The 254,882-nt window shown below is 42.0% G+C and overlaps 7 protein-coding genes, 2 long non-coding RNA genes and 1 pseudogene across 16 annotated transcripts; 5 read left to right on the forward strand and 5 right to left on the reverse strand.

Annotated features, from left to right (window-relative positions):
* Positions 1-8,331: 8,331 nt before the first annotated feature.
* On the forward strand, positions 8,332-10,671 carry SLPI (secretory leukocyte peptidase inhibitor). The gene is made up of 4 exons (XM_017640797.3): positions 8,332-8,489; positions 9,127-9,285; positions 9,741-9,887; positions 10,460-10,671. The coding sequence occupies exons 1-4, from the start codon at positions 8,408-8,410 to the stop codon at positions 10,462-10,464; spliced, it is 393 nt and encodes a 130-aa protein (XP_017496286.2). The 5' UTR covers positions 8,332-8,407; the 3' UTR covers positions 10,465-10,671.
* Positions 10,672-83,772: 73,101 nt separating this feature from the next.
* Positions 83,773-86,897, forward strand: LOC140849460 (uncharacterized). The gene is made up of 2 exons (XR_012131306.1): positions 83,773-84,338; positions 85,919-86,897. It is a non-coding gene; the product is annotated as an uncharacterized lncRNA (long non-coding RNA).
* Positions 86,898-91,119: 4,222 nt separating this feature from the next.
* Positions 91,120-105,945, reverse strand: LOC140849458 (FAST kinase domain-containing protein 2, mitochondrial-like). Its single transcript, XM_073236560.1, has 4 exons — positions 105,807-105,945; positions 103,522-103,588; positions 96,742-96,905; positions 91,120-91,393 (listed from the first exon to the last, which is right to left on the reverse strand). Exons 2-4 carry the CDS (start codon positions 103,563-103,565, stop codon positions 91,344-91,346), a joined length of 258 nt encoding a protein of 85 aa, XP_073092661.1. The 5' UTR covers positions 103,566-103,588; positions 105,807-105,945; the 3' UTR covers positions 91,120-91,343.
* On the reverse strand, positions 102,429-106,519 carry LOC140849457 (FAST kinase domain-containing protein 2, mitochondrial pseudogene; annotated as a pseudogene).
* Positions 106,520-107,349: 830 nt separating this feature from the next.
* Positions 107,350-132,601, forward strand: LOC108385542 (putative malate dehydrogenase 1B). Of its 5 annotated transcripts, XM_073236555.1 has the most exons (11): positions 107,350-107,626; positions 111,447-111,559; positions 115,779-115,913; positions 116,116-116,258; positions 118,199-118,695; positions 121,812-121,953; positions 123,317-123,480; positions 125,613-125,752; positions 126,053-126,104; positions 128,704-128,781; positions 132,337-132,600. In XM_073236555.1, exons 1-11 carry the CDS (start codon positions 107,455-107,457, stop codon positions 132,357-132,359), a joined length of 1,659 nt encoding a protein of 552 aa, XP_073092656.1. In that variant the 5' UTR covers positions 107,350-107,454; the 3' UTR covers positions 132,360-132,600. The 5 variants fall into 5 exon arrangements, with proteins under 5 accessions (XP_073092656.1, XP_073092657.1, XP_073092658.1 ...); XM_073236556.1 differs by lacking the exon at positions 128,704-128,781; XM_073236557.1 differs by lacking the exons at positions 126,053-126,104; positions 128,704-128,781 and having other exon boundaries at positions 132,337-132,601.
* On the reverse strand, positions 113,765-195,705 carry LOC140849459 (uncharacterized). 3 transcript variants are annotated; one of them, XR_012131304.1, is made up of 4 exons: positions 195,127-195,655; positions 186,072-186,157; positions 184,984-185,056; positions 113,765-114,157 (listed from the first exon to the last, which is right to left on the reverse strand). It is a non-coding gene; the product is annotated as an uncharacterized lncRNA (long non-coding RNA). The 3 variants fall into 3 exon arrangements; XR_012131303.1 differs by lacking the exon at positions 113,765-114,157 and adding an exon at positions 118,371-118,508 and having other exon boundaries at positions 195,127-195,652; XR_012131305.1 differs by lacking the exon at positions 113,765-114,157 and adding an exon at positions 118,494-118,508 and having other exon boundaries at positions 184,898-185,056; positions 195,127-195,705.
* Positions 195,706-204,951: 9,246 nt separating this feature from the next.
* LOC108398235 (WAP four-disulfide core domain protein 15B-like) lies at positions 204,952-206,081 on the reverse strand. Its single transcript, XM_073236562.1, has 3 exons — positions 205,911-206,081; positions 205,652-205,810; positions 204,952-205,127 (listed from the first exon to the last, which is right to left on the reverse strand). Exons 1-2 carry the CDS (start codon positions 205,990-205,992, stop codon positions 205,653-205,655), a joined length of 240 nt encoding a protein of 79 aa, XP_073092663.1. The 5' UTR covers positions 205,993-206,081; the 3' UTR covers positions 204,952-205,127; position 205,652.
* Positions 206,082-219,859: 13,778 nt separating this feature from the next.
* On the reverse strand, positions 219,860-221,502 carry PI3 (peptidase inhibitor 3). Its single transcript, XM_017662075.3, has 3 exons — positions 221,345-221,502; positions 220,253-220,522; positions 219,860-220,017 (listed from the first exon to the last, which is right to left on the reverse strand). Exons 1-2 carry the CDS (start codon positions 221,430-221,432, stop codon positions 220,254-220,256), a joined length of 357 nt encoding a protein of 118 aa, XP_017517564.2. The 5' UTR covers positions 221,433-221,502; the 3' UTR covers positions 219,860-220,017; position 220,253.
* Positions 221,503-226,843: 5,341 nt separating this feature from the next.
* On the forward strand, positions 226,844-232,739 carry WFDC5 (WAP four-disulfide core domain 5). Its single transcript, XM_017662191.3, has 4 exons — positions 226,844-227,086; positions 231,651-231,788; positions 231,877-232,017; positions 232,339-232,739. Exons 1-4 carry the CDS (start codon positions 227,005-227,007, stop codon positions 232,341-232,343), a joined length of 366 nt encoding a protein of 121 aa, XP_017517680.2. The 5' UTR covers positions 226,844-227,004; the 3' UTR covers positions 232,344-232,739.
* Positions 232,740-240,284: 7,545 nt separating this feature from the next.
* On the forward strand, positions 240,285-249,385 carry KCNS1 (potassium voltage-gated channel modifier subfamily S member 1). 2 transcript variants are annotated; one of them, XM_037012949.2, is made up of 4 exons: positions 240,285-240,695; positions 241,526-241,622; positions 242,867-243,909; positions 246,234-249,385. In XM_037012949.2, exons 3-4 carry the CDS (start codon positions 242,884-242,886, stop codon positions 246,702-246,704), a joined length of 1,497 nt encoding a protein of 498 aa, XP_036868844.1. In that variant the 5' UTR covers positions 240,285-240,695; positions 241,526-241,622; positions 242,867-242,883; the 3' UTR covers positions 246,705-249,385. The 2 variants fall into 2 exon arrangements, with proteins under 2 accessions (XP_036868844.1, XP_073092662.1); XM_073236561.1 differs by lacking the exons at positions 240,285-240,695; positions 241,526-241,622 and having other exon boundaries at positions 242,382-243,909.
* Positions 249,386-254,882: the final 5,497 nt, after the last annotated feature.

The raw sequence follows: 254,882 nt of genomic DNA on the forward strand, positions 1-254,882 counted from the left end.
ATCCATCCATCCAGTTGTTTTCATGTGCCAGGCTTTGGACTAAGCACTGGGTATACAGCAAAGAACCAAATAGACACAGTTTGTAAACTCATGGAATGTACTACCTACAACTATCAGACAGTCAGTGCTAATAAAAGACAAAACTGATGCAAGTATTCTCCCTCAAGATCATCGTCTAGCATGGAGACATACAAATCCATAGGAGAAGAGGTAAGTGAAGGGAGGCACAGAGGGGGGCATCTGACATGGAAAGAGCATCAGAGACCCCTTGCTCTCCCATCCCCAAACACACATGGGTGGCAAGGCAGATGTATTTGTCAGTGAAAGAGAGTGAGTCATCAGTCAGAGACATGGGCTTGAGCTCCAGAGCTGAGAGGAAGCAGAGATGAGGCACAGCGTGTCCCTTAAGAAGGAAAACCACCAGTCTTCCCCCAGTACCTCTTCCTATCCTAGACCTCAGGAGACTAGCTGTGAGCATAGCCAAGGTGGACCCTTGAGAGCGGGAGAGACACTGGCAGTGGGGTGGGTGTCCTCAGTCTGTGTTGGACTGAGTCACAGCAACATTAGTTCCAGGTGAAATCCTCATCTTCTCCTAGTTCACACTCTCATTGCATGAATGGGGAAACTGAGGATCAGAGAGATGCAGTATTCTGACCAAGGTCACACAGTGACAATGGTTTCTTATGAGTTCTCAAATTTCAGGAGCCATTACCAATTTCTCAGTGACAGAGAACTCAGACTCTTTTAAGATTGTTGTGTCAACAGAGTTATTATTCAGAAGAAAATACTAAGACAATAACAAGATGTATACATGAATTTATTGGAGAAGGACAGGGAAAGGATAGCTCATGGGTCAGCAGGACAAGTCTTAAAGTGCCTGCGACCCTCCACTCATGCAGTTCTCATACGTGAGAACCATGAATTGAATCCAAGGTCAGAGCTACCCCAGTGAGCTGTTAAAATTAATGGCAGAACCCAGAATCAAGGTATCAACCTCCATATCTTATATGAAAATTACAGGCACATACCAGGTTAGTAGATTGTGCTAATTTCCTTTTTCCCCCAATATATAATCTGTGTGTCTTCTTTTTGTAGGGAATGGCTCTTGGTTGGCCGTCTGATTGGAGAGGACCTTAAAATAAACTCATATGGAGGTATCACTGATTGATAATTTGATTCCCATTCACAGGAGGAAAAATAACACCAGACAAAATGATTATTATTAGGTGCTTATTGGTGACTGCCACTAGGTCTCTTGATTTCATTTAAAGTAAACAATGAGGCTGAATGTCCAGGATGTGAAGATACCTAACAATTGGTTAAAGTGTTATTCTGGTTAATTTACTAAAAGAGTAGCAGAAAATTATGCATCATTATATTTACGAGAAATACCCACTTTTATATATCTATATAATCAATTTATAAATATGATATATATATATATATATACAATAGAAATCCTGGAAATAAAACATGATGGCTGACATAAAAATGTTGGGCAAAGTGGCATCTAGACTGGATGCATTTGAAAGAAAAATCAGTGAATTGGAAGCTAGTACTGAAGAATTCACCCAGAACCCAGCACAGAGAGATGAAGATAAAAATATGAAATAAAACAAGGAGAATAAAAATAGAAGGTCTAAAAAATAGCCAATGGAAGTTGCAGAGGAGAATGGAGAGAATGACAGAGAAGCAATATTCAAAGAGGTAAGTAGAAGAAAAATGTCAGAATTGAATTCAGACAGATTAAAAGCATTAAAATTCATCTTCAGATTAAAAGCATAAATTTAGGATTGGGCAGAACAAATAAAAGACAAAAGTGACCCAACAAGATTTCTGACTCTGGCTACTAGCTAATGCTTTTCTTTGAAGCAAATGGACAAGGAATCAAATAAATAGAAACCCAAGCCTCACCAGCAATGGTCACTGATTGCATCGGTGTCTTACTGCATCCTTATGAAGTGAATTCCCCAACAGGTGGCTACTCCTCTCCCCTAAAAGGGCATCCTTCACAATGCTTTCATGAGATATGGCCATGGAAGGTACTGGGCAAGGGAGAGGCTCCCAGAGGGCTGAACAGAATCAGCCCGATTCATTGAACAAGGAAGCCATTCCCCACCAGATAGGAAGTCTCACATTCCTGTCTTACAGGATATGCAATATATAATATGGATATACAATATGTACAAAGCAATATATTATGTTGCTTCATATGTCTCTCTTCTGCAAATAGGCATTTTTATTGCAGGTATTCTATTCTCATTCTACCATTTTATATTGGGTGCATTCAAAGTGGTTACATTTATTTAAATTTATTAGTCTTAATCTGTGAAGTCTATAAAGAGCCTTATCTGGATTTAGTTGAAAGAGCTGCTTTCATCCAGATTCTAGAACTGCTCTCATTCCAGATTCCAAAGTCTAGAAGAGGTATTTTGTTGTATTTCTTGGGAGAGGGATGGAGCTCACTCCGTGGAAGTGTTGGTGGTTTGGCAAGCATTTGAATGACAATTTTGACTTCAGGAGCCAGAAGGGGCAGATTGTAGAGGACACTGTTGTTGTTTTTTTTTTTTTTTTACCTCTGGGCATCCTTTCACCCTTCTGCTGGTACTTATACCCTAAATCTCCCTGGGCGACTCACTCCCTTTCCTACTCTCTGAAAACTGCACTGCATTCGGAGCTTCACCCAGAGATGAGCTCTGGGACCTTGGCTTACATCAGTTAGTACATCCATTTCCTGGCCCCAGTCACTGACTGGTTCAGAGGGTCGATTCTAGCCAATTCTAGTCAGTTGAGTTATGCAGAAGTCTTTAGGCTTTCTTACTGGACTTGAATTCAGAAGGGTGGAAGGAGATGCCACCGCCACATCTCAACTACGAGGAGGAGGTCTGACTGACAAGGAAGGAGAGAGGAGTCTAGTGATGCGGTGAGATGTTTTCCAGTAGCTCTGTTCTAGAGTTTAAAATTCACCTTTTCTTCTTCTTGCTTTCTCCAACAGGGAGCCTTGCTCATGGTTTCCTAACGTCCAAAATTTGTTTTTCTGCCTTACCAGACCTATAAGAATTTGCTCATGACAAACACAGCCTCTGTTTCATTAACAGCCTTTGAAGGAATAAAGTACAGCCCCCTGATCTATACACCAACCACCTCTTAGATGGGTACAGTAGGAAGATCTGAGACCTGCCACTGCTGCCCATTTCCTACAGCTACTTCTTTGATAGGTAGATATTTTCACCTTTGCCTAGATTCTGCTTTACCTGGTAGCTCTCCACCCATTCACCTTTGAGTCTTGTTAGGAATGTGACATGTTTTCTGGGGAGGAAATTCAAACCTTGTAAAATTCAAACTGTCTTGGGTGAGGAAATGCTCCAAGCGGTTAGGCCATCTGCTCCTCTCTAAGGTGACTCTGTTACCCAGGGCTCTCTAGGGGTGATGGCCAGGACCCACCCTACCCTTGTTCCCATCTCTTTCTCAGTCTGCTTTTTCTGTCCCAGCTCGGTGGTATTCCCTCCCAGTAGGTACTCTTACCACCATGCCTGGCTGATTCTCCAGGCCTGCTGGCTTCTGTGCCTCCATTCCCCTTTGGTCATTATCGAATATTTTGTATGTTTTGTTCAGGGACTACTTCAAGATGAGTTATAAAGGCAACTACAAAAGTCAGAATAAGACTGAGACCCCTGGGACATGTTTCTGGCCCAGGAAGAAGCAAGGCAACATTGTTTCTTGAAGTCACAGTCATCGTCTTGGGACAGATGGAGGAACTGAGGGACAGAAATGCAGTGGCTGCCTCACTCATACTGGAATGAACAATGAGAACCTGGTCTCCTGACTTCCAGATGCCAAAAGGGTTTTGTTTTGGAGACTGAGAATATAGTGAATTTTCACTAAGGGCAAAGACACCATCTGCTAACAGTACGGGGAGATCTGAAACGTATCCCCCTTTGGCCTGGGCACTGGGGCTCTCCACTGGGACTCCCACCTCCGAGGCCCTGTGCTTCCGAGCACCTTCCTCACAGCGATCCGGGTTCACCACCACTGCCTGGGGCTGGCCACGACTCACAGTGCCGCTGGGTGGGGCATCTCCAGCCTGGGCTGAGACTCCCACAGGCCCTGGTCTCCCTTCTCCTTTCGGGCTCCTCCCCACCCTCTACCCCTCCCCGGTCACTGGCATCCCAGGCAGCCCTGCCTCCAGACTGGAGCTCTGCAATGCCCAGGGGCCCTTCTGACTGACATGTGCTCTCCTGGGTGGGTCTTGAGCCAAGGAGAATAAGGGCAAGACTTTTCTCATGCAGATGCTCTTCTGCTCTCCCTTCTTCCACAAGCCCCTCCAGAGTCAGCAGCATAATCTGTGGGTCCCAGGGCAAAGTGAAAATGTGGGGGACCTTTGTTCAAAAACAGGCAAGAAGTGCTGTTAAGGACACCAAAGAAACCCCATTCAAACAAAAAACCCCCACTGTTTCCTTTCTCCTGTGACCTGTCATGGTGTTTTTTCTTGTCCTTTAACCTTGCTTCCCCTTGGGCATGGGGGCAGAGCAGACCCCTCGTAGCCACCCTGGTCCCCATCCCACCACTCAGCTTGTCCGTGGGCAGGACCCACGAGCTGCCAGGTCCCCTTCCCTCTAGCTGCACTGGTGGCTGACAGCAAGGAGCAACTTCTGAGAAAGTGATTGAAAGCCAGTACCGAGAGGCGACATAAGGAATGATGCGGCCTCAGAAGGAATGATGCAACTGGAAGTAGATAGCTGGGATGGGGAACCGTGGAGGGAAGGGGGTGCTTGGTCAGGGTTCTCTGGAAGAACACAACCAATATAATATACATGTACATAGAATACATCTATACATATATGTTATATATAATATTCATAATATGTATCATACATGTTTGTTTAATATATATGTATAATGTATTTTATAATAATACTATGTATATGATCTGATAGAGAGATAGACAATAAATAGGTAGACAGAGGAAAGGCATGGGAGACTTATTTTAAGGAACTGGCTTCTGCAATCCTGGGGCTTGGCGGGTGTAAAATCCATGGGCAGGCTGGAAATCCAGGTAAGAGCTCATGTTGCAGTCTTTCCTCTGAATTCTACAGGGTAGCAGGCTGGAAAGTCAGGCAGGGTTTCTAGGTTTCAGTCTTCGGGAAGATTCCTTTTTCAGTAAACTTTTCTCTTTGCTCTTAAGACCTTCAACTGATTGGATAAAGCCCTTTCACATTAGAGGGCAATCTGTTTGACTCAACGTCTCCCGATTTAAACGTTTAATCACATCTAAAAAACACCTTTACGGAAATGTCTAGACTGGTGTTTGACCAAACAACAGGGCCCTGTAGCCTAGCCGGGCTGACACATAAACTTAACCATCACAGTGGTCCTTATAGTTTGAATACAAATGATACAGAGCCCTGGCACACTAGCGATAGCAGGGCTGCAATCTAGTCTTGCACCGGGAGATCCAAAACGAGTTGCATCTGATGATAAAGAACATGGAGACCTGGTTTCTGGACCTGTAGAGGAAGAGATGGTGCCTGGACACCAAGAAGAATCTTCATATGCTCTGGCTGGACAGTAAAGCAAATACACTGGTCCCTCCCACCTCATTATCCCAAACCTTCATGGATAAATCACTAGACCTCACATGGCCAGTGAATTTTGTAATACATTTGTACATCAAGTTGTTTATATAGACAGAGGCCCTGCAAAAATATTTTCCCAGGCTCCCAAACACCCTAGAAGCAGCTCTTCCTGCAAGCTCAGCCAAGCACTTCATGGGGCAAAGCAGGAGGGGGTCCAGACCCTGGGCTGAAGCTGCAATTAGAGTCTGGCAGCTCCCTGTGGGTCTGAGGTTAGTGCAACTGACTGTTACAAGAATAATGTCTGCTATCCCGAGTGTACCAGACTGTTCCATGTGCTTTCCATGTTCCTCATAACAACCATGCAACATGCGAGAAATCAATACTTTCATCTGACAGCTGAGGAAACTGAGGCTCAGAGAGGTTCAGTGATTTTCTTCTAACCCAGGCAACTCTGACTAAGTTTAGGTTCTCAACAACCATGTAGTATTGACTCTGTGTGTTCTTCCTTGTGGCCTTAGGGTCTAACACCACCCCTGGAATGCGGCAAGAATTCATTAAATAATTTTTGTTTGAATGAATCTATCATATTTAGTAGAGGGCAATAGAGGGTGTGTAAAGTAGGCTTAGTGAATCAACCTCAGGTGAAGACGGAGTTAGAAGGGGGAGTGGCGACCAATGAACAGGTTCTGGGGATCAGCATGGGAGTCAACAGTTTTAGAAGAGCTCAGTTTGGTGTTGTGTAATGAAGTCATTATGCAACTTTGGGCTTGTGTCTTCTGAGGGCCTCAGTCTCTGGCTGCTGGAGGTTCGGTCTAGATCGGGAGTCAGCAGACATATTTTTGTGAAGAACCAGAGGGTAAATACTTTAGGCTTTGCAGTAAATAATTTACAGTTCTGCTACAATGTCTCAACTCTGCCATTATAGTGGGAAAGTAGCTACAGACAATATGTAAATGACTGAATGTGTGGCTGTGTTCCAGTAAAACTTCATTTAGAAAAACAGGCAGCTGTCTGGAATTGGTCCAGGGTCCTTAATTTGCTGACTCCTGGTATAGATGACCTCAGAATTCTAATCCTAACAATCTATGATTAAATATTTAGAACAAACTGTATGAAGGACAAAAATGATTATACAGTCCCATTATTCTCTTCTGGTGCTCATGGCAGACATTGCTAATCTATCACAGGACTACTTTCTGATGCGAGAGGAGCTGGCTTTTACAATCAATCACAGAGAACGTTAGCTATAACATTCTTCCTTTCACTATTTAAGAGGCAAATATTTACAAAACCCCAGATGATCTTTTGAGTGTGGCATTGAGGAAGAAACCGAGAGCAGGAAGTGCGGCAGCTTCTGCCGCTCTCCCCACTGAGTGAGAGGAATCAGACTGTCCCCCGGGGGGTGTAAGTGAGAACCCAAATCCTGAACCTAAACAGGCTGTTTGACCTGACAGTGGTATTAGCCACAGGTGGAAGTCAGACCCTCCATCTCTCTCTTATTTGCCCCACCGAGTGCTCCACCTAGGAGTGAAAGGCCTGGCTCACAGTAGTTACCCAGTGTGTGCTAATTTTCTTCCTTCTCTTTTCCCATTAAAATTTAAAACACCAAGTGACTTCTGCATGGAGGGATCTGCTGTCAGTGACTGTGTACTTAGCTCATGTGGAGTCGTCATTGCATGAGAATGCCTGACTCCTTCCTGTTCATTTAATTCCACCAACCTTCACTTTAAGGAATGAATGGGGGAAATCCATTCAACTCAGAAAGTCACAAAGTTAAATGATATTGAGGCGAGAGCTTGGGTTTTGCAGTGAGATAATAGTTTGAGTTGAATTCTAGAGATAATATTCACTCTCTTGATAATTCGATGCAATCTATGCAGACTGGGTAGCACAAAGAATAAGTTTAATACATGGCAGCCATATTTTTTTGTAGGGGATTTTGGGTTAGGAAGCATTTCTCGATCATCTCAGACTGCCCCCTGTAACTAAATGCTGGTCACAGTGGCCAGTGAGCTGCTTTGCCCATGTAGCTCATCCTCATTTCCATTCTCATCGTTCATAAGGGACACAATTCATTTATTCTTTTCAGAGTCCTTGCACACCCCACTCACACAACTCTCTGAGAAGGCCTGATTTCTTAGTATCATCCCATTGCACAGTTGGGAAAACTGAGCTCCAAAGAAATTTGCTGAGGGCTCTTCCTTCTATACCTTTCATCTGACAACAATTTGGTGAGCGCTTTCCATGCATCAGGCACAGACTGGGCACTGGGGATATAATGGTGTAAATACTTAAGGGAAATATTTACTGTTGGTTGACTGATATGTCATCTGAACTTTTGAGAAGGAAATTGCATTGAGCAATCAGCAGAGAGTTTCACAATCTCTGAGAGTCCAGGAATGTGAGAATTAGGGTACATTGCACAAGGTCTCAGCTGGGAGTCCACGACTTGGGTTTCACCTAAAGAGCATCTGTGCAGTGACCTCTTCTCCCTGTTTCTCCCTATCAGACTAATGGGCCCGGGGCTTCCACCACATTCAGGGTTCAAATGGACACCCAAGATGGCCTCCTGATCAGTCTGGGGACATCTTCCTGGCCAGCCTTTTCTATTTCTTCCCTGGCCTGTTGCCTCACTGTCTTGCCTAGGGCAGGAAGGAGCCACTGTCCCCCGTCCCCCGCGTCAGGATTGCACGCAGGTTTCTCAGTGAGCTTTCTGCCTGTGCAATCACAGCTGGGAGGGGCCTAGGAAATTCTGGTGAAGCCACACCCAGTACTGACAGAATAAATAGCAAGATTTGGGGTTGGCCATCAGAGCCACCCCTCCCCTCACCATGAAGTCCAGCAGCCTCTTCCTCCTTGTGCTTCTTGCCTTAGGAACCCTGGCACCTTGGGCTGTGGAAGGTGATGGAAAGTGTGAGTTGGAGTCGCTTTGGTACAGTCTTGGCTGCGGGGTGAGAGATGGGGGCCGCTGGTGGTGGAGGATGCCCCCTGCTCTAGGCTCTGGTCTCTCCTTGATTTCAGGAGGCCTCCCTGAGGGCGGGGCCCTGTCTGTCTGGGCTGCAGAGTCTCTCCGAGGGCTCCTGAGCATCTGGAGAGAACTTTTTTCCTTATCCATCCAGGCAGCCCAGGTCTTACTCCTCTTTGTCCCTCTCTGTCTTTCGCTGTCATTCATCTTATTTCTGTGCTTTAGTCTCTGATTTTCTGCTCCAGTCTAGCCCTCAGCCTGTCACGCCAATTCTGGTTGTACTGGTTTATTTCTCTCCATGTCCATCACTCCCAGACTGCCCCTCTTGGTAGCCTTGTGTCTCCCGGGGCAGGAGATCCTGGCTGGGAGCCCTAGGCCTTTTTCCCAGGTGCGTGACTTCTCCTGCCCATATGTGTGGTTTAATCAAGCCTGTCTCTCTGCGAGGTCAGACAGGCATTTCCCTTCGGACTTTGTGGACAGGCACCTGGGTGAGGGTTTCTCCCAGAAGGGGGTGCTTTGTCTGGGAGTCACGACGGCTCCTCAACACCCAGCCCCTTCCTTAACTCTTGACCTTCTCTTCAAAAGCTTTTAAAGCTGGAGTCTGCCCTTACAGAAGACCTGCGCAGTGCTTCGCACCTGAGAAGCCCGAGTGCCACAGTGACTGGCAGTGTCCAGGGAAGAAGAAATGTTGCCCTGATATTTGTGGAATCAAATGTCTGGAACCTGTTAACATCTGGAAACCAGGTGAGGAGGTGGGCTTGCTGGTGGTGAAGGATGAGCCTCAGAACACAGCACCTGGGGGCAGGATTGGGTAGGAGGGTCCTTCCAGGCTTCCTCCTTCCCAACGACTGTTGAGCCAAGCTCCAGGAGTCACGCTGCCCCAGACAGGAGGCCCCCACCTGGCTGGCAGAGGGGCCAGTCTGTTGGGAGGTCAGTGCTTCAGGTAGCAGTAGCCTGGTAATTCAGATAACCAGGCAGTTGGCAGCCACCCATTCAATCAGCACTGGGCAGCTGGTTGCCTGCACTGCCTGGGAGCCTGATGTTAGGGGACAGCCAGAGCCTACTTTCAGGGCACCCTTAGACCTTAGGAAGAAAGGGTGGTCACACAGATGGGGAGGAAGCTGGGGCAGGTGCTGGTGCAAGAAGCAGGGGGTGGTGTAGAAAGTCGAGGCTCTGACCTGTGGCTCTGCTCTCACCAGGTAGGAAGCCTGGGAGGTGCCCGGTGGTCTTGGGCCAATGTATGATGCTGCACCCCCCCAATCACTGTGAGGCAGATGGCCAGTGCCAGGGGGACCTCAAGTGCTGCAAGGGCTTGTGTGGGAAAGTTTGTGTGTCCCCTGCGAGAGGTAAGGAGGGGGCTGGGGCAGGCTGACCTCCTTCCTCCAGGCCTCCCAGTATCAACCCTCTGGAGGTCTGTGGGTATGAACAGGGGGACTCCTGACCCCTGCCCGACCCAGAGCCTCTGCCTCATCCCTTTGTGGTTCCCCAGTCTCAGGCCGAGGGTTTCCATGGGCTCACTCACTGCTCGGATTCCATTCCAGCCTCTCCATATGAGGGCCCTGGGCAAGGGACTCTTGAGTCGCAGCTTTCTTATCTGTAAAAAGGACATCATGAGGTTGAAAGTGTTTTGTGAGGCACTGGGTGCACTGAGTACTTATTATTAAGGTTATTTCCAGCATGTTGTCCAGGGTCAAAGCCCAAAGCACGAGTGGGTTTTGAGGATATGTAGCTCAATGCTCTGAGTTTACACTTTTGTAGCAAAACTGACACTTGAACCCAGCCTCCTGATACCAAGATTCTTTGAACGGCACTACAACCTTTGCTCTGTCCTCAATCTCAGGGGCTTTCCTGGGGGAAGAATGGGGAGATGATTGGGCTGGTTCCTGGACTGAAGCTCTGATCTGATTTTTTCTTGCAGCCTGATTTTGCCATTCGGAAGAGGCTCTGGATCCCTGCTGCATGGTCTGGGAATTCCCTTTTCTGCTCCTAGACTAGGATAGCTGGGGGGTTCCATGGTGCAGGCCTGGGTCTGCCACCGATCTCTCCTTTGGTGAAAGGCTTGGCACACAGTAGGCTTCTAGGCAATGCCTGTTGAATGGTGAATGATTAAATGAGCACTTTTTTCCCGTACATCCTGTTTCGGTGGTTCACTGAGGGGTGTGAGTTGGTGGAAGGTGACAAGGGAGTATCTGGGTATGAAGCCCTTCCTCCTTCAGATATGGGGTGGGAGGAAGAGGCTGAAGAACTGCACAGACATGGATTCACATCTTGAGTCTGAAAACATTGGCTCTGTGATTCTGGACCAATGACTGTATCTCCTACATCTTTATTTCTTTACCTGCAAAGTGGCTGCAATGGGGTAGCCTTTTCTTCCTACATACATACATAACAATAACAGTATTATACACAGCAGTAATAGTAGTATAACTCCATTCGGGTTCCCAGACCTGATTCCAATGTGTGTAAGTAAGTGAGAGGGGTCTTCCCACACACAACACCAAGCAATTCTCGAACATCAGCAGGGTGTCCAAGAACCTAACTCAACTCTGATGCTATCTTACTGGAGACAGCACCAGATTCCCAGGTGACAGTCTCTGTTCTACAAACTGCCCTCCCCCTCCCCCTCCCGCTCCAGATGCTGGTCCCACACCCCAAGCAGTTCCCTGTGCTTCTGATCTACCAGCGACAGATTGGAGGCTCCCACAACCTCCCCCTTGGGTTTAATTAATTTGGTAGAGCGGCTCACAGAACTCGGGAAAACACTTAACCAGTTTAATTAAGGATATGGTAAGAATACAGGTTAACAGCCAGATGAAGAAATACACAGGGCAAGGGCCTGCATAAAGGAGCTTCCACCCTCCTGGAGGCTGGGGCCTGGCTGTGTGGCGTGTGGAGGTGTCCTGGTTCCCCAAGCTTAGAAGCTCTCTCCTGAAAAGCAGGATCAAAGGCAGCAGAAGAGAGCAGAGCTGAGCAGAGCAGAGAGTGGTAAGCCCTTCTCATGGGTTTTATGAGGGTTTCACTGCACAGTCATGATTGACTGAATCATTGGCCATTGGCTGATTCATCCTCCATCCCCCACCCTTGGGAGGGGGTCCAAAACTCTCTCAGTAACATGACCAAACACCAGTTCACCTTTTAGACTCTGCACAGAGTTCTCAGGAATATGGATAAAGATCAAATATACCTGGGAAATATGTACTTGGTCATATGTATGACCAAATATATATTTCTTGTGACACATTTTTTTTGCAGTGGCAAAAAACAAAAGTCACCTTCTCAGAGGGTTTGGGGCGCGGGGGTGTGCGATGTGCGTGTAATGAATGGCCTTGTTGCTGGGCCACAGCTAGTTCTCAAAAACTGTTGGAAACTTGCCTTCTGTGGTGATTTTAGCCTCTTTAATTTCTCCTCTCTTCCAAGCCACTATTTCTTCTTTCTTAAAAATAAATGTTGAGCAGAACAACATGCTTCAATGATCAGTCTGAAGTTGGACCCCAAACACTTCTGCTCAGTGCATCTTGCTATCAGTTTCTAAAGAAAGCATAAAGCTGTAATCATCAGAGAAATGCAAATTAAAACCACAATGAGATATCAATCACCTCACACCAGTTAGGATGGCCAAGATCCGAAAGACAAACAACAACAAATGTTGGCGAGGATGCGGAGAAAGGGGAACCCTCCTATACTGCTGGTGGGAATGTGAATTAGTTCAACCACTGTGGAAAGCAGTATGTAGGGTCCTCAAAAACTCAAAATAGAAATACCATTTGATCCAGGAATTACACTCCTATGAATTTACCCTAAGAATGCAGCAGCCCAATTTGAAAAAGACAAATGCACCCCTATGTTTATCACAGCATTATTTACAATAGCCAAGAAATGGAAGCAACCTAAGTATCCATCAGTAGATGAATGGATAAAGAAGATGTGGTACATATACACAATGGAATATTATTCAGCCATAAGAAGAACACAAATCCTACCATTTGCAACAACATGGATGGAGCTGGAGGATATTATGCTTAGTGAAATAAGCCAGGTGGAGAAAGACGAGTACCAAATGATTTCACTCATATGTGGAGCATAAGAACAAAGAAAAAACTGAAGAAACAAAACAGCAGCAGACTCACAGAACGCGAGAGTGGACTAACAGTTACCAAAGGGAAAGGGACTGGGGAGGATGGGTGGGAAGGGAGGGATAAGGGGGAAAAAGGGCATTATGATTAGGACACATATGTAGTGGTGGGGGGACCCACGAAAGGCAGTAAAACACAGAGAAGACAAGTAATGATTCTATAGCATCTTACTACGCTGATGGACAGTGACCGTAATGGGGTATGTGGGGGAGACTTGATAATAGGGGGAGTCTAGTAACCATAATGTTGTTCAAGTAATTGTACATTAATGATACCAAAATAAAAATTGAAAAAAAGAAAGCATAAAGCTGTCAAGCACCGGATGAAACAATGCTTTACTTATGGAAAAGAAACAGCAAGATCAGCTTCCACAAGTGGCCTCCATGTCCCATGGCCAGAGTCTCCAGGCAGCTGATGCAGGGCAATTCCCTGCATGCACCCCTCTCGGGCTGCAGTAGAAAGATCCCACTCCCTCCTGGCGGAGGATGGTGAGGCAGTGGCGTGGCCAGGTGCCACATGGTGCACGCGTACTTGACACAGAACAAAGGTGCATACATTGAATTTGAAACATGGAGAGCTATTCCCACACAAGGCAATAAGCTAAGCACAGGCTGTGTGGGCCCTTTATTCCAGGTCCAAGGCCCACTCTTACGCAGCTGAATAGGGGATGCATGCATGAGACTTCCTTCCCGAACAATAAGAACACTGTCATGGTGAGTCATGTTTATGACATGCTTTTGGCCAATACCACACGAGGGTGTTACTGCTTGATTCCGTGGAGCAGAAAGAGTAACAAGAGCCAGACTGAAAGCTAGAGGCAAGCATGGAACTTTTCTCCATATTTCTCTGTGCTTTGTAGACTCTAAAGGAAATAGAGAACTTGATTAGATAGTGATTTTACAAAGGGGCAAAACAAAATTGTAATTCAATCATTTCCCGGAAAATGTCACTGGTCTAAGAATATATTCCATACTACTTCCAACCAGTGTTTCAAGAGTAGCAACCGGATATATTAAATGAATCATTTTAGAGAGGAGGAAAAAGAGGGGATCCTTCAGGTAAGAATGGGATGTTTTATTCTTACAGATACAATTTCAAGTGTAGTTTCTGGTAGTCTGTGATTTTAGAAAACGCATTTTCTCAGTGACTAAGAAAACTGTAGCCCATCCAAGAAGTGGGTCCTCACGATGCTTTACAGCTACAGCATGTCACTGGGAGAAATGTTTTTTGCTGACTTTGCAGCTAGCTTTATCTGTGTCTCTCCTTCTAGCCTGATAAATGGCAGGACAGGTTTTTATTTTTGAGTTTATTTTACTTTGTCCCTAGAAAAACATACCTGACCCAAATGAACATTAACACAAAACAGAAACATTAATATTACTATAGGTATTAGAGAAATTAAATTCGTGAAAAGAAAAATTCTGACTCAGCTAATTTGGCTAGCAAGTTCTACCAAATATTAAAGAAAGAAATAATGTTAATTGTTACAAAAACTTTCAGAAAATTAAAATGAAAAATTATACTTCTCAACTCATTTTATGAGATTAGCATAATCTGAATACCAGGATACAACAAAAATGATATGAAAATGAAAATTAATAGGCATTTTCACACATGAACATGGAAGAAAAAAAATCTTAAAATATTAGCTAACAGAGCAAAACAATATATAAAAAGGATAATGATCAAGTTGGCTTTATCCAAGGAGGAGAAGGTGGTTTTACCATTAGAAACACAATCAATATAATTTTAACACATTAACATGATAAAGGAGAAAATAACATATAATCATCTCAATAATTTAAGAAAGTACACTTAGTAAAAATTCATCTTAAAATTTAGCAAACTAAGAACAGACAGAAACTTCCTTAAACTGATTGATCAAGAGTATATTAAAAAAAACAAAAAACTGTAATTATTATGCTTAAAGGCAACATGTTAAAGACCTTTTCTTTGAAAGTAAAACAAGACAAAAATGTCTGCTATTACCATTTTTCAACATTGTACTGGATGGTTAACCAGCACATTAAGACAAGTAAGAGAAATAAAAATTATAAGAATTGGAAAGGAAAAAAAACCTGTCACTATCCAAAAAGATAGTGATGGGGTCCAAAAATATCTACAAATAAATTATTAAAACTAACATGAAAGTTTACCAGAGTCACAAAGTGAATATTTTAAAAATCAAGTATTTAGAAAATTTTATTTCCATACCCTAGCAAGAAACAAAGATGAAATTTTTTACAGTCGTAGAAAAGAATTCAAATAGAAATAAAGCTAAGAAAAGATGTGCAAGATCTTTGTAGAAAATGGTAAAACTTTATTGAGGGACGTTAACTTAAGATCTAAATAGAAAGACAGATATACCATATCCATAGATTGGAAACCCTAAAACTGGAAAGATGCACTTTCTTTCTACACTTACTTACAGGCTCAATGCAATTCCAATCAAAATCCCAACAGGTTGTTGTTCTGTTTGTTTGCATGTGTATATATCTTGCAGAAGATTTTTGAAAACTTCATTTGGAAAAGCAAAAAGATAAGAAAGCAAGGGCATCCTTGAAGAATATAAGAATAAGGCAGAAATACTTAATCAACAAAATACTAAGATTTATTATAAAATGAGAGTAAATAAAATTCTGTGATACTGGCCAAGGATAGACTCATAGACCAATTGTATGTTAGCATCCAGTGAGAAGACAGAAAGAACACAGTAGTATGACCAGGGTAGGTTTAATATGAAAATTATGAATGGTTGCACGGAATTAACTAAAAGGGAATAAAGGAGTTCGCTAAAGAAACCCTAGGGCTGAGGGAGGGAAGTCAAGGAGGGCACCAACTTGCAAAAGGGTGAATCCACTCCAAGGTCAGGGTTCAGATCATTGGAGAGGGTGTGGTGGCTGCCCATGGGTTGGCGGATAAGTAAGTGTCTGCCTTGTCCCAAACCCCAGTCCCCTCACAGAGGCAGGCTGGGGTGCTGGAGAAATGCTCTGGGAAGCCTGGTGGGGGTGCTGTCGAGTTAACTGGGAAGCTGTGACCAAGACATCACTAGAAGTGAGCTGGGGCACCTGCAGAACACGTTTAGGAAGCCTGCCAGGTTGTCCTGGAAACTGTTCGGGGCTGCCTGTGCGGGCTTCCACTGGACACACCGGTGGGCGAGCTCCGCCGGCGGTGCCCCGCACCAGCACCAAACAAGAAAAGCGAAAACGCCTCCCAACTAGGAAGAGAAGCCCCTCCCTCCTCCAATGCTCATTCTGCGCCCACTACTGACGAGAGGAGGTTACATGGGGTTTACAACAATGTGAAATTTCGTATTTATGGTTTAAGCACTTTTCTCCCTATATATTTTATAATAGATTATTAAAATATATGTAGGTATTATGTATTCATAATATTGGTAAATGAAATATCAATGTCTGTACATTGGAAATATCAGAAATATTTATGTTAGAAACATAAAGCTACATCAGATATTGAAAAAGCTGGCCAAAAATAAAAATAAAAAATCTTGAAAAACCTCAAAAGTAGGCACATACACACACACACACACACACACACACACACACACACACACACACACACACACACACACAGCAAATGCAAACGTTTTCTCAAGTGCCTGAGTGTATTTTCTCATGTGGGAAATAGTCTGAGTGTCAAAAATACAAGTCGCAGCTGGCTTCTTCATAAGATAAACCCGAGTTAGGAGAATTCACTGGCTGGGGGCTCCAAGGTCTGCTGACCGGAGAGGCTCAGGTACCAGAAAATGTGGACCAGTGCTTTTTCCTTTAAGGGCCTCAGTTTCCCTACCCGTACCTTGTGGAGACTGGCTTATGTGACCCCTGGAATAGAAACCGAACAAGATGCAGAAGGGCAGGATGTCTGAGTTGTGGGAGGCAGAGAAGAGGATGAGAAGCAGTTAGAGATGACTGTGCTTGGCAGCCCGAGAGTGAAGATGGAGAGGCCGGAGCTCAGAAGAGGGAAGGGTCTGGCCCGGGCTTTCACAGCACATTGCATGTGGGAGCAGAACCAGAGGCCCCGGCCAAAGGCGATGCTTTCTGACCCCGGCGGTGAGGCAGTTTCGAGGCTGGGATGGAGGAGGGAGGTTGCTGCTGTTTAAGGCATGGTGCTGGGGAGATGAAGGCTGCCCGGTCCAAAGAGGTCTGGGTGCAACAGCTGAGGAGGAATCCCAGTGCATTTCACCGGAGCAGCACTTACTTCAGGGACAGGACATGCAGACTGTCCTGTCCTGTCCTCTGCCCCACTCCTCACAGCACTGCCCAAACGCCGGCCATCGTTTATCTGCTGCCTCCTCTCTTGGCAAGGCCCAGTAGGTACTTCAAGTGCAGTCCTAAAAAACCTCACTGAGCACGGCTTTTCTTAGGTTCTGGGGAGGTGCTGCAGATAAATCGTTCCCGTGAGGCATGGGCATGCCCTTGGAAATCTGACTCCCATTTTCTAGTATATTTCTGAGAAATTGTAAATTCATGTGCACGAGTGGGTTCTTAGGCCTGCATGTGTGTTTCTATGTGCCTATTGGGTCTTTGTGGCAGACCTGCTTGCTACCCAAGGCGCAGTCCACATACCAGCAGCATGACCCATCTAAGACCTACTGAATCATGATCTGTATTTCATGGTTATCGTGCACATAAAACTTTGACAAGCCTGGCACGCCTGTTTGTCTATGCCCAGGAAAGCATACACTTAAAATGGGAGAGAGAGTGATCACTAAGCAGATGGGTGCATCTGCGGTGCAGATCTCTATGTTTACACGCACACTTGTGTGTGTCTCTGTAAGTAGGTGTGATGTGTCTCTTGGTCAAAGTGGGGGAGCATTTCCTGAGGGCTGACTATGTGCTGGGCATGCTTACTGTTCTTAACATGATCATTTATGTCCTCTGCCTCATTTGATTTTCAGAAAGGCTTTGGGAGAAGCAGAGAGTGGAGATGATTTGTGTTGAATGCCTTAAAAATATCCAAACTCTTGGTATCCAAATGACCTGGTACATTCCACTTTTAGACATCTATTGTAGAAGAAAATCTGAAATAAAGAAAATAATTATCCACGCACAAGGATATACGCATGTAACTCGGGGGAAAAATATTTTCCCAGCCTGGGGTTAAATACCTTTGAAAATGAAATCAGTCAAAAGGAGAAACAGAGTAGGAAAAATCTGTTTATTGATTACAAGCAGTTGTCCACTTCTACTCACTTGTGTCCCTCACCACCTGGCTGCAAAAAAGGGACCCCACCCAACCTCTCTGGTCCAGATCTGCCCTTGCTCACCCTGGTGATTACTGATTACCTACTGATACGGAGATGGACTACTTCTCCCCACCCCTTGGAAACACCTATTGATATGGAGATGCACTAAGGCCAGGTGGGAAATTTGGAAATATTGCAATTATACCCACAGTGCATAATCTACAACAGTAACCAAGGTCTGGGAACAGCTAGTTTGTCCAGTGGAGTTATAGAAATGATGACAAAGCCTTAAAGTGGACAACAGGGAGGCCGTTAGCTGAGTTGGGTCAAATGATCATTTCCTCAGTGGCCTCTTCATGCCAAGGGAGGATGGTAGAGCCCATCAACATGGCCCCTGCTCTCAGGAAGATCAAAATATTTATGAAGTTCGTACAACATTGGGAGATTGTGTTAACACGTACACCAGAAAAGAGTATTTGAGATTATATACACACAGTATAATCACAATCAAGGAAAGAAACGCACTTGAATGAGAAAGAACAAGCCACACTTTCCCTCCAGACAGGGAATGAGGAGGAGACAGGTGACCTACTTGAGAACTCAGGTGAGCTGGTAACATGTAGTCCTATTAAAGCCTTGGCTTGTTTTCTGGACAAACTGTTTCTTATTTCCCATAGATTGTAAAAGTCACAATTTGAAAGGAACAAAAGGGACGCGTTGTGAAATAACATTAGTGCTAGCTCCTTTGTGGGGAGGATGGCTTTGCAAATTATGGGCAGTTTTGGCAAAAGTTTGTTTCCCTGTGTAGATTTAGACTACATTATCTGAGGATTGTTGATCCTTCTGGGGGTCGGGGGGAGTTTTCTAAGTTTGTCTGCTATCTAATCCAACCAAAGGTACTGAACACTCAGAAAAATAAGGATTATCTGAAATTTGCAGGAGATGGAGGGCTCAAAAAGACTGACCATGTTATGCCCGTGTCCACTCTGGATTATTTTGGGAACCTTGGAAAGTCAAAACCCTCACTAGCCCGTCCTGCTGCACACTTCTCTCCCCTTCAGCCGGGGTTATTTCGGGCTGAGGACCCAGGGCTCAGAGCCAGGGCTGTGCCCACCTCTCACCTCGCAGAGGGTGGAGGCTGCGCCCTGAAAGGAGGTAAACTCCTGGGTTAGGCACAGAGCACATGCTGAAGCAGCCATGGTAGGTTTTTCCTTTTACTTTGTACTTCTCCGATTTTTTGACAATGATCACTTTGTAAAAATGAAACTATTACTATTGAATTAAAAAATTTTAAAGAGTCTAGAAATTACACTGGACTCCCCAGTTGTTTTTTAAGCATCTTCATTTTGTTTTGTTATAGCAGTTTTAGGTTCACAGCAAGGTTATGAGGAAGACACAGAGATTTCCCATACTCTCTGCCCCACGCAGGTGCTCCGCTCCCATCATCCACCTCCTCCACAGGACTGGGGCATTTGTCCTTTACCAGATGTGTCCTTTGCAAATATTTTCTCCTCACCTCTAGCTTGTCTTCTTGTTCTCTTGGCATGGTCTTTCACAGAACAATTTTTAATTTTAGTGGAATTTTGGACAATGATCACTTTTTATAATCTTCCTTAGGTTAGGTTCCCTGGGAACCCATCTCAGAGGCAGATATTTAAGTGCAAGAGATTTACTGCGGGGTGCTCTGAGGAGCCACACCATGAGAGGTAAAAGAATGGGAGCAGGTAGAAGAGGGGCAGAATTGTGATGCAGCTGGCTGATCCCAGAGGGGCTGCAAGGGCCCTACAGAGGTGTCCCTAATTGAAGTAGGGAGTGAGGTCCTTGCATCCCAACATCAACCAGCCAGTGAACACAGGTGCCCCTGGGAATGGGGTGTAACCTGGGGTGAGGCAGCTCACTTGGCCCAGGGAAATTCCCAGGGAGAGACTCAACCGTGAGTGTCAGCAGCCAGCGCTCCCAGCAATTGAAGTTATGAGGGCCTCGGTTCCAAGTGGGGGTCTGCAAGCACATGGCATCACTGGTGACACAGTCGAGGAAAACATACGTGAAAATAAAGTGACAGAAGGGCGGGCTGGGAGATAACGGATACTGAGTTTCATGAAGGGCTTGCTGTGTGATCCTGGGCACATCTTCTTCCTCTGGGCCTCAGTTTTCCCGTTCGTATTTGAGAAGGTGTTCCCAGTATCTCCGAATTGCTCGCTGCAGCTAGTTGGGACACTCAGGACTCTGAGGGTTGGGACACTCCAGGACAAGCAGATGTGCTGGAAGGTGGCCGCAGCTGAAGAAGGTGGGGCCATCGTGGGGCGGACCTAGGGGTGCCACGGTCTCAGGATGCCCACGAACCAGGCCAGTTGGCCCATCCTCCCGGGGCTCTCCCTGAAAGGTGCTTCTGTGTATTATTAATTTATAAAATAGTAGAACAAAGCGGGGCCCTGCAGGTCAGTGGGACCATCCCTTCATTACAACAAATGAGGACTCATGTCCAAAGTCACAGACTGAATCAGCGGCTGAACCAACCCCAGCTCCCAAAACCTGGCCGAGGGGTTTCTCAGTGCCCCTTGTTGCCAGCATCTTGAGAGACTGAGTCAAGCTTTGTCTTGGTTGGAAGGAAGAGATATTCCTCAAGCTAACTTGTATGAATGGAGACCTATTTGGAAAGAGTCAGGATGAAATAATTTCTCCCATCTTCTTCTTAAGAAGGAGCGAAGCCAAGGGACAGGGAAAAATTGATTTGAGCACAGAACTCTGTCAGTGTCAGACAGGTTCAAAATGTATCCAGAGTGTTGGACACCCTCCTAACGCACAAGGTCAGAGTTAATGGACTCTATGGAGTAGACCGGATTCCTTCATTATTCACTTTGGGAGGCTTTCAGGGAAACGTTAATCTCAGACCCAAATGTTTGATTTTAGATAAGCTAGTTGAGAGTAAGCTGGAGCTAGGGTGGAAAACTGCAACCTTTCCCCTCTAAACCACCGCCAAAAGACTGATTTTCTCTCCCCTCTTCTAGATCACTGCCACTCCACCACATAGATCAATCAACCGAAAGACATTGAATTTGAGTCCCCCTGCCCCACCAAAAACCAGAGCATATGTAAGAAAATCGCTTGATATTCAGTGGACCTGGAGAGTGAGGACAGTTTAGTTACAGTGTGTATAAATGTGTCCCTGTAGTGAGGGGTGGCACGCTCCAGGAAAAGGGGCTTAGTGGACAGAGAAGGGGGATGAATGACAAAGGAAAAGGGTTTGGAAAGGAGGGGAAGAGCTGGAAAGGAAGGGACATCTAGGGAATCACCCACAGTTCTGGGGAATGTCCACAGGATACCCTGAAAGGGCCAGCGTCCAGAGTAGGGGGAGACCACAGTGTGCAGTGTGAGAGCAGCGAGGCGCGCCTGGCTCTCCCCCAGCAGCTCCTGATGGTTATGGCTGGAAACCCTTCCGTGAAAGCATCGTAACCCTGGCTGTTTCTCGCCTGCAGGTGACAAATCCATCCAGCCAGAGACAGTAAAACGGAGGCACCTGATTCTTCTCATTTTATGTCCCATCCGTGTTCCCACCCAAAGGGGGACTAGAAACAAACACTTCCATGTGGGATTCATGATGAAATGAGGCATCACATACAACTCACAGGAATTTATTTCTTGCTCATGTCATAGCCCCAAGTATGTGGGGAGGAGAGGATATGATCCACACAGAAACCCAGAACCCCAGGCTCCTCCATCCAGACCCACTGTGGTCCTTGACGTCCTCCCCTGGCCACCAGCAGGCAGTGAGAGAGAAGATTTGCAGGCCAGGTCCAGACTTGGAGCGCATCACTCACGCTCCCATTTCACTGGCCAGCACACGGTCACTAGCCACACTTCACTGAAAGCGGAGATGGAATTCAGTCCAGCTGTGTGCCTGGTGGAAAGCAAAGACCGTGGGTACTGGCGAGTGCCAGGGTCAGTTTCTCAAGCTCCACCTCTCTCCCGCCACAGGGTCTCTCCTCTGCGTCAGACCTTCATTCTTTTTCTCTGCTGGCCAGGTTCATGCTTTCTTAGCCATGTTCCTGGTGCCCAAAGATTTTGAATCTAGATGATTTTCCAGCAGGGACAACATCTGTGAGAGGGAATCCGGTGTGCTCACCCTGGATTCTGGGTTCACCTTGGCTGCGATCAGTTACAGATGTCTGACTCTCACTGGGGGTCAGAGGAAACTCCAAAAAAAGGGGTATGAGCTCTTTAGACACCCCAAACTCTTTTTTCCAAAAGACCTCCGCAAAAATATGATTTCGCTGCCCCCGTGGGAGGGCCCTGTAAGGTCAAGGCCTGGGAAAGGCTAGACTGTTTTTTCCTAGGGTGGTCTTATGAAAACAATCACACTAAATATGAATTGTTTTTATTTCATGTCTGTACTTAACATGGCGGGGAATTGAGCCTCAGAGAACGTAAGTGGCTCATCCATGGTCACTCAGCTCCTAATGGCAGAACAAAACCTTGAGCCCTGGTCCCCTAATCTTCACTCTGATTTTTAGATTTCAGAAATTCTTGGGACTCACACTTCTCATCGACGGAGAAAATTTTCTTGCCAGAGTGAAGGAGTGAGGCAATATCTTAGGGAAGGAAATGAGCAGAAACACGGATCTTTCCTCAGAGCCTCTCCCACAGGCCAGGATGGGGGAAAGACAGCTGGCTCAGACACCGCGGTCCCCTGATCCTATGCCACTAGTAAGGTGTCATGGGGTAAAGTTAAGAAAGCTTTAGGCTGGAGGCACTGCAATGCTCCCTCTCCCCATGGGCAGGCAACATTTTATACTAAGCGGTATTTTGGCTCCATCTTTCATGCAGAACTGTGGGAATCCCCAGAAATGTCTGGAGCACTCTTTTACCTAAGCCAGGTGGAACATTACCTATTAAAGTTTCTGCGAGGAATGACACACATCACTTCTCATCACATTGCAGAGGCCAAAGCAGATCATAACCGATGAGCCTGAGCGCAAAGGGGCCCAGGAAGGAAGAAAATTGGAATATTTGGGAGTAGCCCTACTGACCACGGGGAGACTCTCAGCTTTTGCTTGGATTTTCCAATCTGTAGGAAAGCTCCACAGGGATCTTCCCTCTGGAGTGGTTCAGTTTTTCGGGATAAGGATTCTGATGGCTCTGAACCTGCCTGTGGGAGCTCCAGAGCTAGATTGGGGGTGAAGGTGAGGCACTGGGTCCCCATTGCTTATCAGTAGCTTCTCACTTCCTCCCATTTTTGGTACCATGTCTCAGTTCTTTCTGTGGGAGGAAACGCTGAACCCAGCGTGCATAGCCTTCAATTTCTATGGAGACCAAAGCTTCCAGTCTTCTCAAGAGATGCCCAAGATTTGGGAATGAAACTGGGTATCTAACTGCTCTTTGTACAGATAATAAAACAGCAACCCCCCTTGAAACCATCCTCTCTGTCCAACTGTCAATTTCTGAGCCTCCCCAACATTTTGCTGAGCTTCTCGTAAGTATTTCCTGGTGCAAACCATTCCCCTACCATTTCTCCCCTTTGACACTGCCAGTCACTGTGGCATTGATGGGGTTCATGCATGAGGTGCCACGGGATCAGGAGCTATTAGAAACCTGGCTTCAAAGTTACAAGAAAAAGGCTACTAGCACACTGGACTATCACCACCTTGACATCTGGAGATGGCCTGAGAACCTCCAACTTACGTTTGCTAGCACCTTCCACAGGCTAGGGCATCAGAAGGCTGGGGGCAAGGAGCACCCCGAAGGTGATGAGGCTGTGGGCGTCATAGCGGGGCAGGTGGGGCTGCCTGGTGGCTGCTCCCAGCTCCTTCACCTCTTCCACCTCCCACGAGAAGGGCCCTGGGTCCTCCTGCCTGTTAATTCAAAACAGGGGAGCATGGTGACCCTGACCTCCCAGAGTGCTGATGGCCCTTTTCTGCCCCAGGCAAGAGCCTGAGGCCCGGAAAGGACAGACAGAACACAGCGCGGGAGGTGTCACCAGGCCAGTCAGAAAGCCCTTCTGGACCCAGGGGACCCTGAACTGCCCGTGTCTGGGGCAGAACAAAGAGGAACAAGACATTACAAAAGAGCTTCTTGTGGCCTCTCAGCATGCCCTTACTTCCCCGCCCTTTTGGTCTCCCCGCCTACTACCGGGGTCATTCCCCTTCCAAACTGCAGGTGACACACCTTCTCCTGACTTGTTTCCCTGCCAGTTGCATGGGTTTTCTCAAAGAAGCCTTGTTGAATGGTTAGTGAAGAGGGGGCAGCGATCAACCTTTCTTTGGGCCTCAGCCTTCCCAGCTGTGAAGTGGGCAAAGTGCTGCCTGAAGAGGCCACGGGGAAGGGCTTGGGATGAAGGAGGTGGAAGGACATTGAAGGGCGTGAGCTCACTGCCCCTTCACACTGTGACTGGAGTGAAGATGATGTGAGTCTCAGGTGAGTCATTTTTCCTGAGAGGAATTAAAATTAATTTCTGTAGTTTAAGCCACCCCGTCTTCAGTATTTTATTATAGCAGCCTGAGCAGATTAAGACATGTACCTTTACAGTAAGTCTTGATTTCAGCCAAAATCGTTTTGGCTACGGGTTACCATTAGATTTTACAGAAAGCCTGTCTGTCCTGCCCACAATCCAGGGTACTGCCCATTCCACTGACATCTACTGTCAGCTCCTGGGGTGGTGCTCGGCCTGAGGGCTTCCCCTCAGCCCTCCTGAGGGGAGGCCAAATGCCTCAGCAGGCAGCCCTCAGCCCTCAGCCAATGACAGATGGGAGCTGGATGATGAATACCTCATCTTCCCCATCCTGGGTTGGAAATTTCAAAGTGGGTTCTGTACTGTCTTCTAGAGTTTGAGGATTGAGCCCCATTGCCACAGCAGTAACCTTCTCAGTACTGCACCCTCTCCGGCTTCCTTCCAATCCCTGTCTCACAAACCTATGCTCTGATTACTGTCCCTGGATCACCTCCTAAATAAATGACTTGTCCTCAGATTATTGCTTCAGGGTCCCAGGCCAAAATTAAATGTCCATCCAGGTCAGTGATTGGTAAAGTATGCAGTCGCCATCAGAGCAGGGAGGGAGAACAACTGTGTAGCTCAGAAACCGGACACAGAGTGTGTGTTGGATGAATGAAACAATGAATGAGTCACTGAATGCACCAGTGAAGGAGACAAAAAGAGCCATTAGCCATGTTCCAATCCCACCCTCCCAATTTATGGTGATCCTTGGGGACACTGAGCCATGTCCAGATGTTTACAGGGTTCCTTTCAGATATTTGGAAAAGGTTCTCTAAAAATGCCAACAGTCTCTAAGGGGGATGGCATATCCCTCCACCGTGAGGCAGGCTACTGGAGATGGTGGCAGTGCCATCAAGTGGTGGGTGTCTGGACAGAAACTTGTTGAAAGGGGCCAGAAGATTGGCCCATGGGGTGAAAACAAGGGAGGGTCATGTCAGTGGCAGCCTGTCTCTTGATCAGTGACTTGATGGAAGATAAATGTGCCTGTCAGACCTCCTCCCATCAGAAACAAGCTTCACAGTCAAATTCCGTCCTGCTGGGGTTTTCCCTCCCCAGCTCTTCCTAGATGAATCTTTTGAAGTTTATAGAAGGTCTGAATGCCCTCTCAAACATCCCCACAATTCTGTTGAGTCTATGGAAATAAACTTGTACAGGGCTTGGCCATTAAGATTTAGCAATTGCTTGTTAATAGAGTACTAAGTATTATGGACATTAATCATACGAACATTATGACCATTAACGAACATTAATCATATGATTATTTGTGTGCTTGCTTATATACTTGACCTCGTAAACAATTATGAACTTCAAATTGAAATAAGATATGAGTTTTCATACACCGATTAACAAGAATTTTAAAGTCTGACAATGTATTATTAAGTTACAGGGAAACAGACCCATATACTACTAGTAGGAGGGTAAACTGAGCCATCCATTTGGCAGAATTACTTGTTTTTTTTCCTACAAGAATAACCTAGCCTTGCCAAAAGTGAAAATCTAGAAGAAATTTGGATTCTAGGAATATAGCTTAGGGAAAGAAACACGGGCTATGAGGATTCGTGCTGCAAAAGGAAGTCGCTCTGCTCCCCACCTGACACCAGGCCAGACTCTATGAATTACAGACACTGCGCATGTAGAAAGCAGCATGCGCTTTTATTCATTGTATGATCAGAACACCCTTTCTGTGCCCAGCCCTTTTCTGGATGCTAGGGAGACACAAAGGACGAGGCTCGAAGGAGGGCTCATGGCAAAACGAAAGCTTAGCTGGTTCTGACTTGTTAGCTGATTCGTCATGTGGGGAATGGACTCCACGGATCACTCACACCAGGAATCCTCAGCGTTGCCATGTTGGCAATAAGCCAACTACAGAAAGACATTAGGTCAGGGCTTCTACCCCCATGGGGCAGCCATTTGTTAAAATACCTCTTGTTATTTTGGTTGGGTAATGGGTTAAGACACATGCATATTTTTGATACCTCTAATCTAATTTTCCAAAGGTGACCAAATATTACATTACTTGGGTATGCATAAACGTACAGATAACTTGGATTCTCTCTGCTCTAAGATTTAGAATCTACAGGAGAAGTTCCTGGGAAATTGAAAATCTAATGAGCACTGCAGATTAATATCATGATCGTGGATCTTAAGTAATACTGACTTAGACTTTAAGACCAGGGACATGTCTATAATTGAAAGAACTGTATAGCCTATAGAAAGATAATGTAAGATTTATGAAAAAATTATTATATGCTTTTCATCCTTGGTCTCAAATCACATTGAGAGGTAGATAGGTGGTCCTGGGATAGAAAGCAACGATGCCTTGTTGACTTAAGACTTCCTTAGTAGGTGTAAGTTAGATGATCATCCATTAGATTCCATCTTCCAGTCACAAGAAACAGGCTTTACCTGTGTGCCCAAAGGCTCATTCAAGCCTTGAGTGTAATGGCAGAAATGTAGATTGACTGTTGGGTGACAACTAGAAATCTGTGATATATACTATTCCAGGCATATTCTTTTCAACAAATACTTATACATTGAAAGAATAATCAATGTAGGGGCTATTAAATCACTTAGCATCTCTAATATCCCTCTTAAGGAAAGTATCCATTAGATCATTAATTTGTAGAGCAACATTATAAAAATGCTTTTAGATAATTATATCATGTTTTTCTTTGTAGATGATTTTTGTGAAAAAATTCATTGGTGAACACTGGTATATTCATTTATGTATTCTTTTTTTTTTGTAAATTCCACATAAATAAAAGTTAACTATGTGTCACACCCTATGCCAGATGCTAGAAATAAGATATGGCAAGCAAAAGCAAAGATAATTATTGTTCTCTAGGAATTTAAATGTACTGATTAAAGTTATTATTCACTATTGAATGGAAATGTTCCACACTGCATGTGTGTTCTCCAGAAAAGCTACAGGAAATAGCTCCCCACATACCTAGTTTTAGTTCTAAGAATCTTGTTAGGTAGGCATCAGCTTTATATTTTAGACGTACTGAAAATGAGATACAGGATATTTAACAAAATTTTAAGCTGACATTTTAGAAGGGAGTTTGAATAGAAAACTTGACATTTTATTCTTTTTAAAAATCAGTTTATTTGGGTATTTATACATGAAAAATTAATCAGTTTTAGGTATAACATAATCTTTAAAATATATTAAATATAATAAGATATATATATATATAATATATACAAATATATATGTATATATAGAGAGAGAAGCAACCATCAGCACAATTCAAGTTTAAACTGTTTATATCCCTCTTGCCCTTTAGAGGTGTCACACCCTCTTCCCACCCCCAACTCTAGGTAACCACTCATCTACATTCTATTCCTTGTTTTGCCTTTTCTGGACATTATATAAAAAGAGAATGAAACAGTGTATTTTTTGGATGTGCTTCTTTTCCTTCACATTTTTGTGGTTCATTCACACTGTAGTATATATCATTACTTTTCAATCTTCTGATTGTATTGATATACCACATTTTGTATTGATATACCAAATTTTGACTATTTGTTCACTAGTTCATGGATGCTGGGATTATTACCATTTTTGGCTATTAAGGACCAAATGTTATAATCACTACTGTACAAGTTTTTTTATGGACCTATGTCTTCATTTTTCTTGGGTGAACACACAGAAGTAGAATGGATGGTCCATATGGTAGATTTATGTTGATTTAAGAATCTATCAACATATTTTCCAAATTGACTGTACCTTCTTATATTCCCATCAGTGACGTGTGGTAATTCTCTTTCTACCACATCCTTACCAACAATTGTTATTATATACCTTTTTAATAGTTACTACAATCACCAAAATGTACTTTGGTAAGTATATAAAATTTGTGTGTATACCCTGTGGCCATAATTAAGGGGGAAAAAGGTTTAAGACAAGTACGTAGTGGTCAAGAGCAAGGAAGGAGCCTTCCCACCTTCTCTGGACCTTGCTTCTCTTTTGTCATTTTCTCTCGGCCACCACCCAGCTTCCTCTTACCTTCAGTCATCTTTAAGACACCAATACGAACACCCTTTACTTTCAAAGATGCCTCAGTCAACCATTACTTCAGCTGTTTCTAAGAAGGCTCTCTAATTCAACTTGTCCAAGATAAAAATAATCCTACATATCCCTACCAGAATTTTTTTTTGGTTGGGATAACACCATAACATTACACTGTAAAAGAATCATGACTGTACATATTATGCCACAATTTATACTAGAGCTTACACTTGGTTAAATTATTTCAGAAATTACTTCATAACAAGAGTGAAAGCAAACATTCAAATAAACAAGTCAGTGTTATTTGGGCTGATGTACAATTTACACTCAATTATAAGATTATTCAATCTACTAAGAGGGAATTACTTGTTTTCAGAAGACCAAAAAAAAAAAAAAAGATACTACTGAACAATTTACTTTAAAAACTTTGAGATATAATCTTTACTTGGGGATTTAGAAATGCCTTCAAACACATTTAAATTGTGAAAAAACACAACTCTAGATTATTATACCCCCAAAAAGTTTTTCGATAAATCCAGGGAGGCCAAAAGCTTATTAATCTTACTGTTCTAAGGTAAATAAAAATAGCAGATATAAAAAATATATTACTGGAACTGAGCATAGGAGATGCAACTATTTGAACACTATGACTTTTTAAAATTAATTTTCAGGTTTATTCAGTAACAATTTGCACACAATAAAATTAAACTTTTATAGGTTTACAGTTCTATAAGTTTGAACACACATATATAATTGCATAAACATCACTACAATCAACAGATTGAATATTTCCTTCCCCCAAATTCCCTTCTGCTGCTTTGTAGTTAACCTTTCCCTGCCCCTAATACCTGGCACCACTTATCTGATTTTGTCACCTTGAGTAAATTTAAAAATTCTTTGTTAAAATAAATTTAGATTTATAAGAAGTTGCAGAAATAACACAGTGAGATACAGTACCGAAATAAAGAATTTTACATGTTACACTACTATTAACAAAGCTGAAAACATTACTCAGATCTCACCATTTAAAAAATACACTCAACCTTTGGTGTATTACACTAAGAAATTTTGTCATATGCCCAGATTCATGTAACCACCACCACAATAAGAATACGTAACTGTTACATCACCACAAATAAAATGCCTCCTGAGATACCAAAAAAAAAAAAAAGCCTCCTGAGGACTCTTGATATTCACACACTCTCCCTCCAACCATTGTTCCTGACATTCACTGTCTTTACTTCAAAATTATTATAATTTTGTCATTTGGAGAATGTTTTGTAAATAGAATCATAAAGTTAAGTAAGATTTTGAGAATGGAATCATACCTGAGATCCATCTAAGTTTTGCCATGTATGGTTAGTGTATCATTATTCTATTCTTTTTTATTGGTGGGTAGTATTGTATTATATGGACTTGGTATAGTTTGTGTATCTAGTTTGCATAGAAGGATATTTGACTTGCTTCTAATTTTGGACTTTAATATAAATAAAGCTAGGAAAGTTCATGTCCAGGATTTTATATGAAGCTAAGTGTTGCATTCTATAAGATGAATTCTTAGTGGTGAAATAAAATTCTTATTAAGTATATATTTACTTCTTAAATAAACTGCCAAATTGCTTTTCAGAGTGGGTGTGCAGAATCAGATTTATTGTTCTCAGATGCTGGGGAAGGGAAAAAGTTGATAACAAAGCAGAAAAAGTTGAGTTTCACTGTAAGAAAATTAAAGTTGTAATTACAAATAAAATTATAACTCTAAAAATTAATTTTAAAAAGTTTATAGCAATGAATGACATACAGATCCTGTCCCTTATCATCCTTGCCAGTATTAGATACTGTCATTATTGTTTTGTTATTGCTATTCTAATAGGTGTGTAGTAGTATCTCACTGTGATTTAAATGTTCATTTTCTTTATGGCTAGTGCTGTTCACCACCTTTTCATGTGTTTGACATTCATATTATCTAATTTAGAATGATTGTGTTCTTACTACTGAATTTAGAGAGGGTGTTATATATTCTGAATATAAGTCTTGTCTTTTTTCAGGTATTTGATTTGTACCATATTTTGAGGTCTATGGCTTATTTTACTTATAATAGTGTCTTTCAAAAAGCAGTTTTTTAATTTGATGAAGTCAAGTTATGAATTTTTCCATTTTATGAATCATATTCTTGTGTAATATCTGAATCATGTTTTTGTGTAGTGTTTTTATATGAGAACTCTAGGTCACAGAGTTTCTCTGCCTCTTTCAAAAGTTTTATAGTTTCACTTTTTACATTTTAATCTATGCTTCATTTTATTTTAATCTTTTATAAGGTGTGGATTTTACTTCAATGTTCATTTATGACTATTTGTGTCCACTTTTTCCAGCACCATTTGCTATAAAGATCATACTTCCTCCATTGAATTGTTTTGCACCAATTCTTCTGGGTTCTCTGTTCTGTATATAGCTAACTCTCAGCAGGTACACAAAAAGATGCTTATATCTACCACTGTGGATTATTGTAGCTATATAGTAAGTCTTAAAAGTGAATTTGGTGGTCCAACTCCATTTTTCTGCATGTACATATCTAGTTTTCCCAACACCATTTTTTGAAGAGACTATCTTTAACCCATTGTATATTTTGCCATCCTTCTCAAAGATCAGTTGACAGTATACATGTGGGTCTAGCTCTCTATTCATTTTCATTTGCCTATATGTCTATCTTTACACTAGTATCATACTATTTTAATTACTGTAGCTTTGGATTATATTTTGAAATCAGGAAGTGAGATGCTTCCAGCCTTGTTCTTTCTCAAGATTGTTTTGGCTATTCTGGGTCTTTTGTGGTTCTATATGAATTTTAGAATTGTTTTTCTTTACCTGTAAGAAATTTCATTGGGATTTGGATAGAAATTGCATTGTATCTGTAGGTCACTTTGGGTGGCATAGACATTTTAACAATATTAATTCTAATCCAGGAATGTGGGATGTCTTTCTATTTTACATCTTCTTTAGCTTCTTGTGCTGCAGTTTTCAGTGTACAAGTCTTCCACTTCCTTAGTTAACTTTATTCTTAAGTATTTTATTATTTTTGATGCTATTTTATACCATTCACAAAAAGTCAACTCAAATGATAAAAACTCAAACATAAGACCTGAAACTGTAAAACTCCTAGAAGAAAACACAGTGGAAACATTCTCATGACAGTGGCATGGTAATGATTTCATTGATACGACACCAGAAGTACAAGCAATAAATGCAAAAATGATGAACAGGAGTCCCTTAGACTAAAAAGCTTCAGCACAAGAAATAAAACTATGAACAGAGCGAAAAGGCAACCTATAAAGACCTATAACCCTGAAAACTACAAGACACTCTTAAGAGAAATTAAAGAGGACACTAACAAATGGAAACTCATCCCATGCTCCTGGCTAGGAAGAATTAATATTGTCAAAATGGCCATCCTGCCTAAAGCAATCTACAGACTCAATGCAATCCCTATCAAAATACCAACAGCATTCTTCAACAAACTGCAACAAACAGTTCTAAAATTCATATGGAAACACCAAAGACCCCAAATAGCCACAGCAATCCTGAGAAGGAAGAATAAAGTGGGGGGGATCTCGCTCCCCAACTTCAAGCTCTACTACAAAGCCACAGCAATCAAGACAATTTGGTACTGGCACAAGAACAGAGCCACAGACTAGTGGGACAGGATAGAGAGTCCAGATATTAACCTAAACATATATGGTCAATTAATATACGATCAAGGAGCCATGGACATACAATGGGGAAATGACAGCCTCTTCAACAGCTGGTGCTGGCAAAACTGGACAGCTACATGTAAGAGAATGAAACTGGATCACTGTCTAACCCCATACACAAAAGTAAATTCAGAATGGATCAAAGACCTGAATGTAAGTCATAAAACCATAAAACTCTTAGAAAAAAACATAGGCAAAAATCTCTTGGACATAAACATTAGTGACTTCTTCATGAACATATCTCCCCGGGCAAGGGAAACAAAAGCAAAATGGAACAAGTGGGACTATATCAAGCTGAAAAGCTTCTGTACAGCAAAGAACACCATCAATAGAACAAAAAGGCATCCTACAGTATGGGAGAATATATTCATAAATGACAGATCCGATAAAGGGTTGACATCCAAATTATGCAAAGACCTCATGCACCTCAACAAACAAAAAGCAAATAATACAATTAAAAAATGGGCAGTGGAACTGAACAGACAGTTCTCCAAAGAAGAAATTCAGATGGCCAACAGGCACATAAAAAGATGCTCCACATTGCTAATCATCAGAGAAATGCAAATTAAAACCACAATGAGATATCACCTCACACCAGTAAGGATCGCCATCATCCAAAAGACAAACAACAACAAATGTTGGCGAGGTTGTGGAGAAAGGGGAACCCTCCTACACTGCTGGTGGGAATGTAAATTGGTTCAACCATTGTGGAAAATGGTATAGAGGTTCCTCAAAAAGTTCAAAATAGAAATACCATTTGACCCAGGAATTCCACTTCTAGGAATTTACCCTAAGAATTCAGCAGCCCAGTTTGAAAAAGACAGATGCACCCCTATGTTTATTGCAGCACTATTATACAATAGCCAAGAAATGGAAGCAACCTAAGTGTCCATCAGTAGATGAATGGATAAAGATGTGGTACATATACACAATGGAATATTATTCAGCCAAAAGAAGAAAACAAATCCTACCATTTGCAACATGGATGAAGCTAGAGGGTATTATGCTCAGTGAAATAAGCCAGGCGGAGAAAGACAAGTATCAAATGATTTCACTCATCTGTGGAGTATAAGAACAAAGAAAAAACTGAAGGAACAAAACAGCAGCAGAATCACAGAACCCAAGAATGGACTAACAGTTACCAAAGGGAAAGGGACTGGGGAGGATGGGTGGGAAGGGAGGGATAAGGGGGGGAGAAAGAAAGGGGGCATTAAGATTAACATGTATAATGTCGGGGGGGAGCACAGGGAGGGCTGTAGAACACAGAGAAGACAAGTAGTGATTCTACTGCATCTCACCACGCTGATGGGCAGTGACTGTAATGGGGGTTGTGGGGAGACTAGATGATGGGGAGAGTCTAGTAAACATAATGTTCCTCATGTAATTGCAGATTAATGATACCAAAAAAAAAAAAAAACCTATCGCACAAAGGTACATTCTACTAGAGTAATGAGTTCTCAAACTGGTGCAGTTTTAATCCCCAGGGGATATTTGGCAATGTCTGGAGAAAATTTTGGTTATCACAATGTGTGTAAGGGGTGCAAGGTATAGAACAGAATGCTACTGGCATGTGGCGGGTAGAGGCCAGGGATGCTTCCAACCATTCTACAATGGAGAGGACAACTTTCCATAATAAAGAATTATCTGGCCCCAAATGTGAACAGTGCTGAATTTAGGAAGCCTTTCTCCAGAATGGTTTGTTAGACCTTGGGTGGGCTTGTACACCATAGTCTAGGATGACCTCTAAGAGGTGCACATGATGACACAGTAATGTTTCCTTATTTCCTAGTTTTTAATAAATTTTCTTAAAATTCACAAGATGTTGATAATTGTTCAATCTGAGTAATGAATACATGGTGATTAATCTCTATTTTTATGAATGTTTGAATTTTTTCTTCATTAAACGGTAAAAAAACAAAACAAAACAAAACAAAAAAGGCGACCTATAGATGGGAGAAAATATTTGCCAATGATTTTCTGATAAGTAGTTAGTTTCCAATATATAAAAGGAACTCCTTCAACTCAATAGCAAAAAGCCAATAACCTGATTTAAAAATGGGCAAAGCACTTGAACAGATATTTCACCAAAAAAGACATAAAAATGACTGACAGGTATACAAAAAAGATGCTCAACATCACTAATCATCAAGGAAATGCAAATCAAAACCATGAGGTATCACTTCATACCTGTTAGAATGAATATTATAAAAAAGACAAGAAATGTTGACAAAAATGTGAGGGAACTGGAATTCTTGCTTGTACATGGTCGGTGCTGTGGCATGAATGTGTCCACCCAAGTTCTTCCATTGAATTCCTAACTCCCGAAGGTGGTAACATTGGGAGGTTAGGCCTTTGGGAGATACTTAAGGGTAGAACCTTCATGAACTGAGTTAGTGCGTTCTAAAAGAGGCTCCAGATCAATCGCTAGCCCCTTTCTAGGCATGAGAGGCACAGTGAGAAGGTGCCAGCAAGAACCAGGTAAAAGACCTTCACCAGAATGCAACCATACTAGCACCTTAATCTCAGACTTCCCAGCTTCCAGAAATGTAAAATTTCTGCCATTATAAGCTATCCAGTCTGTGATATTTTGTTATAGGAGACCAAAAGGGCTAAGACAATTGGTGAGAATGTCACTAAGAGCAGCCACTCAAAAAATTAAAAGTCAAACAACTGCATGATCCAGAAATTCTAATACCACACCAGTGATTTAAGTATATATCCAAAAGATTGAAATCAGGATCTTAAAGGGATATCTGCACTCCCAAGTTCATTGCAGCATTATTCACAATGATCAAAACATGGAAATAAGCCAATGTCCATCAATAGATAACTGGGAAAAGAAAATAAATATGGTTATGCATATACAATCTTAAAAATGAAGGAAATACTGCCATTTGTAATAACATGGATAGACCTGGAAGATACTATACTGAGTGAAATAAGTCAGTCACAGAAGGATAAATACCATGACTCCATTTATATGAGGTATCTAAAGTAGTCGAAGCAAAAAATGGTGGTTTCCAGGGGATCAGGAAAGGGAGGAGAGAGTTGTTGTTACTCAATGAGTATAAAGTTAGTTATACAACATGAAAAGTTGAAGATCTCTGCTTTACAACTTAGTGCTTATGGTTAATAATATGATGTTGTGCACTTAATTTGTTAAGAAGAATATATCCCCATAAGTGGATTTGCTGGATCATATGGTAGTTCTATTTTTCATTATTTTGAGGAAGCCCCATAATGTTTTCCACAGTGGTTGTACCAATTTGCATTCCCACCAATAGTACACAAGGGTTTATTTTTATCCACTGCCTTGCCAACACTATCTCTTGTCCTTTTGATGACAGCCATTTTAACACTTATGACGTGATATCTCACTGTGGTTTTGATTTGCATTATCCTGACGATTACTGATGTTGAACCCTTTCATGTACCCATTGGCCATTTTTATATCTTCTTTGGAAAATGTCTATTCAGTTCACCTGCCTATTTTTAATCAAATTGTTTCTGGTTTGTTTTCACTGTTCTGTTGTTTGTGTTTTGCTATTGATTTATATGAGTTCTTTATTTACTTTAGATATTAATCCCTTATCATATATGACTTGCACATATTTTCTCCCATTCTCTAGCATTATTTACGATAGCCATGATATGAAAACCACTCAAGTGTCCCCTAATGGGTGAATGAACAAAGATGTAATGTTGTATACCTGCAGTGGGACAAGCCAGACAGAGGAAGGCAAGTACTGCTTATCATTTACATGAAGAATCTAAAACAAAGTCAAGCTCATAGAAACAGAGAGTAGAATGGTGGTTACCAGGGCTTGAGGAGCAGGGAAAATGAGATACTGGTCAAAGGGTACAAAATTCCAGTTACAAGATGAGTAAGTTCTGGAGATGTAATGTATAGCAAAGTAACTATAATTAATGATACTTATTACATACTTGAAAGTTCCTAATAGCGTAAATCTATTAGTGCTAATTATGTGATAAGGTTTTAGTTAATGCTACTGGGGTAATTAACCATTTTGTACCATACATAAGTGTATCAAATCAGCACATTTATACCTTAAACATTTACAATGTTTTATGTCAATCATAACTCATAAAGCTGACACACACATACATAAAGTTGATATAAAGATATTTATATATACACATATTTGTTTTAATAAAAGCATGTATATTAATAAATATATTAATACAACTTCTCCCAACCCCACACTAAATGCCAACACTGAATTTGCCACATGCGCAGGCAGGATGTTCAAGGCGCTCTGCTTGTGGGCCCATTGCTCTGGGAGACTTTCCTGATACAACAGGACAAGGAACAAGAATCCTGGTGACAGCAAAGAGTAAGCTGCAGACAAAAACTCACCAATTCCACACATTCTAAGGAAAAACAACATGTGAGATTCCCTCCCTAAGGGCCACTAAGCAGCAGCCAAATGGGCCCTACAGTCACCAACCCCTGCCGCAGCCCGCAGACTCACTCTCCAGGGTGGAGCCCTGGATGTCACTGGTGCTGTGAAGTGCACTGTGTCTGCGTTGAGAGCCCTTTCAAACAGACCCATATTCCCCCCATGGAGGCAGGAGCTCAGGAAGACAAGCACAGCATGAGAGGAAGACTGTCTTCTCAGCCCCGAGCTGGGTACTGGGGGAGCTTAGTGGGAGAGGGTTTCAGTTTTTCAAGCGAATGAAATATTTCTTTTAAGTGTGTCACTTAATTTATATTTTCAGGAATGAGGGGAAAGAAATATGATTTAACTAATGGGTCCTTTGAGGTCAAGTCTCATTTCTTACCTACACATTTCCAGATATATCAATTTTAAAAAGTAACATTATGAGAAAGCTATTTTAAATTAGATAGTCTGTATTACACAGCTACAAATTTAAAGATGCTGGTTTTCAGATAAGATCAAGCAGTTGGTTACTGCCAGCAAATGCTTCAACTGTTTAACTGACAATCTCTAATTTAGTTTTTCAATCAAATTATATGCAGTGAAATTCATTCTTTGTAGTATATGGTTCTACAATTTTTGACAAATACATATGGTCACCTAACCACCATCCACATCAGGACGTGGAGCAATTCCGTGATCCCCCAAAGTTCCTTTGTGCTGCCATGAGGAATTTTCTTTGTGGCACTTAAAATACTGCCTGTCATCTGACAAGGCAATTTGCTTTAAGACAAATACAGGCTTGTCACAGTTGGAAAGAGGCAAAATATCTCAAAGAGTATCAGTAAATGTGATTTCTCAGATGAAAGTAATATTTTCAATTTTACTGAAGTGGATAATGGCACATGCCTTCCAACAAGAGGCATTCTAAGCAAGCCTATCTTTAACTCCGCAGGGGTAAAGTTCATTAGCTGACCTTGTTTTTCCAACTGTAAACAACTAGAAAACCTGATTACCAAGCCTGCCTCTGGCTGTCAGGTTTATAGCTTCTTTTGTTTCCTAGATATTGGAAATTGCCTGTTTCTATAGAATACTATGGTCAACTTTCCTGCCTACACTGGTCTCCATATATTTGATACTTTGTTCCAGTATCTAAAGGGATCTCCTAAGCACCATAAATTGTGGAATACTGGGGAGCAGAAGACATAAGCAAGCATGTAGTTCATCATTTTCCAGCTAGAGTTAATACTCAGAACCTCTAAATGCACAAGTCTGAGTGTCCTAAATTAACCCACCACCACTTCATATAAGCTATTCCACTTGGTATATGTCATAGATTCCACAAAAAGATTTCCAAAATTTCTCATTTGCAGAAATGAACTGAACTACAAATTATACTAGAGAGAAATCATTTCTTTAATACATTCAAGACTTAAGTAGGAGATAAACTATGTTTGTGGATGAAAATTCTTAAAGAAAACAATAGAAATTATGACTTCATTAATTTACAACTTCACTATTTTGATTCCCAAATGGAGAAATTTTGTAACTGAACAGAATCATTGAAGTACATATATTTTATATGCATGTACATATTTAAATGTGTGTGTGAAACAGGAGTATTTAAAATGGCACTCGTTTGATAGGTTGGAGAAACAAGTATGCTTGTAATCTGTCTTTCCATAATAAAATATTACAAGGGTTTGGGAAATTTGGAATTACCTATAAAATATAAGCTGCACATATTATTTGACTTAAAATTCAACTTCAAAAAGTCTAGAACTAATTGAATGAACTTATGATAATCTGCACAACTATGTTCATTACAGCACTGCTGGCAAAAGTATGTAACAAGGATACCTTAAAAGGAATTGTGTATATTGTATATATTTATATGAAGATATACCATTGACTGTTAAATGAAAAAAGCTAGTTGCACAGAATATCTTGATTTTATCCTTCTGTCTCTATTTTTATCTATCCAGCCTGACTTTTTCCTCTCTTTATGCCAAAACTTTGATTTCTCTCTCAGCGCCATCTTCATATTGTCTTTTTGTGTGTTTGCATCAAATCTCCTCTTTTATAAGGACACTTGTGATTTTAGTATAGTTGTATATTAAATACTTGTATATTTATATGAATATTTACGCATAGTAAACATTTTTAGAACAGATAGATATGCATCAAACAATCCACATATCTAAGAATCCTTTTAGTCCTTTTAGTGATTAGTTTGAAAAACCTGTAGCCTTTTGTGCATCGTAGGCAGCGTCTCCTGCTCTTAGTATCTGTTGATCAATACATGTAAGTGAAAAAGTCCAGTGGGTGGGACATAAGAGCTTCAAAATAACTTCAACTCTAAACTTAAGTTTGATTTTCCCTAAACTGTCATGTGTCAGAAGGATTTGCCTACACAAATGTCCTTCATGGTATCTATGTAAATATTTCAAACAGCTGGTATAAACATAGTAGCCACTCCAATAAATGAAAAATTTTTGCACTTATTCAGATTTTGCATCCTCTCATTAAATGGGCACGGAATAGTGCTAGACTCAAAGGTTCTTTTTAAACCTTGGCTTTCTTCACTGATTAAAAAAAATGCAGGTTAGACTTGGGTAACAAATATAAGTCTAACATATAACCCAACAGCAGATGTTCTAATATTTTATCCCTAACACTTATGATAAATTATTATTCTCATATTTAAAACATATTTAAAGGAAATTGTGGGTTAGAAAGTGTGAATATTGTGTCCACGTTTCTCAGCAGTAGATGGGATTTGCACTCAGGACTTTTATCTGCCAAATCTCTTTCCAGAGAACCAGACTATTATATAAAGCAGATTATTAGATCAGTAACTGTTTAAATGTCTTCCTACTTCAAACCCTGCAGGTTTCCCATTTAACACTGAGGTAAAGATCAAAGTATTCATCAACATATTCCACTTAGAGCACTGGTCCAATGTGGTCCCAGTCTCAGTTTCGTTCCCGAACCTTCTTTCTCTCCAGTTCTTAATACATTCTGTCCTCAGCCAGGGTTCCCAGGACGGGCTGCCTGAGACTCACGTGGGAACTCTCTGAACATTCCTGGCCATGAATTTGTGCTATAGTCAGACGAGATGTTCCCACTGGGGAAATGGTTTAAAAGGAACATGAGAACTCTCTGCATCAGCATTTACAACTTTATGAATTCTCCACTGATGTCAAAATAAAAAGCTTAATAAAAACCAAATCTCCAATTGAGCTCATCGTGCTCAATGCCGCTGAACACTACGGGGCCACGGTGGCACCCAGTCCCAGCTCCCACGCCCGGTCTTCCGCCCCTGCCCGGGCTCTCCTCTCTCTGACCTGGTAGCTCGGGGAGCCTGCGCGTCTCTCCTCCGCCGCAGGGTCCCGACGCGGTCCCGGCCTCCCCCTTTCACACGTCTGGGCGCATCGGATCCAATTGTCCGGAGCCTCCCGCTGAGGGGAGATCCGTTAGGGATGTCCGGGGAGGCGTCTCCTCCGCGCACCGGGAGCCTGCAGGCACACCCAGACCCCCCAAGGACCTGCCCCCCCCCCGCGATAGTCTCCCTGGGAGACCCGCAGCGGGGGCCCCTCAGCCCGCGGAGGGGGCGGAGGAGAGGCGAGCAGAGCAGGCGCGTCCGCAGAACTGCAGCCCTCATCCCACGGCCTCCCCTGCTCCGGGCAGTCAGGTGGGGAGTCTGCAGAAGCCGTGCAGGGGCGCAGCGCGGCCGTGAGGGCTGCTCCGGGTCGGCCCTTCCTCAAAGAACTGCTCCTACTTTCTCAGGGGAAACTGAGACTCCAAAGCGAGGATTTCTTTCAATGCAAACAGGCTCCTGGCGGGCTGAGCCCAGGGTGGGGAAAGTGAGCAGCTTCTTTTCAAATGAGCAGAGAGGCCTTGTCCTGGTGTTTTTCTCAAGTCTTTCGGAGGCCTTCTGTTCACATGTATGTCTTGCTGATCTGCGGTTTGAGGTAAGAAAAAAAGAAATAGTTCACTGTGATTAGAAATCTATAGGAGTGGAGGAGCTCCTTTACCTGCAAGACTTTCGTTTGGAAGAAATGGACTTGTCCCTGCACCTTGTGTCATAAACATTCCTATGGGTTTTATCCACAGACTTGATAAGATGCATTTCTTCTCATCATGGATCAAAGCTATTTTTATCATTGCCCTGGAATTTCCTCTTTATTCAGGTGAGTAAAATTTTCAGTCCTGGGTGAGGCATTCCACGTAGCTTAGAAAATGCAGGAAACAGGAGTGCAGGAGCTTGTTTTATGGATCTGCAGTACTTAAACTGGCAAAATGAAACAGGGTATGTTACAAATGCCTTTCTTGAAATTGTCTCAGGGGGTTGATTCCTTTGTCTCATTTCCCACCTTAGAGCGGAGGAGATGAAGAGGTGGGTTGAAAAGAGCAGTCAGTATAACTTAACTCTTTGTTCATCTGTGACTAAAGATATGTTTTTGTTTTTTTTTCTTTTTTAGTTTATGAAGGTCAGATTCCGTGGTAGCTAAATGCAGAATGTGGGGAGTGATGAGGTCTTCCAGATCTAGTATTTCTTGACAATCTGATTTGTTGTTGTGAGTTCTGAGCCCACTAAAGTCAAAGCATTGTAGGAGACTGCTTACTGATCCTTCTGCTGACAACTTATCTTCCTTACTGCAGGAGGGGCCATGAATTTCAGACCAAAGTACCTTTAATGTATTGGTTAGATCCCTTATATTAGGCCTGCAAACTAATTGATTAAGTAGTAGGTTAATTTTTTCATATTAAGTGAATTTATGCCAGGCATATTAAGTTGCATTTAAGCAAGACATTGTATTCTCTGTGATGTCTTATCTAGAAAAATGAAAAACAAACTGTGGTATCTTTGGAGGGTCTGGTGATTATTAAAAAATAGATAAAATTATTTTTCACAGAGTGAGATAAATTTGGAATTTCTTTTTCCAGATTTGGGTTATTTCATGAATTTATTGGGTTATACTGCCCCTTACAAGGCTCACTTCATGTGCAGGGTCCTGAATAGGCAACTGACATAGCATTTTGCTCTTAGAGGATATAGGTACTTCCCACCAGACCCTCTGATTATTTTCCCTTCTTCTTCTGATTCTTTTTAATTTATCTTTTGTGTGTTGGTTGCAGAAACGGCTTTTGTACCTGCAGTAGACATTTGTGAATTGGTAAGTTTATATTAATTTGGGAATTGAAATAAGTAATTTTTAATTTTTTTGTATTGTGTGAACAGCAAATTTCAACAAAATGTATTATAGAATGATCCTTTAAGAAGTAAAAACAAAACAAAAAAGCTTGTTATTATTACACTAATTCTAGAAATAAACCTTGACAGACATATAAAACCATTTGACCTTATAAACAAGGTACAAATATTCCATTGTTAAAAATTCCATTATTGGGCATAAACCTTGTTATATACAAGCATCTGATATGGGCTAAGGGGAGTTTAATGTAGAATTGTTTATTCTAGCAAAACGAGGATTTTTAAAAAACAACTTTCCACTTAAAGATGTGTAAAATAAAAATTTTCATGTATATACAGACATACATATGTACAAATGAAATATGACATAGAAGTGGAGAAAATGAACTATAGTTCTAAACATCTGAATAGATGAAGACTTCAAAGATGTTTAAAAAGCAGTTCAGTAAGAATACACACAGTTGTTTATTTATGTAAATTACCAAACCACCAACACTAAACAAATTCCATGTTTATCTAGTTACATATACACATATGCAAATACTTATATATGAATACATACATATGTGGTGATCATTTGACACTACTTTATGATGTCATAGTAAAACTATTTAGAAAGACAAAGAAATTATAAAAAATTCAGTTTTATGATTTCTTGTAGTAAGAAACAATGGGGAAAATCTGACCCAGGTATGAAAAGAAGTGGGGCAGAGCAGCTAAATTATAAAAATACATTCAGCCATTTGTTTGTTTGTTTTTTTAAATAATAATTTTGGGTTTGTGAAAAATATACCAATGAGTTGTGGCTAGATTATTTTTAAACCTCAGTATAGAATATATTTCATTTTGATGCATGACAGACATTTTGTATTAAGAATAAATAACATTTTGCTCAAAAAGTTCATTATCTGATAAATTTTATGTTGTTTCTTTATGTTTAACAGTCAGACAGTAGTGTATATGCAGACCAACCACATTTTTATACAAGGGAAATGGATCCAGTCTGTGGAACCGATGGCCAAACTTATTCTAGTAGATGCGTTTTCTGTAGTGAAAAACTGTAAGAACACAAGAGTTATATTGGCTCTTACAAACTAATGAAGAAACCATCACAAAATGATAGAAGACTCCATGTTTCTGATAGCTTAGGCACAGTACATATGGAAGAAATTGCACTCTCTGTAAAAGCCACAGAAACACACTTGTACCTTTTCCTGAAGTTCTCATTTCTAAAAGTTGTTTTATATTTGTTCTTTCTAATATAACTCTGCGGGACATTACACAAATATAGAAATCAATTAATTTAAATTTTTAATCACTATGACTTACTAATGGCAGTCTGATGATCAATATAATGTAATTCCAAAGTCCAGATGATAAATGATAATCTCCGTTATGTAGCTTCAGGCTACAGGGAGCATATCTGGGCAAGAAACCCTACTGACTACAGAACTCTGAAGTCCACTACAACAGGCCCATTTATGTCAGGAAGAGACTCTTCTGATGGTCCACTTGGTCTCATGAACTTTGTAATAGACTGCAGACCTTCCTTAGAGAGTAGGGCATTCTAGGACACTTCCCTCCAACCTGTATCCTTCACTCGGAAGGAGTCTGTAATCTAAAAGTCTGGTCAGTCTCTCTGCCTCCCCATTTCCTCTTACAGGTGCTTCCTCTCATTGATCCCAGAATTCTTTTCTGCTTCTAGAGAACCACTAAGACAATCTGTAAGCCTCTCCTCTCTCAGGGATGGGCAGGTCCCAAGACTGAATCAGGCCTGAGTATGTAGGGGAGTCAAGCAGCCGCAGGCTGAGGGGCGACATGTGTAGAGATGGGGACAGGTGGAGCCCAGCTGTTCATGAAGTGGGACACGGCACCTGCACGCTGCCGCACAGTCTAATCCTCCTCACTGGGGTGTACGCAGAGCGATATCCAGGTAATTTTAAATATTCTTTCAATAATTTATTTTTCTTTCTCTTTTTCTTTCTTTATAGAGAAAATAGTGGAATATTTGAATTTAGTCACTGTGGTGCATGCTGATTCTGCCTAAACTACACATTCCTATGGCTTTAATTGCAATCCTATTTCATGATGGATTCTACAACCAATTAAGGTTTTGAATTCCTAGATGACCAAGCAAAGCCTTCTGTGATACACAAGATGGAACACAGAATGACGAAGAATTTATCCACCTCTAAGAACCTGTGATTGAAAGATTCTTATTCTCTATGTCCAATTATTCAATTACAGTTCAAAAACTTAATTGTGTGTTTGGTAACATAAAATGTAAAGCAGTTTAAAATCATAAATATTTCAATCAATAAAATGTTAAATATTATCTTTATTAAAATACCCTTTCTTTGGTTGGCTAGTGAGTTAAAACACATGAATATTTTTGGCAACTATAATTAAGGAAACATTTTCAAAGGTGAACAAATAATACATTACTTGTATGTTTCCTAAAAATACAGACACCTGGGCTTCTCTTTATCCTGAAGAATCAAAACCTCCCGAAAAGGGATCTGGAAACTTGAATCCTAACATGTACTCCAGGTTAATCTAATTATCACAAATGTTACACAATATGGTCTTAAATTCTAAAACATAGGTCATATCTGTTATTGAGTGAATTGCAGAGCTACTTAAAGATTTCTGAGGTTAGGGAGAAAAAATTATATTATTTTTCTTCCATCTCACAAATCAATCAAGAGACAGTTTGGTGAGCCTATTCATTTAGGGTCCCAAGCTGATGCTTCTCCGTTTCTCTCCATCCGTCAATCAAGACGAAGCAGTCTTGACTTCTCTAAGATGCCCATTTAAAGTTTGATTTTAGTGGCAGACATGTAGATTGACTACTAAAAGACAAGTATCAATTTGCTATGATATCGGGCCTACTCTATAAATTTTTAGTAAATATTTTCACCTCTAAAAGTGTTCTATGAGGAGGTTACTTACTCATTTACATCCATAGAATTAATTCTTAACGGAAGTATGCATGAGGTTGTACATTTTTAGAGTCACATTATAAAAATGTATTCAGTCATTTTCATGGCCTTTTTCATTATAGAAGACATGTATAAAAAACATTATTCATCCAAGTTTATGATGTTAAATCATACATATATTCTTTTTACTTTTACTCAACATAGTATTTTTTTTAAAAACCACTATAAATTAAGCCCTGTACAATGATAGGAAAAAGTTGGTTAGGAAAAGCAGATTCTATAATCGTTTTCTAGAAATGTTCAGTATATTGATAGAAATTAGTATCCATTAGTGAAGGGAATTCTGCCTTATTCTATGACTATTTTTCACAGAAGCTTTGTGTCAGCTTCTCACATGTCATGCAAGTTAGTTCTTAAAAGAACCTTGTTGGATAAACAACAGCTCCATATTTTAGCCACAAACAAAGTAAGTGAGACAGGAAATTGAACAATATTTAAATCTGACATTTAGAAAGTAAAATACAGTATTTTTGTTGACGTAAAACTTGCCATTTTAAAGCATGTGATTACCTATTTTTTAGTGTATGTATTTATTCACAATGTTGTACGCCCATCACCACTATCTTATTATAGAACATAATCATCACCTCCCCCTTTCCAAAAAATAAAAACAAAAAAACAACAACCACGTATTTCCTAATTCCCCACCTATCAATCACTGGCCACCATTAAACTACTTGTCTCTCTGGACTCACCATTCTGTACATTTCACATAAATGGAATCATACAGACTGTGAATACTTTTCATAAGAATGGATATCTATCTATCTATTGTATGTGCTCTTTAGTGAATGACTTCTTTCACTTTGCACAATGTTTTCAAGGCTTACTGCTGTTGTAGCATGGATCAGTACTTCTTATGACTGAATAATATTCCATTATATGGATATACCACATTTTGTTTTTCCATTCATCAGCTTATAGATGTTTGGACTGTATCTGCTTATAGGCTGTTATGAATAATGCAACTATGAACATTCTTTTATTTTTTATTCTTTATTTTATTTTATTTTTTACATACCATTTGACATTTAATAATGAAATAGTGAAAAGTTTTCCACACACTCCAGAACCCCTATCCTTTTGTACCTCTAAATTTTCACCTCAACCACTACACAAATAAACTACACACAAATCTCAGCCCATGGAGCCCCTCCAGCTAAGGTCTGGCTACAGACTTAATGAAATGGTAGTAGGATAAGCAGCAGTTGACTAAGTGTGTCTGGAAAATTGTAGCTGTCCCCAAATTTGTGACTGTACTTTTTTTTTTCCTTTTTAAATTTGGTTTATCCCTTATATATATATACTTTTTGAGAGGACATCTCTCATATTTATTGATCATATGGTTGTTAACAACAATAAAATTCTGTATAGGGGACTCAATGCACAATCATTAATCAACCCCAAGCCTAATTCTCAACAGTCTCCAATCTTCTGAAGCATAACAAACAAGTTCTTACATGGTGAACAAGTTCTTACATAGTGAATAAGTTCTTACATGGTGAATAGTACAAGGGCAGTCATCACAGAAACTTTCAGTTTTGATCACGCATTATGAACTATAAACAATCAGGTTAAATATGAATATTCGTTTGATTTTTATACTTGATTTATATGTGAATCCCACATTTCTCCCTTATTATTATTATTATTTTTTTAAATAAAATGCTGAAGTGGTGGTAGATGCAAGATAAAGGTAGAAAACATAGTTTAGTGCTGTAAGAGGGCAAATGTAGATGATCAGGTGTGTGCCTAGACTAAGTATTAATCCAAGCTAGACAAGGGCAACAAAACATCCACAGATACAGAAGATTTCTCTCAAAACAGGGGGGGAGGTTCTAAGCCTCACCTCTGTTGATCCCCAATTTCTCTCCTGATGGCCCCCCTGTGACTATGCCTGTCTTAGGTTGTTCCTCCCTTGAGGAATCTTACCCGTCTCTGGCTAACCAGTCATCTTCCAGGGCCATACAGGGAAATGTAAAGTTGGTAAGTGAGAGAGAAACAATATTGTTTGAAAAGGTTAGCTTTTTACTTCTTTGCAGATTTATGCCCTGTGGTTTCTATGCCCAGCATTTGTCTTGAGGTATCTTTACCACTTGGAAGAATTATGATACTTGGTAATTTCAATATGAGGCACGAATTCTACTTGGGGTTGTAATTAGGAAGGAAGGAAGAAGAAAAGCTATAGAGGTAGCATATGGAAGAAAACATGGGAAGATTGATTATTTCTTTGACATATCTTCTTGTAGAGTAACATAAGCATGTATAGGTTTTAAACTACTAATTAAATTGCATACACACATTAACATAATAGGAATACAGCTACATAACCAAAGCAGACCTACAATTAACAGCCACCTCCAGTGAAACCAAGAAAACCAATTAGGCACCCTAGGCATTTGTGAAAACTTATCAATGATATGATGGATATTGTCTAACTGAATTTGAATAGTTTGAGAAAAATCAGACAAATTAAAAGAACACATTCCTGGGAACTGTTCACATCCTGTATGTTCTTTTAACAGTAGATAGTCTATAGTCGCAAGATTTTGGAGCGCTGCAACTTGCACTTCTCCTAATGCAACTATGAACATTCTTACTCAAATTTTTTTCTGACTAGATATTTTAATTACTCATGGAAATGAAAGTGGAATTTCATATGGTAACTACTGCAACATTTTTGAGGAAATGCCAAACTGTTTTCAGAGTGGGTGTACCATTTTACATTCTTACCAGGATCCCAGTTTCTTTATATTCTCACCACAATTCATAAATTCTCATTTTATAAAACATTATATACAACCTAGTGAGTGTGAAGTAGTATTTAATTGTGGTTGATTTATATCCCTTATGATTAACAATGTTTAACATCTTTCCATATGAGTATGGGCCATTTGGTATATTTTGTTATATTCAAATCCTTTGCCTATTTTAAAAATTAGTTTGTCTTTTTATTTTTGAGTTGATAGTGTTCTTTATATAATCTGAATACTAGGCCCTCAGATATAGGACTTGCAAATGTTTTCTTTTTTTAACTTTCTTGATAATGTCCTTTGATGCAATGTTTTTAATTTTATGAATTCCAACTTATCTATTTTTTCTTTGTTGCTTGTACTTTCATGTTATATGTAAGAAACTGCTGTCTAATCCAAGTTCATGAAGATTTACAACTAGGTTTCCTTCTGAAAATTTCATTGTATTAGATCTTTGACCTATTTTGATTTTATACATCCATTAATTTTTATATGTGGCACGAATTATGAGTACAAAGGTACACTTTTTACACATGTGTGTGGCTGTATAGCTGTCACAGCACCATTTGTTGAAGATTAATCTCTCATCATTTAATTTCTTGTAACTCTTATAAAAAACTAACTGGTTAATCAAGACAGTATGATAATGGCCAAAGAATAGACAGATTAATGGAACAGTATAGAGTCTAGAAATGGACCTCCATAAATAGTTGACTGATTTGACAACTATTTGACATAGGAGCAAATGCAATACAATGGAGCAAAGATAATTTTCTAAACAAATGGTGCTGGAAAACTGGACATTTACATGCAAAACAACAAAAAGAAAAGAATCAAATCTAGACAGAGACCTAACACCCTTCACAAAAATTATGCAAAATGTTTCACAGACATACATTTTCAAAAATCTCTTAAAACTTGACAGTAAGAAAACAAAGAGCTGAGTAAGAAATGAGCCAAAGACCTTAACAGACACCTCATGAAAGAATATGGCAAATAAACATATGAAAAGATGCTCTATATCATGTGTCACCAGACAAATGAAAAAATTTTTAAAGAGATACCGCTGCACAGCTATGAGGACGGCCAAAATCCAGAGCCCAAATCCAGAACACTGACGCCACCACATGCTGCCTAGGATGGGGAACAACAGGAACTTACATACACTGCTGATGGGAATGATGATGGTACAACCACTAAGGAAGACAAACTGGCAGTTTCTTATAAAACTAAACATACTTTTACTATATGACCCATTAATTGTTCTCCTTGGTGTTTACCCAAAGGAGAGTAAAATCTGTGTTTACACAAAAACTTTTATTAATGCAGTAGCTTTATACATAATTGCCGAAACTTGGAAGCAACAAAGATGTCCTTCAGTATGTGAATGGATAAATAAATGGTAGTACATCCAGCCAATGGAATATCACTCAGTTATAAAAAGGAATGAGCTATCAAGTCATGGAAAGACATGGAGTAAACTCAAATGCATATTACTAAGTGAAAGAAGCTAATCTGGTTAGAAAATACCTGTGTTATCAGTGAAATATAGTGTCATTTGAAAGTGGAATAGATTAGTTGTAAATAAATATTACAAGTTCTAAAGCAATCACTAAACATGTAAAATAAAGAGGTCTAATTGATATGCTAAAAGTGAGAGAAACAGGAACCATATAAAATGCTAAATTAAAACCAGAGAAAACAGAAAAGGACTGGTAACATAAAAAAGACACAGAACAAAAGCAATGAATAGAAAATAGGCACAAATACAGTTGACTTTAATACAACTGTAATGATAATCACTGTGAGTGTTCTAAATACACCAATTAAAAGTCAGACACTGGGAGAGTACATAAAATACCAATAGGTAACTATACGTTGCCTATAAAAAACACTACTTTAAATACAGAGAAGTCTCCAGTATTATAGATTTCAATATTCTTCTTTCAGTTATTGATACACAGGAAGAAAATCAGTAAGTATATAGATAACTAAAGAATACAAAGACAGCTTAGCAGCGTCTTACAAAACTAAACGTAATCTTCCCATATGACCCAGTAATCATAATCCTAGGTATTTACTCAATTGACTTGAAAACTTCTATCTACACACAAACCTGCACATGAATATTTATATCAGCTTTATTCATATTGCCAGAAGGTAGCTGTCCTTCAGTAGGTGAATGGATAAACTGGTATATCTGTAAGATGGAATATTAGCCTGTGAAGAAATGAGCAGTCAAGCCACAAAAAGACCTAGGAGAAACTAAAATGCATTCTAAGTGAAAGAAACCAATCTGGGAAGGCTTCCTACTTTATGATTCAAATTATATGATGAGTGGGAAAGATAAAGCCACAGGGAGGGTAGAAAGATGAGTGGTTGCCATGGGTTCAGGGAGACACGGATGAGTAGGTAAAGTACAGGGGAATTTGGGGGAGCAGTGAGCACTTATTTGCATTTTGTAATGAATACATGACAATATGCATTTGTCAAAGCCCATGGGGCTTTACAGCACAAAGGATGAACCATAGTTTATGCAAATTTTAAAAAATCACTTAGGATGTTGGTGGAATCTCAAGAAGGCATGCAGACTGTAACAAGAGAACCGTAACTCTATTACAAACGTTATGAAACAACCTCGCTGAAGGGAGTGTGGGGAAGGTGGTGACCTGAGTAACACTGAAGATGAGTGGGTGTATAAGGCCAAAGGCAAAAGGAGCTGCGCAAGAGCACGTGCTTCACAGGGCTGCCTACCACAGAGGTGTGGGCGAGCGATTCTGATATTATTATACTTACATACCCAGATGGAACAGCTAAGAAACTAGATGACAGACGGTGGGATCCAAGTTTCTCACTAATGGAGTAGGAATTCACAGACAGGCAACACAGGAGGCTAGAATGTCCATATGGTGATGTACTAGAGTTGGGAATATCAGTAAGACTTAATGTGTACCTTAATGTAAATGCAGATAGTTTTACATATAGAAATATTTATGAGATATGTATACACATGGGTTAAATACATGTCTGTGTATAATCAGCTGAGCTGAAAGGGCTTAAAATAAATGACTCCCACTAGCAACAAGCACTGCTGGAGATAGTCAAGATGAGCCTAGAGCATCTTGTAATGCTATGAAATAATGAAGCAGGCAGGCGCGCGCGGGCGCGCACACACACACACACACACACACACACACACACACACACACACACACACACACACACACCACCACCACCACCACCACCACCACCACCACCACCACCACCACCACCACCACCACCACCACCACCACCACCACCACCACCACCACCACCACCACCCCTGTTTAGCCACTCCTAAATAGCTTTCACAACTAGCTGAATCATTTTCTCCAAGTAGTGTTTGTTTCAATGTCCCAGGACATTAAAAGTGATTATCGTCTAATGACCCATCCTGTTTCTCCTGTAAAGATAGAACTTTTTTTGATGCTGTAGCTTTTTCTTTCTGTGGATAAAATGACTGTTCCTGTGGCCAGGATTCCCACCTGGCCCTGGTTGGCTGCCTCACTACACACGTGTGGGCAATATGTTGCTATTGGCTCTATAAAGAGCTCCGCTAAGTGGTCTGGGCGACAGTGGCACGACTTCAAGGCTACAGGAGAGCGAGCAGAGGCTGGAGTGGTGGCAGCACCAAGGACAGAGGCCCAGAGGATGGCTGTGCGGGTAGCAGGGCTCTGAGACAGAGACTGGCTTGCTGCATGCAGACTTGCTCTGAGTGAATGGGATTTTAGTGACTGACCTGCCACTGTGGAAATAAACCCTTTCACCCTACAGTCATTTCTTTGGTCACAATGAATCCATAGTGAACTTGTCTGAGGTGAAACCCATTGGCAAGACACTTTAATAGTGTTTAAATGGCTACTGGTTTTACAAATACACAATTATATCTATGTATAGAGCACAAATCAAATAAATTCAGTAAAATCATAGGTTTGGAAATGTTATCTTATTGGTTCATTACTGTCTTTGCTGAAAATATTTTATATACCAAAAATAGTTTTCAGGTAATGGCATCACTAAATGATATGAAAACCCACATGCAGCAATACTATTTTTGTGGATCTTCTTTTACTACTAACATTTCAATTTGTACTTTTACCAGTTTTCTGGCCTTAACCTGGTAAAATCATTTGTCACAAGCATGAAAAAGTGGTATTCACTGAATACCATCTTATGATTTTCGGCTAATTATCTCTCCTATGAGTGCAAATATGGTACAGACTTTATTGCAGTTTTCCCCTCTTGGAACACTTACTACCTTTACACAGGATGAAAAATTATTATGCATGCTATTTAACCAATCAAAATTTGCAAAAAAAATGACAGAATATTGAATAAATGAGAAACTTGTAATTTTGGTAATTATAATTACATTTTAACTTCTCATGTACCATCGGTTCAAATAACTAAAAAGGAAATAACACTGGAGAAATGCAAGTAAAATCAACCTATTATTAACCAAAGTAGTAAATGTGACAAAGGAGAAAAACATAGGTGGGGAAAACGTATCCTATGGCCGGGATCCTCACCTGAACCTAAGCTGCTTGGTGATGTAACTGGCCTGCTGCTAGACTAATGCTCCCACACTCCTAGGCTATTACTGACTGAGTCACTGTGTAAGGAACTCTGCCCAGTGCTCTGGGTGGAGGCAGCGACAAGGAGGACCTGCGGATGGCTGGATGCAGACATGATCCTAGTGCTCGACCTACTGCCAGGACAACAAAGTTGGGTAATAAACCCTTTTATCCCAAGAATGTTCCATTGTCATTCCTTGGTCTCACTGAATCTATAGTGAACTTTTTCGGGGCTGAAACCCATTGGCAAGACAACATAAGAGTTCATGCTAAAGGTTACACTAATGCATTTGTCCTGGGAAAAATAATTGGTAAAATAGGAAGCATATTTACTCATTTCTTATGGGTTAATCATTTAAATTCTCAACAATAAAATGACCAAGTGTGTCAAGACAGCTATACTCTAATTACTCATTTCTTATGGGTTAATCAATTAAATTCTCAACAATAAAATGACCAAGTGTGTCAAGACAGCTATACTCTAATTATATCCATCACATTGTTTTTAGCACAGTACAGAAGAACACCAAATCTGATGTTTAACTTAAAGGCATAATTTTTATAAAAATACATCTAAAATTTTACAGCATTTTATAAATTTTACTAGGTTGCTTAATTTGAATGTCATCTTAATTTTGTATAATATCTTCCATTATCATTCAGTGATTTGATGTTTGGAGAAAACAAGTATGAAGAATATAACCAAAATCATTCAATTTTTAAAAATCACTTATCATTTACTCAACAAACATTTACTTATTTTTTAGTACATGGCAGTTATCATATTTAGAGTTGAGTATATGTTGATGAAATATAAAAAATATTGTCATTTAAAGTTAGTGACAAATCTATCCTAATGATGAAGTGAAATCATTTTAATACAATACAAATAGTTCGGTAATTCTCGACCAATTCAGTTTTCAGTTAGTGGTCAAAAAACACTACTGTGTCTGACAGAAGAAATAAGAGCAAAGAGTTATTGCTACTGTACTCTGGTGTTTGAGGAGCCATAATTGAGACTGTGTGCAAGTTTGCATTTTTTATAACTGGTTCAGCTTGTCATAATCAGGAACAACTATTGTTAAACATGGAAACTTCAGTTTTAAAAAGTTAGATATGCTTCTAATACCACATTCATTGTAATGTGAACATTCTAACATATGGTACAGCTCCGATGCCTTAGTTTAGGTTAATGTTAAAAATTAATCCTAAAAAGTGCTATCTGTCAATATACAAAAATTTCAGAGAAGGACTTGAAAAAACAATACACATCAAAGAATTCTGAAGAGGGAAGTTTACTGAGTCACAATGTGGAGAAACCTGATATATCAGACAGCCACACAGTTAATGGGCCTGAATACCCAGGTCCAACAGAAACAAATTCCAAATATTTCAGTGAAAATTCCCACCATGGCTCCATTGGACAGTGGTTCTGCTGGAATTTCTGAGTTGAAAATAATAGCGATATGGACATAAATTACTAAGAGAGTAATTATTTTGAAATGGCCTAGAAATCCCTATGTATTTATTTTGTTATTACTCTCTCCTTAGGCCTATGTTCTATGTGGAATATGCCCACTGGAATATCCTGTAACAATCAGAATAGTAATTGCCTCAATTTTCCCTTTTCAGTTAGACAGTAATGCTGCGAAAGGCTTTTGTAAATACCATGGGATAATTATCTATATTTCCTGCTTCTACTAGTTAAAAAGCAGAGTCTGTGGCTCCCTGTTTTACATGTATTCTTACCATTGTTTTTATTAATACTTTTATTTTTGCCAGAAATCTCTTATTTATAATCCAATTTTCTTAGCTATGTTCGTAACCACATTCCAATTTTCTATTCTACAGGAACTATTTTACGTTAATAAAATATTTTGTTTTTTGAAATTTAAGTAAGACTGTTAAATGACTTCATACTGATGAATGTAGTTAAATATGGATTTTATGAATATTTGCACATTAAATCACAACAATCAACTGTGTAATGTAGGAGAAATTAATGAAAATACAAGAGAAATAGAAACCATATGGCAATGAGGTATGGTAAAACAATTCCAAAAATTAAAATTGAATAGTAATGTCAATATTTTATGGGGATTTTAGGTAGGTAGATAAGACTATATCTTGGGAATAGAATATATATTCTAATAGTTTAGGGACAGAAAATATATCTTAGTTTCAAGTACAAAAGAACTGTTTATAGCATTTGTCCATATATTATGTCACACACACACATGCAAAAACATAATGTTAACATCACTAAGGATAAGATAATGAAACAAAATAAAATGATAAGGAAATCTATATTAAAACAAACATCTCTCTGAAATAATGTGTGGGTAAAAAGAAAACAATAATCATAGATTACCTATATATAAGAAATAATTAGGGCATAATTAGAATTAAAACACACATAAAAAATCTGTAATCCAGAGAAACCACATTTTAAAAAAATTCATACCCCTAATTTTTCCAGTGATGACATAGGGATAAAAGTAAATTCTTTGAAATTCAACATAAGATGATGAAAAAAATAATGGTACTTGAAACCAAATAAAAGAAATACAAACGAATGAACAAATATAGAGTTAATGAACCAAAATATCAGGACAATTTAAAAATAAATCCTACAATTGGAAACCAATAACACAGATGATGTACTGGATAGCCTTTGGAAAGCACAAATGGCTATGTTTAAAATTAAGAATGACAAGTAAAAACATAATTAGGTTTCAAAAAATTAAAAGATTAAAAACTATTAATAAGAGAGGTATTCAAGTATAACAAACATTTTTCAAAAGTGACAAATTCTAGGAAGCAGGGATGGCTTGACTACAAAAAAACCATTGTAAGGGAATTTGGGGGGTGATAGAATTGGCTGTGTCATAACTGGTGATGATTACATGAACAAGCATTTTTCAGAACTCACGGAACTCTAAAAGCACGTGGATTTTACTGTACATAAAGTTACAAAAAACCTCAACCAAGTGTGAGGAGAACCCAAAATGGAATACTAAGCATAAAAGAACCAGGCTTACTGTATTACAAATAAGTAATAAAACCACATTGAAAGAGGCAGGAAAGAAAAGGATTTAACCTTATTTACTTTGAAAAACATTATTTTGAGGGGATCCTGTGAAACTAAGAACAAAGATGCAAGAAGTAAATACTAAGCTCTGAAACATGGCCTGGGCTCCTGTACCAAAGGATGTGTCCTGGAGGGGCTGCATCTACTTGGAGAAAGGGACATCATTGAATTTTATACAGGATAAGGTCTTTGGATGACCACAAATGCTAGAGGGGCAATCGTGGCCTTGTACAGGAATGGGAAGAAAAGGTAGTAAAAATTCCGATTCCCATCTCCACCCTCAGATGTTTACTGCCAGTATTTTACTGTCTTTTGGCATGAAGCATTGCATTTGTGTTTTGTTTCTGTTTCTTTTCCATGGCATTTTTACTCATTTTTTGAGCTGGCTCTATGGCAGAGTTAAGTGACTTTTTCAGGAATTTAACAGGAAATTCAAGCTTTGGTGTCTTTCTACTGGCATCCATGCAGGACTCCACTAGGGTATGAAAGAAGAACTATTTTTCCTGGATTATAGATGACAGAAATGAGACTTTAGGAGGTAAAGTAACTTACCCTAGGAAGCTAAACTATAGGGTAGCTTTAGAATAATCCTTTCTCTTAGTTCTAGACCTGATCTGAACCCTTTTACTTTTGGGAAAGATTTTCTTTTTCCCTCTTTAATGTTTATTGACTAGTAATTTAATAATTCTCCTTAGTTGCTAGCTTAGGGTCATTTCATTGATTTACATTTTCTTTTTGTTTCTGATCTCCAATTCCTTCCTGATGCCCTGCCCTATAGGCATACAGTTTAAGGGGCTTGGCTTCTATTCTTGGAAATGTATTCTGTTGTATATACCAACCATATGTTGCTTATCCATTCTTCTTGAGTTAGAAACTAAAATGCCACCTTCCCTGCTAGTATAAATAATGCTATGAATATCACCCTTGTAAAGATCCCATTAGGAAATGAGATTGTAGGCTCATAGGTTATATCCTTATTTAATTTCATAAAATGTTGGCTAATTGTTCCCCAACACAGCTATATAGGTCAATACTTCATTTTATATCATGAAGGGTTTTTTTTACCCATATCCTTATATGTATAGGTTGATCTAATTTTTACCAACTTGGTATGTGTAAAATAGTATCTAATTTTTGGTTTGGGTTTCTCCAATAGCTAACAAGGCTGAGAATATCTTGGGAAATATGCCTACCATTTAGTGGCTGCAAGAGGCCGGACCCATGTGGGGGGAACACCGTGAGGGAGGAACTACTGGAGGTAAAGAAGGCTGAAGCTGGCTGGATCATGGCCTGGTTGTAGAGCAACTGCTAAGTTTGAAGGAAATACATATTGACCCTCGGGGAGGAGCCTGTCAGTGGGAAGTTGGGAGCAGAATGGAGCTAACTAGAGTTCAAGCCATGTGCAGAGCCTATTGGTTTCCAGAAGACTGAGGCCTAGAACAGAAGTGGGTGAATGAAGCCTTCACGCTTGACAAGCACAGGATTCATGATTAGGGCCCTGGATGTAAAGCCAGGGGCTTCCTCTTTCCCTGAAGGCTTTGGGGAAGCGACGGGGAAGAGTTTCTAAAGAGACAATGCGTGGTTAAAACACGTGCCTGTTCCCTATAGAGGGGAAAATTCAAGACAATGCATGGTTAAAACACGTGCCTGTTCCCTATAGAGGGGAAAATTCAATAAATGTTGGAGCTGTATGTAATCACAAGGTGTTCACAAACCCAGTATACACATGCACCTCCCATATAACTTACATGTGTACATAAGTTATATGGTACTGCTAAGATACGACAGTTACCATGTTCTATGGGGCAGGCACGGGTCTAGGCATGTTTCTCTCAGGTAATGCCTTATCCTCACCCTTGGGGAGATTTAGTAATGTGGTTACCCTAGATACATACAGTAATTGTCTTTTGTTTAATCCATATCATTAGTTCTCAAGTCTCAATATGAAGAGCAAGATAAAAATTCAAGTTGATGGTAGAGTTCCACTCCAACTAATGAATCTACTCCGTTAGTGATATAATGAGTTTTGATAAGCCCCGCCCGCTCCCCCCCCTCCATCAGTGGTCTGCTCTGATGCACGGGTCAGAATGCTACAGAACCCTGTCTCACTTACATCATAATGGCCCTACTGGTATACTTAAGCACCGGCCAGGCCAGTGAGTGAGTGAGTGAGTGAGGAGAGAGCTTGTTGCTTGCTGATTCTTGGCTATCACTTGAACCTGTGGCAGCAGAGTTCCAGGGAGGAAGGCACCTGATTTCGGTCACTCTCTGAGGTGCAGAGCAATGAAGCGCAAACAGAAAATGAAACACCTTGAACCCACACGTGCCCCCAAAGTGGCCAGGATGTCAGGAGGTTTGTGTCAGTGATATTCTCTGAGCACTGGGGAGCTAGAAACCATCTTCCAAAGAAAAAAGGAGCGAGGATTCCTACTTACGGGAGAGAAAGGGCAGGAGGGCGGGAGGGAGGACAAAGTGTGGGTGCGCCGCTCATTCTCAGGGACCAGATCACCTGAGGGCCGAGCAGAGATTCCCAAGACCAGGTCCTTGTCTCTGTGGCTCAGGACGTGTGCTCCCCACATCGTGCCACTCTGGGTTCCTGTACCACAGATGTAGTGATTGATTGGTATAATATTTCCTACAGAATGTATTTCCCTTTATTTCCTTTTTTACAATGTCACAAGTTTTCCAATAATACTTTTTCCAGTTAATGAAGAAAGTGTGGCTCAAAGACGTAAAAGAAAAATTAGGAAAAATATCTGACTACCTAAAATTGGAGGTGCAGGGATGAGAGTGTAAGGTCATACAGAAAATGAATTGATTTCTTAGATCGTCTCAGATATTGAGACCTTTCTTTCACTGTCTCAGACTATAGAGATGTAAATGTGAGGCTCCTTTATGAAATGTAAGAAAAAAACCAGCACGATACACACACACACACACACACATGTACACACAATACCATTTAACCACGATGGTTGAATTGAGAAAGTGGCTCTTTCGGGAAAAATGGGAAACTGAAATAGTTGTGGTGACTGTGAGGTTTGAAAAAGTAAACAAGTCCTATGAGGAAGAGCAGGTGCTCAGCAGTGGGAGGGGACGGGTCAGGGCAAAAACCGAGGGTCCCAGTGGTGGCTCATGAAGAGAACGTGACATTTCCAACAATGTCTGGGATTTCAGCACACTCCCGTGGGGCCTTGGAGAGAGGCTTGGAAAGTGAGTCTGTCTTCAACTCAGCTTCAATACAAACAGTGCACGTTCAGAGATATTTTTTAGTGTAAACTATAAGACATGTAAAACACATTCACACCAATTCACACCTACACACATATACAGCATACATAAGCCAAGGGAAGACAGAGTAGTTTCTAAATAATGGCTTGCTTAATACGTACCAGGTCCAATTATTTGCTTCTCAAAACTCATTATATCACTAACGGAGTAGATTCATTAGTTGGAGTAGAAGAGGCCTTAGTAACTAATACACGAAGGAATCTATTTCTTATGTAACAGTTAGTGTATGTGAAGGAATAGGGCAAGTCTCCCTGCTGATAGAAAACTTTTTATCATTAACACTCAGGCTATCAATATCCCAGACTATAGAGATGTAAATGTGAGGCTCCTTTATGAAATTTAAGAAAAAAACCACCACTATACACAGACACACACTTCAAATAGACCCCAGGTTATCAATATCCCAGAAAAAGGAAAGAACACGGAAGTGCACAGAGCAGGACTTCATACCTATGCCTGGTTGCCACTCATTTCCCACTGCAGAAAATTTAATCACATGGTCAGAACTACCTTAGCTCTGGAGGAAGCGTGCTCCCGGCCCGGGGCCCAGTACCCCTCTGAAACCGGTGAGATGAAGATAAGTCCAGGAAAAGGGCAGGTTGGGAGAAAGGCTTCTCCTCTTTGCAGTCACTGGCGGCTCACGCTCCTGGGCCAGGCACACACATTACTTCCCCACCGCTGCTGGAGACAGTCTTACTTACTATGGAGTGGGCCCAGAGTGAAGGCGCTGGGGAAGAGCCAGGTGGGCAGACGGGGCAACACGATGGCCCAGGCTCAGAACTGAGTCCCTTCACTCAGCAGAGGCCATAAGTGACCCCTTGTCCAAGAACTTCCCAGGGTGTCCACTTCCAATCCACGTGCAGAAATGTATCATGTGGGTGTGTAAGCCTCCTCTGAAAGAGGTTTTTAAAAGATCTGAATAGGGAGGTTAAGAGTCTTGGAGAAAGACAGAAACCCATTCCCACACGAGGAGTTTGTAAAGTCTTCCTTTGAACATCTCCAGCACCACGGCTACTGCCCAGGAATTCCCTGTGAAAATGCTGTATCTCTATACCTCTCTATATTTATATTGACATCCCTATCTATCTGTATATCAATATAGATACCAATCTAGATAGATAGGCAGGCAGACAGACATGAAGAATTCTTTTAAACCTTATACCCCATGTCTTCTAATTATATAATTTCTCATGAGGAAAAAGGAGCTAATATCCAATTTTAGTCACTAGTTTTTGATATTCTGTATACATCTTTAGAAATATCACATACAAGATACCCAATATCACTGACATCTACTACACACAATTTTCATCATTGTTGTTTCCTTATATATTGGAGCAAGTGAAGTTTCAAATGCTTAATTTCATGGGGGGGTTTCAATGCCTAACATGACTGTCCACTCAACATGTCTTTTTTGAATGGATACAGATCCCAGAAAATGCCACATGTTTTTTTGTATTCATTCCTCAGACTTCGACAACACCCCAGAGGATTCTCCTCAGCCCGAGGCCCGTGTGGTGGTCCCAGGCTGCAGTAAGACACCAGAAGAGTCCTCGGCCTCTGAGGGGTCCTCCTCCGTGTCCTCTGCAGGAAAGCTTCAAGCTGCTGATGAGGACGGTAAGGGAGATCACAAAGGTTGGGCAGGATGAATAGCTGAGCTGCTCAGCCCAATCCCTACTTATTTCACTTTCCCTTCAAAAACAGGAAAGGGCTTCAGGGCAGAGGAACTAAGACTGAAGCCTCTGCCGAGGGACAAATTGGGGGTGTGCTTTCAAGGATAGGACAGGTCCCCATATGAACACTGGGACAGCTGTGAGATAGTAGGCTGTGCCGGTAACAGTGTGGGAATTCAATCACAACCTCTACACACACACATATACACACACACACACACACACACACCCTATATTCCTTCATAGCAGATACAGCCCCACTATTCCTTCCTTTCACTTTTTCTCTCATATACACCTGCCTTCATTCCAGATGCGTCCTTCCCATTCTCTACGAGCATTACACAGATACACACTTCCCCCTTCCCTGCTCACGCAATCATTCTCAGACTCAGCTGTCTGCAGGCTAACCTGTAAATAATGTACATCCTTTCACACAGGTAACTTGTTTTACCTCCCTCATTAGAGCTAGCTATGAATCTCTGTTCCATTTACAAAGACACACTTTGTGAAAATCCAGTCACTCATGATCTATAGTGGCACAACCAATATTACCACACATTTAAAATTTTCAAAGGAAAACCATATTATGTTACCCATGTAAACAGAGGCTATCTGGAATCACTGAAGACATTACATAGCAGACTCTTTTGTTTTATTTAATGGATGGATAAATACACAAACACCAAGCACAGGTCACATCTATCATTTTTATTAAATTTTTCCACAAAAGCAGCTCTACAGCATGGACACAGGTCAGTGGCCCAAACCCAAGGCCAGAAAACAACAGAAGCTGCTGCTGCTTCAGAGTGCCTCTCCTGCGTCCCTTGTGAGGACAAGCTTGCTGGCACTCTAAGAAGGGACTATTGAATGGGATGCAAAGCACAGTGGGGATCTAGGCAGGGCCCAGAGGTGAGCTGAGTGACTCTGCTCATCAGTCAGCACAAGGCTGCCCAGTAGAGAAAGAAACTCAAAATGCTTCTCCATCTTCGTTAATACAATCCACAGTGGAAGTAGTAAATTCCAAGGGAAAATACTTAGGATTAGAGCGAGCCCAAGGAGACAAGTGGAGGGCAGTGAGTTATTTGAGGAAATGGTGGAAGAAAAACATGGAGGAACATGTCAGTATGAGCTGGGCAAGGACAGGTTATATTACCAGGAAGGTGTGACGGCACCAATAGCCTAAAACAGGCCCAACATGGTAGGATCCTCAAGTCCTGACCTGAGTATAGACATACCTGGACCGAGACCCCAGCACAGCAGTATCTTTTCATAGCCGATGTTCTCGGCTGTGTAAGTTCAACCCTACACAGACCCATCTGCACCCGCTTTCCTCATCATTCACTTCCTTGTCATCTTCCACATGCATCCAAGTTCTCTACTTTGTTTTTGTCCCGACCACAGAAAAGTGCTGCATTAGTTGTCCCTGCGTTTCATGCTATGTGAACACGAGTGCACAATACATGCATTGCGTCTACATCTTTTCACTCTCTGTACTTGTGTCTGTAATGATCATCCGTGTCATATGTGACTGTACTTACTTCATTCTTGGCACATACATAGTGCCTTTATTGATAATACTTTTACAAGCATTTGGGTTACTTTACATCTGGGACTACTCTAAAAGGTGATATTCTGAACATTCTATTCTTCGGGGGCTTCCTCTTTCCCTGAAGGCTCTGGGGAGCCTTACATGTGTACATAAGTTTTATGGTATATGGTACTGCTAAGATACGACAGTTACCATGTTCTATGGGGCAGGCACGGGTCTAGGCCTGTTTCTCTCAGGTAATGCCTAATCCCAGTAATTGTCTTTTGTTTAATCCATATCATTGGTTCTCAAGTCTCAATATGAAGAGCAAGATAAAAATTCAAGTTGATCGTAGAGTTTCTTGGGTAAAAGCCCCTCCCCCCACCCCCCACCCATCAGTGGTCTGCTCTGATGCACGGGTCAGAATGCTACAGAACCCTGTCTCACTTACATCATAATGGCCCTACTGGTATACTTAAGCACCGGCCAGGCCAGTGAGTGAGTGAGTGAGTGAGTGAGGAGAGAGCTTGTTGCTTGCTGATTCTTGGCTATCACTTGAACCTGTGGCAGCAGAGTTCCAGGGAGGAAGGCACCTGATTTCGGTCACTCTCTGAGGTGCAGAGCAATGAAGCGCAAACAGAAAATGAAACACCTTGAACCCACACGTGCCCCCAAAGTGGCCAGGATGTCAGGAGGTTTGTGTCAGTGATATTCTCTGAGCACTGGGGAGCTAGAAACCATCTTCCAAAGAAAAAAGGAGCGAGGATTCCTACTTACGGGAGAGAAAGGGCAGGAGGGCGGGAGGGAGGACAAAGTGTGGGTGCGCCGCTCATTCTCAGGGACCAGATCACCTGAGGGCCGAGCAGAGATTCCCAAGACCAGGTCCTTGTCTCTGTGGCTCAGGACGTGTGCTCCCCACATGGTGCCGCTCTGGGTTCCTGTACCACAGATGGAGTGATTGATTGGTATAATATTTCCTATAGAATGTATTTCCCTTTATTTCCTTTTTTACAATGTTACAAGTTTTCCAATAATACTTTTCCCAGTTAATGAAGAAAGTGTGGCTCAAAGACGTAAAAGAAAAATTAGGAAAAATATCTGACTACCTAAAATTGGAGGTGCAGGGATGAGAGTGTAAGGTCATACAGAAAATGAATTGATTTCTTAGATCGTCTCAGACATTGAGACCTTTCTTTCACTGTCTCAGACTATAGAGATGTAAATGTGAGGCTCCTTTATGAAATGTAAGAAAAACACCAGCACGATACACACACATACACACACACAAATACCATTTAAGCACGACAATTGAATTGAGAAAGTTTGACTATTCTGGAAAAATGGGAAACTGAAATAGTTGTGGTGAGTGTGAGGTGACTCTGTGTCTTCCCTTCGCTTATACAGCATACATAAGCCAAGGGAAGACACAGAGTAGTTTCTAATATAATGGCTTGCTTAATATGTACCAGGTCTAAGTATTTGCTTCTCAAAACTCATTATATCACTAACGGAGCAGATTCATTAGTTGGAGTAGATTAGGCCTTAGTAACTAATACACGAGGGAATGTATCTATTTCTTAAGTAACAATTAGTGTATGTGAAGGAATAGGGCAAGTCTCCCTGCTGACAGAAACTTTTTATCATTAACACTCAGCTTTCAAATAGACCCCAAGTTATCAACATCCTAGTTAGCTGGAAAAGGGAAGGACACAGCAGGGCACAGAGGAGGACTTCATGCCCATGCCTGGTTGGGGCACGTGTCCTCGCCACTCATTTCCCACTGCAGAAAATTTAGTCACATGGTCAGAACTACTGTAGCTCCAGGGGGAAGGGCTTTCCAGGCCCTGAGCCAAGTCCCCCTCTGGAACAGGTGAAAAGAAGATAAGCCCAGGAAAAGGGCAGGTTGTGAGAAAGGCTTTTCTTCCTTACAGTCACTGGCAGTTCATGCATGCACCCAGGGTGTCTGTTTCCAATCCATGGGCAGAAATGTATCATGTGGGTGTGTCTGCATCCTTTGAAAGAGGTTTTTAAAAGATCTGAATAGGGAGGTTAAGAGTCTTGGAGAAAGACAGAAACCCATTCCCACACGAGGAGTCTGGGGCAAGTCTGTAAAGTCTTCCTTTGAACATCTCCAGCACCATGGCTACTGCCCAGGAATTCCCTGCGAAAATGCTGTATCTCTACACCTCTTTATATTTATACTGATATCCCTATCTTTCTATATATCAATAGATACCAATTTAGACAGATAGGCAGGCAGACAGACATGCAGAATTCTTTAAACCTTGTACCCCATGTCTTCTAATTATATAATTTCTCATGAGGAAAAAGGAGCTAATAACTAATTGTAGTCACTAGTTTTGATATTTTGTGTACATCTTTGGAAATATCACATACAAGATACCCAATTATCACTGACGTCTACTACACACAATTTTCATCATTGTTGTTTCCTTATGTTTTGGAGCAAGTGAAGTTTCAAATGCTTAATTTCATGGGGGGGTTTCAATGCCTAACATGACTGTCCACTCAACGTGTCTTTTTTGAATGGATACAGATCTCAGAAAATGCCACATGTTTTTTTGTATTCATTCCTCAGACTTCGACAACACCCCAGAGGATTCTCCTCAGCCCGAGGCCCGTGTGGTGGTCCCAGGCTGCAGTAAGACACCAGAAGAGTCCTCGGCCTCTGAGGGGTCCTCTTCCGTGTCCTCTGCAGGAAAGCTTCAAGCTGCTGATGAGGACGGTAAGGGAGATCACAAAGGTTGGGCAGGATGAATAGCTGAGCTGCTCAGCCCAATCCCTACTTATTTCACTTTCCCTTCAAAAACAGGAAAGGGCTTCAGGGCAGAGGAACTAAGACTGAAGCCTCTGCCGAGGGACAAATTGGGGGTGTGCTTTCAAGGATAGGACAGGTCCCCATATGAACACTGGGACAGCTGTGAGATAGTAGGCTGTGCCGGTAACAGTGTGGGAATTCAATCACAACCTCTACACACACACACACACACACACACACACTATTTCTTCATAGCAGATACAGCCCCACTATTCCTTCCTTTCACACACACACACACACACACACACACACTATATTTCTTCATAGCAGATACAGCCCCACTATTCCTTCCTTTCACTTTTTCTCTCATATACACATGCCTTCATTCCAGATGCGTCCTTCCCATTCTCTATGAGTGTCACACAGATACACACTTCCCCCTTCCCTGCTCACGCAATCATTCTCAGACTCAGCTGTCTACACACTAACCCGTAAATAGTGTACACCCTTTCACACAGGTAACTTGTTTTACCTCCCTCATTAGAGCCAGCCTAAGCACTCAAAAACTCATATGCCCTGAAATAAATGCACTTTCATATACAGTCTTTCTGTTCCACTTACCACTTACTCACAAAACCTTCAGCCAAAAGCCTTCAGCCCTTCAAGGAGCTGCGCTTCTGGGAAGCTCAAGCACACTTCCTCCAACACGCTCCATTTTTAACTGTTTCACAATAAGAACACGTACCTCCCCTGTTCACGTGTGTTGTCGCACCACACACACATGTACACTGTCATTCACCACCCCCTTACCAATGTCAGAAACTCTCACCAGATACGTCCCAGAACATACACAGACCTCCACACCCTCAATTCCACATAATCACAATCAGATAAAATGTACGTCTCACGGCATTCTGTGATTTCACGTATGTATGTACTTCCAGGCCATGTGCCCACATAGGAATAGTTTCATGACCATCTCAACTCCTACAGACTTCACACACTTATTCTAGTTTTCTCATGTCTGAAATTTCCTTTCCCAGGAACCCCTCAGTTGCCTCTGGATACTGCTAGTACTGGGCCTCGTGAGAGGACTCCACCCCAGGTCTTGGGGGAATGGGAAGCTTCCTCCCTCTCTACCCAGGACTCCTTCCCACCACACCTGGGAATGGCAGGCGCCGGCAAGCGTGTCCAGGTGAAAAGAGGTGTGGCTGTCTCAAAGGACAGGGCCGAAATCTTGGAGCCTGCCTCGAAGAAGACCAGAGGGGAAGAACATGCTTTGCCTGAAGGGGCCCCAAAAACATCCAGCCCTTTGGGTGCACAGGAACACCTGGCGAGCAAAGCCCCACAGGATGTGGAGGAAGAGGAAAAGGAGGCGGATGTGGAGGAGGAGGAGCAAGAGGAGGAGGAGGAGGAGGCGAGGTGGAGCTGGAGCTGGAGCTGGAGGTGGATCAAGAGGAGACTATTCAGACGCTAGACTAGAAAAACACTGCGGCAGGAAGACATCCTCCTGCGACTACGCAGACTTTTTCAGGCCCTGGAAAAGTGGAAGTGGAGGAGATTAAAGATGGCAGCATGAGAGGTGAGACAGAGGCTTCCTCCTAAAACCACATATAATATGAAAATATCATTGATACAACTAATCCTGAGAGAGCAACAGGAAAGAGGGTGGTGTCAGACTGCATACACCTGGAGAAAAGAGGAGACCTCACCGAACAGGGTAACATACCAGAGCCGTGATTCGGCGGGACCCGAGCCCTCCCCCAACCCCAGCTCACCAGCAGGAGGAAGAGAAGCAGAGCAGGGAGGGAGTGGAGGCCTGGGACTGCTGAATACCTAGATCCCTCTGGGAGCACAAACCTACATTGGATGGTGCTTTCATGATTAGGGGATTGGGAAGCTAAGACAGGCAGAATTCCTGGAGGGACTGAGATTCCAGCCGCTTGTGGAAAGCAGGGATCCATATTCGGCTGCTCTGGAACAAAAGCAAGGCAGGCAGGCTGAGAGACGTCCTAACAAGGAAGCCCTTAGCAAGAGGGCTGCTAAAGGGCCAATGACTGTACAGAGCTTACTGCTCAGGAGAAAGGATGGATAGACAAAATTGTCCGGGTGCACTCTGCCCAGCTGGCTGCCTACACAGCTCCAAGGACCCCCTCCGTGATACGCAGCCTACTGCGACTTTCTCTGGGCCAGACCCATCCGGCTTGCAAACCAGCAAACCCTACCCTGTTGTTAGGCCAGCCAGAGGGAAGATCTGTCTACAGCAACTACAAACGCAAAGCATAGAGGCTTATACCTGTGCACTCGGCCCACTGGTTCAGGCAGTGGAGACAGGCATAGCAGCCGAGAAGCAGGAAACAGCTCTTTCCTTCCCCTAGGCACCAATACCACTCCTCTGTGACCCCTGACATTGCTTCAGGGCTGAGCATCTCCAGAGAGTAGAGCTTCTGGACACTAGAGGGTGCCATATACAAATATGAAACACCAAAGTAACCTGGTTCAGAGTAAAATTATGAATACAACTCCTGAGAAAGACTTAAAGGACATTGACCTTATGAATCTTCCAGAAAGGGAGTTCAAAATAAAAATCATTAACATGCTCATGGAGGTACTGAAACATATTCAGGAACTCAGGAATAAATTCCGGTCAGAGATCCAATCGTTGAAGAGCACAATGGAGGGTTTTAAAAGCAGATTAGATACAGTCGAGGAAACGATAAATGGAATAGAAATTAGAGAAGAGGAATACAAAGAAGCTGATGCACAGAGAGAAAAAAGGATCTCTAAGAATGATAGAATATTGAGAGAACTGTGTGACCAATCCAAATGGAACAATATTTGCATTGTAGGGGTACCAGAAGAAGAAGAGAGAGAGAAAGTGCTTTGAGAAGGTAATTGCTGAAAACTTCCCCAATCTGGGGAAGGCAATAGTCTCTCAGGCCATGGAGGTGCATAGATCTCCCAACACAAGGGACCCAAGGAAGACAACACCAAGACATATAGTAATTAAAATGGCAAAGATCAAGGATAAGGACAGACTATTAAAAGCAGCCAGAGAGAGAAACAAGATCACATACAAAGGACAGCCCATCAGGCTGTCATCAGATTTCTCAGCAGAAGCCTTACAGGACAGAAGGGAGTGGCATGATCTATTTAATGCAATGAAGCAGAAGGGCCTTGAACCAAGATTACTTTATCCGGCAAGATTATCATTTAAATTTGAAGGTGGGATTAAACAATTTCCAGATAAGCAAAACCTGAGAGAATTTACCTCCCACAAACCATCTCTACAGTATATTTTGGAGGGACTGCTGTAGATGGAAGTGTTCCTAAGATTTAATACCTGTCACCAGAGGTAATAAAACTACAGTAAAGAAAGTAGAACTGCTAATTATTAAGCAAATGCAAAATTAAATAGACTATCCCCCAAATCAATCAAGGGATAGATAAGGAGTATAGAATATGATACCTAATATACAAAGAATGGAGGAGTGAGAAAAAGGAGGAGGAAAAAAAAGAACCTTTAGATTGTGTTTGTAACAGCATATTCAATGAGTTAAGTTAGACTCTTAGATAATACGGAAGTTAACTTTGAACCTTTGGTAACCATGAATCTAAAGCCTGCAATGGCAATAAGTGCATACCTATTGCTAATCACCCTCAATGTAAATGGACTGAATGCACCAATTAAAAGGCAGAGAGTCACTGAATGGATAAAAAAACAAAACCCATCTATATGCTGAATACAAGAGACTCACTTTAAACCCAAAGACATACACAGACTAAAAGTGAAGGGATGGAAAAAGATATTTCATGCAACCAATACAGAGAAAAAAGGAGTTGCAGTACTTGTATCAGACAAAATAGACTTCAAAACAAAGAAAGTCCCAAGAGACAAAGAAAGACATTACATAATGATAAAAGGGTCAATCCAACAAGAAGAAATAACCATTATAAATATCTACACACCCAACACAGGAGCACCTATATATGCGAACAAATACTAACAGAATTAACAGGGGAAATAGAATGCAATGCAATCATTCTAGGAGACTCAACACTCCACTCACTCTGAAGGACAGATTAACCAGGCAGAAAATAAGTAAGGAGACAGGGCACTGAACAACACATTAGAACAGATGGACCTAACAAACATCTACAGAACTTTACACCCAAAAGCAGCAGTATACACATTCTTCTCAAGTACACATGGAACATTTTCAAGAACAGATCATATACTAGGCCACAAAAAGAGCCTCGGTAAATTAAAAAAGATTGAAATTGTACCAACCAGTTTCTCAGACCACAAAGGTATGAAACTAGAAATAATTATGCAAAGAAAAGGAAAAATCCCACAAACACATGGATGCTTCACAACATGCTCGTAAAAAACCAAGGGATCAATGACCAAATAAAAACAGAGATCAAACATTATATGGAGACAAATGACAGCAATAATTCAACACTGCAAAATCTGTGGGACACAGCCAAGGCCTTGCTAAGAGCAAAGTATACCGCAATACAGGCCTACCTCAGGAAAGAACAACAATCCCATATGAGCAGTCTAAACTCACAATTAACAAAACTAGAAAAAGAAGAACAAATGAGGCCCAAAGTCAGTAGAAGGAGGGACATGATAAAGATTAGAGCAGAAATTAATGAAATTGAGAAGAATAAAACAATAGAAAGAATCAATGAAAGCAGGTGTTGGTTCTTCGAGAAAATAAACAAAATAGATAAACCCCTAGCCAGACTTATCAAGAAAAAAAGAGAGTCTGCTCACATAAACAGAATCAGAAATGAGAAAGGAAAAATCACTAGGGACACCACAGAAATACAAAGAATTATTAGAGAATATGCTAACAAGCTGCATAATCTAGAAGAAATGGACAACTTTTTAGCAAAATACAACCTTCCAAGGCTGATGCAGAAAGAAACAGAAAATCTGAACAGATCAAATACCAGCAACGAAATTGAACTGGTAATAAAAAACCTATCTAAGAACAAAACCCCTGCACCAAATGGCTTCACCGCTGAATTTTATCAAACATGTAGTGAAGACCTAATACCCATCCTCCTTAAAGTTTTCCAAAGAGTAGAAGAAGACAGAATACTTCCAACTCATTCTATGAGGCCAGCATCACTGTAATACCAAAACCAGGAAAGACACCACAAAAAAAAAGAAAATTACAGACCAATATCCCTGATGAACATAGATGCAAAAATACTGAACAAAATATTAGCAAACCAAATTCAAAAATACATCAAAAAGATCATCCATCATGATCAAGTAGGATTTATTCCAGGGATGCAAGGATGGTACATTTGAAAATCCACCATCATCATCCACCACATCAACAAAAAGAAGGACAAAAACCACATGATCATCTCTATAGATGCTGAAAAAGCATTTGACACAATTCAACATCCATTCATGATAAACACTCTCAACAAAATGGGTACAGAGGGCAAGTACCTCAACATAATAAAGGCCATATATGACAAACCCACAGCCAACATTATACTTAACAGCGAGAAGCTGAAAGCTTTTCCTTTAAGATCGGGAACAAGGCAAGGATGCCCACTCTCCCCACTTCTGTTCAACATAGTACTGGAGGTCCTAGCCATGGCGATCAGACAACACAAAGAAATAAAAGGCATTCAGATTGTGAGTAAGAAATTAAACTGTCACTGCTTGTAGATGACATGATATTGTACATAAAAAAAAACCCCAAAGAACCCACTCCAAAACTACTAGATCTAATATCTGAATTCAGTAAAGTTGCAGGATACAAAATTAATATGCAGAAATCTGTGGAATTCCTATATACTAACAATGAACTAGCAGAGAGAGAAATCGGGAAAACAGTTCCATTCACAGTTGCATCAAAAAGAATAAAATACCTAGGAATAAACCTAACCAAGGAAGTGAAAGACCTATACTCTGAAAACTACAAGACACTCATGAGAGAAATTAAAGAAGATACCAATAAATGGAAACACATCCTGTGCTCACATACAGGAAGAATTAATATTGTCAAAATGACCATCCTGCCTAAAGCAATCTACAGATTCAATGCAATTCCTATCAAAATACCAAGAGCATTCTTCAATGAACTAGAGAAAATCATTCTAAAATTCATATGTAACCACAAAAGACCCTGAATAGCCAAAGCAATCAGGAGAAGGAAGAATAAAGCTGGAGGGATTATGCTCCCCAACTTCAAGCTCTACTACAAAGCCACAGTAATCAAGACAATTTGGTACTGGCACAAGAACAGATCCATAGACCAATGGAGAAGGCAAATAGTGACTCTGTGGCATCTTACTACACTGCTGGACAGTGACTGCATTGGGGTATGAGTGGGGACTTGATAATATGGGTAAAGTAGTAACCACATTGTTTTTTCATGTGGAACCTTCATAAAAGTATGTATCAATAAAACCTTAAAAAAAAAACAACGTAGTGGTACATGAGCCAAGGAAAAAAATCCATCTGGAAAAAATGAGTAAGTAGAGGTTTTTCTCCAGCTTTCATTGAAACTGTGAGTTTTCTGTCTTGTGACCATTTCTTTGATAATCCCATGTACATGATAAACACTTCCTTAAGAAATTACAAATGAACTTTCAATTTTTAAAAATGCTCTATTTGCCTCTCTTAGAAAGGAAGACCAATTCTGTAAAAGAACCATGAATGAGAAATGAAATTTGACATGTAACAAAAGCAAACACAGTCTTCCTCATATTCTTTTTATTCTGGTTTCTACATTTAAACTTAATGCAATTTTCAAATAATATTACAAAAAGCGTTGAAGTCACAGCAACCCATCTAGACTACCCTAACCACTACCACGAATTCAAAGAATATATACACTACTAATTTTATGAATTCAAGGAACAAACAGGCTATGAAATTTAGCTTTCTATGAGGCAACAACACAAAAACTTTTCCATTAAGGTCTTAAGGATCTATGAACTCTATGACTGGGCCTGATTTCTTACTGCTGATGAAATTTAAGAGTAAGAAAAAAAACTTCCACGTAAAGATCAAATAGGATTTCCTTTTTTAATTAACTAAATTAAAGCAACTACTGAGAGTTACAGAAGGAAAAGTATTCTAAAGAGTAATGAATCTTTTGTTCTCAAACTCCTCACACACTGCACACAGCCTTATTATATATAATGCATCCTTCCATGATAAAATAAAATCAGCAATTGTATAGTATTCAAAGCCTCTGGATAATTTAGGACTATGATTATAAACTATCCAGAAGAAATTATGTGGAAAAATCTAGGTAAAGGAATGTGATTTAGTGAGGGCCTCGGCTAAGAGCAAGTGTAAGAGGCAAAAGGATGAATCGTGATTCCCGTCTCAGTGTCCTCAGAACAAAGGTCTCTGGAGACTTCATTTCTATCAGAATTTTATAGGGAAAAAAACATATACAAAAAAGCCTAAATAATGTGTAACCCAAATTGACACAAATGATAATCAGAAGTCAAATATAGAGTATTGTTATTGAATAACTGGGTAAGAAGGGGGTTGGAGCTTTGAGAATGATACATCAAATGGATTCCATGAATTCTGCAGTATCATGAAAATAAAACAAATGAAAATACCTCACAAAAAACGTACCTCACACCAAAGAAAAACCATGTCCTACAACTTCCACTCAGATTAACTGTGGTAATTTTGTCCTATAAAACAATCATCTCTTCAAAAGGAAAACATAGTGAGAAGTTTGATAATCTAACTCAATTAAAATATTATTGGAGAATTATCTTGCTTTCTTATCTATCTCAAAACTTAGAATACCAAAAGGTAATAGTCAAATATATATGCAAAGTGACCCTACAATTAAGATAATTGTTGGTACCAAATGTTGTTTTTAAGTTCTGCAATAAAACAGTCTCCCAGACATTTAATAGTATGTCACTTGGTAAATGAAAGTTTCCACAAAGTAACAGCAGTGAGAAGACCTAAAAATTATGCTAGTGAAGAGTCTGGCTGAAAGAAACAAAAATATGGATCATTTTGATCCAACACTAATTTTATTTCAAGTTCCTACAGAGCTGAATAAAATGCTGACACCACCACACAAAAATTTATTGAGTTGGCAATAGGCAAAGCATGATGTCAGCTTTCAATATCACCATCCACATTACCACACAGCATGAATGTTCAATGCTTGAACTTCTTAGACTTTATGGCTAACATTACAGTAAAAACAAAAACCTTAGGCATGAGGCATCATTAAACATAGATGAGTTTAGTTTGGCATGATTTGGCTTAAATTAGTCTAGTACTTTAACAAATTCCAGAAAAAACATGAAAAAATGCAAGCTTAAACATTATAATTTTCTAAATGTGCTACATTCTGCAGCAAACAGACCCATATAAATAAGGCTTAGTCAACTCGAACTAATATTCAAGTAAATAACACCACTTACCTCTACTCCCTGCACACCCACAAAGTGCAGGCTGACAGGAGACACGGACACACACACATGCACACACCCATGTGGTAAGTCCTTACCTTCATGGCAGGGATTTTTCAAGCTCGTTCTGGGGATTTCAATCATTCTGCTCGTCTCTGGCTTTTTAACAGTGCATCTTCAGTGCCCCTGCAGATAATACAATATGTAGCCAAGAAAAGCATTTCTCTTAGACTCTTATCAAATGAAAAATTTCTTCATTTCTTTTAAAAAGGCGTAATAAATCTCTAACACTCTGTCATCCTGTACTGTCCTCAACAAACTCAATTCCATCAACAAACTCAAAATTTGGCAAAAGAAGCATTGTCCCAGCATTATATTAATGACTATTGATATTAACAGTTTGCCTTCTATTCCTTAATAGGATGGCCAAATAATATTTTTAATTAACAGATTAATAACACTTTATTTTAATGTAATACAAATTTCATAAGCTATAATTAAAGGTTGAATTAAATTTTATTAAATGAAAACTTGCTCTCTGGAATTAATGGAATATCTAAGTTAAAAATCTGATTATACTGGAGAGGAAGGCTATCTTCTGAAATATGAAGAAGGAACAAGAAGCTAATCAGGAATAAAACACATCTTAAAGCATAAAAACTATAAATAGCATATTTTTCCTCTAATACTAGTGAAACTAAAATTACAAAGTACACTTTCAAAAAAATTAGGCTGAACATGTTGTTTTCATAAGCACTTCCATAAGACACTGAGAATTTCAAATTAATCACCAATTCAAGGAATAAAGTGATATAAAATCTTTGTAACCGATCCAAAGTATTAGTACATTTGTTAAACTACAGCAACATCTTAAAGTAACTTCCAATAACATAAAACACATAAACAACCCCAAAGGGCTTTCATTCCAAAATGGCAGAAAGGAGAGTTTGGGAAAAAATCACAAGAATTCATCACATATTTTAAAGTAAATAAGGTCCAAATCATATAATGACATACTGACACAGCACATTTTGTCTCACTCACATCCTTTCCACATATAAAACAAAGTGCTGCATGAGTAAGATATTTAATTATTCCTCTAGGTCCCACACTTCACTTTTGTAAATACTGAATAAAAACAACTTTTCACATTTTATTAGTCCTGGGATCATTAGTTTAAGTGACTTACTTTTTGGACTCCAGTCTGCTCACACTCCTGACAAGTTTTCAGATAAAAACTCGGATTCTCTTCACTTCTTTTCTCATCTTCCCAACCTGTGAGGAATAAAGACAAAATCAGGAAGGCTCTTGATTCAAGAAGAAACATACTTTGTTTTGAGTCTTATTATAGATTACCAGTTGAACCAAATTTTTGTTTAACTGTATTCAGTTTGATGAAATCAAATCTCTTCCATAAACAGCAAAGGAATAAATCAACATTCTAAAAACATGTCTGAGGATTTAAGAGAAGTAAGTTGTGATTTTTAAAAAGGTCATAGCATTCCCTGTGGTTGGTATATTGATATCACCGGTACATCCTGTTCCTGAATCATTATAAATGATGAGTTCCCTGAGGTCAGAGACCAACATGTTCATCTTTGGGTCCTTGTGGTTTAAACAGAACTTCACCCATAATGGGAGACATTTAATTTCCTGAAGGAGTGTTTGTAACAACAATAGCAAATTATGTCAAAGAATTGTATTGTGTTTATTTATAGAGCACCTCTGCATTTATTTTTGATAATATATTATTTCAAGCATAACTTTAAAAGAAACACCAAAGACACAAGGACATACACACACCAGATACATGCTTTCAATCATCCCATCAGAGAACAATGTTGAACTCCAGAAAAAAAAAACAGAACTATGGCCAAAGAGATGGAGATATTATAATGATAAAGAACTCTGTATTACGACAGTGCTTACTACAAGAAGGGATGCTATCACTTTGAGTTTATGTTCGTCTGTCATTGTTAGGAGCCGTACATCTTATAATTCTTCCTGTGATGTCCTCCTCCTTCTTCACTTGAGGAACTACTTAAACTTCAGTTCAGATATAATCTCTCCTGTGAAACCTTCAATGATTTCTTCAGCTAAACATAACCTGTTCTTCCTTGAGGTTCCCACCATACTCTGAAGGTAGGATCTCACTGTACTGTCACTAACTGCACGTGTAAGGCTGCTTCTTCTATAGTCTGAGCTCCTCTCAGAGGACAGCGCCTTGCAGTATTTACACAGTGTTTTCTGTGCCTTGCAAGAGAGCCTGGCACACACAAGCCCTCAGCCCTCAAATTCTTCTCACCAAAATAGTATTATCAACCTCATCCTGTTTCTTCAAGGCTCTTGAATTTAGCCTTAACAGCTTCTCTTATCTCCTATTAGTGTCATTCATCCCTTATCCACTGAAGATACTGGCAACCAATTTACAATTTCTCTCCATCCTAAGTTTTGCCATCATTCTGGGTGAGGTAGATGTCCACTTGAATAACCCATCTGATATTACATCCTCACTTCTTGACTTCCTCTTTTCTAATGACCTAATGTTTTCCATCTCAGCTACCCACAATTTCATGGTCACACTGTAGACCTTGTCATCACTAATAACTACTCCATTTTTAAAATCATGAATTCAAATACTCCACAATGAGAGCACAACTTCCATCAGCTTGCTTATTCAACTTCATCCACCACAACGGTCTGTCACTTCACTGAAACCACCAGTTCACTGACCCCTTTCACCTTCTCTCAAATGGTTAGGCCTTTTAATTTTCCTTTTATCCAGTTTGGGTACATGATCAACACTTGCCAATACCTTCCACCCCCTCTAGTTAATCCTGGAGGAAAGCAACATTCGGAGTCTTTTTTCACAGCTCTCCAGGAGGCAGGAAATACTTGAGATTCTACAATAAACCCCCCAGAGCTAACCTTGACTGGCCTCTACACTTACTAGCAACTCTACTTTCTTGGTCAATACACTCTACAACGACTATTTTAAACCTTCACATGCTTTCCTAAAACATCTGACCTTCTTCCTCTTTTTTTCAATTTCATGGAGAAAATAAATATCAGATGGGAACCATCATTTTTTATTACCACAAATACAAATTTACTTGCATCCTCATCCTCTATAATAAATAAAGTTACAAGAAATACCCCTACAACATATATCAGGTTAGTCTCCTAATTGTGTTTCAGGAGCCCATCCTTTTCTGCCTTCCTAGAACCCTTTCTATAGATTATTCCTTTCCTCTAGCATTGTCAATCTCTTTAAATGGATGTTTTCCATTGACTTTTAATCATGCCAGGATCATTTTCACTAAAGACACAACAAAACATCCACACTACAAAGTTTACTGGGAGCACCCTCTCTCTTCAACTGCCTCAGAGCTAAGCTTTTAAAGAGTCCAAACTATTTCACGCATCCCACATTATTCCAGTTTCCCTTCCCAATGGTCCACTTTAAACCATCACAAAATTCAACAGTTTTTCAGACTTCATTTACGTGACCATCTCAGCAGTATTGGACACTGCTGACTGCCTCCTCCTCCTTGAAACGCTCGGTCCTTGGTTTCCAGGACAGATCACTCCCCTGGTTTTCCTCCTTCCTCTCTACACATTCTATCTTGGTTTTCTAAGGCTCACAGACCTCTAATCAGTCATGAGTTCAAGGCCAACTCTTCTTTTCACAATATACTTTTGAACCCTTAAGATGTACATGTACATATTGTTTTAATTTGCCACCTAACCAAAGATGACTCAAAAATTTCTACCTTTGTCTGAGATCTCTCTTTTAGTCCAGATCTAAATATACAACTGTAACTGCCTACCTGGTATTTCCTCGAGTGTGTTTAAACTTATTTCCAACTCATACTTGTCCCTCCCCAGTTATTCACAATTCAGTCATAATACATTATTTAACATGCAGATCCGATGTCACACTTTTACTTAACTCTCCCCAGTGGTTTCCAATTGCTCTTAGGATGGTCACATGGGCCATTTTTATTCCTTCATACTCGCCATGATCACATCTACCTCCAAGTCTTTACACTTGCAATGTTCTCTGGTATGAATGCTCTTTCTCCCCATGTTACCTTATAAACATCTTATCCCTCTGATGTTGGCTCAACTGTCATTTCTCAGGGAAATATTTTCTGGCCTCCTGGAGAAAGTAAAACATTCCATTTATGAGCACTTAGAGTGCTGCTATAACTTATCGTGACTGTTAGTTTAATTTAGTTTAATTTTACTTTTAATCTAATTATGTTTAATGTGTCTTCCTTCCAGTAGGTTATAATTCCATGAAGGTCAAGTATCTGGTTTTACTCAACACTGAATCTTACCACCTAACACAGAGGATGACATAGCAATTGTTCAATAAATATTTGTTAAATTAACAACCAGAAATTTTGCAATACTCACTTGTTCATTCACTGTTTCAAGTGCAGAGTATATACTAACAGAATGCAGAATAATCAGGTTTCTTTCCCACTAGATATGTTAACCTCTTTAGAATTTGTTTCAACATTAGATCCATTTAGAAAAAAATCACACTGTAAAGAGTCTCCTCAGTAAATGTTGTTAGGAAAATTGGATAGCTACATGCAAATAAATGAAACCGGACCACTGTCTTACACCACATCCAAAAATAAACTCAAAATGTATTAAACACCTAAATATAAAACCTGAAACTATAAAACACAGCTTTTGTAGAACTAGAAGAAAACATAGGCAGAAAGCTTTTGAACATTCACATTAGTAATTTTTGGGGGGATGTGTCTCCCCAGGCAAGGGAACCAAAAGCAAAGATAAACAAGTGGGACGACATCAAACTAAAAAGCTTCTGCACAGCAAAGGAAACCACAAACAAAATGCAGAGGCAGCCTACTGTATGGGAGAATGTATCTGCAAATTATATATCCAATACGGGGCTAATAAACAAAATATATAAAAAAACTCATACAAATCAAATCCAGAAAAATAAGTAATCCAATTAAAAAGTGTGCACGGTACCCAAATAGACATTTTCCTAAGAAGGCATATAGATGGCCAACAGACATGAAAAGATACTCAACATCACTAATCATCAAGAAAATGCATATCAAAATCACAATGAGACACTTCACAACAGTCAGACTGGCTACTAATATCAAGAACACAAGAAATAACAAGAATTAGAGAGGATGTGGAGAAAGGGAGCTCTCCTAAATTGTTGATGAGAATGTAAGTTAGTGCAGCCACTATGGAAAGCAGTATGGAGATTTCTCAAAAAATGAAAAATACCATACAATCTAGTAATTCCACTTGTGGGAATTTAACCTGAAGAAAACAAAATCACTAATTCAAAAAGATATATGCACCCCTATGTTCACGGCAGTATCATTTACAATAGCCAAAATATGAAAGCATTGTAAGTGCCCATCACCAGACAAATGCATAAGGAATATGAGGTACATATGTACATAATGGAGTATTACTCAGCCATAAAAATGAATGAAATCTCACCATTTGCAACATAGATGGACCTAGAGGATATTAAGCTAAGTGAAATAAGACAAAGACAAATACTGTATGTGGAACCTAAAAACAAAACAAATGAACAAACATAACAAACAGATCCAGAAACACAGAGAAGAGACTGATGTTTGCCACGGGGAAGGAGATGGGGGGATGGGTAAAATAGACGGAAGGGGAAAAAATCAGTTAGAATGTCTGATATCTTGAACTCAGTGACAGTGACATGAATATATACACATATCAAAATTCCTCAAGCTGTACACTAAGATTTGTGCATTTTATTGTAGGTATCCCAATTAATAAAATATGCGTATCAATGAAAAGTCATTTAGACTAGGTTTAAGTAAAAAAGAATTGCTACATTTTATAAGCAAAATAGGGACTTATGACACATTTTTTTGAAAATTACATTATTCATACAATAATTAATAACAAGTGATAAATTATGCATTAAAATTTATTAACAAATGTTTCTAAGTGGTATACCCTGCTGGTGCATGAGGTGACTATACAGCATTTGCTAACCACTGTAAAACAAACTAATAAATCGCAGAGTTGCTCCTCAGTTGCACTGCATTCCAATCACGGGAGAACTAGACTCCAATTTTAAAATTCCAATGTAAGAAGTTCTATGGTTGCCAGTACTGCATAAGGGAATTCTTAAAAGCAAAGGGAATGTTTCATATACTTAGTTTCATGCTGATGCCAAAAATTGCTTTCCTAGCCTTTTTTTTTTTCAGTATGTATACTGACTTTAGTGCTTTTCCTTCAGTACAATGACTTTTACAGTATCAGTGTGTAGGCAGTAAGAAAATTTGAAAAGCTCAGTATATTAAAAAACGAAGTATATTCACTTCACGTAAATGGAGTTAGTTTTATTTTTCTCTCACCTACTCACCTCAAGCACTTAGTTTCTTCCAAGCATTTACATTTTTGTTCCACTAACAGCTAGCTAGCTACCAATAGCCTTTCAGTTAGGATTTCAAAGGCTGACAATGAATTTGTACCTACTATGAAGCTCGTTGACAGATAACCCAAAAGTCAACAAACAGGCCTAAAACACCCAATATCATCAGAAGGCCATGCACTGTTTGAAGACCAATGTTTTTTTTCTTGATTCTTCAACCAAACGCACACAGAACTATCACTGTTAGAAATGGGAAAAAAGTATGATTTTGATGGGGGGGGAAGGAAGGAAAGAGAAATAAAGTGAGCGGGAGAAAACAGTGGCATAATAATGGAAATCCTATGTGCTGACAGAGAAGAAATAAAACGAAAGAGAAACAACAGGAAAAAATATGAAGACAGAAACTGAAAGACAAATTTGTAGGTCATCACAAAGACTGACAAGCCCAAGCTGAGCGTCTCCAAACAGCAAAAGAACGCATTTAATATAACCTATGAGAGCAGGAGGAGGATGAGGACTTGCACACAGGAGCGCACAGCACAGCTGCCGGAAGGGAGGTGTCACCGAGAACCCAGCGTGCGGAAGCCCTCAGTTAGCCTGGTAATGTAACCTGCATCACCTCTTCAGTAGGCAATGACACAAAAAGGGAACCACAAAGAGCAAAATCTGGCAGTGTCCAACTCAAGGAGATTCCAAGAAGAGATCCCCTGCTCAGAGACTTAAGAAATCCAATTTGTACTGGAATAACTCAATAATGGGGACAGATGTGTCATAACTAGCTCTTGCATTATGCAACTAAAACAAAACCCTTTCTGTGGTTCTACACGCCAAGCAGCTAATGTAGGTCAAAGGAAAGGAAAATAATGTGTTTTACAAGGTGAATGCTCCTATCTACATTAGATATATTTCTTAATAAACCAGCTTTCTCATGTACGTAGACTTCTATAAGCTTATGGTCAATGTGAATTTGCTTTTGAGAGAATGATCTATACTTGCGGGGTGACACTGATAACACGTGTCCGATCTACAAAGCTGAGAGCAAACGTAAGGTAAACTCTGCTGTGAACCGATCCTCAGTCGGCTGTCTGCCAGCCAGCCAATTAGACGGCCTCTCTTGGTGATGCACTGACTCTGGTGTGCATTTTAATTAGCCTGCAACCAAACCCCATGGTTCTTAGAAAACAATTATTCCAAGAGCTAGTACTCTCCTAGGGAAGCTTGCAGTACGAAGTAAAATGAGCTATTAAGGATCATAAAAATAATGCCTCAAGTTTTCATTCAACAGATAAGCACTGAAGATATGATCAGAAAGCAAGAATTTACTGACAGGTGGAGGGCATAAGAAATCTCTTACGCGCGCACACACACAGAGCAATGACTAGAAGGGCTAAATAAATGGTGTAACAAGAGCTTATAAAAAGGGTAAATGAAAGTCAAGAAAGGTTTCCCTGAAAAAGTGAAAAGTAAACTAGAAGTATGAAATGTAATAACGAGAGGAAAAAGAGCTTCAGGTAAAAGGAACACCATGTGCAAAGGATCTACAGGGTGCTGTGCTGGACAGTGAAGGAAGGTCCAGCGCAGCTGAAGCACAGAGACTGAGGAGGACGTGGTATACATGACACAAGGGGAGAGACTGGCCTTATTTAGACTGCTCTTCACCAAAACAAATGGAGCTACCACCAAGGTTTCAAGAAAGGGGTGGGGAGGTCACATGATCAGATGTATGTTTTGAAGACAGCACGCCAGCTGCACTGGAGAGATCAGATTAGACGGAGTGAAGAGTCAAGGAAAATAGCTGGGAGTTGGTGGGAGATACAACGGTAGACTAGGATAAGGGTGCTGAGTAAACAGTAATGCAGAGATCTGGAAGATAATAGTGAATTTGAACTCTTTTTCAGATACATTTTTTTCCCTTGAAGTTAATTCTTTTGCCAATTTTCTATGACACATTCTCTTTAATTTTCATGAGCAATTTTATAGTAATGACATTAGCTGTTTATGTCATATTGCTGTATTTCTTTTTTCTAATTGGTTGTCCAATTTTTTTCCTTGGCATGTTCTTCAGTTTTTCTGTAGATGTATCCATATTTTTTTCCCTTTGTCGTTTTTCTTTCATTTATTTTCAATTTCAACACCTTCCCTCCTCTCCACTTTTTTCTGTCTTCCCCCCCCCCCCACCTTCATACTAAAACACAAAAAATTTGCTTCAGTGTAGGATGTGTATAGTTCATTCAGACATCCAGCAAACATTTACACAGCACCTATGTTGTAGGGGAAAGACATACACACAAAACAGAGAGGTACAAGTGTTCCCAAAGCAGAAAGAAAGTAGTCAAGATTCCCTGAAAGTCAAATTTTAACTGTTCTGGAGGGGCCTGGAAACTAAGTGCAAGAAGAAAGAGCCTTAAGTGAAGAGTGGTAAATGACTATCACTCCTACTCTCGGAGTCATTTCAGAGTTGAACGGGAAGCTCACTAGCATTTTCCATGAATTCCCAGGGATATCATTCCAGGTAAGGTCTCAGACTACCTCAGAGGTAATCTAATGGTAAAAGCCCCACAAATGTTTTCTGGAACTAGCACAAGCTTAATGTATGCTTATGAATATACACTAAATGCCCTCACAGTTTCTCTTTTCAATATATTTAAAATGAAATCTAGGCTTAAAACCTAGCAGCAAAGCAATAACATATTTCAGTTTTTATTTCCTATTTCACCCCACAAGTTCCCATCAATGGACAGTTATCTATCCCTATACCTTCCAAGAGGCTTCCTACTGCACCTCTTCCCTGCTTACTCCAGTCCCTCTGTCTGGAATGCCCTCTTCCCTTCCCTAATCACCAACTGCGATTCCTGTGTAAGATCCTTAAAAACCAAGAACAAATATCACTCACCTCATTTTGCTCTGGGCATTATTCTATATCATAGGTGGATGTTTCTTACCCTTTCCTATCTGAGTGTGGCTTGCCTGACTACTGAAAGTGTCATACACAACTACATAAAGTATGAACAGTGACTTACTTACGGCCAGACACCTTCATACCCACTAAATAAAGGTAAGAAAAAACTTCCTTTGCTGTAGTTGTGAGACCCTCATGTGACCCTTGCTTTCCCAGATTACTTTAGGTCTTCAGATGACATGACTGACTCCCTCGAAGAGAAGCGTAAACTGGAAAGACGAGAGGCGCAGAAAGGGTAGCCTACTGATATTGACACGTTATGGTGGAGGTGATGAGAGCAAATGCCTGATTCAGGGCTGGATTTACGAATGAGGAAGAGAACTGGATACAGCACGCATAAAGTTTTCTCTTAAAATTTCGGTGTGAATGGAGAGAAGAAATGCGGCAACGAACATACAGTTATAAACGATACGGTCCCATGCAAATGCAGCCGTGTGTCAGGTACACCCCACGGGTCTCAATCCTGCCCTCCCCTTGGCACCGCGCGCCTCACGGACTCCGGGCAACACAGCTCTCACGACCTTGGGAGGCGCACCATGAGCTTTGTGTACAGACAAGGGCACCGAACGCAGAGACTGAATCATCTCCCCAAAGCCCCCCACACAGAAACCCACGGGGCCGCGGGGCCAGACACACGCCCCTCGCTGCGGCCGCCTGTAGACCGAGGGGGGCGTTCCCGCCGCCGCCCTGCGCGCCCCGGGACACCCGCCCGCAGCCGCGCTTCCCGCCCTCACTCCGCGCCAGACCGCGCGCTCGCCGGAGGGACGCAGAGGGGCCGTTCGAGGCCCGAAAAGGCCCCCGGACCGCGGCACTTACCTCGCTGCTGAGGCTCGGAGTCCCCGGCGGGACCACGACGGGTCCAGGAAGGGCCGCCGCCGGCACGTGAACCGCATCGGCCGGACTGCGGCTGCGTGTCCACGTCCCCGCACGGCAGGCCCTTCCGTCCAAAACTCGTCTGCAGACGGCTTCGGCGGACGCCTGGGGAAAAGCGAGACCGGCTCGGACGTGAAGAGCCGTACTGAGGGGAACCACTTCCGGAGCAGAGGGCCACGCGCCGGAACTGCGCGCTCCTGTGGAATCCAGGTTCTGGAGGTGTTCAAGATGCTCATTTTATTATACTCGTTTGTAGGCGTGGCCTGGTTTTGTAAGGACATTCACTTTGTGTCCCAATGTGGGTGGGAGACATGCATATGGAAAAGAACTTGTTGCCTTCCCCAGAGAGGCCTGAATCACAGATTAAATGAGAAGACTGTTGGAACAAACCCAGTCGGGTAGATGACTGGGATCTGAATCAAGGTGGTAGGTGTGGAGCTCGGAAAGAGGGAGCGGAGGCCCAAAGGCAAGGAAAGGATCAGCAATGGCTGGTGACGGACTGGAGAAGGGCCTGGGGCATGAGGATGGGGTCAGAGTTGGTCCTTCCCACAGGAGGAGACAGTATTCTGAGGATTTGGAAGGAAAGGAAGGACGTGCATTTCTGGGACCTCCATTTGCTCTGGGAAATAGGAGGTAGGCTCCTGAGTGTGCAAAGCTCCCTGGTCCTGGCAGTCTCCAGGGCTGACTCTACCTGCCTGGGGCTCTGGCCCAGTAGCCCTTGACCCAATGTCACCCACAGCGCCACCCACAGTGGGTGACAAAGGTAGAGGAAGTGGGAGAAAGCTCATGCCTTTGGGTGCACCGTGTGCCATTTCCCGTGCCTGACTGCCTCCCACACACGATCCACCTGCAGCTCCAGGCCCAGCCTACATGTCACCCCACGGACAATGAATCACCCTACTTTACCCTGCCACGGCACTCAAAGGTGTCAGAGCACACAGCCCCATCCAGACTGGCCGGTGTCACAGGGTCTGCCCTCCCTCGCCGCAGCATCACCGGATCCAAGTGCTGCTTCACCTTTAACACGGTGCCTGGTGGAAGGGACAGCGCTCGACCTGTGACATCGGCAGCACGAACATGCGAGGACACCCTGAAGGAGGGACCGAGAGGCCTGGAAGTCACATGAAGTGGGCTCCACGGGGGCAGAGGTGAATGAGAGCCCGAGGCCACGTGAGTTTGCTTTCCTCTGCCCTCTGACACGTGTATAGTAGCCATCACTTGGAACTTTAAAAGTCCTCCACTCCAAACATTGTAGAGGCTCCTCGCTAAATGAAAAAGAAACTGGCAGCCCATCCGGGGAGAAATTACTCCTGGGTTTCGTCAGCAGTGATCCTTTAAACTCAGCCCCTTAAAGGCTGTAAGAAACTGGGCTGATGCCAATGTGACGGTGAACCGGCGAGTCACCACTTGCGGGCTGCAAAGCTGGGCAATCCTTCAGATCTGGTCCTGACATCACCGGCATGACTGCAGAAAGAGGTGGAATTACCACAGAGCTGGGGACTGAAGCCCAGTTTCAATGTGGGGCTTCCCACCGCTGGGGTCAGGGGGCCGCCAGAACAGCCTGGGATTTATGGCCCTGTCCATTCTGGGGCACCGGGGCCCCTGATGTAAAGAGCATTTCATGTTTATAGTATCATCTCTACCCCCACCGTTTCAGCACAAGGAATTATCCCCACAGTCATCAAACCCAAAGACGAGACTCCAGCGCAGAGAGGAAGGGCTGAGAGCCCAGAGGGAGAGGGGAAGAAAAGAGCAGTCTGAAGGGGACAGCTCCATGGGAGGCAGGGACAACCAGGACCATCCTGGGCAAACAGAGATGCTTGTTCAGCCTAGTTGGAAGGGGCCATAGCAATCATTGCCTCACCCTGTTTCACAAACAGTCCCAGAGAGGGCAAGTGACCTGGCCAAGCTCACACAGAGGCCAGTGGCAGGACTAGGACTGGAGCCCAGGTCACCAGCTATCCCTGCAGGCCTTTCCCTCCATGGCGTTCTCTTTCAGCATCCTCTAGATTGCCTTCTTAATTCCAGGACTACGCTGCCTATTTGGTAGGCTAAGCAGGGGATTTTTCCAGCAGCTGATGAATTGCTAATTGTTAGGCAGGAGGGATGTCCGTGTGGCCCCACACTCCTGTTCCCCTGGGAGAGCCAGTGTGCCCCACCATGCCCTCTGCCTTGCCAGAGGCAGCCGGTGCCTCAGAAATTCTTTGACTTGTTCCCTGGCATCCTTTGTACTTAAAGTAAAGAGATATGCTCTTATCCCAAGCCCCACCAGTGAGTCTGCTCTCCTCTCTCCTGCTTGGGCCCCAAAGTGGACAAAGTCTCAAATATGTAAAATCCTCTTCCTGTACCACCCTAAGCACAGCTGGGCAAGAGGAGAGAAAAAAATAGACAGGCACCAAAACCTGGTGAAAAGTGGCACAGAGCTGCCGTGCCCCTCTGCAGGCAGCCCCTCCAGCTACCGTCTCCTCTTGTTCCTGAAAGGGCTGAGTGGTAGAGTCAGCAGGAGAGTCCCCTACCCAGCCCTTCCAGAATCGGAGGTCTGAGAGCGCCAGGCAGCCCTCGGGCAGGTGACAAGGTATGCCTCCCAGAAGGCAGCGAGCCCCACATTCACCGGACAGACAGCCACATCCCACAGTCTCCAAATCAAGTATGAAAAGAGAGCAATGTCTTGTCCGGTTCCCCGAAACCTCAGGCTGTCTGTTTACAAATGTGCTTCCTTTTTCTCTCTCCTCATGCCTGAATCTGTTTAGGAATGTCACATACAGCCTCTCTGGGCCCACATGTCACGGAGACAGCCGTGTGATGCCGCACATCCGGGAACATGGCATTGCAGTGAGTCAGGCAGGGAACACAGGATGTTCGAGAGCAAAACCTGCCTCCCCGTGCCGCTTTGCTGGGGGACCCCAGGGCTCAGACATGAGATGCTGTAGTTCCAGATTCTTAAGGGAATGTGCAGTCTAACTATCCAGTGTGGTGAGTGACAACAGAGTTTTTTTTTTTTTTTTTTTTTTGAGAGGGCATCTCTCATATTTATTGATCAAATGGTTGTTAACAATAAAATTCAGTATAGGGGGGTCAACGCTCAATGTACAATCATTAATCCATCTCAAGCCTAATTCTCGTCAGTCTCCAATCTTCTGAAGCATAACGAACAAGTTCTTACATGGTGAACAAATTCTTACATAGTGAATAAATTCTTACATGGTGAACAGTACAAGGGCATTCATCACAGAAACTTTCGGTTTTGATCATGCAATATGACCTATAAACAATCAGGTCAAATATGAATATTCGTTTGATTTTTGTACTTGATTTATATGTTGATCCCACATTTCTCCTATTATTATTATTATTTTTATTTTTAATAAAATGCTGAAGTGGTAGGTAGATGCAAGATAAAGGTAGAAAACATAGTTTAGTGCTGTAAGAAGGCAAATGTAGATGATCAGATGATCAGGTGTGTGCCCATGGACTAAGTATTAATCCAGGCTAGACAAGGGCAGCAAGACATCCACGGATGCAGAAGATTTCTCTCAAAGCAGGGGGGGTGAGGTTCTGAGCCTCACCTCTGTTGATCCCCAAATTCTCACCTGATGGCCCCCCTGCGACTGTGCCTGTCTTAGGTTGTTCCTCCCTTGAGGAATCTTACCCGTCTCTGGCTAACCAGTCATCTTCCAGGGCCATACAGGGAAATGTAAAATTACCAAATAAATAATGAGTCGACTTTCATCACTTTCTGATTTTGGAAGTCCTTCCACAGCCCTGCTCTCAACTGATGCTTACAATGTCCCATGAAGAAATCAAGGCTGGTAAAGTTCAGAGTGTGGAAATGCCTCAGGTCAGATGGCTGACAGAGGCCAGGCGGGTATAGAAGCTGAGCTGTTGGACTCTCACCTACTTCAGGGCCTTTCCCACCGCACCATCTGGTGTCTGTCCCCACCCTCCTCCTCCAGAAGTGGATGCACTCATTCATCTGTGATGTGGGCCGGCAAGGTCGCAGGGGCTATTCTGGAAGCTTTGCAGCAAAGCAAATGTGGACTGAAATGAGGATTAAGTAGGAGAAGGTTTGGGAGAAGGCAGAGTGTAGCAGCTGAAGGCCATCGTTTTAGAGTCACTGGCCCTGGACCCAAGCCCCAGGCTGGCCACTTGCCCCAAGCACCAGGTTGTTCACTGTGTGAACTTACATAAATCTAGTCACCTCCCCGAGTTTCAGTTTCCTCATCTAGTGTGAATAAAATCAGTATCTGCTTCACAGGTGAGGATTAAGTGCACTAATGTATGCAAAGTAGCCTGGTGGCAGTGCCTGGCACAAAAAAGGCACTTGATAAATATTTTCTGAATAATGAAGTGAAATGATTGGCAAGGCTGGGCGTGAAAGAAGAGCTGGCTGCCTCTGAGGCCAGGCCTCTTAACTTTTATGAAATGTTGCTGCCCAAACACACCAAGCGTCTCCTACCAGACAACTGGGGCAAGAGGCATTCTTGAAATAGCTCAGTGATTCTCCTCCAAGGCCCTTCCGAGCTGCAAATGTCCATGCAGCTCTCCTACTTTCTTGACTATATCCCAAAGGCCTTCAAAGAGGAGGGGCTTGGGAAGGGACTATAAACTAGAAGCCAGAGATATGTCTCTACACCAGAGATGAAATGGTCTATGCCTGAGATGGGACTCTTCTGTCTTTCGGGCTGAGGTGTGGTGTGCCAGGACAGGAGGAGACCATCAAGAGAAGTTGCTTTATGAGGACACCGAGTCCCAGAGAGATGAAGCAACTTGCACGAGCCTGCCCAGCCAGGTAGCGGCAAAGCCACGACTGCCACCCGCATCTCCCGACTCCCAGCCCCAGCCTCCCTGCCACCGCCTCCCTAATTACATGGGCTTTCAAAATCATTAGGGAACAGAATTAGTTCAGTACTAAGCTTCTGAAATCCCCTTGGGTCCTCCCACAGTCCCTCTTGAGGACAAAAATCACTCAAGGAGAAAACGGTATTAAAAACTCTTTTGAAATGGCAGCAGAGGGTGCGACCTCAGCCAGGAGCTCCTAAGAGAAACAGAGTTGAAATGCTGATTTGATAAGCAGATCATCTGGACTCCACATCTTGTGCAATTTTTATCTTTCAAGGTGTTCAGATGGTGAAGTGTCAGGTTCACGAGCCTGATGCTCGCTGATATAAGTGCATTCCATATGTCTCCGCAGCAATGCCAGAGGAGTGGCAGGCTTCAGGCAGCCCTCGCCAGAGGTTTGGGTAAACAGGTTGCTCCAATCCTCAGTCAAGTTTATCGCAAGGCGCCACTCCCACCCCACCTATGAATTCTGAACAATGGCCCACTCTCACTGTCCTTCACAACTAGGTTACTGGCCTGGCTGGGGAATGGACTCTGGAACCCCAGACTATCAGAGCTGGGTGGCAGCTCAGAAACACTCTGATGAAGCTCCTTACCTAACTGAGGCTCAGGGAGAAAGGGGCTTTTCCAAGGTCACAACGTGGGCTGAAGGTGAGGGTTGGTGCTATTTGGCTCACAGTCTCAGTTGACCTTAGTAAGGTGGCCTGGACAATTTGGGTAAGAGAGCATCTGACAAAGAAGCACTCCATGGATCCCCAGGTGTGAGAAGAAGCTAGCTGACTGAGCTAGCTGCTGGGAGCTCTTGACAGCCCAGGAGGCCTGTCCCAGACAGCACAGTCCTGGTCCCTGCAGCCAGTTGCTTGCATAACCTGAAGCCATGCCTACTTCCTACACAAAAGAGAAGTAAGTTTGTCCCCCTTCATGCTGTTCTGCAACTCTGAAGCTGGATTTCCTGAACAGATATGTTTCCTGGAGCGGGGATACCATAATCTACATAAGGTACAAGGAAAAACAATCCCAAGTTTCAAAGCGAGCAGCATTACTAAGGAATTTCCCCCTTTTGAAGTAATTTAATTAACATGGTAAGCATGGTTTTCTGAAAACATACAGTTCGGGAATTGAATAACCTATATATTAAATCTGGAAAGCTTGCTTGTACTGAGTCATTTGCTTTTGTTGGGATTTGCATTTGGGGTGGGAAGTTTTTCTTTATGTCCATTTTCGATTGCCAGGGGTGGGGTACTTCCCAAGTTTAGTCCTTTGAAAGACCCAGTGAAGCACACACACACACACACAAAAACCCTCTGAAAAACTAATACTTTGATATAGGTAGGAATCATGCACAAATCACAACAAAACACATGCTGGTTCCTAAAGTCACCTTCAGGAGCTGCTGATACAGGGAAGCTTTTATCCCAAAGAACAAAGAGAGCATAGGCACCTCTATGAAACTCTAGAAACTTCCTAACCATCCCTTCATGTATCCAGGTACAAAGCCTTCATGAGAAATGTTTAAAACAAATCTTTGAAATTTTAAAAGAAAAAAAGGGGTGTGTTTTCCAGAGAATCAAGTAATGTACTCAAAACCAAAAAGCAAGAAAATGTTATGTTCCCCTGAGCTGCTAGTGGGGCCAGGCTGACCCTCCTACTAGAGCCTCTCCCCCTCAGGTGACAGACCAACCAGGGAGGACGTTGGTAAATAGAAGGCACTCCACAAATGTTTCTTTCACAACTCAAGGAAAGAAGAATTGTTTGTGGAAATTGAAAGTCTAGGAAAAAAGTCATCTTCATCAAAGCTTTGAAGGGCAAGAAAGGAAATGAAAGCTTTATCTATTCCACTTAGAACCAATACTGAGGACTAGTGCTGCTATTAGTGACAATAGTGCAACTAACATTTATTGAGCACCTTCTGTGTGCCGGGCACTGTACCCAGTGTTTAGATCAACATCCTCCTTTAATTGTCTTCATAACCCGATTAGCAAGCAGCTGTCATTAGTTCCATTTTACTAGTTGGGTAACAGGATTATGAAAATAAAATAACTTGCTCAATGGATACAGAACTGGGATGAGAACATGGGTCATCTTACTGAAGAGCCTGTTTCTTACACATTAAGTTCTACTGCCTGCCAGTCTAAAGAGCTTCTTATAATTTAGTTAATTAGAGCCCCGGGAAAAGGATATTTTATTTTCATGAATTCACAGAAAATAAACACCAATCTCAGCACGTACTACTGAGTGCTGAAGTTTGACTGTTGACCTGGCTCAGGAGGTACTGGGGTTCAGCACACAAAGTCATTCATTCAAATCCCTATCAGCACCTATCAATACCTACAATATGACAGGTTCTGTACCCAGTATGGGAAATGCATAAGGCAGAGACACAGGGTCTGCCCTCGGGGAGTGCTTGGTCTAGTGAACAGGAGAAGACTTGTGAGTAAGTTACCGTAATTCAATTCAGTACATGCTGTACAAGGCGCATGCCAGAGACCCTGTGAATACCAGAGCCCACGGCACAGTATGACACAGTGGTCATGTGAATTCATGGATTATATAGTAGAAGAGGCTGGAGATTAAATCCTGGCTCTTCCTTTGATGAGTGACATGGACAGGTTCCTTCACATTCTGAGCTTCAGTTTTTGTCACTTTTAAATGCTGACAGTAATGTAGTCCATTCTTCCTCCCACCGTTATAGGTGTAATGACATAATGTCTGCTCCAGCACATGGCCTAGCACACAGTAAGCACCACATAAATGGAAGCTGTTAGGGAAGGCTGGTCCAGGCAAGCCTTGGGCAAAGACTTGGGCAAGAAGGGAAAGTGGGAAATAGTCTTTTCAGAAAAGACACTGGACTGAAGCAAGAAGGGATGAATGTGCATTGTGTGTTCAGGGTAAAGAGTGGTTTGCTGTGACAGAGGAGAACTAAGGCAGAAGCTAGGGATGCAAGAAGGGCCAAAAACGAAAGTGATCACCAATGTCCTGTACTCTGAGCACAAGTATGCAAAGACGTGTGTACAGGGGATTCATCACACAGCATTGTTTGTAATGGAAATGAACATGTGCATGAATGAATATACAAATGCATAAGTAAATAAACAAACAACTAGAAACAACCTCAGTATCCAGCAGAAGATTGGTTTAATAAACTATGACATGGCCATATAATGAAACACTGTTTGGGCATTTTTAAAAATAATACACATACGTATATACTTACATGGAAAAACATTAGTAGCAGAGTGTTACATGAAAATGCCAGTTACAAAGATAGTGGCATGAGAGGAGAGACAGAGGCTTCCTCCTAAAACTGGATACAATTAGAAAATTTAATTGGCGCAACTAATCCTGAGAGAGCAACAGGAAAGAGGATGGCATCAGACTGCACACACCTGGAGAAAAGAGCAGATCTCACTGAACGGGGTAATGTAACAGAGCTGTGGCTCTGCGGGACCCAAGCCCTTCCCCCACCCCAGTTCACTGGCAGGAGGAAGAGAAATGGAGCAGGGAGGGAGTGGAAGGCTTGGGATTGCTGAATACCTAGCTCCGGAGATATGTGCTGAGAGCACAAACCTACATTTCATGGTGCTTTCATGAGACTCGCATGACTACCAGGTTGAAAAGTTAATACAGGCAGAATTCCTGGGGAGACTGGGATTCTGGCTGCTTGTGGAAAGCAGGGATCCATATCTGGCTGCTCTGGGACAAAAACATACCTGTGTGACCGGCCCAGTGGCTCAGGCAGTGGAGACAGGCACAGCAGCCAGGGCGGGGAACAGCTCTTTCCTCCCCCAAGGCACCAGTACCACTCCCCTGCAACCCCTGACATTGCTTCAGGGGCTGAGCAGCTCCAGAATACAGCTTCTGGACACTAGAGGGTGCCATATACAAACATGAAACACCAAAGGAACCTTGTCCAGAGTAAAATTATTAATACAACTCCTGAGAAAGATTTAAATGACATGGACCTCATGACTCTTCCTGAAAGGGAGTTCAAAATAAAAATCATCAACATTCTAATGGAGGTATGGAAAGACATCCAAGAACTCAGGAATGAATTCAGGTCGGAGATCCAATCGTTGAAGAGCGTGATGGAGGGTATTAAAAGCAGGTTGGATACGGTGGAGGAGACAATAAATGAAATAGAAACTAGAGAAGAGGAATACAAAGAAGCTGAGGCACAGAGAGAAAAAAGGATCTCTAAGAATGAAAGAATATTGAGAGAACTGTGTGACCAATCCAAGCGGAACAATATTCGCATCATAGGGATACCAGAAGAAGAAGAAGAGAGAGAGAAAGGGATAGAAAGTGTCTTTGAGGAGGTAATTGCTGAAAACTTCCCCAATCTGGGGAAGGACATAGTGCCTCAGGCCATGGAGATCCACAGATCTCCCAACACAAGGGAGCCAAGAAAGACAACACCAAGACACATAGTAATTAAAATGGGAAAGATCAAGGATAAGGACAGACTGCCAAAAGCACCCAGAGAGAGAAATAAGATCACATACAAAGGAAAGCCCATCAGGCTATCATCAGACTTCTCAGCAGAAACCTTACAGGACAGAAGGGAGTGGCATGATGTATTTAATGCCATGAAGCAGAAGGGCCTGGAACCAAGATTACTTTATCCGGCAAAATTATCATTTAAATTTGAAGGAGGGATTAAACAATTTCCAGATAAGCAAAAGCTGAGAGAATTTACCTCCCACAAACCATCTCTACAGTCTATTTTGGAGGGACTGCTATAGATGGAAGTGTTCCTAAGGTTGAATAGCTGTCACCAGAGGTAATAAAACCACAGTGAAGAAACTAGAACAGCTAATTACAAAGCAAATGTAAAATTAAATTAACTATCCTCAAAGTCAATCAAGGGATAGACAAAAAGTACAGAATTTGATACCTAATATAGAAAGAATGAAGGAGGAAGAAAAAGGAGGAGAAATAGAAAAGAACCTTTAGATTCTGTTTGTAACAGCATACTAAGTGACTTAAGTTAAACTCTTAGATAGTAAGGAAAGTAACCTGGAACCTTTGGTAACAACGAATCTAAAGCCTGAAATGGCAATAAGTATATACCTATCGATAATCACCCTAAATGTAAATGGACTGAATGCACCAATCAAAAGACATAGAGTCACTGAATGAATAAAAAAACAAGACCCATCTGTATGCTGCTTACAAGAGACTCACCTCAAACCCAAAGACATGCACAGATTAAAAGTCAAGGGATGGAAAAAGATATTTCATGCAAACAATAAGGAGAAAAAAGCAGGTGTTGCAGTACTAGTATCAGACAAAATAGACTTCAAAACAAAAGAAGTAACAAGAGATAAAGAAGGACAGTACATAATGATAAAGGGCTCAGTCCAACAAGAGGATATAACCATTATAAATATATATGCACCCAACACAGGAGCACCAGCATATGTGAAACAAATACTAACAGAACTAAAGGAGGAAATAGAATGCAATACATTCACTTTAGGAGACTTCAACACACCACTCACCCCAAAGGATAGATCCACCGGGCAGAAAATAAGTAAGGACACAGAGGCACTGAACAACACACTAGAACAGATGGACCTAATAGACATCTATAGAACTCTACATCCAAAAGCAACAGGATACACATTCTTCTCAAGTGCACATGGAACATTCTCCAGAATAGACCACATACTAGGCCACTAAAAGAGCCTCAGTAAATTCAAAAAGACTGAAATTCTACCAACCTACTTTTCAGATCACAAAGGTATAAAACTAGAAATAAATTGTACAAAGAAAGCAAAAAGGCTCACAGACACATGGAGGCTTAACAACACGCTCCTAAATAGTCAATGGATCAACAACCAAATTAAAATGGAGATCCAACAATATATGGAAATAAATGACAACAACAACACAAAGCCCCAACTTCTGTGGGATGCCGCGAAAGCAGTCTTAAGAGGAAAGTATATAGCAATCCAGGCATATTTAAAGAAGGAAGAACAATCCTAAATGAATAGTCTAATGTCACAATTATTGAAATTGGAAAAAGAAGAACAAATGAGGCCTAAAGTCAGCAGAAGGAGGGACATAATAAAGATCAGAGAAGAAATAAATAAAATTGAGAAGAATAAAACAATAAAAAAAAATCAATGAAACCAAGAGCTGGTTCCTTGAGAAAATAAACAAAATAGATAAGCCTCTAGCCAGACTTATTAAGAGAAAAAGAGAATCTACACACGTCAACAGAATCAGAAATGAGAAAGGAAAAATCACAATGGACTCCACAAAATGGGCATAGAGGGCAAGTACCTCCACATAATAAAGGCCATATATGATAAACCCACAGCTAACATCATAGTGAATAGAGAGAGGCTGAAAGCTTTTCCTCTGAGATCGGGAACAAAACAGGGATGCCCACTCTCCCCACTGTTATTCAACATAGTACTAGAGGTTCTAGCCACAGCAATTAGACAAAACAAAGAAATACAAGGAATCCAGATTGGTAAAGAAGAAGTCAAACTGTCACTATTTGCAGATGACGTGATATTGTACATAAATAACCCTAAAGACTCCACTCCAAAACTACTAGAACTAATATCGGAATTCAGCAAAGTTGCAGGATACAAAATTAACACACAGAAATCTGTGGCTTTCCTATACACTAACAATTAACTAATAGAAAGAGAAATCAGGAAAACAATTCCATTCACAAGAGCATCAAAAAGAATAAAATACCTAGGAATAAACCTAACCAAGGAAGTGAAAGACCTACACCCTGAAAAGTGTAAGACACTCTTAAGAGAAATTAAAGAGGTCACTAACAAATGGAAACTCATCCCATGCTCCTGGCTAGGAAGAATTAATATCATCAAAATGGCCCTCCTGCCCAAAGCAATATACAGATTTGATGCAATCCCTATCAAATTACCAACAACATTCTTCAACGAACTAGAACGAGTAGTTCAAAAATTCATATGGAAACAGCAAAGACCCCGAATAGCCAAAGCAATCCTGAGAAGGAAGAATAAAGCTGGGGGAATCTTGCTCCCCAACTTCAAGCTCTACTACAAAGCCACAGTAATCAAGACAGTTTGGTACTGGCACAAGAACAGAGCCACAGACCAGTGGGACAGAATAGAGACACCAGATATTAACCCAAACATTAATATATGATAAAGGAGCCATGGACATACAATGGGGAAATGACAGTCTCTTCAACAGATGGTGCTGGCAAAACTGGACAGCTACATGTAAAAGAATGAAACTGGATCACTGTCTAACCCATACACAAAAGTAAATTCAAAGTGGACCAAAGACCTGAATGTAAGTCATGACACCATAAAACTCTTAGAAAAAAACATAGGCAAAAATCTCTTGGACATAAACATGAGTGACTTCTTCATGAACATATCTCCCCGGGAAAGGGAACCAAAGCAAAACTGAACAAGTGGGACTATATCAAGCTGAAAAGCTTCTGTACAGCAAAGGACACCATCAATAGAACAAAAAGGTATCCTACAGTATGGGAGAATATATTCATGAATGACAGATCCAATAAGGGTTGACATCCAAAATATATAAAAAGCTCACACACTTCAACAAACAAAAAGCAAATAATCCAATTAAAAAATGAGCAGAGGAGCTGAACAGACACTTCTCCAAAGAAGAAATTCATATGGCCAACAGACCCATGAAAAGATGCTCCACATCGCTAGTCATCAGAGAAATGCAAATTAAAACCACAGTGAGATACCACCTCACACCAGTTAGGATTGCCACCATCCAAAAGACAAACAACAAATGTTGGTGAGGTTGTGGAGAAAGGGGAACCCTCCTATACTGCTGGTGGGAATGAAAACTAGTTCAGCCACTATGGAAAGCAGTATGGAGGTTCCTCAAAAAGTTCAAAATAGAAATACCATTTGATCCAGGAATTCCACTTCTAGGAATTTACCCTAAGAATGCAGTTTCCCAGTCTCAAAAAGACATATGCACCCCTATGTTTATCACAGCACTATTTACAGTAGCCAAGAAATGGAAGCAACCTAAGTGTCCATCAGTCGATGAATGGATAAAGAAGATGTGGTACAGATACACAATAGAATATTATTCAGCCATAAGAAGAAAACAAATCCTACCATTTGCAACAACATGGATGGAGCTAGAGGGTATTATGTTCGTGAAATAAGCCAGGCAGAGAAAGACAAGTATCAAATGATTTCACTCATATGTGGAGTATAAGAACAAAGAAAAACTGAAGGAACAAAACAGTAGCAGAATCACAGAACCCAAGAATGGACTAACAGTTACCAAAGGGAAAGGGACTGGGGAGGATGAGTGGGAAGGGAGGGATAAGGGGGGGAAAAAGAAAGGGGGCATTATAATTAGCATGTATAGTCTGTGGAGGGGGGCACGGGGAGGGCTGTGCAACACAGAAGACAAGTAGTGATTCTACAGCATCTTACTATGCTGATGGACAGTGACTGTAATGGGGTTTGTGTGGGGGACTTGGTGAAGGGGGGAGCCTAGTAAACATAATGTTCTTCATGTAACTGTAGATTAATGACAACAAAATAAAAAAAATAAGGCTCCATAGGTTTGCGGGTTTAAGCACTGACCTTTGACTCCACCATTCTCAGTCCTTCCTTAGTAGTGTCTGCTCTGTTCATTCTAACTATCACTGCTCCAACTAAGACACCATTCAGAATCACATGGTATTGCCCGTTTCAGTCACCATTGTGCACTGACACCCTACCTGACAGCAGCAGCTCATTGATGACGTCCTTCTGGAGCAGCTGATTAATAAGGACCAGGGGAAAATGGTTCATCATACAAAATGAACACACAGCATTCAATAGGTTTTCAGAAGAGACGTGGTAAAGATAAGTAGTCACAGCACTAGCCATAATTTCTAGAAACCTGCAGGGGAACAAAGAAAGGTCAGCTTCCAAACATGAACAGAAGACAAGGTCATGGTAGAGCTAGCAAGATGCCATACAACCAGTAGTTTAAGGAGTTCAAAGGAGGAAGAAAAGTAGGCTTGCAGTAGGTGTGCACACGTCTTTCAGGTGCAGTGTCCTTCTCATAACAGATACACATACTGAGTAAGTGGTAGTACCTCAGTCTTCTCTCATCCCCTCCTGCTGTACCTCATGCTTCAGCAACACCCAGTAGATGCCATTCCCTGCACCTGCTCTGCTGTTTCTTTCCTGCCTCGCTTGAATATAAAGTCCTTCTACTCAGAATGTTCTTTCCTGCTTATCTGCCCACAGTTAACTCCCATCTATCCATCTTTAAGTCTGCTAAGGTACCATTCCTCACAGCAGCACTGTTTGGCATCCACTCTGACCCTCCACTTCTCCTGGCAAGCACCTGACAATTCCCTCCTCTCCTGCCATATATCCTGTATAAAACTCATCACTCCAATTTTTGTGCTACACTGTATTACCAGTTTATGTGTCTACCTTACCCATTACACAGAATCTGCTGGCAAAAAGGATGGTTATCTTCTTCATCTTTGTCCTAAGTACCTGACTGCTTGGTACATGTTTTCTGACTAAATAAACAAACTTAGATGAGGAAGACATGATGAGTACAATGTTAGTGGAAAAGGATGTGTCAAGAATGAGCTCAAAACTCACATTGTATATATTAAATATGCATAGCTTTTTAACATGTTGTTATACCTCAATAAAGTGGTTTGAAAAAGAATGAGCTGACTTTCAGAATTTCTGAACGTAAGACACTTGTGGATCTACAGTGGCCACATGCAACCCAAAGGAGTCCCAGAGGTCAGAGGCACACTAATGACTAGGCTGCAAGTCTGGGATTATCTTTAGGTGGTAAATTCAGAACAAGAAAAGAAGAAATCAAAGGACTGAAATGACAAGAAGGACAGGGAACACAAACTTCTTTTTCTATAATCCTCAGAATACCAAATTCAGACAACTACACATTCATGAGCATTTAGGAAACTGACTGATTAATCTTGACTGATCAGCCAGCCACACTCTCACTGCCCTAATTTCTTTAAGGGCAAAATGCTGAAGTGGGAGAGTAAGGGTTAGATCAGGGTTTCTCAGTCTCAGCACTACTGACATGTTGGGCCAGCCTGTTCTTTGCTGGGGAACTGTCCTGTGCACTGGAAGACGTTTGGGGCCTTTACCTGCTAGGAAACAAGAGAACTCTCCTCTCTTCCCCTTCCCCTGCCATGAACACTAATGCCTCCAGCTATTACCAAATGCCCCCTCGGAGGGAAAATCACCCCCAGTTGAGAACCATGGGATACATGAAAGCATGTCAGATAGAAGTACAATATTCATGATTCCCCTTCTGAATGATTCTGTTCCTTGTGTGTTTTATTCAATTTCCCAACCTTTGTTACTGGTTACGGTTCTTTGTTATACCCCCTCTATTTCAAATACAACAATTTTATTGGACCAAGTTATCTCTTAGGATGCCTATAGGTGAAAAACTCTCTAACCAACCAATCCTAATCCCATGGAATTTGTGGAGCTGTTTCTGGAATATTAGTTACCACCCAGCTTGACATTATTTATCAACAAACTATAGGAGGTACATAGGAGCCTCAAAAGAAAACCAAGCCAGGAGAAGAGGGATACAGTTCATCCTGTTTTTTACAATGCCTATTCTGTGCGAGGCCCTGGACTAAATTCAGAGTAACAGGAAGCTGGGTGTAATTCTAGAGGACTTTCCAAATGAGAAGCAGAGACAGGCTCACTGACAAATAATTAGAGCTCCACCAGAGACGTGTATAAGACACGACAAGCACAGGGGCTCTGAGAGCGACCAGGCAGGGCAGTAGGTGCCGAGTCTTCCAGTACAGTGGAGAGCACAGTGGGCAGCTGCTTTCTAGCAGGGCCAGCATCACTTTTTTGATTACCTGCCTGAGAGGGATGGACATTTGACCCAAACTCAGTCAACCAGATTTTCTCTTTAGGAAATCTGAATTTTGAGAGAAAACCACAAGGACAGAAAGCAATTGGAGTCAAGCCACATAATGGCAAAGAGATGGTCTGTGAATCTTACTACTGAGACTCTCAGAACTGCCTCAGTTTATTTTTCCAAGGCCTCTGTGACCCACACTCTAAATTTTTTTTTAACCTGTGTACCAGCCATTTTAAGAACCTGACATAGGTTAACTCATTTAATCCTTATAGCTCACTGCAATTAAAAACAACCCTTATTTTTTAATCCCCATTTTAACAGATGAAGAAACTGAGGCACAGATAAGTAACTTGCCAACAGTGAATGGCAGAGCTGGGATACAAACCTAAACAAGATGTCTCCAGTCTGTGGTTTTAACCACTCTTGTAAAAAATGACATTTTATTTGTGTTTCTGGTTTTTGATGAACCCTAACTGATCTTGAGAGGAAGGAAAGATATTCTGGGTAGAAAGCAGAGGTATTAAAGCCTAGTATAACTGAGGAATTGCTGTATTTAATAGTAGAAGTGCATGGCTGTAGTTAAAATGGGAAGAATGGAAAGCAGTAGTTTGGGACCAAATGAATAGTTAGGGTCAAAACTGAACTATGAACTCAGGAGCTAAGAGAATAAGCTGGGAGAGTTTGAAATGAGGACTCCTCTGCTAAATTAACACATACATCATAAAAAACAAAGAAACAAGCAAGAGAAAGGATAGCAAGAATAAAATAAGATAAAATTGTTGAACTTCATGAATCAGGAGTACTGCTTTATTTCTAGCCATGGATGTGTTTCACTTGTAATAATTCACTGAGCTTATGATGATTTGTAATCATTTCTGTAAGAATGTTATTTGGCAATAAAAAATTAAAAAGAAAGTACATACTCTCGGGCCTGGCATTCATAGAAGTGATTGAGAGAATACACATGAAGAATAGGGACAATGTTTTTGATGTTTAGGCAGTCAGGTTCATCTATTACTTTCTTTTTAAGTAAGTCCATCAAACCGGTATGTCGAAAACCAAGGTTTGCAAATAAAATGAGGAGAGAAATAACCTTTAAAAAAGGAGTGAATTGAGGGAAAACTTTTTAGTAACTACAATATGCGAGTAATAATATCTTTAGATCTCAAAAAATTTAAACAGCAATAAAATTGTCCTGATTGAGAGACTACCCTAAAAACAAAATTAACTTTTCCACACAAAATCCATTCCAGTAATTCTTGAATTAGGTAGAATAAGCAACCTCTTTTTATTAGCTGAGAACCAGAGCAAACAATGGTTTCTACATTTCCATTTCATTTAAAGATAAATCCTTTCTTATGTGCTTTTCATATAATAGATTTGAACACTCCTTTAAATATACCTTTTCTAAAGTTTGCAAAATGACCAACTCAATTTTGAACTGCCCCACTTCCTCCATTCTAATACATAAGAGATAACTCAAAAATTTCTATATTCAGTACTAATTGCTATAAATGGGAACAGAAATAATATGATTAAAATAAAATTTCCAGTTCACCTCTTGGAATTTCTCACAATTAGCACTTTTTTTTCCAAAATCAATTTCTATGGCAAACTCAATATTCACCTTCTCCTCTAAAGTATATCAAACCTCATGATCTTACATGGTTACCACTGCTTTACTATGAAAACAAGTTTTTACCAACTGCTTCATTTAAATGTTTACATTACTAATATTTTCCCCAAATTTAAAGGCTCTTACTAAGGACACAAGTTAATATCCATAAATAGACAACAGACAGGATCACTGAAGTAATAACATTTTGTTCTTCAAAAACCTGTCACATCACCCATTTTTTATTACTCTAAATCTAACAAAGAAAAAGTAGAAAGACAAAAATGATCCTAATTATACAAAATACCATCCAACCTTTTGAAAAACAAATACAAGGGCAAACTTTAGATAACAAAATTTTTATTTCAGATAGAAAGATGGAGCAAAATATTGAATAGAATATTAACAGGTAACTCCAGATAGAAATGTGAAGAAGCTAGCCGTTTAAGTCAATTTATCATTAGAATATTTTGGTCATAACTGCCATAACCTTGATAGAGAAATAATTAGAATGCTAAACAAAGTAATATGCTTCTTGAACGTTTAAAGGTTTATCCTAAACTCTCAACATACTTACATGTTTCAACTTCCAGATGTCAAAAGTTGTAGCCACATAATCTGCTATTCCCTTGAAAAGATATGTTATAGTATCGGAGTTCTTTGCAAGACTGCAGTATGTTGATCAATACTTTTAAAGGACACCCATGGATATTATCTTTAAAAATGAGTTAAATAAACAAAAATTACTAGTTTTGAAAACTAGATCCAAAGATTCTCTATATTAAAGATCCAAGATTCTCTGTATTAAATACTTTTGTTTCTTTGTAAAAAAAAAAAAGTACTGTATTTTTTAAAAAATAAAAATCTACAGGCAAATATAACATTTAGATCTAACCATATCATCAGATATTTTTCATGTAACAGCAAAGTTTCTAAAATAAAGCAAATGTAGTCCAAAACAGGTGAGATGCTAAAAATCATGAAAGAAAAATCCTCTTACCTATGACCATCTTACTGCATTCATTCAGAAGTAAAATAGAACGGTGATTCATGCAAAGAAGTAAAAAGCTAACCTTTTCAAACAATATGGCTTCTCTCTCACTTACCAACTTTACATTTCCCTGTATGGCCCCGGAAGATGACTGGTTAGCCAGAGACGGGTAAGATTCCTCAAGGGAGGAACAACCTAAGACAGGCACAGTCACAGGGGGGCCATCAGGTGAGAAACTGGGGATCAACAGAGGTGAGGCTCAGAACCTCATCCCCCCTGCTTTGAGAGAAATCTTCTGCATCCGTGGATGTTTTGCTGCCCTTGTCTAGCTTGGATTAATACTTAGTCCATAGGCACACACCTGATCATCTACATTTGCCCTCTTACAGCACTAAACTATGTTTTCTACCTTTATCTTGCATCTACCTACCACTTCAGCATTTTATTAAAAATAAAAATAATAATAATAATAATAAAGGGAGAAATGTGGGATCAACATATAAATCAAGTATAAAAATGAAACGAATATTCATATTTGACCTGATTGTTTATAGTTCATAATGCGTGATCAAAACCGAATGTTTCTGTGATGAATGCCCTTGTACTGTTCACCATGTAAGAATTTATTCACTATGTAAGAATTCGTTCACCATGTAAGAACTTGTTCGTTATGCTTCAGAGATTGGAGACTGACGAGAATTAGGCTTGAGATGGATTAATGATTGTACATTGAGCATTGACCCCCCTATACTGAATTTTATTGTTGTTAACAACCATTTGATCAATAAATATGAGAGATGCCCTCTCAAAAAAAAAAAAAAAATAGAACGGTGATTCATGGCAGCTAGTACCTCAAACATGTGCTGACTATTCAATGTAGAAAATTTGCCTAAGTCCCTCAAGGCTTTCATCTAAAAAAAAACAAACTTAAATTTATCATTTGTAGCAAAATATGTTAAACTTTTATTTTGAAATGAAAAGTATAACGTTGAACACAATGAGTCAAATATATAAACTATAAAGTAATATGTAGATTAAGTTATTTAAATATATGGACAATACACAAATAAATATAAATCTACTTCTCTTATTTTACTTTAGCAAAGTTTAACCCCAAAGCACAACATCCTCCTCCTAAAACTGACTTTAGAAAGTGATAGCAGGTCACAAGAAATTTTTTCAAATCTCACCCACTAGAGAAAATTCAGAAGGTGTATACCTCCAGTTTCCTTTTAAGTATATCTGGTGCATCCTTTCCAATACATTTCATCACAACTTGTAATGTGAAGACATGTTCTATTTTCCAAAGTTGCTGATCAACTAGTATCCTGTAATCAAACATGATAAACACTACAATCCTAGAATCTTAAAACCAGAAAAGAAATCTTAAAAGTCATTTGGTCCAGCTCTTACCTCTAGGCTAGAAATAAGAAGCCCATAGGAATGACCTACCTGCACAAGAAATTACATATAATTAGTGAAAGATCCAGAACCAGTCTAGCATTGTTTCTTCTCACATTATTCTGCTATCATTATGAACAAAAAATCACATCAGGAGATATACTGCTATCCCAATGCACAATCAATGAAAAAGGGAATTAGTTATTATTCTCACTGACCTATGACATTAGATCAGTTGTACTGATTGTAAAATTATAAAACTCAAGTTCCTTTTTCAAGGTGGGCCAGTGTCATGTAACTTCCACATAGCGGCCAAATAACTCTTATGAATTGAATACATGTCAATTCTCCCACAGCCCACCTCAGAACTACATTTTAAGATCAATTTAAATGTCAGTATTACCCACATCTTTCTTCTGGTGCACCCTAAAAGCAGCATTATTTACAACTTTACCTGATACAGAGTCAAGATTTTAAGTTCATTAAGGTATTAAAGGCTATAGGTACTAACAAAGTGTCCTCCTACCCCAATAAAATTCAGCGTTCATCTCAGTTTTTGATTTGAGATGTAAGAGGAGCACAGAACGCCACGTGAAGAAAGCACAGGATAGTCTTCTCACCTCAGTCCTATCCGAAGAGCATCCACATTCTTGCATGGCTCCATTGCCTCTAAAACAGCTGACAAAACTGAAAGACATTTCTCATCACTCATTGATACGCTCCTATTGAAATATAATCACAAAAGCACTATTGGTAATGAGCCCATAGTAGAGCATCTTACCCAAGCCAATGTACTGAAGTGATGCTTTCCATTAAAGAATTAAGTATCAAACCAGCAATTCATACAGTTAGTCCGCAATAAAAGCACCTTTGGGATGTCATACATAGTGCATTTTCCAAACACCCAATACACACTTTTTTATGCATCAACACTTTTTTACATTCACCATTTTTGCTGAAAATCCATTTGATATGGATTATATTTCTTTGCTTCTGAAGTAACTTCATCTAACATTATTTTTACCTCTTCTAAGGACTCAAGGTCATGAAGATAGCAAGTGTAGCAATATAAGAGCCACTGAGGTATATGGAACAATTTGCCCATCCCTAAAGAACCCTAGATAGCTGTGCCCCTATAAATTCCCTATATCCTCTCCTTGGTATCAAACTGTTAAGTTTAGTTGTGAATTTTCTGATCCATATCTGCTGTCACATTTACCACAACTATCTGAGTCTCAAGAAGAGCCTTAGGGCCCAGATTATTCCTTCAGGTCCCTTGGGTTAGGGTACTAATTTAGGTTCCAGAAATAGCAATAAGCATAATTTGGAAAGTGAACAGTAACAACATAGCTTACGTGCTCTACAATTTAATCACAACTAGTCTATACACCTCACAAGAGTAGTTGCGATTACATCTGGGAAATAAGTTAAAAGAGATACACTCTTTTGCTAAAATTACAAGACTAACAAGGCACAAAAATCTCAAGTCAGAACCAGATGAGATGAATAAGGCTGGGAGAAAAAATAGGTCTCACTTCCCGTAGAAGGGTTTCCGTAACAATTTACAACATTCCATCAATCTCTGCTGTGAAAGGAAAGATCATTCGACTATGTGTTTGAAGGGCAAATTCACTGACAACAGACTAACCTTTCATCTCTAGCTAAAATATCTGTACAACATCCCAACAGGTCAATGAGTTACGATCATACATGCAGATATTCTGACTCCAAATACTTAACTGCTTAAATCTCCTCAATGCAGATACTACACTGATGTAAACACCTATCAAGATCTAGTAAGAGCATCATTGATGAGGTAAAGTGACTACTATAATCACTTCTCAGTAACTATATAGGGAACACAGTCCATCAAATAAACATGGAAATTCTGTAGTTTAAACACACACACACAAATTAAAAATCAGTTCTTGGTTGAGAACATATGGAAATTAGAAATGTAAAAAGTTAAAGTTAAAAACTATCATACACCTATGTACCCAGCTCTCGAGTTTGATAGATTTATGCCAGATAATCCTCAGGAAATTACTGACTTTTTAAAAATTATTTAATTATGACCAGATACTAATCCTGTATCCTCCCCCCACAACTCTACTTCTCATCATGAAGGCCTTCTCCTGACTAGTTGGGATCCTGTTATACACTCTCACAAGATTCTATTTTTCTTTCATTGCACTAAAAGCTCTATGTGGCCATATTTTATTCATAATTGTATCCCCTTGTGCTCACCATAGTGCTTATAACACAGTAACTGTATGATTCATTAAATGAATGTTGGTTATTTTTGTAGTTCCCTACAAAATACCTGTCTTCCCCTCTAGAATACAAGGGCAGGAATCATGTCTTCTACATCTTTATATCCCTAGTGACAAGTGCAGTAACAAGTTCATACCCAATAAATGTTTACTGCATGAATAAATGATTCCATTAGCTGTGTGACTTTGGCCAAGTTGCTTAACATCACAAGTCTGTCTCTTCATCTGCAACACTGAGGGAACGTTGACCTTGCAGGGCTGTTGAGGATTAAATTGCATTATATAGGTACAAGGTGTAGGTATTCAGTAAATATTAGTTCCCTTCTCTTCTCTCCTTCCTTCAACTGCCCAACCTTCCCTTGAACATTTTGTATCTCTCTTCATTTTAGCTTATTATTCATTACTCAGCTTTGGAAAAGCAAAATAGAGCAAGTTTTCATAGATTTCCATAGCAAACGGAAGGAAAGACCTCGCTAATTTATGATCTCTAAATAATGTATGTGCAGGAACAAATATAAAGGAAACTACCATTTCCCAATAGTCTCCTTCAAGGAAGCTACATCTCTATTTCCCTTTCTTTAATGATATGCCAAATTGAGTAAAAGGAGATTTAAGTCTCCTTTAGATTTTACCTGGACCACCCTCAGCAAAGTCTGTACCAGCAGAGTGTTCTGTGGAATTCCAAGCTTCACCACAGCATGAAGACTGAACAGCGACTGGTTAAAGGGCATGACCTTGGCTTCTCACTTTTTGTTCACACAGTTGGCTAAATGAAGGGTGGCTAAACATCAGCTGTTTTTCAAAGCACTTCTGGTCTTCAGACATCCTTTTGGCAATTGACCACATTGCTGAGAAATAGTTATTACTAAGATATCTTGGTACTTCTGAGTATTTATCTAACACATCAACCAGGGAATTACACTCCTGAGACAGTTCTCTGCATTTGTTAGGGGTTGGTTTGGGTTTTTTGATGAGAACATCTTCTTAAGTGGCCTCATTCATTTTCTTCAAATCATCATCAGGAACAGGAGAGTGTTTTGAGTCAAAGGACAGTCTTCTAAGACAAAGCGGTCTGTCAACTGCAGGAACTGTTACCGCCGTGCTTATGCCCTTTATTTGAAAGTTGTCATCTCCTGATTTAAAAATTAAGGAATCCTGCACGAGATATCTAATAGATGACTGCACTCCATTATCAAAGTTATTTAAGAGGTTTCTTGGGTTCCAGTGTGAATAAACAATATGTGGTCTGCAAAATCCCAAACTGTACAGCCTCACAGTTCTGATTGTTGTAACTGAAGTATTGCTGTCTGAGATTCCATAAAAAGGAACCTGCTCTGTGATTCATTTTGCTATCCACTGAAACACTTTCAAACGGCTTTCAAGTTGTATGACACAAACGTTGCTTCTATTGGTGAATGAGCAAACATGTGGTTGTTTTCCTATAGAGGAAAGGATTACGAAAGGAATAAAAATTAAAGCGACGCTTTTCAAGAAATAAAATGTCTTTAATTAAAAACAGGAACCTATGGAGACAATGAAGATTTACATTAAAACTGTACAACTATTTTACCTATAAGAGCGTCTCCTACTTCTACCACAATGTGTAAGCTGTCTTAAAGGAGTCAGGTTACTTTGGAAGTAGTCGTTATATAAATAAGTTTTTTAAAAAAACCCTGGATTTCTGGTCATCAAGTGTTCCCATAAAGCTTCCCCTGAATATCTCTTCAATGAAAATTAAGAGTTGAATGTTGATGGATACTTTAGCAACAGCCGAACCCGGACTAGTAAGTATAGAGGCTCAGACAGATCGGGAGGGGAAGGAGCAAACTGAAGGGATGCTTGTATGTGGCCTGCGCTCGTGAAAAAGATGCAACCAGTCAGTCTCACTAGATGTCAGAACCAGTGTCAGAAGCCGGTCCTTCCGGAGCTTGGCCGCGCAGTATTAATCCCCCCCCCAAACTAAATGCCAGGGGCAACTCCTAAAACTTTCACCCGAAAAATAGTAAATTTGGGTGAAGTACCACCAACTGTCCCGCCTATGCTCGCCCACCACTCACCTTAGGTCAGAACCCCTTGATCATGCACAGCGCCGCCATGACTGCGTCCCCGTGAGCTGCGCATATCGCGAGATTACGGATCCTTCATAGGTAAAAAAAAAATGTAGGTTCGCGGCAGTTGGAGAAAGTCTACAGAAAAGAAAGTATACCAAAAAGAATAACAAGTTTTTCGAGCTGCAGGAACAGGAACCAGAGAGATCACAGAGATTCTTAAAGGCAATGTATGATCGTGTACCCGCAGCACCTAACCCTTCCTGCCCAGCTTCAGACCGCCGCGCTCAGCTTCAAAGAGCGCCTGCGCCATGCCACGGGCGGCACGGTTGCCAGGAAACCGCGGAGCCGGGTTTTCTGCGGCGGGGGTCTCGGCTTCACCATGGCCAAATTCGTGCTGGCTGGTGAGTGATTCCCGCGTCCGCCCACAGAGCTCTCAAAACGCCTACCATTTCTCACCTCCTATGGCCGATTGGCAGTGATCTTAACTGGCTTCTGTTCTACTAACTCCAACCTCTGTATGGACCACCCCAAGCTTTCTTAGGCATTCATTCAAAGATATTTGTTGGGCATGACGGTGTGCAAAACATTGTTGACCCTGGGGACACAGTAGGGGGAAGACAGATCCCTCCCTTAGAGGGCCTTTCAGTCTGATAGATACAGAAGCATGTGAGCAAGTAGTTTTGAAATAGCGTGATTTATGCAATGAGGGAGACGTACACAGAACTCTAGGTGTTGCAGGAACTGATTTGTGAAGGTTTGGGATAGGAATGCCATTCCAGATTAAAATACAAAGGCTAGAACACCCTATTATCTCTGGATATGGTGAAAATGACTGGACCTGAGGAGCCAGATCTTTGCACCTCAAGTGCACCAAGCAAACTCTTGTAAAAACTGTATCTTGAAAGCAATGAGTCAGTGAAAGTTTTCAAGGAGAGTATCCTTAATGGGTTTACATTTTAGGAAGCCCACCTTATCAGCAATGGAGGGAAGGATTGGAAATGTCGGTGGCATCCGAGAAACCACTAAAGAGACTTTTACTACAACAGAATATTGTACCTGCCTCCTTCCTTTCTCAGCAAGTTTCTTGAAAGAGTAAACTGCTCTTCTATCTCTAGGTCCTACTCTAACTCATCTAGCTTCTACCTCCTTCATAAATGGCCCTTACCAGTACTTGTCCTACTTAACCTCTTTGATGCATTACCACAATTGACATCTCCCATCTGTCTGAGAATCTATTTCCTTTGCTTCTTTAGTCATTTAGAAGAATATTTTTTTTGAGCACTGACAGACTGTACGCTGAGAAGATGGTGGTAAATAAACTTACAGACCAGGTTGCATGTGTGGCAGTGTTCGGGCAGAACTCTGTAGGAGCCATGACAGGGGACTTTATTTAGTCAGGCAAAGACTTGCCAGAGGGAGTGATTTTTGAGCAGATCTGAAAGATGAGAAAGAATTGTCTCGCAGAAAGGAGGTAGAAAGGAGGAGAGTAATTTATAGGCATGAATGGCAAGGAGTGTGGTTGGAATGAGGGGAGCTAATTTGCTAGTTTGGTGATGATTGAGAGGTTACAATAAGCAAAAAATTTTAAAAGATTCAGTAACACTGGAGCAAAAAGTACAGGAAGGCGTATCATAGGCTGAGATCAGAATTGGATAATGCAGATTCTTGTGAAACACGTCCAGTATTTTAAACTTTATCCAAAGTACATGGGATGTTTTGGAAGGGGAGAACATAATCAAATTTACATTTTATCTGAGTGTTATCTCTGCAGTGTTGGAAGAGAAATACTAGATGCAAAGACCCTGGTTAGGTGCTAGAGTCCAAGAAAGAGATAATGGTGGCCTGGCCTACAATGGTAGGCAATGGAAATGGAAAGAAGTGAGTGGATTTGAGTGATTCTGGGAAGACAGAATCTATAGAACTAGATGTCTAATTGTGTGGAGGAAGGCAAGTAAGGGAGAAGTTAAGATTGTTCTCAAGCACTGGTTTGGATAACTGTAGAGAAGGAGTCTGGAAAAAAGAAGAGTAGGCTTAATATTCTGGATACTCTCAATACTCCTAAATAACCTGGTAGATGCACAGAAAGAACAAAAGAGAAAGAGAAGATTTAGCGAGGAAGTGGTAGCAAAGTTTGTCATAGACATACGGAGTGCCTCTGAGACATTCAGAAAGAGATGGAAAAATATAGGAGGGCATAGACTTCTGTACAAGGAGAAAGTTCTGAACTGGACATACAGATTGCTACTTGAAACCAAGGGAGTGGAGGAGACTAGTCAGGAAAATGCACAGTGTGAAGACAAGATGCCTTTCAGAATGCTAACCTTTTAATGGATTGACAGAGTAATAAGAACTTACAAAATATAGTGAGGAGTGGCCAGAGAAGGAGGAAGCAATCCTGAAGAATACCCCCACCATTGTGGGGGTTTCAAAAGGGTAGAGGGGGGACAAAAGCTGCCAAAGGTCAAGAAGAGAGGGATCAAAAAGTATCCACTGGCTTTAGTGACACAGAGGTCCTTGGTGCCCTTTTAAAGAATTGTGGAAAAAGCCAGATTGCAGTTGGGAGAGAAACAAATGGAAATCAAGAACTGGGGATGGCGAGTATAGAGAATTCTTTCAAGATGTTTTAATAAAAAGGGACAGGTAGAAGTCAATAGCTAGAAAAAGACATGGGCCTTTTGTTTTTTAGGACAGGGTGAACTTAAATTTATGATGAGTATATTTAAAGATGATAGAAAAGGGCTATTAGAAATAGAGATAAGATGCTAGAAAGAGGATGACCAATTGGGCAGAATTAGTGGCAATTCAGAAGGCAGAAGAGGGTGGTCTTCAGGGCATAAGTGGTGAGATTAGACCTAGACAGAAGGTAGGTTCCTTCTCCCATTGAATAGAAGGAAGGAAAGGATGAGTCCAAATGCAGGCAGGCTTGTAGGTGTGGTGGCAGGAGGCTAGGGGATTTCCCAACTGATGCCTTTTGTAAGATGTGGCTTAGCTTTTGTAAAGTAGAAAGCAAGGCTGTCTATTGTCTTCTGATAGGACAGAAAGATGGAGAGAAGGAAAAAGTCTGCAGAAAGTGGACAAAGTTTGGCACAGTAATTGTGAAGAACAAAAGAGTGCCACTAAGGGAAACGAAGGGATCTCCAAGCAGTGCTGAAGGCCGAGTGAGGCTGGTGACCATGAATCTGTAATGCCACCTCTCTGCTTGGTTTTACCATGTTTCCCCAGGGGTACCTGGGAGATGGGATCCAGGCACAGAAAAAGCAGGTAATCAGGTTTACCAGGGGCTTTTACCAGGCTGATTGCCAGAAGCACAGTGGAGCAAGATAGTTTAAGGCATGAGCCAGAGAGTGGTTTGAATGCATGTACCATGGATTTGAACTAGACAGGAAAGCTACTAGACATGGGGGAATTATGAGGTTGATGACTTAGAAGTTGTCCTGAGGTTAAAGAATTAGTGGTCAGGAGTAACTAGGGTAGAATGCTATAGAGAGGATTCTGCACTTGGCCCCTGCCCCTTCTCTCCTATCAGACACCCAATCCCATCCACTTAGTGGCTTAATTTCCTGTATGTTGATGGCTGCAAAGTCTGCATGTTAATCCCTTACGTGGGGCCTGCACATCAGACTTACACACACAGCTACCTGATGGTCCTACCCACTTAGATAAACTACAAATACCTCCAACTAAATTTGTCTATAACTAAACTTCTCTCCCATGATTTCTCTCTAGCAAGGTCAGGATCACCTCCCCAAGCCAGAAAATAGAAGTTATCCCAGATTCCTTTCTCCCTCATTCTCTTTCCCCCAATACTCCCTACCACATGTATCAAATCTGTCTGTGATTTTACCACCACTCCTCACTTCACACTTTGCCTTTTAGTGGCTTCTAATGAGTGGTTCATTTTCAGTGGTTCATGCTTAATTAGTAGCATGGCAGCCCCTTAGAGGAGGTGAGGTCTAAGCATAGAACTAGAAGAGAGTAAATATTCAGTAGTCTATTTTCCTTTCCACATTTTATTACTTGAGAATCTGACCTCTTATGAAATTTGTTTTATTTTTAGCAATATAATAAAAATCAAAAGTTTATGTGGTTGCAATTTATACTTTAATTCTGTTATAAAACCTATCACAACTGATTAATTCTGTAATTATATGGCAAATACTTATAACTATGTGATAATTGCTATGTGATGAAAAAAAACATCGCTACTTTGAACTCTTTTAGGTAGAGCAGATTGCCCTTATTATGCTAAAGCAGAACTTCTAGCAGACTACTTGCAAAAGAATCTTCCTGACTTTCGGATACATAAAATTACACAACATCCTCATGTTTGGGAGGTAAGCCTTTACAATACATGTCCATGTACTGTTGATATTTTAATACTAATAAATTCCAGTTATCAGTCTCAAAATATTATTTATGCACTTTCCCCTAATACCCAGTAGAACAAAGAAGACCCTAACCAATATGTAGAATAAATTTGGCTGGTTTCCCCCCCAAGAAACCAGGTAGCTTATATTGAATTTTTAAACTGTTAATTCTCTTTCATAGTGATTTCTAATGACATCAGGGACTTGTTTATTTGAAATACCCTTTTGGGGGACTGTTTCCCCAGAAACAGCTTGAGATGGATATCTGGGTGAAGGAGTTTCCTTTACTGAGGAGTTGCCTTTGGGAACAACATCCTGGGAAGGAATGAGAGCAGCAGGGCTGGGCAACAGGAGAAGGTGAAGTGCCAAAGAGCTGCAACACAAGGCTCAGCTGGCCCCACGAAGGGACCCTGAAGTTGGGCTGACCCTTCAGAGCGACCCCAAATATAGGCAAGGGGGCTGGGGTGTTGTACTCCCACAGCTAACAGTTACTAACGGTTGGGGCTGCCCTTGGGGGAGGAAATTAACCTTAGGCAAGGGAACTTCCTTGGACTGAGGTCAGTTCCTGGAGACTTAGCACTGAGCTATCAGCAGCCAGTCTACCTGGTGGCTGAGGGAATGAGTGCCTTGATCATGAAGGGGAATCTGGACTATGCAAGACGGATCTGCTCTACTATCCAGTTGTGCCTTTTGGATACATGCGCGCCATGTAAGTTCACACTATCTGAGAATAGCCCTTCTGGGATTCCAGTTGGCGTCTTTCCCTGGGGCAGCTTTACAAGAGCAAGGTTCATCAAATGGCCTGCAGTCTCCCCTGCACATTTTTTCAGGGCTTTAATGATACTCATCACCTCTTTTTTACTCTCCATTATAGATTCCCCTCACTCAGTGCTGGTCTAGGGTGACTTACTAGCTCTATTGACTAGCTTTATATCCTTAGGGATCTGAGCCTTAGTCTCTATTCCTTTCCAAGATGTGACTGTTGTACTTGCCCGTTTGCTGTAAAATTGAGCAAGGCAGTACCAAAAGTGCCCCAGTGGATCACCTAGATGGCAAAGTCTTTCCTGCCCACATGGGGTAGTAGCTGCCCTACTTGCTTCCAATTAGAAGGACCAGTTACCCTTCCCAGGATGGTAACTCCTTTCCTTGCTTGCTGGCCTCTTAGCACAAGAGCTCAAAGTGACCAAGTGGCAGCCATAGCTTAGACTTTAATAGGAGTCTTTCTGATGAAGCCCTACTGTGGGATTTAGAATCTCCAGACCCATAGTATCTACAGGAGGGGGTTGAGGGCAGCACAGATTCCCCAAGGAGGAGCAATGGTAGACAGGATCACTCTTAATTTCATCCCTTGGCTTCTGGATTCATGTATTCTACCTATTTGGGCAAAACACTATATTGATTTATGGTATATATTGCATCCTGAAAGATGGTGCTCCATCCTTGCAAGGTATTAGCCTCCAAGCTGCTGCCTGCAGCTTCCTTAGCTGTATATGTGCTGAATCAAGTCAAAGGGAATCATTGCCTTTTCCAAGGTGGAAGGGGCCCAATGTAATCAACAAGTCACCAAGAGGCTAGTTGGCATCTTCAAGGGATAGTGCCATTATCAGGGCATCAGTGTTGGTCTCTGTTCTGGCACACTGGACGTTTAGCAGCAGGCTGGCTAGATCAGCTTTGGTGAACAGTAGCTCCCTCCCTAGGGCTGTGTTCTTTGTAAGCCCATCACACCTTCAGCATCTAAATCATCTTACCTGCTTAGTTGTCTCATGCTTCTTTCACAACAGATGTTCTCTAATTCTCTAATGGACACTGCCTCCTGACCTCTTTTGTTTCAGGATTCTATCAACCCAACTGCCAGGGAGTCCAGCATTATAACAACATGTCCTTTAACAGCCCTGGCCTAGAATGCGCCACACTTCTCAGTGATGCTGAGACCCCTCTCCCCAGTGCAGTCCTTATCGTTTTGGTGACTGTAGGCTGAGAACACAGTTGACTAGTAGGTTTTCCAACCTTGCATTGTACCAAATTCACTCCAGCATGTCCACTTTTTGTAAGCTTTTTGATTCCTTCTTTCATTGTCTTCCATGGCAGTTCTGGCATTTTTATTTTTCTATTTCATTTCATGTTGTTACCTTAAAAATAAAACAGTCCATTATTTTACCAGCAAAAATGTCTTTATTCAGGAATAGCAGAGAATTGCACTTCAGGACATGCAATCTGTGGCAAAACCATGGGCAAGTCCAGAGAACAAAGGATAGGAACACTCTTTCAGAGAGGAAGTACCCAGTTGAGAAGCACTGTTATAAACAAAATATCCACTGGAATAAACTAGGAGTTCCAAGTGTGTGGCTTCTCATTGGCTGAGCTGTTGAGGAGGAGACCCAAATCTTCCACCCTCCTGCTGGTAGTGAAGTAGCACTGGCTTGGCCTGCCAGTGTCACGTCAGGGAGGTTTCCCTGTATTAATTTTCACAGTGTGAACCATCACTTTCTCCAAACTTCAGAAAGCCATCCGAGCAATGTGTTGTCACTATCTTGAGAAGTCCTTGCCAGGGTGTACACTCTTGAACTGCAGAAGAGTGATTCCTATTGATTAATTCGCCCTTGTCCAACTTTTACGTTCCAGTCTTGTTTAGCCCCTCAGATCCCATCCTATACATATTCCCCCAGCTCCTGCCAGGACACCAACATGCCCTGCTTGGTGCTGAAGGCCGTCTGGGTTAAAGTCCTGACACAGGGAAGAACAGGGGGGCAGCCCCTGTCCAGTTAGAGCAAGACAAGGGCCCTGGGAAGGACAAACGAGACGCTTACTAAGGACCTTGGAAATGTAAAAAAGGAGACTTGCAGCTGAAACAATGCAACAATGTATAAGAAGGTTCTCACTGAACCTCTGTAATAAAGAACCATTTTTACTGACTATTAAGTCACATAGCTCACTAGCTTGACCAAGGAATACTAGTTAAAAATAGAAATGACCTTTAGTATGATTGGCTAGAATCATTCTCTCTCATTATTTTTCACATGCGTAGTCCATGCAACAGGCATAAAACCCCTAGACCTGAGCCCGTAAGGGGCTGCCTTGCTCCTCCCAGTATGTGCCTGGGAGTTCTGTATTTTTGCTTCTATCAATGGAGAGCTGCTTGCTTGCCTACCTTGAGCGTTTGCAAGGTTCATTCTTTGACTCTGTAAACAAGAACCCCAGTGTCATCTTTTGGGGGCTGGCCAAGATCTCTCCCTGTTCTCAGCTGCCTAGAGGCAGCTCTCACTTTAATGAATTCCTTCCTTACCTATACTCGTCTGACCTGTTGGAGAATTCTTTCCCGTCCAGAGTCAAGAGCCCTCAGCCGGTCCAGGTTGAGGTTTCTCCTAGTGCTCAGGGACCAGCTTCCCGGCAACAGCCCCTTCCTCCAGCAGCCCAGCACTTCGCTGGTCCGGCTTTGCTGTGACGAGGGGGACTCTGGTGGAAGCCTCACAGCAGCACTACTTGCTTTAAGGTGGGATAAAGGCAGAGATCTCTTCAACACCAGCAAAAGGAATTAGTTTCTAAGATTGATTTGTAAGTAGTTTCATTACACATGCCTCCAAAGATAAGAATGCTATCATGTCCTTTACCCATAGGATGTTGTTCTCTGTCTCTACCCACTTCTTGTCATTGGGAGGCCTAGTCTACACAAATCGGATAATGATGATTTAAACTTTTTCTAATAAATATTGTCAGACATCCCCAGGTAACTTTGAGCTAATCAATTCAATCTAAATGATATAAACTATATCTACACATTTGAAAGCAATATCATATTGTTATGACCCTAAGATTGGAAATATCTCATACAGTAGAAAAGCAAAGAATCAGCTGAAGTATTTTTGAAATCAGTTGAGTTGGAAGAGTTGGTCTCTCTTTAAGCTAAACACTTATACTTCTTGTCTCCTCAGCAAAGAGAGCAACTGTCAGTACCTTTATTCAGTTGGCCTTTACTTGGTCAAGGGATTTGAAGAATATTCTTTCTTATTTGATTAATTTGTTACTTAATGCTACTATTTTCTATATTTACATTTTGACAGTCTAAAGATATCTAAATTTTCTTATGCACAGTAGTAATAAAAAACAAGGTAGTTAGTGTTTAAATTCTAAAGTATTGAATTCTGAGGCAGATTCAGTGTGTGACTTCTCATGGAATATCACCCAATAGGAATGGCTGAAAGATTTGTGTGAAAAGAATAAGTGGAGTCACCGAAATTCCCCCATCATCTGGAGAGAGCTGTTGGATCGTGGAGGGAAAGGTTTGCTTTTGGGAGGATATAATGAATTCCTGGAGCATGCCCAGGTATATAAATTAATTTGACTTCTCTGTTTATTGAAACATTGTCATTCTCTCTCATTATTTTTCACATGTCTTCCTTTCTAAGGTATTCTCTCAGCTCTCTTTTTTAACTCTGTTCTGGCTTTAAACAAGAACTTTCCATCATAGCCATTGTCATCTAATTCTCTCTCTCTCTGGTATTGACTTTTCCTTTTCCGATACTTAGCTTTACTACAGTGTCACCCCTAGCATGACGACTGAGCTGATGAAGGTAGTTGCTCAAGAGAACCTAGAGACACACATAGCAGAAGAGCTGGAGGAAGAAGACCAGAAAGGTCTCATCAACCCCTTGCAGGTCTGGATCACCAGGTGGGAGAATCAAACCCCAGGGTCTATGAGTTTGGTTTTTTTGTATTTAGAAAGGACAATGATGTGGGATTAATTCCATGATGGAAGAATAGCTGAATGTCAAGTCTGAGATTTGGATGGATGGATGGATAGATAAATAGGTAGCTAGCTAGTTAGATAGATAGGTGTATTTATACATATATGTCCCCCATTATAGCCCCATATATGAGTTTTAGATAATATTTATATACACACATAGTGAATCTAAGTGCAACTTTATAGTGAAGAAATTACTTTGGTGACTGTCTCCAGCTCTTGTCCCCTCATCCTGTGTCTTTCATGCTCTGCGGCTCTCATCCTGCTCCTTGCCTTGCTGTCCTTCTTTCTCTTCCCCTTGCTTACTTTCCCCACCCCCATCGCACTGGCTGTTGCCCTCTCCCTCTTTCCAGCCTGCCAGCGCCCTCCTTGGCTCTTGCTTGGCGCTCATTCTCTGTAACCCCTTGTTGTGTGCCAGGCTCAGCCTATCAGTAACTAATGCTGAGGCTGGACTGGCCTGTGTGGATCTTATGATTGCAAGATGCCCTCACCCTTAACCATCAGGAAACTTGGAAAATAAGGGTTTATTACTTCGAAGTTTTGGAAATTATGTGGCACACTTGAGGGCACAGAGTGAGGCAGGAGAGAGAAGGTAAGAGCGAGAACATGCAAGCACTCAGGGACTGAGGCTTCGCAGGCTCACTTCTTACTGGGGAAATTAAAACCAAGAGCAGGAATTTAAAGCTCAGGAAGAGACAAAACGAGTGGTCCAAATGGTCAGTTACGGAAATCACCAAGATTGCTAAAACAAAGGAGCCTCCATGTGGGGCGGCGGCCTGGCTGTCTGTCTAGTCAGTGGCTGGCAGTGTGTTTATTCAAGACAGCCATCTTTGAAGAGGATGCCTCCCTGGCAGTCAAAGTTTAAGTCAGGAATTTGCATTACTTAAAAGAAAAAAAAACTGTCAGGGTTTACACCTCCACCCCACCCCTCACTTTTGCCCCTCATTACTCTAGGTCTTGGGGCATGCCGTATGTCATCGCCTGCTCTCTCTGTCTTTGCGTCTGTCTGTCTCTGTCTTGCTATTCTTGCTCCCTCCCCGTTTCCTTCCCCCAACTTCCACCTCGCAAACTGCCCTTCCCACCACACATGTGTGTATTCTAATATAGACACTCACTTGAAAAAGTTTTTGTTATAAAATGTATCGAATATAGAAAAAAAACCTAAGAATGATATAGTAAAAATACATGAACCTAAAACCCATATTTAATTTTAGATAATTTTTTAAGGATTAAAATTGTAGAGATACTGTTGTACTCCTCCCCAAACCCACTATGAAAACCAAAAATGCCCAGGTGCATTTCTGAACTCCCCTCAGGGGTCACTCAGCCCCCGGCTGGTAGCCAAGCTACAGAGTACCTGGATACTTGCTGAAAGGTGGGTGCAGGTACATGACGCCTAACTGATGTTGGCCGAGGCTTATTCATAAGGATTCAGAAAAGATGGTCCTTTTCAAAAAAATGTCATTGCTTTGTAGATAAAGGTATAAAATAGAAAAGAGCTACGGTTAAATTAAACTTGCTATTTTTCTATCCTTTTAAGAGAAAATATAAACATGTAATTAGCGTGATGTGAAAGTTCTTTTAAATTTCACTTTCTGAATATTCTATTTCATTTGAAAAGCCTTGTAAACAGGTGCACTTCTAATTTTGACGTTATTCTTAGATGGCCAGAGCCAGGGGCTAGTAGTGAGAATTCTTTTGTCCTGGTTTGATTTCTGCCTTAAAAATGCCTATTCAACTGTGTATGCCAATTTAACATAGTAAATCACCCTATTAATGCACATACAGAAATGTCTCTTGAGAATAAAGGCTTAAATGGGGTGAAAGTTGTAACCATTCACAATCTGGCCTTGTATTTTTATCAGTGCTTCTACTCCTGCCTGCTACAACCTAATTCCCATCTTGACAAGCGGTGAAGTGTTTGGAATGCAAACAGAAATTAGCATAAATCTATTTGACAATAAGCAGGCAGAAGAATATCTGAAACTCCTGTTGACGGAGACTCGGGACCTGGTGTCCCCCTTACTCCGGAGTGTCTCCTTCTGCACTAGAGTGGAGGACGCCTTCCGCCAGGCCCACGTAGTCATCATTCTGGACGAGTGTACCAACAAGGAGGTATACACGTTAGAGGACTGCATCCAAAGCAGGGTTCCTTTGTGTAGGCTGTACGGGTACCTGATTGAGAAGAACGCGCATGCTTCCGTCAGAGTTATTGTAGGAGGAAAAACCTTTGTGAATCTTAAGACATTTTTGCTTATGAAATATGCCCCAAGCATCGCCCGTAATATTATCGCTGTTGCATTGGGGGTGGAAGGTGAAGCTAAAGCTGTGCTGGCCAGAAAACTGAAAACAACTCCCTCAAGTGAGTGAACTCCTGTGTCTGTTTTTGTTTTTAAATAATGTGATTTCAAAGCAGCTAGGAAGAACCCTGTATCCTCTAGGATCATTTGGGATACCTGGAATAGGAAGTATGAAGCAAACACAAAGAACTTCATTGTGCGATTTGACTATTGTGCAAATAGTTTTTGTTTCTGTCTTTCATGAATATCTGACTTTGTCCATCATTATAAAATACTAAAAAAGAAATATTTAATATAAGATTAATATTTTTCAAGTAATACTTTGAAACCTAATATTAATTTTTTCCATGATAACAGTCAACTAAAATAATCAGTGCTTTTTAAAAAAGTAATCAAGTCTATGTTAAAGTGGCTCTATCCCACTTCCCACCTGAGTGACAATGGACAATCACTTAACTTTGCCATGCCTCTGTTTCCTCATCTGTAAAATGTGGGTGTTAATAGCACCTGCTTCCTAGAACTGATGAGAGGATTCAAAGAGATAATATTTTTAAAGCACTTAGAAGAGCAGCTGGCACCTGATAAACATTTGCAAGGATATTAAACTTGTCAATGAGATTGTGAGATCCAATCAGTTTCTCCTATTATTCTTTGTAGTCATCAGAATCCTATAAGGATGAGACTGGATTGGAATATGGATTGTTGTATTTAAAAAGGGAGTGCTGTATTCAAAAATATTTGTCATGTTTGACAAATTTTAGCTATCCAGGCCCTTACGGAGCAGGTGCAGCACAGTCCCAGCAGAGTCTGTTGTGAATGCTAGGAGGTGCAGGGCATCCCTCAAGCAAAATTGGGAAGACAGTGATGTGAGCCTAGGATGCCCTAAATCAGGGCATAAAGGACTTCTAAGTCCCTAACACATGACAACATGGGCTGTATTACCCATTTCTTTACACTGAAGCCCTAGAATCATAACTTCTGGTATTCTAGCACATAAATCTTGAGTGTCTCACCCCAGTGTCACTGCATACCTCAGCCAAACTGATACCAAAATTGTTCAGTAGGAAAGGAAAACATTTGTTAATCATTTTATCTCTGTTGTCAACCTTGTTGTGTATTGTAGCACTGATTTATCATAAAAGCTCTATGATACACTGATGAACATGTCAAGAAAAGGCAGTGTTGCACAATTTAAAACATGACAGGGGCTTTCAACTAGAAAGCTGCTCTTTTGTAGGGCTGGTGAGGGGCCATAAATTCTATGCCCTGCTGCACTCAAAGCCAATAAGCATATGAGAAGCAGAAAAGTTAGGGAAAGAAAAGAGACATTAGAGGATCAGCAGTCAAAGTAGAAACCCAACAACAACAAAGAAGTTAAACAAAGGGAATGAAATAGAACAACCATCAAAGAGAATCAGTCAGGGAACATTACAGATGCCAAGTGAGTAGCATGCCCTTTCAGGACATCCCTTGAGTTCAGTCACACATAACCCTGTTTCTCAGGCCATGTGCATTGGCTTAGTTCTGTTGCAAGTGACAGAAACTCCGCTCAAAGTCACTGGGGTCAGATAGAGAACTTCTTATGTGAGTGAAAAGTGCAAAAGGTAGTTCTTACTGCAGACACAGCTGGATGCTGGGGCTCAAATGATGATGTCAAGTCTGGCTTGTGCTCTCTCTTGGCTTATCACTCGTCTCTGCTTTCCTCAGCATTGGTTTGATTCTCAGGAAGGCTCTCTCTAAAAAGCGGCAAAATGGCCACTGACATCCCCAGACTCGTACATTTGTAGCTTACCTACCCCAGAAGAAAGAGGGCTCTCTCTCTCAATTCTTTGTACAAAAGCCTTAGCGTGATATCACATTGGCTGTTCTGGGACTACCTACCCATCTCCAAATCAATCACTGTAGCCAAGAATCTAGAATCTGGGGCTCGTGCCTATTGATAAACCTAAGGGGTGAGGACAGCTCCACCCAAACCATATGGGCTGAAATTGGCAAAAGGGTAGTTATTTAAAGAAAAATCAGGATGTTGTTAAAGAAAGAAAGTAGGAAGAGATGGTAGGAAGAAAAAACTGCAGGTGTCCATTATAATTTTCTCCAGCATAACTCAGGGCATTTAAGGCTCTGAAGAGCCTTGGAGCTGATAGGAAAAATTATTTCCCCAGCTGCCTGCTTTTGAACACAGCTGTGTGAGAATGTGATACTTGGAGCTGCTGCAGCCATTTTAGGACCATGAGAGGAAGGCTAAGAGACTAATGTCTTTGAAACTTTAATCTGAGAAAAGTAAACTCCTAGTTAAGCCAAGCAGGTAGAATATTCTGTTACTTGAAGCCAACAACAATTTTACCTCATACAGAACAGGAAAGAATTTAATCTCCACAATAGGATGTGGTATGACAGTATAAGAGAATTAAGTTTTTAAGCAAATAAGTTAATAAGTCAATAAAATTACTTATTTTTACTTTGGATATGACATACCTAGAAAATCCACAATTATGGAATCATATTAAACACCAATCCTTATTTCTCTTTAATCCCATCCTCCTAATTTTTTTTTCATAGTGTATATCACGTGTTATAGTAGCTGTTTTCTCACCCACTCTCCTCAACCCGAGAATATTGCGAGGATTTGGGCTGATCTGTTTTCTGCTAAGCCTCCCATCTGAAAGTGCTTCACACATAGAAGCTAATTCACTAACTGTTTGCTGATTAAGATGTTTCTCAGGGTCTTTTTATTACAACACCCTTATTCCGCAGGAAAGGAAACCCACCGGGAGTTAAAGCGATTTGCCTAAATTTCTCTTCCAGTCTAAAATCAAAGACTCTGTCAGAATCAAAGCAGATCAAAATTTCTCCTAATGGAAAACAAGAGTAGTGAAGTTAGGACCAGACCAGTGGTATAATTTTCAGTAATAATATTCTTCAGGGAACATTTCCTTCAGTAGTTCTTGAATTCAATCATATGCCTACACTATTTATAGACATTATGAGGAATTGCCAGTCTAATAATTAAGGAGGTGATCCCCATCATTTGCACATTTTTCGGGAGCATAAACTTAGATCTGTTTTACAGCAAAAGGACCACTCCTAAAACAAACACACAAACAAAAAATAGTTTGCAGGCAAGTTTTTAATCTTAACACCCATTGGTACATTAATTTTCTATTGTTTTTATTCACAGGCATCAAAGATGTGATAATTTGGGGTAATATTACTGGAAATAACTATGTTGATCTGAGAAAAGCCAAAGTTTGCGGATATGAGAGTGCTATTTGGGGACTTCCTCACTATTCACGCCCTGTTTTAAGCTTGATTTTTGATAGGTATAGTAAATTTTTCAGTGAAGTATGCTAACAATGTTGAATAAGTGTATAATAGTTGTTGTAATCTTAAATCATCTTACAAATCTTTGTACAAAAATAATTTAGCATTGTTCACATTCATCTTTATTTATACTCTCTGTTGAACAAATGGCTAATTTCACAGAATTTCAACTAGCTAATCCCCACCTCCAATTTATTTGATTTTGAAAATATGCATTTTTTTATTTCAGATTATCCTTAAAGCAGCTCATATATTCCATTAAGATTATCTCTAAAGCAAGCATACGTAAAGTGAGTCTTATTTAACATAAAGACAGAGATATTTATACAAGTTGAAATCAGTTGCAGCACTTTTGGGAATAAGGGATTAGGATCTTGAGCAGGCCCAGGCCATGCTGAGTGCTTGGTCCCAGAAGAGGCAGAATCAAGAAGTGGTGAGGACCACAGTGTCTAGAACCAAGCCCCTAGGTTGGAATTCTCACGTAGACAATTATTTGCTGTGCAACTTCAGAGAAGTTCCTTAACCTCTCTGTGCCTCAAGTTTTTCATCTGCAAAGTCGAAATGGTAACATAGTATGGGCCTTATAGGGTTGTCGGGAAGATGAAATGGATTCACATATGCAAAGCACTTAGAACTGCACCTGTCACAGTCAACGGTACCATTATGATGAGGCAGAAGAGGGCCTGGAAGCATTTTTCTAAACTTTGCAGTACATTCTCAGATGCAGCATTTCCTTCCGTCGTCCCTACTCACCTTCCCTTCCTCAGAACATAGGCACTGCATCCATGCCTAGAAACTGTGTGTCCTGGGTCTACCCTCTTGGAGCCTGGTGCCTGCGTGCTGGCTGCCACATAAGGGCCGTGTCTCGTGGAGCTGAATCGCGCTGCCTCATCAGGGGAAGCCATTTAGTGTTTGTTCTAGCCCAGGTGGGCTAGTCCCTGAGTTTACATTTCAGATTATAAAAACTTAATTAGTTCCCTATTTCTCAATGTGAATGATTTAACATTTTATGATATTATTTTATTTAAAATGAAGGATACCACTGGTTCCAAAATAGCATCTACATAGAATAAATTCCTTGTAATAAAAGTAATTGTCTTGCAGCCTTTGACCACTTTTCTGTGTGCCATATTTATATTATCAGATGCTTAGTAGGAAACTGTGGGACTCCCTTCTGCTATATCTCATCACTTTTCAGCAGGTTTTTTAATGGGGTTAAAGAAGCTTGAGGAAGGGTCACAAAAAGTCATATTTCTATTTTGGAGAGATGCTTTCATAGTTAGATCCGTTGACCCAAAGAACATTCTTTTTCATTTCCATTTCCTCCCTCCATTGTAAAATTGTTTCTTTTTCTCCTTACAGTGAGTGGATAAACCAGGAATTTGTGGCAACTCTTAAAAAGTTGACCACCACAGGAAGACAATTTGGAGGCATCTTAGCAGCACACAGTATAGCCACTACATTGAAATACTGGTACCATGGCTCACCACCGGGGGAGATTGTGTCTTTAGGAGTATTAAGTGAAGGTAAATCTGGGTTTTTCATATCCTGTAATATTTTAAAACCTCCATGTGTTCCATGTACTCCTACTTATGCATCCCCACCTGTCTACCTTTTAACATGGTCTGTAAGCTGTCTGGATTTTCATAATTCCACAACCATTCATTTATTCATGTATGCATTCAGTTATCCATTCAGAAATTCAGCAGTATTTTGTATGCATGCACTGGGAACACTCAGAGGTATTAGATCTGTCCTCCACCTTCTGGAATCCTATAAGAGTACAAGAGAGCCAGATACATAAACAAAATAGTTCTATCAAGTTTTTCTCGCTGTACCCTAACTGAGGAAAGGAGAGCATGGTCAGTTTTATTTGGGCAGGCTGCTGGAAGAATCAGGACAAGTTTCATAAAGGAGATGACACTGCGGAAGCCTTCAAGTCTGAGTAGTGATTACTTGCTGTTAAGTGTGGGAACAACATCCGGGCACAGGAGCCATAGGAGCAAAGACAGAGGCAGGATGCAGAGCCCATCAGGACCCAGGTGTTAGGGCAACAAGAATGCGGAAAGCTTGCTCTCCATCTACAAATTCTGTATAAGCATGTTTACAGCTTTACTGCTTTAATCTACTAAACACTATTCAGAGGACTTCTACCATTTTTGAAAAGTAGGAATCAGAGAACAGTTGGTGTGTCCTGTTCTGAAGGGTTTACCTAAAGCATCTCTTCCTTTTGTGCTTTTCTTTCTCCCTGTGCGAGCTCATTCACTCCCGAAGCTTCAGGCCTGGACATCCCTCTCAGCCCTAGACTGAAACATTGTCACTCAGATGTCATACTGTCACTTTAAACTAACATACACCAAACTGAACTTACGGTCTTCCTCCCCAGTCTGATCCACCTCTTGTGCTCCTTATGTTATTAGAGGAACCACCATCCTTCCAGTTGTTCCAAGGACACAGTGCAGCTCAAGGAAATATCCCCAAATCCCCCAAGTCAGCATGCATCTGTCTTTCCTCTCTACTCACTGATCATTTTGATCCTCTATCAGACAACATATTAGAGCCTGCATTTATTGGTGATGTGCTTAGCTGCATCTGTTCCCTCTGTTAGTGCGTGTGCGCCCTAGGGCAGCATTTTGGCTGGGTCTTCTTGCTGCCCCTTCATGGGTAGATGCTCAGTGGAGCCAGCTCAATTAGAGTTAAGATGCACAAGCACCCCCATGATGTGGATTCATATCAATATGTGACCTTTTCACTGAAATAGGCATTTAAGGCCTTATCTTTATTTGTAAAAAGAAATTAATTAACTTCTTTAGGAATCATCAATAAATAATGCAATATTGAGGTCAAGGAGCAGGTGATCATTGTGTCCCTGAAACCGCATCATACAGGGAAACCCTCACATGTGTCCTCCCATAAGTCTGGCTCTTTACAGATACAACAAATGGAGAGTGAATAGAGGACGTGAGGTACCTTTAAGGAAGTCTTTTAGATCCTGGTTTCTTGATTATCCTCAATTTTTTGCTCTAGTGACACTTTTGATGACTAGAATGGCAAGAATAATTTTCTTATTTGATTGAGGCACAAAAATGGGTGGGGAGGGCAATTTAATGTGACTGTTGCTCAGTTAGTACTAAGGATCATCAGTCTTTTTTATTTGGAGCACATCCTAACTCGGAACTGGGAGCTGCGAGGAAGTCATCAAGTTTCCCGCCCTCTCTTTTTCCAAGCCCTGTCATCCCATGCTGGCTGTGGGACTGCTGTAGTAGGCTAGGAGACTGGACAAATGCCTGGGGCTCATGGGTACCTAGAGGGACAAGGAAAAGCCCCAGAAGGCAAGACTAAAGGAATCCAGACAAGGCAGAAGAGAAAGACAACATGAGCCCCCGAGGCAGAGGCAGAGGATCTGAAGTGCTAGACCAAAAGGTATAAAAAAACAGAGTTGTGGTTCTTCCTGCTGAGAGGCACACAGAAGGGGAATGGTCAGAACTTGGAGAGGTGCCCAATCAATACTTCTAGGGTAGGTGTTTCAGGCCACCCTGGGAAGGAATTCCAGAAATGTGATCCCACCATTTTCATTAAAAATCACGTACGCTGCCTGTCCTTGTCTACAATGCCTAACGGTGCTTGTGTTTGGCTGTGCTTGGATCGCTCACTACAGGCCAATTTGGGATTCCTGAAGGGATCGTCTTTTCTATGCCTGTGAAGTTTGAGAATGGAACTTGGGTGGTTCTTACAGATCTCAAAGATATCAAAATAAATGAAAAAATATTGACCAGAATAACAAGTGATCTACTTCAGGTAATGTCAGAATAGATACAAGGGAACTGACTTTGATAATGACCTTAACTTGAGTCCACTAGGCCAAGGCATACAGTGATTTTCTGTGGGTTCAGTGTTCATCATATTCCTAAAACAGTAAGGAGGCAATAAAAGTTTGAAGAAATCAGCAAAAGAACACTACTCATTATTTTATGTAATTTCTGGTATGTTAAAAAATATTTGTTGGTTACTTAAAAATTAAGAGTGTTTTTTTGTTAAAGAATAATTAAGTTAGTCATTGTGGCCATTTAATTCTCTGATTATAAAATTTTTCAACAGGAAAAACTTGTTGCTCTTGGAGATTTGATAAGTTTTCAGCCATATCAATCAGGTAAACTTTTAGATGTGATGTTTTATTGGGCTGCTAGTGAAAGAGTATTGAAATATTTGTTAAAACTGAGTCACTACTTAATACAGGTAACTATAATCCATATTTTGACACTTAAATAAATCCATAATTTGACACAAAATAAATTTCCGACAAAATAAATTTCCAGGTTCAGTGTACCCTTTGAAATAAAGCATTTCATAAGAATGCTAGAGAAGGCACATCTTAAAAACACCATGACCTTTTAAGTTTGGTGTGCACCATATGTATTAGTTTCCTAAGGCTATCATAACAAATTACCACAAACTGGATGTTTTAAAACAAAAATTTATTCTCTCATGGACTGGACAATAGAACACCTAAATCAAGGTGTTTCCGGGGCTATGCTGCCACTGAAGGGCCTAGGAAAGAACCTTCCCCTCCCTCTTCTAGTGTGTGTATTTATATAGACACATATATATGTGTGTGTGTGTGTGTGTGTGTGTGTGTGTGTGTGTGTGTGTGTGTGTGTGTGTATGTCTATGTTTTCAAATCCCCCTTTCCTTATAAGGATACCAGTCATTGAATTTAGAGCCAGTATGACCCCATTTTAACTTGATTATATCTGCTGAAACACTATTTCCAAATAAGGTCATATTCACAGTTACCAGGAATTAGGACTTCAGCATATCTTTTTGGGGACACAGTTCAACCCACAACACTACATTTACTTTTAAATAAACTTAAAAGCTCATTTTTCTTATTGGCATTTTCTGTAACCATAAACTCACAAGGAAGTACTATCATCTAAGTAAGAATGTCTGAGGGGTGATGACACATGTCTCTGGAGGCCAGGAAAGAGGTATGGGCTGGAGATGAGGATATGGAGTCATCAGTTATTAAAAGTTGATAACCATGGTGATCCTCTGGGCAAGGAAGACTTCACTGCATGATTTCTCATACCTTTTGAATTTTGTTCCATGTGCATGTTTCAGACATTCAAAAGTATAAATAGGTAGATAGACAGCTAGATGAATGGGTGTTAACGTTTAACTACCATTGGAGAGGAAGAAGATGAAAATGGAGTGGGCTGAGGAGGAAGATCCTCAGGACAGCAGTGGAAAACAAACCAGAGCCCAAGATCAGCCTCCAGCAGAAGGTGTCTCCACTGCTGAGGCCCAAGAGAAAGAGATGATGGCTGTGGGTATAAGGAAGTGTGTAGAATGGAAGGATTCAGAACAACTAGGCAGCAAGACCAGGTCCCAAAGGTCAACAACTAGAGAAAAGGCTAGTGTTGTAGGGAAAGAGGTGAAGGTCTGAAACAACCTTGAAGACAAAAGGAAAGAAGGACAACAGAAAAAAAAACATTTATTTTTCAGAGCTAGGGGCTCAGTGGAAGTTAGAGACTGAATTTGTAGTGACTCCCAGGTAGAGTTTTGTTATTTCCTGCAGAGGTGCTCGGCTGCCTAAAAGCAAAAGTGGGAACCTAGATGCATGGTTTGTAGTAAGCCCGGAAGTATTTGAGTGTATTGCCACCCCTGAAATTAGAACAAATGCAATTAGAATAAAAATAACACTACACTGCATTCCAACAAAATGCTGAATATTTCCATGATGATCTTATTTAGAATACCAAATTATCTCCCCCAACTATTTATTTTTCTCATATTTTTGTGTGTGCTTGTTTTAGTGTCACTCTATGGGGCCTAAGGTGATTTGGTTATTGGCATTGAATATGGGAATAAAAAATGAGTATAGTTTTGTTACATAGCATTTGAGAAGGAGGGAGGTGAGGCAAAGAAATTGGAGATAATTGCAAGAAAACTGATAAAGTGATGGACTACAAGGGTCTAATTTAGATGAAGAAGGGAGTAATAAATAGAAATAAAAGGCAGGGTGATATGGAAATATTTAACAACCAATATGGTACAGATGCCACCCAATTAAAACAGTTGCTCACCTCTCAGAATGGATTCACTGGTAAAAAGAACCTGGCAGGAGACAGGACTGCTCTTGGTCCTGAACAGAGAGGGTTTAATGAGGCCAAAATACCAGCAGTGGTAGGAAGGGCAGGGAGACAGGGAGGAAAAGGGTTATATGGGCAGAGGGTGGGCTTTGGGAATTCAGATGCAATTTGGGCAGGTGGTCAAGTCACCAGCGATGGGCCAAACCAAGCAAAGCCCCAGTGCAGCACGGAGGAGGAGGAGGGGTGGGCTCAGAAGCCCAGAGAGCAAACGGTTTTAACTTGAACTCTTTCACTCTCAGAGGTTAAAGGCCATTTGTACAGCTTCCTGCATGTGGCAGTCTAGAGCTGCAAAGTGCTTTCATGGAAAGGAACGACCAAGCAGTCATTTTAAAGTTTATTCTCTTGACTGATAGTTCTAAATTTCCCATAACACTTGCATTATGGATGGTTTCATGAAAGAAAGTGACCTGATTTTATGCTGTTTTTTTTTTTAAGAAAGGTCAAAGCATGTGTATATGTGTGTATATATACATGGTCAGAGTACTGACAATAATCAGACCTTTGCAGAGTTCAGAAATCTCTGCTTATGAACTTATCGAGATGATTCAGTTATTTTAATCTTTGCAATTAACTGATACTTAGTTTCCTGACTTTTAGAAACTGACTTAGCCAAAAAAGATGAAAAGTCCTTACGTACCATAAATGGCAACCAGGAAAATCAAAGAGACTCAGATGGTGGGTATGTCAACTGGAAAAAAATGCACTTCTTATCCAAAGCTTAACACTAAATTCAAAGAAAGGAATTTGATCACCCAGTAGCCATGAAATCTGAGTTAAGTCTTTCATCACCCTCATCCTATACCCCCAAAGTAAGGTCATATTTAAAATCTATTGAAATCTTCAAAGGAAATTACCAGTTAGTTATTGAGTACCTTCTATATGCTGGTCACTATGAGAGACATTGGAGAACACAATCATGGATTTACGCCCATACAAACATGTCTGGGGGGAAGGAACCATAAGACTACAAAGAGGTAAATGCCAAGACACACAATGAGTCAGAGCTCAAAAAAAGGTGGGGGAGGGGAGCAAGACAGATAAAAGGAAAAGAAAGAGTGTAATAATCTAGAAACTCACAAGGAAGGGGAAGATCCTTGTAATGTAAGAGGGATAAAATTTAATAAAATTCTGAGATCTTGTTGGGATTTCAGATGGCTAAAGATAATCAAGTAGTCATTTATTTATTCAGAAACAATGCCAGTTCAGTCATGTAAGATGACAAAATGCTAGAGATCTTCTGTTCAGCAATGTGCATATAGTTTATAATACTGCTTGTACACTTAAAATTTTGTTAAGATACATTTCAGGTTATATTGTTTTTACCTCAAAAAACAGAATGAGACTGTGCTGGGTATTAGGGATGTAAACTTAAACATTATTCTAGTCTCTAAGTGCTCATTGTCTAGCATGGGAAACAACAAAGCAAAATGAACACAGCTCAGTAGAGAAGTGTCAGGGTAGGAAGGCCAAGGTATAGTGAGGCTGCATAGGGGGCCTCCTGACGTAGACTGGGAGTGTTAGGAAAGGCTTTCAGGAAGAGAGAAAATGGGAGGTGAGTCTAGAAGGATGAGGAGGAATTACTTGTGTAATTTAGTGAGAAGGGTGCATGCAAGTGGAGGGGTGGTAGAAAAGAGATTGTAAGGAAAAAACACGGGCAAAGGAGACCTTTCAGGTGACCAGGGTTTGACCCGAAGTGTGAGCCTGAGGCAGTATCAGTTGTATTAGAAGATAAGTAGACTAGCTGGGCTAGAGCAGAGGATCCATAAAGGATGACAAACCCTAGAAAAGGAAGGTAGAGGCCATCTGCTGTTTGCCTGAATTACTAAGAACTCAGCAAAATGACTGATGGGTGGTGGGACAAAGCATGAAATCAATGGGGTCAGGCTCATCATTATCAACCTGGCTTTATCACTGGCCCAACAGAGGATGACCGAGCACCGATTCACCATCCAGAGGAGCACTGTGAGCTCAGTTCCAGTCTGAATAGGGAAGGCCCAGTCAGAGAGGTGTCCCTAGGGACCTACCTGGGAGGCAGCATTATTATATTATGCGATACTCAAGGGCAGGACTGAGGGCTCTGAGCCCCTGTGAGAGGGCTGAGCAAGAACGGAGACATGATCCGAGGAAGGCAACAGGCAGCTTTCCAGGGCGGAGTAAAAGAAGCCAGATTGTAGACTAGGTATTCCCAAGTCTTTGCATCAGAATTAGCTCTGCTGATGAAAATTTTAGGTTCTTAGACCCTCTACTAAGTCCTGATTGTACATAGACAAAAAACTTTAGTAGTGATAAAGTGGAGAAAATAGGGTTGATTTCAGGTTGTTTTGAGGGTTGTTTGTTGAATGAACATTAGAATCAGATACAACACTGTGTTTCCCATTTTGTGGGTTAGGTATGTGGTTAAAAAAAATTTAGTGGGTCATGAAATCAATTTAATAACTAGCATTCTTCCTAGAATAAAATTGAAAAGAAAAGGATAAGTAAGGAGACCAGAAGTTTTTTTCCAATGAATAGAATAGAATAAAAAGAAGACAAGTAGAAAACATAAGAAAAAAGTAAGAATAAATTATAAAAGGGCAAGTATTATTTCACACAACTTTTTGTTTCATTTCATGCACACAAGTGCACATACTGGGCTCTAACATAAAACACATTTTTCACGGTGGGTCATGGCCAAGAAAGTTTGATGAACATTGGCTTGGAACATCTCACAAGTTGTTAGTGATATTCTAAAACCAACAGATTATTTAATTTTGCAAGAACAAAAGGACAGCATGTGTGCTGATCTAATCAAAGAAGGAAAAAAAGAACCAGTTATGTCAGAGGGTAAGTCAGGCGAGTTACAAACAATCCCTGTGATGCTAATTGTCATGACTCACATTGTCCAATCTTACAGAACAATGCTGTGATCAAAAGAACATAGTCCAGCAAAGTAATTTTGAAATGTCTTTCTTTTCTTATACTCCATAAACATTTTGAAGGAGGAATAAAAAACGTCAACGATTTTTAAAAAAATACTGGAACATGTCATACTCACCTCAGACCTTCCCCAGAGACTGTAATCTCAGCTCTAGCCCTGTGTCTCCCCTTTGTGGCCTTTCCCTTTCCTTCTCAATTCTTCACTGCTCCAAGGAGCAGAAGTGGCAAGTCAGCCTCCTCCTCAGAAGGTGAGCGAAAGGAAGAGACTGAGAAAGCCTGGTTAGAATTCTCTTTGAGAAGGAAAACCTGGGAATTTTTGTCTCCTCAAGGATGTGTATACATAGGTGTAAGCCAGTGGATGTGTATAAGCCCATGGATAAGCCACTGTTATGCACTGAGACTCTGAATAAAAGTGGTCTGGCATCTTGCAGCTCCCACACAGAGCAAGGCATTTAGAGAAACCTGGGATAGAAGGAACAAGATAGGGGAGAAAGACTCACTGCAAACAGCATGTGCTTTAAATGCTAACAACTCCCCTCCTTTAATTCTCTATTTACTGCAGTGGATTTCTTAGATCTGATTCCTCAAACCACTTCTGAAAAGCCACAAGGTCAAGAACTCATTAGCGGCAGGTGATAAGACAAAACATTAGTCTTTTCTTATTCTCTACAAGGAACTGGGTAGAAGAAATCAACTGTCCCTACGACACAGCTCTTTTCAAACCTTCCCTCTTCCCACATCCACGGGACTCTGCCTTGCTTACTGACTCTCCTAGCACCTCACTTCCTACTCTTATAACCCAGGTATGTCAGTAACAACTGAAGCCTTTCCTCAGAGTGAATAAGTAAGGAAATGGACACAGGTATGTCCACAAGCCCAGATTTTCAAAAGATATAACTTGTATCTCTGAAAATGTACAGTATGATGGGCTTTAGAGTGGGGCTAGACATGGGGGATTGAAACTGGTCCACAGAGGAGAAGCAGGAACAGGAAAGGACGTGGAACTGACAGTGCAGCTGCAGACTTCAGGATGAGAAGCCAAGGAGCCAAGAGAAACTGCTCAGTGAAATAGCCTGAGGTCAGGGCAGAGGCCAGAACTTAGTTTTGCTCTATGAAAATGTCCAAGGACAGGGCTGTGGTTTGACTTTCCTCGTCAAATCCTTCTCACATGCACTCTCCTCAGCTGTTAAGTAGGACTGCATATGGGAAAACAGCAAACACAAGGAAGAAGAGAATGAAAAATAGGCTTATAAAAACACAATCAGTAATGTATGTTTAAAATACTTATATCTTTTCATTTTCTTCCTTTTACAGATTCTGAAGGCAAAACTGTGTAACAGGAACAGATCTGATTAGACCAACTATAAAACTCTTTGGGAGTGTAATCTGTAAATGGAACTGGGTAGAAGAGACCAATATCAAAGAGAAAGACCCATAAATGTCTGTATTTAGGAGAGAATAATATGAAAGATTTATTTCAGTCTCAGATAATATCATGCCAGACGAGTAACAGTGACAGAACACACAGAAGGGCGGAGTTCGATCACTTTGTGTTACCTGTATCCACTCACATGCTTGCTTACTGTTGCGTTTTCTCATAAATAATTTGGTGCCAGTTGCTATCCTTTTAACTAAGTTAAAATAGAGGCATCAGTCATTGTATCCCTGCCCGTACAACAATCTGAGAGAAGCTGCTTCTTTCCTCAGGCCATACCTAAGACACGGGCCTCCATGGCCCTGTTTGCTCAGATGTCCAAGCTACCTTGGCCTCAACTGATTGGGCCAGAATAGACTTACCTGACTCAAAGTGAATCAATCAGATATTCTCTTGCTCTTTCAAAAAATTTGAACTGCGAAAAATGGGTGAGTAAATTGGTGTCTGAGTGATGGAAGTGAACTAAAGCCGGCTACAAAGTCCTGCCCGTGAGGTTGTGAGAGCTAGGCAGGGCCGCCGTCTCCATACAGCCTGGCTGTGTATAGGTTTTCCTTGGATTTGCCTGGGATAGTTATATTTACAATTCATCACATTTTTACTTTAGCTTAGACTGAATAGGTTTCTGTTTCTTGACACCAGGTCTGGCCTGAATAAACTGACTTTTGAAAGAAAAGCATAATATTTCTACTATATAGTTGATGGTTTAAGTAAAGATTACAGTCTTATTAAAGTAAGGTGTCAAACCAATATGCTTACAAATCTTCAAGCTAATAGTTCCCTTTACAAATGCCAATTAGGAGCTTTTAAAAGCCTAGGAGTGATGTTGAAAACTGCTGATGTCTGTGCTTCCTCTGTAATTTATGAACAGCTCTTAGGGTACAAATTACCTTCTGAAAGTTCAGGAGTATTTCAGATGCCTCTACATTGCTTCTATATCATCATGATTCAGAATCATGACGAACTTTTGCTTGTTTCCAAATCAGCACCTCATTTGATGTTACTGTGAAGAAAACTTAATGTCTGCCCATGTTAAGGACATGTTGTGTCTTTAATCCTACCATTTCCCCTGCTTCTCCTTGTGGGATCTTCAACCAGAGGAGGGTGAACACAAAGAACAGAACCCAAATGGGAAGTCGCCTCTTGCTGTGCTCACAGCAGGGCAGGCGGTGGCTGCCCCGTAACATGCAGGGCTTCTTCACCCAAGCACAGCTTCCCCACTGCCCTGAATCCGATATGCCAGTCACTTATCAGAAGAAACCAGGTGGAAAAGCCAGAACAGAGAATACGACCACAGACATACATGGCTTTTCAAGGTAGCAATCCTGCCTCTTAATGATATTCTTCCCAGTGGTGTCAAGCTCTGACCGATGAGACAGTCAACACTTTCTAAAAGGTTGACATCTAAAAAAGGACCAGAGAGAGAGACATGAGAATTTCCCTTTAGGGACACTGTAGGAAATATTCAGGCCCTCCCCCAACAGACTGTACTTTCCAGCCTGAACATAAGGTATCATTTATTTTGTACCACTACAGGATGACTGGGATGCTCTAGGATAGACTCCCATAGGAGAATAGAACAAACTGATTTTAATCACTATACCTACTATACACATTTTCCCAAATTAATATGAGATAAGGAATTACACACGGAGGGAAGTATTAGCGTTTGCTATTTGTTTACTAACGACGCCATTTCAAAAATACCTCTCAGCAAGGTGTTTTATTTTGTTTTTCAGCTAATGCACTAGTTCACACGGTAGCTTGATATATATAGTGGCCCAACTTGGGAAATCTCACATCTCTTCATCCCACTTAGAGTAACTTGAATGTGCAGTTATTAAAAATGATTTTCTCTGTATTATTAAAACTTGTCATGGTTAAGGCCTGCAGGAGAAATATTCTGTAGAAATTTTAGAATATTACTTAGAGAAAGGCATTGTGTGAGTAAAATAATTACTGGTCATGGAAATAGAGGTTAAATGTATATATCCTTGTAACTATAGTGGGCACTGTTAGTTGCCCTCTCTACAGCCCTGTCCCCATTCTCTTTACCAACTGAGCTCTGATTTTGTTGGGATGGGCAATGGGCCCAAACCTAAGGCATGAATCTTGATAGATCTAAGCTACTCCCACAGCCAGATTGTCTAGGGACAGGTATGTGACCCAGTTTTCTACAATGACACATAAAGAGGTCTCTGGAGGTGTGAGACAGAGAGAGAGAGAGAGTGGTATGCAAGGAGAAAGCACTTCGGCTTCCACCTATTTCCTCCCTACTTCAGTACTGTTTACCAGGATATAATGCTTGCAGTTTGGGCAGCTACTTTGGGTCCATGAAGAGAGACATCACCAGTGGGGTGCCAACAAGAGGGAAGCTGTGTAGAAAGAGAGAAAAGCCTGGCATCTTGGCCTGAGGACTTGGTGGTCTCAAAGAGCCTCTGAACCAACCCTGGACCAACTTCAGAATTTCTGTCAAATAAACAATGAATAACTTTATGGTTTAAGCCCCTGTTACTTGTGGTTTCTGTTACTTATAGCCAATGAATATATTCTTATGTACATGACTATCTGTACTTACAGCCAAAGAGCTATACAGCTTGTTAGAAAAATATCTTCCAATAGGTTTTTATTTGTTTTTAGTGGAATGAATAAGTAATATAGTTAGATCGTTTAAACAAGTGACTTCTCCCACTCATCCAAGCTTAAAACCTGTATTGACTCCTACATTTTTAACATTCTCCCCAGTTCCAGTTAGTAAATGCCATCAGCCTAGCTCAGTCCTAGACCAGTAATTTTCAACATTACCAGAATCAGAATCATCTGTTAAAACAGTGCTGGACCCCATCTCCAAGGTTTCTGATTCTGCAGGTCCTAGGTAGCATTGGAGAATTTGCATCCTTAACAAGTTTCAGGGGATAACGATGCTGCTCATGGGGACCATATTTTGACCACTGCTGCCTTAACCTGTGGGCAGTCACCTCCTAAGTAAGCCATCTCCCAATTCCCTTTGCCCACACCTACACCTCAGATACTTTAGTCTGAATTTCACTTTCTGACCACAAGATTCCTCTGCATACTTACCAGTAAATTGTTTTAGGACTTCTTAATTTCATCCTGTTTGCCACAATCCTTTGCAGCTTAGGTTTGCTGCCTCCCTGCCTTTGCACATAACCATTTGTCCTGCCTATTTCATTGAACCCTCTTTAAGTCTGACACAATGGGGTGGTCTTCCCTCTCTTGCTCAAATCATTTCATTCTTTTTATTTCAGAGAGATGAAAATTATGGGACTCCAACAGACAGAAATAGATTAAGGAGCCTTTTTCCTCCCTCTACTCCCTAGCCGGTGCAAGTGGGAAATGTAATGTACAATCTGCATTTGCTCTTTTGCTGGCCTTTACTTGAGCATCTTTAACTCTCAAGTGGCCCTGGCCTAGAATTTAATATTTACTCATTCTGCAGAGGACCCAGAAAGGTTACCAGAACTTACAACTCAGCTGCTGGAAGCAATACCATAACCCTAGCAGTGAGCAGCTGCTCTGCCCCTATTAATTTCTTCTGGGCAGGCATTATGAGCCCACAAAGAGATCTAATCACAACTTTCTTCACTGGCACAAAGAAGCATGATTCCTGGGCAAAGGGGCCATAAGCAAGGGTTTGCAGGTCGCATGCCGGCTCCTCCCTCCTTGGGGGCGTGCTCCCTATCACTGGGAAAGTGCCTGCAAAACCAGGTGTGTCTCGCTCAAAAACAACATGCAATAGTCACACTCAAGTAATGCCATCAAATCAAGTTTTTATCTCCACTCTCCCAAAATTACCTTGATGTCTGGAAAATCCCATGATGAGGTCTCAGTCCTCATGCTCACTTGACTTATCAGCAGTGTTTGACATGATTGATCATTTCCTTCACTCTGATACATTTTCTTTCCAGGGTATGGCACTCTCCTGCTTTTCTTCTACTTCATCCCCATGAAGGGCCTTACTTCTTCTCAGTATCCTTGCTAGTTCTTCCTCTTATCCCCTCGTAATGTTGGAGTGCTTCCAAGGATCTGACCTTGATATCTTTTCTTTCTATACTCATCTATTAATGATCCCATTCAATCCCATGACTTTGCATACCATTTCGATGTAGGTAACTCCTAAATTTATATGTCCAGACTGTCACCTGTTTCAATCCTCAAACAAGTCTATGCTACTTGAGATTTCCAGTTAAATGACTAATAGGCAAAGAAATTGGCAAATTCCAAATCTGTCTGTTAATTCCAAAATCTCCCATCCCAAACCTACTCTTCCCACAAAGCCTCAATAAAGGCGAACGTCATTCTTCTTTTTGTGTAAAAACTCTTAGAGTCATCCTTGTCTTCTCTTTCACTTTCTACACCCAATCTCTTAGGAAACTCTTTTGGCTCTATCTTCAAAATATTCTTAATTTGCCAGAAGCCAATCTCTGCTTTACCACCTTGGTCTAAGCCACTACTGTCTGTCTTCTACATTATTGCAGAGCTCCTCATTGGTCTCCCCTCTTCTATCCTTGGCCTCCTACAGACTGTGCTCAGAATAGCAGCCAAAGTGATCCTTTCTTTTAAAACGCAAATCAAATTATACCTCATCTATGTTCAAAAAGTCTTTAGAGGCTCTCAATTTACTTCAGAGTCAAAGCCAAAGTCCTCACAACGGCCTCAAATGCCATGCAGTCTGCTCCCACCCCACCTCTGCACCTCTTTGCTCTCTCCCACCACTCCCCCCAGCTCATCCCACTGTGCTCTGGCCGCTCTGGCCTCTTGGCTCTATCTTACATCTGCCAGGCACACTCACACTTCAGAGCTGCTCCCTGGAAATCTTTCCCTAAATGGTACTTGGCTAACACCTTCATTTCCTTCAAGTATTTGCTCAAATTTCACAAGCTCCTAAATTTATTAAATGTACCAGCTATTTAATATTGTAATCTACCCCTCTTAGTGATCTCAAGCCCAAATATATGTTTTTGATCCCTCTCTTCTAAATTCTAATGGTATTCAATATTATTTTTTGAAATATAAAAGAAATGGAAAATGACTAAATCTCTAAAGAACTGAGAAGATAATGTACTGGAGTAATATTATCTTGGTAGAATATACCACCAAAGCCTATTCATTTTCACAGCATTAGAAATGTAGTTTGCAGGCACCATTAGTGATCCTCATACAACCAAGTCAACAAAAGTCTTGGGGGAGCATTGTGTATTTTCCTCAGTCCTTTTCTCTGCCACAACAAAGAACTGAAAGGCAGAGACACAGTAGTGAAATAAAGTTTTATTTAAAGTTACTTAAAGAGAGAAAAAGTACAGGCCACCCCAGCAAGGAAAGGCACCCTGAAAGGTTGGAGAGAAAAAATTTAAGAAAGTATCAGCGACTACAGATAGAGGAGTGCCCCTGACAGGTTGAAAAGAGAGAGTTTAAAGTTGATAAGTTATGCCCTTAGAAAGTGCAGGTGGCCTCAGAGAGAGGAGTACACCAAAAGGTTGGGGGTTACCCCTTTTAAGGATTCTTCAGGAATGTGACTAAGGGCTGGGGATGCAGACTTGTTAAGTGGTCTCTGAATATTCAGAATTAACACAAGGAACTTCATGCTCTGATTTCTCCAGCATCTTGGTCTGTGAGCATATCTAACAAGACTGACTGCCCAGCCCCCAAGGTGGGCTGAGTTATTGTCCTTTTGCTAAAGAGTAAGTTAAGAATCTTCCTAACTTCCTGGGTATTAAAATGCAATCTTATTTTTAAGATGGAATCCTTCCTGCCTTTTACTATGCTGTTTATGGCTGGGCCTGAATGCTAAATTAGGTTGCAAACTACTTCATCAGGACCAAAGGTTAAAAAAAACAACAATATATAGGTAAAGTTAAAAAATAAGCTGAGGCAGTGGTGGGGATTAAAGATGGCGGCATGAGAGGTGAGACAGAGGCTTCCTCCTAAAACCACATATAATATGAAAATATAATTAATATGACTAATCCTGAAAGAGCAACAGGAAAGAGGGCTATGCCAAACTGCATACACCTGGAGAAAAGAATAAACCTCACCGAACAGGGTAACGTACCAAAGTCATGGCCCAGCTGAACTCAAGCCCTTCCTCCACCCTAGCTCACTGGTGAGAGGAAAAGAAATGGAGTGGGGAGGGAATGGAGACCTGGCACTGCTGAATACCTAACCCTAGAGATCTGCTCTGGGAGCACAAACCTACATTTCATGGTGCTTTCATGGCACTCTCCTGATTAGGGGGTTGGAAAGCTGAGACAAGCAGAATACCTGGAGACACTGAGATTCCAGCCACTTGTGGAAAGCAGGGATCCATATCTGGCTGCTTGGGGACAAAAGAAAAGTGGGCAGTCTGAGAGCATTCCTAACAGCAAGAGGGCTGCTAAAGGGGCAAGGACTGCACAGAGCTTACTGCTCAGGAGAAGGACAGGTAGACAAAACTGTCCGGGTGCACTCTGCCCAGCAGGTTGGGAACTTTCTCAATCTTCAGACGCTCCAGCTCCCTGGCTGGCTACAGAGCTCGAAGGACCCCCTCCATGATACGCAGCCTGCAGCGCCTTTCTCCCAGCCAGCCCCACCTGGCTCGCAAACCAGCAAAGCCTACTCTGGTGTTAGGCCAGCCAGAGGGAAGCCCCATCTACAGCAACTACAAATGCAAAGCATAGAAGCTTGTACTGCTGTGCTCAGCCCACTGGTTCTGGCAGTGGAAACAGGCATAGTAGCCAGGAAGCAGGAAACAGCTCTTTCCTCCCCCCAGGCACCAATACCGCTGCCCTGAGACCCCCAACATTGCTTCAGGGGCTGAGCAGCTCCAGAGAGAAGAGCTTCTGGATACTAGAGGGTGCCATATACAAATACGAAATTCCAAAGAAACCTGGTTCAAAGTAAAATTATGAATACAAGACCTGAGAAAGATTCAAATGAAATCAACCTCATGAATCTTCCTGAAAGGGATTTCAAAATAAAAATCATTAACACACTCATGGAGGTACAGAAAAGTATTCAAGAACCTCGGGAATGAATTTCAGTCAGAGATCCAATAGTTTAAGAGCACAATGGAGGGTATTAAAAGCAGATTAGACATGGTGGAGGAGTGATAAATGAAATGTAAATGAGAGAAGAGGAATACAAAGAAGCTGAGGCACAGAGAGAAAAATGGATCTCTAGGAAAGAATATTGAGAGAACTGTGTGACCAATCCAAACAGAACAATATTTGCATTAGAGGGGTACCAGAAGAAGAAGTCAGAGAGAAAAGGATAGAAAGTGTCTTTGAGGAGGTAATTGCTGAAAACTTCCCTAATCTGGGGAAGGAGATAGTTTCTCAGGCCATGGAGATCCACAGATCTCCTAACACAAGGGAGCCAAGAAAGACAACACCAAGACACATAGTAATTAAAATGGGAAAGATCAAGGATAAGGACAGACTGCCAAAAGCACCCAGAGAGAGAAATAAGATCACATACAAAGGAAAGCCCATCAGGCTAACATCAGACTTCTCAGCAGAAACCTTACAGGACAGAAGGGAGTGGCATGATGTATTTAATGCCATGAAGCAGAAGGGCCTGGAACCAAGATTACTTTATCCAGCAAGATTATCATTTAAATTTGAAGGAGGGATTAAACAATTTCCAGATAATCAAAAGCTGAGAGAATTTTTACCTCCCACAAACCATCTCTACAGTCTATTTCGGAGGGATGCTACAGATGGAAATGTTCCTAAGGTTAATAGCTGTCACCAGAGGTAATAAAAGCACAGTAAAGAAAGAAAAGCAGCTAATTACTAAGCACATGTGAAATTAAATCAACTATCCCCAAAGTCAATGAAGGGATAGACAAAGACTACAGAATATGATACCTAATATATAAAGAATGGAGGAGGAAGAAAAAGGTGGAGAAAAAAAGAACCATTAGATTGTGTTTGTAATAGCTTATTAAGTGAGTTAAGTTGGACTCTTAGATAGTAAGGAAGTTAACCTTGAACCTTCGGTAATCACGAATCTAAAGCCTGCAATGACATACCTATCAATAATCACCCTAAATGTAAATGGACTGAATGCACCAATCAAAAGATATAGAGTTACTGAATGGATAAAAAAACAAGACCCATCAATATGTTGCCTACAAGAGACTCACTTTAAACCCAAAGACATACACAGACTAAAAGTGAAGGGATGGAAAAAGATATTTCATGCAACTAATAGGGAGAAAAAAGCAGGAGTTGCAGTTGTATCAGGCAAAATAGACTTCAAAACAAAGAAAGTCACAAGAGACAAAGAAGGACATTACATAATGATTAAGGGGTCAATCCAACAAGAAGATATGACAATTATAAATATCTATGCACCCAACACAGGGGCACCTACATAAGTGAAACAAATACTAACAGAAGTAAAAGGGAAAATAGAATGCAATGCATTCATTCTAGGAGTCTTCAACACTCCACACACTCTGAAGGACAGATCAACCAGACAGAAGATAAGTAAGGAGACAGAAGCACTGAACAACACAATAGAACAGATGGACCTAACAGACATCTACAGAACTCTACAACCTAAGCAGCAGGATACACATTCTTCTCAAGTGCACATGGAACATTTTCAAGAATAGATCATATACTAGGCCACAAAAAGAGACTCAGTAAATTCAAAAGGATTGAAATTGTACCAACCAGTTTCTCAGATCACAAAGGTATGAAACTAGGAATAAATTACGCAAAGAAAATGAAAAATCCCACAAACACATGGAGGCTTCACAGCATGCTCCTAAATAACCAATGGATCAATGACCAAATAAAAACAGAGATCAAACAATATGTGGAGACAAATGACAACAATAAATCAACACTGCAAAATCTGTGAGATGTAGCCAAGGCCGTGCTAAGAGGAAAGTATATTGCAATACAGGCCTACCTCAGGAAAGAAGAACAATCCCATATGAGCAGTCTAAACTCACAATCAATAAAATTAGAAAAAGAAGAACAAATGAGGACCAAGGCCAGTAGAAGGCAGGACATTATAAATATAAGAGCAGAAATAAATAAAATTGACAAGAATAAAACAATAGAAAAAAATCAAGGAAAGCAAGAGCTGGTTCTTTGAGAAAAATAAACAAAATAGATAAGCCCCTAGCCAGACATATCATGAAAAAAGAGTCTACACACATAAACAGAATCAGAAGTGAGAAAGGAAAAATCACTATGGACACCACAGAAATACAAAGAATTATTAGACAATACTATGAAAATTATATGCTAACAAACTGGATAACCTAGAAGAAATGGACAACTTTCTAGAAAAATACAACCTTCCAAGGCTGACTAAGGAAGAAACAGAAAATCTGAACAGACTAATTACCAGCAAAGAAATTGAACTGGTAATCAAAAAACTACATAAGGACAAAACTCTGCACCAGATGGCTTCACTGCTGAATTTTATCAAACATTTAGTGAAGACCGAATACCCATTCTCCTTAATGTATTCCAAAAAATAGAAGAGGAAGGAATATTTCCAAACTCATTCTATGAGGCCAGCATCCCTTTAATACCAAAACCAGGCAAAGACACCACAAAAAAAGAAAATTACAAACCAATATCCCTGATGAACATAAATGCAAAAATACTCAACAAAATATGAGCAAACCGAATTCAAAATTACATCAACAGGATCATACACCATGATCAAGTGGTATTCATCTCAGGGATGCAAGGATGGTACAACATTCGAAAATCCATCATCATCATCCATCACATCAACAAAAAGAAAGACAAAAACCACATGATCATCTCCATAGATGCTGAAAAAGCATTTGACAAAATTCAACATCCATTCATGATAAAAACTCTCAACAAAATGGGTATAGAGGGCAAGTACGTCAACATACTAAAGGCCATATGTGACAAACCCACAGCCAACATTTTACTTAACAGCAAGAAGCTGAAAGTTTTTCCTTTAAGATTGGGAACAAGACAGGGATATCCACTTTCCCCACTTCTATTCAACATAGTACTGGAGGTCCTAGCCACGGCAATCAGACAACACAAAGAAATAAAAGGCATCCAGATTGGCAAGCAAGAAGTCAAACTGTCACTGTTTGCAGATGACATGATACTGTACAGAAAAATCCCTAAAGAATCCACTCCAAAACTGCTAGATCTAATATCTGAATTCAGCAAAGTTGCAGGATACAAAATTAATACACAGAAATCTGTGGCATTCCTATACACTAATAATGAAGTAGCAGAGAGAGAAATCAGGAAAACAATTCCATTCACAATTGCACCAAAAAGAATAAAATACCTAGGAATAAGTCAAACCAAGGAAGTGAAAGACCTATACTCTGAAAGCTACAAGACACTCATGAGAGAAATTAAAGAAGATACCAATAAATGGAAACACATTCCGTGCTCCTAGATAGGAAGAATTAATATTGTCAAAATGGCCATCCTGCCTAAAGCAACCTATAGATTCAATGCAATTCCTATGAAAATATCAACAGCATTCTTCAATGAACTAGAGAAAATCATCCTAAAATTCATGTGGAACCACAAACGACCTTGAATAGCCAAAGCAATACTGAGAAGGACAAATAAAGCAGGGGGAATTATGCTCCCCAACTTCAAACTCTACTACAAAGCCACAGTAATCAAGACAATTTGGTAGTGGGACAAGAACAGACCCACAGACCAGTGGAACAGACTAGAAAGCCCTGATATAAACCCAACCATACGGTCAACTAATATATGATAAAGGAGCCATGGACATACAATGGGGAAATGACAGCCTCTTCAACAGCTGGTGTTGGCAAAATTGGACAGCTACATGTAAGAGAATGAAACTGGACTATTGTTTAACCCCATACACAAAATGTTAGCTTAAGGTCTGACACATAAGAAGGCTTCTGTGTTTGTTGTCCACAAATGTATTACTCAAAATGAGGAAGTAGACGTTCATCAGCTTCACGAATATAACAGACCCATGGATACCAAAAATGGTAAAAAAGACACCACATTACTTTTCTCTCATACAAACTCATTTCCACCCTAGTGAATCATGCACACTTTTTGCTAGGGTGATTACATATCTATACAGATGAAAAATTACTTTTCTCTTGGGTCATTGGTAGCTTATTTCTTTGCTCATTCTTCGTAACCAATTATCAATTTTTTATTTTGTTTTGTTTTGTTTCTTAGGTGAAGTAAGGTTGAATAACCTGTGGGTGGATTGCTAACCTATTGCTTTAGCTTGTTTGGGCTGCTACAACAAAAACATCAGATTGTATAACTTAAACAACAAATATTTATGTCTTACAGTTCTGGAGGCTGGGGAAGTCCAAGGTCAAGATTTGGTGTCTGGAAATGACCCACTTCCCGGTTCGTAGAGGACCATCTTCTCGCTAGGTCCTCACATGGTGGAAGGGGTGAGGGGACTCTCTGAGGTCACTTCTCTAAGAGCACTAAATCAGTTTCATAAGGGCTCCATCCTTATGACTTAATCACCTTCCAAAGTCCCACCTCCAAATTCCATCACATTGGGCTTAGGATTTCAACATATGAATTTTGTGGGGACCTAAACATTTAGTCTGTTGTATTATAAGTCAGTTTAGACCAATCAGAGGCTTGATTATGCATATCCCGGAGTCAGTGGCATCAGTGTATGTGTTTCTCTGTGTTACACTGGCTCAGGGGTTTACCATTCTTCTATCCCACTTTATTCTCTATTTTCTGTGATCTTGAGCCAGTAGGTCTCATCATTTAAAATGGACTTTTAAAAAGTCACAGTAAATATAAAACATTTAGAATGTGCAGAAAAGAACAAAGAGAAATATCACCCACTATTCTGCCCTGCAGAGGCAAACACAATTTAACCACCTGGCAAATCCCCTCCAGTATTTCCCTTTCTAGTTTTGTTTTGTTTTGTTTTCCTTGCACAAATAATATATAAACATGTTCTCAAGTTGTTTTTCCCATGATATCAACCTCCTTAAACATTAAGCTTTTTGACTGTCATTCTGACATCAGTGCCTGCCTCTAACAAACCTCTTGCCTTTGATACACTGTTTTGTAGGTTTGCAAAATGCAGGGCCAGTAGGCAAGGGACACTAGGCTGTGAGGGCCTGGGAACTGGTGGATTTTTTTTAACATAGATTTCTCCTTTCACCTGCCTCTTGATCCTTGTCTTGGTGGTTGGTTTCCAGGCACGTGAGTCCCAGGGGAGCGGGACTGCCTTCTCCAGGAAGGCAGCATGTAGCCCTACACCCCCAGTGCCTAGTACAGCTCTGAGCTCAGAGGAGGAACCAAATAAATGTTTTTGAACACATGAAAGGATGAATAAATGAATAATGAACATTTTAATTAAATTCTTAGCCTGGCAATTTCTAGATATAGGAAATCAGACCATGAAAAGTTTGAACTTGTAACACTGTGTCAGAAGCCTCCACTAATAGTTTTGGTTTTTAGAAACCACTTCACTGAGAATAACTCTGCCTTCCCCATTCTTGTCTTTGTGTTTTGTTTCCAAGCAGCATAGGAAGGGGTTTTCTCAAGCCTTCATCTGCAGCCACTGCCCTGATCGCCCTCTCAGGGGACAGCCCTCTTACAAAATACAGAGGTAACAGATGCGAGTGTCTGAGGGGCAGTGACCCCCAAATCTCCAAAACGTTATCTTCTTCACTCATTCCTCTATGGCTTGTTCAGCATGTACTCAGCGCACCTTAGAATTACTCAAGGGATGTTGATCAATGCCTTTTAATTACTCATAGCTTGGTTATCCTTGATAGTTATTTGCATGGGGATTGTTCAGATACAAGTACTTATTATTCCACTAAAGCTGGCACCCCCTTCACATTGCCTTTTACCGACTTCATGGTCTTCATCATGAATGTGCTGAATTATCAATGGGCTGAAATGTGAATGGATTTTCATTATTAGTTACACATTATCTAGTTGGGAATCCTTCAAAATAGCAAGCAAAGAATCAAGAAGTATAACTTTGCCTTCCTTTTCCCTTCATGCCCATGAATAAACTGTCTAGAATTCAAAATACTCTTCCAAGATACACTGCAAGTATTCAGTTTAAAGACATCTTTTCCCCTTTTTGTGTAGCTCTTTTTCAGTTCTACGCAGAAACTGACAGGGGTGGTCATGATTCTGGGGCATGCATGAATCAAAGGGCTTTGAGAAACCTACTAACAGATCTACAGCAGGTAAATCTCTAATACTTAAGAATTCTAAGTGTTACCTAAAGAATAGTTACAAATAGCTAAAGAATAGTTCAAGAGTAAACATTTATTACTAAAGATTCTGGTTTTATGTGTCAATTCTTCCTTAATGTAGTTCTCCTGCAGCTTCTGCCCTCTGTAGCCACTGTGTTATCTGTGTATAGGTCTGATCAATTGCCATAATTTCCTAACCAGTTTCCCCAATTCAAGCTTCTCCTCTCTCCAACCCTACCTCCACACTGAAGCCAGTGACTTTTCCAAAATGCACATGTCACTCTCATGCCTGAAGTTCTGCACTGGCTATTCATATTTATAAAATAAAGCCTAAACTCCTTAGCATACTGATAAAAACTTCAATGATTTGACCCAATTCTTACCGTTTCAAAAAGGGTCAAAATCATGATTCTTATAAAAATATAAAATGGACATATGTCCAAAAATTCATTTAATTTATTAATTGAAAGAGGGCACCACTAAGATGTTACAACTAGTTGAAGGCAAAAACCAAAGAATAGGCTGATGGATTAGGAATACTAAAATGAATTTGCAGCTGGATGCAAGACTGTCTTCTGGTGGAAGGGAAGGATTGTTCCTCAACCAGGACAGAATTATTTACTTGCATGTCTATAGATAAGAATTACTTGTATTTTCACCAGTTTTCTACAAGGCAACTTTAATTTTTATGCAGTTGTAAATAGCCTAGTCAAAGGCATGATGCATATCTCTAGAGGTTCAGATAATCGCCATTGAAAACATAGCCAGGGATATCTTTTGCTTATTCCATAATGCTTAATTTTTCCTTACGCTCCTTATACCCTTTTCACTCCTGCATATAGAATCGTTACTCTGCCCAGCCTGTGCCAAGCTCTCCATGCCTGCTTTACGCAGGTCTGTCTCTCTGCAACACCATTGTCCATCCCTTCCCTTGACAAATACTGCTCGTCTTTCACAATCAGTCAACTATTAGTCACCTCCTCGCTAAAAGCTTCTGTAACTCCCTGTACATAACTTTCTTCTAGCTCTCGTCAAGTTTTGTCACAGTTATTACCTAGATGTATATTTTCCTTACTAGACTGCTTCTCAGGGGCAAGGATTTTATCTCATTCATGTTTATGTTACCAATGGCTTAAAAAGTGCCTAGTACTAAGCCTTTCCACAAACACTTACTGAAAACATAAGTGAAGTGCAACAATGAATAGTCAAATAGTTAAGTTTTCCATCATTTCCTGGGCTTTAAGAATGTGCAAGTTTGACATTGTTTTTGTCCTTGCTAGGTAAGACAATTTAACCTCCTTAAAGAAAATATGTTACTTAAGTGTTAAAATGATGTAAAACAAGGTAACCAAGCAAGAACATCTACACATTGACTAAGCAGACTGTGGATTGTCCTTTGTGTAAATTGTTGCTTTCTCACTATAACTTTCACACCTGTCTTCAGTATGTCCCTATCCTTCTTTCAGCCCGTGTGAAATCTCCAAGGTAGGTAGGTTGTCTGCACTGTGAAGCCACAGTAACTTGCGGTCATTTTTCTCTTAAGTCTAGGCTGCAGGGGAGGAAAACAATAATCTTTTCCTCTACCCATCTTAGGTTCTCTGGCTGGGGCCCTGTAAATTAGACTGGCAAAAAACAGAAATGAGTTTATTAACAGATGCATGGGGAATACACATGGGAGCATCCAACAATGAGTAACTCAAAGGGGTAGTTAGAACTCAGGTTTATATACCATCTTAGGCTAAACAAAGGGAAAGAGGTCTGGGCTTCTGGGTGAAGCAAGTTATGAGAAGGTGACCTGGAAAAGTATGGTAAACAAGGCTGATTTAGTAGAGTTTGTTATGCATATTTAAGTCAATGCCTTCTCCATTAATATAGGTCTTCCTTTTCCTGATAGGGAGACAGAGATGCCTTTTACAAAAGGAAATATCCTTTATAAATGTACATTTCCTTTACACAGGGAAAACTTGTGATCTTTTTTTCAGCTTTTCCTGCATCATCTGCTGGTTCTTCATGGCCTTTAGCTCAAAATAATCCATATGCCAAAGAGGCACATTTTGGAGGGGCATATTCTGTTACCCTTCAGGGCCAAGGATTCTGAACAGAAGATAGTTATGAAAGGGGTGAAAAGGAAGACTATCAGAAGTCTAGGACAGAGAGCGTGGTTTAGAAAAACCTTTCTGAAATTACCTTTGCTTTGATTTGGTCTTAATATTAATATATTATGTTCATATTGATCATAATATATTCTGGAAATTCCCAACAATATTTAAGATATTGCTATTTCTTAAGTGGAGCAGTGATTTTTTTTTTTTCAATTTGTAAGGTTAAGGCATCAGGTACAGTCATTTCAGAGCTGTTCTAGGGACCACAGTAGCACGTGGATTCCATTGCCAGTTTTCTGCTGACCAGGCCTGTCTCAAGGAGCCATCACAGTGGAGGCACTTCCCCAACAATCCCCACATCTTAGCACTCAAGCTGGTGGGGAGTCAGGTAGAGTAGGAAAACCTGTCCATCCATTTATTGAATCAGACTAGTAAGACCAGAGTGTTTGGGTGGTTGTTATGAAAGAAGACTGAAGGGCATTTTCCTTCTCCTATAGAAATACTGTGCTCACTTCCTGACTACTACAACTGGCCCCAGGTTAGCACCCTTTGCAAGGGGCCCTAAAAGTCTGCTCCTCTTCGAGGTCCACTGACTCCTCTTGGGGGTCAATACACTGCAGAAATGGCAGCTACCACAGCTCTCTGCAGAGAGCTCCCCACAATGTATTAGAATGCTCTTGAGAAATCTGTTAGGGAGGTGGAGGTTTAAGCAGTAAATTATCCCACTGACTTCCATTAAGAACTCAGAGATGGATTCCCAGAGAAAATTCTGGGTGCTACTGTGCAATTCAAACCCCTTGCCCAAGAATTCTAGTTATCATTTCAAAGGGCCTTCTGCCTGTGCCAGTTCACCATCTACCTACACTTCATTCTCCCACAGAACACCTGCAAAAAGTTTGTCAAATAGGCAATTAATCCACAAAATCTTTGTTGCACACACTTAGAGCCAAAAACATAGGTTAAAACCCACTACAAAGGTGAACTTTCTTCTGAGTGGAGTCAGAATCACAGAGTGGGCAACTTGGTCTCATCTGATCCACTTCCCTTATTTTATAAATGAAGTTAAGCTCCTTTCCCGGGGCTCAAGGACACTGTCTAAGTGGTCTAGTTAGGTCCTCACTCACAAACCGAAGTAGGAGTAATGAGTCATTCTTCAGGCAAATGCTAAATCTAATAGGGAGCAGTTACATGCATTCGGTTGGTGGCAGGGTTATTACTGATTCAAAGTAGGAGCCATCTTGTCACTATTACGCAAATGTTTGTTGACGTCTGCCTGGCTAATTGTCAGCAGAGTGGGTCTAAGTGCCACTTTCCTGATTAGAAGAATGTTTATTCGAGTTGATGGACTCAGCAGGGGGGTCTCTGAAATTACTTCTGAGCTTGCAGGCACTGCCTTCTGACAGCCTTGCTGTGGAAGATATCTGACATGAAATTAGGACCCATGAGCAAACGGGCATAAATGGAGGTGACAGGTACACATATCTGTGCATATAGATAATGTCAGAGCCAAGTCCCTGGCCATCTTGGCAGTCACAAGGGGTTCTTAGTCCCTTAGTTACACTCTTTGTGGTGACTATGATTGAAAGATGGACCATTGAGTGAGGTGGTGCCGACTGAGACACTGGAATACATATAAGGTCAGGTGTGACAAAGCTCTGGGAGAATCCCTCAACAGAGTAAGGAGTCCTGGACTGAGATCTCAATTCTGCAGCTAACTGCTCCTTCCCTTTTCTTCCTACCTTGAGCAAAATACCAATCTCAATCACCCCCTGCTTTAAACAAGGAAAATGGTTTCTGCTTGACCTCAGAAATTGGCTTGTTTGTTAAAATGAGATGATGCAAAAGTGGTTGAAAAGGTTTTCTGCAAGTGACTCTGAACTTCAATACAGTATTGTTGTTATATGTAATTCATAAGTAAAGAAAGGGCAAAGCAAGGTTAACATGACTTGACTAGGAGCATAGAAAGTGGAAAAATGGGAAGTATTTCTGCACTGCCACAATTGCCAGACTTTTTCTCCTCCTCTCTCTCCTCTCTCTCCAGCCCCACTTCTTCCCATCTGTTCATTCATTTATTCATTCATTCATTCATGCATGCATCAGTCAATCAATGCATGAATAATTTCAATTCATACATTGCACAACCCCATATACATTTCTTGTTTGCTTGGATTGAGACTCATCCACTCTCAGACACCAAAACTTGTGATTCCGTGGCTATAAGCACCACAGCAAGCCTGCCGATGCTGGTGGCCACATATTTCTCCATTTTGTAACAGCTGACAGGGGGTTTCTTTTCTCTTGTAGATCCCAGTTGTTGCGGGAGAGAGTTGAGCTCTGTAGACCATGGAAAGCGCTACCCACAGCTGTTTCCAAGGGGTGAGTACCAAGCAAATGTCCCTGGGAGTTGGAGACAAACACATTTTTTACTGACTGGTTTAAATTAAAGACACTATTTACTCCACACAACATCCCAGACAACCTAAGTTAGGAGGTAGACTTGCTTCTGACTTTTCATGTGATAAACTTCTTTGACAAAGCTGACAAAGTAGATGAAAATACATTTTAATCTATACTAGAGACCAGTACCATGCCTAGAAATGCATCAGAATCCACCATTATTTTTCAGGTGTTGAGCCCCACAATTAAAGAAGAGAATTTCCTACCTTGGTTACAGGCTGAGCATCCCACCCTTCTCTGGCTCCCAACTTGCTACCAATTACCAGCTACTGAAATGGTCACTCACCCTGTTCGGTGTAGAATCTGCAGGAACTTCCCAATCACAGGACTAAGGTACAGTCACTCACCAGTATTTCATGGGCAGTCATTCTGCAAATAGGTCAAGAGTTGGAGCTGCATCTCCAGATTCTCTCTGGGGTCCTTTTCATGCATCTCGAATTCATTTGATATTTTTGGATCAGTAATTTTCTGTTTGAGGGATCCTGGTTGATAACAAATTACAGTTTATCTTCTCTAATTTAGGGAATATTAAATTCTTCCATTGACACATAATCTGATCCATAGACATTTTTATTCCTCTAAGGGGAAATTTTTTTATTTTGCTACAAGAAAAACCTTTTAAATACTTTGGCGCCATTCACAAGAAGTACAATAAAGTAATAATAGTTTACACGTATTAAGTGTTAAGTGTTTGGCTGACAGGATCACATAGATCATTTAATTTAAGACTTGCTGTAATCCTATGTAAAAGGTGTTTTTATTATCCACAAATTGCAGAGAACCTAAATAACTTGTTTCACATGGTTAGCAAGGAGCAGAAGCTGGCAGTCTGAGTCGAGGCCCTGCTTTGCAATCATGATGCTATACTGCCTCCCTGTGCACACAACTGAGAACACACTCCCAGGACCCAAACGGATGGTCAGGTTTTGTGGGAGCGGCTCACACTGTATCTCCTCTCTACCTAGAGAAAGGGCAGATGTGAAAGCGAGGTTTGGAGGTAGGAGACTCAGATCTTTCCACAGCTTTGTGGATGACAGTCATAATCCCATCTTAAGGAAAGGGTGTTGTAGGTCTCCCATGAATAAAACGATAGGAAGTGAAATTATAGTGATGACATGGGGAGGAGAAAAGGACACCAGCAGGGGAGGCCATTATCACGGTAAGTGAATACAAGTGTATAGGCTGGAGAAGTGCCGGCTGATGAGCTGGAACAACTGAGCAGCTAAAAACAAGTCCCAGGAGGGGACACTAAGGAGGGCAGGAGAGGTGAGGACTCAGGGGCTGGCTCCCACTTACTCTGTTCCTCTTCTCTTCCTGTACTTCCAGATCTCACCTAACTGAGCCCTTAAACATGCTCCCCAAAGATACAAAGTAGATTGGCTGGGATCCACTAAAAAACTGGAAATCAGGTTTTAATTTTGCTGAGAAAATGAGCTGGATTTGTAGAGAATTCTGAGGACACAGTAAAACTTCACTCATGAAAACTCTTTGTAAACAACTGAACTTTAAACAATAAAACATAAATGGACAGGACTGTTGGAAACCAAGCAAGCCAAACCAAAGAAAACCCCACACTACACTGAAAAATGAACTCTTTATATTGGACAGTCAAGGAGCATGAATATGATTTACCATGTTATATGCACATTATAGTCATTTAATTAATAAATAAATACAGTTACTACATGTCCTGCACTGGGCCAAGTATAGAATTCACTTTGCAATTATATCAAACACAGCTTTTATATTAAAATATATTTTCAAAATCATCATGTGTAACATAAAACAGATTTTATTATTTCTATTTTATAATCAAGTCTCAAAGAGCTTGAATCACTTGCTCAGTTTACTCAAAAAAAAAATAGCAAAGGCAGAGGGCAAGAAATGTCATATTTCAAGTTTTCAATTAGTCCTTATCTACTGAGAATGAGATTAAACTTCCTCTTAGAAATACCTCATATGAACCATCTTTCCTCCTAGCCATTCACAGCAATATACAGTCCTCATACACGTAGATGGCAGGTGACAGGGCAAGGCCTTTAAGCTCTCTGGACCTCAGTTTCTTTGTAAGCAAAATAAGGAGAGGTGGGTGAAATGATGTCTTAGCCTTCCTTTAGCTGTTAACTGTCCGAGTCTGTTAGACATTGCTTAAACGTAACCTTAAGCCTTTGTTTTTGGTTCTCACAAACTTAAGCAACAGCCTCAAGGCTTTTGTTTTAGTGAGATTAATAATACCACTTTAGAGCAGAAGTGTTTGCAGATATGGAAGAAGGACAAAGAAAGCAAAGGCTTGACCTCCTGAAGTAAGAGAAGTACAAAGACCAGACATTGTTCCTAAGTCAAGGGTTTAATTTTGGCAGGACGTGTCACATTTTTTGCCCTGTAATAGCCATGTAAGGTTGGATTGAGGTTGGGGAAAACACTTGGTTCTCTATTGGTAAAGCCATCAAAACAGACCAATCTCATTATCCACACTACACCCTTTCTTCTATTCCTGCAGGTAATTTCAGAGCAGAGAGGAATTTATGCAAGGTTAGGGTCAGTGTATTGTTCTAAATAAGTCAAAAGCAACCACATAGTAATGCTGGACACAGCAAGTACAGGTGGCTCATAAAATAATCCTTTTAAAAGTACTTTATTATGTTATATCTCTCATGTAAAGAATGAATCTTCCCAATGATGTGTGCTGAAAATTTTTCATGGAGTAAAAAATTTCATAAAGATAAAACTTTGCAAGGCCAGGAGAGCAGGATTTACTAGTCCCATGTCCCTTATGAAGAAACTAAGTCATTCATTTAACTTCATTCAGTTCATGTTCATTGAAAAATCTACCACATATCAGGTATCCTCCAGGAGAATGAGCTTAAGTTTCCAACCTCAAGGTCACTGATAGACTTAATGTGTGAATTTAGCCTCCAGCCTCCTACCTTGGTGATCTGTTATAGTGGCCGGAATAGCTGGCTCTCCATTCAGGTGGTTCTCCATTGAGACCTACCATCTGGCCTTAGGGGCATTCCAAGTTTTTATTCCTCTGTTCTTTAGGTAATCAGCAGGTCTGAAGGAGTTGATGTCTCTAAACCCTTCTTCACTCCAGCCTCCATTCCCTGACTCTTCCTCTTCTTTCTCTCCGGTTTCCTCCACTTTACTCTCCAGCATTCTATGTATAGCAGGAGCCTCACCTCTTCCAAGAAAACTTTGCAGACCATTCCGGGCCACAGAGATCCTCTCTGGTTCTTCTAGAGGGGTTTAATTCCTGTGCCCCTCATTTGGTATAATGTACCTAACTTTGCTAGTTAGGACCTTGAGCTTCCGTACCATCGCTTTGAAGTGAGATATGAAATGTGGAGAGAATAGCGACATGTTCATACTTCTTTTCAGGTAACTCTTAAGACAAGGGTTGAAAACGCAAGCATTTACAGGCGCAAGGCAAGTACTATAAAGGAGGAAGTGGCTAGGAGGGACTGTGGCGAGCTGAAGAGTGTATCTCCAGCCACCTTGTGCTCACTGATTATTGCCATTGACAAAGAACACAAAGCTTTATGCCACATACGCTGTGCTTGGAGAAGAGAATTCAAATATCAGAAAAAAAAACTATAGATCCCTGATCTCTGACAAACAGTAGGTTCCCACTCAGATATCCCTAAAAGTCACTAATTCATGACTGTGAGGTCCCACCAGGCCACCTGTGATAGCACAGAACTTGCCCCGAGTGTTATAAGACACCCTTCTTACCAGTGTCTCAAGATTCCTCCTCTCCTATGACCTCAGATTAAAGGTGGCAACTCTTCATAAAAGAAAACATACTATGTTGACATGTTAAGAAATGGAGGTGGTGGTCACTCCTCTGCACTGGCTGGAGAGGAGCTCCCCCTCCTTCCCTTTTTTTTCTTTCCTATAAACAAAGTTTTAGAAAATGAAAAAAGTTTACTTTAAATTCTTTATCTCTGGTCTTATTTTCCCCAACACCATGCAGGAATCATCACATCTTGCAAACTTACAGGAAAAGTCAGAATTCAAACTCTATTGAAATCTCCCAGTTTTCTGTTAAGTTGGCAACTTAAATTTGAACTACTTGAACACATTGTGCAGCTACATAAACTGTGGCTGTAGACATAAGGGTATCCTCCAGGGCTGCAATGCACAGTACCTACCCTCCACATGGAAAGTGCTTGGTGTTTTTTGAGGGGGTTGAATCAGATTTTCGTACAACAGTTTGTTGGATAAAACTATAATAATTAATGGCATACTATAAAAGAACTATCAAAAGATTTCCTTGATTAAATAAATACATCAGAGTCATTTAACATCTCTACAAAGTTTGGGAGAAATGTTAGACGCACTAGATAGCTCCAACAGCTCCTGTATGTTCTGGAGTGCTCATTCCCCACCTGAATGGGGTTTCGGTTGCTCACCTACTAGTAGTGATATATGTCACACCACCACCTTCACTGGCAGATAGCTCTGTCCGAAATGTCTCAACTTTGACATCTGCCAAATGTGTTTCTTATCGGGTCTTTACAGCAATGCCCACCAGAAGTCCTATCCTGTGACTGACCACTGCGTCCAGGTAACAGCTGGTGCCATGCACCAAACGACTCATAAATTGAATCCATGTAAACTGCAGCAGTTCAAAACTTTCCCATAGATCCTGCTCCTATCATACACTGTAATATTTAAAACTAAGGAAGTGGCAAACTCTACCCCAAATATCTCTCAATATAAATGTGCTTTCTTTACATAGTAGATTTTAATCAAACCTCTGGGGACAAGAAAAAGCCAGAGTCCAATCTGAAAACTGTCAATCCTATACCGTATACTAGGGAATATCTGAGGGATAGAAGGGGAGAGGCATTGGAAATAGGTGTGGATTAAAAGAAAAGGATTTGATAAAAAATGATGAAACAAAGCTTCTAGTGGCTCAGACATGTTGGGAAATTTTTCTTTTTTTGAACATGTCTTTTCTTGAGCCCTAAAGTTAAAATACTTTTTCTTTAGGGAAAGAGAAAGATTACTATCCCAGTTTTGACTGGAAGAGTGTCAAACTAAGAGCTGCCATCCAAATGACTTATTTAAGAAAATTGTGAGTACTCAGCTGGAGAATCTGGGTCTTTCTAAGAAGAAAGAGAAGTAGGGTAGTAAATTTTAAGCAAAGAGCATTTTAATTTTTCCATAATGAACACCTTCTCATCACTAAGTTCTTGTGAATCAGATTCTCCATACAGACGACATCATCCTCTCATACCACAACAGTGAAGGAGGCTGGTTAACTAGCTCTACCAAGTACAGTTTTCCCTCATTTTCTATTTAATATGAATAGTCCATGGAAGTCAGGTGCCTGGGTCTTAGCAAATAATTTCCAGTGGCCATTGCCACTAAACTTTATCAACCCAGATCCTGTTTAGGTTCATTAGCCTATGATCTTCCTGTTTCTAAATGGCTGGGGAGAAATGGGGCTCATCAATGTTAGATTGACACCATGTGGGCACTTCATTATACTTCGGATTTCAAGAGCTGAAAATCTTTTAATAAAACATCTCATATCTTCTTTGTCCTTTTGACAGAGGTTCTTAATATAGAGTTGATGGGTGGACTTCAGATGGTCTGTGAATCCACTGACATTTTATGCAGAGTTAAATGTACTTGCTTTTTTCTGGACAAGAATCCACGGATGATCATCCAGTTCTCAAGGGATCCATACTCCAAATAACAACCGTGGGCTTAGCTCTGTTCATGCTCGCTTCTCGCCTTAGAATTCCTCATTAGCGGAGATTGCTCTAAGGAAGAGGAGTTATTGCAGATGGGGAGTATTTAATTTGGAGATTTCTACAATGTGTGCATGTAGACAGAGAGAATGTGAAGAAACTTAAGTAGTAGGAAAATAAGGATTGTCTGAGGACAAAAGTAAGTGAAATAATTCCAAATACTTTTGTGGCGGCCAGTCCACCCAAACAAGAAAAAAAGACCATGGTTAGATTGATCTGACACCCCTTATAATGTTGGCCATTCCAGCAGGTGTCAGCAAAGGGAAATACAAAACTCCTCCTCAGGACGCTCAGAAACACCTTGCTTCAAGGATGCTGTAGGAAAAAAGGAGCTTTAAGAAGACTGTGGCTTCTGGAGCAGGTGAAACCAAAGCACATGGCTAACCATACACAGGCCAGGTGCGTGTCTGTGAGTGGCAGTCCTGCACAGTGGCCGCCCTGGGGCCCAGATGCTGGGTCCTACAGTCAGCACAGGACATATGCAGCAGTTTTCATAAAGTTCAGGAGCCTACAGCAGGCAGGCTGTGGAGTGGGAGAGGTATTAGGACTTATCTCCTCTAGAAATGACCTTTATTTTTAAAATAGAACAGAGGCAAAAATGCCTTTAAGTGGCCCATCCAATCATTTAGACATATTCCAACTAAAGGCATCAGATAGATACAGAACATTTTTAATATTAAAGTATTTAATATTAGAATACTGTGTTCTGTATCTTTTGTTTTTGTTGATTAGCTTTGGAAAGTCTAATAAAGAATTAATAGATAATTTTGTAAAAACTTTTATTCAACATAGTTCTGGAGGTCCTAGCCATGGCAATCAGACAACACAAAGAAATAAAAGGCATCCAGATTGGCAAGGAAGAAGTCAAACTGTTTTTGCAGATGACATGACATTGTACATAAAAAACCCTAAAGAATCCACTCCAAAACTACTAGATCTAATACCTGAATTCAGCAAAGTTTCAGGATACAAAACTAATACACAGAAATCTGTTGCATTCCTATACACTAACGATGAACTAGCAGAAAGAGTATTCAGTAAAAAAAATTCCATTCACAATTGCATCAAAAAGAATAAAATGCCTAGGAATAAACCAAACCAAAGAAGTGAAAGACCTATACTCTGAAAACTACAAGACACTCATGAGAGAAATTTAGGAAGATACCAATAAATGGAAACACATCCCATACTCAGGGATAGGAAGAATTAATATTGTCAAAATGTCCATCCTGCCTAAAGCAATCTATAGATTCAATCCAATCCCTATAAAAATACTGATAGCATTCTTCAATGAACTAGAGCAATTAGTTCAAAAATTCATATGGAACCACAAAAGACCCCGAATAGCCAAAGCAATCCTGAGAAGGAAGAATAAAGTGGGGGGAATTACACTTCCTGACTTCAAGCTCTACTACAAAGCCACAGTAATCAAGACAATTTGGTACTGGCACAGGAACAAACCCAGAGACCAATGGGACAGACTAGAGAGCCCAGATATAAACCCAAATATATATGGTCAATTAATATACGATAAAGGCGCCATGGACATACAAGGGGGAAATGACAGCCTCTTCAACAGCTGGTGTTGGCAAAACTGGACAGGTACATGCAAGAGAATGAAATTGGATTACTGTCTAACCCCATACACAAAAGTAAACTCAAGATGGACCAGAGACCTGAATGTAAGTCATGAAACAATAAAACTCATAGAAGAAAACATAGGCAAAAATCTCTTGAATATAAACATGAGCAACTGTTTCCTGAACGCATCTCCTCGGGCAAGGGAAACAAAAAATGAACAAATGGGACTAAATCACACTAAAAAGCTGTGTACAGCAAAGGACACTATCAGTAGAATAAAAAAGCATCCTACAGTATGGGAGAATATATTTGTAAATGACATATCTGACTATGGGTTAACACCCAAAATATATAAAGAACTCATATGCCTCAACACCCAAAAAGCAAATAACCCTATTAAAAAATGGGCAGAGGATATGAAGAGACAATTCTCCAAAGAAGAAATTCAGATGGCCAACAGGCACATGAAAAGATGCTCCACATCGCTAATTGTCAGGGAAATGCAAATTAAAACCACAATGAGATATCACCTCATGCCACTTAGGATGGCCAACATAGAAAAGACTAGGAACAATAAATGCTGGCGAGGATGCGGAAAGAGGGGAACCCTCCTACAACGTTGGTGGGAATGTAAACTTGTTCAACCATTTTGGAAAGCAGTATGTAGGTCCCTTAAAAAACTAAAAATAGAAAGACCATTTGACCCAGGAATTCCACTCCTAGGAATGCAGTTTCCCAGTCTCAAAAAGACATATGCACCCCTGTTCATTGCAGCACTATTTTCAATAGCCAAGAAATGGAAGCAACCTAAGTGTCCATAAATAGATGAATTGATTAAGAAGATGTGATACATATACACAATGGAATATTATTCAGACATAAGAAGAAAATGAATCCTACCATTTGCAACAACATGGATGGAGCTGGAGGGTATTATGCTCAGTGAAATAAGCCAGGTGGAGAAAGACAAGCACCAAATGATTTCACTCATCTGTGGAATATAACAGCAAAGCAAAATGTGTAGGAACAAAACAGTAGCAGACTCACAGAACCCAAGAATGGACTAACAGTTACCAAAGTGAAAGGAACTGGAGGGGGCAGGAAGGGAGAGAGAAGGGGAACAAGGGGCATTACAATTAGCACACATAATGTAGTGGCAGGGGGCAAGGGGAAGGCAGTACAGCACAGAGAAGACAAGTAGTGATTCTATAGCTTCTTACTACGCTGATGGACAGTGACTGTAATGGGGTATGTGGTGTGGACTTGATAATGGGGGGAATCTAGTAACCACAATGTTGCTCATGTGATTGTACGTTAATGATACCAAAATAAAAACAAATACATGCAGAATTGTCCCTTCATTCCATTTTTGGAGTTCTATCCTATAGGAATAAAAGCATCACTACATAGTAAATGAGGATAAACATTGTCACATTGGAGGGCGGGGCACAATAAAATAGAAATAAGCTAAGAGTCCACTGGTAGAAAACTGCTGGAACATATATGATGCAGATATACAACAGAATATAATGAATCTACTTAAAAGAACAAATTTTAATACTTGTTATACTAGAAGGCATTCATTATCGTACATTAGAGAAAGGGCAAGTGGCAGAATAATGTGTACAAAATGATGCTGTTTTGTTTCAAAAACAAATTAAATAAGCTATGAGCTACCTTCTTTTTCTACCTGCAAATGCCCTCTGCCTAAACACGTAATTAAGTGTGTCACAGCATAATCACTTCTTTCCCTGTGCTTTCACTGCATTCTGTAGAAATAGTCACAGTACATCAATAATGATTATTTGTGTATTGGTCTGTTCATTAAATGTGAAGTCTCCTTGAACAAGGAGCTCTCTGCTTTTATTTGTAATCTTTTTATCTGTAATAACTTAAGACGGTAAGGTGCCTTAAAAATAGTTTTTGAATAAAGGAATGAAACTAAACCACATTGTATAAAATGGAGTATGTCTGACCTTAAATGAGTCTGCTGTATTCTGTGTTCTTTCAGATATGACACAATAAATACACACCTAGGATTAGAATCCCTACTATCTGACCTGGACAAGATGACCTGGGGGATCTTCTTCAGTTATCCTTGACTTTCTTTGCATTCTCATGTCTAGATTGTCAAGAAGCGGGGTGGGGAGCAGGGGAGAGAGAAATGCAATTTTCATTCCTCTCCTTGGCTAATTAACTCCCTATCACCTAAGTAGTTGGAAGAGCACAAAGAAAAAAGTTGGGCTACTTTACTGCCATTTTTTGGACATTAAATTATGAGATATAACATTTTCTAAAAAGACTTCCCTCAGCATCACACCTGCTAATTAAAAGTCATTACAAGTTCTTATAAAACTCTGTAACAGGCTCTCCATTCAGTGCAATAGCTCTAAAGTACCAACAAATGGAAGTCCAACTGGATCAGTGGAAACAGCAGCCAAGAGGTCTCCAAACTAGTACCTCAAGGGAAATCTCATGCTCAGCCGACCAAGGATAGCAGCCCACATCATCAGGTGAGGCCAAAGAGAAAGGAACCATTGCTAAGGCACAATGAATCCAGACCACTTGGTAATGGTGCAGTGAGATTTGGTGAACTATTCCTTAGTTTGGGTAATATTTTCTAGATGTTAATGTGATCAATATTTTTAAATATTTTTAAAAATAACTTTTTATCACCATTCATAAAATATGACATATTTATATGGAAAATTTGAAAAAAGTCAGAAAAGAGCAAAGAACAAAATTAGTATTACAACCAAGCCATGATATTAATATTTTGGTGTACTTCCTTCTTTGCAAACATTTTTAATATCCTGTACATCACAGGGCAAAATTTGATTATATAGTTCTGTATCAGTGTGAGTTATAATGTGAGCATTTTCCTTTGCCATTACAATTCTTCAGAAACATCTTAATGGTCATGTACTTTTTGTTTAAATGAATGTAACATCATTTATTCAGCCCCTCCTCTATTGTTCAATATTTGGGTTATTTCCAATTTTTGCTATCATTTAAAAAATTTACTATTCAAATCCTTGCATGATTCTTTGTATGTGTTTTCCCAATTATTTTATTAGGACATATTTCTTAAAGTAGAATCACTAGAATGAGAAATGGGAACATTTTTAAGACTCTTCATGCTTACTGCAAAATTGCTGTTTAGAAAGGATTTACCAAATTACATTCCTAGTGAATTCGAGTAACTATATCATTTGATCTTTGCCAATATTGATTCTTACCATATCTTAAAATTTGTTAATTTTATTAGCAGAATATATTTTATTTGCCTTAATTTCCACTCTGATTAGGGGGTGAAAGGTCTTTCTCCCCACATAGTTTAGAATGCAATTATATTTTCTTTTCTGTCGGTGTTCTCTGTCCATTTTTACTAATGATTTATTAATGTATTTGAACTTTCCAATTTTAACTCTGGGAAACATTTCTTCAGTTATTTGCTTTTAGTCTTCTTTATAACATGACTTACTATAGAGACATTTCCAATTCTTACAAAAACACTATCAATCTTTTCCTTTCTGACTTCTTCCGCAGTTTTATGCTTGGAAAATGTTCTCCATTAAGAAATCAGATGATTTGTTAGCTGTATTTGTTCTATTGTGGCTTGATTATTTTCGACATATAACATTTAAATCTACCTGGCTTTTATTGTAATTCATGTTAGCAGAGAAGGGCGTTCCCCTCCTTCTTTTTACTTAAATAGCTAATTTTCTCAAATAAATCTTTTTCCTTTATTTCTGTGTAGTAATTCCTTTAGTAGATACTAAAATTTTCACCATTTTAGGGTGTGTTTTACTGCCTTCTATATAGCTCAATTTCTTTTTATTTTTACATAAGAACATTATTTGAATTATTCTAGCTTTGTGATACTAATTAATATATTATAGAGCAAGTTTTCTCTTTTCCTCTTTTTTTCTATCTGAACTGAATTTCCTTATGTTCTTTCACCCCATCAATTTAATTCATATAGGCTCATTCACAAAGTAACCCAAAGTTACTAGTTTAATTTTCTGTTTGTGTTTTTCTATTGAGATAAAATTGACATGAAACATTTATTAGTTTCAGGTGTGCCACATACTGATTCAACATTTGTATGTATTGTGAAACGTTCACCACAGCAAGCCAGTTAACGTTCATCATCACACATAGTTAGAATTTGTTTTTCTTGTGATGAGAACTTTTAAAATCTACTCTCTTCACAACTTTCAAATGTACAATATGGTATTACTAACCATAGACACCAGGATGTACATTACATTCCCACAACTTATTTTTTAACTGGAAGTTTGTACCCCTTTCACCCTTTATCCTGCCTCAGGGATCCACCAAATTTATTCTCTGTATCTGTGACCTGCCCGTTTTTTGGATTTTTGCTTTTGTTAGATTCCATATATAAATGAGTTCTTATGAAATTTATCTTTCTCTGACTAATTTCACTTAGCATAATAAGGGTCCTTCCATGTTGTCGCAAATGGCCGGATTTACTTCTTTTATGGCTGAATAAATTTCCATTGTAGATATATGCCACATTTTTAAAAACCATTTATCCATCAGTGGACACTTAGGTTGCTGCCATGTCATGGTTATTGTAAATAATGCTGCAATGAACATTGGGGTGCAGATATATGTTCAAGTTAATGTTTTCATTTCCTTAGGATAAATACCCAAAAGTGGAATTGCTGGATCATAATGGTATTTCTGCTCTTAAGTTTTTGAGGAACCTCTGTATTGTTTCGCATAGTGGCTGCACCAATTTACATTCCCACCAACAGTGCCCATGTTCCTTTCTCCACATCCTCGCTGACATTTGTTATTTCTTGTCTGTCTGGTAATAATCATTGTAACAGGTGCGAACGGATGTCTCGTCATTTGGGTTTGCATTTCCCTAATGATTTGTGGTGCTGAGCATCTTCATGTACCTGTAGCCCATTTGTCTGTATTTTTTAAAAAAACGTCTGTTCAGATCTTCTGTTCATTTTTTGATCAAATGACTTGGGTTTTTTGCTATTGAGTTGTAGGAGTTCTTTATATGTGTTATATATATATAAAACCTTATTTTTTCCCGCATGACCTATCAAATCTTTGTGCTAGCTCAAACTTCTGACTTTGTCCTCAGTGGCCCTCACGTATCTAGAGTATGCTGGGTCCTGTCAGTGCTCCAAGACAGGTGAGATAGAAATCTGTGCCTTGGGCAGCCCCCAGAATGATGTAGTGAAATAAAGTGGGCATTTATTGCAGGGTGACAAACAAGGAGAATGGGTAGCTATTGCTTAAGGTCCGAACTCCCTATAGAGTAACAAGCAGGGGTTTTTAAGGGCAAAACCATGGGAAAGGGCTGTAGGATGAGTGATCAGCTCATGCACATTCTTCTGACTGGTCAGTGGTGAGATGACAAGGGACTGTTTCCTGAAACTTAGGTATCAGTGTTCTGGCTCCACCCAGTCTGGGGTCTATGTGCTTATTGTCAGGAGGTGACCCACCTGGTAGGGATCTAAGTTCCTCTAAAACATCTCAAGGATACATGAGTCAAGAGCTTAGCTATAGCCTTGAGGGGGAAGCAAGAGTCCTGTGTCTATTTAGTTTGCGTTACTTTGGTCTGCAAATTCCCATTCTCCTTAACCTCTCATTCCTCAGTCTAGTCCCTACACTCCAGGTAATGACTGAGGGACTCAGGCTTCTCTCCTTGTTCATGAGAAATCTGTGGGGCTCCACCAAAAGGCGGCTACCTGTGCAGGTACAAGAATCAGAATGTTAGACATATGGTCCTGTCCTTTCCCACTTCCCCCAGGCAGAAGCTGAGCTCATTTTGTATTGTTTAATCAGTGTGTCTGGTGGCAAGGGGTAGGGGTGGAGGTCAGAGCTTTCTCTTCCACCATTTTGCTAACATCACTTTTACTTTTAAAGTGTTAGCTATTATTAAACAATTATTCTTCTAGAAGAACTTCAAATCATCTGTAAGGTGCCAAATTAATCATATTAGCATTGTGATTTGCATTAAATCTTCATGCTGAGGTGGAAATAATCTGTCATCTTTGCAGTATTTAAGTCTCTCTGCTTTTTTCAAGACTTTTTATCTCTGTCAGTAAGAGGCTGTATGTCGCTTACTTCTATGTTTCTCACAGAGGGCACACTGGGTATTTTATGTTTGTTATTCTTATTGTGAATAAAGGCTTTACCTGTAGAATCTTTTCCTTAATCACTGATGATATTCTATTGGAAAGTTTTGGAGTTACCTTATAAAAAGAAACCTATCTGAACTCACTTAATAATTTCAAATATCAATCGTGCTTCTAGAGAGACAATTAAGCAGTCTGGGAAAAAAAGTACTTTAGTCTCTTTCTTTCCAATATTTAAACCACTCATTTCTGTTTCATGTCTTCATTCCTGAGAGACTCCAGATCTTTCATAAAAATACTGAATAATGCAGAAGATGATGGGGTAGCTTATTTTATTTTAAATGTGATTAGATTTAATGGGGGCATTTCTCTAGGTTTTCTTGAATATTATGGTGCTAGCTGTTGGTTTGAGATTCTTTTTATTGTCAAAGGAAGTCATTTTATTTACCTATTCCTTTTACATTTTGGGGGATTTATGCAACCAGAAGTGATTTTGAATTTATTTATTTTAAATCCCTTTTTAACATCATTTGAAATGATCACATTTTCTCATTGGAAGTATTGCATTATAGAATTCCTGATAATAAATATTCGTGGCATTGCTGAAACTAAAAGCTATTCTTGTTTGTAGTGGATGATTCCTTAAATACACCTTAAATTTGATATGCTCATCTTTTATTTAGAATTATAACATTTATGAGTCAAAATAGTCTCTCTCTCTCAATACCATATCTTTGTTAGTTTTGAGCATTTAAGTTTTCATGGTTACATTACACAACTAGTTATTTTTTAATCTTTTCTTGTGTTTAAAACAATTTATCCAACATAAGAACTATTTACTTATTTAACAATTAACAATTGTCAGAATCTAAGAGTAAAACCCTAGAGACACTGGAGCTTTTATAATATTTAGATAAATTTTTCTATTTCTTCAAGTTTAATGGTCTATTCATGCTTTCTTCAGTTAACTTTAATAGTTTAATTTTCTTAAGAAAATTATCTACATCAACATTTTCAAATTAATTAGTTAAGGTATTTTAAGCTTATAATTTTATTCATTCTTTTAAATCTTCAAATTTCTACTTTAATTCAACTTAAATATGCTCAAGTTTTACCCCAAAAGAACAGTCACATTTATATCATTAGTATCAAATCAATATCTGTTAAGAAAACCTATAAAATTCTCAAAATACAAAACTACTAGGTCAGACTTTGATGCATTTACTGTAATCAATTGCATAGATTTTCCTGAAGAATAGAATACATCGGGTTAACCTGATGTTGGCAAGGATAAAGTTCATTGTTAGGAACTATGAATTAATAGTGACAGTGGTACACATGAGTAATTGTAATTTGTATTGTTCATTTGTGGCAAGCTTTGTAGAACTCAGTAGTGACATCCTTAAGAAGACACAAATCTATCCTCATTTACGCGTAGCTGAGCAGCATGAATTTTCTCTTACCTGTTCCTCCCTAAGAGTGGGCAATTCTAACCCAATAAAAAATACCACCTCTGTTAAGCAATAGGAACTGTACACTGCCTTAGTTGATAAGTTTGCATTTGAGGGAACTCTGCCTAAGTCTACATCCTAAAGGCAAACTGCTTTCAACTTTGATCTTAAACTACTCCAGTGTCCATAGATATAAAGTCTCTGCCCAAAACTTCTGAATATAACTTATTTATAAAAAAACTTTCTTCTGACCATAGGGCCTTCACTTGGTAACTCAGTGTCATTCAAGTTGATGCTATTACAAAGTTGGAAAAATATAAAAAGAAAACCAGTGCATCCATACATAAGGAAAATACCAGGAATTTTTACAAGGGAAGGGATGTGAGGAGGAGGTGAAAGAAAAATAAGATGAGGGAGAAAACTACAGAAAATCCCAATGAAATATTTTCATCAAAGGGGTTAAAAAGGCTCTCATGGCTGTTTTTCTTCAGTGTACATCCTGCAAATACTCTATCATGTTTTCAGTCAGTTGTTTATTTGCCCTCCCACGTGTAACCCCATTTGCAGGCTTTCCTCAGTCACTGTAATCAGGACAGTCTGATCCTAAGGAAGGTCTTCAGTATCTGTAATGCTTTTCAATCATCAAGGAGAAATTATAGTTCCCATATTGCAGTTGTTCTGGGCAGAAGTACGAGTGAAGAAGTGACAGATGGCCTGTGTGAGCTCCTCAATGTGATGTAGTTTCAGGCCTGTGTGCACTTTCATCATCAGCTCATATAGACAGAGCCACCCACACCCTCACTCACACCTAACAACACCTCTTACTGGCTTGCTTGGCAGAGGGCTGCAGGTACTCAGTTGGGGACAAATGAAAGACTGCTTTATTTCCTGCTTCGAATAAAAGAAAAGCCATTTTCACAGTGCAGACTTTTTTTTTTTACCTTCACACGTATTTGTTCTGAGGGAACAATTTAAAGCAGGTTTTGCTGTTTTGGTTTCCCTCCTTTATTTCACTTTTACTCCCTCTCACTTCTTTTTCATTTTTAAAATTGCTTCAGCCTATCTTAGGTATATAGTACACTGCTCTCTTTAATTAAAAAAATACTTAGTTATACAAACAAGACCTGAATCTGTTTGCCTTATAAAAACATTAAAATATTACAGATAAAGAGAAAGTCCTTTTCAACCACAATTCCCAACCTAGGTAGTTAGGAAGTCTGAGGCAGTCTGGGGTATATCTTTGCAGACTTTTTTCTATCCATTTTCAAATATGCATATATGTATTGCACATGTATGTGTGTACCCAAAGAGGGCAGGCAAATGGTCAGTATCTATTAAACTTAAAACCTGAGAACATGTATGTGCAAGGAAGCATGTACCGCTTTGTTCACTGCAGTATTGATTGTTCATTTGAAGAACTGGAAACAGCCTTGTGTCCTTCAATTGAGAATGACTAAGTAAACCATGGTACCTATCTATGGATATACCATGGTAGGTCGATTCATGCTAACCTGAAAGTGCTTCTCAACTGCAGAACAATATAATAACGTTGATATTAGTAATATGAAATTCACTGATTCAAAAGAATGTGGAAGTTTTTTGAATACTCAAATGGAGAGGCAGACAGGCACAGGTCAGAAGAAGACAGAAAGACAGCACACCAACCAGAGAATGTGACATTATATCTATAGCTTGGTTTCTTCCTGCCCTTCCCTCTTCCTCTTTCAGGCTGTTCTTATGGAAGAATGTTCCAAGGTCGCTAGCCCCTCTTCAGATCATTTGCAGGAAGGAGAGAAGGCCACAGACTACTGCCACAGCTGCTCAATCTCCCATGCAGAAGTAGGGAGCTGGTACATGGTGCCCCAGAAGTCTGTGCCAGGCTGGGTCAGGTCAGGACCTGCACTTGGGCTGCAGTTCAGGGAGCAGAGTGTGATGGGAAAGACAAGGTTTGGTGGGAGAGTCCTAAGTGAGAGCTGAGCTGACCATTTAATTAATTCAAACAGAAATGATGGCTCCAAGTACAAAGCAATGGAAGACAAGAATGTTTAAGAGAAAGGTGAAAGGTAGAAGTCATTTATTGAGCCACAAAGAAAGTGACCCAATTGCTCTTTGTAGGTGTTCTGGGCAGTGACCTAACTCAGGCAAAAGACTAATGCAACTTATTTTTAAAACCTAAAAATCTGGCTTCTATTCACATCTCTTTAAAGAAAAGTGTTGTGTAAAAACAAAATTATGTGACTGCCCTTTGAGCACATGAATATCACATGATTGTAGATGGATGTAAACCCAAACACCAGTCACTTTTCAAAGTAGACTGTATTTTTAAAAAATATATCATTATTGTGTTCTTACAATGAATTTTTAGGAACATGGGTTAAATCTAAACCAAAAACTTACTTTCTCTCTTTCTTGCTTCTCTAGGCCATTGTCAGCATCAGCATGAACTGCGGACTTGTGAGCCCAGTGATGGTCTCCACAAGGAAAGAAGGCGGAACTCACATGTGAATACACAAACCCTGACAGAGACAAATCAAGAACATTTCCCTTTGCTTTTGTAGGAAAAGTGTCTACAAAGATTCTACAATACTCTTTTTTTATAATTTGGGAGACATTCCTTAAACAGAGAAATACTATGCCCAATATGAAGAAGAAAGCGTGCTTTGACTCAGTTTAAGTACTTACATACAACATAAATCATCTAGCTAATTATATTACATTTTGGATGTAGTGGTGGACTGCACAGGAAGAAGAGCGAAACTGATATCACCAGTGTTCACAACAAGCATAACACTGTATACAATGCAATCTAAAGAATCTTGGAGAATGTATCCTTGCTGTCTGCTATGAAATCCCCGGGTAGACTCCTCTCTGACAAATCCACCATAAAGACTCACTTGAAACTCCAATTACAATGAAGGATTTCAGCGTCAGGCTCCTGTTTAACTTGAGTGTGACTATCTAGAAGTTTGAGGCTATCCTTTGGAGATGCCCACTTTGGATGGGAGCCCAAACTAAATTCCAAGACCTCTCCAAGATCTATAGCAATGAGGAACTCCAAATGTTATAACATTTGAGAACTATTGCTGCATTTCCTACCAGAAAGCTAGTTTCTACAAATAGGCTAACAGCACTGATGAAGGGATAAGGCTGTACTTTAGTCAGCCAATTTTAATTGCATACATACTGTTAACAGGACTATTTTAGGTCTGGGCCTGGGAACATGGCAACAAGCAAAATAGAAAAAAGAAAGTTGCCAGAATAAAGAAATAATAAGCAATTATTAAGAAATCAAATAAGTAATATATAAATAAAATAATAAGAAAAACATGTAGTGAGTCACATAATGTGACTGTCCAGAGGTTTGAAGGCTGATGTTGAAATCTGACCTCTTCGAGTTCTGTAGCAATTATGCGTGGCAAAAACCTGGAGAGACAGCCAGAGACGGGTAAGACTCCTCAAGGGAGGAACAACCTAAGACAGGCACAGTTGCAAGGAGGCCATCAGGTGAGAAATTGGGGATCAACAGAGGTGAGGCTTAGAACCTCACCCCCCATTTTGAGAGAAATCTTCTGCATCCATGGATGTTTTGTTGCCCTTGCCTAGCTTGGATTAATACTTAAGTCTATAGGCGCAGACCTGATCATCTACATTTGCCCTCTTATAGCACTAAATTATGTTTTCTACCTTTCTCTTGCACCTACCTACCACTTCAGCATTTTATTTAAGAAAAAAAATAAGGGAGAAATGTGGGATTCACATATAAATCAAGTATAAAAATCAAATGAATAATCATATCTGACTTGATTGTTTATAGTTCATGATGCATGATCAAAACCAAAAGTTTCTGTGATACGACTGCCCTTGCACTGTTGACCATGTAAGAACTTATTCACTATGTAAGAACTTGTTCACCATGTAAGAACTTGTTCGTTATGCTTCAGAAGATTGGAGACTGTTGAGAGTTAGGCTTGGGGTTGATTAATGATTGTGCATTGAGTCCCCTATACAGAATTTTATTGTTCTTAACAACCATTTGATCAATAAATATGAGAGATGCCCTCTCAAAAAAAAAAAAAAAACCTGGAGAGACAAATTAGAGAATGAGATGGTAGGTGCTGGAGGTGAGGTTGGGGATTCTGGTTTGCAATTTCAAGGAGGGTAGTTAAGGATGGCCTTGTTGGAAATATGACAGTGAACAAAGACTTGAAGGGGTGATGGAGTGAGGAGAGCACGAGACTGTGGGAAGGAGGGTTGCAGGCTGAGTGGCCAAAGAGCAGTCTGTTGAGAATATGCCTTGTGGGTTTCTGTAGCCAAGATCTCCAAGTGGCTAAAGGGCAGTGAGGGAGAGGAGAAAGCAGAGAGAAGGTCAGAGAGGGAAATGGGGTCTCGGCCATCTTGTCAAGCCTTGTCTGCCTCTGTAAGGACCTCGGATTATTCTAAATAAAACGGGAAAACCCATTGAAGTGTTTTGAGCAGAGGTGTGACATGACTTGGCTATGCAATAAAAGAGTTGCCCTGACTGCTCAGCTCATTCTTAAACCAGTGCAGAGCTAGACTTGAGAAGCCAAAACAGACCCACAATTCATGAAAGACAGCATTGTTCCTTTTCTGTGGTCCTGGTTAGGTAGTAAGTGTTTAGCCATGATGTGTATATTATTATTCTAAATGGAGTCATTCTAGACAAAAGGAAAATTAGTAACACCAATATTCAAATTTAAGAAGCTTGTGAAGATATGCTGTCAAAAGTAACCCATCATATGCGTGATGTGTTTCTAAAACACCTCTAAAGCCAGTGAGATTCTTAGTGGAGTTATGTGTATAATGGGCACAAAGGGCAGCTGTGCATGGCAAACAGTCAAACACTACTGATCAATATTAGATAAAAGTTGAGGCACAGGCTTCTCCATCATCTTCTCTCACAGGGTGGAACCAGGGTACATCTCGCCAGGCTTCTAGTTAGTGTGCTGGCCTCCAAACCCACTCAAACCTGTGCTATTTGCAGGGTCCTTAAAAAAAGGTTAAACCAATACAAAGACAAACTGCAAGCCATATACACCTCCCAGAGAGAAAAAATTTACATATCTGAAACAAAGATTCAGGAACTCACAACCAACCAGGATAGTCTGTGAACCAAGCTCCAGTAGATGGGACAGTATCTACAGGTATAAAATGTGGGAGACACTGGCCCTCTGGACCATCTGGAAGTTTGACCTTGAATCCTCTGGCCAAGGGAGGACAGTAGCCCAAAGCTTCACACCTCACATTGATCACGTCTTCTTTCCCCTTTCTCTCCATATGCAGACCTCCTCCCACTTTCATTCCTTTACACTGAATCCTTCCCCTTCATGGAGGCAGTGGCATTCAAAGAAAACAGAATTAGTACCATTTAGAAACAACACACTTGGGACAAAGCATCTTTAAAGCATTGATTCCTTTCTTTTCTTTTTAGGTATCTTTGATATACAATCTTATGAAGGTTTCACATGAGCAACATTGTGGCTACATTCAACCCTATTATCAAGTCCCACCCACATACCCCATTACAGTTACTGTCCATCTGTAGTAAGATGCTATAGAGTCACTACTTGTCTTCTCTGCGTTATACTGCCTTCCCCGTGTCTCCCCTACATTACGTGCTAATCATAGTGCCCCTTAATCCACTTCTCCCTCTCTTCCCGGCCACCCTCTCGCCCTCCCACACCCCTCCCCTTTGGTAACCACTAGTCCCATCTTGGGGCCTGTGCATCTGCTGCTGTTTTATTCCTTCAGTTTTTGCTTTGTTGTTATACTCCACAAACGAGGGAAATAATTTGGTACTTGTCTTTCTCTGCCTGGCTTATTTCACTGAACATAATACCCTCTAGCTCCATCCATGTTGTTACAAATGGTAGTATTTGTTTTCTTCTCATGGCTGAATAATATTCCATTGTGTATATGTACCACCTCTTCTTTATCCATTCATCTACTGATGGACACTTAGGTTACTTCCATGTCTAGGCTATTGTGAATAGTGTATAGGATTGATTCTTAAACCTTCTAGTTTTAGTGTTTTGTTTTGTTTTTTTACATTCTTAAAGTTCTTTGAGGATCCTAAGGAGATTTTATGGGTTATATTTATTGCTATTTACCATAACCAAAATTAAAACTGAGAAGTGGTTTAAATTTATTTTATTAATGAATTTTAAAACGAAAAGTATAAACCCATTACATATATAACATTTTTAAACAGTAGATACTTTTAAAAAAAACTTACAAAAGTGGCATTGTATTACCTTTTTTTTTTTTTTTTTACAAATCTCTTTAATATCTGCCTTAAAAAAAGAAAGCTGTATTTTCATAACTACTTCATTCAATATGCTGCCAGATGTTTTAGTTAAAGGATATGAAGAAACCCGGCTTCATGCAGGTTTGCAATTGAAAAAGAGAGTGGTATTTTTGTTGTTGTTGCTGTTATCATTAATCTACAATTACATGAGGAACATTATGTTTACTAGGCTCCCCCCTTCACCAAGTCCCCCCCACAAACCTCATTACAGTCACTATCCATCAGCATAGTAAGATGCTGTGGAATCACTACTTCTTTTCTGTGTTGCACAGCCCTCCCCATGACGCCCCCACACTATACATGCTAATCATAATGACCCCTTTCTTTTTCCACACCCTTATCCCTCCCTTCCCTCCCATCCTCCCTAGTCCCTTTCCCTTTGGTAACTGTTAGTCCATTTTTGGGTTCTGTAGTCCATTTTCGGGTTCTGTGAGTCTGCTGCTGTTTTGTTCCTTCAGTTTTTCTTTGTTCTTATACTCCACATATGAGTGAAATCATTTGATACTTGTCTTTCTCCACCTGGCTTATTTCACTGAGCATAATACCCTCTAACTCCATCCATGTTTTGCAAATGATAGGATTTGATTTCTTCTTATGGCTGAGTAACATTCCGTTGTGTATATGTACCAAATCTTCTTTATCCATTCATCTACTGATGGACACTTAGGTTGCTTCCATTTCTTGGCTACTATAAATAGTGCTGCGATAAACATAGTGGTGCATCTGTCTTTTTCAAACTGGGCTGCGGCATTCTTAGGGTAAATTCCTAGAAGTGGAATTCCTGGGTCAAATGGTATGTCTATTTTGAGCTTTTTGAGGAACCTCCATACTGCTTTCCACAATGGTTGAACTAATTTACATTCCCACCAGCAGTATAGGACGGTTCCCCTTTCTCCACAACCTCGCCAACACTTGTTGTTTGCCTTTTGGATGGTTGCGATCCTTACTGGTGTGAGGTGATATCTCATTGTGGTTTTAATTTGCATTTCTCTGATGAGTAGCGATGTGGAGCATCTTTTCATGTGTTTGTCGGCCATGTGAATTTCTTCTTTGGAGAACTGTCTGTTCAGCTTCTCTGCCCATTTATTAATTGGATTCTTTGCTTTTTGTTTGTTGACGTGTGTGAGCTCTTTACATATTTTGGATGTCAACCCTTTATCGGACCTGTCATTTATGAATATATTCTACCATACTGTAGGATAGCTTTTTATTCTATTGAAGGTGTCGTTTGCTGTACACAAGCTTTTCAGCTTCATATAGTACCACTTGTTCATTTTTGCTTTTGTTTCCCTTGCCTGGGGAGATATGTTCATGAAAAAATCCCTCATGTTTATGTCCAAGAGATTTTTGCCTATGTTTTTATCCAAGAGTTTTATGGTTTCATGACTTACATTCAGGTCTTTGATCCATTTCGAATTTACTTTTGGGTATGGGGTTAGACAGTGATCCAGTTTCATTCTCTTACATGTAGCTGTCCAGTTTTGCCAGCACCATCTGTTGAAGAGACTGTCATTTCCCCACTGTATGTCCATGGCTCCTTTATTGTGTATTAATTGACCATGTATGGTCCGGTTAATGTTTGGACTCTCTATTCTGGTCCACTGGTCTGTGGCTCTGTTCTTGTACCAGTACCAAATTGTCTTGATTACTGTGGCTTTGCAGTAGAGCTTGAACTTAGGGAGCAAGATCCCCCCCCCAACTTTATTCTTCCTTCTCAGGATTGCTTTAGCTATTCGGGGTTTTGGTGTTTCCATATGAATTTTTGAACTATTTGTTCCAGTTCGTTGAAGAATACTGTTGGCAATTTGATAGGGATTGCATCGAAACTGTATATTACTTTGGGCAGGATGGCCATTTGATGATATTAATTCTTCCTAGCCAAGAGCATGGGATGAGTTTCCATTTCCTAGTATCCTCTTTAATTTCTCTTAAGAGTGACTCATAGTTTTCAGGGTATGAGTCTTTCAATTCCTTGGGTAGGTTTATTCCTAGGTACTTTGTTCTTTTTGATGCAATTGTGAACGGAATTGTTTTCCTGACTTCTCTTTCTATTAGTTCATTGTTAGTGTATAAGAAAGCCACAGGTTTCTGTGTGTTAATTTAGTACCCTGCAACTTTGCTGTATTCCAATATCAGTTCTAGTAGTTTTAGAGTGAAGTCTTTAGGGTTTTTTATGTACAATATCATGTCATATTTAACAGTTTAACTTCACCTTTACCAATCTTGATTCCTTGTATTTCTTTGTTTTCTCCAATTGCTGTGGCTAGGACCTCCAGTACAATGTTGATTAACAGTGGGAAGAGTGGGCATCCCTGTCTTCTTCCCGATCTCAGAGGAGAAGCTTTCAGTTCTTGCTGCTCAGTATGATGTTGGCTGTGGGCTTACCATATATGGCCTTTATAATACTGAGGTACTTTCCCTGAATACCCATATTCCTGAGAGTTTTTATCATGAATGGATGATGAATTTTGTCGAATGCTTTTTCAACATCTATGGAGATGATCATGTGGTATTTCTCTTCCTATTACTTTACGTGGTGGAAGATGTTGATGTATTTTAGAATGTTATACCATCCTTTCATCACTGGGATGAATCCCACTTGGTCATAGTGTATGATCCTTTTGATGTATTTTTGAATTCAGTTTGCTAATATTTTGATGACGATCTAGATAGATACGCAGGCAGGCAGACATGCAGAATTCTTTTAAATATAGTATTCCATGTTCTCTAATTACATACTTTCTAATTACATACATGAGGAAAAAGGAGCTAATAACTAATTATAGTCACTAGTTTTGATATTTTATATACATCATTAGAAATATCACATACAAGATACCCAATATCACTGACATCTACTACACACAATTTTCATAACTGCGCTTTTCTTATATTTTGGAGGAAGAGAAGCTTCAAATGTTCCATGCGGCAGGCATGGGTCTAGGCCTGGTTCTCTCAGCTGATGCCTTATCCTCACACGTGGGGAGATTTGGTAATGTGGTTCCCCTAGATACATACAGAAATTGTCTTTGGCTAAATCCACATTATTGTTCTCAAGTATGGATATGAACTGCAAGATAAAAATTCAAGTTAATGGTAGAGTTTGTGTTGGGTAAAAGGGTCCTCACACGCCAGTGGTCTGCCCCGGTGAACGGGTCAGAATGCTACGGAACCCTGTCTCACATCATAATGGCCCTACTGGTGTACTTAAGCACCAACCAGGCCAGTGAGTGAGTGAGTGAGTGAGTGAGTGAGTGAGGAGAGAGACTCTCCAGTGGCTTGCTGTTCTCTGATATACTTGATTCTCGGCTTTGACTTGAACCTGTGGCAGCAGAGTTCCAGGGAGGAAGGCACCTGATTTCGGTCACTCTCTGAGGTGCTGAGCCATGAAGCGCAAACAAAAAACGAAACACCTTGAACCCACACGTGCCCCCAAAGCGGCCAGGATGTCAGGAGGTTTGTGTCAGTGATATTCTCTGAGCACTGGGGAGCTAGAAACCGTCTTGTAAAGAAAAAAGGAGTAAGGATTCCTACTTACGGGAGAGAAAGGGCAGGAAGGCGGGAGGGAGGAGGAGGTGTGGGTGCACCGCTCCTTCTCAGGGAACAGATCACCCGCGGGCCGGGCGGAAGGAGGTTCCCGAGACCAGGTCCTTGTCTCTGTGGCTCAGGACCTGTGCTCCCCACATGGTGCCGCTCTGCGTTCCTGTACCACAGATGGAGTGGTTGATTGGTATAATATTTCCTATAGAATGTATTTCCATTTATTTCCTTTTCTACAATGTTACAAATTTTCCAACAATACTTTTTCCAGTTAATGAAAAAAGTGTGGCTCAAAGAGGTAAATGAAAAATTAGGAGAAAACTTTGACTACCTAAAATTGGAGGTGCAGGGATGAGGGTGTAAAGTCATACAGAAAATGAATTGATTTCTTAGATCATCTCAGACATTGAGACCTTTCTTTCATGCCTCAGACTATAGAGATGTAAATGTGAGGCTCCTTGATGAAATGTAAGAAAAAAACCAGCAGGATACACACACACACACACACTTGCACACACATGTACACACAATACCATGTAACCACGATGGTTGGATTGAGAAAGCGGCTCTTTTGGGAAAAGCGGGAAACTGAAATAGTTGTGATGACCGTGAGGTTTTAAAAACCTCATAGGAAGAGCAGGTGCTCAGTAGTGGGAGGGGGCGGGTCAGGACAAAAACTGAGGGTCCCAGTGGTGGCTCATGAAGAGGACGTGACATTTCCAACAATGCTTGGGATTTCAGCACACTCCCGTGGGGCCTTGGAGAGAGGCTTGGAAAGTGAGTCTGTCTTCAACTCAGCTTCAATACAAACAGTGCATGATCAGAGATATTTTTTAGTGTAAACTATAAGACATGTAAAACACATTCACACCAATTCACACCTACACACATATACAGCATACATAAGCCAAGGGAAGACACAGAGTAGTTTCTAAGATAATGGCTTGCTTGATACGGACCAGGTCCAATTATTTGCTTCTCAAACCTCGTTATATCACTAATGGAGCAGAATCATTAGTTGGAGTAGAAGAGGCCTTAGTAACTAATACACGAAGGAATCTATTTCTTATGTGACAATTAGTGTATGTGAAGGAATAGGGCAAGTCTCCCTGCTGATAGAAACTTTTTATCATTAACACTCAGCTTTCAAATAGACCCCAGGTTATCAACATCCCAGTTAGCTGGAAAAGGGAAGGACACGGCGGGGCACAGAGGAGGACTTCATGCCTATGCCTGGTTGCCACTCATTTCCCACTGCAGAAAACTTAATCACATGGTCAGAACTACCTTAGCTCTGGAGGAAGCACACTCCCGGCCCAGGGCCCAGTCCCCCTGTGACACCGGTGAGACGACGATAAGTCCAGAAAAAGGGCAGGTTGAGAGAAAGACTTTTCCTCTCTGCAGTCACTGGCGGCTCACGCTCCCCGGCCTGGCACACACACTACTTGCCCACCGCTGCTGGAGACAGTCTTACTCACTATGGTGTGGGCCGAGAGCGAGAAGGGGCTGAGGAAGAGCCAGGCGGGCAGACGGGGCAGCACGATGGCCCAGGCACGAACTGAGTCCCTTCCCTCAGCAGTGGCCATAAGCGACCCCTTGCCCAAGAACTGCTCAGGGTGTCCACTTCCAATCCATGGGCAGAAATGTATCATGTGGATGTGTAAGCCTTCTATGAAGAAGGACTTTAAAAGCTCTGAATAGGGAGGTTAACAGTCTTGGAGAAATACACAAATCCATTCCCAGAAGAGGAGCCTGGGACAAGTGTGTAAGGTCTTCCTTTGAACATCTCCAGCACCACGGCTACAGTCCAGGAATTCCCTGCGAAAATGCTGTATCTGTCCACCTCTCGGTATTTATACAGATATCTCTACCTTTCTATATGTCTACATCAATATACATACTAATCTAGATAGATATGCAGGCAGGTAGACATGCAGAATTCTTTTAAATCTTGTACCCATTGTCCTCTAATTATATAATTTCTCATGAGGAAAAAGGAGCTAATAACTAATTGTAGTCACTAGTTTTGATATTTTGTGTACATCTTTGGAAATATCACATACAAGATACCCAATATCACTGACATCTACTACACACAATTTTCATCATTGTTGTTTCCTTATGTTTGGGAACAAGTGAAGTTTCAAATGATTAATTTCATGGGGGGTTTCAATGCCTAACATGATTGTCCACTCAACATGTCTTTTTTGAATGGATACAGATCCCAGAAAACATAACATCTGTTTTTTTGTATTCATTCCTCAGAATTCGAGAACACCCCAGAGGATTCTCCTCAGCCCGAGGCACGTGTGGTGGTCGCAGGCCACAGTGACACACCAGGAAAGCTTCATGCTGCTGCTGAGGATGGTAAGGGAGCTCAGATCACAGAGGCTGGGCAGGAGGAAGAGCTGAGCTGCTCAGCCCAATCCCTACGTATTTCACTTTCCCTTCAAAAAACAGGAAAGGGCTTCAGGGCAGAGGAACTAAGACTGAAGCCTCTGCAGAGGTACAAACTGGGGTGTGCTTTCAAGGATAGGACAGTTCCCCATATGAACACGCAGACAGCTGTGAGATAGTGGGCTGTGCTGATAACAGTCTGGGAACTCAACTCCAACCTCTTCCCTCAGATCAGCACAAACTCATTCACACACACACACACACCCTATATTCCTTCATAGCAGATACAGCCCCACTATTCCTTCATGTGGGTGTGCAAGCCTTTCACTGGGACAAGTTTTCTCTCATATTTATACACATGCCTTTGTAGTCATTCTACTACACACAATTTTCATCATTGTTGTTTCAGATGCAGATCCCAGAAAACATAACATCTGTTTTTTTGTATTCATTCCTCAGAATTCGAGAACACCCCAGTCCTTTCATGCCTGCATTCTAAGACTCTGCACTGGGGTGTGCTTTCAAGGATAGAGCGTTACCCAGATACACACTTCCCCCTTCCCTCCTCAGGCAATCTTTCTCAGACTCAGCTGTCTGCAGGCTCACCGGTAAAGAATGTACACCCTTTCACACAGGTAGCTTCTTTTGCCTCCCCCATTAGAGGCCGCCTAAGCCCTCAAAAACTCATGTGCCCTGAAATGAATGCACCTTCCTGTATAGTCTGTTATTCCACATTCCACTTCACCCACAAAGCCTTCATTCAAAAGCCTTCAGCCTTCAGGGAGCTGCGCTTCTGTGAAGCTCAAGCACACTTCCTCCAACACACTCTATCTTTAACTGTTTCACAATAAGAACACGTACCACCCTTGTTCACGTGTACTGTCACACCACACACACATGTACACCGTCATTCACCACCCCCTTACCAATGTCAGGAACTCTCACCAGGTATGTCCCAGAACATATACAGACCTCCACACCCTCAATCCCACATAATCACACCACACACATACCTCAGATTAAATGTTCATCTCACAGCATTCTGTGATTTCACATATTTTTGTACTTCCAGGCCATGTGCCCACATAGTCAAATGACTATATCAACTCCTACAGACTCCACAGACTTATTCTACTTTTCTAATGTCTGAAATTTCTGTTCCCAGGAGTCCCTCAGTTGCCTCCGGATACTGTTAGCAATGTGCCTCCTGAGATGACTCCACCCCAGGTCTTGCGGGAATGGGAAGCTTCCTCCCTCTCTGCCCAAGACTCCTTTCCACCACACCTGGGAATGGCACGCTTCAACAATCGTGTCCAGGTGAAAAGAGGTGTGGCTGTCTCATGGAATAAGGCTGACATCTTGGAGCCCGCCTCCAAGAAGACCAGAGCGGAAGACTTTGCTTTTCCTGAAGGGGCCCCAAAAACATCCAGCCCCTTGTGCACACAGGAACACCTGCCTAACATCGAGCATCCCGCCCGCGAGGAGGACTCCAGGGCCGAGACGCCTGAGGAGCTGTTGGGCCTGGACAGCGGCTGCAGCTCCCAGGTTTTCTGTCATGTCTTTTCTTCTTTGAAAAGGAAGAAAGAAGAAGACGGTGAGGCAGACGTCTTGGAGCCCTCCTCAAAGAAGACCAGAGCGGAAGGGGCCCCAAAAACATCCAGCCCCTTGTGTGCACGGGAACACCTGAAGAGCAAAGTCCCGCAGGAGACGGAGGTGTATATGGAGGAGGAGGCATATGTGCATGAGGAGCCTTATGCAGAGGAGGAGGAGGCGTATGTGGAGGAGGAGGCACCGTCGGAGTCGTTGGAGGACTCGGATGTGGAGCCATATGTGGAGGAGGAGGCGTATGTGCCGGAGGAGGAGGAGGCATATGCAGAGGAGGCGCATGTGGAGGAGGTGGAGTCGTATGTGGAGGAGGAGGAGGAGGAGGAAGAGGAGCCGTTGGAGTACTCGGACGACTCCGATGTGGAGGCGCATGTGGAGGAGGTGGGGCCGCATGTGCATGAGGAGGAGCTATATGTGGAGGTGGGGCCATATGTGGAGGCAGAGGAGGAGTCATCGGAGGACTCGGATGTGGAGGCGTATGTGCAGGAGGAGGAGCCATATGTGGAGGAGGAGGAGGAGCCGTATGTAGAGGAGGAGGAGCGTTATGCGGAGATGTATGTGCAGGAGGAGGAGCCATATGTGGAGGTGGCGCCATATGTGGAGGAGGAGGAGGAGTCATCCTCGGAGTCATCGGAGGACTCGGATGTGGAGGTGTATGTGCAGGAGGAGGAGCCGTATGTGGAGGAGGAGGAGGAGGAGTATGTGGAGGAGGCGCATGTGGAGGAGGTGGAGCCGTATGTGGAAGAGGAGGAGGAGCCGTATGTGGAGGAGGAGAAGGAGCCGTATCTGGAGGAGGAGGAGGAGCCGTATGTGGAGGAGGAGGAGCGGTATGCGGTGATGTATGTGCAGGAGGAGGAGCCATATGTGGAGGTGGCGCCGTATCTGGAGGACGAGGAGGAAGAGGAGGAAGAGGAGCCGTGGGAGTACTCGGAGGACTCGGATGTGGAGGCATATGTGGAGGAGGTGGGGCCATATGTGGAGGAGGAGGAGGAGTCATCCTCGGAGTCATCGGAAGCCTCGGATGTGGAGGCGTATGTGGAGGAGGAGTCGTCATCGTCCTTGGAGACATCGGAGGACTTGGATGTGGTGGCGTATGTGCAGGAGGAGGAGCCGTATGTGGAGGAGGAGGAGGAGGAGTATGTGGAGGAGGCGCATGTGGAGGAGGTGGAGCCGTATGTGGAGGAGGAGGAGGAGGAGGACCCCTGGGAGTACATGGAGGACTCCGATGTGGAGGAGGAGGAGGAGGAGGAGGAGGAGCAGTGGGAGTCCTCGGAGGACTCGGATGTGGAGGAGGAGGCGGAGGAGGAGCCGTATGTGGAGGAGCAGGAGGAGGAGGAGTCATCGGAGGAGGACTCGGATGGGGAGGCATATGTGGAGGAGGTGGAGCCATATGAGGAGGAGGAGGCGCAGGTGGAGGAGGTGGAGCCGTATGTGGAGGAGGAGGAGGCGCATGTGGAGGAGGTGGGGCCGTATGTGGAGGAGGAAGAGGAGGATCAAGAAGACATCCTCGTACGAGTACACAGACTTTTTCAGGCCCTCTGGAGGAGAGTTCAACCGGGCAGAACATAAGAAAGGAGACAGAGGCACTAAACAACACATTAGAACAGATGGACCTAACAGACATTTACAGAACTTTACACCCAAAAGCAGCAGAATACACATTCTTCTCAAGTGCACATGGGACATTTTCAAGAACAGATCATACACTAGCCACAAAAAGAGCCTCGGTAAATTCAAAAAAGATTGAAATTGTACCAACCAGTTTCTCAGATCACAAAGGTATGAAACTAGAAATAAATTACACAAAGAAAATGAAAAATCCAACAAACACATGGAGGCTTCACAACATGCTCCTTAAAAACCAACAGATCAATGACCAAATAAAAACAGAGATCAAGCAATATATGGAGAAAAATGACAACAATAATTCAACACTGCAAAATCTGTGGGACGCAGCCAAGGCCTTGCTAAGAGCAAAGTATACTGCAATACAGGCCTACCTCAGGAAAGAACAACAATCCCATATGAGCAGTCTAAACTCACAATTAATGAAACTAGAAAAAGAAGAACAAATGCGGCCCAAAGTCAGTAGAAGGAGGGACATAATAAAGATTAGAGTAGAAATAAATGAAATCAAGAAGAATAAAACAATAGAAAGAATCAATGAAAGCAGGAGCTGGTTCTTCGAAAAAATAAACAAAATAGATAAACCCCTAGCCAGACTTATCAAGAAAAAAAGAGAGTCTACTCACATAAACAGAAACAGAAATGAGAAAAGAAAAATCACTACGGATACCACAGAAATACAAAGAAGTATTAGAGAATATGCTAACAAGCTGCAAAACCTAGAAGAAATGGACAACTTTCTAGAAAAATACAACCTTCCAAGGCTGACGCAGAAAGAAACAGAAAATCTGAACAGACCAATTACCAGCAACGAAATTGAACTGGTAATCAAAAACCTACATAAGAACAAAACCCCTGCACCAGATGGCTTCACTGCTGAATTTTATCAAACATTTAGTGAAGACCTAATACCCATCCTCCTCAAAGTTTTCCAAAGAGTAGAAGACGACTGAATACTTTCGAACTCATTCTATGAGGCCAGCATCACTGTAATACCAAAACCAGGCAAAGACATCACAAAAAAAGAAAATTACAGACCAATATCCCTGATGAACATAGATGCAAAAATACTCAACAAAATATTAGCAAACCCAATTCAAAAATACATCAAAAAGATCATCCATCATGATCAAGTAGGATTTATGCCAGGGATGGAAGAATGGTACAATATTTGAAAATCCACCATCATCATCCACCACATCAACAAAAGAAGGACAAAAACCACGTGATCATCTCCATAGATGCTGAAAAAGCATTTGACACAATTCAACATCCATTCATGATAAAAACTCTCAACAAAATGGGTATAGAGGGCAAGTAGCTCAACATAATAAAGGCCATATATGATAAACCCACAGCCAACATCATACTTAACAGCGAGAAGCTGAAAGCCTTTCCTTTAAGATCGGGAACAAGACAAGGATGCCCACTCTCCCCACTCTCCCCACTACTGTCCAACACAGTAGTGGAGGTCCTCGCCACAGCGATCAGATGAAACCACAAAATAAAAGGCATCCGGACTTGCAAGGAAGAAGTTAAACTGTCCCTGTTTGCGGATGACATGATATTGTACACAAAAAAACCCCAAAGAATCCACTACAAAACTACTAGGTTGAGTATATGAATTCAGCAAAGTTGCAGGATACAAAATTAATATGCAGAAATCTACAGCATGCCTATACACTAAGAAAGAACTAGTAGAGAGAGAAATCGGAAAAACAATTCCATTCACAGTTGCATCAAAAAGAATAAAATACCTAGGAATAAACCTAACCAAGGAAGTGAAAGACCTATACTCTGAAAACTACAAGACACTCATGAAAGAAACTAAAGGAAACACCAATAAATGGAAACACATTCGTGCTCATGGATAGGAAGAATTAATATTGTTAAAATGACCATCCTGCCTAAAGCAATCTACAGATTCAATGCAATTCCTATCAAACTAGCAACAGCATCTTCAGCGAACTAGAGAAAATTGTTCTAAAATACATATGTAACCACAAAAGACCCTGAATAGCCAAAGCAATCAGGAGAAGGAAGAATAAAGCTGGAGGGATTATGCTCCCCAACTTCAAGCTCTACTACAAAGCCACAGTAATCAAGACAATTTGGTACTGGCACAAGAACAGATCCATAGACCAATGGAGAAGGCAAATAGCGAATCTGTGGCATCTTACTACACTGCTGGACAGTGACTGCATTGGGGTATGGGTGGGGACTTGATAATATGGGTAAAGTAGTAACCACATTGTTTTTTCATGTGAAACCTCTTCATAAGAGTGTATATCAATAAAACCTTTATTAAAAAAAACATAGTGGTATATGAGCCAAGGAAAAAAATCCATCTGGAAAAAACGAGTAAGTAGAGGTATTTCTCCAAATTTCATTGAAACTGTGAGTTTTCTGTCCTGTGACCATTTCTTTGATATTCCCATGTACATGATAAACACTTCCTTAAGAAATTAGAGATGAACTTTCAATTTTTAAAAATACTCTATTTGCCTCTCTTAGAAAGGAAGACCAATTCTGTAAAAGAACCATGAATGAGAAATGAAATTTGACATCTAACGAAAGCAAACACAATCCTCCTCATATTCTTTTTATTCTGGTTTCTACATTTGAACTTAGTGCAATTTTCAAATAATATTACAAAAAGTGTTAAAGTCACAGCAACCCATCTAGACTACCCTAACCACTACCACGAATTCAAAGAATATATACACTACTAATTTTATGAACTCAAGGAACATACAGGCTATGACTTTTACCTTTCTATGAGGCAACAAAACAAAACCTTTCCATAAAGGTCTTATAAACCTGTGAACTCTATGACTGAGCCTGACTTCTTACTGCTGATGAAATTTAAGGATAAGAAAAAACAACTTCCACATATAGATCAAATAGGATTTCCTTTTTTCATTAAATTAAAGCAACTACTGAAAGTTACAGAAGGAAAGTATTCTGAAGAGTAATCAATCTTCTGTTCTCAAACTCTTCACACACTGCACACAGCCTTATTACATATAATGCATCCTTCCATGATGCATCAAAGCCTCTGGATAATTTAGGAAATTATATGGAAAAATCTAGGTAAAGGAATGTAATTTAGTGAGGGCCTCGGCTAAGAGCAAGTGTAAGAGGCAAAAGGATGAATCGTGATTCCCGTCTCAGTGTCATCTTCACAACAAAGGTCTCTGGAGACTTTATTTCAATAGGAATTTCATAGGGAAAAAGACAGTATACAAAAAAGCCTAAATAATGTGTAACCCAAATTGACACAAATGATAATCAGAAGTCAAATATAGGGTATTGTTACTGAATGACTGGATAAGGGGATTGGAGCTTTGAGAATGATGCACCAAATGGATTCCATGAACTCAGCAGTATTGTGAAAATAAAACAAATGAAAATACCTCACAAAAAACACACCTCACACCAAAGAAAAACCATGTCCTACAACTTCCACTCAGATTAACTGTGGTAATTTTGTCCTATAAAACAATCATCTCTTCAAATGGAAAACACGGTGAGAAGTTTGATAGTCTAACTCAATTAAAATATTATTGGAGAATTATCTTGCTTTCTTATCTTTCTCAAAACTTAGAATACCAAAACGTAATAGTCAAATATACATGCAAAATGACCCTACAATTAAGATAACTGTTGGTACCAAATGTTGTTTTTAAGTTCTGCAATAAAACAGTCTCCCAGACATTTAATAGTATGTCACTTGGTAAATTAAAGTTTCCACAAAGTAACAGTAGTGAGAAGACCTAAAAATTATGCTAGTGAAGAGTCTGGCTGAAAGAAACAAAAATATGGATCATTTTGATCCAACACTATATTACAAGTTCCTACAGAGTTGAATAAAATGCCGACACCACCACACAAAAATGTATTGAGTTGGCAATAGGCAAAGCAATATCACCATCCTCCAATATCACCACCCACGTAACCACACAGCATGAATGTTCAATGCTTGACCTTCTTAGACTTTATGGCTAACATTACAGTAAAAACAAAAACCTTAGGCATGAGGCATCATTAAACATAGATGAGTTTAGTTTGGCATGGTTTCGCTCAAATTAGTCTAGTACTTTAACAAATTCCAGAAAAAACATGAAAAAATGCAAGCTTAAACATTACAATTTCCTAAATGTGCTACATTCTGCACCAAACAGACCCATATAAATAAGTCTTAGTCAACTCCAACTAATATTCAAGAAAATAACACCACTTACCCCTACCCCCTGCACATCCACAAAGTGCAGGCTGACAGGAGACATGGACACACACATGTGCACACACCCATGTAGTAAGTATTTACCTTCATGGCAGGGATTTCTTCAAGCAATCGTCATGCTCGTCTCTGGCTTTTTAACAGTGCATCTTCAGTGCCCCTGCAGATAATACAATATGATAATAGCCAAGAAAAGCATTTCTCTTAGACTCATATCAAATGAAAAATTTCTTCATTTCTTTGAAAAAGGTACAATAAATCTCTAAATAACACTCTGTCGTCCTGTACTGTCCTCGACAAACTCAATTCCACCAACAAACTCAAGTTTTTGGCAAAAAGAAGGATTGTCCCAGCATTATATTAATGACTATTAACATTAACAGTTTGCCTTCTATTCCTTAATAGGATGACCAAATGTATTTTTTAATTAACAGATTAATAACACTTTGTTTTAACATTATACAAATTTCATAAGCTATAATTAAAGGTTGAATTAAATTTTATTAAATGAAAACTTGTTCTCTGGAATTAACAGAATTTCTAAGTTAAAAATCTGATTATACTGGAGAGGAAGGCTATCTTCTGAAATAGTTATTAAGAAGGAACAAGAAGTTAATCAGGAATAAAACACATCCTAAAGCATAAAAACTATAAATAGCATATTTAATGCTCTAATATTAGTGAAAGTAAAATTACAAAGCACATTTTCAAAAAAATTAGGTTGAACACATTTTCATAAGCACTTTCACAACATACTGAGAATTTCAAATTAGTCACCAATTCAAGGAATAAAGTGATACAAAATCTTTGTAACTGATCCAAAGCATTAGTACATTTGTTAAACTATAGCAACATCTTAAAGTAACTTCCAATAACATAAAACACATAAACAACCCCAAAGGGCTTTCATTCCAAAATGGCAGAAAGGAGAGTTTGGGAAAAAATCACAAGATTTCGTCACATATTTTAAAGTAAATAAGGTCCAAACCATATAATGACATGCTGACACAGCACATTTTATCTCACTCACATCCTTTCCACATATAAAACAAAGTGCTGCATGAGTAAGATATTTAAATTTTCCTCTAGATCCCACCCTTTACTTTTGTAAATACTGAATAAAAACAACTTTTCACATTTTATTACTCCCAGGACCATTAGTTTAAGTGACTTACTTTTTGGACTCCAGTCTGCTCACACTCCTGACAAGTTTTCAGATAAAAACTCGGATTCTCTTCACTTCTTTTCTCATCTTCCCAACCTGTGAGGAATAAAGCCAAAATCAGGAAGGCTCTTGATTCAAGAAGAAACATACTTTGTTTTGAGTCTTATTATAGATTACCAATTGAACCAAATTTTTGTTTAACTATATTCAGTTTGATGAAATCAAACCTCTTCCATAAACAGCAAAGGAATAAATCAACATTCTAAAAACATGTCTGAGGATTTAAGAGAAATAAGTTATGATTTTTAAAAAAGGTCACAGCATTCCCTGTGGTTACTATATTGATATCACCAGTAGATCCTGTTTCCAGATCATAATAAATGATGAGTTCCCTGAGGTCAGAGACCATCATGTTCATCTTCGTGTCCTTGTGGTTTAAAACAGAACTTCACCCATAATGGGAGACATTTAATTTCCTGAAGGAGTGTTTGTAACAACAATAGCAAATATGTCAAAGACTGCATTGTATTTATTTATAGAGCACCTCCGCATTTATTTTTGGTAATATATTATTTCAAGCATAACTTTAAAAGAAACACCAAAGACAAAAGTACATACACACACCAGATACATGCTTTCAATCATCCCATTAGAGAACAATGTTGAACTCTAGAACAAAAAAACAGAACTATTGCCAAAGAGATGGAGACATTATAATGATAAAGAACTCTGTATTACGACAGTGCTTACTACAAGAAGGCATGCTATCATTTTGAGTTTATGTTCCTCTGTCATTGTTAGGAGCCATACATATTATAATTCTTCCTGTGATGTCCTCCTCCTTCTTCACTTGAGGAACTACATAAACTTCAGTTCAGATATAATCTCTCCTGTGAAACCTTCATTGATTTCTTCAGCTAAACATAACCTGTTCTTCCTTGAGGTTCCCACCATACTTCAAAGGTAGGATCTCACTGTACTGTCACTAACTGCACATGTAAGGCTGCTTCTTCTACAGTCTGACCTCCTCTCAGAGGACAGGGCCTTGCAGTGCCTCAAATTCTTCTCACCAAAATAGTATTATCAACCTCATCCTGTTTCTTCAAGGCTCTTGAATTTAGCCTTAACAGCTTCTCTTATCTCCTATTAGTATCATTCATCCCTTATCCACTGAAGATATTGGCAACCAATTTACAATTTCTCTCCATCCTAAGTTTTGCCATCATTCTGGGTGAGGTAGATGTCCACTTGAATAACCCATCTGATATTACATCCTCACTTCTTGACTTCCTCTTTTCTAATGACCTAATGTTTTCCATCTCAGCTACCCACAATTCCATGGTCACACTGTAGCCCTTGTCATCACTAATAACTACTCCATTTTTAAAATCATGAATTCAAATACTCCACAATGAGAGCACAACTTCCATCAGCTTGCTTATTCAACTTCATCCACCACAACGGTCTGTCACTTCACTGAAACCACCAGTTCACTGACCCCTTTCACCTTCTCTCAAATGGTTAGGCCTTTTAATTTTTCTTTTATCCAGTTTGGGTACATGATCAACACTTGTCAATACCTCCCACCCCCTCTAGTTAATCCTGGACGAAAGCAACATTCTGAGTCTTTTTTCACAGCACTCCAGTAGGCAGGAAATACTTGAGATTCTATGATAAATTCCCCAGGGCTAACCTTGACTGGCCTCTACACTTCCTAGCAACTCTACTGTACTTTCTTGGTTAATACACTCTACAATGGCTATTTTAAACCTTCATGTGCTTTCCTAAAACATATGACCTTCTTCCTCTTTCTCAATTTCATGGAGAAAATAAGTATCAGATGAGAGCCATCATTTTTTATTAACACAAATACAAATTTACTTGCATCCTCATCCTCTTTAATAAAGTTATAAGAAATACCCCTACAACATATATCAGGTTAGTCTCCTAACTGTGTTTCAGTAGCCCATCCTTTTCTGCCTTCCTAGAACCCTTTCTATAGATTATTCCTTTCCTCTAGCATTGTCAATCTCTCTAAATGGATGTTTCCCATTGACTTTTAATCATGCCAGGATCATTTCCACTAAAGACACAACAAAACATCCACACTACAAAGTTTACTAGGAGCATCCTCTCTCTTCAACTGCCTCAGAGCTAAGCTTTTAAGGAGTTCAAACTATTTCATGCATTCCACATAATTCCAGTTTCCCTTCTCAACGGTCCACTTAAAGCTATCACAAAATTAAAGCTATCATAAAATTCAACAGGTATTTTTTTCAGACTTCATTTACTTGACATCTCAGCAGCATTTCACACTGCTGACTGCCTCCTCCTCCTTGAAACACTCGGTCCTTGGTTTCCAGGACAGATCACTCCCCTGGTTTTCCTCCTTCCTCTCTACACACTCTATCTTGGTTTTCTAAGGCTCACAGACCTCTAATCAGTCATGAGTTCAAGGCCAATTCTTCTTTTCACAATATACTTTTGAACCCTTAAGATGTACATGTACATATTGTTTTAATTTGTCACCTAACCAAAGATGACTAAAAAATGTCTACCTTTGTCTGAGATCTCTCTTTTAGTCCAGATCTAAATACACAACAGCAACTGCCTACCTGGTATTTCCTCTTGGGTGTGTTTAAAATTATTTCCAACTCACACTTGTCCCTCCCCAGTTATCCACAATTCAGTCATAATACATTATTTAATATAAGATCCGATGTCACACTTTTATTTAACTCTCCCCAGTGGTTTCCATTTGCTCTTAGGATGGTCACACAGGCCTTTTTTATTCCTTCATACTCGCCAGGATCACATCTACCTCCAAGTCTTTACACTTGCAATAATATTCTCTGGTATGAATGCTCTTTCTCCCCAAGTTAGCTTGTAAACATCTTATCCCTCTGATGTTGGCTCAACTGTCATTTCTCAGGGAAATATTTTCTGGCCTCCTGGAGAAGGTAAAACATTCCATTTATGAGCACTTAGAGTGCTGCTATAACTTATCATGACTGTTAGTTTTAGTTTAATTTAGATAAATTTTACTTTTAATCTAATTAGGTTTAATGTGTTTTCCTTCCAGTAGGTTTTAAATTCCATGAAGGTCAAGTATCTGGTTTTACTCAACACTGAATCTTACCACCTAACACAGTGGACGACATAGCAATTGTTCAATATTTGTTATATCAACAACGAGAAAGTTTGCAATACTCATGTGTTCATTCACTGTTTGAAGTGCAGAGTATATACTAACAGAATGCAGAGTAATCAGGTTTCTTTCCCACTAGATATGTTAACCTCTTTAGAATTTGTTTCAAAGTTAGATCCATTTAGATAAAAATCACACTCTAAAGAGTCTCTTCAGTAAATGTTGGGAAAATTGGATAGCTACATGCAAAAGAATGAAACCGGACCACTGTCTTACACCACATCCAAAAATAAACTCAAAATGGATTAAACACCTAAATATAAAACCTGAAACTATAAAACATAGCTTTTATAGAACTAGAAGAAAACAGGCAGAAAGCTCTTGAACATTCATATTAGTAATTTATGGAGGGATGTGTCTCCCCAGGCAAGGGAACCAAAAGCAAAAATAAACAAGTGAGACTACTTCAAACTAAAAAGCTTCTGCACAGCAAAGGAAACCACAAACAAAATGCAGAGGCAGCCTACTGTATGGGAGAATGTATCTGCAAATTATATATCCAATACGGGGCTAATAAACAAAATATATAAAAAAACTCATACAACTCAACTCCAGAAAAATAACAAGTAATCCAATTAAAAAGTGTGCACCGTACCCAAGTAGACATTTTCCTAAGAAGGCATATAGATGGCCAACAGACATGAAAAGATACTCAACATCACTAATCATCAAGAAAATGCATATCAAAATCACAATGAGATACTTCACAACAGTCAGACTGGCTACTAATATCAAGAACACAAGAAATAAGAATTGGAGAGGATGTAGAGAAAGGGAGCTCTTCTAAATTGTTGATGAGAATGTAAGTTACTGCAACCACTATGGGAAGCAGTATGGAGGTTTCTCAAAAAATGAAAAATGTCATACAATCTAGTAATTCCACTTGTGGGAATTCAACCTGAAGAAAACAAAATCACTAATTCAAAAAATATATGCACCCCTATGTTTCACGGCAGTATCATTTACAATAGCCAAAATATGAAAGCAATGTAAGTGCCCATCACCAGACAAATGGATAAGGAATATGAGGTACATATGTACATAATGGAGTATTACTCAGCCATAAAAATGAATGAAATCTCACCATTTGCAACATAGATGGAACTAGAGGATATTAAGCTAAGTGAAATAAGACAAAGACAAATACTGTATGTGGAACCTAAAAACAAAACAAATGAACAAACAAAACAGAAACAGATCCATAAACACAGAGAAGAGACTGATGTTTGCCACGGGGAAGGAGATGGGGGGATGGGTAAAATAGACGGAAGGGGAAAAAATTAGAATGTCTGATATCTTGATTTCAGTGACAGTGACATGAATATATACACATGTCAAAATTCCTCAAGCTGTACACTAAGAGTTGTGCATTTTATTGTAGGTATCTCAATTAATAAAATATGTGTATCAATGAAGTCATTTAGACTAAGTTTAAGTAAAAAAGAATTGCTATATTTTATAAGCAAAACAGGGACTTATGACACATTTTTTTGAAAATTACATTATTCATACAATAATTAATAACAAGTGATAAATTATGCATTAAAATTTATTAGCAAATGTTTCTAAGTGCTATACCCTGCTGGTGTATGAGGTAACTATACAGCATTTGCTAACCACTGTAAAACAAACTTAACTAATAAATCACAGAGTTGCTCCTCAGTTGTACTGCATTCCAATCACAGGAGAACTAGACTCCAATTTTAAAATTCCAATGTAAGAAGTTCTATGGTTGCCAGTACAGATTCAGGGAATTCTTAAAAGCAAAGGGAATGTTTCATGCACTTAGTTTCATGCTGATGCCAAAAAATGCTTTCCTAGCCTTTTTATTTCAGTATGTATACTGACTTTAGTGCTTTTCCTTCAGTATACTGACTTTTACAGTACCAGTGTGTAGGCAGTAAGAAAATTTGAAAAGCTCCATATATTCACTTTATGTAAAAATGGAGTTAGTTTTATTTTTCTCCCACCTACTCACCTCAAACACTTAGTTTCTTCCGAGCATTTACATTTTTGTTCCACTGACAGCTAGCTAGCTACCAATAGCCTTTCAGTTAGGATTTAAAAAGTTGACAATGAATTTGCACCTACTATGAAGCTGGTTGACAGATAACCCAACCCAAAAGTCAACAAACAGGCCTAAAACACCCAATATCATCAGAAGGCCATGCACTGTTTGAAGACCAATGTTTTTTTTCTTGATTCTTCAACCAAACGCACACAGAACTATCACTGTTAGAAATGTGAAAAAGTATGATTTTGATGGGGGGGAAGGAAGGAAAGAGAAATAAAGTGAGCGGGAGAAAACAGTGGCATAATAATGGAAATCCTATGTACTGACAGAGAAGAAATAAAATGAAAGAGAAACGACAGGAAAAAACATGAAGACAGAAACTGAAGGACAAATTTGTAGGTCATCACTAAGACTGACAAGCCCAAGCTGAGCCCTCCAAACAGCAAAAGAACGCATTTAATATAACCTATGAGAGCAGTAGGATGAGGACTTGCACACAGGAGCGCACAGCACAGCTGCCGGAAGGGAGGCGTCACCGAGAACCCAGCGTGCGGAAGCCCTCAGTTAGCCTGGTAATGTAACCTGCATCACCTCTTCAGTAGGCAATGACACAAAAAGGGAACCACAAAGAGCAAAAGCTAGCAGTGTCTAACTCAAGGAGATTCCAAAAAGAGATCCCCTGCTCAGAGACTTAAGAAATCCAGTTTGTACTGTAATAACTCAATAATGGGGACAGATGTGTCATAACTAAACACTGAATCATGCAACTAAAACAAAACCCTTTCTGTGGTTCTACATGCCAAGCAGCTAATGTAGGTCAAAGGAAAGGAAATAATGTGTTTTACAAGGTGAAAGCGCCTATCTACATTACATGTATTTCTTAATAAACCAGCTTTCTCATGTACTTCTATAAGCTTATGGTCAATGTGAACTTGCTTTTGAGAGAATGACCTATATGACCTATACTTGCAGGGTGACACTAATAACATGTGTCTGATCTACAAAGCTGAGAGCAAACGTAAAGGTAAACTCTGCTGTGAACCGACCCTCAGTCGGCTGTCAGCCAGCCAACCAACTAGCCAGCCTCCTCTGGTGATGGACTGACTCTGCCCTGCATTTTAATTAGCCTGCAACAAAGCCCCAGGGTTCTTAGGAAACTGATTCCAAGAGCTAGTACTCTCCTAGGGAAGCTTGCAGTACGAAGAAAAATGAGCTATTAAGGATCATAAAAATAATGCCTCAAGTTTTCATTTAACAGATAAGCACTGAGGATATGATCAGTAAGCAAAAATTCACTGAGAGGCGGAGGGCCTAAGAAATCTCTCTCATGCGCGCACACACACAGAACAATGACCAGAAGTGCTAAATACATGGTGCAACAAGAGCTTATAAAGAGGGTAAATGAAAGTCAAAGGTTTCCCTGAAAAAGTGAAAAAGTAGAAGTATGAAATGTAATAACGAGAGGAAAAAGAGCTTCAGGTCAAAGGAACACCATGTGCAAAGGATCTACAGGGTGCTGTGCTGGACAGTGAAGGAAGGTCCAGCGCAGCTGAAGCACAGAGACTGAGGAGGACGTGGTATACATGACACAAGGGGAGAGACTGGCCTTATTTAGACTGCTCTTCACCAAAACCAATGGAGTTATCACCTAGGTTTCAAGAAAGGGGTGGGGAGGTCACATGATCAGATGTATGTTTTGAAGACAGCAGGCCAGCTGCACTGGAGAGATCAGATTAGACGTAGTGAAGGGTCAGGGAAAATAGCTGGGAGTTGGTGGGAGATAGAACGGTAGACTAGGATGAGAGTGCTGAGTAAACAGTAATGCAGAGAACTGAAAGATAATAGTGGATTTGAATTCTTTTTCAGATACATTTTCTCCCTTGAAGTTAATTCTTTTGCCAATTTCTATGACACATTCTCTTTAATTTTCATGAGCAATTTTATAGTAGTGACATTAGCTATTTATGTCATATTTGCTGTATTTCTTTTTTCTAATTGGTTGTCCTATTTTTTTCCTTGGCATGTTCTTCAGTTTTTCTGTAGATGTATCCGTATTTTTTTCCCTTTGTAGGTTTTCTTTCATTTATTTTCAATTTCAACACCTTCCCTCCTCTCCACTTTTTGGTCTTTTTCCCCCCACCTTCATACTAGAACACAAAAAATTTGCTTCGGTGTAGGATGTGTATAGTTCATTCAGACATCCAGCAAACATTTACAGAGCACTACGTTGTAGGGGAGAGACATACACACAAAACAGAAACAGGCACAAGTGTTCCCAAAGCAGAAAGCACTCTGGCTGCACACAGAACAGACACCTCGCCCAGACTGAGGAGAATTAGTCAAGACTTCCTGAAGGTCAAATTGTAACTGTTCTGAAGGAGCCTGGAAACCAAGTGCAAGAAGAAAGAGCCTTAAGTGAAGAGTGGTAAATGACTATCACTCCTATTCTCCGAGTAATTTCAGAATTGAACAGAAAGCTCACTAGCATTTTCCATGAATTCCCAGGGATATCATTCCAGGTAAGGTCTCAGACTACCTCAGAGGTAATCAAATGGTAAAAGCCCCCCAAATGTTTTCTGGAACTAACACAAGCTTAATGTATGCTTATGAATATATACTAAATGCCCTCACAGGTTCCCTTTTCAATATATTTAAAATGAAATCTAGGCTAAAAACCTAGCAGCAAAGCAATAACATATTTCAGTTTTTATTTCCTACTTCACCCCACAAGTTCCCATCAATGGACAGTTATCTATCCCTATACCTTCCAAGAGGCTTCCTACTGCACCTCTTCCCTGCTTATTCCAGTCCCTCTGTCTGGAATGCCCTCTTCCCGTTCCCTAATCACCAACTGCGATTCCTGTGTAAGATCCTTAAAAACCAAGAACAAATATCACTCACCTCATTTTGCTCTGGGCATTATTCTGTATCATAGGTGGATGTTTCTTACCCTTTCCTATCTGAGTGTGGCTTGCCTGACTACTGAAAGTGTGTCATACGCAACTATATAAAGTATGAACAGTGACTTAAGGGCAGACACCCTTCATATCCACTGAATAAAGTTAACAAAGAACTTCCTTTGCTGTAGCTGTGAGATCCTCATTTGACCCTTGCACTCCCAGATTACTTTAGGTCTTCAGATGACTTATGACTGACTCCCTTGAAGAGAAGCGTAAACTGGAAAGACGAGAGGTGCAGAAAGGGTAGCCTACTGATATTGACACGTTATGGTGGAGGTGATGAGAGCAAATGCCTGATTCAGGGCTGGATTTACGAATGAGAAAGAGAACTGGATACAGCACGCATAAACGGCTTTCTCTTAAAATTTCGATGTGAATGGAGAGAAGACATGCGGCAATGAACACACACAGTTATAAACGATATGGCTTCGTACAAATGCAGCCGTGTGTCAGGAATATCCCACGGGTCTCAATCCCGCCCTCCCCTTCCGGCGGCCAGGAAAGGCAGGTAACGCGGAATGGCAGTTTATTAGCGGCTGGCACTGCGCGCCTCACAGACTCCAAGTCAACACAGCTCTCACGACCTTGGGAGGGAAGTACCACGAGCTTCGCGTAACAGACAAGGGCACCGAATACAGAGACGAAATCATCTCCCCAAAGCCCCACACACAGAAACCCACAGGGCCTCGGGGCCAGACACACGTTCCTCGCTTCGGTCGCCTGCAGACCGAGGGGGGCGTTCCCGCTGCCGCCCTGCGCGTCCCGGGAAACCCGCCCGCAGACGCGCTCCCCGCCCTCGCTCCGCGCCAGATCGCGCGCTCGCCGGAGGGACGCAGAGGGGCCGTTCCGAGGCCCGAAAAGACCCCCAGACCGCGGCACTTACCTCGCTGCTGAGGCTCGTTGTTTCCGACCGGGCCATGAGAGGTCCAGTGCGTGCTGCCGCCGCCGCCAGCAGGGTAACCGCGCCGACCGGACGGCTGCTGCGTGGCCACGCCCCCTCACGGCACGCCCTTCCGTCCAAAACTTGTCTGCAGGCGGCTTCCGCCCACGCCTGGGGAAAAGCGAGACGGCTCGGAGGGGAGGAGCGGTACTGAGTGGAACCACTTCCGGAGTAGAGGGCCGGGCCCCGGAACTGCGCGCTCCTGTGGAACCGGGTTCTGGAGGGAGGTGTTGAAGATGCTTATTCTATTATACTCGTTTGTAGACGTGGCCTGGTTTTGTAAAGGCATTGGCTTTGTGTCCCAATGTGGGTGAAGGAGCTTTGATAGAAGAATTTAATTGAGTGACCGATCTTCGTGCCGAGTTTTTATCTAGTGTTTGTCATGATTCCTGCACTTCCAAGAACCACGCCTTATTGTCCAGCCTTACATCATAGCTCAGCCTTGGACATATTCTTCTGCACACTGTAAGATTTAAATTTAGATAGTAAATGCTTAAAGCAAGACCAGGATGCACATTTACTGCTGCTTGTGGAAATGTCTGTTTTGAAGGATTAGCCTGGGGGAGAGGAGGCGTAAGGAAGTGAACCTGAATTAGAAAATATATATTCATAGTTAACACCTGCTTTAAGTGAGCGTTGAAATGCGTCTAGCGCAGGGGCAATCACTTTGCACGAATTATCTCCAAAATATTCGTAGATACCCAGTAAGATAGGAACTATTACTATGATTTCGCAGATGTGGCAATGGACTTCACAGGAGCCAAGTCTTTTATTTAGCCAGAGTTGCCCAGCTGGGGCCCATCACTGCTGCAGGACTCCAGGGCTGGTTACATGGTTGGCAAGGCCCAGTACAAAATGAAAATACAGGAACCCTCATTCAAAAAGTAGGAAAAATGTCTTCTTTTTTCTGTGGTGTCTTGGTGTGTAATTTTCTATTTGGCATTTAATCTGGAGCTCCTCAAACACAGCAATACTAATGGGACTCGTGTAGACTCTCACCTGTCTCACCTGTGCGTGGGACCCTTGCCGCAGGCCTTAGAGCCGCGGGTCCTGGAACACGAGGACGGTAGTTTCCGGGCAAAGACCCAGAGGTGGGAAGCCTGAGAACCCACCTGGGAGGACGCGGGGGGCAGGACACCGCACGAGCTGAAACGAAGGCCTTGACAGGTTTCCATTGGCCCTCCACAAAACTCAGAATTCAGATGAGATTATTGAAAGTTTCGAGACTGTGGTGAGAGCACATTTAAGCCAGTGCCTCTTGTGACATTCTGAGAAGACAGCCCTGTGCAGAGCCCATGTTCTTAATTTGTGATTCTGTTTCTAAATTATAGGAACTCACGCTTTTATTTGGATTGGTATTCTTTTAGTTTTACGTGTGATTTGGATACAAATAGCTTAATGGCTTCTTCCTGTTTGACTAGTGTCACATGAAGGTAGTTTTTACCATTAATAAATCGTACACTGAATTGTAATCCTCTCCTTATTAATCTACTTCCCATCATTACAACTGAGCTCTTGGAGTGTAGGGGCTTTTAACCCAGGTGGGTCGTAGGCACAACATACAAAAATACATAGGAAAAGACATCTTAAAGACAAATCTAGAGCTTTATGGAAAATGTCTCTCCTATTTGGGGGAGAGGTGTTTAAAAAATTGATTCCATCTTGCTTCGTGTATTCTTCATGTTCTGTCTCCACCTGTCACAGGCTCTGTAGTGTTTTCTCTTGAGCACCCCTCTCCTTCTCCATCACCTCATTTCCCAGCCACCGCAGTGTCCTCAAGCTCGGCACAGTTGTTTTCTACCTTTCCATAGCCCGAGTGCTCTCCATGGCCTGGGATGCCCCCTACCACATCTGGGTTCTCAAGGGCTACTTTTCAAGACCAGGTCAAATTCCACCCATCCTTCAAGAATCTTACTCATAGCCCCAAAGCAAGTTAATTTTTCTCATCAGCAGCTCATTCTTACATTGTTTGCAATAGTCTTATATAAGTTTCTTTTGTAGTATTTTTTTACATTGTAAGCTCTCAACAACCTTAGATAGTCATTTTTAAAACAACGAATAGTTTTTCACTGTCTCTTGTGTGTTATTTCCAGGTCAGTCTATTTCCTCCTTTTGGTGCTAAAATCTCAAAAATTATTTTCATTCCTTATAGAGATGATTCTACTAATCTGCTTTCATTAAGCTATGCACATTTCCTCTAGTAATAATAATGTATTATATTAATCAGGTTAAGTTTCTCTAGAAAGCAATACATGAAAGCCCACCTCTACATTTTATTGTTGAAGGACTGATCTGGATCAGTTAAATGCTGTCAGATATATCAGATAAAGAAACTATTACCATTAAAAGCATCTAGTGTGGGACTCTTTCTCCTCTTTATCATAGTGTTCCAATAAGTGGAAGTAAGGTTCCACCAGCATGTTCAGCGGGGGATCAAGTTTTTAATTTCAGTTTTCTCAAGAGTTTCTCAAATCCCACTGAATGTGTCTGCTTGGTTGCCATAACAAAATATCACAGACTGGGTAGCTTAAACAACAGAAATTTATTTTCTTACAGTTCTGGAGGCCAAAAGTCCAAGATCAAGGTGCTGTCAGGGGTGTTTCTGGTGAGAGCTCTCCTCCTGGCTTGCGCAGGCCGCCTTCTTGCTTTATCCTCACGTGGCCCTTCCAACGTGAGGGTAGAGACTCTAAGATGGAGCCTGAGGTGCAGACTCCTCTGGGGACTCCCCCTCTTACAAGGATACCCATCCCGTTGGATTAGGGCTTCACGTTTGTGAATTCATCTCACTTCCCTACCTCTCTAAAGACTTTGTCCCTGACAACTATCACATCAAGAGTTAGAGTTCAATGTGAATTTTGGGGGGACACACTTCAGTCCATAGCACCCACTTACTTTAGGAAAAGAAAATTACCCCAAAAGTAATCTTTTCCTGACTTTTTTTGCACTATCAGATTTCACTTTCAAAAATTGTAGCAATACATTTCTGGATTATAATTAAACTCATGGGTGTTTAGCAACCAGGATGAAATTGAGAAGTAGACCCACACATACATTGACAACTGATTTTCAACAAAGTTGTAAAGACATTTCAGTGGGTGAAGGTAGTTTTTTTCAAAAATAGTTCTAGAACTATTGGACATCCACATGAAAAGAATTTGATATTGACTCATATCTCACACCAATACAGAAACAATTTAAAAAGGATCATACCCCTAAATGTAAAACTTAAAACTATAATACTTCTAGAGGACAACATAGGACAAAAACATTGTGACCTAGGGTTAAGTAAAGATTTCTTGGATATCAGAACAAAAACAGAATACATGTAAAGATTCACTAATAAATTAGACTGAATCAACATTAAACTTCTACTCTTCAAAATACACTCTTAAGAGAGTAAAAAGAGAGGCCACACGTGGAGAGAAAAATTTGGAAATAATGTTTTATAAAGGACTCTTATCTACAATATATAAAGAACTCTCCAATCTCAATAAGTAAAGAAACAACTCAATAAAAAAGTAGGCAAAATATCTGAACAGATACGTCACCAAAAAAGATATGTAGATAGCGAACAAATTCATGGAAACTTATTCAACATCATCATTAGGGGAGTGCAAATTAAAATCACAGTATGATATCATTACACACCTATTAGAATAGTTAAAAAGTCTGATCAGATCAAGCGCTGGTGAGGATGTGGAGCAACTGGAAGTCTCAAGCATCATTTGTGCACATGGAAAATGGTACAGTCACTTTAGAAAGAGTTCAGGAGTTTCTTAAAGTATGCATTCAACACCCATATGATCTAGGCTTTCTCCTCTGAGAGCAATAAAGAAATGATTTAGGGGTGCTGACCCCCAAAAAGTTGAAAATCCTTGTACAGCTTTTGACTCCCTCCAGAACTTAACTGCTGTTGAACAGAAGCCTTACAGATCACATAAATAGTCAACTGACACATATTTGGTATGTTTCATGTATACACTGTATTCTTACAATAAACTAAGCTAGAGAGAAGAAAGTATTTTTTCAAATTGCTGCATATCTCCAAAAACTTTTCTATATATTTATCAAAAAATATGCATATAAGTGGACCTGCAAGTCGAACAATGTTGTTGTTGTTCAAGGGTCAACTGCAGAATAATGACACTATTTTTATTAAGGTATTATTAATATACATTCTTATGAAGGTTTCACATGAAAAACAATGTGGTTACTAGGTTCACCCATATTATCGAATACCCCCAGAAACCCCATTGCAGTCACTGTCCTTCAGTGTAGTAAGATGCCACAGAGTCACTACTTGTCTTCTCTGTGCTACACTGTAGTGACACTATTTTTTAAAAAATAGTATGATGGTGTCTAAGAACTGAGATGGAGTAATTGTCAATTGTATTGTTAAATGAAAACAATGTATATTATAAGCTATCTGTTGTGTAAGAAACAAATGCATATGCATAAAAATACATATATCTTTTTCAAATGAAAATATAAGGATAAACCAGAAATGATTAAAATTATTTCCTACAAGGGCTAAGTGAAAGTGAAATGAAAAGCATAGAGATGGGAAAAGACTTCTATAACTACATCTTTTAATGTAATTTTTACTTTTACCCCAGCTTTATGAGATATAATTAACATATAAAATATTGGGTGAGTTTAAGGTGTTCAGTGTGATGATTTGATACATATATCTTGTGAAATGCTTCCCACAATAAGGTTAGTTAACACCTCCTTTATCTAACATAATTGCCACTTTGTTGTTATTACAGTGAGAACATTAAAGCTCTACTCTCATAGCAGCAGCTTTCAAGTATATGACAGTTTTGTTAACAATAGTCACATCCTGTACATTGATCCCCAGAACTTACTCATCTTTTTTAGGGAACTTACTCATTTGTGACCAAAAGTTTATATTCTTTGACCACCTCCTATTTCTTCCTTCCCTATGCCTCTGGAAACCATTCTAATGTCTCTTTCAAGGAGTTCAGTGTTTTTAGATTCCATATATAAGTGAAATCATAGAGTATTTGTCTTTTGGCAGACATTTGGCAGAATGCCCTCAAGGTCCATCCGTGTTGTCTCATGTGGCAGGATTTCCTTCTCTTTTGTGGCTGAATAATATTCCATCATATAAAGGTGTCTCATTTTCTTCATCCATTCATCTGTAGGTAGACACTTAAACACTTAAACTTCTTTCATTTCTTGGCTACTGTGAGTGTTGCTAATGAACATGGGGAGGCAGTTATCTTTTAAAGATAGGGATTTCATCTCCTTTGGATACATACCCAGAAGTGGGATTGTTGGCTCCTTTGATAGTTCTATTTTTAATTTTTTGAGGAACCTCCATACTGTTTTCCATTGTGACTGTACCAATTTACCACCAACAACACACAAGGGTTCCCCTTTCTCCACATCTTGCCAGCATTTGTTATCTCCTATCTTTTCGATGACAGCCATTCTAACATGTGGGAGGTGATATCTCATTGTGGTTTTGATTTGCATTTCCATAACAGTTGGTGATGTTGAGCACCTTTTCATGTATTTGTTAGCCATTTGTATGTCTTCTTTGGTGAAATGTCTATTCAACCTCTACGTCCCTTTTTCTATTGGATTGTTCGTTGTTGTTTTACCATAGAGTTAAATGAGTTCTTTATATATTTTAGATATTAAACCCTTTATCTGATATATGATTTGCAAATATTTTCTCCCAACCTGGAGACTGCCTTCTTTTGTTGACTGTTGATCTTGTGGTGCAGAAGCTTTTCAGTTTGATGAAGTCCCACATGTTGATTTTTGCTTTTGTTGCTTGTGTTTTTGGTGTCATATACAAGAAATCATTGCCAAGACTGATGTCAAAGAGCTTTTCCCCCTGTGTTTTCCTCAGTCATTTCATGGTTTTAGGTCTTATGTTTAAATCCTTCACCCATTTCAAGCTAGTTTTTGTGAGTGTTGTAGATAGGAGTCCAATTTCATTCTTTTGCATGTGGATATCCAGTTTTCCCAACACTGTTTTATTGAAAAGACTCTCTTTTCCTCCACTGAATATTCTGGGCTCATGTCAATCATTAGTTGACCATATATGCAGGTCCATTCCTGGGCTGATGTTCCATTGGTCCATGTGTCCACTTTCATGCCAGTGACATGCTGTTTTTATCACTATAGCCTTGTAGTATAGTTTGAAATCAAGCAGGCCTCCAGCCTTGTCCTTTCTCAAGATTACTTTGGCTATTGGGGGTCTTTTGTAGTTTCACACAAATTGTGGGATCGTTTTTTTCATTTCTGTGGAAAAATGCCATTGGAATTTTGATAGAGACTGCAGTGAATCTATAGATAGCCTTGGGTAATATGGACGTTTAAACAATATTAATTCTTCTGATCCATGAACACAGTATCTTTCTGTTTATTTGTGTCTTCTTCAATCTCCTCCATTAGTGTCTGGCAGTTATTGTCCCAAGCTTTTACCTCCTTGGTTAAATTTATTCCCAAGTCCCTGCTCCTTATCCTTTATATTCCATATGCTTTTGCAGGAAGGCCACACTCATAAATGTCCTGCCACTTACCTCCTCCACTCAACCACCAGACCAGTGAAACTGGATGTGAAGCAGCAGCACGTTCATTTCTTCATTTTCTAAACAATAGGCATTTTCTAAGTGTCTGCTGTGTGCAAGCCCCTTCCCAGATACTAAGGCCCAAATCTGAACCCAAAGGAGGTATTGGTAATAAAACCATGTCTTCATCAGGGAGCTTTCAAAGGTTTCAGACGTAGTGGAGAAAAGAGAATCCAGGACCATCTACACCAGGGATCAGTCTGTGGAGAGAAAAGCACTAACTCAGCACTAGTACTAGCCAGGTTACCTCTTGGTCCAAAGGCATCCATGGCCACCAGTCCCTGGCATTTCCTCAGGACAGGCAGGAAAGGATAATGGTGGGGGGATAGTTAAGTGAGCACTGCTCATTTAAGCACAAGGTTAGGACCTTGAGCTCAGATCCTGACTTTCTACTGTCTTAGTGCCACAAGTTTCCCACCTGTAAAATCTGGACATGGGTCTGGTCCAAGGGCCTTCAGCATTTTTTATATTCTGACAGTCCTATTGGGTTTGACACTTGGTATCAAGCTGGAACCCACTAAACCTGGGATTAGCCACAGCAACAAGCCCTCATATGCTTCACAGCACACAGATTCCCTGCACCACCTCTGCTTTGAAGGATGTGATCGCATCCATTTTAATAATGGAGAAACTGAGGGTTACTGAGTCTCAGAGGGCTATTGTCACCTGCGTGAGGCAATAAGCAAGTCAATGGATGTGGGCCACATGGGGAAGGGTGATGGCAGGTGGGTCATAGAGCTGAGCCTAGCCTGTCTTACCTTCCTCAGGGACAATGCACCACTTCCTACATTTGCCCATGTAGCACTTCAGGCTGGGTCAGCAATGAGCATCCTTTTTGCAACGGTTTGGAGGCTTGAGGGTCATACAAGTGCCTTTCACTTCTGAACACTGCCCAGACTTCACCTGAACTGGACAGAGCAGGTCCAGAGCTTGAGACCCTCCTGCTGTCCAGGTCCACAGCTCAGCCGCATCCTGCTCCAATCCCTCTCTCCTGCCCCCGCACCAGCTCGCAAGCTGAAGCATCCCAGGAGGGAAGGCTTGATTCCTTTAAGCCAGTGGGCCCCCTAGTGGACTGACGAGCAGCTGACCTTCAGTCAAGGTGACCTGTCAGTTCCACTAATGCCTCAAGTGACCAATAAAATTTAGAAAGGTGGCAGTGGCAGACAGTAGCTAGGCCTTGTCCCCAACCAGATTCAGAGAAGCCCCCACAAGCACCCCAGGACTCTTGGTTCTCAGCCTCAGTCTTCGCCCCTTCCTTGCAGACAGGCCCCTCTCACCAAGGTTGAGACCGTTGCAGGATCCCGGCAGTGCACGCAGCTGCGCCAGGCAGCGCTGCTTCTCTGAGCACATCCATCCGCACATGAGGGCCCTCAAACCCGCACCAGTGAGGGGCTCCAGCTCACTCACTAGGAGGCAGGCTCCAGCTTTCTTCTCCTCTGAAGAAAGACAACATGGACCAGCGGAGAGGTGCATGAGAGAGCATCTTCCCAGGAGGTGAAAGGAGTCCCCAGAAATGCAAAGAGAGCTAAGGTCAGCCTGATTGGTGGCCAGTGAGGAGTCACTGGCTCAGGAGGGAGTGAGGCGGGTTCACACGCAGGTGTTCCTGGCCCAGGGAGAGGTCAAGCCACACAGAAACACGAAAATATCCCAACAAAAATGGACAGTTTCAGACAGAAGGATAGATAGACAAAGAAAGAGAGGTAGTAAGATAGAATAGTAAAAATGAACATGAACCGGAAATGAAAAGACACCCAGATAGATGCGGAGAGGGAATGGGATGAAGAATGTGGCTGACAGGGCTCTTCCGTCAGAGGCTGATTGCAGCTGGTGCAGACACACCGCCGAGGAAGCCCTCGCAAAGAACTTGTCCCTGTTTGTCAGGATCACCTTTCCTAGGATGCCCAGTGGAAGCTCCTGCCCTAGGAAAGGAAGAGGGGATCGTCACCTCCATCTCCAACCCATTCTGAGAGACATGGGACTCTCTTGCTAGGTGACTTTGATTCAAACACCTTCTTTCAGCTGACACTTTCTTAATATTGCCCTGTATTCTGAGACCCTTCTTCCAGAACCCTGCATTCTACCCTCTTCCTTCACAGGAGTCTGCACTACTTTGGGGTCTGACGGCTGTCCTTGTCTTTATCTCCTACTTACCTCTCCCAGGCCTTTTCGTCAATAAATTTGATTATCAGACCTTGTCCTGACATCTGCTTTTGAGAGTACTCAAATGAACCCACTCACCTCTTTGTTTTGGTTTGAATTGTTCAAACAATAAAAGGAAAGCAAGCGGGGAGGCAGAAGATTAGGAAAAGAAAAAACATGTTTATTTCTAATAGATACAACTATTAAATGAAGAGGGTAATTTGATTCCATTGGAAACTAAAGAGAGTGAGGTCTTCATTTTATCTTAATGACAGTATTCATCATATGCCCAACATTTTATCACTTGCCACTATGTAAATTGTGATGAAAATAAAAAATGTTAACTTAAGACCTTCTAGGGAATCATTTTCCAAATATTTGTTTAAAATACATCAAAGAAAAATAATTTGTTTTGAAGATCATTCTCCAAGACCTGGTATCCCTGTGTGATCCCTAATCCAGACTGAATGACAGAGCAGCAGAAAGAGAAAATAAAGGCTAAATAACACTTCATTACGAGGTAGATTGGGGGCTCCACTGTCAAGCTAAGACTCAAGGTAACCAAGCTCATCCACAGACAGGATTTACTTTCCCTGATTTCTGATGGTTTTAATTTTAGACCCTAAAGTAGCCTAGAATTAAGGCATGTCCTGCTCCAATTCCAACCCAAGTCCCAAATCTAATCCTAAATCATTCTATCCCAACAGTGAAAGGGCCACTGGCAGTACCAGAGACAATGAAGCAAACAGGTGGGTCCTCCATGCCAGGGCGACATGTACACCATTCATAGCATTCAAACTATGAACCTATAGAAAACTGGATTCAACAATGCCCCTGAAATCTGACTGACAGAGAATCTGAGTTTCTGGAGAAGCTGAAAGAAAGAAACATCAGCAAAATACAAGTGCAGGAACTGATCAAAGTTAAATGTGAAACAGTAACCCCATCCTTTTTTACAAATCCCAAAGGAGCCCTAGAAGGCTGAAGGCAGAGAGAGATCCAGCAGTCACAGATTCACACGTTGTTTTAAATATATAACTTTATTTCTTTGTGTTGTTTTCATATTGATAACACTTAACTCTTGATAAAATGAAGTCTTGGGACTGAAGAGAGCCTAGAAGAATTGAAGATCAATTATCCACATCTGAGTCTATAGTACCAGTGTCTTCTCAGGCCTGGTTAGCAGGGAGTTTCTCCCTGGGGAAAGAAGAGAGAATCCGAGATCTGGGAGGGTGCCCACAGTGCAGGGGACATGGACTGGGTCACCAGAACACTGGTCTGAAATCTGCTGGACGTTCTGCTCCCAAGGGCACAGAGATGGGTTGCCTGGGGATTGGGAATTCTGTAGGCAGGCCTCCTAAGGAATTGCAATTGTATAATCCCTTACCTCAACAACTGTGAAGAGGAAAGTGATTCATTATTATAAACTGTAAGAAAAACAATGGCGCATGAACATAGTCATAATAAAAATTCCGTTAACCGCTGAGCTTGGAGAGCACCGTGATGGCCACTACAGGAAATGAATTGTGCACTGAGAAAGCGGGTCTGTCGGGCCTCTCTCTTTACTTTCCTTGATTCAAATTTCAGTGAAGACTCCAATTTAAAGCTCTGCTCTCCGTGATTTCCCAGGGCACTGACAGCGCTCAGCAACCTCGGGGACACCTGGCGCTTCGGGGACGTTTCCGGGGCAAAGTCAAGACCCGCAGGGGCGGCCTTCTCACCTCAGTCCAGACTCGACCACGGCTCCACACGCTGCCTCCTGCAATTGAAAAAGCGACACTTCTTGGCCCCCCTGCAACCTCTATCGCGCCGGCACAGGGTGAACAGGGCGAAAGGGCAGGGAAGGAACAACTCGGGGCAGTATCCGGGTTTCTTGACAGCTGAGGAAAAATGCCGCGGGGTGAGCGGGGACGCGGCCCGTGGACTCCTCCGAGGAAACGTTTCCCACCCCAGCCACGCCCCGCCGCGCCCCCCGAGGGCCATTCCGCTGTCCGGGCTGCGCCGTGCGCGGGCAGAGGAGCAGGATGATCACGGAGGGGCCGACACGGGCGCTCAGCTCCATTACCACACCCAGCGCGCAGGAGGCGCGCGGGCGCCATTTACATGGGCTCCGGCCAGGCGTGCCAGCAGGGGGAGCTCTCGGCCCCAGGGCCCAAGGTCAGAGGGCCTTGACCTGACCGGAAAGGAACAGCCGTTTCCTCTCACGTCGCCTCCGGAAGTGGCATTGTAATGGCCTCGGGGGCAGAGCTGCTGAGACCCCGCACGTGCTCCCTCTTTCCCGATCCCTTACTACTTCCTGCCTTATGGAGTGGGTTTGGAGGCACTCGTCTTCCCCAGGGCATTCATCAGGTCTGACAAACCCCACTCTTCTCGCTGTGTATCTGGAACAATTTTAACCCCGCCCGTCGCTGCTGATTTCAGAAGCCTTTGTCTTCCCTTCATAGGCGCCAGCAAATCTTTATCAAGTAGAGACCATGATGCTAAGCCTCCCGTATTTACAGAAGAAATTCAGTCTGCAAAATTAATCAGTGGCTGAACAAGCCTTCAAATTCTAAGTTTTATGAGTCCTTCAATGATGCCATAATTTAAATACTCCATCACAGATATAACCCTGTACTTCTTGTTTCAAAATGAGCTTGAGATACCTTTGTTTTACCTGAGACAAAACAGTTATACACAAAGACAGTGAAGATAATGCAACTTAATGGAAGCCAAAGAAAGAAGGTTTCAAGAAATAAATGGTATGCACCAATTACAAAACTGGCTATGAAGTTCATCATGATAAAGACTGACATGAGCCCAGTACTTTACTGACTTCAGATACTGCTAGCAACTTCAATTAGAGAAGATTAATACAGCTGTCAGTTGGAGGACAGAACGGATGTAACCTATTCAGGAAGTCTGAATTTGACTTGAGTTGAGCAGCAAGAGTTGGGGGTGTATCTGGATGGTGCACTGAGCTCCAGAGACATTTCCAAAGGATGGTAGGAATTTAACATGTTTTAATGGTGCTAGGAATTACTGGATAAAGAAGTATGAGTGTTGGTTTCCCTATTGGGTTCTTTTTGTTAAATCTACCTAAACAACAAAGTTGATTTTAAATGAGTTAATTTTCTGTGTAAATAGTAAACATCTACAGCCCAATAGGCTATGAGGAATATTTGCCAAACATTTCATGGACTTATTAATATATTGAGATAGGATGCACAGAGAGTTATTTCTACCCTATTAGAGAAGTGAAGTTTTCTGCAAATGTGAAAAGGTCCTGAATGGTACAGAGAACACACCTTTACCTTGACCTTGAAGAGTGGCATGTGGACAGACCACAGGATAAGTGTGAGTATTCCAATAATGACCATATATGCATTCAGAACACCATGGAGGTAGTTCTGGAGGAAGGACAGCTTGAAAACATATTTCTAATAATTCTCTCTTAAAATCCTAATCTGCCTGTAGGGAATGCTGTATGTAAGGGATAAAAAAGAAACACCAACCAAGTTTTTACATAAAAAATGTAGATTAAAAATTACTAAATTATCAAACACAAGATATGTGAGCTATATAGTTTCACTCTGAGCTCCTACTATGGTTATCTGTTTTCCCAAGGGTCATAATATCACCTGAGAGGCAATATTTCCTTAGGGCACAGGCCTCAGCAGATTAGGATGAAATATTCCTAAACTATAATTGACTATTGTGCCCTGCCTGCGTCCACATTCCTTCCCACAGCTCCCTTGAGAAAATACCAGAAACCACTCCATTCCATGCTGATAGTAGAAGAAAGTTTCTGACAGCACTGATTTTATTTGTGGATCAAAGAAGTAAACCCTTGTCTAATCCTGTGTGCAAAAGATCAGATAAAACAAAGAGACTGAAGATTTGGAAAAACAAGCCAGGAAATTGCAAACTAAAAATTACATAAGACTATACACATAGAATAGAATTCAATGAAACTTGAAAAGAAGTATTTCAAGATGAAAAAGAATATATTGATAAAAATGAAGTAAGCTATAATTTAGAAAGTAGAAAAATGGTATGAGTGGTGAGTAAATTCTTGATATGGTATCATGATGGGGAAAGAAAAGATCCTCCTGGAAAAACCAAGAAAAATATTAAAATGCATAAAATTTGATATGAGAATGGGAAAGTAATACACTTAAAGAACAGAAGAGGGGAATTTTAAAGTGTTTTGCTCCATTTTATACAAAACTATTCAACAACATAAGGAATGTAACAAAATTAATTACCTTAGTTATTTTAATAGGTAGAAAAGCTAAACTGTACAAATATCATGAAAGAAGTATAGAAAGTTGTCCCAAAACTCCTGTTCTAGGCCCACTAAGTGCTAGGTCCAGATGATTTAACATAGAGCAACAAGATGAGAAAATCATAGTTGGAAAGCTCATGTAGAAAATTCCTTAAGACTGTGGAGGAGGAAATGGTTGGGAGAAAGTACAAACTCTGCATTAACACACACAGGAGCAGGATGGCTGACAGGGGCACTCATTAGTGTCATCATCTGGTTCAGCTAGTACAGCAAAGCCCACCCTCTCTGCCACTTGTATTTGAAGTAATGTTGGTCTCCAAGAATTCTATGTCCAGCAAAACTACCCTTCAAAAATGAGGGAAAAATTAAGATGCTCCTGGAAAAACAAAAACAGAAGGATGTCATCATTACTAGACATGACCTACAAGAAACGCTACGTGGAGTCCTGGAGGAGAAATAAGAACACTACACAGTAATTCAAAGCCATAAAAAGAAATAAAGAACATCAGTAAAGGTAACTAGATAGATGCAAATGTTGTCCTCATTCCTTTTAATAGCAGCATATTTTTTGTTGTATAGCTATACCATCATTATCATTAATACAGTTAGTCTCCTATGTGTGGCCATTTAGGTTGTGTCCAAAATTTTCCAATTATAAACAATGTTGCAATTGATGCATTTATTTTAATTCCACACTTTGGCTTGTATTGGTCTGGAATTGCTACTCTATAACCTTATGCTTAGTTCAGGGTCAGGCCAAGCCAATCTGTTAATAGTCATTTGCAAAAGGTTTTGAAATCCTCCTGCCTTGGTCTACATCCTATGGAAAGAAAAATGATTTGAAATCAGAATAATAGTGACCATTCCCAGCTTTGCTTTTGACTCCTAAACACTTTTCCCTTCTGTAAGATAAAGGCCATTTTCTGGATCATGTCAAAAGGGATTCCCACTCCAAATGAAATGTAAAGTTGTGGATCAGGGCATCTGTTATAAACTGCAAAAACTCGGTGCCTGTCCAAGCCCCTTGACATGCTGGTCTCCCGGGGACAGGCACACATGGTTGGCTAGAACAGAGTCTGCAAGGTCCTGGAAAGCAGCTCGAGTGTGCCCAAGTTATCAGGGACGCTCACTGCTCTACCCCTGGGTGCATAAAGAGCCTGGAGAGAGAATGTCGGGGTTCCTTGACTCAGCAAAAACTGTGTAGTGCTGGTGAACTCTAGGTCTCTGATGGAGGGTGGTGTCAGGTGAGTTGTCCCTCAAGAATAACCGCTTTTGTGGCTTCCCTCAAGAATAACAGATTTTGTGACTTTTTTCCTTAACAAGCAACACTAAACGCTTCAGCTATCTTCTCTGGATAATTTCAACCTTTCAAAAAATGTTTTGACTTTTATTTTTTGTAGTCCCAGACCCTTCATCTCTTTTTTCCTTCATCTCTCAAAATGAAGAGTCCAAGGCTCTCTAACAAGGCAGTGGTGTTTGTAGAATCCAGTAAATCATAGTTAGGGGAGCTCATAGAAGCCCATAATGCCAATATCCTTCTTTGTATGTTTGGGTTTTGTTTTTTTTGTTTTTCACCACTGAGCCTCAGAAGTGCATGGAGACTGTCGAAAGACTGTCCTAGTAAACATATTCAGGAACGTGTTTGAAATCCCTTAATTGTGATTTCCCACAGTAATCTGTTTTTTTCCTGGTAAGTGCCCTGTTTCAAGTAGAAGCCTATTTATGAGGGGTCAGAACAAATCTCATTCTATTTCATCTGTAAGTGCATTCCACAGAATTGTCTGAAAGTTTTCAAAGTCTGTTTTTAAAGGCTCTTTGTCTTATTTTATTACGCTTTTGATTCTTTGGCAGTCTACCCTGGAGAGAAAGGCTTCTGGAATGGCCCTGCTTTTCTAATGCTCTCAAGGCCATTCCAAATAATAGGGTGCTGTATGCCACAGATCAAGTAACATTCCTATAACAACAACCAGCCAGAAAACATAGTCAAAAGGAAGACCCCATTCACAAAAGCAGATACAATGTTTCTTAGACTATATAGTTCACAAAAAAATAACCAATAGTTGGGGCTTGTACATGACTTAAAATTATTCTAAATAGTACCTGGTAAAGTAAGCATTTGAGATTTTCCAGGAACACATTGATGATAAATTATCATGGGAGAAGGAGTTACTCAATGACATGTTTTTCCCTCTGTGCTAGATGCTGTCAGGAATTTATTTTATTTTTATTGAGGCATAATTGATATGTAACATATTAGCCTCAGGTATATAACATAATGATTCAGTATTTGTATACACTGAAATGATCGCCACAATGAGCCCAATGACACAGCTTAATGCCATCAAACTGTCATAAAGATATACCAGCATAATTAGAACATATGGTAATAGTGAAGGAATACATACACATATCAACTGGAGAAAAGAGAAACTCAAAACCTATGGGAATTTATAAAGGATAAAGGCAGAATACCACTTCATGAGAGAAATGGTAGCTAGTTCAGTCAATGACATTGAGACAGATCGTCAGCAATTCAGGGAGAAATACTGGATTTCTGTCCAACCCATTATATCAAAATAAGTTTAGGTGATCAAAGATTTAAACAGAAAAACTGAACTATAAAAATATGCAAACAAAATCTAACTGAAGTTTTGTGTAATACTAATATGGGGATGATTTTCTGAAAGTCAACTTATATTTAACCACATGCAAATGAAAACTTTTGTAGGAAAAAATCAATCATACACTAAGAACAATTAGAAATAGAAAAAATATGAGTAAATACATATGATGGGAATATATATTGTTTTTATGTTGAAAGACCTTTTTCAATGCAATAAAGAAAACTGATGACCTAATAGAAAAATGAATTTGTGGTTTACAAAAACGCAATGCAAAGTGGATAATATGTATATGAAATTAAATAAAATCTGTCCATAGTTATAGAAATGTGGATTAGAAACAAACACGATTCTTTTGGGTGTTTTTTGCCTGTGAGAGTGGTTAGCCCATTGCTGATTTGGGTCAATTCCAGCTGCTACTGGTCTCTGTCTTACTGGTTGCTGTACAATGCGTGGCTTGATCTCTTAGGACCTTTCTTGTTTGAGAAAGACTCCCGGAGTCTAAGCAAAGGTCTCCAACTGGTGAAGAGTCAATCAGCAGGAGAAGAATAGTGACATCATTGCAAGAACACCAAAACGACGTGGAATGTCTTGTGAAAATGGCTGACTTGGCATTTTGTGGAGTGTTACTTTGTAGTTGAATTCTCATCTTCTCCCCAAATCTACATTATCTTTGATGCTACATTTTGGTGTAAGTCATGCTATTGCCCTGGAGTTCTTGGGTTCCCAGCCCAGCTCTGTCCTTGACTCCCAGTGAACTCTGATGGCATCCCTAACTTCCACTTTCCCATCTGCGAGATGAGTGTGCCTGGATTATGTCAAAGGGGACTTCCAACTCTAAATTTGATGGGAGGTGGAGGTTCAGGGCGTCTGTGATGAGCTGAGAAGCACCTGGACACTGCCTCACCCTGTCATGCTGGACTCCTGGGGGCAGATGCACATGGCCGGCTAGAACCGAGTCTCCTCATCTGCAGAGGTTCTGGACAAGGGGAGCCTGAGAAGCAGCCAAAGAATGTCCTAAAAGTATCAACAACCCTGGCTGTTCAACTCCCAGGGTGCACACAGAGCCTGCAGATATGATATGAGGGTTTCATCTCAGCAAGAAGCTCACCACGTGAGGGGAGGACATGGTAGCAGCTGAACTGTTTTCAATTAACAATATATTTTCTAACTGCACTGCCCACCTGGGCACCTCAACTAGTCTGGATAATTTCCCTTCTATCGGGCTGCCCCAGAACGTCTCATCTCTCCCGTCATTCCTGCTCTCTCCTCACCACTATGCCCAGAGCTGAAAATGCCTTTCTGAGGTAGAAAGTGGTTAGAGTATGCCAGCCGGAAGGCCTGGGAAGCCTTGTTGCTCCATCCCCTTTGTACCGCTGGTTAAACTAAAGGGCAGAAGCCGGGGCTGGACACAGATGAATGGGAGGATGCATAGGGTGCTCTGATGCTCACGATGGGAAGGAGAATGGTTTAGGCAACTGTCTTGACTTCTAAGCACACAAACGCCGTTCCTATAATTAGGAAGCAGGTCAGTCTGGGAGTGGGAGGTGGAGCCCGTGTGCCCCAAAGACAATGGAAAGTTTGGACCCGCTCTCCCTGTCTTCTTTGCAGCCACCGCCTATGTGTTGGTACTGCTTCACGCAGCACTTGCCCAGACCCTGTACTGTGCCTGAGGACGAGGGAGAGTAAGAAGCAGGCACAGAAAGGAGGAAGTGAAAATTTATTCTGGCTCCCAGTGGCTGCAGCATCTCACTTTCAGGGAGAGGGATTGAAGGGATGTTCAAGGCCTTGGCAATGTGGACAAGATGGGACATCAACCTGTCCAGAGGCAGCAGGGGTGTGCTTTTTTGAGATTTGGGAGTACAAGACTGTGGGCGGGTATTATTGAAGACTCAGTGTCCTCACTAAAACACTAGGCCACAGACCATGGAAGACCAAGGATCATCTAGTGTAGACAGATGAGATTGTAACCTGCAGTTCAAATAGGGGCAGGACAGTGGATGTGGGCCAAAGTGACCTTGTGAAATAAATGCCTGCTGATGGAGCAACTGCTAACAGGGGTTTCTTGCTGTCAGGCCCAATGTGAGAAGACACTTTCCTAGGGACGCTTCCATGGTGTCTAGGGAGCGTGGCCTTCTGTTTCAGAGGTGGCAACGTTTAGGCATTCCCTTTATAGCTGCCAATGTAAAGGGCCCCTGGAGTTTCATGGGGAGTTTGGAGCCCTGTACAAATCCACAGTGTAGGGGATGTTTATGTTTGTTGACTGCCCATGATGTGGAATTCCCTTCTCTTATATTTGGGCACCTCCCTTTCAAGTTCATACGGGTGTCTTGACGAGAGAGCCAGCCTCCCACTTCAGAAACTGAACAAATCAGGTTCACTTTCATTCAGCCCTGAGACCTAGGGCTGCACTACAATAACGCTCAGGAAATCTAGTTTCCCCTGGCACTTAGATGCTCCCTGAGGGACCCAAAGCAGCAGGGACGAAGGACATTCTTTCCCAGGGCAACAGAGTAATGTCCACAGCAGCACTGATTCAGGGCCCTAGAGGCCAGGGTGCGTGTCCTGGGCTGCAGCAGAAGTGTCCACGTCACACGGTTGTTGAGATGTGGTTCTGGCTGTGATCACCCTGCCTGGACACACACACTGTCATCTTATAATGTGGCCGAGCCTGAATCTTCATAAACCCGTGAGCCATATCTTGCAGATCAGGGCCCTAAGGGAGCAGGAAGCTAACAGGGCATTAAATTCTACTGTTGATGTGCTTCAGTCTACGTCTCCTTGCACAGTATGCAGCTACTTCTTTATAAAGGGGAGTGGTATTTGTGTCATATGGGACTTACATACTTACAATGCACATCTTTACTGTGAATTGTGGTTGGTAATTTGGTAACATTACAAGTGTCCTTCTGACAATCTGAGCAGTAAAACAAAATAAACCCCAAATATAAAATATCCATGTGTCCACACCAATAAATAGTTCAGTGACTAAATGAGGGTGAATAGACAAATCTCTCGTACAGATTAATTCCAAACAATATGTAGAGCTTCTTCCCTTCAAAGAGTATCTCTGGTGTGGCATATGCATAGTGTCTTTCTCTCTAAGAGAAGAATATGGAAAGAGGGAGGAAAAAAGGTAACTTTAACTATAGAAGCTTGACAGACCCAACCTCAGCCTAGTGATCAAGGTCAACATCATCAGTGATAAGTCAACTTCACAGTGTATGTACCCTTGATATGATCTGATGAGGAAAATACTTCCCCTCTGTGGTCTTCCTCCAAAAAACCCATAACCCAAGTCTAACCATGAGAAAAATATCAGACATACCCAATTGAGAAACAGTACGCAAAATACTAACCAGTACTCCTCAAAACGGTAAGGTCATCAAAACATGGGAAGTCTGAGAAACCGTTACAGCCAAGGGGTGCCTAGAGACTCCTGACAGTTATGTAATGTGATATCCTGGGTGGGATCCTGGAAAAGAAAAAGAACATTAGATAAAAATTAAGGCAATATGAATAAAGTACAAACTTCAGTTGATCATAATGTATCCATAGATTGCTTCACTATCACAAATGTAACACAAACGTAAGACATAAGCAATGGTACAGTGAGTGCACTAGTACACAGGACTCCATGGTCCTCTGTGGATCTTTTCTGGAATTTTCACACTTAATGGAGATGTCTTCTTTCTGAGGATGATTCTAGTCAATCGTAAGCTCTCTCCAGTCTTCTCTTCTCCTCTTTACACATATTCCTGGACCCCACCTTTCCTTTTGACAAAGTTAGAGGCAAGCTTTTTGAAGATCAGGAGTTTTTTCAGTAAAAGTAATTTAAACTTTTTATTACTTTATGTCTTCTGGTCCTATTGAAGTCATGAGGTATACATGGTTTTATTGTTCTTATTGTCAAATTCTATAGCTGTGCAAGAATGTAGTTCAAGATTTAAATTTATAAGGACACCAGGAAACCAGCTACCCCAGAAGTCTGGTGAATATATATCTATTTTGGGTACTCAGCTGGGGAATATTTTCCTAAGAATAATAAAAACTAGATGGTACAGAAATGGAAACCATTTATAAGGGGAAAATATTGTATAACTTAAGTAAAACTTAACAGCAAATCAGAAAAATAGATATTAATTGTATGACAGCAAGTGGTGGATTTTTTTTATATAAGAAGAGTTCTCACAAAGCAATAAAAATAATTGGAAGAGCCCAATAAAAAAGAGAGCAAAGGGTATTAAAAGGGGATTCATAGAGGAAAAATGTTAACACCCCAATCAGTGTGAAGATACCATCTCATTGATCATTAAACACAAATGCGAAAGTCATTTTGCCTCCATTCCATTTTCCTGAAGCATATTGACTTCATCTGAACTTTGTACACATTCTTCCCCTTCTTGGGCCTTAGTTCTCTCAACTGAAAATGACGGACCTGGAAAGATTGTCTTTAAAGCCTCCACTAGTCCCTTCCACAATGAAAGAGGCTGAGAAATTCCACCACAGCCATTGTTCTGAATGTTACGAGATCATATTTAAAAACACAGGGAGATAACTGAAAAGAAAGAGAGTGGGAACTGAACACCCCACTGAGAAGAGCTGGCCTAACAAATTTGCAGAAGATCATCTTAGCCAAACTGCTTCCATCCACACCATCTTCCCTGATTGACATTCCACTGATGCATTACCTTGCACTGTTCCATCACTCAAGAATGACAGTCTCATCCTGTGGACCACCCTTCAGGGTCCTGACCACGGGAAACCATCCATGTGACCTTGTCAAGAAGTCATCTTGACATCTTGACCATCTCAGCCTTGGACCCAATGTTGCTAGAAGCATTCTGTGACTTAGGAAGCCCTTCATCCTCCTCTCTGGGCCTCAGGTTTTCCATCATGAAGAGGTGGTTAATGATGATCTCAGAGTGTACTGTCTTGTTTGACCCTAGATGGAAGGCTGTTAAGCAGTAAAAGTGCCAAGAGCTGATAAACACGGGGTCCACGTTTCGCCTCCCATCACTGGGGCCCTGAGAGAGATGACACTCATGAGAGTCCCCCTGTCCCTATTCTCAGTAGCACATACAAGTGCCTGGAGCTCCCCCTAACCTTTGCAGCAACTGCTCTATTGTTTTGCCTCAGGATGACCATGAAGGGCTGGGGTCTCCCACCTTCAGAGAGGAGCTCAGGGTCTATGGAAGTAGGATGCAGGAATGTGAGTCTTCCCATGGGCACTGAATGTTTTTAATATCTGTTATTCCCACCAAGACACTGTGAATTGCTCAAATGGCATTTTTTGTGACCTTATAATGCCTGGAAGTCACAAATCCTCTCCTTCTTAACCTCCTTCTGACTCCCTGCCCAGAGTTACTCCTATGGTCAGATCTGCCCATATTGAGCTCTAGGTGGTTTGGATTTTCAGAGAAAAGGGCTCAGGAACACCCACATGTTCTGGCCTTCTCTTCTATAGATGGTGTTACTGAGGTTCAGAGAGAGTGCAGAGCATCTCTAAGCCTAAGGGTATTGGCACACAGAGGTCTGGGGGATAACAGTATTGCCTGCTTCTGGCATCCAGTAGGGAATCAAGATGAGAGGGTACCTGGAAGGAATATGAGTCTGGAGTCTGACTGGGGATGGAAAGACTCTTTGCTCTGCCTGCTACAGTCTCCCAGATGGGCTGAACTAGCGAAAATGGGGATAAAACCACTGTATACTTGGTCCAAGGTCATGTCTCCCCAGATGAGTCCCTCATCATGCTGTAAACCCCTATCTCTTTGAATAAATAATTTCCCTTGAAATGAAAAATGATTGGAAAATAACGGCAGCTCCATGGATCAGAAGACAAATGCTCAGGCATCTCTTGGCATCAGAGAAACTTGCACTTGAAAGGTTTGATCAGATCAGCCAGTTCCATAGAATGGAGGGAGATGGCTGGAACCCTGGTCCGGATGATATGCAACCAGCTCTGATTTTGCTGAGTAAAACTGGGAAAGGCACTTCTCCCCAAAGGGCCTTTAAAGTTGGGATCAAGCAAAAGGGGAAAGTACATCTATCCACAGTCTTTTTGGTGTCCTTATGCCCTGAAGAAGTCATTGTTCAATCAGGTGCCAGAATCACCAGGGAGGCTGTGGGGGCCAGCAAAGTGCAACATGCTGGGTCTCATACCTCTTTATGAGGACGTGGGTTTCCGGCCCTGGCCTGGCCCCAGCACTCCTCAGACAAGCCTGTAGTCCTTAGTACCAGCAGCTCCCATTGCTTGGTAGGGAGAACTGAGACCCCTCAAATTAATCATCATTTTGATTTATCAAATTTCCATGGGCATCCACAGGAATTTATCTTTCTCTATGCACTTATGCACAGTGTTTAGAGTTCCTTGAGTAACCACCACTATTCTCACCACTCTCCAAAAATGGGGTTTAGAATACATTACACTTAATGGATAAATTGAGCAGTAAAAAAAGAATCCAAAGAATTCAACTGGAAAGTGGACAGTGGACAGTTTTCCAAAGAGATGCACAAATGGCCAACAGGCACAGGAAAAGATGCTCCACATCACTAATCATCAGGGAAATACAAATCAAAATCACAGTGAGACATCACCTCTGAATGGCTACTCTCAAAAAGAAAAAGAGATAAATACAGGCAAGAATGTGAAAAGAAGGGAACCCTTGTGCACTGTTGGTGGAAATGTAAATTGGTGCAGCCACTGTAGAAAACAGCATGAGGTTCTTAAAACATTAAAGGTAGAACTCCCATATGGTCCAGCACTCCCGCCTCTCAGCATATAACCAAAGGAGCTCAAAGCGCTATTTTGCAAAGATATCTGCACCCCACGGTCATTGCCGCAACATTCACAATAGCCAAAAAATGGAAAAAACCAAGTGTCCATCGACATGAACGGATGAAAAAAATGTGGTGCATGTATATAATGGAATAGTATTCAGCTACATAAAAAAGAATTTCTGCACTTTTGACACCATGGCTGGACCTTAAGGGCAATATGTTATATGAATAAGTCAGACAGAGAAAGACAAACGCTGCTTGATCTCACTTACATTGAATCTAAAATCATCAAACCCATAGACACAGAGTAGAATGCTGGTAGCTAGGGGCTGAGGGTGGAGGAAATGGGGAGATGTTGGTCAAAGGATACAAACTCCCAGCTTTAGGATGAATACATCCTGGGGATCTAATGTATGACATGCCGACTATAGCTAACAATATTTTGTTGTATCCTGGAAAGTTGCTGTGAAAGTAGAACTTTATAACAACAATAAAAATGGTAATCATGTGAGTGTAGAATGTGTTAACTATCCTTATTGTGGTAAACATTTTACAGTATGCAAGTGTATCAAATCATCACATCACACACCTTAAGCTTAATGTTACATGCCAATTTGTTTCAGTAGAGCTGAGGAAAGAGACAAAATAGAACAGATAAATAATACCTTCACCATATAGAATGTCTCCATTCAGAAGCACATTCTTTATTATTCAAGACTTTTTCATGTGTCACACGGACAATTGCTTAGATTTCATTTTTAACATTCTATCTGTCTCTTGTAAGTTTCATTTGTGGAATGTTATAATTCTGTTGATATTATAAGTGGGATATTTTTTTCTGTTCCATTTTCTGGTTATTGCTAGTTTACAATAAAAATAGGATTTAATCATAACTTAGTGTGACTTTGTGCTGTTCCTGAACTCTAATGGTTTCACTGTTAAAAAATTACAGGCATGTGTAGAATATGCATCTGAGAGGTTTCTTAAGAATAATAAGACATACAGATAATATTCTTAGTATAGAACTTGGAACAGAGAAAACACTAAATGCATAAAGTATTTTTACCACCAATGGTGTGTTTTGCATTAGGCCAGAAGCCCAGGCACTGCTCTCACCTGTCTCTAAGTTCCCTGGTATTATAGCTCTAGCACAGTGCAGCCAATCCCCTGCACAAGGGGGAAGCCCCGGCCTGCGGGCTCCTGGAAGGGGCTACGGGGCACTGTGCTCTCTGTTCTCTAACCCAAGCTTCTGCCCCTGCCTCCACTCACAACACACACAGAGTGTTCAGGGCCAGAACATCAGGGCTAGACTGTAGTTCCAGAACAATTACATCCAAGCCCCTCAGATTGAATAGACAACTGAGACTCAGAGAGGGAAAGAGATTTGTCTGAGGTCTCCCAGCAAGTGGGGAGGCTAAGCTGGGGCTAGAACTCAGGTGCCCTGACCCCCATGTCTGAGCTCTCTCAGCCCCATGCAAAATGGTCCTTGTCCTGCAACTCTGACCTTCCCTGAGCTTCCCTGAGTAAGGGCAGTGGTGCAGGTGGGCCAACAGCAGAGCCCTGAGGTCATTCAAGGGTGCTCGCCCCATGCCTCCAGGTGCTTCACCACTCAGGTCTGCCCCTTGACCATCTTGGGTGTCTCCCAGAACACTGCTCACACTAAAGGTCCAGGACTTGGCGTGTCTTGCCTCCTCATTCACTTCTTACAATAGAAAGCTGCCCGAGGACAGTGGTTGACCCAAAGGAATGGTGTGCTAATGGGGCAGCTCGGGCACCCCTAGGTGACGTGCTTCACGGCAGGGGTTGCCAGCCTCTGTCCTTCTAAGTCTTCTTGGGAAGATAGAGATCCCAGGGAGACATTAAAGGAAAAGAAGGAGGGAGCTCCAGGTTTAGCAACCAGGACTGGGTGGTCACACTGGCAGGGCTGACAATAGCCAGACCAGGACTGGGACCAGTCGGAAAGGAAAAGAAACAACCTCCAGTTCATGCAACATTTGATCTTCTATTTCCCTGGCCCAAGGCCAAAGACAAAGTTCCCAACTTCCATTTCCTGGTGAAACGGAGACTCCAGCTCTTGTGACTGTCACTGGATGTCTAATACTAAGACCAATGGGTTTCTTGTTCCTGTCCCTGCTGACTTCACACTCCAGGAGCAGCTCCCATGCGTCCTCCCTCTCCACGGGGAAAGAGGGAGTCCCAGCTCCACACCATCTCCCAGGAGCATCCAGGGGCCCAGAAGTCATAGGAGCCAGAAGCCAACAGAGCAGAAGTGGTATTTATTGGAAATTCGATGAGAGCAGCAGGCCAGGCTGGGCACGCTGGGTGAGAGGGAGAATGAGCAGGGTGGCAGGGGGGAGTGCCACCAGACCAGGGCTTATGGCCCTGGGGGCGTCACAGGTGCAGCAAAGACACGCTCCACCTGGCAGGAGAGAAGACAGGCAGAGACACGGCTCAGCGGGTCGGCGCACTCAGAGGCAGTGGGAGGCAGGATCAAGTCCATGGGCCACCCTTCGTGGGATCCGGGTGATAGCCTCCAAGACCCGGTCAGTCTCTCCACCACCTCCCCGTATTCTCTCTCCCACCGACCTGGGCTCTTTCCCCAGCGCTTGGCCTTCTCTGTGCCCTCAGGGTCACCTCCTCCTCCCTGGTCTCACCTCATTGGGGGTGCAAGCAGGCCAGCCCACAGGGGCCCACACAGCATTTCTTGGCCCCTGGGCACTCAGCGTCGCTCTGACACCTGTTGGGGGGATTTAGCATGGCACAGCGGATCAGAATATTGGGGCAGGAGCCTGGCTTAGTGGAGACTGGAGACTTAATGGAGACTTCCCGTCGAACTTGGTCTTTGATGGGATCTTGGCTTGTAAATGCATCTTGTCCTGTGACCAGAACGTGGTCGCTGCTAGTGTCTTGGCCTTTAGAAGGAACTGTTGAAAGAAGCAAAGTGCCCACGTTTAGACCCTGTGTGCCTGCTTCAACTATCCAGGCCTTCTTGTGCGTCCAGCCACTGTTCCCTGCAGGGTCCCAAACCATGACCTGAGATGGGGAGGGTCGCCAGGGCTAGCTGGGGTCTGTGCCCTCGGAAGGCTGCCCTGGGCTTTGGGGAACATGTATGTCCACAGGACCACCATTCCCTCAGGTGAATGTTTCCTCCCCCTCCCTCCATTCCAAGTCCTGGGCTCTCAGGAGCGATGCCAGGCTAGAGTGACTCCCAGGGGTGCAGGGACACATGGTCGTCTCTGAGGAAACCTAGTGGAGGGAAAAGAGCCCCAAGATACACAGCAGGAGATCCAGGCTCCAGACTCTGTCCTGCTCTGGCGCTTGCCTGCACACTCGCCACCCCTCCCGATGGCTCCGTGATGTCCCAAGGAAAGGGGGGTCTTCAAACTACATGGTTTCTGTGGCCCTGTTGGAGTATAACCTCCTTGTAAAGGGCTGGTTACTCAGGTGCTTTTATGGGGCAGACAGGCAGAGAGCAGGCCCCACGCCCATAACCCAGATTCCTGGCCTCCTCACTTCACTGCCCTGTCTGCACAGGTACCCACACCCGAGGCAACAGCGCCTCTTTCTCAACAGTCCTGATCTCTCAGTACGGGGACGAAGTCCACTGGGCATCTTCCCTCCCTCTCTGAGCATGGTGAGAGCTGCTGTTCAGGCTGAAGCATGGGCCCCAGCTCTGCCATGCACAGGCTGCCCCTGACAACCTCCCCTCAACCCAGCCGGCCCCAGCAGGCCTCCTGTCCGCTCACCTCCTGTGACAGCTGCCTCTGCCACCAGAGTCACAAAGACGACACCCAGGAGGGACAGCCCCAGGACCAGGGAGTTGCTGGGCCTCATGCTGTCAGGAAGGCATAAGGCTAAGCTCTGAGGCCAACCCCAGTTTTATGCAGCCCAGCTTGGCCCGGGGGCAGGGGCGGGTCTGTGGTTTTACAGGGACAAGGCCTACATTTACTAAGTTTTACCAGGAAACATCCACCCCCATCCTGGGAGGGACCTTGGGGCTTTCCCCGATGGTTATTCAAAGGCAGAAGTAACAGAGGTTGTGCTGCATTTCCCCTGAACACCTTGGCAGCTGTCCCGTCTGCTCACAGAGAAGCAGGCGGCTGGCCTGCAGCACCATCACCATCACATCCCTCATATCCAGGCAGAATATGAAGCCCAGAGGAGGAACCAACCCAGGCCGCTCGGCGAGTCAGTGGCGGGTCCGGGGCTCTGACCGGAGAGCCAGGGTGCTCTCGCCTCTGCCCCTGCAGGTCCCAGCGACCTGCCCTAGCAGGGTGTCCCTCGCAGGATCAAGCTGGGCTCTTCTTTCCTTCTCTTTTCCTCCTCCCCTATCCCCCAGAAAAACTCTCAAAGACAAATCTGCCTCGAAAGTCTAGGTCCTGACCGCCGCCTTTGTTGTATCACATGTGGTCCCTGAGGTGCAGCAGGAAGGCAGGAGGGAGTGTGGGTGATGCCCTCGCAACAGCAGTGAAAGAGAGAAACCCGCAAGGTGGACATCTACAGCGTATATACAGACGCTTTCCTCCTTAGAACAGCTCTGTTTCTTCTGAAGAACTCTTCCTTTTTTGTACCATCAACTTAGGAGTCCCATGGGGAAGGCTGATCACGAAAGCCTGGTGCCGGTCCTGGGTGGCGGGTGGGGCGCGTGTGTGTCCTGGCGGCTGCGTCTCAGGCCTACTGAAGCCCTTTGTACAAATGGACACTGAGCGGAGGCGGGGAGTCTCTCCTTTGGGTAAAGGTGTTAGAAATGAATCTAATACACTGAGGGAAGCAAAGAAAAGAGGGCAAGAGAATTCTGATGGTCCAGCCAGTCCTTCATCCCCCTTTACCCTGAGACCAGCTCTTCCCACACCCTTTCCCACGGTTGGGTTATGACCCAATAAATTGGCTTTCGGCCTAAGCTAGCCTGAGTTAGCCTTTTGTCATGGCTACCAAAGTCAAGAGTAATACAAATTGATACCCAAAAGCTGGGTGTGCCACAGACAGAACCTGAATTGTGGAAGTGACGTGCTGAGTTCAGAGTGAGGGAAGAAAGCTGACTAACTACTGAATAGAAAACAGGTTCATTGAATCTGCCTCCTCTGTCTCTTGGGACTCAGACCACATGCCTACCAATGTTGAAACATTAGGGAGATATAAACAAACGTCAGCAAGTTCGAGTCTGGGCCACTTAAAAAATGCTCATTGCCAAATAAATCACACAAACAAAAAAGTGTGCAGAACATACCTATATTCGTTCCAGAATATTATTGAAATGGGCAGTCTGTATTCAGCTGCCGGGTAGAGGAGAATATTTCCTGTATATGTGCCCTATTGATCCGTGCTCCTCTCCAGTTGCTCCCATCTCCCTCCTCCCCAGAGGTAAGTACTCTCCTGGATTTTCTGCTACCTCGCCCATTCTTACATTAGGTCGTGTATCTTTTTCTCACTAATTTGTAGAGAAAAGAAACTCTCACGCAGTACTAGTAAGAGTCCACCCTGCTGCAATCTAGTTTAAAATCAGTCTGGAATCATGCTAGTGAAGTTAAACATGTGCACAATCTATAAGCCAGCAATTATACTCCTAAGTACATACCTAAGACTAGTATTTTGACAAGTTTACCAGGATACATCCTCAAAAGCATTTCTAATACTGAAACACTGGAAACACCCCACATTACCACTACCACCAATAACAAAAAAAAAAAAGAATATGTTAAGGCGTATTAATATAATTAAACATAATTCAATTGTAAATATAGAAATATAGCCATTTATATTTATATGTAAATATATTTATAACATTTATAAATATAAATACAGTCACAATATGACTTGTGACTCTCATTTAAATGATGTTGAATGAAAAATGTTAAGTCTTGAAAGAAAATATGTAAAGTCATATGCTTGTTATAAGTCTCAAAACCAAGAGTAATAGGTTGTATCGTAAAACTCAAAAAGAGATAAATAAAAATGAGGAGACTATAAAAATGACATCCAGGATAGTTAGTGGTTAACTCTGGAAGTAAGGGAAGAACTACTGTGGATGGGTGAGATGCACTCGGGTTGGCTTAAGTTTTGGGTTATTGGTAATGTTCTATTCCTTCGGTTGACTGCTGATTTCATGTGTGTGTGTGTGTGTGTGTGTGTGTGTGTGTGTGTATTTTAAAGCTTCCCAATAAATCATTTATGGACTACCTTAGCTTTCTATAAACCCACATACTGCACTCTTGGGTTGTTTCCAATCTTTTGCTATTACAAGTCATGCTACATGTGGCCAAGAAAAGTAGGACAGAAGGACTGGGAGATGTAGAGAGAAAAGAAAAAGAAATTGCATCAGGGAGAGAAGGTGTATTTATGGGAGAGGGTATCATCTTGAACTGCTGGAGCAATGTCTCTAAGCCGCAATGGCCGATGTTTCAAACTAGTGCCTAAGAATCAGAAAAAAATCTATGTAGCAAACTGCCTGTTACTGTAGCAGCAGAGGAGGGAGCCCTTGAGCTAAAAAACTAAGAAACCTAGGCAACTTCGACCCCTCCCATTCCAGTAAGATACTCCTTCCAACAGCTAGTCCGTGAAAAATCAACTAATTTTAAAAATAAGAAATATGGAAATCACACAAGTCATACAAAAAGCCTATTTTTAAAAAGGAGAAATGAGAAGCAAATCTTAAAAGACAACAGGGTAAAGCTTGTTTAATTAACACTCTCATAGAGAAACAATTAAAAGAAAAAAAATTCTCCTTATAAGAACTCTTAGCATCTGCTTTCCTACAGTGTTAACCAGTCACCCTGCTGTATGTTACATCCTTAGTAATAAATATTTATCTCATCACTGGAAATTCATGCCTTTTGACCACCTTCCTCCAATTGCTCCCATGGTAACCATTAGCCTGATCTCTTATTCCATGATTTGATGGGGGGTTTTTTGTTTGTTTTTTTAGATTCCACAAGTAAGTGAAATTCCATAGCACTTGTCTTTCTCTGAAGTTGACTTTTTTGATTGAACTTTTTTGGGGTTGGTTCCCTGTGGTGAGTAGAGGTGGGCAGCTGAGACTGAAGAGTGGAGGTGGGCAAACAAGGAGCTGATGCCTCTTCTTGCCCCTCCAAGAAGACACGAGCCCTTCCTTGGCTCCACCCCTTCCCTTTCTCCAGGCCGGAGGGTGGGAGGCGAGCTGGGCTGGGCTAGAACTTTGACAGCAGGGCAGCTTCCTGTCCAAGTCAGGACCAGTGCATGACCTCCAGGCCTGGCAAATTAGAAGGTGCCATAAGTGGCAACTGTGATTCATATTTTTAACATTATCTATGTCTCAGGCTCTGTACCAAATACAGCATATGCACTGTCTCAGTAACTCTATTAACCTTCTAGGTGGCACTATTTTTCCCAGTTCTGCAAACATATAGCTGAGAGAAAGGTTAAATAATTACAAGAATTCTCTGGCTAAGAGTGATTCATATTATTAAATACTAGCAACAACTAGTTAGAAAACCTAGTAGTTAAAAAAAAAATCCCTATTCAACATTATCAAAATACATAAAATACTGACAAATAAATGCATTTAGAAATGTACAGTTTTCCTGAAAAATAAAAAACTATAAAACTTCACTTAATGACATTTTTAAAAAGATCCAAAAAAATAGACTGAAATTTTCCACAATAAAAAAATATCTTTCAAAGATATGCTCTTCCTAAACAGGGAGCCTCCACAAGATAAAGATGGCCATCTTGGCCAACATCTTTATGCCTTAAATATAATCACCATAAAAATCCAATGGGTTTTTGCAGCCCTCAATGAAATCTTTGATTCAAGTGATGATCATCCACCAAAAATCATTAGGTGGGAATCTGAGATCGGATAGTTGGCTGGGTGCCATATTATCACCCCACAGTCTATTTGCTCTTATAAGTAGGAAAACATGCTTCTACAGTGGAAGTATTTGGGGATACCACCTAAAATGCATTAACCTATTTTTACCAGACTAAAAGTGGGTTGGTGAAACCTGAGTTCCTCCTGAGGTGATGTGATATGAAGCCCACAGCATCACCTCTGAAGTATTCCTGACACCTGAACTTGACATAACAGTTGACCTTGAACCTCATCAAGCCTCTACAGCTAATGTTCATCTACGGGAAATATGAAGGATAGAGAAGCAAAGTTCTCATAAAATTCTCCTAAATGAAGTTGCCAACAGGATGCTAGAATTTCAAAAGTAACATCAGCTCATAGAATATAAGGTCCTTCTTCTCCTGAGAGCTTAGAAGACAGCATGAGTGATTCAAGTTAAGCCCAAGAAGAACTTCCTGTTTGTAAGAGTTGTCCTGGACTGGAATATTCTCTTCCTTTCTCAGGGTCGGATGAGGTAATGCCTTGTTTCCTAGGCCCAGGAACTGAATGGGGATCCTGGGGAGGCAATGACATAAGTCCCAGCTAGTTAGCAATTAACTGTGCATCCTCGAGCCAGCCTCCTACTGTATCTGACCTACAGTTTCCTCATCTCTCAAATGGGAGGGTGGAGAGGATGGCCTTGATCTTCTTCTCCAGTCCTGATAAGGTATTATGGTTAGTGGGGTTTCTATTTGGGGCTCCTTAGTACCAGGAACCCCAGCTGCCTCTAACACCCAATGCAGGAAGGAGCCAAATGATGTGAAAATTAAGATGGGGTCTTGGCTAAGATGAGCTTTTGCTCATGATCTGTTAGTCCAGGAAAGGGGTCCTAGAAGCCACCTAGATATGCTGTGACCAGCCACCTTGGTGAACCAATACCTGTGCTCCATCCACCAGACCGCTGGGCCAGCCCCACATGGAGGGCAGTTCTACCAGGTGCCTCTAGAGGTGATCTCACCAAAGGTGGGGAGGGAGCTCTCTCCCCCCATCCACAGGAGCCCAAAAGGAGAGGCCAGGGCTGGCCTTGCTCATGGCCACAGCCTGAGCCAGCCTTCTCCAGCAGGGAGCCCTGACCCTAAGCCAAATACTTCCTAGACATACAGAACTCTGCAAGCCCCTCCATGCCATTCAGAGCTGACTATGATCCCCTGCCTGAGTCGTTGCTGGGGCTTCAAGATCTTAGAGAGCCAGGAAAAGGAGTATCAGACTCAACAACCTTCACCCTTTACGCAGATTAGAAAAACTGAGGTCCGAAGAGGGAGAAGACTTGCCCAAGATCACAGCCCAAGTCAGCAATACGGGCAGAACTGGATCCTAATCCCCAACACCCAGAACCAGTCCCCGCCCATCTCCATTCTTGCACAAGCACCCTTGCTCTGAGGCTCTTGGGCAGCAGGTGGGGTCAGAACAAGGCAGACAAGTGTCACTCTGTCCACCTTCTCTCCTTCCTCCCCTGACTCAACTGCTCTAATCTCTCTGGGGCCGCAGGTGGTAATTTAGAGGCCCCTGGGCTTGACCTTATTTGGTGCTGGCAGCAGAAACATGACGGCCCAGAGTTTCCTCTTGGTGGCCCTCCTGGCTCTGGGGATCCAGCTGCCTGCTGCCTCAGGCATGAGGAAGGGAGGTGAGTTTGGGAAGGGGCCAGGTGGTCCCCATCTGTGGGGAGAGTAGGGTTTGGGGGAGACGGAAATGCAGTGCCTGTGTGTGTGTGGCAATGGAAGCCTGCTTCTTAGTGCTTCCAGCAGCCAGTGTTTTGTTTGTACATCTTGTGCCTGTTCTTGGGCCTGTGTCTGTGCTGTAAATGTCTTCCTGCCAGTTTCTGAGTGCTTATCTGAGCCTGTCTGCATGTCGGCGTGTGGGACTGTGTGCACCTGACTCCGCGTACACGTGCACCCGTGTGGTGGCTCCTCTGCGTCAATCTGTCTGCACATGTATACTTAGGTCTGACTTAGGCAGATGTGTGTGTCTGAGCCCGTGTGCCTGTACATGAGGGGTCACGTGTCTTGTCCCTCTGGGGAGGGGAAGCGAACCGGCCAGTCCCTGCTCTTCCCTGGCTGTCTCCACGGAGGTGGCTGGATCTGTGAGTCTGCGTGGCAGGAAGAAAAACCAAGGCGTCCCTCCCCTCAACTTGCCACTTTCCTCCACTGCTGACAGCCAGGAAGATGTCTCCTGGGAGAAGAGGCCCTTTCTGTCATCTTCTGTGGCCAAGAAGCCCAGGCCTAGTCTGGCCCTGGCCCCTCTGTGGCTGTCCTCAGTTCCTCCCTCCCCGCCAGCCCAGTCTGTGGAAGGGACTCTGGAGTTGAGGAGGAAGTGTGGTTTCTGGGACCTGGGATCTGTGGGGAGGAAGCTCTACCTTCTCTTCTCCCCCACCTCCTCAACAAGGTCAGGGAAGCTGGGCTGCTGGAGTGGCTAGACAGGTGCCTCCCCACCTGGGCGAGGCCTCTGCCTCCATCCCATTCTAAGGCTGGAACACTTTGACCTACATATGTCTGTGAAGCCCAGGCCCTTCCTTGGGGGGAGGTGACAGTAATGGGGACAGGTCCCTTCCTCCACAGGGGAGCAGTTCCCTGCATCCTCTCTGCCCCTCCAGCCTAACATATGCCTTCCTGAGAGGCAGGGCTCTCTTCTGAGGCATGAGCCGTTTTGGGGAGGAGAGTACTCAGAGACCTGCGGACTGAGGAGGCAAGGATGCTGGCAAGTTCCTAGGCGAGACTCTGTGCTGGCTGTGATTCATACGCCATCACCACATTCCTCCTCATTGAGATGCTGTGGGATCAGGACTATTTTTATCCCCATTTTGCAGATGGGGAAACCAGGGCTCAATGGGATATCTCTTGACTTAGGCCAAAGACTGACTCTGAGTTAGTGTCAAAGGTGGCATTTGAGTGCAGGTCTTTGGAATCAGGAAGATTCACCCTCCCAACTTACTTGTAAAATGAGGTTTCATGCCTCTTTCTCAGGAGTAAATGGTGTCCTGAGGAGTAGGACCTGGCATACAGTAAGTGCAGCCTAAGTGTGTGACTCAGAAGAACTGCTGGGGGCACAGGGAGAGAACACCCCCCATACCCAGCCGAGCTGCCCAGAAGTGAGAGCTGGTGCCTGCTTGGAGCCTCTCATGGCCCAGTGGTACGGCTGTTCTCCTACCCGGTTCACACACACCTCCACCCCCATCTGTCCCTAATTTTCTCCTGGGAGACATCTGTCTGGCTGTCAGCAGAATTTTAGGCAATGGAGGAAAGTGATAGACTTGAGGGGAGGGAAATTTGGTTTATTGCCTGTGGAGGCCCAAGGACCTCTGTTTATATGACCCCCCACAACACACACTCAAATGTATGTCTGGGTGCCTCTGATATAAAGAGGTTGGCACAGTCCCTTTTAAATACTAAGTACCTAACAAATGTTTTCAGTGGATATATTGTATTAATGAATATACCTATGTCTATGTAGCTCTGTGCATAGAATTGTGTATGATGTATGCATATTTATATCTCTGTTCATACTCATACATATAATATACATTTATATATATGACAGTGTCTGTCTGAGGGTGTGCATAATTTCTGTGTATGTATATTTACATGTGTAGGCATGCATATATGACAGTAGGCCTACACATTTCACTATGTATATATGTCCCAATTCATATGTTCATGCATGACTATCTGTGTTCATACACATATATAACTATCTCGTATAGGTCTGGATGTGTGTGTCTGTGTGTACACATACACACATATATATATACATATAGATCAAACTGTATGAAATTGCTACTCTTATAGACCAAAAAAATTGAGTATCAGCAACTTCATATGGTTAAGCCCACAGATAACTCTGTGTATACATCTAAGTTTGTATTTGCACATTTGAGTGTTTATGAGCGTCCATGTCTGTGTGTATCAATATATATATTTGACTCTATCTGGGAATGGTTCTCTCGTTCTCTGAGTCTACATATCCATGAGACATGCACATCCCATATGGCTGTTGGTGTGTGTGTGTGTGACACGCACTATGAGTGGGGAACCTGGCTCTGGACGGCAGGGTGGGTTGGGCAGATAACCCACCGGGCCCTCTTGCACAGCCCTGCACACCCCAGGTTTTCTCTTCCCACCACCACACTGTTGCTGCCACAACTCTCCCCTTGAAATGTCTGTTCTCATCCCCTCTTCCTGTCTGTTTATTCCTCAAGGCTCAGCTCCCAGCCCCTCCTCCCAGAAGCTCTCCTGGCTCTGAGCTGACCTGCTCTGCTCCACCCCGCTTTGAGTTCAGGCAGCTCCCCTCCTTAAGGCCTGAGCACCTCAGGCCAGGACTGCACTCTGACCCCAGTCTCCCGGGGCTCCTCCCATGTGCCCAGCCTGGGGAGGGGCTTATCAGAGTAGGGGGCTTCCTCACAGGCTAAGCTGCTCTTTCCCCAGCAGGGGACAGCATTTCAGTGCAAGCCAACCCCACCAAATAACTGAAACTGACTTTGAGCAAGTATTGTGTAGGCAAGGCGCCTACTATGTGTGCTGTGCGGCCAGCATCAGGACAGGGATGGAGGGGAAACCTGGGCACAAGGTAGAGTCCCAGTACTGGTTCCAGCTGCCGCTGGGGGCTCCTGAACCTTTTCTCACATGCGAGACTGAAGTGAAGGCCAGAACCAGTCCCCACACCCAGGGTTCAGTGTCAGCCAGAGCAGAGGCACGTGGAGGTCGGCAGGGGCACTGCCCTGGGAGATGAGGGCTCGACCGTTGTGCGGGTCTGGGCAACCACTGCCCCTCTCAGCCCTTTCCCTCTAAATGGAGGACCGTACTGAGGAAGCATTCTGCGTCACATCTAGAAGCGGCCTGAAATCCTAACGAGAAGAGGGTCTAGGCAAGCTCTGACACAGGACGCCCGAGAGCCCCTCAGAGGACCACCTCTAAGGCCTAGTCAACAGAGGCCCCTGAAACAGCGCCACTTGCAGCAGCAGCGAGCACCATGGAGGTGTGGCCGACTGGCCTGTGTGACCATGTGGCAGGCTGGCAGCCGCTCGCAACCTGTGATGCGGGATCTCCCTTTAAAACCCTTTCTCTCAAATAGGCAATGAGCCTCTAGTGTTTTGCACCAAGGGCTGTCCTTCAGCCTGATGGTGAGCAAAGCAGGCAGGGGGTCCAGTCTTGTAGCCTCCAGACAAGTGGGAGAAGCAGATAAATAGACGCAGAGTCACAAACTCTGAAGGGAAGGGCCTTTGGGAGTGTGTAGGGGTGGGGTGGGGGCTGACCTGGTTAATGTGGGGTCAGAGAGGTAAGGCCTGCTGAGGAGATGGTGTTCCAGCTAAAACCGGACCACCGACGGGTGTAGGAGAGAGCTCTGGGCTCAGGGCACAGCACCAGCAGGCACCTCAAAGAACAGCAGTGTGCGGTGGGTCAGGAGCCCCCACATGCGAGGACTGCAGTGGATGAGACCAGAGAGCCGGCAGGGCCCAGAGCAGCCAAAGCCTTGCTGGCCCAGGAGGAGATTTTGAACTGCGCTTTTTCCTAGCGTGTATGTCTTTTGAGTCTCAAACCACCCCTGAGAGGAAGGAGTTCAGCTTCCCATTTCACAGACAGAAAACTGAGGCTTGCAGTCAACAAGAACTTGCCAGCTATGTGCAACAAGAAGGATGGTCCTTCAGAGCATTACACTAAGTGAAATCAGTCAAACAGAGAAAGACAAATACCACATGACCTCACTTCCATAGATACAGAGAACAGACTGGTAGTTGACAAAGGCATGGGGCTGGGGGTGAGTGAAATGGGTGACGGGGGTCAAAAGGTACAGACTTCCAGTTATAAAATAAGTAAGGCCTGGGAATGCGATGTACCCCATGGCGACTAGTTAATAATACTGTACGGTATACTTGAAAGTTGCTGAGAGTAGATCTTAAAAGTCCTCATCACACACAAAAAATGTGTAACTATGTGTGGTGACAGATGTGAACTAGACCTACTGCAGTGATCATTTCACGACATCACTAAGCTGTACACCTAACACAAATATAACATTTGTCTATTACACCTCAATAAAAATGTTACATGAAAAATAAATAAATAAAAGCAAGTCCACCCGAAAAATCAGTAAATAAATAACTTGCCAAAGGGCAGGCGAGAAAGGGGTAGGGAACTCACCAGGTCAGCGCCTATGACATCACTCTGCAAGACAGGGTGCGGGGGGCTCTCTTACAGAGAAACCTGGGGCCTGCCCACTGGATGATGGGCCCTGCTTAGTGGCGCCCGATCAGTGTGTGGACGACAGCCAGTGTCCATTAAAGATGAAGTGCTGCTACCATGCTTGCTTCCGCCAGTGTGTCCACAAGGTCTCAGGTAGGTGCCCCTTGCCGCCCTGCTGAGTGCCCACGCCCCATGGCCCAGGCCAGGCCCAGGCAGGGCTGACCAAGGCCCTGTGTTGCAGTGAAGCAGGGCAGCTGCCCCCAGGACCGACTGCTCTGCCTCAGCCCCGTGCAGCATCTGTGCCACAAGGATGCAGACTGTTCTGGCGCCAAACGATGCTGCCTCAGCGCCTGCGGCCGGGACTGCCGAAACCCTACCAGAGGTACGGCTCCCCCACGCCCCGGCCGGGGTCTTTCCTTCTCTGAGCCCCAGCTCATCTTCTCCTGGGCCTCCCGTGGCCAGAACTGGGAAGTGGATGGGGTGGGAGGGTCCTGTTAGGAAGACAGAGGAATGGGTCTCTTACTGAACCTGCTGTGTCACCTGGACCACAGGTGAGCTGCAGTTTGCCCTTGCGGTAAGGAGGGTGGGGAGCCCTGCCCTTAGTGGCCCCCAGCGCTGAGATGATGGAGTCTGGGTTGGCACATAGCCCAGAATCCAGAGCCCTATTATGGGAGGAGATTCATCCTTTCTTCTTTCTCCTTAGGCTGATTCTGGTTTCGGATCCATGGCTCCAAGCATCGGAGTGGGGTTCCCAGCAGGAAGACATGGCGATGGGGAGCCCAGGACCTGCCACCCAGACAGTACCACTTCTGCCTGCTGCAGTTCCAACCCTCCGAAAAATCCTCATCTGTGGTCACTTCCCCTACAGCCCATCCAGCCCTGGTTTCTCCTCCTGGGCCCAAGGTCCATACCCAAACCTCAAAGGATTCCTATCGCCCTGTCCACTGCCACACTCAGCTTCTTGCCCTTCCTCACACCTACTTTCATATCTCTCTGTACAGGTGTTTCTTCCACCTAAAATGCCTAATTCAGGGGGACCCTCTTTGGAGTCCTGGGCCCTCCCCCAGGCAGCCCACCCACCCAGAATGTATGTTCCAAACACAAGTCTATTTAAATACTCCCACCACGGTTTGTGCCATACCTGCAGAATAGCGTCATGACAGCTGTGTATTTCCTGTCCTACTATTTATCCAATGTTTGTCTTCCAATGGGCTCACTTTTGTATATAAATAAACTTATTTCAAAGGAAAAACTTGAAACCACTACTATAAATTGGATAAGCAGGAACACTTGCCACAGAGAGAATGAAATTATAAATGCAAGTACCGTGAAAACAGCTCAGTTCCATTCAACTGAATCATGTCAGATTAAACAGTACTAAATAATAGTTTTAAATTCTAGCTGGATACTGCCACCTGCCAAGACTATGAACCCAAATCTTGCTCTCTGTCTCTTTTGTAATAAATGAAGATTATCAGCCTGGGTTACAGAGATGTTAAAGACACAGATCTCTAAACTGACACTTCCTTCCCAGGCAAAGAGAACTTTCCCGCTCCACCGGTCAACATTGTATGATGCTGCATGCAGGTAGTAACCCCTAAGGTCATCTCAAATTGCTCCACATTTTGGGAAATGTTGCTTGAACAGCTGGGATGCCATTATTTATGGGAGGGTCTGTCTCCACCATTGGGTGGTACTTTATTTGCCTTAATTTCTCAAGGGCCTGGTCTGTATTCAGGGCCTAATCGGGGGAGGGGGATTAATGAGGGAATGACAGCCACCGCAAGGGACATTCCTGGACCCAGGCAGTCAGATTCCTGACTGTCCCATTTACCCAGGACTTGCTTTGAGGAAGGGTAGGAGGCAGGCAGACAGCTGCCTGTTTTATTTGCTGGGTCTCCTCTTGAGCCCTGGTAGACTCTGGGGCTGGGTGGCCAGCCTTGGAGGTGAAGTTGGAAATCATGGGTCTACTTCCCTTGTTCCCTTGACCTGGCAGGGTGGTCAGAGGTGGGTCACCCTCCAGGCTTCTCTTTGCCCTGTTGGAAGATGGAAAGAATTTTACTTCCTCATTGCCATAGCCTTTCTCGTGGGATTCAGTGCCTGAACTCGAAAGCAGCAACTGTGAATTATATGGCTACAAGGGCAGGCCTGGGAGAGAAGGAGAAGGGAAACAATCTGGGGTCACTGACTTCCTCTGAGCTTGGAATTTCCCTTCCTCTTTCTGAGCCTCTGTTTCCCCATCTATTAGCTCAGGAGGTTAACACGGACAATACAGAACATTGTACTGCCTGCCCCAATTTCTTCTTCTCTCCCCACCCTTCCCATGGTTTCCCAGGGGGAGAGTATACATCCCTCGCTCAGTGATTTGGGGCCTGGACCTCAGACTTGTTTTGGCTAATGGGATGTGGGCGCAAGTGCCAGTTTCAAGGCATGAAACTTCTTAGAGCTTCTGCCCTCTGCGTGACAAGAGCTGGTCCAGAAGCCACTGGTCTCAGGATGAAAGACACCTGGCGCAGCTGTCCCAGCCAGTGCTTAAACTTGCAAGGGGGAAATAAATGTTTGTGATAGGAAGCTGGAGAGATTTAGGAGTTGTTAAAAATTTATAGCAGTAAGAGCTTATTTAACAGATAATGACTGCTACTTTTCAGCAAATGCTCACACTATGCCACACACTTTAAAGCTTTGTTTCATTCATCCATCCTATAACCCCAAGAAATGTGGGAGTTGTTATTCCCATTTGACATGAAGAAACAGTGGCTCTAAAATAAGTGACTTATCCAGTTAAGAGGTGAAGTAACCAGGAAGAAACCGTATCATATTCCTTCTTTGATATTAATACAATCAGTAACAGCTAAAATTATGGGGCACTTACCCTGTGCCATTAAATTTTAATTTAAATTAACTACTTTACACATAATCTCATTAATTCCTCACAGCCTTACTATGTAGGCTTTATTTTTCCCCATTTCACATATGAGGAAACTGAAGCACAATAAAGGTTAATTTGGCCAAATTGTACATCTTGTAAGCAACAGAGCTGAGACAGAGACTATAGCTCCAAGTAGTCTGATATGAAAACTTACATACTTGTTGGGTGCCCCCAATAAGTATGGCTACTGGGGTGCTAGGGACATTCTGTATGTTGACCTGGGTAGCAGTCCCATGGATACATAAATTTGTAAAAAATTAATTCAGCTGAACTTAAAATTTACAATAAGAACATTATAGTTCAGTTTTTTAAAGTAAATTAAACAAATTTTTACCCTCTCTAGGCTCTCTTGCAGCTAGAGATGGTCATCTGATGCCGGACTGGGCAATCAGAAGTTAGGGGAAGTTTCCCTAGGAGGGGTTTCCCAGAAAAACTATTGTTGTCCTAACAAATAAGACAGATTCAGCCTTTTGCTGTTATCTACTCACCCTTCATCCTTCCTGGAACATGGCTGCTGCAATTAGAACAGCTCTCTGGTAACTGAAGATTGTGTTAGGTGGGTTCCCCAGAAGCACATCTTTAAGATTCATAGGATAGTGTTGTCTTGGAAATGCTTCCAGGAAAAATGGCTATGGGAGCGGAGAAGTAAGAGTATCAGGAAAGGAAGGAGGCCAGTAAGGGTGTGACATCAAGTAAAGTCTTCCAGAGACAAATATAAGTGGTTCTTCAGAGTTGATCCTGTGGGGTAAGATTGCTGGAGCATTTATGCTTCTGTACTCCTCGGTCATCAGTTTATAACAAAAGGTTGGGGGACATTAATTCCCAGCATTTCAGACTCGCCCTGTGTGTGGGCATGGCAGACTCCAGCAGTTTTACAGAAGCCCTTTGACAAAGAGATGGAAATCCCAGTTCTCAAGGAGGGAAAGCATACGCTTTCCCTCAAGTGGTAAAGAAGGGGACCCGAGGGGCTATGGGCAAAGTGCTGACACCATCTGCCACAAGGAGAGAGCCCCACAGGAAGACTGAAGGGTAAGTGACGAGGAGCCCAGGCCTTCAGTGCCCTTCGTGGGCAGCTGCACCAGCCTTGGACTGCTGAAAATAGGCAACTCCTCTCCAATGACGCCACTATGGCTCAGTTTCTGCTCTTGCAGGTACATTAAATCCTAACTGATACACGGTTCACCCTTGAACAATGCAGGGGTTGGGGGCACCAGTCCCCTGCACAGTCAAAAACCCATGTATAACTTCTGACTCCCCAAAACAAATACTAATAGCCTACTGTTGACTGGAAGCCTTAGGAACATTAACAGTTGATTAAAACATACTTGGTATATGTATAACATGTATATATAGCAACATATAATATGTATAACATGTTACATATATTCCTACAATAAAGTAAGCTAAAGAAAAGAAAATATTTTTTCAAATTGTTGGAAATCTCCAAAAAATATTCCTGTACATATATTTTTTGAGAAAAAAAATCTGTGTATAAATAGGCCCACACCATTCAAACCTGTGTTGTTCAAAGGTCAACTGTCCCAGGTAAAGAAAAGGCAGGGAACAGCAATCAGACAACACAAAGAAATAAAAGGCATCCAGATTGGCAAGGAAGAAGTTAAACTGTCCTTGTTTACAGATGACATGATATTATACATAAAAAAACCCTAAAGAATCTACTCCAAAACTACTAGATCTAATATCTGAATTGAGCAAAGTTGCAGGATACAAAATTAATACACAGAAATCTGTGGCATTCCTATACACTATCAATGAATTAGCAAAGAGAGAGATCAGGAAAACAATTCCATTCACAGTTGCATCAAAAAGAATAAAATATCTAGGAATAAACCTAACCAAGGAAGTGAAAGACCTATACTCTGAAAACTATAAGACACTCATGAGAGAAATTAAAGAAGATACCAATAAATGGAAACACATCCCATGCTCATGGATAGGAAGAATTAATATTGTCAAAATGGCCGTCCTTCCTAAAGCAATCTATAGATTCAATGCAATTCCTATCAAAATACCAACAACATTCTTCAACAAACTAGAGAAAATTGTCCTAAAATTCATATGGAACCACAAAAGACCTCGAATAGCCAAAGCAATCCTGAGAAGGAAGAATAAAGCAGGGGGAATTACTCTCCCCAACTTCAAGCCCTACTACAAAGCCATAGTAATCAAGACAATTTGGTACTGACACAAGAACAGACCATAGACCAATGGAACAGACTAGAGAGCTCTGATATAAACCCAACCATATATGGTCAATTAATATATGGTAAAGGAGCCATGGGCATACAATAGGGAAATGACACCCTCTTCAGCAGCTGGTGTTGGCAAAACTGGACAGCTACATGCAAGAGAATGAAACTGGGTTATTGTTTAACCCCATACACAAAAGTAAACTCAAAACAGATTAAAGACTTGAATGTAAGTCATGAAACCATAAGACTCTTAGAAGACAACATAGGCAAACATCTCCTGAATATAAGCATGAGCAACTTCTTCCTGAACCCATCTCCTCAAGAAAGAAAAACAAAAGCAAAAATGAACTCATGGGACTACATCAAACTAAAAAGTTTTTGTAGGGCAAAGGACACCATCAACAAAACAAAAAGGCATCCTACAGTATGGGAGAATATATTTGTAAATGACATATCTGACAAGGGGTTAACATCCAAAATATATAAAGAACTTACACACCTCAACACCCAAAAAGCAAATAACCTGATTAACAAACAGGCAGAGCATATGAAGAGACAGTTCTCCAAAGAAGAAATTCGGATGGCCAACAGACACATGAAAAGATGCTCCACATCACTAATCATCAGGGAAATGCAAATTAAAACCATAATGTTTCATTACCTCACACCAGTAAGGATGGCCAGCATCGAAAAGACTAAGAACAACAAATGCTGGCAAGGATGCGGCAAAAGGGGAACCCTCCTACACTGCTGGTGGGAATGTAAGCTAGTTCAACCATTGTAGAAAGCAATATGGAGGTTCCTCAAAAAACTAAAAAGAGAAATACCATTTGACCCCAGAATCCCACTCCTTGGACTATACCCAAAGAATACAACTTCTCAGAATCAAAAAGACATATGCACCCCTATGTTTATCACAGCACTTTTTACAGTAGCCAAGATATGGAAGCAACCTAAATGTCCATCTGTAGATGAATGGATAAAGAAGTTGTGGTACATATATACAATGGAATACTATTCAGCCATAAGAAAGAAAGAAATCCTACCATTTGCAACAACATGGATGGAGCTGGAGGACATTATGCTCAGCGAAATAAGTCAGGCGGAGAAAGACACATGCCAAATGATTTCCCTCATTGGTGGAGTATAACAATGAAGCAAAACTGAAGGAACAAAATGGCAGCAGACTCACAGACTCCAAGAATGAACTAGTCGTTACCAAAGGGGAGGGGTGTGGGAGGGAAGGTGGGGAGGGAGGGAGAAGGGGACTGAGGGGTATTATGTTTACTAAACATGGTGTGGGGGATCACGGGGCAAACAGTGTATCACAGAGAAGGGACATAGTGGATCTGTGGCATCTTACTACACTGATGGACAGTGACTGCAATGGGGTATGGGTGGGGACTTGATAATATGGGTAAATGTAGTAACCACATTGTTTTTTCATGTGAAACCTTCATAAGAGTGTATATCAATCATACCTTAATAAAAAATGTAAAAAAAAAAAAAGAAAGAAAAGGCAGGAAGAGTTGTTCATGGAGAGGGAACAACATGTACTTCTCCTGAAAGGTAGATTTTGTCCCCATTTTACAGCTAAGGAAGGTAAGAATAAAATAAAAGAAGACATTGCTTGGCTCATGGTCCCACAGCGATTTAATGGTAAGGCAGGATTCCTAACCCAGTGCGTTAGTTATCCATTATTGTATAGCAAGTTACCACACATGCAGTAGCTTGAAACAACACACATTTATTATCTAACAGCTTCTTTGGGTCAAGAATCCAGGTACAGATTAGCTGGCTCCTCAGCTTCAGAGTTCTCACAAGGCTGATATCAAGGTGTTGGCCAGGGCTGGGGGTTCATCTGAGCCTTGAATGGAGAAGGACCCACTTTCAAGTTCATGTGACTGTTAGCAGAATTCCAGTTTCTGGAGAGTAGCTGGACTGACTTCCTCAGGTCCCAGCTGGTTGTCAGCCAGAAGTTGCCCTCATTTCCTTGCCTTTCCAGCATGGCAGCTTGTTTCATCAGAGCCAGCAAGTTCACGATCTGAGGTTACCCAACACCAGGTGCAATATTCTGTCACCTGTGCCATATTCTGTTCAATAGAAGCGTAAATCCACACACAATGGGAAGGGATTACACAAGGCATGAATACCAGGAGGCAGACATCATTGGGAGACATTCTAGAAGCCAGCCACCACACCCAGTCTACTTAATTATAAAAATTTCTGTACTTTATGCAACATCAGGCTTACTCTGTAGGGTAAAACCTCATGGGATCACATGGCCATTTCTGGCTAGAGACTGAAGGAGAATTTGGGGAACAGCCCATTCATGACATATAATGGGTATGCATGCCCCTTTAGCCCCCGAGGCCCATATTGCCCCTCTTCCCACTCCTGTCACTCATGAATTCACCCAACACTCATTTACCTCCCACATGATCTGGGGAAGAAACAACATCTTGGTTCCATTCTCTTCTGCCCTTGGGAAACAGGTCTGTCTTTTCTCTTTTTGGAAACTATCTCTTCAATGCCAGGGGAAGACCTCTGAGTTGTGGGGGCACTGAAGTCAGAGTAGTAGGCCAGGAAATGGGAGGTCTGCTTCTCTGTGCATCTGCCTCCGTTTCTTTCTTGGCAAAATGAGGGAGTCAAGCAAGATGACTGCTAAGCATCGTCCTGCTCTAACTTCCTACTTTGAGGGAAGAACTGAAGTGGTACAGCTTAGAGCTGTGCTGATACGGTAGCTACTAGCCACGTGTGGCTACTGGATATGTGAAATGTGATTAATCCAAACTGAGATTTACTGTAGATGAATGTAGTACGCTGAATTCTAAGATGATTTTTCAGTGACTCTTGCCCTTATATAATCTCCTCTTTCAGTGTAGGTCGAACCTGTGAGTGTGTGTTACATAGGGAAGTCACCTTGGGCAAGGTACCTCACCTCTCAAAGGCTTACATTTCTTATCTGCGAGATTGCAACAGCATGCACTCCACAGATACATTGCAGCTTAAATGAGATGAGGTCTGTAGAATACTTGGTACAAGGCAAGTGCTCAATAACTGTTGATTATCTATTATTATTAATAACAACTAACATTTGCAAAAGAAAGAATCTTTCTTTTATCCAGGACCTGGTCTCCAGCACCTCTCTCCAACCAGGCACACAGTAGGCACTCCATAAGTGCTTGTGGATCACACAACCCTGACAAAGCTCTTTGGCACAGTCCTCCCCCAGTTGGTTCACAACCCACTTGGGGTAGGGAGCAAAATGATCAGTTTCAGGCTTCACAGTCCACAGGGGAAGAGCTGGGGTTCAGGCAGGGCCTGGAATCACAGGGCTGGGCCACCTGCCCCCACTCCCTAGGCAGGTACCCTGCCAGCAGTCCTGGAAGGTGAGAGTTCCAATCCCAGGTCCCAGCTCATAGCTAAGTGCCCTCAGCAGCTGACTGAGCCTCACCTGTAAAATGGGGAACACAGACCCTGTCCCTGCCAAGTTTGTGTCAAGAATAACAGGGAGCTATTATTACTGTGGCTGTGCTTTCCTCAGAGAAGCTCAGGCTGAAATCCCTCTTAGGGAACCCGCGTCCCCTAAATGACTCGTCTTCCCTGGGCCCTGACGTGGGGGACGCCCGGAGCTTGGGCCCAGTTTCCAGCACCATCCCCCGCCGAGTCAAGAATAGAAACCTCTGCCTCTGGCTTCCCGCGGCCTCCCTCCCTCCCTCCCCGGCAGTGATCGATGCGGCCTCAGCTGGGGGCAGGAGGAAGACGAGAAGTACGGCCCAGCCCAGGGCCTCCCGTGGCAGCGAGCCTCCGCGGGTCGGAGGGGACACAGAGGAGCCAGGAGCGGCCAGTGTCTCCCCAGCCTCGGCGCCTTCGGGGACAGACGCCCCGGCGGGCTTCCTGGAGGAGCTGGGACAGGTAGGGAATCTCCGCATCGGGTGGCTGGGAGGTGGAGGGGGCTGCGAGAGGAGGAGGCAGGGCTGCCCTGGGTGCCTGGTGCCCTCCGTGAGCCCTCCCAAGGAGGGCTCTAGATGAGTTGGTCCTGTTTGCTCATCTGTAAAATGGTATTAGAAAACCTCCCCCACAGGGTTGGTGTAGGGATTAAACCGAGTGAGGTGTACATGGAGTTCAGCAAAGGGACCAGCACGTGGTAGGTGCCTAAAATAAATGTCTGGACAGAGTTTGGAATCAAAACTCCTAGCTTCCAACCTGAACTGTGCCACGGACTAGCAGGGTAATTTTGAGCAAATCACTTAACCTTACTGATATTTACAAATTCTTTTCAGGGAGGGTTGTTGAATTGTCCCACGTTATAGGGCAAGAAGGTGAATTCTAGAAAGAGAAAGGGAGTTGATCAGGGTTATGCAGCCAATGGGTAAGGGAACTGGATTAGAAACTTCATCCTCTGACTCCAAGCCCAGGTGGAGGATGTGGGCGTGGAGTGCATCACACCTGTATTTGCCGTGAATGAATTATGTGCCAGGCACACGTTGCCAATAAACATCTTATCTCATTTAAGCCTAGTCTCTTAACCCTTGATGTTTCCCAGTTTATGGTGTGGGGCTAAAGCACAGAATGGATCCACTCTAGGTCAACAGTTGGTGGCAGACTCAGAATTTGAACCCAGGTCTGACCAGAGGGAGGACATGCAAGGAATTAACACTTATTAAACTGCTACTGTTCCCGTGGCTTTGCATGTACACTAACAAAAGCCTTTCACCTGAAGTGCTATTATCCCCATTCCATAGAGAAGAGCCAAAGACCAGAGTGCGAGGAGACTGGCCCAAGGTCACACAAGTGACAGAGCTAAAGACACAACCCCGACCTACTTAACACCAAGCACAGGTAAGTAAGTGAAGGGCACCCCACCCAGCTTCCTGCCAGGTATGGGGCCAGCTGCTTGATGTACACTAAATTTCCCCATCCACTCTGGAAAGCAGACATTACTGAAGCCACAGTGCAGACGGGATTACAAGGTTCAGGAGGTGAGTCGCTGGCCCTCAATTCCAGGAGACAGTGGCCAGTGGATGGATCTAACATTTCCTGAGAATCAGCTAAGGTTGATTTTGAATCTAAGCTACTTCAATCTCCCAGTCTTCTTGGGGACAGGTGCCGTTGCCTGCATTGTGCTTTGTGCGGGACACTGACACCTGGAGAAAGGCCCAGGTGCATCAGGGGTGGGCATAAACCACGTTTGCCTGGCTCCAGCAGAGGGAAACAGGTGAATGATTTGTTAAACTCAGCCAGACCCGACAAAGACAATAGATTATTTAATCTTTTTATCCAGGAGGCGGGGCTGCCCTGGATAGATATTTGGAGGTAGATATTTTTATCTCCACTTGACATCTCAGGGAGGTGACATGACTTGCCTGTGGTCACACGAGAGAGTCAAAGTTCAGTTTTAATGATTCTACAGATGCTTTAAATGGCCTAAGCCAATTAGGCCTCTCAGAATTGACAGTACATCAGAATCACCCTCCAGGCTTGTTAAAACACAGACTGCTGGACCCGGTCCCCAGAGTTCTGATTCAGCAAGTCTAGAGCTGCCTGAGAATTTGCATCTGTGACAAATGCCCAGCTGATGCTGGTGCTGCTCTTCCAGGGAACAACACTTCAAGAACTACTGGTCTAAGTGGATTCTCCCAACAACTCTAGGTAGTAAGCATCACTACCCACGTTTTACAGAGGAAACAGGTTCAGAGCACTGGCGGTCCAAGATTCCACAGTAAGCCCCTGGTATACGGAAATCCAAATTTGGGAAAGGGAGACACCCTATGTAAGCATCCACCAGGTGCCAGGACATCTGCATGCATAACCCTCCAAGGTAGATCTCAGCATTTGTTTTAGGCAGCTGCAATAGGGATGAGAAGGCTCAGTAATTGAGCCAAAGACGTCCGGTTGGGGAGTGAGGGATATTCAAACCCAAGCCGAACTCTTCAGTCCGGAGAGCACTTGACACACACTGGGCGCCTACTGCATACCAGACGCTTCACACAGCGCGCCCAACACCCCCAGCGGACGGTTTAAACCAGTCTTCCCGGAAGGGAAGTCCGGGGATCCTCCTCAGCGTGCCCCTACCGTGTCCGCAGGCGAGCGCACTGAAGCCATGGTGAGCGAGTCCCCGGGGCCTGGTGGCCGTGTCCCTTGGCGGCGAAGCGACGAGGTGCTGCGCGTGAACGTGGGCGGCGTGCGGCGGCGGCTGAGCGCACGCGCCGTGGCGCGCTTCCCGGGCATGCGGCTGGGCCGCCTGCAGGCAGCGGCGTCCGAGGAGCAGGCGCGGCGCCTGTGCGACGACTACGACGCTGCGGCGCGCGAGTTCTACTTCGACAGGCACCCGGGCTTCTTCCTGGGCCTGCTGCACTTCTACCGCACGGGCCGCCTGCACGTGCTCGACGAGCTGTGCGTCTTCGCCTTCGGCCAGGAGGCCGACTACTGGGGCCTGGGCGAGAGCGCGCTGGCCACGTGTTGCCGCGCGCGCTACCTGGAGCGGCGGGTGACGCGGCCGCGCGCTTGGGACGAGGACAGCGACGCGCCGAGCAGCACGGACCCGTGCCCCGACGAGATCTCCGACGTGCAGCGCGAGCTGGCGCGCTACAGTGGTGCGCGCTGCGGCCGCCTGCGCCGCCGCCTCTGGCTCACTATGGAGAACCCGGGGTACTCGCTGCCCAGCAAGCTCTTCAGCTGCGTCTCCATCGGCGTGGTGCTCGCCTCCATCGCCGCCATGTGCATCCACAGCCTGCCCGAGTACCAGGCCCACGAGGCGGCTGCCGCCGTGGCTGCAGTGGCCGCTGGCCGCAGCGCGGCAGGCATGCGGGACGACCCGGTGCTGAGGCACTTGGAGTACTTCTGTATTGCCTGGTTCAGCTTCGAGGTATCATCGCGCCTCCTGCTGGCACCCAGCACGCGCAACTTCTTTTGCCACCCTCTCAACCTCATTGACATCGTGTCGGTACTGCCCTTCTACCTCACGCTGCTGGCAGGCATGGCGCTCGGCGACCGGGTCGGCACAGGTGGCGAGGAGCTTGGCGACCTGGGCAAAGTGGTACAAGTGTTCCGCCTCATGCGCATCTTCCGCGTCCTCAAGCTGGCGCGCCACTCCACCGGCCTACGCTCGCTGGGCGCCACACTCAAGGTAGGGCCTCTGCGGCTTGGCTGCGGCACAGGGTGTTGGGGGCGGGGGCGGAGGCGGGTGTAACCATGGGGCAGCTTAGCAGGTGAACTTGCCTGCCTGAGGTGTCCAGGTGCCCAGTGAACTGAGATGACGTCCTTTGGGCCAGACAGAGCAGGGTGCCAGGCTCCCATTTCACACCCAGTCTGATCTTCCCAACAGTCCTGTAAGGGCTCTTCCCCCTGGGTGAAAGCTGAAAACTGAGGCAGAGTTTTGCTTGTCCTTATTTTCAAAAAAGGAAAAAAAAAGCAAAGGTCACTTTTGATTTATCTGTCAAACATCAAATAATACACAGCACAAAATATGCAAAGCAACCTAACTGGCTTGCCCTCTGAGCCCTTCTTCTGGCATTATCAGAGGGCACCGATATCATAGGTCACCCTTAATAGGCCAAGTCTAGCAAAAGCCCCAGAGCTAACACTTCCTGAGTGCTAATTCTGTGCCAGTTTCACATCCATTATCGATTTCCTCCTCAGGACAACTTCCTCAAGAAGATGCTATTATTTTATTCCCTTCCCGTAGATGAACAACCTGAGGTTGGAGGGTTGCCTTTTTTAAGCCTGGTTGCAATTTATTGAGCATCCTCCTGGTGCCAGGCCCTGTGCCGGGGTTGAATTGTGCCCTAGCAAGCGTGTCTTCAAGGGGTGAAATCTGTCTGGTTTGGGGAGGGAGGAAATGTGAACAGCTTGGACAAAGGCCTGGAGCAAGAACACCCTGAAAGGGAGGGGACATGGAGGGAGGGGGAGCCAGTGGGTGAGGGTGAAGAGGTGCGTGGGGCAGATGCTGATGGGGCCATGAACCCTTGGCCCAGGAGTTTGGACTTTATCCTGAGAAAATAGGAGTCGGTGAGGGATTTAAGCAGGGGCAAGAATTATTGTCACCACTTTGCAGATGTGGAAACTGAGGCTCCCTCCAACAGGTGACAGGACTTGTCGAGGGGTCCTCAGCAAGTCAGTGGCAGAGCCCAGAGGAGAAGCCAGCTGTGCCTGACTCCAGCACCTCCTGCTCTTCCTCCTAAAGCTCCGTGCAATACAGCTGAGGATGCCTGGAAGGTGCCAAGAGATCCCTTCCACTCATGGCTTAGTAAAGCCCTTTTCATGCCTTCGAGGTAGCGCAACCAGGTCACTGGGTGCAGGCAGGGTGACCTGGGCAGAAGGTTAAGGCAATGGGCAGGTACAGGGAGCTCCATTAGCCAGACGCCCGAACTCAGTGTCTCTCCAGGGAAGATCCCTCCACCCAGAACTGTGTCTTGCCTCCTCCATGCAGGGAGTGATACCACCAGCTTTTCTGCAAGGAGGGAGAAGAGTAGTGGTGGAGGCTGTCACGGTCCCCAACGCAGGTGTATGACTGCAGATGACAGCCTTGCTGCTCAGAGGGGAGGCCCTGGCCAGCAGCAGCTGTCTCATCACTGGAAGCTTGCTAGAAATGCAGAATCTCTGGCCCTACCCCAACGCTACTCAAGTGGGGTCTTCCTTTTAAACAAGATCCTGACATGATTCCTGCACACATGACAGTTTGGGACGCCCTGTTCTAGACTAGGGGTTCTCAGCCTTGGCACTATTGACAAATGGGGCCAGATAATTCTTTGTTGTGTGGATGGGAGTGGCCATCCTGCACACTGCATGATATTAAGCAGTATCTCTGGCCTCCACCCACTAGATGCCAGTAGCACATCTGTCCCAGTGTGACAACCAAAAGTGTCACGAGACATTGCCAAATGGCCCCTGGGGGGCAGAACTGCCCTTTTTGAGAACCACTGCCCTAGGGCTTGGCCTCAGGGGTAAAGCAAATATACACACTCATAGGCAAATGCATTCAGTGGGTGGTCTGGGGCACATATATCCTCTCAGCTTCCTTGAGAGGCAGAAAATATTTTTAGACTTGTTAGAAATGTGATAGTTGAGTCAAAGTACACGAAACCAACTCTTGGCTTTGTGGGAAAGAAACAATGGTTCTCTCTGGTTTTGCAACCACGTAAAAATCACAAGCTCTTCATTAACTGCCTGTTGCAATCCATGCCCCACCCACTCCATTAAAAGAAACAGCTGTGGCTTAGTGGGCACCTTGGATAACAGAAACATACGTGTTCAGTCCCAGGCTGTTTTGCTGCCTATGGTAGCTGAAAGGTCTTAGTTTGGAGTCAGGGGACCTGGGTCTTGGTAGCAGCTCTCCCTTGCTCTGTGTCTTGGGACCTGTACCTTCTACCCGCTGGGCAGCAGTTTCTCCACATGCCCAATTCTAGGTGTGTAAGTGCACCAGCTGACTTGGCTTCCCACATTGTCTTCCAGCACAGCTACCGTGAGGTGGGCATCTTACTGCTGTACCTGGCCGTGGGTGTGTCTGTGTTCTCTGGCGTGGCCTACACAGCTGAGAAGGAAAAGGACGTGGGCTTTGACACCATCCCGGCCTGCTGGTGGTGGGGTACAGTGAGCATGACCACCGTGGGCTACGGAGACGTAGTGCCGGTGACAGTGACTGGCAAGCTGGCGGCCTCGGGCTGCATCCTGGGGGGCATCCTGGTGGTAGCGCTCCCCATCACCATCATCTTCAACAAGTTCTCCCACTTCTACCGATGCCAGAAGGCTCTGGAGGCCGCCGTGCGCAACAGCCACCACCGGGAGTTTGAGGACTTGCTGAGCAGCATTGATGGGGTGTCAGAGTCATCTCTGGAGACATCCCGTGAGACCTCCCAGGAGGCAAGGTCTGCAGACCTGGAGTCCCAGGACCCCAGTAGGCCTCCAAGCTCTCAGATTTATTAAAACCAAGGCTCCAGGTCCACCTTCCCACATCCGTACAGTCAGCTGATGCAGAGCAGAGATGCCTCCCCTGCTTACGTTCTTCATGGCAGCATGGCCTCAGGATGGCTCACCGGGGCCTGAGAAGTGGCACCCCGAGGCTAAGTGCCTTCCTCCAAAGACTCAGCACCAGGATAGTGTTACCCTAGATTCTGTGAGCCTGGAGAGCAACCCAGAGACCTTTATAAACAAACCTCCCACCCATCCATGAGGCAGGCATGAGCCAGAGAAGTCTGAAGGATACTAGCAATTGTCTATTAGCCAGATCACATCTGGCCCTGTGTTGGAGGATGAGAATTATCCCCTTTTCACAGATAAGGAAACTGAAGCTCAGTGAGGTACAATGATTTGCCCACACAACTAGAAGTGGTGAGGCCAAGTTTGGAATCCAGGTTTGTTGGTCTGCCAAGATCTATGTTCCAGAGTTTGCGTGTGGTTTTAGAGGATTTGTGGATCCCCAGATTGACCCAGAGGGTTAGAATCCTCTGCCAGAGCTAGGGAAAGGACTGGGCGGTGGATCAGATGTAAGAGGCCTGGACCCCCGTGGTCTTTTCCAGCAGATTCCAACAAGAGTCAGCTCTCAAAGATGAGGTCTGAGGGGAAGGATGAGGGCTCTGCCTCCTTCGCTGATGTGCAAGATTTGCCTCCTCCCAGGGCTGGCTAGAGACACAGAGAATCAGAGAGGCCCTGGCCTGTGGCCTGAGGTCTAGACCCAGATAAGCTAGGGCCTGATGTGTGAAGTGGGCAGGTCCCTGCCCCATCTCTGGATTTCAGCCCATCTGTAAAATGGCCACAGTCTGTGCCCCAGGGGAAGATGAAAGACAAATGGGGCAGGGGAGGCACTGGTGAAAGCCAGCTAGGCTCTGAAATATTGGTGGCAAGGAGCTGCCATGCATGGACACCTGTGCCCCCTGCATCCCCTCAATATGACCTTGGCAGTTTCCTTCTGTCCACCATGCAGACCTCCAACCCTGCTTTGAGTTACTGTCCAGGCAAAACCTTGAGACTCCTGTCCCTTTTGGCCAGCTCCAGCCCCTTCATCCTTGCTGGGGACATGCCTATCCTATTCACCTGCTGAATCCTCTCTCTACTTGCTGAGAAAGTTGGGAGCGAAGGGTCCCCTTACATACACTGTTGCTAGAATGCCCATCACTACACTGTCACTGCCTGGCTCTGGCTCCATCTGTGCCACCACACTGAGCTTCAAAATGGAACTCATTGTCTGGTTGAACTGGACTTGGTGAGGAGCAGGTATTTAGTAAATGAATGAATCAACCAATGTGTACAGCCTATTGTGTGCCAAGTATTTGGGAGAGAGAGGAAATAGCCAGAGGGAACCCTGGCCCTCAAGTGGGTGTAGACAAGACTGAAAAGGGGGTCTTTCAGTTCTGCCTCCCTCTTCCTCCTTGCTTTTTGAGGCTTTTACAATGATTGCCTTGTCAATTCTTCACTCACTCATTCAACAGATATCTTCTAGAGGGGTCATAAGCCGGGGCTTCATGTGTGGCCTGCAGGCATGTTTTGTCAAGCTGAACAGTATTTTTAGTTTTTTTTTCTTTTAATTCCAGTGCCTTTGGGTGAGGCACACACTCTCCAGTGCCCACACTGTCCCCCGTACACCCCCCGAATGGACATTACTGAGTTAGCACCCCCACTGCTCAGGCTTACTTCATCCCCAGCTTCCAATTTATTAACTGCTTGTTAGGTCAGGAGATAGAGTGGAGACAAAATATACAGACAAGTGGGGGAGATGGATTTTAATCCAATAATCATAAATATGTAATATGAGCTCTGCTAAGTACAGGGCACGCTGAGTGTGTGTAATGTAGCAGGAACTGTTGACCAAGGTCAGACAAGACTCCTGAGCAAGTGACGACTTAACTTGCCGTCACGGGGATCAATAACTAAGTGGGCAATCCTACAGACAAGTCTTCCAAGCTGAGGGGAATGGTGTGTCATACACAGGGCCTAGCACATAGTTGGCCCCGACGTGTGGGTGGACTCTGCGTCTCCAAACGGAGCAAGACTGGAGCCAAGCTAAGGGGCTGCTCATGAAGTCACCAGCCTTTCTGCACCCTCACCTCGTAACATCTAGGCCCAGCTCTCCCAGGTCGGAGTGTGGAAACCAGGAGGGCTGCATGCACTAACTACCCTTACGGTCTTCCTGAACCTATGAAGAAGCCAGAAAGCTCCCAGATTTTCTGACCCCACAGACAAGTCGCTGAAGCCAGTGTGGGGAAAGCTCGGGGAGAGCCCTCTGGCCTGAGGGAACCCCTCATGAGGTTCCCTGTGGTCCTGGTGGAAAAGCAGCAGCTTACTCCCACTCCCACATGTCAGTGGAAACCATCATGCAAATAAAGAGGCTGGGCCCAGGACCTTGTAAGGAGGTGGCTGCCTGGCATGCTTTCTGGGTGCCCAGGGACAGTGGTTGATACATGGACTCAGAATCCATGTTCTGTGTTTTCACTCTTGGATTTGGCACAGATTGTAAGTGACAGGAACCCAGCTGGAACTAACTTGGTAAAAAATGTCAATTCATTAGCATAAATAATTAAAGTGATGAACAACTGTTACAATTATAATTCTTCGGTTGTAAACAACAGAAACTGGCTATTGTATGAAAAAAATAAATTTATTGGAAAGTATATTCTTGTAGCTGCCGTAACAAATTATCAGAAACTTGATGGCTTAAAACAATATAGATTTATTCTCTCACAGCCGTGGAGGCTAGACGTCCAAAGTCAAGGTGTCCTCAGGGCCACACTCCCTCTGGAGGCTCTAGGGGAGAATCATCTCCTTGCCTCTTTCTAGCCTCTGTTGGCTGCTGGCATTCATTGGCCTGTGGCCGCATCACTCCAATCTCTGTCTCTGTTATCACATTGCCTTCTCTGCATGTGTCCGATCTCCCAATGCCTGTCTCATAAGGACACTTGTGATGGCATTCAGGGCCCACGTGAATAATCCAAGCTGATCTCATCTTGAGATCCTTAACGTGATCATATGTAAAAAAGACTCTTTTTCCAAATAAGGAAACATTTACAGGTTCCATAGGTTAGGATGTGGACATATCCTTGGGATCACCTATGCCCACTACAGAACAGTATTGGTGAAGTTCACCAAATCAAAGGAAAAGCTGACTGACCAGGCCTTCAGAAACAGGAATGAGGGGAGCTCTAAGGACCTCAGCACCAGGACCCATGAGCCCTCTGTTTCAGGTCCTGTCATCCAGGTGATCTACCTGCAGTCACCTCTCCCCCTTGTGCCATTCTGCTCACAACTCCAATCCCAGGAGGGAGGTTGCCTAGCTTGCGTCCCATGTCTCTCCCTTGGTGGGGATAGAGGGCAGGGTGCCTGGATTAACACCTACACAGCCCATGTGGGATGGAAGAAAGATAGTTACCCACAGGGCATGTGATGTCACCAACACAGAGGGGAGGGATGTTATAGGCAAAAGTAGCAGGTGTCCACTACATTCCAGCCCTTGGCTGCCCAGCCCGCCATACACTGACACCTTCTTCCCAGTCACAGTTTTATAAATGTTTCTACTACAAGGAAAGTGTCTCGTGTAGAACCAAAATACACTTTTTTCTCTCCAGACCCTATTAATGTGGTTCATTTGGATTAATGTTATCTATTTGGATGTAGTTAGTGGATCAGTTTGATGTCTTGCGGAAGAGGGATGATCAGGAAATCAAAGTCTCACTGGCATAGTGGGCGAACTAAGGCGCCCCTGAATGGAATAGTAACGGAAAGCCTTTACCCTTTCTGGCTAATAGCAAAATGCTTCCAGTGGTTTTGCTTCTTGAGAAACAGAATGAATCCATTAGATGCATAGTTGCTCCATGTCTGTGTGTAATAAGGAGCAAGCATGTAACACAGCTGTTAAAATTGGAATTGCTACTTGATTTAAATAATCTGCTCTCATTTTTCTAAGACCCATCTAATTTTGCACCAGCCAAACAGGAAACTGATGGTGTTCTGATAGGATCCATTGCCCTGCAGGGTCTTTGCTGGAAGCACTGGTCTCCACAGCCTCCCCAAAGATGTGGTACTGCTGTTGATTTTCTGTTTCCAAACAGTTGCTCAATTGGATTCTATTGGCCTTTTATGTTCTAATGGCTTCCATGGATCAGGGAGCCAATGTGGGGATCTTTTGCAACTATTACTCAGAAACCAGAGATATAGGATAGCTTTGGGATCCCGCTAAACCTCTCCTGACATAGACAAAGGTCAAAATGCCCATTTTCACATGATGGGAGGGCCTACAGTGGTACTCTCAGACCCAGGAAATTGGTAGTAGCTCAGAGTCTTCATTCAAGGTTTTCCCCTTCCCTCAGTGCCCAGTTACCCTGGTAAACGGCCACAAGTCCCTTTGGAAAAGGCAAGAGAAATGTTCGTATGACACTCATGTAGTAGCACAGCAGAGTCCTTACTCCAGTGCAAGGACTGAGTCTTTCATTCAAAGGGCTTTAGAACAATAAACAAAGTCAAGCCTTCATGCTAAGTGATGGTCCGTAACCACCAAGGTGGGCTGTGTCGGCTTTTTATGCCAGGACTACAGAATGTGTTGGGGGGTTGTTTTGCTTTGGTTTGTTTTTTTGGTCATACAGATCAACTAAGACTTCAGCAGTTGCCTTTGATTTAGCTTTTAGGGCCCTCCTGCATAAGATCTTACCTGCTGAATATTATGATAAGCCTTCCCACTTAATTTCTGAGGGTTAAATGCCAACACCTGGCCCCCCACACCTCTGCATGCTCTCTCTCCCCGAGATCAGGGGACCCATTTCCGACCGCAGCCCTTCCACCCAACAGTCCTCATCCAGACTCCCCATCTAAAGCGAGGGCAAAGTGTTTTGGGTTTACTGAAGGTCACCGTTAAAGGTATTTGTGGGAAGGAGGCACAAAATAGATCCAATCCAGCATCCCTGTCTTCAGAAATCTTTGAAGACTTCATGTACATGATGCCAAGGGATTTGGGGCCTTTACATTCCATTGCATGTGGCCTGGCATTTGGGTCCAAGTTTGCATTAACCAACCCATCAGTTGCTAGAGCTCAGCCGGCCCCTTGGAGCTAATATCCCAGAGCAGCAGAAGCCCCGGTACAGGCATCCACATTGACAAGATCAGCCTGGTCCAACACCCCACCTGCTCTTTATCAGGCACCACAAAAATCCATTCCCACAAACATTTCTGATGGCATCAATGAACAAGTTTCTGAAACTCTGTGTGGGTCCAAGATTCTCTCCTACTCCATCTGTTTTTACCCCCTAGGCCCAAACTAAACTCACCTTCCAGCAAGCAGCCTTCAGGGGGTGGGGCAAGCAGGAACTTGCAAGATTTCTCTAACAAGTGTAGGGGGGCTGCTTCCACCCAGTTTCAGATTGCGATGGATGTCACCTACATCCTCTCATATGGCCATCCCACTGGCCCAGCCCACGCTTTCTAGCAGTGCCTAACTTCATCCAAGTGCAGCAGGGCTGTGAATTCAGCAACCTGTGTGGTCAACTGCCAGCTTTGGTTTTGGACATCTCAGCCCTACAGCAAGTCCTAAGGGGCTCTTTCATCATGGCACAGAAATGGTCTCCATCTCATTCTGTGTCCATCCCCTGTCCCCCATTATAACTGGGCTCGCTTCATTGACATCCCCTTTACATTATTCTGTGCTGTTACAAACAGAAATTCTATCCCATAGCCTGGGCATTCCTCACCTCCTGAAAGGTGAACTGTGACAAGAAGCGATCCTTTCTCTGAGAACCACATCCTCAGCACTCAAATGACATCAAGAAAGGAAAATGGCCCTTTGCCACTGCATCCCATGGCCCTGGAGCCCACAAAGCAAGGTCATGCCCAAGCTCCTTTGTGTAGAGAAGAGCTTTTTAGCTCAAATAAGGGCCAAGCAGGATGTTCATATTGGAAAATGGGGATGGAAGGGAATCTGGTTGATTCATAAGGTTGAGATGTGAAGAGTGAAGTGGGTGGAGGGGCTGCAACGTGAAATGGGATCCCTGATGGTGGAGGAAAGAGAGCATGCAGAGGTGTGGGAGGCCAGGTGTTGGCATTTAACCCTTGGAAATTAAGCAGAAAGGCCCATTGTGATATTCAGCAGGCTCTGAATGAGGCAAGATCTCAAGCGAAATCAAAGGTGACCACTAAAGTCTTACTTGATTTGTGCAACCAACAGAACAAACCAAAGCAAAACAACCCCCAAGATACTCTGTAGCCCTGGCATAAAAAGCCCTGACTCATGCCCCCATGATACTTACGGACCATCACTAAATATGTGAAAATGACCTGCCAACGAACAATAAAAACCACCCTTCACTCATCTCTGTCACTCTACAGTTTACACAGTGATTTCACAACCATTATCTCATAGCCTTCTTACAACAAACCTCCAAGACAACAGCCACAATAATAAAATAGTATTATCATCATTGGACAGATGAGAAAACTGGCCCACAGTCAGACAGTCAAGAATTAGCATATCAGGGATTCAAACTCAGGCTTCTTAACACTGGACTGGACTCACTGGGCACCGTATCCCACTATTGTCACTTTATTTGACAAACTTAACTCCCCAGGCTCCACTGAAGGAAGTGGCTTTGAAGTGTGGGTCCTGTTACGAGTTCCTTCTCTCAAGCTCTGGACACAGCCCTTGGGTGCTGCCTGGGATGGTCCTTGGTAACTACCAGCCAGCCGGACCCTGTGTCCAAATATGGAAAGAATTCTCCTGGAAGGTTAGCAATTTGAGAGGCTAACCTCCTCAGGCTGGAGTCTTTGAGATGAAAGGGACAGTGTCTTTCAGAATCTTGTCTGCTAGGAAAGGACAGGGCAGGTGTAGACCGGTGCTTAATCTTGTTCAAAGGCCTAGGTTCAGAACCCTCAGAAACCCATGCATCTGAGGGAGGCACTGTACACACCTTCCTCTCAGAGTCAGACCTGGGCTCAGATATTGGCCCTGCCATGTAACCAGCTGCATGACCTTGGATTGGACTTGTTGATCTCCAGAAGGCACATCTCAGGGCTAACCTCCAACTTCCAACTGCACTGGTATCAAAAGCCCTCCCTCGTCCTCTCTTCCATTCTGAGATTGGCAAGAAATCCTTCAGTTACTAGTGACACAAACCCAGCAACGTGGCTTAAATATAGGTGGACCCAGACGTCACCAGGTCCCTCCTTGCTGCAGTCTCTGCCCTGCAGGCTTCATTCACAGGCAGGGAGTTAGTACACTTAATTGAATATGATGGGAGAATATGAGCGATACCATGTGGTACAGAGGGTAGAATATGCGTCCTGAGGCCAGACAGACTTGGGCTTGAATCTGTTACTTGGGAGCTATGTAATCTTGGCTGGGTCTCTTTGCCTCTCTGAGCCTTTTACTTTATTTGCCTTGACCTAATAACACCTACACCTCAGAGTGTTAATGTCAAGCTCAAGTGAGAAACTATGTGAAAATGCCCAGTATAATAAATATTAAATATTAACCTCCCAAAAAGAATAGGAAGGAACTAGAACCCAGCAGACTCCACCAGAGCACGTTTTCCTTGAGAATGGTAAAGCTGAGGGCGTTGGAAAAGAAGGTAGTTTGCATGTGTACAGATCATAAAACAGACACGCTCTTGTACCTGAGGCCACAGTTGGGGTCTCAGAATGAACAGTGTGGTAAAGAAATCCGGGTTTGAATCTAAACTCGACACGGCCACACCTTGGGCCCCATCGTATCATCTGCTGCAGCAGGATGCTGGCTGAGACAACGGCTCATAGGCTAAGAGTCAGCCCCCAGCCCCCTCACATTGCACAGGGCCGGGCAGTTTCCCTCAGCTGCTCTCATGGCATCAGGAGTAACGCCCAAACCCCTTCCTGTGGACGGGGCGCCGCATGCTCATCCTCACTGCCTCTCTGAGCCCCCTGCTACCTACTCTCTCCTTTGGACACTGTTCCAGGCATGGCTGCCATCCTTCCAAGAAATCAAACTTTTGCTCTTACCTCAGCGCATTAGTTCTTGTTCCCTCAGCTGGGAATACCAGTCATTCATGTTTCCCACCTGGCTGACTCCTTATCATTCTGGTCTCCCTTCAAAAGTCACCTCTTTAGAGGCCTGCTGAGATCACTCTATATAAAGCTGCCTCTCTCTCTCTCTCT

Source organism: Manis javanica, chromosome 5 (genome assembly GCF_040802235.1).
Source record: "Manis javanica isolate MJ-LG chromosome 5, MJ_LKY, whole genome shotgun sequence".
NCBI classification, from domain to species: Eukaryota; Metazoa; Chordata; class Mammalia; order Pholidota; family Manidae; genus Manis; species Manis javanica.

Excerpts from the sequence above, each read along its gene's own strand:
- SLPI (XM_017640797.3), top strand. The coding sequence starts at position 8,408 with ATGAAGTCCAGCAGCCTCTTCCTCCTTGTGCTTCTTGCCTTAGGAACC. Across the intron at positions 8,490-9,126 it reads TGTGGAAGGTGATGGAAAGT|CTTTTAAAGCTGGAGTCTGC; the intron begins GTGAGTTGGAGT and ends TCTCTTCAAAAG. Across the intron at positions 9,286-9,740 it reads TGTTAACATCTGGAAACCAG|GTAGGAAGCCTGGGAGGTGC; the intron begins GTGAGGAGGTGG and ends TGCTCTCACCAG.
- LOC140849458 (XM_073236560.1), bottom strand. The coding sequence starts at position 103,565 with ATGGAGCCATGCAAGAATGTGGATGCTCTTCGGATAGGACTGAG. Across the intron at positions 96,906-103,521 it reads GCTCTTCGGATAGGACTGAG|GTTTCTAGAAATTATGGCTA; the intron begins GTGAGAAGACTA and ends GTTCCCCTGCAG. Across the intron at positions 91,394-96,741 it reads CAATGAGCTGCTGCTGTCAG|GTGTGTGCAGTCTGATGCCA; the intron begins GTAGGGTGTCAG and ends TCTTTTCTCCAG.
- LOC108385542 (XM_073236555.1), top strand. The coding sequence starts at position 107,455 with ATGATCGTGTACCCGCAGCACCTAACCCTTCCTGCCCAGCTTCAGACC. Across the intron at positions 107,627-111,446 it reads GGCCAAATTCGTGCTGGCTG|GTAGAGCAGATTGCCCTTAT; the intron begins GTGAGTGATTCC and ends GAACTCTTTTAG. Across the intron at positions 123,481-125,612 it reads TTTAGGAGTATTAAGTGAAG|GCCAATTTGGGATTCCTGAA; the intron begins GTAAATCTGGGT and ends CGCTCACTACAG.
- LOC108398235 (XM_073236562.1), bottom strand. The coding sequence starts at position 205,992 with ATGGAGCTGAGCGCCCGTGTCGGCCCCTCCGTGATCATCCTGCTCCTC. Across the intron at positions 205,811-205,910 it reads GCAGCCCGGACAGCGGAATG|CTGTCAAGAAACCCGGATAC; the intron begins GCCCTCGGGGGG and ends ATTTTTCCTCAG.
- PI3 (XM_017662075.3), bottom strand. The coding sequence starts at position 221,432 with ATGAGGCCCAGCAACTCCCTGGTCCTGGGGCTGTCCCTCCTGGGTGTC. Across the intron at positions 220,523-221,344 it reads AGAGGCAGCTGTCACAGGAG|TTCCTTCTAAAGGCCAAGAC; the intron begins GTGAGCGGACAG and ends TTCTTTCAACAG.
- WFDC5 (XM_017662191.3), top strand. The coding sequence starts at position 227,005 with ATGACGGCCCAGAGTTTCCTCTTGGTGGCCCTCCTGGCTCTGGGGATC. Across the intron at positions 227,087-231,650 it reads CTCAGGCATGAGGAAGGGAG|AGAAACCTGGGGCCTGCCCA; the intron begins GTGAGTTTGGGA and ends GCTCTCTTACAG. Across the intron at positions 231,789-231,876 it reads GTGTGTCCACAAGGTCTCAG|TGAAGCAGGGCAGCTGCCCC; the intron begins GTAGGTGCCCCT and ends CCTGTGTTGCAG.
- KCNS1 (XM_037012949.2), top strand. The coding sequence starts at position 242,884 with ATGGTGAGCGAGTCCCCGGGGCCTGGTGGCCGTGTCCCTTGGCGGCGA. Across the intron at positions 243,910-246,233 it reads CGCTGGGCGCCACACTCAAG|CACAGCTACCGTGAGGTGGG; the intron begins GTAGGGCCTCTG and ends ATTGTCTTCCAG.